The 288,358-nt window shown below is 37.5% G+C and overlaps 11 protein-coding genes across 12 annotated transcripts in view; 5 read left to right on the forward strand and 6 right to left on the reverse strand.

Annotated features, from left to right (window-relative positions):
• Positions 1-5,646: 5,646 nt before the first annotated feature.
• Positions 5,647-35,207, reverse strand: LOC140243575 (integrin alpha-5-like). Its single transcript, XM_072323242.1, has 27 exons — positions 34,951-35,207; positions 32,786-32,964; positions 31,007-31,083; positions 29,658-29,793; positions 25,988-26,077; positions 25,325-25,416; positions 24,657-24,763; positions 24,012-24,117; positions 22,442-22,544; positions 21,570-21,670; positions 20,563-20,653; positions 20,127-20,172; positions 19,413-19,520; positions 18,413-18,468; positions 17,344-17,495; positions 16,530-16,667; positions 15,982-16,049; positions 14,889-15,036; positions 14,051-14,143; positions 12,879-12,958; positions 12,193-12,282; positions 11,405-11,510; positions 9,837-10,013; positions 9,093-9,422; positions 7,730-7,834; positions 7,154-7,321; positions 5,647-5,997 (listed from the first exon to the last, which is right to left on the reverse strand). Exons 1-27 carry the CDS (start codon positions 35,115-35,117, stop codon positions 5,884-5,886), a joined length of 3,228 nt encoding a protein of 1,075 aa, XP_072179343.1. The 5' UTR covers positions 35,118-35,207; the 3' UTR covers positions 5,647-5,883.
• Positions 35,208-50,227: 15,020 nt separating this feature from the next.
• LOC140243841 (cation channel sperm-associated auxiliary subunit TMEM249-like) lies at positions 50,228-68,824 on the reverse strand. 2 transcript variants are annotated; one of them, XM_072323509.1, is made up of 8 exons: positions 68,566-68,824; positions 67,366-67,469; positions 66,653-66,836; positions 66,019-66,104; positions 64,898-64,976; positions 64,117-64,281; positions 51,533-51,607; positions 50,228-50,289 (listed from the first exon to the last, which is right to left on the reverse strand). In XM_072323509.1, exons 1-6 carry the CDS (start codon positions 68,690-68,692, stop codon positions 64,217-64,219), a joined length of 645 nt encoding a protein of 214 aa, XP_072179610.1. In that variant the 5' UTR covers positions 68,693-68,824; the 3' UTR covers positions 50,228-50,289; positions 51,533-51,607; positions 64,117-64,216. The 2 variants fall into 2 exon arrangements, with proteins under 2 accessions (XP_072179610.1, XP_072179612.1); XM_072323511.1 differs by lacking the exons at positions 50,228-50,289; positions 51,533-51,607 and adding an exon at positions 61,806-61,847.
• A 709-nt stretch (positions 68,825-69,533) lies between these two features.
• On the reverse strand, positions 69,534-81,334 carry LOC140243576 (uncharacterized). The gene is made up of 9 exons (XM_072323243.1): positions 81,010-81,334; positions 79,533-79,747; positions 78,421-78,701; positions 77,373-77,604; positions 76,731-76,852; positions 76,055-76,276; positions 75,457-75,681; positions 73,978-74,207; positions 69,534-73,479 (listed from the first exon to the last, which is right to left on the reverse strand). Exons 1-9 carry the CDS (start codon positions 81,332-81,334, stop codon positions 73,202-73,204), a joined length of 2,130 nt encoding a protein of 709 aa, XP_072179344.1. The 3' UTR covers positions 69,534-73,201.
• Positions 81,335-87,246: 5,912 nt separating this feature from the next.
• On the forward strand, positions 87,247-91,923 carry LOC140243790 (large ribosomal subunit protein bL17m-like). Its single transcript, XM_072323459.1, has 3 exons — positions 87,247-87,438; positions 89,135-89,203; positions 91,021-91,923. Exons 1-3 carry the CDS (start codon positions 87,277-87,279, stop codon positions 91,459-91,461), a joined length of 672 nt encoding a protein of 223 aa, XP_072179560.1. The 5' UTR covers positions 87,247-87,276; the 3' UTR covers positions 91,462-91,923.
• Positions 91,924-95,492: 3,569 nt separating this feature from the next.
• Positions 95,493-97,376, reverse strand: LOC140243577 (uncharacterized). Its single transcript, XM_072323244.1, has 2 exons — positions 97,322-97,376; positions 95,493-96,472 (listed from the first exon to the last, which is right to left on the reverse strand). The coding sequence occupies exons 1-2, from the start codon at positions 97,374-97,376 to the stop codon at positions 95,493-95,495; spliced, it is 1,035 nt and encodes a 344-aa protein (XP_072179345.1).
• An 8,028-nt stretch (positions 97,377-105,404) lies between these two features.
• LOC140243578 (ribosome biogenesis protein WDR12-like) lies at positions 105,405-124,664 on the forward strand. The gene is made up of 12 exons (XM_072323245.1): positions 105,405-105,472; positions 109,135-109,223; positions 109,822-110,035; positions 115,791-115,906; positions 116,802-116,956; positions 118,416-118,461; positions 118,972-119,060; positions 120,326-120,466; positions 122,231-122,336; positions 122,956-123,088; positions 123,886-123,958; positions 124,340-124,664. The coding sequence occupies exons 1-12, from the start codon at positions 105,405-105,407 to the stop codon at positions 124,451-124,453; spliced, it is 1,344 nt and encodes a 447-aa protein (XP_072179346.1). The 3' UTR covers positions 124,454-124,664.
• Positions 124,665-128,044: 3,380 nt separating this feature from the next.
• Positions 128,045-136,946, reverse strand: LOC140243662 (tRNA N(3)-cytidine methyltransferase METTL6-like). The gene is given in 8 exon segments (XM_072323327.1): positions 128,045-128,940; positions 129,385-129,490; positions 129,492-129,530; positions 131,100-131,270; positions 133,626-133,769; positions 134,601-135,061; positions 135,824-135,871; positions 136,817-136,946. Coding segments are annotated over 6 exon segments (897 nt in total). The 5' UTR covers positions 134,889-135,061; positions 135,824-135,871; positions 136,817-136,946; the 3' UTR covers positions 128,045-128,791.
• Positions 136,947-144,044: 7,098 nt separating this feature from the next.
• On the forward strand, positions 144,045-190,595 carry LOC140243579 (MAM and LDL-receptor class A domain-containing protein 2-like). Its single transcript, XM_072323246.1, has 38 exons — positions 144,045-144,096; positions 145,686-145,724; positions 146,285-146,425; positions 147,400-147,635; positions 148,763-148,883; positions 149,731-149,838; positions 150,197-150,232; positions 151,511-151,627; positions 152,065-152,100; positions 153,333-153,473; positions 154,007-154,242; positions 155,557-155,689; positions 156,901-156,930; positions 157,766-157,882; positions 160,187-160,222; positions 161,545-161,685; positions 162,223-162,458; positions 163,536-163,665; positions 164,985-165,020; positions 165,807-165,923; positions 166,359-166,394; positions 167,800-167,949; positions 169,942-170,174; positions 170,515-170,635; positions 173,318-173,335; positions 174,505-174,621; positions 176,910-176,927; positions 177,341-177,457; positions 179,723-179,740; positions 181,879-182,205; positions 184,748-184,858; positions 185,341-185,358; positions 186,502-186,612; positions 187,076-187,102; positions 187,389-187,505; positions 188,085-188,255; positions 189,165-189,205; positions 189,537-190,595. The coding sequence occupies exons 1-38, from the start codon at positions 144,045-144,047 to the stop codon at positions 189,717-189,719; spliced, it is 4,173 nt and encodes a 1,390-aa protein (XP_072179347.1). The 3' UTR covers positions 189,720-190,595.
• Positions 190,596-201,209: 10,614 nt separating this feature from the next.
• Positions 201,210-288,358, forward strand: part of LOC140243580 (MAM and LDL-receptor class A domain-containing protein 1-like) — a 95,541-nt gene continuing 8,392 nt past the window's right edge. The window contains exons 1-34 of the mRNA XM_072323247.1: positions 201,210-201,261; positions 202,853-202,891; positions 203,440-203,580; positions 204,593-204,828; positions 205,957-206,077; positions 207,597-207,704; positions 208,086-208,121; positions 209,392-209,508; positions 209,940-209,975; positions 211,309-211,449; positions 211,990-212,225; positions 213,179-213,308; positions 214,589-214,618; positions 215,447-215,563; positions 216,000-216,035; positions 217,377-217,517; positions 218,051-218,286; positions 219,417-219,546; positions 220,871-220,906; positions 221,691-221,807; positions 222,243-222,278; positions 223,612-223,761; positions 225,975-226,207; positions 226,843-226,963; positions 228,410-228,427; positions 233,342-233,458; positions 238,077-238,094; positions 278,540-278,689; positions 281,773-282,005; positions 282,724-282,844; positions 284,651-284,686; positions 285,024-285,140; positions 285,471-285,488; positions 287,315-287,641. Coding sequence (XP_072179348.1) covers positions 201,210-201,261; positions 202,853-202,891; positions 203,440-203,580; positions 204,593-204,828; positions 205,957-206,077; positions 207,597-207,704; positions 208,086-208,121; positions 209,392-209,508; positions 209,940-209,975; positions 211,309-211,449; positions 211,990-212,225; positions 213,179-213,308; positions 214,589-214,618; positions 215,447-215,563; positions 216,000-216,035; positions 217,377-217,517; positions 218,051-218,286; positions 219,417-219,546; positions 220,871-220,906; positions 221,691-221,807; positions 222,243-222,278; positions 223,612-223,761; positions 225,975-226,207; positions 226,843-226,963; positions 228,410-228,427; positions 233,342-233,458; positions 238,077-238,094; positions 278,540-278,689; positions 281,773-282,005; positions 282,724-282,844; positions 284,651-284,686; positions 285,024-285,140; positions 285,471-285,488; positions 287,315-287,641 — 3,931 coding nt within the window. The remainder of the gene's footprint in view (positions 201,262-202,852; positions 202,892-203,439; positions 203,581-204,592; positions 204,829-205,956; positions 206,078-207,596; positions 207,705-208,085; positions 208,122-209,391; positions 209,509-209,939; positions 209,976-211,308; positions 211,450-211,989; positions 212,226-213,178; positions 213,309-214,588; positions 214,619-215,446; positions 215,564-215,999; positions 216,036-217,376; positions 217,518-218,050; positions 218,287-219,416; positions 219,547-220,870; positions 220,907-221,690; positions 221,808-222,242; positions 222,279-223,611; positions 223,762-225,974; positions 226,208-226,842; positions 226,964-228,409; positions 228,428-233,341; positions 233,459-238,076; positions 238,095-278,539; positions 278,690-281,772; positions 282,006-282,723; positions 282,845-284,650; positions 284,687-285,023; positions 285,141-285,470; positions 285,489-287,314; positions 287,642-288,358) is intronic.
• On the forward strand, positions 239,158-246,437 carry LOC140243963 (uncharacterized). The gene is made up of 8 exons (XM_072323627.1): positions 239,158-239,170; positions 239,896-240,222; positions 243,006-243,236; positions 243,641-243,667; positions 243,969-244,085; positions 244,705-244,875; positions 245,584-245,624; positions 246,204-246,437. Exons 1-8 carry the CDS (start codon positions 239,158-239,160, stop codon positions 246,390-246,392), a joined length of 1,116 nt encoding a protein of 371 aa, XP_072179728.1. The 3' UTR covers positions 246,393-246,437.
• LOC140243964 (uncharacterized) lies at positions 268,776-276,950 on the reverse strand. Its single transcript, XM_072323628.1, is given in 4 exon segments — positions 268,776-269,060; positions 269,062-271,514; positions 273,204-273,329; positions 276,938-276,950. Coding segments are annotated over 4 exon segments (2,877 nt in total).

Here is a 288,358-nt window from a genome sequence, read left to right on the forward strand (position 1 = left end):
GGATGTCCATCTCCTGTTAATGCTACGGTGACATACATTGCATGATGCCCCAAATTCAATGCCTGTGCTTCTTTAATACTTTTAGATCTGTTTTAGTTATACGAAGCTTCACCTTATGTTGACCCAAAGTTATGTTTCAAGTTCAAGTTCTTGACTTGTGCAAGCTTGCATTAGGAAAGGTTGACTGCGGTTAAGAGAATCATCAATTCACCTCTATTTCACCTATTAAATCACTGTTCATAAACGTAGAAAGTAATCAGTCGCAGTGAGTGAATGGTTTTGGTATTACTGTAGGTTTCAGTGCAGACGTTGTACGACATTCATCAGGAAGGAAAACTGGAATGTGCTTTGAAGTTATGATAGATATGTGCAATATACTGTGTCTATGTGTCAGCTCCAAGCTTTGCATACAATGCTACTGTTGCCATTCGTGAGGTCCATTCAGTAGTACCAAGTTGTACTCTTGTGTTGGGTTTATGTTTTTGTTTTTGTTTTGTTTTTTTGGAAAGGAGTTATCCAATATTTGCATGTTTGTTGCAATGTGGCACGGCTGGCGCCATGTCTTTAAAAGTGTGTGGGGGAGGGGTGTTTTTTTTTTTTGTTTTTCTGATGCCACTTTCGGGTCTCATCAGCTAGCAAGCAAAAAAAAAAAAAAAGCTTTCAGCGCAACCTTCTGATGTCATTTCAAGGTTTTTTCAGCTGATAAAAAACAACAAAAACCCAAACAAACAAACAAACAAACAAACAAACAAACAAACAAACAAACAACAAACAAACAAACAAAAAACTACCTTACAGTTTTCAATCAAATTCCAGTAGACATCGACTAACAAGCAGAACAAACAAGCTTAACCACAGTTTTTTTTTTTCTCCTTCTGGTGCCACTTCCGGGATAAAAAACAAAGGAAAAAAATGTGATGGGGGGGGGGGGGAGGGGGAACCCAAGTGGTTAGACCCTATGTAGTCCTATGTATTATGCAAAAAAAGTGGGGGGGGGGGGGGGAGGGAGGGAGAGCCCAAGCCCCCGGCCCCAGGTTGTGCTGGCCCTGTGTTGTAGGGTATGCAGATATCATGAAAATTTGTAATCTATCAGGCCATATCACTGCAGTGTTATTACGTTGCACACTGATTGTATGTTAATGTCTGTCATAAAATGGCATTAATGATTTGCGGACAGGCGACTGACTTTAAATGCAAACATTCGGTCGTCATGCATGCAAGCTTGTATGTCCACATAGAGCAAGAACATACAACTGTAACTTTTGTGTATTTTCTTGGAGCTATTTTACAACTGTAACTTTTGTGTATTTTCTTGGAGCTATTTTTTGTCATTTATTTGCTTCTCATTTGGTGTCATTCGTTGTGAAAGAAAACTTTGGAACAGCTTTATGGCGATGAGTAGGATGTATTCCAATGAAGAAATACACTATTATTCAGTCAACACTTATGCATTCATTTAAAACTCTACATTGTCTGTCAGTAGTCCCATAAATTCTGTAATGTCTCATTTTAGTAATTGTACCTTTTACTTTACCAATCATTAAATGGTTATGATGAAATTTATTAAATACATTTTTTTATTAGTCAACATAGTTGGAAAAGGAAAACGGCTGAAGAACTACATGGTATCACTTCCCTTAAATTTGTTCATCTATGAACTGAAGAAGCTGTCATATTTGAATGATATACTGATCAGAAATGATTTAGACATTTATTCTGTATTCAAGTAAAGTGAAGTCGAGTCTTTTTTAATCTTTTTCTAATGACCAAACTTTCAACAGATAAATGGGAAAAAGTAGTGGTTGACAATCAGTAGTCAAGTCAGTAATATGTGTATCGTAGATACCATAGTTTCTTAGCTTAAAAGCCTTCTCATTGGCACATATGCTGCAAGCCCTTTATTGCACTTGAATACTCGTGTGATTAATGCTGCAGCATATGTCTTTAGCCTGTTAGATATATATATTTTGAACCTTGTAGATATCTTTCAAGTATTTGATACATATTGTATGTGTGGAAATGTATAAAATACTTTTTTATAAGTGAAAATTATATCTTTTTTATACAACTCAGCATATTTATACGGTGATGGTGTTACGGTGCTTGTGTAGACGGTGATATACTGGTATGCAAGGAAAGCCCATGATAACGAAGTTGTTGCGACAGCAGCTATTACCTTCTTATGATGGATATTTTGTACATAAATGAGGGAGAATTTATTTCATGTTATATAACGCCAGAAGAGATCCTTGTCATTTGATTGGTTGCTTGACATTGATTATTCGGCCCATTTCACTATGACATCATCATCTGTGCAATTGTGGTTCCATTTACCGTGCAATTTTGGATCCATACGATTTGCTCCGTTGCACGCTCGCTGAGAACCAGGCACACTGCGCGTGTTAAACGCGCTTGCGTTTGCAGTGTGTGTATGCGACAGCGTGCTAGCGTAAAGCGCTCAGTGAGCACTCTCGCAATCTCAGATTCTCTCTTGTTTCTAAATTAATAAAACATTAAATGACAAGGATCTATTTTAGGCTATATATAAAACACATAATAAATGTTTTTCATTCGTGCAATGGACAGAATATTTCACCTCATGAAATATTCTGTCCATTGCACTCATAAACATTCATTATTTGTATACTATGTGCATGGAAATGTTAGTGTTTGTCCTGTCACTTACAAGTGTGTTCAAAGAAAAGTGTGCCATGTTCAGTCTTTCCAATGTTGGCTTCCCACTATCCATCTCGCTGGTACAGCATTATAATGTGTAAAATAAATAATGAAATTCAAGAAGAGTACTCATACTCAGAGTGTACAGAGAAAATCAGGTCTTCTGGTTTGTTGTTTTCAGATGTTGTGTCATATTGTGTCCTGTGTTGTGTCCCAGCCGGGCAGTAGTGCCCTTACTTGGCATGGCAGTTATATCCTCATAATATGCCAAGCCACTCCAAGCCTTATTGCCAAGTATTTTGGAGCTGTATAAAGTTAGTTATACCCTGCATGCAAAAGAACCCTGTTGAATTCTCTGGTAAAAAGCAAAACCCTGTTGAAGTAGTTAAACACGCAAAACCTGCCAGATATACACACACTGTACAGTACTCGGTGATGAACCCCACAGGTCATGTTCACTAAGTCAACTTTTTGCTGCCCCCGCAGACTAGAAAATTGCCAAAGATTTAATACTGATGACAATAATGATGATAATGAATATAATCATTACAACGACAAGAACAATGATAAATGATGATTGTGATGATAATAATAGTAGTAGTACTTCTACTGATAATGACAATGAATAATGTTAATGATAATAGTAACAAAATGATAATGATAATACAACAATAATAATAATAATAATAATAATAATATTATTATTTTTAGTATTATTATTTTTATTATTATCATTATTATTATTATCATTATTATTATTATTATTATCATTATTATTATTATTATCATTATTATTATTATTATTATTATTATTATTATTATTATTATTATTATCATTATTATCATCATCATCATCATCATCATTCCTATTGCTTTACTAATTTTGCAAAATGTAGTTAGAAAGCAAATTACATGGACATGAACTTGACAACTGCATGTCCTGTATTTCTTGCTGGGTATTTTTATGCCTCATCGGGGACAAGGAAATTACAATAAGATGACACACATTCAAAATTGGTTACTTTTAGCCGAACCAAAGTTACAGGTACATGTAGTATAATGTTTGCTGTTGGCTGTATAACATACACATGTATGCACATGGGCACGCACACACACAAATCACACAGTCATACACTCATAACATACTTTTTTTTGCATTGTATGTTCACACTCACATGAATACATGCAGAGGTGAAAGCCCATAATTAGGTGGATTTTTGTTACTTCCATCACAAATTTCTGTAATGAGTACGCCTACAACAAAGTTGTTTCTGACGGAAAAGGTAGTCCCATTATCGCGAGGAGACGCGGACAAGCAGGAAAAAAAAATCATGAAAAGGTGTTCACAAAATCAACGTTAGCTTTAATGACACACACACTACGCAACGTATATTCTTAACTTTCAAAATGTTAATTCATACAAACTATAATTGTTTATAGGAGTCTACATGTATATATTTCAAGGCGTTAGCAAGAATGTGAAAACGGATTGACTGTCTGCAGAGGTGCTCTACGTACAGGGCCTACGCGTGTCTCTTATTAGCATTACATACCATTTTGTCTAGATCAAATTATGATTAGCAGAAAAGTGGAAGACCCCATAGGCCAATAATGTACTGAAAGCATTTTCATATCTCATATTTAGAGACCGTGCATACACATCAAATTGCCTAACTTTAAATTCACATGGTTGCGCAAGAGAAACTTTGGTAGTTGTTTTCTCTTGTGCACCAGCAAAAATTGTCTCTACGCGTAGGCACCTGTTTCATGCCATAGGAGGGATAGCGATTTTTGTCTCAAGCAATGGTTGTTTGTGCTTAACGATCAGGTAAAGGAAGTAGCCACTGTACACAGACGCTCCATGCATGACTTCCAAATGCTTACGAATTCGGTCGCTTCTCGGGCATTCAGTGAAACATACCGTACATGCACATGACTTCCATTTAAATGGTCATTGATTGCGAGGACGTTCATTAAACTTGATTATTACCCAACGATAGACATTTCAACAATCCCTGCAAAACGAATTATTTCGAATTTAATTCAACCCATCGCGCCAAATAGCACCGCATTGGACTTATTTTTTCTTTCAATATTGTTGGTTAATTACGATAATTATGGTGGCTTCATTAAATATATATATAGACGGACTGCAAAGCTTCTACCAAAGTCATTTCAGGTAACACCAGCAATTGATTGCTTATCTTTTATTTCCACACCAGATGATATTCACCACTCAACAAGCGTCCTTCGACACTGACCCTTGACATCATGTATAGGCCTATGTACATGCCAATAATTGTTAATTCATTTCTACTCGAGTCGTATACCCACTACTTCACGTTAGGCCAAGGAGGTACTAAGCCAGCATTGGTTAGGCCAACATGACTACTGAATATTCCTTATGCTGAAGTTAAAGCTGGAAATAACAGTTTTTGTTTTTGTTTTGCAAAAGTACAGAGCCTTCTCTTTGACCTTCAAACTTTCACCTTTCACAACTATCATATTCATGCTTTTAAGTGCCAATATTTTTCCACCCCACCCGCAAGCTTATCACTACTGAACATTCCTAGCTGAGGTAATGGCTGCAATTGATAATATTTTTTGTTAAAGTTCACTTACCTGTGATCTTTGACCTTTGACCTTTCGTTTTTCGTATAAATTATTTTCATTTTTCACCTTTCTTACATGATCATATAACCAGGTTAGCGACAGGAGGAAAACGTAAATCTGACCTCCATCTCAGCCACAATTCAGTGTTCTTTGACCTTTGATAATATCTTTGACCTTTGATAATATCTTTGACCTTTGATGATATCTTATCAGCGCATCTTCACCTCAGCTAGCGAAAGTGGGCCATAGGTAGGCCTACATGTATCTAGAAAATTAATTGAGCGTTTTTACTTTTTTGTATTTTGTAATTTATCATTTTTTTTTTCGGGGGGGGGGGGGGGGAGGGGGATTGCTTTTTAGCCGCAGTTACCAGCTGCGGGACAAACGAACTCACTGACGGACAATCCGGAGACATAATGCCTTTGACATATCCTTCGGGACAGAGGCATTAAAAGAAGAAGAAAATAAGAAAATGTAACAAAACAAAGAACATGGCGACTACCAGAGGCTGTCTTTCTGTCTTCTTCAGCAAAAAGTACTGACTACGCCTGATCTGTCTCCTAGGTTTCCCGCGGGAGTGCTTCCCGCGGAGCATCAGTCGTCGAAGATAACGCTTCGCTGGCGTATGCTCATTCGGTCAGGTTTATTGCGTCGCAGTTTAGCTGGCTTCTCCTCTATGCCAATTTGCTGTCGCTTGAAGAATCCAACCTAAATCACAAAATAATGATAATAATAATAGTAATAATAATAATAATAGTAATAATAATAATAATAATAACGACAATAATAATAACAATAATGACAATAATAATAATAGTAGTAATAATGATAATGATATAAATATTGATAGTAATAATAATAATAATAATCATCATCCTCATCATCATAATGATACTGACAACAAATTACAACAAATGATAATAGTAATAAGTAAAAAGATATCACAAAAATGATTCTTCATTTGAAGAACTTAGGTACATTCAAGCACACAGAACGACACTCTCAAAACAGAGAGAAGAGATCTACGCGACAAAAATATGATGAAAGAAATAATTTCAGTGATATACGACCGCAGATATTAAGAAGCCATGTGAGAGAAAAGAAAACAAAGGAATGGGAAAACGATAGAGCAGCATTGTAGCAATAACGTCCAGTTATATGGAAGTAATGGTTTATGTGTTTGTCATGTTAAAGGGATCGTATAGTTTTGGTTGAGACCTAACCTCGGGTTTCTAACATTTTGTAGAGATTACGAGAAATCTCTCATAAAATATGAAAGAGCATGTAATTCCAAAAGGAATTCAACGTTTATTTGATGAAAATTGGTTTTGAAATGGCTGAGACATCCAAAACAGAGCAATTCCAATAAAATGTGGGACCCACCTTTTACTACGATCGCTTTGTTTTACTTTGTTTTTGGATGTCTCAGCCATTCCAAAACCGATTTTCATCAAATAAACTTTGAATTCCTCTTAGAAAGGTACGCTCTGTACTATTTTACAAACAGTTTCTTGGTATGTCGCAAAAAGTTAAATGCCCAATTCTCACCTCTACCAATACTGTACCATCCCTTTAACGTTTGATTGCATGAATCATTCCCAATAGTATCCAAAGAATAGAGAGAAAGGAATCACAGTCATTTTTCAAAGGAAGACAACAACAAACTCCCGAGTCACCAAAAGGAGTGAAGGAAGGGTTCTTAAAGGATTTCCCTCAAAGGCTATGAGTAAAACTAGTGGAAGAGATCATGCAGCAGCAGTAGTAGCAGCTTGAGAAATTACCCTGAACGAAGTACTTTCATTTTCTGGTTTTAAATGTATAGGTGCATGAACTCTATATTACTGATGGGAGAAGCGACACTTGCCTTGTATAGAATCAAGTTGGTCACAATCAGCACCGCTACTCCAGCGAGGCAAGCTCCGACCACGGCCCAGATGCCCGCCCGCCCCAGCTCGACGCCAATTTCAGCTGTGTTGTCATCGTCATTTCCCGTGGTCACCACCATCCAGCGGGGTGCGATCCGAGTAGTAACCTGAGGAAATTTATTTGATTCAATTTAAGAGTAATTTTGATGTTGATATATTCATTCATTCATTCATGCACGCATTCATTCATTCATTCATTCATTCGTTCATTCATCCATCCATTCATTCATTCAATCATTATTCATTCATTCATTTATCCCATTCATTCATTCATTCATTCATTCATTCATTCATTCATTCATTCATTCATGCATGCATTCATTCATTCATTTCTTTGTTCATTCATTCATTCATCATTCATTAATTCATCCCATTCATTCATTCATTCATTCATTCATTCATTCATTCATTCATTTATCATTCATTCATTCATATCAGTTATCCATTCATTTATCATTCATTCATTAATTCATTCATTCATTTATCTATTTGTGTAAATTTCAAATTAAACTCACTTTTGCTGTCGCGGTGATGTTTTCTTGGAGATGTACTCTATAGGCACTTCCCACGACGTTGAGAGTGGCGTCCGAAGAGAGAACCAGAGCCCTCGAACTGGCCGTCTGCAAAGATTTCAGACATGACGTAACCGTCTGTAAAATGCATGATGTTAAAGGAAGCCAAAACCCAAAGAGCAAACCAAATGTGGATTGAGTGAAAGCTGTAACATATAAAGAAAATTCAACATGTTTTCACTTTTCTAGCGTAATGAAATAGCACTTTACTAACCGCTTTCAGAAAGCAGGGGGAATTATTACTACCCTTAACATATGTCAGTATCAAGTTAATGGAACATGTAATTTCCATGATTTTTTTTTCTTTTGTGGAATTCTCTTTATATTTTCTTTATATTATTGTCCACACATGACGTCATGAAGTCTAGTAGTCTCCTGATCCAGTGGTTCTTACACCAAAACTTTAAAAATTCATAACTTTTGCATCGACTGACCAATTTTCATCAAACTTACACTGATGTTTTCTACTTATGTTGCTGCTTTCACTCGATCCACATTGCTTTTGGGGTTTTGGTTTCTGGTTTCCTTTAAGTAGGTGGTTATGATCATTGCAAGGGGCGTCGTTTGATACATTCTGCAAAAATTAATTTTTACGTCTGTCCATTAAAGTGGCATGCAAAGTATCCGACTGGTAATACCACAGCCAGCCGGTGATTATCAAACTTCACTGTTTGCCCTCTTGTTGTTGTTGTTGTCTCTGATCTAACCATGGATTAGTTTGTGGGGGTCTTACAAGAACATTGATACATACATGTACTTGATGCTGAAAAAGAAATGTGATGAGCCACCCAAGTTTCCCCATGAATGAAACACTGGACAAAATTCATGAGTGATAGTGTTTTTGGTTTTTGGATGGAAGCATGATGAAAATGTGTTATCTTTAGCTGCTACTGAGGTAATGAATATACATTTTTCCTGATGTGATTTTCACAAGAGTGACGTACAAAATATAATGCAAAAATGCAATAATTGCGGTTATTACCTTTATCTATCACTCTTTCACAAGAGTTACTGATTTCGTTTATGTGGTGCAATCATGATCTAGGTATTTTGCTCACACTTGAGGTATAACTACATGCCTATGCTTATATAGGTATCAATTTTGGCAGGGCTTGCCGAGAGGCAATGGTAGTTCAACTGTACTGGCAAGGTCACGCACGAAATTAGATTTGACATTATTATAATTTAAATTGTTATTATTTGGAAAAACACGTATTAAGTACAGTCAGGATAACGAAAAGTGCAATTTTACTGAAATTTTTGAGACTCGGCACTGTGTTTCCTAAAAACATCTTTTCACTCTTACGGTGCGCAGAACGTCGACCAGCAGTTTTGACGTCACAATGATAGACGCTGTATCACTCTCCGATGTCTTTCTCGTGCCCAACAACGGGATCGTGCATACGACCGAGTAGCAGTCCGCCTCCGCCCCGAGGCAGTCCACGACTTCAAAGTCTTCCAGTCCAAACGTTTCCAAGTCATTAGCCGTGACGTTTGCCGCAGAGTCCTGGCTGCGTCGTCGTCGTCGTCGAGCTGGTGGACGGTCGATTCTGTAGTAGAGGGTGGTGCCTGACTGTCCCGTCGTGGTTGACACTGCAGCCGACATCGTGGCCGTTATCACTGCTGAGGTTGCGTCCTGATTAAAAAAAGGAATATCACGCTTGCATTATTTTGTTTTTGTTATAAAACCAAACAATGTTCCATACTCTTCTGTGATGTGCGTGTAAAACTATCGGAAGAGAGTTTTGGAAGATTTCAATTACTGTCATAATGAAATAGAGAAAGAAAAACGTTTAGTATGAAAATCAGGTGGAACAAAAAAGAGAAAGAGAAAGAGAAGTACAGAATGAGTAAGAGATTGAGAGAAAGATGGAGAGCAGGAAAGAGGAGAGGGAGGAGGAAGGGGTGGAGGATAATCTTTATGGATGAATTGGTTAACGGTTAAGTATAAATTCTGGCAATGATGGTAACGAAATTAATGGAAGGAAATGGAAGCTACATGCAGCATTATCATTTTCACTGATATTACACATACAAATTTATAACTTACCGTAGTCCATGTCGAATCTGTCTTTGTGGGCTCGATAAAAGTAATGTTGCACGGCTCCCCTCCTTCGACTTCTGCACTTTCGAGCACCATCAGCTGACTTTTAGGGTGAAAGGTCGAGTGTGGCACGCGTATCGTCACTTCCGTTTCCCCGAGCTTACTGGGCCCTTCATTCAAAATCTGATTGATGATAAAACATAACGATGGCACAAATATATTGTACATAGCTTTCATGATATATAAAACAACAGATCAAAGAGAAACAAAACAAAGTTGTTGGGGAGTTTTTTTTTTCGTTTATTTATTTATTTATTTATTTATTTGTTTATTTATCTATTCTTTCATTCATTCATTTCTTTATTTATTTATTAATCATTTTTCTCTTTTTTTTTTTTTTTTGGTGGGATTGGGTGGTATTTCCTTCCCGGAAGGCAAATTGTCAGTCACATTGTAATTTGGGTAGCCGCATCGAAATATGTAATCTGTTGAGGCATAGCAATAAGCCAGTTCGGGGTTCCACTTTGAGCATGAGCAGAAAAAGGTCATCAGTACCGGCAGAGCATGTTGGTTTTTTATTCACTGAGATAAGCATCTGTGATGTAATGATTATTCAAGTGATCATTATGAGTGGTGCTTGCCAGCACATCCACCTGACAGCAAAAACGGAATTTGACAATATCAATAGAAAAAGATTGTTAATACATTCAATGAGAAATAATGAAATGGATGCTTTCAAAAGTGCTAATTGATGGATCATTCTGGTCACTTGGTCTACGCAAGTTCATTCTTTGTTTGAGCATGACTGATGAATTCCATAAATTGTTACGTCGGGTAAGCTGAAATACCTTCTCTCGCTTGAAAACTCGTGGAGTGCCTAATCAACTGAGAAAGAAGAAAGGTCATTTGTACCGATGTGTCCATGAGCTAACCCCGAACTGGCTTATTAAGAGCATATCATTGTACAATGCATTATGACAAGTATGCCCCTTTTGACCCGAGAGCGTATAGTGTATTCTTGACGATACTTCATGATTTGGTTCATAACGGTGACAGGCCTTCTGACATAGCAGATCTAAACATGAAGAGTCTACTTTTGGTGAGTAATGCCAAAGTGGTATCAGTCATGATATCTGTTACTCCATAAACTCCTTAAGGATTCCACTGCAGAAATTATCATCTTTTCATTATCAGACTGGCCATGTCAATTTCACGGCTTATGTCATATTATTCAGAAAGATATAGGCGACACAGATTATATTCTATACATTTATTAAAAAATGCAAAAGACATTTTACAAATGTTTACGTATTATGAGCCAAAAACAGGAACTCGAATCTTCTAAAGTACGTTGCCGGATTCTGCATCAGTTACAGCTCTATAGCGATTGAAGCTATAACTTAAACCGAAACAAACAGTTACATATGAAAATGGAAGGGCTCATACAAAGGGATTTTTTTTTTTTTTAAGATTCTGCCATGAAGTGCTAATAATGAATAGTAAAGTGATAATGAAACATTGCATCATTAAGCTGCGCAAATATGATACCTGTGATCTACACGGGTTTAACCCACCTCATACCGATGGGTGATGAGAGGGATGTCGCCCTCTTTCGACGGTGCAGTACGATTGCTGCCTGGTGGCACTTCTTCATAGAAGACAAACTCAGTCTGTGATACTCTGTATCACGTGAAGACAGTGTGAGATAAGTGTAAAAATAAAGCTCTTGGAATCTATCACGCAAAGCTTTCAACCATTCCAAAAAATATAGAGAAAATAGGAAGTAATTTTCTGTACAGCCTTTTTAAAAGTGGGATTTTATTAAGTTTAGTGTTTAACGGCTTCACAGTATGTAACAGAAGATGAGCTATTCCGTATGAATTAAACCGGTACTACATTCAAATTCAAATTCAAATTTAAATTTAAATACACACTTAATTTTCACTTTTTCAACAGAATGGGATGTACAAAGAAATAAGAATACATCGTAATGTCTATTTTACTGAAATGATAGCTTAATGAACATACTTTTTTTTTCCCCTCATACTAATAGACATGAAAGGACAAGGTCCGTACTGTGGGTGTTAGGACAACGGCGAGAACATGCTTGCCGAACGTCGGGATTGGGTAGGCCCTTTTCAGGGCCAAACACATAACCCTGGACAGAATAGTGGTGCACCGTTAAGCCTTCTACCACCCAACGTTCTACCGCCACGGAAGCCTTCAAAGATTTTGTCCATACCGTGGTCAAGGTTTCCCTTGAATGCGTCAAAAGTTTTTCTTGAGTGTATCAATTACATTTTGCTCTTAGGCATTTAATTGAAAATTGAAACTGACACTACATACATGCAACAACACTCACCCCTGTAAAACAATATTCGACCGTGTTGACACCTCGACCTCAACGGTAGCAATGTTATCGGCCAGGGTGTCGGGCAAATCCCTGTGCGCGCTACCAAAAGAGAGTAAAGCAACGTTATCTGTGATCATCACGTTATACCAGCAAATTTGTGACATCTTATCGAATAGCGGTACAAAACTATATTATATGACTGGGTGAATGTTTTGCTGAAGCGTATTCTGTTACAAACGCCATAAATTTTATTGTAATTTGAAATAAAATCGAACTCCTTTGTCCTAGTGTTTTTTTCTGCGACATTTTGCAGATACTCACATTAGCTGGAAATCAGACAGAACATAAACAGTCTGTCTTATTATCATAGAATTAATTTGTGTTCTGTCCCATGAAATCATACGCGAAATCAATAGAATTATTTTTCTTCATGTTTTCTACAAACGTATATATTCACTGTTTACTTAACTGCAGCGCGTTCAAAGTATGAAAACAGCAATATTCCAAATCGGGACAAATTTACGGGAACCACTCATCTCTATAGGGAATAGAGATCAGTGACGGGAACAGAGTCACTTGTGCTGAAGTTGAAAACCATGAAATTGGCCTCCACATCAGTAAGTGTGCACGGTATCAGCTGAATGAAAATTCAACACTTTATGATTCCAAGAAAACAGAGACAGTTAACAACAAACCTGGAAACGTCCATCTGAAAGGAGATATTGCTTCGATCGCCACTGACAGAATCAGTGGCAAATTGTAGCTCCAGCACGATCTACACTTGAAAGAAACACAGAAAAATAAATGATAATTAGGATAAAAAAAGGGGGTGAAAGTAAAGGAATATATTATGCTTACGAGGTCATTTAGCAGGAAGATTCAAGGGTATTGTGTGACCTAAAACAAAACAAACAAACAAACAAATAAATCGGAAAACGTCGTAATGATGACACCAATCGTCACATCCTCGCGAGCTTCGTATTTCAAAAAAAAAAAAAAGAAATTGGTGAATATAGATAATGCAATGAATGAACAAAATCAAACAATATGTCACTGACATCATTGATAGTTAATAAGTTATATCAATGATTACAACATATACAATGAAGCATTTGCAACCGCCACGATAGATCGATCAGCTTGTCGTGAGTGGCTGATACACAAACGTACAAAGTCTCTGAACTCGACTGAAATTCAACATACCTGTAAAGCATACTCGGTGAATTTAATGCAAGTAAGTGTCTTCAGACTCATATTGTATTACGAATGGTAAACATTTCGAACATCATAGCATTTGACATGATATTCTCAATTTTTAAAACGTATGATTGACGCTAATTCTTCCACAAAGTTTTGACTTATCGTTTGCAGAAACTACTGCTTGTTATTTCGTTGCTCAAATTTACCCATATAAGATGAATCTCATCATGAATTATATCTGTGCCAAAATACTGTTTTCACTGTCTTTCAATTTTCCTGTTTGAGTCAAAACATTTGAGTCATGTAGGCTATATTCGAGAAATGAGCAGCGATCAGGGGTTAATCCACGTGGAAGTATCTGAAGCTCTACCTTTTCGATGGTGTAGTGTGCAGATCATCCATGTGTTCTCTTGTATACATTTGTAAAGCATCGGCAATGATCGGTGGTATCGCGTGCTTCCAGATAATTAATGACGATTTCAAATACAATTCATATACCATCACTGTTCATCCAATGACACACATGCCACTCGAAAATTAAACGCGATATCTTATTCATATCAGGATTTAGTGGAAATGACGCAGTTTCCACATCTCCTTGCCTCCTTTTGCATATTCCTTGATACCAGCCGTCAAGATCGCAGGAAAATGAAGGTTATGTACTCACCGTTTCACCTGCTTTCATGGGATTCCCCAGTAGACAGGAGAATTCTCCAGACTTTGAAGCATGGTCCTTGGTACACGTCACGCGCTCTTCATTCTGTGGCTCAAGAGAGTTTGAAACTTTACAAGGACATTTTAATAAGGCGCTCAGTAAAAGATGCTAATTTATCAAACTAATAAGGAGTTAGAATAAGAAAGTATAAGAGAGAAAGAGAGGCATACAGTTATAGAAAGTGAAAAGGGGACTGGAAAGGGGAGACAGCGAGATAGAGGGCAGTTATCTAAACCGTAAAAGAAAAAGACAGAACGTTCGATATTACTCAGTTTTGCTTTCTCCTAAGCCACTCTGTCTATACAGACTACAGTTGAGTACAACCGTGCGGATTTTGCGATTTTGAATTGGCAAAAAAGCAGAGCTATTATTCAAGGACAAGCAGATAGATATGCAATTGTGTAATCATGTTCACGATGTATGTATTTTGCGTATTAATTTTGCTTGTGAATTTGAGTGTGTAAGCTAAAATATGTCAAAACCATTGTCTCTGCGACTGAGGTCTTCCAATTGAATGTAAGCCTACTCCTTTTTCACGAAAAGAAGGAAAGCGCAAGTCGCAAACATGTCTTCATCTACTACAGATCCTGTGAAGCAAACTATCGGCCACCAGGGCCCCATTTCATAAAAGATGTTAGCTTGCTGGAATGACAACTTCCCATAGCAACAGCCAATCAGGAAGCTGGATTCTTGCCGTTACCATGACAGCTGCCATTCCAGCAAGAGTTGCTATCATAGCTACCTTTTTTTTTTTTTTTTTTTTTTAATGAAATAAGGCCCAGATCCTCACCTCTGTACGCTGTACAGCCCGTGTGAAGAAGAAGTCACGTGGTTCGGTAAAGTTCAGCACCGATTCGTACGCATCCTCCCCTTTGTTTGAAATGATCGTTCTGATGAACACAGCGCCCTCTGCGCCAACGATCAGCGGCGCCTGAGAACTGCTGGGACAGTGACCAATTATAATCTCATAGACAAGTCAACTTTATTGCACACAGCCATAATCGATATCACAGCGGGAGTATTATAGACGAAATTCAAACACACTAATACACAACTAAACAAAGGAGTGAATCTGGACTACCACAAGGGGAGTTCTGAATTGGATCTTATTTCTGTGCTATCAAAAGTGGCAGGTTCATGATAAAGATCAACCTATGTTAGCACAATATAAAAGTGTGAGTAAATGCAGTTATATTCTTATTACTATTATCATTGGGTAACAGTAGAAGATCTAACTATCTAATTATACAATAGTTATCATGTTATCCTCACAATTGATATAACTGCAGTTCAACTTTATTATAATCATTTACCATCACTTTCACCAAATTCTATTTCGAATTCCCATCGTTGTTCTCAATAATAGTTTCTTGTCTGGGTGTGTCTCTTCTTGTCTGTAGCCCTTTGGTAGTGTTGGTTTTAGTATTGGTGGTGGAAAAGGGTGGGGTGGGGAATGTATATATGGGTTGTGGCTTTCCTTTCTTCAAACATTTCCCCACAGAGATCGCACCTTCCCCTCTGCCCCCCACTCCTCACTTTCAAGCATTGGCGACACATGCACTGTTGCACTGAAACATGCGTGCACATACAGTGACATAATATCGTCAGCTCGACAATGTATGTTGACAAGGCTACTTGTTTCATATCCAACGTAGATGATCATGCACATTACGTTAAACCCACACGCACCACGTGTAAATTTATATCTTAAAAGTAAACACTGCAAGATAATTGTTATAAGGCAAGGATGGTAGAAACAATCAAAGTGGATAAACCCTGGCTTGTAATATGTTCAGTATAAAACCGGACATATAGACATCGTTCATGTGCAGTAAAAGTCTTGAATAATAGATTATTGCTAGGTTTGAGATAAAGTCACTTACACAGGGATAGCAGAAATAGATAGATCTGGCACGCACACTGTCCCGTTGCAATCTCGAAGAATAGGGACCTGTCCAGGCGCAATTGTGAAACAAACACAACAGAAAAACGTCTTATATTCCCTCATAACTATACATGGCAGACAGTCTTGTGGGTCAGTAGTCAGCAGTGGCAATTCGATTGGAATCAATCTATCACGACAATGCCATGTCATAGTACCCCTAAATGTTCAGTCATCACACTTCATTTTGTTGACCAAGGATACGCGAGTTCTAGCTAGGCGTAGATGTAAAAATTGTGCAAAAATCATATACCATTAGACATACAGTACACATGCTGTACCCATCGCGTGGTCATGTAGGAACCTATATATTCATTGAGATCAGCAGTGATGGTGATAATACAGATTGTACTCAAAACAGAATGCTCAATAATTTATTCAAAATGTAAATCTATATCCAATATATTCATTTTTAAGAAGAAATTGGCGTTTCCACGATTCCCCGATGCGCCATATCAAATTCAATCCCTCATTGATCGTTTCTCTTACCGATAGTTTTCGATAGTATCGTGTGCTTGCGTTCAGAATCGGGGGCAGAACGCCGCCGTCATCAGCGTTGCTTGGGTCGCCTGCTATATCGTAGTCGAATTTTATCTTGACTGGTTGCAGCTTTTGACGTATGGAGTTCTGAAAATAAGTATGACACGTACACGTATGTACAGTATAAAAAACACAACATCTTTTTTTTTTTAATCCTTCTTAGGTATACAGCATGAAAACAGTCAGTCGACCGTGACAGACATTACAATCTACTAGTAAATATAAACGTTGTTTTTTTTTTTTTTGTGGTTATGATACAATGCATGGAGTTCAATCAGTTCTTTATTATCAAATTGAAAATCATGCTATATACTCAGAGATTGTAGAAATTATTGAAAGTCTAAAAGAACGGGAAGGCACGTTATGCTATATTAGTCGACAAAGAAGCATTATTCAAACAAAGAATATAAATTATCCATCTTTAAATCACAATCGAATGGCGGGCCTGCTAAATCATTGATCGTTCGCAATGGCACAAATATTGTCTGACGAAAAGCTATGGCAGTCTGCTAGCAAATACTATGTTTTGCCACCGTGTTCTAGTCTCCTACTGTATTTATTGCAAATAACAAACAACCAAACAAAAGGAAATGCCGAGGTGACACTGAAACAGCAGTAGAACAAAGAACTTTTGTGTGCGTGTTCATTCATCATTCCGCGAGTGACATTTTCATATCAAATTTTTATCACCGTATTTAAAACCAAGACGCTTTCCAAGGCCTACCCCCAAAACACTGCCGATGTATTAGCGATTCATACTTACCAGCACGTAGGCCGTGTAGGACATACACGAGCCTACATCTCTCTCCAGCGTCACTGTTTTTCGAAGGATGGCCGAATCTTCCCCGTCCAAGATGAGGAAGACGGCCCTTGGATGGTGTCTGCGAAAATCGCAGGTGAGTGTGCAGGAAAAATCTGGGAAAGTATATGAAAAGTTCGTGAATTTTTCGGATTACACCGTATCACATCCGACAGAAAATTCTCTACATTTAATCGTTTGTGTCTGCGTGGGAGTGTGTGTATAATGATATGCGTGTATGTTCTTTTTCTGTGTATGTATGTGTGTATTCGTTTACTCTGGTCTGTCAGCCCGACTGAGTTCAAGAAGATGTATTCACGGTCACTTATTCACTCTTCAAACGACGTTCCCAATACTTGTATTAGGGAGCTGGAAATCCTACGCTCTAGGCAGCAGATTTTTTCTTTAAAAAATCAAAGCAAAAAAAAAAAAGTGATCCAGTTATTTCATTTTTCATTAACATTTAAGGCATGCAAAATGACACTGGAATAGGGATGAAGGTTAGAGAGCCCATATCACGCTATATCACGAAATGTTGTTGTGATAATAAGGATACCAATTATGACATAACGAAATCAGTGTTTCTCTCCGATCTTGTGCATTCTAGAAAAGGAAAACTGATATACAGCAAAACAAAACAAAATAAAAACTATATGTATTTGCTGTATTTGACATACAGCAAAAAACAACAACAAACAAACAAACAAACAAAACTACATGTATTTGCTGTTCACGGATTAACTACAATAAATTCATGATTGTTTATTGTTCCCCAGATTGTGGATAAAAACTATAAAACCCAAACGAACGAATGCAAATAAAAAACAACAAACAAACAAGCAAACAAACTCCACCGCATATAGATGAAAAATGAAATAAGAAAAAATATATCCGGTCGCTTATGTTTGATATAGTCATGTCAACATGCGTATCAATGCATATCAATGAATGACAATGATTATACGATCTGGAACTATGCGGTTCTTTGAGAAAATTCAATCCAATCATACCGTGAAGAGTTTGTCCGCTTTACCTAATATTTCTGGAACTGCGGGTCCAGTGTAATGCAGACACAAGTTGATATTGAAACTGTGCAGTATTTGAATAAGCAGGAACAAGGCAGAACAAAGAAATACATTGTCATAATCCATATCGTTGACGACAATAAACACGTGATAGCAAGCGCTATATGCATGTGAACTGAATTAATTTGAAATGAGTGCACAAAAAGTCATCACAGCCATGAGTCATAGGGCCTACAGCTCACGAGCTCGACACTATAGGCAAATAAGGCCCATGGATCCAACAGTAGGCAAATAAGGCCCATGGGTCCGACGGTAGGCAAAAAAGGCCCATGAGTCCGACAAAAAAGGCCCATGAGTCTGACACTATATCCTAAAGCAAACACGGTCCATGAGTGCCACCACTGGGCTTTACGTGTTGTATACGTTTGCGTAACCGTACGCAGTATGTGGGACTATTTTCATGGCATGTTTTGATTTATATTGATTTTCATGTTCGTTGTGCTCATCATTAATATCAACCCGATAACATCGAACCCAAGAATTTGTCTCTTGTTCTTTGTTCGTCCCTAACTTTATACAGAACTCTCAAATGTCAAAACTAAAATAAATATCAATTTTGGATACAGACGCAAACACATCACAGACTTGGGGGAAATGCACAAACATAAATCATTGTAAACGTATAACTTGATACACAAACATTAAAATTATGGTCATATTTAATAACATGCGATTGATACAGAGCTATAGAAGAGTATGTCACATATAAGTCAAACTGTAATTGAGTCAGGCATTCGACGTCTAGAGGTAACATCCGATATGACAGACAAAGAAATACTGATGACGTTTACAAAGTATAATACAATTGATACATTGTTTAAAAAAAGGTCAAAGTGATGTAATACACGTGAGGTAGAAGTACACGTATTGATATCAATGCTCTATAAATTTACATTAAAAAGTAGATAACCTTCGAGAAAGAAAAACAGAGTTACTTTTTTTTTATACCTTGAAACGGCGGAACCGTCGTTGAGGACAAGGTCACGATTCTCCAGGTCAATGCCCGCTGATCCGTTCAAGGACATACGGACACCAAAATTCACCACGGGACGTGACCTACATAAAAATAATCATTGTCATGCAAATTGTTATGATTAACAGCGTCGGATCTTCAACAATTGTTCAAAGGCAAATACCATCTTACAGTGGAAATACAGTCCTTGTTAAAGTTGTATCCCTATCCCTAATATGATGAAATTAGCAAATAATGACAGTTGCGATATAGTTTAGGGGAAAATATACAAAAAGGCCTTACTGGTAAAAGTTTCGGATGTTAGCGAACGAGAAAATTGTGCTATTCCATTCAATTTGACTGTGACTAGTATTACTACTCTGGGGCAAATGTGACATTCTAGAATTTTATAACTTTCTCTTCGACACATAAGCGAGAAGAAAAATCGTATTAGAGTTATTCTACAGGTCAAATCGTTCTATTTTTCACATTGATGAGAACCCTGTAAATAGATAGGGTTTTAGAGGATAATTGCTGAGTCAATAATTTTTACGTACGCTCACCACTGATCATTTTTTTTTGTCTGATATCATTTCTGAATTATCTTTAATTACATAATAAAAAAACAACTCTGATTTTATTAATCGTGAGTAAACATGGCAAACGAAAAGAGGAGGACGGAGATTGAGTTTTTTCATCAATTTCTTTACCTCAAAACAACAGCAGCATCGGACTGGTATGAGCCGATGACAAGATCTGACGAGAAAAGCAAGAACGGTTAGTGCTGACAGTTTCTGTTTTCAGGTTTTGGCAAGTTGTCCACAATGGAAATTTTATAAGCTTTTATACAATGTATGCCATATACACATTGATGAAACATACATCAGTAATTGGTTCATTTAACTGTGTTAGAGTATCCCCTTGCAAAGCCAACGTTGTCACGGAGAACAATTGCACTTTATTTCAAGACCTATACATGTATAATTATATTTCAAGTAGATTTAAAGAAATTACCTTTTTTTTCAGCAGTCACTTCTACTCACACAACACTTCACTCGTTCACGTAATTCAAGAATAGTAACTATACTGTAACATAAAAATTATATCAAATGTATTGCTTAGGAATTTCTTGAAGTGGATACCTACCGGGATAAGAATTGTTATCAATGTCCATTCCGCTGGCAAGTGCGAACCCGAATGACGTCAGATCCACACCGAATTGCGACGGACTAATATGCTGATATAAATGTACAGTTAACATTAATAATATGATAGATTGAAAATTTCATACTGCAATCTGGGCGACAAAGTCGACCGAATTTATGCGTGAAGGTATAATTTGGCATTAAAAGAAACATTATACATCTACCCATAATAGTATATCATATCTGAAAAGCTTTACATCCTAAATTATTGATTCTCCTGAGACAAGAAAAAAAAAAGCGGGTCCACAGATTTCAAGCTTTAAGTTTGTTTACTTAATTTAAGGAAATTTACATACCAATTAGGTAGGAACGAAATATGCAGTTTAAAATTGTGAAAACTTCTTACACTATTGCTCACAATCATAAAAGTTGCAGTATTGGTTCCTATACCTTTCTGTCATACAAAATGTGACAAAGTTTATATTTCATGGCTGCAATGGTTAACATTTATCAATGTGAGTGCCCCTTTTTTAAAGTTTTTTTTTTCTTTATTAACATCTTCTGTAAGTCTTAGCTTCTGAGAGATTCTTCACTTAGGTTTTTAATTTCCACACCAGGCGAGTAAAACGTCTTAGAAAAGCATGGCTCTTTCATCTGCCAAGATATTGAATGAATATTTTTGTCATACTGCAGTGCTGTTGTTATTTACACATGTCACACATGGTATTACATAACTGTGATTTCCCTGCGATATCTTTTCTCCTCTCGTTCTATCACTCCTTCATTCATCTATTCCCTTCCTGTCTTCTACTCTTCTCCTCGTGTGTATCTCTTGACCCTCCCATGTTTTCCACTGTTTAGCATAACGTGGCTTTCCTTATATATTCGTTAAAAGTAATCCGTTTTTAAAGACTTTGTTGAGTACAGTGTATAGATGCTGAGAAGGTACTACGCCGTGTCTACAGGTAGCGGATATAATGGCGCAAGCATGGGGCGTGCGTGGTTTACCTGTGTAGCAGTAGGTGACAGCCCCCTCTCTCCCAATCCCAGATGTATGCTAACCCGTCCTTCCTTTCCATCACCGAAGTATGGAGAAGATACAGCAACGTCTATTTTGACAATGATAAGTGATGATACATGGACCTATACTGGCTCGCACATAATTTATTTAGATTTATAATACTTACGACCTAATATCACATAATATTCATGGATACATGTATTATATAATTACCTGATAACAAAAGATGGTATAAGTAATATATCATAATGAATTAATCCAAACTTTATGTGTGTATTGCTGTATCAATAAAAAGACATATAAAACGGTAATTGTAATATTTGCCTTGACCTACAAACAATATGAATTTATGAAACTCAAAAATTCTTCTGATCTGGATGTAGATTACCGGCCAACTGACTCCTTTTATCTTTTAAAGTATATAAAGTGGTCTCATTATTAGTCTTCCAAGATAAACATCGATGGCTTTTTTGTTTTACGCACGTAATTCAATTCACTTATTCTCATTGAATGCATTTTGATGCTTGGAATCTAGTTTGAATGGAACAGATGTTGCTAAATTAGACTAGCCTGTGACAAGTTACCGTCTGACAATCTTATGTGCTATAAATATATGCATAGGACTTCAATACATCTTTAATCAGGTCTATTGTTATATTGGCGCGGTACAGTGCACTCCCGTTATACAAAATTTTAAAACGAAGTCGACGCGACCGTAATATCGAAATTTCGTTACAAACGACCAGTAAAGTATAGAAAAATATATAGATGATTTAAGTTTGGGACCCGAATCTTTACCTCGATAAAACGAGAATACAGTTATAACGGGAGTGCACTGTATAATATCATCAACACTAGCCTTGGTTTCCGTCTTGATTGATATCCCCAATGGCGGCAAGGGCAAACCCGAAACGACCACCAGGATACTGTCCCGTTATCGTCTGCCCTACCGGAAAGTTACCCTGCAAAGACGAAAAATAGACCAAGTGGAATACAAGCACTTCTTGAACTCCAGAATGCTTGTCACACACTTGCTTGACATAATCATCTTATACGGGGAAATGGAAGCCACGTTCCTAGCTACAACTAACACATGTAATCAAAATGCTTACAAACAGAATTGCATCTGTTTAAATTAGTTATTCTTTGGTAGGGTTGTTTGTGTTGAAACTGATCGAAAAAGATGGCCTTAAAGGGAAGATAAACCCCAAGAGCAATGTGGATTGAGTGAAAGCAGCAACATTAGTAGAACACATCAGTGAAAGTTTGAAGAAAATCGGACAATCGATGCAAAAGTTATGAATTTTTAAAGTTTTGGTGTTGGAACCGCTGGATGAGGAGACTACTAGAGGTTATGACGTATGAGTGGACAACAATACCAAGAAAATATAAAGAAAATTCTACAAAAATCCATTTTTCATGAAAATTACAAATTCCATCAACTTGATATTGACATATGTTAAGGGTAGCAATTATTCCCCCTGCTTTCTGAAAGAGGTTGGTCCATTGCTCTTTCATGATTCTAGAAAAGTGAATTTTTGTTGAATTTCCTTTATATTTTCTTTGTATTGTTGTCCACTCATACGTCATATCCTCTAGTAGTCTCCTCATCCAGCGGTTCCAACACCAAAACTTTAAAAATTCATAACTTTTGCATCGATTGTCCGATTTTCCTCAAACTTTCACTGATGTGTTCTACTAATGTTGCTGCTTTCACTCAATCCACATTGCTCTTGGGGTTTATCTTTCCTTTAATCGAGGACGTATTCTAACACCGATTATTTAGCATCTTGAGTCTATAACCATACGATAAAAAACATCATCCCACCCGAGTAGACCTATGTATGACCATTATTGGTCATTATTTTGTAAACAAATAACATGCGGAATATCATGTTCGAGGATGAATGCACCCGGTCGGATTGGAACGCAAGACATACGGTTCACAAATTCAGAGTTTTACCCATTGTTATGCCATTAGTGCTCTCATACTATAATGATTTAAATCTCAATAATGATAACGTAACTCCCATTAAAGGGATGGTATAGTTTTGGTCGAGATGGGGCTTCAGGTTTACAACTTTTTTGTGAGATGATTAGAAGCCGTTTATGAAATGTGAAAGCTAGAGCATACAATTCTAAAAGCAGTTCAAAGTTTACTGCTGGAAAAAATTGGTTCTTCAATGGCTGAAATATCCGACGACAAAGAAATCGTAATAAAGGACCGTGGGTTAGGACAACTCTGTTTTACGCTGTTTTTGGATATCTCAGCCATTTTAAAACCAATTTTTATCAGATAAACTTTGGATTCTTCTTGGAATTGTCTGCTCTTTAATATTAAATTAGTGGTTTCTAATCATCTCGCAAAAAAGTAAAATTTGGATTCCACATCTCAATCAAAACTATACCATCCCTTTAAGCGCACTCACGATTCCATCACTGTAGTGAACGTAGATTCTCCCGACTTCCCAGCCATCTCTAATGGGAGTTTCGAAAGCTGAGTGCATAGGTGCCCCAATAATGACGTCATCAATCCTACGCCGATGAAGAAACACATTTTGGGAAGGACATAACATTTGCATGAGTGATTATGTTTATGTTTTGTGACTTCTTTTTTTTTATTATATATTTCATGCTGATATGTTCATGTACTCTTTGTTTGGATATCTAGTTAATAATGAGCAAAGGCACGGGAAAGAGTGCTATTGTTTGTTATTATTCATGTCGTCTTTATGGACTAATTTTATATAGCATTATATCTTTCACCCATGAATCAAACTTGTTAGCCGATTAGTTTACGTGTGACCAAAAACATTATTTATGTCGAAAACAACGTCACCGTGACGTCGTATCCATCGTACAGTGCACTATATAATCATATGACGTCATATTCAAGGTATAGTCATCCATAGCATGTGTTAAGTACTATCGGTATCGGCTATGATATATATGTGTATATATACGTTGTACATATTTGTGTATTTATATGTGTGTGCTATATCATAACATCATATACCAGTTTATCTTATGTATTAGTGTGTCATTTGGTGTATGGTATAAGTTACAATAGTCACCCGTCATTGTTTAAATCAGCACTGAGGAGAGAATGGCCGAACCCAGCGCCGTGTTGGTAGCCATACAGGATCAAATACCTCTGCAGGTCCCTGTCGTAAAATTCAACCTGTCGAAACAAGCACGCAAGCAAGAAAAAGATGGATTCGGAGGCAGATAAAAGGATGACTCTCATTAGCGATGCAAAACTCAATTACATTAATTATCACAACACCGAACATAAAAATACCATTACTTCCACACACATTTTTAATGTTTGTCATGCAAATATAATATACTATGTAGATATAAATATATATATATATATATATTATATATCTATATCTATATATATATATATATATATATATATATATATATATATATATATACAAGTATATATATTACATATATATGATTCATATTTGTATGTATGTATTTAAGTGTATATATTTACATATTCAGAAGTATTATATTAACATTTAACAGTTACATGCACGTCTATTGTAAAAGCACGAAGTCAGTTACGTAGAGCGATATGAACATTATCTATGTGGGTTATTTTTCTTCTTTTTTGTTTATGCTATTAAATTGAATATGAATATAATTATACTTGAAATACATGCTACGGAGAAAGAGATTTGGTTGAAACTTAAGTTTTGATAGCGAAATGAAAATGGCATCTCTTTACCCTTCCGTTGAGGTCTGGTTGACCTCGTGGAATTCCGGCCATGATTTCGGGCTCCCCATCTCCAAAAAAGTCGCCAAAACTGACGGAATATCCTTCAAAATGTATAGACAGAAAAAACAACGGAATAGAAGACAGACTGTTACAATTGTCATGACCTTATGTTTTGTCACAACCTAGAATGATCTTTAGCACATTTTAAATTCTGTGTGGTCCTGAAAAGGACCTGCTCATTGCACGTGGTGTATACCGTGAAACTGACCACAGCTGAAATATTATCGCTTGTCGAAGCAATCCTGTATCATACAAGCCCTGGTGATTTTCATTTACAGTGTTCACCCACCCACGTGTTTCAAGAAAAAAAAAAATCACGATTCATGTTTAGTTTGATGCAATTATTACGATACAACAATTTTCATGATACCATTAAGCACTACCAATTTTGATAACTCTTATGCTTTTTTTTTAATCCATCATACATACGTTATTATTTTTTTTTAGAAATACCTTTTACATAGTAAACTTACTCAGGACTATGTAGTGTATTAAGCCTGCAATATCAGAACTGAGTATCATTGACAGAACATAACATTACTTGTAGAATTGACAAGTGATGAATACCACCTCCACTACGCTACCTCAATCGGGTTCCCATGCCATGCTTACCCCGGTACTCGTCGTCGTAGTTCTGCGAGTTGACAAACCCAGTATTGACAACATTGCCAAAGTCGTGGTGGTTTCCGCGGTATACCGTTCCTGCGAGGAATGAGAACATTTTTTTTTTAAATTTATTAATAAAGGTAAGCTGAAACACCAGGGACCGCACATCATTTTCAAATGTGCTTCGACGGGGAAAGGGCGTGAGGGGGAGTCAGTCAAGTTTGACTGAAACCTGGGTTTTTGTGGGTTTGTAACGGCTTTTTAAAGATTTACATACTTGTTTTAATGGGACTTCATCCACTTCAGTCTGTGGGCCTGCTTCTCTAGGCCTATATTATTTTGCTGACTTTGAAAACCCAGTAAAGAGTGTGGAGATAGTTACCATGGAGTGGAAATTAAGGCTGGCCCGGCTAAGATATATTATTAGAGAATTCTCGTAACAAATTGTATACAGCTTTATCACTGGTCTCTATGTGTATTCAAAGCACACACACACACACGCACACACACACACACACACACACACACACACACACGCACACACACACACACACACACACACACGCACACACACACACACACACACACACACACACACACAGCCGAAGAATCATGACTGGAATCGACCGTTACTAATGAACGTAATAATATACTTTTCGATGCACATGTTGGCTGACGAGTGTGCTATTCGTGGCTTTCGAATGTACATGGGTTGGCAGCGAAAGAAGAACAATTCTTCCCGGGTCTTTAACCCAAAAGGGCCCGAATTCACGAAGATGGTACAAATGAAACCATGGTTTAAACCATGGACAAAAACCATGGAGCGCCAAGTGTCGCACGGAATATTTCGTTACGAAAATGGTCATTTCGTCGACAAAATGACCGTTTCGTTAACAAAATTATCATTTCGTGGACGAAATGTTCATTTAGTTACAAAATGTTGTCATTTCGTTACAAAATAATCATTTCATCGACGAAATGACTGATTTCGTAACGAAATATTCCACGCGGCACTTGGCGCTCCATGGTTTTTGTCCATGGTTTAAACCATGGTTTCATTTGTACCACCTTCGTGAATTCGGGCCTTGCACGAACATCCCACAGTGTTTTTCCACACTGTCCAAAGTCCCTGGCACAAAAAGGGTTAAAACAGGGAGTACAGCTGCACTCTGTCTTGCATCGCAATACGTATGATCCGAAATTTACATGGATAAAATTACATCAGTAATTTTGTGCTTCAATTACATGTCATAAAAATGTACCGTCTGGTAGACAGTAATGTCCCTGGAATTTGCAGACTTAATAGTATTTTACTGGAAATGACTGATGTCTGCAGTGCAGCGTACGTCTATGATAGCCTGCGTCAATAGCTTGTAGGCCTATAGTAGGTGAAGAAATTATTAGTACGAGTGCCTTCGTGTCTCTGGGTCTATCGGGGAGGGGGGGGGGGGGAGGGAGACGTTTTTGAACTGCGCATGTACCAGTCTTTGTGAGGAAAAAAAAAAGAGTAGCAAATTTTTTCTCATCTGACTGACAAATCTTAAGTAACTTTCAGAGACATTAACGGGATAATCACCTTGTCCATAGTTTCTGTTCGCTCCTGCAATAATCCATTCCGTCTTCATTGTATAATTATGCCAGAGAATAAGAAGAGAAAATGGCCAGGGGTAAAAAAGAAATATAATGGCAGAATAAATGGTAAATCTTCTTTTTCGAACATCCCAATCTCCTTGATAAGTACAATGTCCTTCTATTGTAGTACATTGATGGGGTTTAATCCTCCCCGACTCTCTGCCGCCCATTCAGTCATCTATTTCAACGTAGAACATATTCGAGGAAGCACAAATTGTGTGTTACCGTGGCTACAGTCATTCTTCAGAACATATTGCTTAGACTGTTAGATACAGGCTCTACTTTCAGTTGTGAGTACACCTCTGCAATCTTACAATATCATCTACACTCTCATTTTTCCAACATTATATAATACATCGATAATACAACTTTGTAAACAAGTTTTACAAGCTTTCTGAAAAAAAAATATATATATATCTAATGTACAGTACAATAAAACACGTTTGCATATAATTATTCTACAGTTTATTTTCAACATCATGAAATTAGATTGATTTAATTTAACATTATCTGTTTTCGAATTCCATAAAAAAAAAGAGAAACAGCTCAAATTATTTCAAAATAGGGAACTGGACAAAACAACAGGACATGCATTATTTACAAAATTAATAACGATATCATAATGACATCACCTTTCGGATGAAGGTTAGATTTTTCCTTCCCAGTTGTCTATTACCATCTAAATCTCTTCTAACTGTATTTCCACGTTTATATTACTATATCTCTTTCTGATTTGAATTGAAGAATATGACACCATTGTAATTTATTGTCGTCATTGGTGGGAAATGATGAAGTATTTGTAGCTCACTGTCTTACTATACATCATCTGATTAAGGTCATAACTATACATTCTATTTTTACTCTGATTACTTTTATCGGCAATTTCAAGGAGGCAGAAAGAAAGAGAGAACATTAATACTAGGAGATTGTTAGATGTATACATGCGTGCACACACACACACACACACACACACACGCATATATGTAATATATATAAATATATATAAATATATATATATATATATATATATATATATATATAATATATATATATATATGTGTGTGTGTGTGTGTGTGTGTCTTCATATAATGTATACATAATAATATACATTAAAACATATTCACACATACACGAAATTATTAAAGAAAAAATGAAAGGAGGCTGAAACGCAATAAACATGATAAAACTTACCTCCGTCTGAGCAGCACTAAATCCAAATTCACACACTTACGAGTCGTGATGCGTACATGCATGTTATGTAGAACAGAATAAAGGGAAACAACAGTGATTTTTCTTTTAGCATCATTTGACATTTGAAAAGAAAAAATAAAACAACAACAACAAAACAGCATATTGCAATTTCGTATGAAATTCTTTCATAATGCCCCCCATAGGATATAATATTTCACATCGATGAGTATAAGTAGTTAAAGCTTTAAAAAAAAAAAGCTTTATAAAGCCAAATAGGCAAATGTTACACACAGATATCGTATTTATAACAGTTCACGTATACTCAATGGTGTATTGAATGTAAAACCTGATTTTTATTTTCCTGCAATGCAGCACAATTACAACAATGATGCACTCCCATGGTGTCTTTGACAGTGTGTATAATAAACAGACGGATTAACAGCGAGACTTAACTCTGATTCTACATTTTTAGTAACCCCTGATAAACAAATTATGTCAATAACGTATTCACTTTTCCAAGCACGAAATCCTCGTAACCATGTTAAATCTATATCAAACTCTGAATCTAGGCGTAAATCATCCGCCCCTGAGATGACCAATATACCTATTTATTGGTATAGGTGGGATTTTTATGATCTATATTTAGCACAGTCTTCAGACATTCTCTCTGTGATGGGCGACATGGAAATTCACATGAACAAAAAGTTGTGACTGTTCGTCGTCAAACAAACCAACAAAAAAGTAGTTACTCTTTGGCTTCGAGATTCTAACAAACAAAAACAAAAACAAACAAACAAACAAACAAACAAACAAAAACAAAATAGTGTTGCTTATCGGCATTGAATCCACTCACCCCGCGAAACGCAGGCAGTAAACCAGTGCACGACGCTAAAATTTTGGCGCGCAAAGACACAGCCGCCCTCCACATATCGATAGGTAGTGGGCTCGCCGAACTCGTCTTGAAATTGTGTGGATAGAGGGTGACAAACCTGCACACACACACACAAAAAGTCACATAGTGCAAATGATTTGAAGTTATAGCATGTATAGTATAAATGAAGAGTTTCTTCATTGTCTATGTCTATACTCTAAACTCTTTCATCAAGAGCTCAGAAGTCAAAACACAACCGCTCCGACTGTATAACAAAACTGAATGACTGAAAAAAGGGGGAAAAAACAACAGATCAGCAAATTGTCTATTAGTAATAAAAAAAGATTTGCAATCGACTACTCGTCTTTTGCGGTGCTTGTTGCACGTTGAAATAATTGTTTCATTGCTCAATTAACCGTTTCAGTTGAATATATGTATATCATGTCATATATAACAGAACTCGACTCCATTTTTTTTTTTTTTTTTTTTTTTTTTGGTGTTCGGGCCACTAAAATCTTTAAATTTGAAATTGTGGGGCCCCCTCCCCCCTTCAAAAAAAAAAGAAAAAAAAGAAGGAAATGTGGTGGACGTAAAAACAATTTATTTTGAATCTTAGCTGCCCGGTCTGATCACCAAAAGATGGCCCTTTTGAAAATTTGGTGGGCCGACCAATATTCTTATAGTGGCCCCGGGCCACCGGGCAACCGCTGATGCCCAGTCCTGTAGATAATAATAATTCTGAAGTTCTGCAGCTGTTATTAAAGTTTGGGCTTCCGGAGAAAAATGTCTAGCGAAAAAAAAAAAAAAGATCTGATTTATAGGGGAAAACTGATTCCTGGCTTAATTGCTAACATGCTCGAAATCAATGCCGCCTCAAGATCAACAGGGTAGTAAGTCGCTGGGACAGGGAAGTGACATTTTACTTTGGCTTTTGTTACAGGGATGGTATAGTTCTGGTTCAGATGGGGGATTCAGGTTTTAACATTTTGGGAGATAATCGGAAACCACTTATATAAATCATCAAAGAGCATACAACTCTAAGAGAAATTCAAAGTTTATTTGATAACACTTAGTTCTGAAAAGGCTGAGATATATATATATATATAAAAGTGGTCCTACTAAAAGGTGGGACCCACCTTTTCTTAGGACCACTTTGCTTTAATACTTTGTATAATCATTCTCAGCGATTTCAAAACCGATTTTCATCAAACTTTGAAGTACTCGTAGAATCGTATGATCTTGAATGTTCCGTATAAGTGGTTTCTAATCATCTCACAAATAGTTACAACCTGAATCCCCATGTCACGTTTGCTCGTAGTTCTGTAACTTACGATCACCGTGCCATCCGGTCCCGAGCTGTCGACTGTAGCACCGAACATCCCTTCTGACTTGTTCTTCAGTTCTTCTCCTGAATTGGGTGATATCATTAACATACAAGACAACAGATAATCCGTTATAAGGGATATTTATGGTTGAGGATCAAAAGGCACGTGACATGAGCTGGTCTCGAGTAAAGTTAGCAGTCGCCATCAGTGTATCATATTTCCTTCTCTTTATATCATGCGATATTCTTGTGTGTGTGTGTGTGTGTGTGTGTGTGCGCGCGCGTGCGTTCGTAAATTATTTGTAAATGCTTATGTTCGATGTGAAGTTCGAAGACATGTTAAAGGAACAAAAGTATGTGTGCGCGTGCGTGTGTGTGTGTGTGTGTGTGTGTGTGCGTGTGTGTGTGTGCGGAGGGGGAGTGCAGTCCCAAGGCCTCCCCCTCCAAGGCGTTGAAACGATAAAGCTTTTAACCAAAATCCAACAGCAACAACAAACAAGCAAACAAACAAACAAACAAACGAAAATACTCGAAGTATTAACACCTATAATATCGATCTCCAAAATACGGAGAGGGGGAATACTCAGCGAATCTAATTGAAAATATACTTGTTCCTTTTATAGTGATAAAGGAATTTATGCGCACAAATACACACACACGAACACATGATTGTGCGTGTGTGTTTGTGCGCGTAAATTATATTAATTATATCAAAATACATCACATTATACCAATGTTTGAGGTATCCTAATGAAACTTGGCATAAATATTTATCAGCAGAGGAAGGACAAGGACAAGGTCAAATTCTTAAATTTTACCATTTCCCACATATCTATGCAATGTCTGCAGGTATTCTCTAGGGAAACTATTGGACCATGGGGTCAAAGATCAAAGGTCCAAGGTCCAAGGTCAAATACAAATGCTAAGATTACATTTTCTCTTCATATCTCGGGAATCTCTCAAGTATCTTCTTGAAATTTAATACATAATATGCATAGATATTGTATTATACTGCTTGTCAGTAATTCTCGTGGGAATTTTGAGGTCATGAGGTCAAAGGTCAAGGATCAAATCCTAGGTTAAATTGCTAAAATTCTACTATTGACTGCTGAAATTACACTCTGTCTATTCCTTGAAGATTACACAATGCTCAAACTGAATCAAGGTAGGTATTATTAATACAACATTCACTGCTGCACAATAATTCTGTAGTGAAAGATTTTGGCCATGGGGTGAAAGTTCAAGTTAGTGTTTAAATGTAATTTGTTTTTCCCCGTATTTTGAAAATAGTTCAAAGTATTGCCATGAAAATAGATGTGCGAGATAGTGAATCCTTATTGTGAGCAATGGAGATAAAGAGCAAGTGTCAATGATCACGTGAAAATGCTCAAATTCTCAAATACTCTCTTTAACAATTTAGCCACCCATCCAAATGAAATCAATTTTCTCATGCTGTGATGTACTACATGTACTGGACATATCGATGACCTGAACCGTGAATCGGTTTCTTTGCATCACACCTTTGCAAGTGTATTCAATATGTCTTCGTGTGGTATACGGCTCGTACTATGAGAATAATTCCCAGTGGACTTTCCAAAAATGCAGTGTTTGCAGTCCATTAAGGTCTATATGGAGTGAAATGAGGCCAAGGGGACAATCTTGAAATCGTAATACATTTGCACCGCCTGCCATACACGATTTTATTTTGTGGTAGTGATGTTGCCATATTATGATATTATGCTGACAAACAACACAAATTGGGAGTCACGCCAAAGAGCCAGTTTACCTGAACTATCAAAAATTACTTGAGAGCACTGAAGTGACGGGGTAGACTTGTTTGCTCCCTGCGGTGTCGTTGGCGGGCGAAATGAGGACGTACTTGGGTCGAGAGAACATCGATACAGGGCGCCACCCTCATGCACTCCTAGTTCGTCCGTCTGAGCTCGTGGGGCCCCGACTAACAGCCTAGGGGATACCAATTAAAGTGGATGGTGGTCATTACCGAAAATAATAGAATAATGGACTTATCATTGAATTGTGACTGGAATGTAACGAACGAAAGTAGGGCTAGAATAAATAGAATAATACATGTAGATCTAAATCATGAATACTACTAGTATAATAGTACAGAGGCTCATAATAATGTGGGGGGGGGGGGTCGATTGTTCACAGGGGTTCACTTGACCAAAACAAAATAACAGCAAAAACAAAAAGGTGAAAACTTTTTTAAGATTTCAAAAAGAAAACGAAAGAATCCCCATCCCCCTAAAAGTAACCGTCATGTAGGTTGAACCCTCCCCCCCCCCCATACATTTTGAGAATCTGAGTGGATGTGAATGGCTGAGCGAGATATTTTGAAAACCGGTATGACTCAAACTCGACCACAGCAGATCTGTAAGTGAAGAAATCAAGCAACAAGTCCAGAATTTATGTTTTTTCTTCTCTTTGCTAATTAGGCCTACATTTTACTTTATCCAATCTTTACACGTGGCATTATCGAGATAACTGCATTCCCTTCTCCCTTTCTTTCGCTGTCGTTTGACTGTCGCTTATTTTGTAATCGCCGGTGAGCAGTGTCCTCTTTCATAGACTTAGTATACAGAGTGAAGACGCACATACACTTGGATCAAGAGGTGACAATTCTAAAATATGACATAGTCGACTGGGCGCCAGAGGTTGAACCATTTGTTACCGTAAGCCCAGTATTTTTTAGTGCATGGTTTGAAGCCGATCTTGAAAATTACAACTCATGCATCTTTAAGGCTTTTGAAATATCTAAAACGGCCTCTAAAAACTGAAATTCCTTATTCATATTGGCCTATATTTTTCTTATAATGGAAATTGAAAACAATAGTGTTTTGACTCTATTTCTTGTGTGCTGAATTCAAATGTGGATAATGTAGCTCTTTGATCCTATTAGCTTTAATTAAGATTTTTGATGGTCAGCAGACCAACTGGCCACAAAAATGGAAGCCAAAATAGCTCCAATATCTTAAAATCCTTGTGTATGTCTTGATAGGCGTATATGGGGAAAAGTGAAACAAAATGATGGTTCCTATAGGCCTATTAAACCCTTTTCGAGAACACAAAATTCGAATCTGGAAGATCCAACTCTTGTATCCTTGAAGGTTTTGAGGTACAAAATCATGTATTCGAAAACGCAGCTCAAATCTGAAATTCCTTTGTAGATCTATATTTCCTTATAAATAGAAAATAATGATATTAAGATTTAAAAATCAAGGGGCGGTTCCCCAAAAGACATGAGATGGGGAGGGGTAAGGTGTACCCCCCCCCCCCCCCCCCCGTCTCAAAATCTCAAGAAAGGAAGAGTAGCATCATCCGGATTCGGATTCAGCACCCTCAAAATACGGTGAAACCAACAGAAAACATTGGGCGGACGATAAAACACGATCAGGCCAAGAATCTGACTCTATAAGTATATACCTAGGCTAAAACAACGATCTCGCCTTTGAATTTTCCGTGAATGTTATGTTCCTCACTTTCTAAAAGAAATTAAAACTTTACAGAATATTCCACAAAAAAAAAGTGTGCACCAGATCGTCGAATTCAATTATGAAAATGCAAAAACTTCCTCGTCCGGGAGGGGGTATCAGCTTCACCACTCCTCCCCCCCCCCCACGCCTCCACACACCCCCCCCCCCCCCCCATATGTCATAGATGACTGTGCGCTATTAGTATGCATATGCATGTGAAATTCTTATATCACTTTTAAATAATAATTTCCTAACAGTTCATCCAGTCCTTGTGTACGCTTTTGCGGTGAACATTTCATGCCCAAAGATATACGGCTATACGCAAAGTACCTTCTCTGGAGCAATATGAATGAGAATGAATGCTATGATTGAAATCAATCAAATGAAATATGCGCCAATTGTTAGTTCAATCTTATTCAGACTTTCATTGATCAGCAATCACTTTGGCTATACTCACATGTGTTCGTTACCCTCACGGTGGAAGTCCACAGCATAGCCGAAGTAGCTCCCGGAGGGGCCCCGATAAATCAGTGGCGATGAAGTATCGACATTAAAGGCCGTAATTGGAGTGGTCGCAGTTATCACCAGCAGCAGCGCTGGGAAGGTGGGCGTTTGAACACCCATCGCCGAAAAATCCAAGGTCGAAGGAATAAGTTATGTTTATGTGCAACTCCAAGTTCTTATCCACTTTGATATTTCCTCATAATATGGTTCCAACAAACGGAGCCTCTCAATAGGCAAACGACTTAACTGGATCTATATACTTAATAGTTATAAACAGAGTCTTATAAGTATCGCTTGGGTATATTTCTACTCAGAATATCAGAAGATGAAATTCACGTCTACATAGTATTATCTCAAATATCTGCATAGCACGCTCGAAGATAATTATGTAGATAATCTTGCTGGTCTGCTTTGCCCAAAGTAAGCCTGCTGATTTTCTTTATATCGTGGCCACTGAAGGAGTGCGCAAAAAATCCCTTGTTGGGCGATGGCAAGCACTGCCTATATAGATAAAAGTAGTGATAATAAAAACAAATATGAGCCTAATCACCGTTCACGATCAGGTATAAAGACAGAATGCTGCGACTAATTCTTAACGAAAGCCAGTATTAACAAGTAAAGATCGAAGAATGGTCAACAGAAACGTAAACTCTGTACGTAAGTTAAAAACTGTGTGTCCGTTTGCGTGCGCGTAGGCGATTGTAATACCCGTGTGCCAAAGAATAACGAAGAAAAAACATCTAAACAAAATCAGAGAAATTGGAGGGTGTGTCAAAAAAAAAAAATCTGAATACATGACCACTACAAATAATGCTGTATACCATGCAACCTTATACATTTCAGTTTATGCGGGATAGTCTTCCACGCCATAACAGGCCAGTGAGCTGCCTATGGCTTCGCATTAGTCTTTGATAGGCCTATAAATGCATCAATCATTAAAATTTTATTTCATCGTTGCTCTTTTGTCCATACTTGGGACCACGACTGACGAACAGCATCTAATCAGTGGTTCAGGTCTGCAAGAAATGCATCTTTGAAACCAGTTACAGCAATATAAACAAAACGACGGTTACAGTTCGTTATTCCGAAGGTTCGTTATTCCGAAGATTCGTTGTTCCGAAGGTTTGTTAATTCGAAAATGTGATAAGGTTTGTTATTCCGACGGTTCATGAATCCGAAAATGAAATAAGGTTCGTTATTCCGAAGGTTCGTTAATCCGAAAATGAACTTGAACAAAGCTCGTTATTCCGAAGGTTCATTACGGACCCTATTCCATTATCGGATCAACGAACCCTAGGAATAACGAACCCTATTTCATTTTCGGATCATCGAACCTTCGGAATATCGAACCCTGTATCATTCTCGGATAAACGAGCTTTCGGAATTTCGAACCCTATAAGTATTTCATTTTCGGATTAACGAACCTTCGGAATAACGCCACAAAATAATGTTCGGATTAACGAACCCTTTTTCATTTTCGGATTAACGAACCTCTAGGTATAGCGAATTTGTGTGTTTTGGATTAACGAACCTTCGGAATAACGACCCTTAGGAATAACAAACCTTCGGAATAACGAACAGCACCCTAAAAGGACAACCGATACCTGAACTTATCATTTTTCAATCTTACAAGAGAAAATCTCATATTTCAGCCATATGAATATAAAACTTGCCTTACGACCACCCAAAATGAAATAGAACAAATTTTTACCATGATATATCTCGGTATGGAAACATGCTTTGACTTGTATTAGCTAAAGATAACAATTTTTTCAGAATTTCATATATAACATACTGCATTAAAAAATTGTGAGGGTATCAGATCATCAACTCGCTCATTTGGATATTCACAAGGACTGGTCATGAAATATCCGAAAAAAAAAATGAAAATGTCATTTCTGCCTCATTTCTGATCCGATTTTGTTTTCTCATATAGATTCGTTCTGTAGGGAATATTATTCTCTTTCTTTTGAAGTTTTACAACATTTTTGGGGGGATTTTCTCTTTAAAGGCGTAACCATAAACTTTGCGTGACAAGGGGCCGAGCGTACATGGATGTATCGTCTCACGGAATCTCCTCGTATTTCGATAACATCCGGAGGAAGCTGTGAAAAGATATTTCCTTGAGGGATCATAATTTCGGCGTGGCATGCATAAGACCTACGTGTATTAGAGTTAAACATTTCCTCTGAACATAGTAAGTAGGGCAATTGGGGCATATCTATTTAGAATGTGTTTTTTTTTTCCGGGTTAGTTGTGGTTTTCATATCTTAGTTTTCTGTTGTAATTCCGCTTTTTATGTATACTAAAAGCATTATATCATATGTTATGATGTACTGTATTACGTGTGTGTGTGTGTGGGGGGGGGGGGGGCACCGTATAAGCACTGCTTTTCAGCATTCCTCCCCATTTCCAGTATTTCTTTTGATTATGTATTGTGATATAATCTATGTATTCAGTATCTGTAAAGTAATGTATTTATATGTTTCTGTTGGAAATGAAAAAAAAAATGAATTAATGAAAAAAAAAGGTGAATGACTCAAACACAGGAAAAACTCTGTTAAAAATCACCCATGCAGGGTGCCCTGTAAGGGTCTGACATAACCCCTTCTCGCGTCGCCATCATCAGTACGCCCGGCTAAATTTATGGCTGACGCTTGGAAGGCGTGGGTGAGAACATCGGACATGACTGGAACTAAGAGAACGTCTCCATTCAGAAAGACAGAAGATTTCATCCACTTTTCTCTTGACCCACTACACCTGACGTACTACACCGAAGATATTGGGGCCCCTATCATAGCCACCGCTTCTCCTGGCGTTCCCACCATCAACTTTGATTGTTTTTGTTTTGTACATGTCTACTTTGTATATAATCACATATCTTTGTGTGTCTTTTTATTGTATACTCCTGAAATGATGGTGAATAAAACTGAACTGAACTGAAGATAATTCCTGTGAAGAATTGTAATGATCAACATCTACAGCTGCATGCGAAATGGATTCGGAATCCATTTCGCATACAGCTGTAGATGACTAACTCTTCGTAAATGTTGGTACAAAGGGTATGACCTTTCACCCCACTAGTTGAGAAAAGAACAACCAATAAACCCGGAAACAAAACAAAACAAAACAAAACAAACAGCCCTCGAAACTACCTCGAACGAAAAATGAAACGCCGCTCTTATGTTTAAGTGGCTATAATAAGCATAGTAAATTCGAACAGACAAGTAGAAGCTTTTCCCAAACTAGACATTGCATAAGAAAGTCCGCATGCAATAACGTACAACTGTATGTCTGTGACGTATCTGTGACGTCACACATGTAACATCTTTGTGATCAGGATTTTAAAGGATTGAATGATATTTGACTAAAGGACGCAGGGAGGTGGCAATGGCAGTTGTCCTCGACAAAAAAAAAAAAAAATACATAAATAGATACATAGAAAAATAAAAATAAATAGGTAAATAAATAAATGAATATATGAATAAATAAATATTGAATAAGAAAAATAGGCTTAAATGAGTAAACAAATAAATAAATATATGAAAAGAAAAAAAAAAAATCAACCCCCATACCTTACGCTCGGATATGACATTTTTAAACACATTTTTTTTGCAGTATATACAGTGGATTAAAATTGTCAAAATTCAAGAATTGTGTTTGTTATTTCAAACTTAGAAGATATCCAGATATCACTCTACTTTTCACTCAAAATTGTAAAAATAATCCACCCACAGTTGACCGTTGAATTTGAAATATAATAAAAAAACAACAATGTAGAAGTTCCCTCGTGCGGGAGGGGGATCATTACACTCGTATCATATAATTGTATTATTTGATCAGTAAATTAGAACATGATGCAATTTTTTTTCTTTATAAAAATAGTAATAATAATAATGATACTACCACTCATAATAACAATAACAATCATCATCACCATCATCATCATTATCATCCTAGTTACGGGCCTGCAGCTGGATGGTCGTTGGGATCGATGTGACGAAAGGATGCATATCAAAAGTGAAGACTTAAAAACTTCATTTAGTGTATTCATGATTGTTATGTATCTGGGAGTTCAACACAACGACCACTGTCAATTATCATAAGCATAACCATGATAACTACACGTACAGCATAGCAACACTTGAGACCGCAACCTAGTATCAGTTGTCTTGCTGCCCGGCATGACCCGATTCTCTCATCTACTCTGTAGTGTATACTTATTGCACTGTACCATAAGCCATAGCAGAACGTTACTGCTGATCTGTACTGATAACAGAAAGTTGATCTAGTTTTTAAAACACGCACCTCATCTCTGTACGTAGAAAAAATCAACCCCCTTAGCAGGAAATACACCGTAGTATGTACAATGTACACTCTTAGAAAAAAAGGTTCTTTTGAGCACCATTAAATGGTTCTCAGCACTGTCACAATAGCGACACCCTTTTAGGTGCTCATGAGAACCTTTTCTAAATGGTGCTTGTCGGCACCTTTTGCAAAAGGTGCCCATTAGAACCTTTTTCCCGATGAAATGGTGCTCGTGAGTACCATTTAAAAGGTGCCCATGGGCACCTTTTTGACTAAAGATGGGCACCTTTTTGACTCTTTTCAAAAGGTGCTCATGGGTACCATTTCATTGGAAAAGGTTCTAATGGGCACCAATGTTAAAAGGTGCTGACAGGCACCATTTAAAAAAGGTTCTCACAGGCTCCAAAAAAGGTGTCGCTATTGTGACAGTGCTGAGAACCATTTAATGGTGCTCAAAAGAACCTTTTTTTTTTCTTAGAATTTAGTATGTGAATTGATGTCTGTGTATTTTTGGTGTGTTTCACATGCAGTGCTGGTAAGGTGCTTCACTGGCACCATTCTTAAAGGTACATTGCCTATCTGCATTGAAAATGTGCATCACAAACTCATTTGAAATTAAATGAATTCATCTGAATTTCATCTCATCAGTCAAACATACGTTCAAAACATGTATATTAGCAATACATCAGCATATCATACATTATCATTGACACTAGAAAAAAAAAAGAGCAAGGATAACAAACCAATGCACATACACTTTCACAAGCATGTATACATGTACATGACATTCACCAATATTTTTTCATGAAACATTACTCAATAACTGAAAACCATAGAAATTTGCTCTTTCACAAATTCGCAGAAATGTATTTATTCACCTTCACTTTTACAATCTAAAGTTGAGGTTTGTATTTGTCATGTCATAATCTGTCAAATATTCTTAACAAAATATTTTCATTTGTTCACTAATTTTTTCCCACAATATTTGTAATTTGTGTACCGAGCAGTTCTTGAAACACCATCACACATCTCTGTACAGATGATATGAAATAGCAAGAGGTGCATCAGGCTTTTGAAATACATAACAAAATTTCTAATTCTCTGTGAAATAATTCCTGCATGGATGAGATACAGTAATTGTGTAAGTCTTAAGATAGGCAGAAGTCAAGTACATTACCTGCTTAAGTAGTATGAAGAACTTTTTCCACATATTTGCTAGTTTGTTCGGTGTTGTTTTTTTTTTTTTTTTTCTTTTAACGCATATTTGTCCTAAAAGCAACTACAAAGGGCAGGAAAACAATTTCATTAAACAGGACCTTTGGTATTGTCACAGAAAACATACATTATATTGCTGGTATGATACGTGGGATAGGATAAGCTTTACACTTCTTCGCTTCACTTCACTTCACATTCATAACGTCGAGTACTTGAATTGACTTTTCTTTGTTTGTATACGAGTGACCTTTTTTGTTGTTGTTGTTCTGCAATTTGAAAGCACCATAGACACATCTATACAACTGCAAATACAAGAAGAGTATCAATTCAGGTTAATCATGACTTCTGACAATTTACAGCATGTCCTACGAAAACACACACAAAAAAAAAAGAAAAGAAAAGAAAAGAACACATTGTTTTATAATGAGAAGGATAATCAGAATCCAAAGGGGAAAAGAGCTAGGATACCACACCCACACAGTTTCACAAGCATGAATGAACAAAATTCCTCAACCATGATCTAAAATATATAACATTGGGAATCGATACAAATTTGAAGAGTTTGATAGCAAAAACCAATAAGTCCATTTTTGAAGATTTTGAAGTACGGTCTCTGTCATAAAGTACAAAATAATACCTTTTAGATTATATATTGGTTACTACATATAAAGGTACATTTTTGAAGTTATGGTCAAAAGAAGCAAAAATTTTCTTATTGTTCTCTTTATATTTCTTGACCTTTAATCGCAAATATCTCCATGTGGCAAATATGGACTTATCGGTTTTTGCGAATAAACTCTTCATTTACACTTTTTTTTAAAAGCAGAGTAACAAATTCATAAGAGTAAACTATATACAATGCAGGCCTAAAGCTGAGGTTTGAATTTGCTGCCCTATAACCTGCCTATGACAATAACATGTTGTTAGCATTTGTCATTTTGTTCACCAAATTTGCCAACAGTCTTTTAAACACCACCACCACGTACATGTACATTTTGTATTTCTGCAAAAGCAATATAAACTGGTGACAAGAGGTGCATCAGTGCTTTGAAATAAATTACATAATCTTCAATTCTCTACACAATATGTAATTCCTGCGTGGGTATAAATGCAATAAGTTTTATCAGTCTAGGTGCAAACTTTAAAAGTGTGCAGAAATCGACCACACAATGACTGGAGAAGTAAAGAGCATTTTCCGTTTGTGCTTTTAAAGTTTAGAACTATGAATGACTCCACTTCTCAGATTGGCATCTGGTCTGATCTCATTACGTCTACCCCCCCCCCCCCCCCCAATACAGTTGATTCAAAGCTGTTAAATGCAAATTATTATCACTGGTACATTGTAAGTTGCAAATACTGTATTGGGATCATAACAAAACATACGTGACCCTCCATCACACAAACCAACAAAAAGTCGCCTGACATGAATATTTAGTTGACGGCAGATTGAGATTCTGAAAGAGCAGCTATAAAATACACTACAAGTCAATGCAAACGGACTTACCTACCCTATCTACATAATTATTTCTCAAAGGTTTTCTCTGGCAGCATCAGTGTTTTTTCTTTGACTCGGCTCATTCTTGGCTAGCGTAGGTTTCTGGTCAATGCTGTCAACGGGCTATCGGGCTAAAATTGTCATTCTGATCGATGTATTCTTTTGGTCACCCAGCTCATTCTTTACTAGCCCATCGGTTCTGTTTGATGCTGTCAACGGGTTATCACAGGCTGTCATTCTGATCGATGTATCGTCTTAGCCACACAGCTCATTCTTGACCAGCTCAGGGTTCTGGCTGATGCTGCAAATGGGCTATCCCGGGCTCTTATTCTGATCGATGAATTCTTGTGGCCGCCCACCTCATTCTTGGCTGGTGTTAAGCCTACGGTTCTGGCCGATGTTGTCAACGGTCTGTCACGGGCTGTCTCTCTGATCAATGTAGAGTCTACTTTTTTCCCTAACCGCACCAGCGACCCGAACACGTACGTACTGCTTCATCGTCCCGGCCAGAGTTACTTGTTCCCTGGTTTCTGTGCATGTTGCTGTGTCCACTTCCCTGATATATGAATTGAAAGATACAATTACAATAGACCTACACCGCGTTAATAAAACAATGTCATTGCTATAAATAATTCGATAAACAGTACACGGCATTACATGACGTGACTCGTCACTTAGAACAAGCCTGAAAACATACTAAAGAGATTTTGACCTAACAGTTAGGCCTACTGGGCTGTAGACAGACCTCTATTGGCTCTAACGTTAACACTGACAGTTATAACATAGGGAGCCTATAAGTTATAGAACAAATTTCCTTATTGCATGTAGACGGTATAGACCTTACCCCGGGGCGCTCCTTGTACACAGTTATCATTGCGTTCGGCGTTTGGGCTATGTTTCGGAGTCAGTAGACTCTATTTTTAATAGGCATATAAATGTCTAAACGTTACATGCATACCTAGCTAAGTAACTTAGCCCTGCCCAGTCGCTGTAAAAACGTGACAGCCATGGCAATGCTCCGGCCCCGCACGGCGTCTGTTCGGGCTAGCCCATGAGCCATTGCTACCGGTATGCCAAATTTCTAATTTGGAGAAGTGTCAGGCCTAACATGTTATTGTTAGATCTGGATCTACTGTACCTGGTAAACATTACACAAGATAGCAGCTTCGATCAAATTAGATCTAACATGATCTAGCTAACCGTTAAGGTTAATCACTGACTGAAAACGAAAACTGAGTGATGAATCTAACACGTAACATTCTAACTTGATTTTGTATCAACGAATGTCATCTAAAAATGAGAAAAAACCACATTAAAACTAAAAATCTTACCTCTTCTCCTAAAATTGTGATGACTGCCATGGCGAAAATGGAATTGACAGTGACACGTTTCCAGTCCACTTTGTCAAAATTAATGTCTAACGTTTACCGGGTGCCGCTCGTTATGGGTGTGATGTGTTTTATGTGTAAGTGTCTACACTATTAGTAGCCGTCTGCTGCTGCATGCATGGGTATTGCATTGGCACTCTGCCGCTGTGCGGTGGTAGGTTTGTATAGGCGCAGGCAGGCACCTAGCACAGGGCTACATATAGCCGCGGCGCGTGCCGCCGCGGTTACATAGTTCTACAGTGCAGTACTAGGATGTGTACGTTTACGCGTACGCATATCTGATCGAGCGCTAAAATTGGATGGTGGCAGCTGTCAGTTGGCACGCAGCCAAGAGAAGTCATTAGTCTACGATAAAAACAATATGTACTTTTTATTATCACAGCAGTAGAAACACATACAATATTTTTGTACCAATACCACAGTTTTGGTGATTCGTATCTGGCATTCGAATATACAGCAAGGGGAGAAATGAAAGTGGACCTAAAGATATTGTTTGACCTGCAGGAGTACCACAAATAACACTCGGGGACTGGATCGCATACTAGCAAATGGTGACGAACGGAACCATTTCGATTGGGAACCATTTATAGGTGCTCATCGGAACCATTTTGCGAGAACCATCTGATGAGAACCATTTTGGAGCCGACGAGAACCATTTGAGAACCTTTTTTTCTTAGAGTGTAGTATACATCTGGGTAGTATGTATATGCCAAATACATGAAACAATGATATCACACTGAAACCCAAGCTTGTACAGCACACCTTCTACTGGTTTTGGTTCAGCTCTTGCTTAAACTTAATCATTATTGATGATACTGTATATCCTGTTTGTTTCAATCAAACAGAAAGTGATGCTGTCACAAACGCGTTTCACAAAGACTGCTCCCCGGGTGCCTCAACTTACTGTATGTTCTTCATAAACGCGATACACTACCACTAAAACTCTGCACCCTGTAATACAGGCAACTCCCGTTCTAACAAATCATTGGGACCGGCAGTTTCCTTTCGTTTTATTGAAATTTGTTACAGCCAAACAGTAATGTGATGTAAAGATGTAAAGATGATTATACAGATTATAATTTTGGGACATGAATTTTTATTTCGTTCTAATGAAACTGTAGTTGTAATAAAATTGTCGTTGTAATGGCAGGGCTCGACACTAACAATGGCCCGGTGGCCCGGGGCCACCAAAAATGAAAGTTGGGCCACCAAATTTCAAAAAAAAAGGGCAAATTTGGTGGCCCGCCTTGGGCCATCAAAATTTTTTGAAAAGTATGTCAATAAATTTGCAACTTTTTGCGCCGGAAATTAGCAGTTAAATATCTTTAACCCTAAAAAGACTGGGGGGGGGGGGGGGCCTTTTAGGCCCCCCCCCCTCGACATTTCGCGCGATTACTCTGCAACACGCAATGCTCTCGCCGCGATGCTCTATTACTTTTTTCTTTCGAGTTTCCCGCACATTTTGAAACCAAATTTGTGACGCCCGGGGGTACGGTTCTGAAGTTACATAACTTTTTGTATATGCACGCGAGGCCGAAAATGGCTCAAAAATGTGATTTTGTGTACAAAGTCAATGCAAATTGAGTTTTTTTCACTTGGTTCATATTAATATGCTTATTTTTACTCTCAATGGTTAAAATTAATTTGTTTTAGGAGTATTATGCTTCAAAAAGTGTCTGCCACAAATTTTGTTAAAAAAAAACAACAAAATCTAAAGGTCGAAAAAACAAAGAAATACATAAGAAATTCATAAAACAATAAAATGAATAAGAAATTAATTTTGATACCGAATTTTTTTCAAGTACATTTGCTAAGAATGCCACAAAGAATAATTAGACCAAAAATGAGCACTTTTGGAGCTTTATTTACTGATTTAGATCAAAGAGTCTGATTTCTCGCATAAATTAGAATAATTAATCAAAATAAAATAAAATAAGACTATTTTGTAAAATTCAAATATACGATCCTGTAGATTACATCGCACACTACCATTGTGCAAATTTCTGCGGCGATCCACGGCCGAGATCTTAAGGGGGGCCCTTTAGCCCCCCCCCCCCCCCCCCCAGTCTTTCGAGCTACCAAAATAGCCCAGTCTTTTTAGGGTTAAGGGATGGATGGAAAGGACTGAATGGGTGCCTGAGAGTGAGTGTTGCGAGTTTGTTGAGGTTTATTTATGAGAAGATATGCCCAACTTCCAATTCTTTCTATGATAAAACTTAAATATTTGACTCATTAAAAAAAAGGACTTTTAATGTGTTTTATTGTTTTTTTCAGGCCACCAAATTTTTCTCTTGGGCCACCAAAAATTTGAAAGTGACGATTTTGGTGGCCCCCATCGGGCCACCAAACAAAAAAGTTAGTGTGGAGCCCTGGTAATGGTGTTTGTTGAAATGAGAGTGCATTGTACTCACATAAAGCATTCTGATCCTGTTTCTTTCATCTACCACGCACACACTCACTCTCACACACACACACACACATATGCACACACACCGACACTTCAATGCATGCAAACAGGCAGACTTACACACTTTCTTACACACACGACTGACAACTTCACACTCAAAACACAAGTGTTTATATTCTAACGAGTACAATGTACATGCATGTGAAAAGCTTAGTTTAATTATCAATGATATGACAACATTGACCAGTTAAACAAATGATATACAGCATATACATGCACAATTAATAAGCACTTGCACAGCCAACAAGTACATAGTGTTTAGACTGGTGTTCAGTGAGACTTCACAAATTAATAAGTTACCTACCAAGCAATTTGTCATGTTCTTTGAATATATACACACCGTTTACAGTACATTTAACCCAATGGGGATGAATTACAAGTACATTGTCATAGCACGCATTTCCCCGAGACACCTGCCTGAGTATACTCAAGACTAGTCTTCAATGGGTTAATAACCCTCAGTCTTCAGTTTATCTTGTAATAGTTCTATTCATCTTCTTTTTGCTTTGTTTAATTTTTTTTTTTTTTTTTTTTTAACTCGGCATAAATTGTACTTGACTGATGGTTGAAGTTTTACTAAAAAGTGGGAAATGTCAGCTAAGGGCAAATGATTGAAAAATCGGTTACAGTTCGTTATTCCGAAGGTTCTTTAGTCCGAAGGTTTGTTATTTCGAAGGTTCATAAATCCGAAAATGAAATAAGGTTCGTGATTCCGAAGGTTTGTTAATCCGAAAATGAAACAAAGCTTGTTATTCCGAAGGTTCGTTACGGACCCTATACCCTATTCCATTATCGGATCAACGAACCCTCGGAATAATGAACCCTATTTCATTTTTGGATTAACGAACCTTCGGAATAACAAATCCTGTATCATTTTCGGATAAACGAGCTTTCGGAATTTCGAACCCTATTTTATTCTCGGATTAACGAACTTCAGAATAATGCCACAAATGTTCGGATTAATGAACCCTTTTTCATTTTCGGATGAACGAACCTCTAGGTATAGCCAATTTGTGTGTTTCGGATTAACGAACCTTCGGAATAATGACCCTTCGGAATAACGAACCTTTGGAATAACAAACAGCACCCGAAAAATTGAGTGCATGATGAAGAAGAGTGGACATCTCTTCTGTCCTTGCCTGATGACATCTACAGTACATCTTAACAGGATGTACAGTGGACTCCCGTTATAACGAAGTCCTCGGGACCGGCAGTTTTCTTTCGTTATAACGAAATTTCGTTATAACCGAATGAATAAACAATAAAAATACATAGAGTTGATAATGTTGCGGCCCTAAATTTTATTTCGTTGTAACCGGAATTTCGTTATAACCGTGTTCGTTATAACGGGAGTGCACTGTATTTAAATGCTTTCAGTCATGTAAAAATGAGACTATCCATTGAGATCATGGATAATCACCTTAATACTTGCAGCACAGAAAAACGGCGATCATCCAAAAACACAGAGACGTGCGGTCCGTTGTTGGCAATCCGCATCATCCCATTCACTGTAAACTTCCTGCACCAACTATCATGGGCGGCAGGAACACATTCCATAGGATACAGAGAGGGGCTGCAGATGATGCACTGCGATGGAATCAAAGTCGGTTGCCATGGTGAAGTTCATGGCAGTTGTCGACATCCGATATGGTAACTTGCTCATCTTTTTAAAGATGACCAAGATGATGCAAAAAGCAAAGGACAAAAACATACACTAAAAAATCATGCTCACAGCTTGTTAAACTGTCCATTCCAACAGGGGCCATCTGAAATACCTAGCACTTTCTGGACACATGAATCATTCTTAGTGGTGGACGTCAAAGGTGCTAGGTCAATCCCAATTCTCTGTATTCGCTAGATTCTGTGGCAGCATCTCAGTTGTCGTCGGGTCCACCAAGCCTGTAGTACTGTGGGAATTCATGGGTGACCTTCAGGACATCATCGTAGAGACCCATGTCTGGAAAGAGGAACATTAAACAAAATTGAACGTAATTCATCAATACACAACACCTTTGACACGCAGATTAGAGATAACTGTACTCATGGAAAGAACCATCATGTTCTCCAATGTGAATTGAAATTTTCAAATGCATTGAGAGCAGGGTGACACAGTTAATAAGATCTGATCAACATTAAACAAGTATCAAGAACTAATAAGCTGAAAGTAAAGTCACTTGTCAAGTTGATATTTGTTCAGTTTGCATCTCAAGAAAATGGCACTTTTCAAATGTTATGCTCCTTGCTTAAGATTCAGGAGTACATTTTGTTTAATGCCTCAAATGCCACTCAGTCCTCATCATATTTTCCCATTAGAAATACCTAATATATTCATGACTTTGCTCATGATGAAATAAGAATATACTTTTCTTCAACATTCGGCCGTCTGACTTGAGCCTCAAACTATGAATGATTATACTGTACACTTGATCTTCTCCTGCAACACATACAAATGTACACCATAGTCTGTCATGGATAAACTTATTGGACGCTCATTGTACAGGTCAATACACAATTGAAAAGGTTATACCAGATAAATTACTGTATACGCCGAATATTTCGCGAGGTTCTTATATTCGCGAATTTCGCGAGTCAGGTGCTATTCGCGAAATTAAAGACACGCAAAACATTGACTCTGATCCCGATGTGAATGTGACGTACGCGTGTACACTTCTCCGTTCAGTACAGGACTCCATGATCGCAAATTTAAGCACTCGCGAAATCATCCAGAATTCCCGATTCGCGAAAATTTAGACTCGCGAAATATATGGCGTATACAGTACATGTACTTGTTTAACCTTGAAAAAGAGAATGCTCGTCCTTCTAACATTTTACCTGATGAAATGCCCCTCTCCAAATTTTACTGGGTAGCCTGCTGCTGCACTTAAACAAGTGTGTTTGTGTGTGCTTGTGTATGTTTGTTTGTTTTTTTGTTTTTATATCATCCTAGGGCTATCCCACTCTGCAATCTATTCTACTCATTTTGCTCTTCCGCTTTAAAACATATGTTTTATATTGTATTGCATTGATGTGTTTTATTTGAAAAACAAGGAAAAATAGAAATTACGCGGTGCGTAATATATGTCCCCGCCGGAAGTAGCATTTTGTAGCCAATGTACAATACAGGTCAAAAATCAAGGTCAAAGGTCAAAGAAGGCAAAGGTCAAAATTCTGTGTAAAAGTTTTGAAGCCCTCACCTAGTGCCATCACATAAAGCAAACGGAATCGAAATCGGGTTAGAAATGGCGAAGGAGTAGCATTTTGTAGCAAAATGTACAATATAGGTCAAAAATCAAGGTCAAAGGTCAAAGAAGGCAAAGGTCAAAATTCTGTGTAGAAGTTTTGAAGCCCTCACCTAGTGCCATCACATAAAGCAAACAGAATCGAAATCGGGTTAGAAATGGCGAAGGAGTAGCATTTTGTAGCAAAATGTACAATATAGGTCAAAAATCAAGGTCAAAGGTCAAAGAAGGCAAAGGTCAAAATTCTGTGTAGAAGTTTTGAAGCCCTCACCTAGTGCCATCACATAAAGCAAACAGAATCGAAATCGGGTTAGAAATGGCGAAGGAGTAGCATTTTGTAGCAAAATGTACAATATAGGTCAAAAATCACTTGAGGTCAAAGGTCAAAGAAGCCAAAGGTCAAAATTCTGTGTAGAAGTTTTGAAGCCCTCACCTAGTGCCATCACATAAAGCAAACGGAATCGAAATCGGGTTAGAAATGGCGAAGGAGTAGCATTTTGTAGCAAAATGTACAATATAGGTCAAAAATCAAGGTCAAAGGTCAAAGAAGTCAAAGGTCAAAATTCTGTGTAGAAGTTTTGAAGCCCTCACCTAGTGCCATCACATAAAGCAAACGGAATCGAAATCGGGTTAGAAATGGCGAAGGAGTAGCATTTTGTAGCAAAATGTACAATATAGGTCAAAGGTCAAGGTCAAAGGTCACAACTGAAATTCTGTGTAGAAGTTTCAAAGCTCCCATGTAGTGCTATCATATAAAGCAAACAGAATCAAAATTGGCTCATAAATGACAGAGAAGTAGCAAATTTAACATTTTGATCACACACGGACGCACACACGGACGGACGCACGGACGGACGGACGCACAGACACACACACGTATGGAGCCCGTTTCATAGTCCCCTGCTCGAACTCGTTCGGCGGGGACAAAAAATTGTGATATCGGATATCACAAATTTGATTTGAATTGAATTTTGATATGAAGTCTACAATAGTGAAATCATCCTTCTGTGATTAGAGGAAAATATTTCAAGGAATCTCAGTGTGAAAATGGGTTGAACAGTCTGAAAAACTTACCAAAGTCCTTATCCCCATGGCTGATGAGGTTGAGACCTGTGATTTGTCTGGGGTTGGCTCCAACTTGACCTATGACCTCCACTAGGCCTTCTATCGGTCGGTCCAACTGTAAATAAAAACATAAACATTTGTACACGAACTCTGCTTTAAAGCATTTTTGACGGGGTACAATAAGAAACAAATAATACCATTTAGTAATTATGTAAGAGTACATAAAGGTCCATATTCCTGAAGTTTCATCTCAACAACAACAACAACAAAAAGAATGATTTCTGAAAAGAACGATTTCTGAATTTATGAAGTGCTGGCTAGACTTTGTATCAAAAGTAATTTCACAGACAGTCAAACTTGATGCAACACATTCCATATTTGAAGCAGATATTTAGTCAAGATCATGAAACTTCATTAGAAAGAGAGAGGACCAATTTTTGCTCCTTTATTTGCCATCTTCATAAAAATTCATGAGATCTTCAAGAAGCCACAAACTGAGAATTACAGCTTTTCACTAACATGATACAATTGTGTACCACTTATCAAAATTTTGTGATACACTGTACATGTATTTCAACCACAGAGAATGTAATCAAAGGCATTGGATTCAAGAGCTGACCCGGTGGTAAAAACTGCTTGTGACCTACAATGTAGATGTGTTAAAATGAATTGCACATAAAAGTTTGCATTTAGTCTCAGAAGGCCTTTGATCATTTATTCTCTGTCTTTTTATATATATACATATATAATTATATACAGCTGTATGTTATATATTTATATATCTTTTTTTCCACGATGGAATTTGATTTACAAAACCAATATGTAGCTACAGTCTAGGCTGGGCAATGAAAATTGCTTCACAAATGACATATGAAGAACAGGGAAAACCCCTTTGTGAACCAAAAGAGTAACAAAAACCCTCTAAACAGCTACAAATGTATGCCAACCCTACAAAATATGATACACGACACGGTAAACCAGATTTTCTGTCTACTCTGCTGTATCTTGTTCTGAATCACTTTTAACATTATGCCTAAATTCATTTGATCTTTTATAAGGACATCATTGTCAGGCAACCCTCAATTACAAATACAAGAAAACGGAACACACTTAGGAATTTGATCTCAAGTTTAGTGCTAGTGTTAAGGTTGGTGCTATCTCAAATGCTGACCTAGTACCAGCAGTAATGCCAGCCCTAGCCCATGCACAGAACTACTGTAGAAATCACCCACTTACCTACATGTATGAGCCTATTCTTTCTTCAAGGAGAGGTAAATAAAAGAAAATATAATGACAACAACAACAACAAACAAACAAACAAACAAACAAATGAAATGAGTGATATGATCATTTCTTACCGGCGATTGAAGGTGAACCTGTGCGTCGATTCCGTCACTCAAGGTCAATGTCAAGCTAGAACCACTAGGGTCCACCTGATGGAAAGTGTACAATATTCGGAACATTAATCACACAGTACATTTTAATGCAATCACAATCACATACTGGGTTATCATAAGCAGAATACTGTTAACAAGTGCACCAAATCTTAGGTGAACCTGATCCAAGCTAGAACCATTTGGGTCCACTTGATGGAAAGTGTAGAATATTTGGAACAGTAATAAAATGATATATTTGTATGCAATCACAGTCACATTATATACCAGGTAGTCACAAATAGAATGTTGTAAACAAGTGCACCAAATCTTAAGTTAACCTGATCCAATTCTTTTACAGCAGTTGCCATGAATTCTACATGTTGCGTTGTTGTTGTTTTTTTATTCATCTTTTTGTTGTTGTTGTTGTTGTTGTTGATCCAACACCAAATGTTGACTAGGGCACATGGATCCCCTTTGAATTGACTCAGAGCTTCTAGTCCACAACGTCAGAGCTCATTTTCTCCAAAGGAGCATTCATAATCATCATGTTGATTGTTCCAAGTTCTATCGTGGTGGGTTAAAAACATCAGATCTTGATGAACTTGCCGACATATAATTTTAGAGCTGATATATTCCTCTTTCAGAAATTGACCTTAACTACAAGGTGTACAGTGTATAATTGTTCTCAGGTCTTGCAAGGCAGGGTTATGATGTCAATATCATTCATGAAGCAAAGACTATTGAGGGAGCCACAGGTACTGTATAAGCTGTTATTTTCGCAAGGGTTTAATTTTTGCAAATTTTGCGAATCAAAGTTGGATCGCGAATACATGTATAACACCACGCAAACATGTTGCCAAGCGCTAGGGTTATAGTGCATTTACATTAGTGTGGGTGTCAATTTGTGAAAACAGCATCTCCTGCAATTCCATGGCTTCCTCATTTGCGAAAATATCTGTACACGAAAATAACAGCTTATAGTTATACAGTAAATGAAATCAGCTGTACAACCTACACTACATTATCATGCACATTAATATTGTTGTTACTTTGCTATTTTGTGCATTGTTGAAAGATTTGTAATAAATTAGATTCAAACAATGGGTGTTTTGGAATAGGTACAATGTAAGCCATGGGTTACAGGGATATGCAGTCACGACGGGAGTGCTTACTCAACATAAATATTATATACCCTGACAATTCATTGTAAATGCTGGCTTTATTATTTCAGCAAAATGTGCACTTTACACGCCAGGCATCTACAATGCAACATTACTTGTGTATTATACTACTACCACTATTAACGTTAGATATCTCCAAAGTACTAGACGGTCTACTACTATGGTATGGGCCAAATACTAAAGCAAGCTGACCATAAACCATATGACCATCCAATTCCAAGATATGGCCGCCGGCTCCATATACAGTTGAACCTCTCTTATCCGGCCTCCCTTTATCCGGATCTCTCTATTATATGGACGCAATCTCGCCGTGATTTTTTTTTTTTTTTTATAATTACGGGAGGAAAGGGGGATTCCCAACTCCTTGAGAACTCCTACACAAACACACATGAATTACATATTACTTCCAACATTAACATACACCTCTATTTGGGGTCTGTTACTGAGTGTAACAATGAAAAGGTTGCAGTATACACATTACTACATGTGGTACTACAATGGGCTACATCAGTAGGACCTACATGTGTATGTATATGTACATGTATAAAGCATTGAGTCTCCCGTATCCGGCCAAATCCCTTATCCGGGTGAGCCCCGGTCCCGACTTGTCTGGATACGAGAGGTTCAACTGTAGATAAAACTTGTGCTTTTGCTATTTGGCAGTTTTGCATACGGTTGAATTTTGGCACAGGAGGCTCAACCTTAGTGCAGGTTTATTTTTTCTCATACAACTCCACAAGGAGTAATATTACCGAGGTCAAAGGAATATAGAACTGGACAGCTATTAGCCCGACCAGACGCTGTGCGCTAGCGCTAGCACAGCGTCTGACAGTGTGTGACACACATATCTACGAAACCCCATACACATATCTACTAAACCCCTCGAACATGGCCACACAACAACAAAACTGTTGGAAATTTCTACATTCTTATCACAAATTTTACGAATCACTCACGTGAATTGAGATGCTTGGACTATGAGCATGGTATTTCAGTCCATAGTGAGCCCTCATGCAATATACACTGAGCAAAAAGTCCAATCTTAACCCGGAATGCTGTGATCGTCGCTGGGCCATTCAAAATAAACCTTTCCCAGCTTTGAACGATGCAAATTGCGCTGCTAGAGTTTGTACGCCCGCAAAGTCGACAGCGCCCTCTTTGCCCAGTGCTGCGCCATCATTTCGAATCATTTCTGCGATTTCTACGATTTATGCGGCGTACAGGATTAAAAAAAGTGCAATTTTTGGTAAGTTGTAAAATGAGTATATAAATATCAATTGCTGAACACGGTAGCTAAATAGATAAAGTTTTCACCTTATGTAGTCTTAGTAACAAATATGGTGCAGTAAATTCAAAATCGAGTCGGCGCCCCGAAATACTGAGATTACGTAGTGTCCACACCGTACAGCCCTGTCGCGACTTACACTTGTGTACAGCGACAGGGCTGTGTATAGTTAGACAGCTATTAGAGAAAGATCTATTGTTGTACATTCTACTCATAAACATATTAAGTAGTCTTTGATTTGAATGATTTTCTAGTAATTTAAATTACAAATGTTCTGTAACATGTTACTGTTAGAAAACTTATTGCTATTGGTAAAGTCTACCTAACATGAATTAAATGTAGATCCGTCTACGGGAAATAACACAGTCAACATGAAGACACTAAATTATGATTTGTGTCACGTCACCACAGTGGCGTATCTAGGGAAAACGGCGCCCGGGGCAAGCACGAAAATTGCGCCCCTAATTTCTGAAAAAGTGTTCAACTCCAACCCCATCCCGGTAGGGACTTTAAACAAAGTCCACATGATGCTTTTTCAAGCACTTAAAAGGGATCTTTTGAGGGTGATTTAAATGTAATGAATTTTGATAAGATTTTGGCGAGCGAGCCGAAAATTTTTGTATTTCAGCTTACAAAACATGGAATTCTTGTCATTTTTTTTGCTTACCAAATCTTACAATTCTAATCAAGATATAGTGACAGCCTTATAGATATTGATTTATACCAAAAAACTGAGGACTTTAAAAAATACTCTAAATTGGTGCGCGCGAGTGAGCTGAAATTTGTAAATGTCCTCGTCATCATCATTTATTGTTCTTATCTTTTTTTATATAAATTTTGGCGAGCGAGCGCAGCGAGCGAGCCGAAAATTTTTGTATTTCAGCTTACAAAACATGGAATCTTGTCATTTTTTTGCTCATTAAATCTCACAATTATAGTGACAACCTTATAGATAACGATTTATACCAACAAACTGAGCGAGTGAGCCAAAATTTGTATATTTCTGCGTCATCATTACGTTTTTTTTCTTATCTTTTTTGATTTTTTTTTGCGCCCCCCTCCCCCGTATGTTCGAAACCGTTGGCGTCCTCTTTTGATCCAATCGGCGATCGCTTCACGACGAATGAAATTGCAGTCGCTGCTCCGTGTAACATTTTTCCTGCTAAATATAAAATGACAGAGTGAACACAATAGACATTATCATTTTGTCCGCGTCATCGTCACGTTTTGTTCTTATCTTCTCTTTTTTTATACAAATTTGGGCGAGCGAGCGCAGGGAGCGAGCCGAAAATTTTTGTATTTCAGCTTACAAATCATGAAACTCTTGTCATTTCTTGCTTATTAAATCTTACAATTCTAATCAAGATATAGTGACGGCCTTACAGATAACGATTTATACCAACAAACTGAGGACTTGAAAAAATACTCTAAATTAGTACAAGCGAGTGAGCCGAAATTTGTATATTTCCGCGTCATCATTACGTTTTGTTCTTATCTTGTTTGATTTGTTGTTGTTGTTTTGCGCCCCCCCCCCATGTTCGAAACCGTTGACGCCCTCTTTTGATCCAATTGGCGATCGCTTCAGAACGAATGAAATTGCAGCCGCTGCTCTGTGAAACATTTTGCCTGCTAAATATAAAATGACATGTGTGAACACAATAGACACTGTCATTTTGTCATCATCACGTTTTGTTCTTACCTTCTTTTTTATATAAAATTTTTGTATTTTAGCTCACAGAACATGGAATTTTTGTGTGAACACAATAAACGTTGTCATTTTGTCCGCGTCATGTTTTGTTTTTATCTTGTTTGATTTGGTTTTCTGCCCCTCCCCCCCACCATTCTCCCTCCCACTTCCGTGCAAGTTTTTTTCTTCTTCTTCTTCTTCTTTTTCTTTTTCTTCTTCTTTTCTTTTTTTCTTCTTCTTCTTCGTTTTTTTTTTCTTTTTTTTCTTCTTCTTCATTTTTTTTCCCGTTTTTTTGCGCCCCCAAGGAGTGGCGCCCGGGGCACGTGCCCCCCTTGCCCCCCCTAGATACACCACTGCGTCACCATTCACTTGCCCCTGTAAGTTTACGTCTTCACATCGGGCCAAATTCATGAAGGTGGTACAAATGAAACCATGGTTTAAACCATGGACAAAAACCATGGAGCGCCAAGTGTCGCATAGAATATTTCTTCATGAAATCAGTCATTTCGTCGATGAAATTATTATCTTGTAACGAAATGACATTTTGTAACTAGAGTAAAAGCCCCAATTTTCGGACACTTAAGCTTTTTGCAATATTTATTCAACTCAAATAATACTCCACAAAATTATATCTATAATAATGTATGTTAAATATATCAACCTAATTTTTCCCAATATTGATTTTGTTAAACAGATCATAAAATTTCACAAAATCCCCAAATATTATGACCTTGTCAATTCCCAAAAATTCGGACAGCGTCTCCCAAATTCGGACACGCGTGCAATGTCAATACGGATAGGCCGCTTAAAAATCCACACGCGCCATACCTTGTTGGCGCAAGGTTGCATCGGGGATGTTGCGGTGCCCGTTCGTGTCCGAATTTTGGGGACTCTGCACTTGCATTCAGCCCCTGTACATTTACTCACTGCATCGGCATGTACAGAGATTTTGTTTTTCTTTTGTGTTTTTGAGGATACCATCACACTCTGAGCTTGCGATAAACGAAAAATCTTGCAACAGAACGGCGTAATTTTTCAATTTTTAGCGCTTTTTTGGCAACCCCGATTCTTTACATGGGACCTAATTCATGTGCGCTTTAGAAAAGTTGCGGCGATTCCGCATTTTTGACAGCAAAATTTGGGATTTTAGATGGATTTTTGGAGGTGACTCAGGCACTTTCCTGTGGTGAACGAGTGTGCTAGTATGTGAAACGATGTGATATGCTTGTGTTGTGACAGTCCACTTTGCTGCCTTGTGATAAGTGGTACATCTAAGTGTCCAGATATTGGAGGCCGGCTGAAAATTGGGGTTCTTACTCTAAATGAACATTTCATCCACGAAATGATAATTTCGTTAACAAAACGGTCATTTCGTCATAGAAATGACCAATTTTGTAATGAAATATTCTGTGCGACACTTGGCGCTCCATGGTTTTTGTCCATGGTTTAGGGAGTTCTAACGTTAAACCATATGGTTTCATTTCGTCGCCGGTCACACAAACCGACGAATCACTCGATTTTGGGTCAAATTTTTGATTTTGAGATTTTCAATCATTTCGATAGTAGACATTCCATAGGCCTACTACATATTCTGAAATTCTCAGTGTGTAATTCGGTGTAATTTTTACGTAGTTATCACTTTTGTAGAAGTATGTAATTCCATTAATTGTGAAAATTATTTGTTTTCCCCATAGACGCGTGTGTTAAACAATCAGGCGATTCGACGGTTTGGTGACCGCGCGTACTAGTACGCGCGGTCACCGAACCGACGAATCAGTGCGCATTGACTTGCGTGTAGTTTATGAGATTCAACAGTTCATTGACCGCGCGCACAGTGCCCGTACTATGTAATACATGCGTTGACAATAACAACGCTCAATGTACATGTACATATGGACACACATGGAAAATTACAACGTTCTTTGCAGACCGAAAATACATCATGCAGCTCTTTGACGATTTCCCGCTTATTTGTTAACAATACAATTCGATAAAAACTTCACAAGTTAGAGCAAGAATTGAAGTCTGATGTACTACAAAAATAATTGGAAATTATAGACATGAAAGTGTAGCAACCATAAGTCAAAAATGGGTTAAAAACACGATTTTCTCGAATTGTCATTCTTACGCAAACCTGAGGGATTCGTTGGTTCGTGTGACCGGCGACGATTTGTACAACCTTCGTGAATTCGGGCCATTGTACGTGCTCAAAAGGTGCAAACAGGCGATGGTATGAAGGTGGGAAAAATCACCAGCAATACAAGATGAAATGAACGTCAATGTCAAGTCAACATTGGTCAATGGAGCTGGAGTGTGAACACAGTGTCAGTGAAAAACGAGCCGAGCTCGAGTGGTGACAGAATTAAAAAAAACACGCTACGAAGTAACTTAGTTTGACACTCTACTGAAATACAGTTCTGTATAAAGTGCCATTTCTGTTTCTGGGTTTCTGTAACACTGCTGGCACAGGGTATCTAGACTTGTAAAATTTAACTTACATTTTGTCTTTCACTGTAGCCTTTATAGTCTATAGATAGTCATCATAGACCCATACCATATCCTTGACAAAGAGGCACGCATGAGGCAAGAGCCACGATCACGAGCCTCTACACTACAGTCATTCTACCGGTCCCATACGTAAACATTTGCGTTACCTTATGCAACGTCTACGATAAACAAACGACACCCACCAACGTCCACGGTTAAACATTGAAATATCTTTCAGTGGTTATCTGTACTTACGTTCTTCAGAACACCAAGAAGACAGACTATGCTTCCTTGATATTTCGGTAGCATGGAACCATTTACACGTGGCTTTGGCTGATCGAGAAAATCCATTTTTTGTGAAGTATGGAAGATTTAATTCACAGGCAAACCACACACATCACATACAGTGCGAATTACGCGCGCAAACGACCGGCCGCGAATATTTTTTCCGTACATGGAAACGCTACAGGACATGAATTATTCATAAGTTGAGCTGAAAGAATGAAATGCGCATGCGCACGGACTTGCGACAATGAACGCCACATGCACATGATGCTGCAGCGAGCTAGCTAGCTACTACTACATGTGTATGAGTGTGTGTGTGTGTGTGTGTGTTGCGCACAATGGTTGCGCATGTATACGTTCGTGCGTAAACATGTCACTGCACTCACGAGGTACTTGTGCGTACGATCGACCATGATCTGCTGCAGCTGCAGAGGAAACTGCACTGTCGCTTGCGCTTGCGATCCAACACATACGTGTCACTTTAATTGCACACACGTAGCACTCTGTACATTGGATACAATCACGCTCACATATAACTTCTAATTGACTAATATTGGTTTGAAAACGTAGAACTAGACTCTACTGAAGTTCGATCTACTATTATTAGTTTACATATGGATTGGTCATGATCTTATCGTTGCACATGAATTTCGAAAGTGCACTCGCGATGCTCGAGTCACTAGCAGGGCATCACTGAGAAGTCGATTGTGAATGCACATTCGCTTCATAGGCAAGTACGAAGTAGGCCTACTGTTCTGTGGTAGCGGTTTATTTATCGACAAAAAAGGCGTGCGAAAGATTTCGGAAGAACTCTTATTTGGCCATTTATGCATGTACGAATAGTGGTAATGTGGCATCAATTCCAAGCCTATGGCTGTAGTTTAGGTTGTAGCTTGTAAAGCTGTTCATTTCACGCGAGCTGCGTACAGTGTATGTACCTGCTTCCAACAATCGACTGCACTTTCTTCGAACCCTGCATGCTCGCTCATGCTCGCCACGCCGCCGGTTGACCGAAAGATCGGTCTGTATCTGTCCGTCGGGGAATGTTCCGCGGAGACTACGTCTGGCTTCACGGATCCCCTCCGTATACAGACCGAAGTCAATGATGCCAGCTCCTGTGTGGCAGTAGCGCACAGATCGAACGTTACGATTAACCAAATTTCAGGCAGCTATTTTACATTCAAACAAGTTTGACATGACATGACACATTATGCAGCAATATTTGGGGTTAATTTCTCACATTGTGCAATCGAAATACTCACAGTTACTCGGTTATAACGCAGAAATTTTATCGATATCGCAGCATCGCCGTTCGCAAGCAGTAAGTCGCCATTTTTAATCTGTAAGCCATTGAAAGCCAATCACATGCGAGGTACGTGTTTTAGTAAAACAAACACGTAGAAGCTACCTCGCATGTGATTGGCTAAGAGATTCATAGTGTGTGTTTCTGCAGTTTGAACGTGACGACGCGACAGGGTGTGTTTTACGTTGAAAATTCTACTAGAATATTGGATTATTCATTAATCTGGTGAGTGTAGTCTATTCTTGAATAGTTGATTTAACTATTCAAGCTTAAATTTGCCGACCTAGGGCCGTGAATTAGACGCAATCGAGAAGGGTGAGGTACCTCACCCAATTTTCCATAGAGACAGTGGTTAAGAACATCCACACAGCAATGGGTACTACAACCTTCCGTCTGTCTACGGAGGACAGCGTTAATGGCAAAATATAAAAGAGTCCTCCGGACAGACGGATCTTTCTGTCTACGCCGCCGGCTGCCCTGACTATCACGATGCTGTCTGCTCCCCGCATATTTACCAGCGGGGTTACGTAGGGCGCTCATAAGATTTTCGTTTCTTCTTTTTTATTGTTTTCATAGCAAATGACACTTAATCCCACGCGTACATTTCGTTCTTTACGCAAACAGTCATGATACGCAGGGTGCCGATGTCAAGGTACCCTGCCGATAGGTGGTACCCTTACCATACTCAGTACACTGTATGTATGTACAGTATGCGAGTCCGTTCATTCGTGTACAAATTGGCCGAGCTGTGAAGTCCACGCGCTTGCGCACTTCAAAATTTCAGCTCAACTTATGAATAATTCATGTCCTGTAGCGTTTCCATGTACGGAAAAAATATTCGCCGACCGGCCGCCGCCGGCGGGGGGCGCAGGGTCCACTTCCGCTAGGCTTCTCTCAAGGCAAGTTTATTAAAAGCTCTGTCACATCGCTGAGAACTCGACACGTGTATGTTGCATGAAGACAGAGAGTCTTGTGCATGGAAATGTGCAATTGTACAATAATTTGGTTGTGGTACTCCGTATTTGCACTGCTAGGGAGACACAAAAATTGAAATTCATTTCATTAGGCCTACCCTAAACTAATATAGGCAAATTAAACAGTCTAGCAGCAAGGAGAAAATCACAAAGAAAGATGTCAAAAGGAGGCGACCACCCTAAAGTAGCATAGGACCTATAGGCCTATGGGCATTTATAACTTTTATACATTATTTTCACCAGTCGATATAAAATGGGAAATATGTTGAAGTTGCAGCCAATTCTTCGTTGAGCAGTACTGACGTCTTATAATTGGCAGTTTCAAGTCACGATTGAATTCGATGTTCGTCGAATCGAATCATTTAAAACATGAGTGAGCGATGGTCGAAACCCTGAGCGTACAGCATGCATGGAGGAGTATAACTATACACAGCCCCTTAACAGCGTCTGGTCGGGCTAGGAGGAGTATAAACAGTGGTCTTCCTATGATCCCACCATCATTGCCGCCACCTCAGTAACTTTAAACTGAACTATAATAATAATAGAAAAAAAAAAGAAATCAAGAGTAGGGCATGCTGTTAGTATCTATTCTTGATTTCTTGTTTTATCACACCATTTTCTTTATCATCTTTGGGATCTTTTCATGTAGTGATTTTTTATGCATCTGATATAAAAGGAATTCAGAGCGCATAATATAATATTGTTGATTTTCCATGGAGTTTCAACACTATCGGCGTATCGGCGTTTCAATTTATTTATATATTTATTTATGTATTTATTTATTAATTAATTAATTTATTTATTTATTTACTTATTCATTTATGTATTTATTTATTTATTTATTTATCTATCTATTTATTTATTCATTTATTTATTTATCTATCTATCTATCTATCTATCTATCTATCTATCTATTTTTAGGCCAATGTGAGTGGACTCGCGTGACAAAGCGTAAATCACGTCGATGAGGCAGTCCGAGACTGAGAGTGGGCAGAACGACCAAAGATAAACAGCGCCCCCTTGCGATTACCCTATCTGTAATACTGTAATAGTACTAACGTCTTGTCTTCCACAAAATTCACCGTAACTTTCTACCTGTTTGAAGACAGACCTGGGGCAAAATGATAATAATTGATGAGTAAAGTTGTACCGTGAAGCAACATTAATGAACTTGGTTTTGTTTTTATGTACTGGATACGTCATATCCTCTTCTATGCCCTGTCAGCACCATAATGTTGCCCATAAACTGACTACACCAAAGCAGAGAAAACTACAAGACAGTATAACAATACAGCATAAGGATTTGCTTTAAAAAAAAAAAAAAAAAAAAAAAAAAAAAAAAAAAAAAAATCTCTTTGGTACCTATGCAATGTCGAGGAAGATTGTCAAGGTTTGATTTTACTTTCAATTTCTTCTTGTTCGAATTCCTAGTGTGAATGTTGAGTGTTTTTAATTTCATGTTGTTGTTGTGTTGTTGTTGTTTTTTTCTAATTTATTTCATGAGGTTTTGGTAAGGCATTTTCATGGACCTTGCAGTGTAGTTTTTAAACGGCCAATGATGAGTTCACCCAAGTATCGTGTGGATTGAGTGAATGTAGCAATACTTAACGGACACATCAAGGAAGTTAAAGGAACTTTATTGGACAATCAGTGTAAAATTTATGAATTCTTAAATATTTGGTGCAGCCATCACTGGATGAGAAAACTACAAAATGTTTGTGACATCACGACGGGACAACGATATAAACTGAAATATTGTATCCTTACAGAGAATTCCACAAAATTTCATTTCTTTTTGTAAATGAAAATACACGCACTGTCGAGTAGTTACTAATAGAATGTTAATTGTTCCCTTCTGCTTTCTCAAAGATGAAAGTCGAGAGAAAATTGAATTCTGTGATTATTATTTTTTATATCGTTCGAGTGTCCTGCAATGATGTCACAAACGGTCTTCCCATTCAGCGATGGCGGCACTGAAACTCAAAAGATTTATAGGATTGCTCGACATCCCTCAGACTTTCCGTGATGCGTTCTATACTATTGTTGCATTCACTCATAACAAAGACATTATGCAATGTAATTATTATTTTGTAGTGATCTTGTCTTTTGACATTTTCACAAAGTGCGCTTATATTATCTTCCGTCGCCTGTCATAATTCATTCATGCACATCAAATTCTTCATTATATAGAATTGTATCATTCCCTCTTTTTTTTTCTTGTCTCTGTGCAATAATAGACAATCAGTATCACATCTGTTTACCTGGTTATAATGAGGACAAAATATCTCTGATTTATCTCCTTTATGTATTTATTCGTTACTTTTGAAAGCGTCTTGTAGGCGAAAATTGCTAAACAATTTCAGGAAACGCTTTGCCATGGAGTGGTATTATCTCTTCAAGGATATCTTGATATAAAGTGATAGCATGGATCATTCCATGACTCTTATCGTATATACTATAGTGGCTTTAGAGTTCAGTGAAAGTAGTTCTCATGATTTACGTGACCTAATTACTAACTATAATGCTCAACTCTACTCTTCCATAAAGTTCGATAAATCTGGGATACATAATAGCGGTATACCACAGCATGTTACCGTTGATCGCATCAACACAGATGCGGTTCGAACGTGAATACATAGTAGTTTATGGATAGAGCACTTTTAATACCACAAGTTCAGGGGGGTGTTTCATCAACGTTTGTCGGCGCTGACAACTTGAATCACTTTAGTAACAGTCAGTGACCAGAGCATCTCAGCCAATCAAAACCAAGGATTTTACTTGAATTGGTCAGCGCCGACAGTTGTCGGCGCTGACAAGCGTTGATGAAACACCCCCAGGAAATGCATTTCCATGGCGTGGTATATCTTGATAATACCGACAGCATGGATCATGGAATCATAAGAAAACAAAAATCGACAATTACTATTCGTTGCATCAAACTGAGCAACCACCACAATCTCAAACTGTGCCTTATAGATGTCATCATTATTTCCTTCTAAAAAATTGTCTCCCTTTCCAGTGTTTCCCTTGTCATCTTAAATAGTACAGTTTCTGAGCTACATTTTAACAATCAGAAAATTATCACGGCGTGCTGGTAACAAAAAAAGGCATCCATACAGAGCCGGGGAGCCGGAGTCTGCGCATCTCCAACCTGCTGATGAGTGCGTCGTGTTGTTGTTTCCAGCATGTATTATACGACAATCGAGAGAAAGAGAACGATAAAGATAGAGCGAGAATAGAACTGGGAACACAAATAGGACTGGGGAGGGGAGTGTGGGAGGGAATAGAGAGAGAGAGAGACCGGGGGGGGGGGGGGGGGCAGGCATGCAGGGAGACATACGGAGAGACAGTGTATGCTTCTTACTGATGATTCAAACTGCTCAAGGAACTTCAAAGCGGCCCCCCAAAAAAGAAGTGTTGTTACATTAGATTCGTTTACGGAAAAACAAAATGAGAAGACATTTTCAGAGTTCCTCTTCGATGGAGCTGCTTCGCGACGAAGCAAACGGCGAACGATGGCGGATGACATCTGAAAATTGTTGTTCAGGAAAAGAAAGCTATCGACAGACAAGTATCAAAAGCAGAGTTAAGCAGAGTATTTGGATTTCGGTTCGTGATTTCGAAAACCTATAAGTTTCGTTATTTCAAGAGTCATAATCCGAAAACGAAATAAAGTTCGTAACTCCAAAGTTTTGTTTTGTTTTGTTTTTGTTTTTGTTTTTTTATACGCACTTTTATTTCTTCTATTTTCGGATTAACGAATCGTCTAAGGAATCTTTTTGTAGATAATTTTTGGATTAACGAACCTTTGGACTAAAAACGAACATCACAATTGGATTTCTACCTCACCATCAAATGCGGCTAGGCAGTGTTTGTTTGCAAAATAACTCGAGTGCCGCCTGTTTGCATGGCGAGGATCAAATTGAAAGAAAGGATGCTAAAATGTTGCTAATGAAATATTCTAATTCATTATCTTGACTTCAAGATTCTATGGCGATTGTCAACTCTTTGAACAAATACCAATCGTCTACACGACAACCGGGTGTTTCATGAATTCTGGGAGCCGTACGTACTAGTATACTATATCAAACTACATCTCCAACCCAACTCGTAAAGTTCCCTTTCGTTCTGAAGAGAAAGGATACGACGCGTTGATTTGTCTGTCCAGTCAAAGTAGTTGATGCCCAATCTGCTTGCCAAGCGGCGCCCCAACTTTTCAAGTTTCTTTAAGAAAACAGAAATACAAAATAATGGATAACATCGCTTCCTTTTCGCTTTGTATACGTCATAAACGCAATCATGTGTTAACTTCTTTTTCGGACTGTCATCTTTGCAACCTATTTGCTCATTTATTACCAGTGGCCTTCTGCATCCAAAGCCCACCAATATACATTCTAATATAATTCAGCCAGACCACCGTTATTCCTCTGTCGTGAATGATTCAAAATCAACAGAACGTTCCATCCCGTTATCAGATTATTGTAACTGTAAGCTTAGTGTGTTTGAATGTACCTATTATACGAAGAAAATGAATGTATTCATTCGTAACGATTTTCTTCAATGCAGAAAATTCAATTTCATGTGAAACAAATTATATTAACTCTAAGTAAAATATGTGAAAAAAAGCAATGTAAAGGCCTTTGTTAAAAATGTCATTGTTCGTCTAATCCATCGAGAGTGGGTTGTCAAGAACGATGCTATCTTTGTGTGTGTTTTTTCCCCTCTCTCTCTTTCTCTCATCCAGGGATTTTTTTTTTTTTTTCCACAGGGTGAGCATTTGTATCGGATACTATAATAGTTTATTTCGGATTTTTTTGTTTCGAAATAGGGAATATACTTTTTTTTTGTTTTTGTTTTTGTTTTTTGGAATGACATTCTAAATCCACGCAAAACATGCGTGTGTTTGGTGCATGCGCAGCAGCCATGTGTTTCGATTCACGGCGTAACAACACATCCACGTTATTTTTTTCTTCTAATCATTGCAACATCCTTTTGTATAATGACTGTCCTGCTTTGAGTACTGCATTTCCTGTTATGATTTTGATTTCTTTATTTCTGACCAGAACGTGTATAGGCCAATAATCAGTAAACATGACATATCATGATTATGCTCTTATCCAAGTTCATGGTTTTTACTGAACTGAACTGCAGAGTGAGGTATATCATGGACCTACGTTGTAGGTCCATGGGTATATTAAAGCCGGAGCACAAGAAAAAATGTGAAACATGGATTGCTCGATGTAATTATCAGGAAGTATTATCTTACCTCTTTTCGAACAGTCGATGAAGTCAAATCTTGTGGGGCGAGGTTGTAGCCATTCAAAACTATCTTGAAGAAAATCTCTCCAGAACCTAAACATCGTGGGTTGATAGAAGAAGCAACAGAGATATTAACTGAGCCGCAAACATGTCATTTATAATGATATAGTCTTTGATATAGCCTTGAATATAACGAACTGTAACGATACCAACTGTAGGCCTAAGACCTACTAACCCTGAGAAGTTACAACAATCAAAGTCGCCTTGTCGTTGCATCCACTCGTGCTCGCTGAACTTCCCCACACACCGCCGGCTGAACGTTTTCAAAAGTGGGGGGGGGGGGGGGAGGCACTTCCAGGTTTCATGAGCTAAGAAGCGAAAAAAAAAAAGTCTTCAGTGCAAAGCAAAAGCCTTTTACCGCACTCACACTTTAAGGTTTCCATCTATTTGTTTCCAGTGCCACTTACGCACTTCCGGGGTAAAAAAAGTGGGGGCCCAAAGTAGTGACATCTTATGTATTCCTTTGTATAGTGCAAAAAAAGTGTGTGTGTGTGTGTTGGGGGGGCAAGTCCCCCCCCCCCCCCCCCCGTTCCGCCGGCCATGTCATAATAGTGATTAGGTTATAAATCTATAACACATACCGCTGTTCTGACCAATGAGCCTGATGTAGATATTGTGCAGGAGACCACGGTAGGTCAGATCGCCTTTCTTCACGATGTAGTACTCTCCTCGGGGAAGGTCGATGATGATCTTGATCATGTCCTTGTGGACGTAGATGCGATGGAGACTGATGACGAAGAAGAGCACGGCGAACGAAATGAATTGCTGGTTGAAGCATAGGAAAATAAAACCAGGAAAGTGATTGACATGTGATAATCAAATCAATTCATATCAAATCAAATCAAATCAAACCACACAAAAAAGAAATATTAAAGTTTCAGCTATATTGTTTGATAAAATGAAAGAAAGCAATTAGAATGGAACCTTATTATTCCACATATATTTTCATTCAGAAGTCCCCCCCCCCACAAAAAACAACAACAACCAAACATAAGGAATCTAAAGTGTTGCTTAGATAGATATCCTCTGAATTTCCCTCTCTATACCAGCTCAGGGACATTTATAAACACAGTTTGAACAACGTTAGGATTTTATCATTGTTCTTTTTTTTTTTTTTTGTTCCAATACACGGCCCTCAAAGCACACAGACTGTCGAAGGGTAGTCAAACCACGTAGAGTGGTTACACCCTATATATTCCTATGTATTGTGAAAAAGGGGGGGGGGGACGAGCCCCCCTTCCGTTTGTTCTTTTCTTTATCTTTTTGTTTGTATTCCAGAAAGATTGCTACTTACCGACGGATCCCAGAACAGGTACCAGAGCGTCACTCCGATGATCTCGACGATGATTCCAAAGAGGAAAATCCAAAACCACTGGGATCGGAATTCATACATGAACCCTACGTCACAAATTGGAAAAAAAAAATAACGTATACGTCATCAACGTTGGTAAAGTTATGCTATCAACCACCTGAGGCTATGATTAAAGTAGATACACTTTAAAGTATTATGGGTCTACATGTATATGTATTAATGCCCTATCAAAAACAAAAACAAAATGATTATCGGGACATAGATTATCGGGAAATAGATGATGACTGGCGGGGGAGGGAACATACCGAATGTTCCACCCGAAGGGCTTGAGCCAACCGAAATAACATTTCAAACCCTGTAGGTAGAACGTTTGGTACATGTTTCCGACAACAAAAGTCATCATCTGTTATATTATAATTATGGGTTAGTCAAATACGTCAAATACGTCAAATACGTCAACGTCAACCACCAGCACAACGGACTCGATCGCTCGCTCGCGCAGAGCCAAATCAAAGAGGTTCTATACTATGAGCCAAATCACAGTAACTGTACAGGCCTTCTGTCTTGTTATAAAAAAAAAATGAAAAAAAAAATGTTTTCCCATGGGAGAACATTAAAAGAATGTTCGCCCATGGGCGAACATAACGAATGTACCTCCATCACGTGACTGTGTTTAGCAAATCACTAACCGGTATTTGACTAACCCATTTAATATACTATAATGTATAAATATAATTATTTATAAAGAAAATAGAACAGCGACAGGCTCTACACACGCATACACATTGTACAAGACGATTAAAAAGCATTCATACAAACACACATGTACACATAATAATGAACGATTGTTATGTAAGTAGGCCCTATGCATAACATAACAACAAATTTCTGTAGGCACTACATGACTGTGACATACATTGTACATGGACAAGTATTCAATTCGATTCAGTTCAAAGTAACGTGTTTTTCCTTTGCCACAGTGATGGTATCGTACCAGGCCTATTATAATGCACCTTGAGCAAAAACTGACCCGCATGATTCGGGGCTGAGGGGTCTTGATAGCGTCAGTGATTGTCTATAAAAAGGTCATGTTTTGTTCTTCATCAACCTCGCCTAAAGCTAAAAAGATATTTCTCATGATCATGTATCTTACCGTGCTCTAACGTTAGGATTTCTACTTACGATTTGGCGCAGTCTCTGTAAACGGGTGGATGTGATTCTCCGCTAGTTTTTCCCGGAACACGTCTTCGGGTCTTGACCAGATAGACATGTCCCAGGTCCCGAAAATTCCCACGACCGTCTTCTTCATTTTACTTGAGATAACCGTAACGTTTTTAGAGTTTTAGAAAGTCGTATGCAACCCTTATTCTTGACAACACTTTTGATCCTACACAGAACAACCAAAGAGATTCAACAGACACTCCTAAGATATTTTTGTTTGTTGTGCATGTGCTCTATTGTGTACGCGCATCGTCAGGACTGTGCGTATTCTTAAGAAATAATGCGCAGGCGCGATCATCATCAATCATTTTCATTATTACGTCATACACTGTTGTCTTTCTCTCCTAATAACAGCAACAACAAAGTAATACAATAAACAAAATAATATCAATCTTTGCAATAATAAATTAGCACCACCAAGCGCAAAGCACACATGGAAATCAGGTTCTTTTGTAGATTGTGAAGAAAATGACGAAGAAACGCATGAAAAAAAAAAATGTATGAAGGAGCGTCAAATCAGTCGTTCGACAGGGGCCTCCAAGCGATAATGTATAATAATCATTTGGAGTATGAGCATAACCTTCTGCCTCTTTCGTGTTATATATGTCAAAAAATCGTATATCTCATTTGATTCCTCCGTGGTTGTTGCTTTTCCCTTGGAATATCTACAAACCCTAGTTTGTGCCAATGATACGCACATTTTACACACACACACACACACACACACACAAACACACAACCAAACACACACAAACACACGCACACGTGCACACACACATACACACACCACGTACCAAAGGCGGAACACATTTACAATAATGAAATATCTCAGAGATAAACAGTGGATATTTCAATCAATGTCAATGGTAAAAAAGGAAAAAACAAACAAACAAACCACATAACAGCTCTGAGAATGACAATCATGTATATTTCTTTTTAACACAATGACGATACTGCCTTTTATTTATCAATCCATGACTTGTCAGGTATATAATGGTAAAGCAACAGCCTATTAAACATGGCAATGTGTCTGTGCTGAACATGGTTTCGTTTTGCAAGAGTTGGAAACAACGAGACTTCTATTGCGCCATGCACACAACATTGTTTATGTATAGTACCTTTTTTTTCTATATCCAGGAGAGAGTGACGTTTAATTGTACTAGTATTCTATAAAAAGAGCAAACGTGTTCTAGATGTGACAAATTCTTTTTCCATTTTCACAAATTTCAAGAAGAGATGTTGCAGAAAAGTATTGAACCATAAAAATATATATGTATATATATTTTTTTTTTTTCAGAATCAAATCGCTTACTAGTATTAATCGCAGGCACGATTGAGTTTGAAATAAATAATTTACTCTATTACAAAAACATGGAAATTCTTCGTATTGTGATTTAAAGATGCCACAGCAGACAATTCAACGTTTTACACATCAAAAGTGCAATATGTAATCAAGATTGACATAATCTGATAAAAATCATAATTATGCCCATGGAGGGAAATAATCTTGTATAAACGTGATGTTGCTTTGGCTATAAATACATCATACAGTATAACAAATAAATAAAAGGGGTCCACACGCTTCTCGAGAGATTAACCAGTCCGGGACAACAAAGCAAATTATAGTCCACCAATACCGAATGAATTAGTAATACAAAAGAGAAGTCGTATAATATATAGTTATCATACATCACCCCAGCGTCATTTTTGTATTGCTTTAAATTGACACTGTTGAGCCAGATAATCCATTCAGGGTTTAACAATTTTAAAACATGTAGAATTTCTAACGCTTTGTAACCACTGATTTTTGTGCATCACTATAAAACAGAACGATCGGACACAACTTCAGTAAAGACTCACTAGAGCTAGAAATACTCATAGGACAGACACGGGAACATTTTTCGATTGGAACAATATGGCCCTGATTCGCAAAGAGCGAATGCACCTTGCAAAAAAAAAAGAAAAAAAAAAAAGAAACCACACAACAAACAAACAAATATTAATAATCAACAACAACAAAGAAAAGCCAAAGAAAAAAATATCGAAAAAAAAAACCTCTCCCAAAACAAAATCAAGACAGAATGTGTTTAACATAACAGTTAGGGCTTGTCGTCTGAACGTAGATAAAACAGATAAAACAAACCGTGTTAATTACCTTCAGAAAAACAAATACCGACGCTATGGATATCACATTTAGAGTTGTTGCTCATTTTGACAATGGTCTCTATAAAGAGCATCGAGGCAATACCCTCGACAGTGATAATGATTAATATGTATAGGAGTATTGATGTCGGATGCACAAAACATCCCATTCACACGCGCCAAGGTGTACGTGTCAATCAAAACGTATCATTCACCGAACGAATAACAGGAAGACAAGGAGGGTAATCAAGCCAAAGGACATAACGGAAAATAAACAGCGATCCACTCCTTCAAAGGGAAATTCCTGTGCAGTTGAATGTTAGTTTGAAAAGGAGTATTTTCTCCTTCTATTTTTTTTTTGGCACAACAATAAAAATTCCACCAAAAATCGGACGAAAAATAAGGAAGTTATGAAATTGTGCAGTTTCGCTATTGTTTCCGAAACAGTTCTTAAACACTCAATGTGAATTTGCAAATAGTGAAGTGATGATGTCATTCCCTCACAACTTGTCAAATAGTTTGAACATAAAATTTTGAACTTTCAAGTTTTTCATTTCAACACAAATATCCCCAGACTTGAAACGTATATCTGATCATTATTCAATCAAGAATAATATCATGGTTTACACTTTAATAACAGAAAATTGAATGTTTGTCACTTTTTTGTTGTTGTACACGATCAGTCGAAAATTGTAAGGTGACATGGGTGATGACATCATCAGCTCGCTTATTTACCTATTTATACCAACTGTACCAGCACTGTTCCGTAGAAATTAGAGAAACTTCACAATTTCACAACTTCCCTAATTTTCATCAAATTTTGATCAATAGTGTTCACTCTTGCATTTGCAAGATTTTACTCACTCTTATCAGACAAACTTATACTGTGTAACTGACCTGGAATTTATAGTGGTAAGATCTGCCAGTCATCTTCAATGTTGAATTAGTAACACGAGATTTCCCAAACATTGTATATAGGAACAGGGCAGACGCTTGCATGAATAGTAACGGGAAATATATCGAACTCGACTGCAAACACCACGTTTGACACCACGTTGACAATAATAATTCATTTGCAACTATAAATCAAAGGAATGCAGCAAGTTACCGAAATGATTTTGTTTTCTTTTGGCATAAATAGGTACAAAAGATTTATTGCGTGGAAAAAACAAACATATTTTACGTAGAATGATTTCCTTCATAAATAATATTAGTACTTTCATATTTCTCTATGTACATGAGACCAATCTAGATCACCCGTCTATGTTTAGAGACATGGATACTCTGAGTGAGCAGATTCTGTAAGCTGCATTCGGTGGAAATGTCCACTACGACTCTTTTTTTCTTGTTTTTTTTTTTAATTCAAGGGAGATGTTTTTTTAACTGTGGTCAATATCAATGCGGTTATCCGCTTTTCATCTTTGTACATGCATGATGCATTTATTTATTTTTTGTTGTTATTACCGTGCGATATAGTGCTGGAATGATTATTCACACTGATTGACAATTGACTGAACTTTACAAACCAATGTGTCAGCTATAGTACACACAATCGTCAAGATGTATGGCTTCTTCCGAAAGGGGTTCATGTGGAAGGGTTGAAATTATATCATCTGTGACACGGAGACCAATGCCGAGAATTCGTGAATTTGAACCCTTCTTTTCCCGATTATGTCGTGTGTTTCATCACAGCGCTCCCTTTAACTTCATTTGAAATTTGTCCTAGGACATGTAAGATGGGACTGGTATCCGCATAGCTATGTGTTATGTTGGCGCAAAATTTCCTACGAAAACAGTAAGTTCTACCAGAGTAACATTATTATTATTATTTTGTGTTTGTTGAGTGGGTCATAAAAAGATTCAGCCATGTCATGCAAGATTATGTATGTATGTGCGTTGGTCGATCCGTGCTTGTTTGAGTGTGTTACGATATATATTGAATATGTTGTGTAATAATACACACCTCAAGGTGTCAATAGGAATCGGTATCACATTATACGAACTATAAATGTTTGCTGAAGAAGGAGTCGAGTTTAAATAGGCTGATTCTTGCAATGTCTTCTGAAGATAAATCTGAAGGATTTTCCGTTTTTCTTTCGTCATTCATATATATTTACAAAGTCGTAACGACATTGCATGTCTTTTACAGAAGAGCATACAAGCTGTAAGGTATAACGTGAAATAGTCACTTTTTAGCAACGTTTAGAGTGGGTATTTACAGCAGCATTAAGTATACTCTTTTAGACTCCTTAGAGCGCTCGGCAAGGTACAAGACAACAACTTGAGTGGACGAAATGAAGTTCGTTGTTAACCTTCCTTTTCAAGGGTCATAGAGACAGACCAATTTACATCCCTGTGATATATCTTGAACATGTTTCGGAGACTCTTGGGTATAGGCCATGATCGGAGTCGCACAGTTTGTCATTCCAACACTATAGCACACTTTCCATCTATATTATTGGCCCGAACTAACGTTGCTATGGTTACTACTTCTACTGCCACTTCTTTGGCTAGCATTGCTACTGGCGCCAATTCCTGGGTTGGCATTTGGGTGCCTTCGCTGATTTGGTGACCGATCGGGGAACTGGACCTCCTCATCTGCCTCAACATCCTCTTCGTCATCCTCCTCTTCGTCGTCGTCATCCTCGTCCTCCTCGTCTTCAAACTCCTCCGCGTCGTTGTTGGCCTGTTCTTGCTCAAGTGCAGCTTGTCGACGGAGAAACTCGTTTATTTCTGCCGAAGAAAAATGATTATAAGTATAAATATACGCCTGCTGTTAAATACATTGTAGGCGAGGTCTGCAATGCTTCCTTGAATGATGTCCCGATCACAATACAAAGAAAAAAGTACAGCAGGGGAACGAATCACGGATTCTGATTATTCGTCAACCTTCTGTCATAACCGTTGTTAATGTATCTGGATAATCTTGCTGCATTCCCTGTCTTGCGAACTATATATAATATATCAGTCGTGGTTCTTGCCACCCAGGGATAGTCTCTCAATCGTTCAGTTTGCCGGTAATATCCCGACCCACCTATCCCCTTTCTCTTTCCAATATTTGCTCATTTTGATTTGTGTCATAACAAAACAACCTTGTAAAATATTTCATTGCATTAATCATCAATATAGCGTGTGTTTAAAGCATGAGCACCTACAGAGATGAAGTATAGGGCAATTCCATAACTTCTGTATCATCATCATCATCATCATCATCATCATCACCATGGTTACCTGCTTCATCAGCAGCCTCCTCTGCAGCTGGATCATTGGACAGCAGACGAGCATGATTGCTCTCCTCCATGGCAATAGCTGCCTGCTCGAGCGAGGCCTGAGTCGGGACGAAGGCCGGCGGAGGCAGATCTCTATCCCTTGGCCAGGTGAACTCCCGGACGTTGGGCAGGTTCGCCACGACGCCGATAGATAGGGCGCTGCGGTACACATTCATGTCGCAAGCATCGTACCTGGATCAAGCAAGCGGCAAGAAGGAATAACCTTACGCTGTAGTAATGCTTGTTGATTTGATAAGGACACCGTTTGATATGTCGGTGGCTCACTTCAAGAAATTTTCGAACTTAGGTGATTGAGCTGTGCTATGATGTGCAAGTAGCGCCTTGAGTATCTTTTTTTAGGTAGAAATGAGCGCTTTAAAGAATCTCCCTATATATATATAAGTAGATGAGGAAACACTCAATCATACACACAAGTCACTAGCCACTGTCAGAATATCAATGAACATACCCGTGCCAGTAAACCGTTCACGAAAATTGTTTCTTCCAACCCTCTTTGTGAGAAATATTGCACACGTCACTTTGAACATCAGGGTCCCATTTCATAAAAAGTTGATATGATAGCAACTCTTGCTGGAATGGCAATTGTCATGCTAACGATAAAAATCCAGCTTCCCGATTGGCTGTTGCTGCGGGAAGTTGCCATTCCAGCAAGAGTTGCCATCCTAACATCTTTTATGAAACGAGGCAGTTTTATCGCTATTGTTGTTTCAGTTTTAAACTAAATTAGATATCCTGTAGGAAACGTTCATCAAGCATTTATGGTATGACAGCGTAGGAAATGATGCATTCATACAACATTGGATGACGATCAATTCATCATTCTTACTAAAAAGAAGAAGAAGACAAAGAACCTCCAAAGGTGATAAAGAACTCAAGCTAATCAACAACCCCTGTTCAAGATCAGAGCGCAAGGAAAGGTGTAATAGATATTTCATAACAAGAATACGCTTCAAAACATTCGGCAAACCTATTTGTCAAACACTGCCCATATTATAGCATCGATTCCAAGGGTAGATAGTGTTCAAATATCGATAACCTAAGGCTACATGCCAAATCGACATTTATCAATCGACGCATATCATAATCCCAATGTTCTTTGTATCTCTATTCATTCATTCATTCATTCATTCATTCATTCATTCATTCATTCATTTATTCTTTCATCCACTCGTTCGCTTGTTCCTTCGTTCACTCATTCATTCTTTTATTCATTCAAACAGTCAAATGTACTTATTTATTTATCTATTTAAAATATGTATTGATTTTCTACACGCATACCAGTCCGTCTGTCTGCTTTTCTGTTCACCTATACACAAGTATCGATCAATCATTATTAAAAAAAAAAAAAAAAAAAAAAATCGGAAAAATCAGTCCAAACACAATTTCCCCAAAGTGCATGACCTCTACGTGTCTGACTCACCATTCGTCGTTGTCCGGATCGTAGCACTCGACATTGTATATGGTGGTGATGCCGTTGAACCCGCCGATGACGAAGATCATATCGTCCAGGACGGCGACGCCGAAGTTGCTGCGGTGGATGTACATACTTGGAGCAACGGTCCATTGGACACTCCCTGGAGCCCAGCGCTCCATTGTGTTCAGGCGCGTCAGCCCGTTGAAGCCGCCGACGGCGTAAACGCTGCTTCTGTTTTTGGTTGCATGCGAACCAAAATGAGAGCAAGCATTCGTTAAATTGTGACTCTTTAGGGCTCTGTTGAGGTGCAGACTAATAGGTTGGTGTCAAACGAGAAAAAAAAAAATCACAGAACGTATTCCAAAATACATGCTGAATTGTAATTGGGTTTGTTCTTTATTGGGGTGACACTGGTAAAGTTACAGGAGCTTCAAGAAAGCGCTGATGATTAGACAGGGCTCGGTACTTCAGTGTCGATGCGATTTTTGTGAAACTCTTCCAAATACGCATTTATGTTTGTGGATGACCTCATAAAAATTCACCAAATGACCACTATCGGTAGTTGTATTTTGAATGCGTATAGCTTCCGCAGTCATCGTCTTACCTGAAGGCCACTGCCCCAACTCCGCTCCGTCTGCTGTTCATGCGAGGCAAGTCCCGCCACTCGTCCATTTCGATGTCGTAGAGCTCCGCCGAGTTCAGGCACTCGTTGCCGTTGAACCCGCCTACGATGACGATCTTGCCGTCCAGATGGCACGCCGACGCATCGCTGCGATGGTGGTTCATCGATCGGATCAATGTCCACTGATTGTTGACCGGGTCGTATCTTATAAAGGTAAATTGAGTGTCATTCCAGTGTCCTGATAATTCATATTCAGACATAATATTTTCACACGCTTGTCTTTATAGGGATAATAATATCGGTTAAATGTATTGGTATAGATCTATTTAAAGAATGATAATCATAATATGATGTAACAATTTGGGGAAATCTTTTTCTATAGACCGTACATTATTTCTTATCAAGCAACAATTGTCAATATACAGCACGTGACACTTTGTATAGCAGTGTGTTATTTTACTTTGGTCATATGGCATCGAATGTTTTTTTTTTTTCTTTCGAAGTATAGGAAACATTGAATATGATAAATTCTGACCAACGGACATTGGTATATGGCATGTTCAACCGGGTTCTGCAAACAGACAGTTAGCAATGACCAGCTTGGAATGAGCTGTGGGAGAGAAGCGAGTATTCAAAGAAAGGATGGTAGACGAAATACTTTTCGACGGTCTTGAGTCTGGTGTGTCCGTCGAAACCACCCAAGGCGTAGATGCGATCCCCTACCACGGCAACACTGACGTAGCATCTCCGGGAATTCATGGGTGCCACCTCTGTCCACACCTTCGTAACAAAAACAGCGAAAAAGAAAAATCAGATAGAAAGACCAAAGAAAGAAAGGGAGGAAGGAAGGAAGGAACCAGCGAAAAACGGAAAATCACCATGATCCCATTTATTATGGTGGCGTCTACACTTCCATCGGAGTATCGAAGTCGATTAATCGCGTTCACAATGAATACATAATGAAACAAATGATGTCTCTTGCAACGTGAAATTTTAATGAGTTTAATGTCTTCTGAAATGCATACTTATCACGTCCCAAATTTTGATAGTGTGCATTTGAAACTTTGATTACGTCAATCATGCTAAACATTACGTCACCACTGCGTCATGTCAAACATCACGTCAGCACGTCGTTGAGATACTGCCACTTCATTCGAGCAAAGTTGTTTCTGGGTGTGTCGTGATAGAGACATAGGGCCTACAACATTTACATAACGGCACGCGTGCAAACAAAATAATGGAACAAACATTAAATTTTGATCTGTGTAATCTCAATACTGTGATAGAAATCGTCCGTTACCTTGGAAACAGGGTCGAAGCACCTTACGCTGTTGAAATACTGGTTGCTGTCGAAACCGCCGACTGCGTAGAGTTTCATGTTGAGGACGGCGATGCCCATGTACGCGCGCGGCCGATTGTTCTGTGTGTCGAGCAGCACCCATCGGTCGGCCCTGGTGTCATAACACTCGATGGCACTCGTTGGACTGCCGCCACTCCATCCGCCTACCGCGAACAAGAGCTTGAAAGGCAAGCTAATATCAAGAGAGGTCATAAAGTTGTGACAAAATGTCTTCCGTGTGTCCCGTGCTGTCTAGAAATGCAGGGCCCAATTTCATTTTAACAAAAAGTTGATATAGATAGCAGCTCTTGCTGGAATGACGAGGAATGTCATCGTTACGACAACAATTTTCCTGATTGGCTGTCGGCTATGGAAAGTTGCCATTCCACCTAGAGTTGGTATCATATCAATTTTTATTAAAAAAAGGGGCCCTGATTTCATTTTGTTTTTCGGCCAAACATGACGTTATTGGTAGTCTTATATCTTCCTAGGTTTGATATTGTTGCACTTTTACATGATATTCGTATCCGTGAGTTCATGAAAAAAACAAACCTACTCTGATCTGTTAAGCAATCTATAGTTCAACTTAAATTGATTGAAATGCTTCAATCAATAAATAATGTTAGAAATGACAATATGTGATCAACAAAAGAAAAATAAATATGCAGTCCTTGTCAAAGCCTTCACTCGGTGAGCCTCCTCTCAGGACTTCACCCTATAATGGTAAAGGAATACCCAACAGTACTTATTAAGACCATCCACACGGCAACTCCCTCCCCCTTCTTATGACACTCATTCAGAACATAAGACGACATAAGAATACTAAATAAATGATTAAATATATGAATAGATAAATGAATGAATGAATGATACAGATAGATAGATAGATGTATAAATAAATAAATAAATGAAAAAATGAATGAATATATAAATACATAAATGAATAAATAAACAAATGAATAAATAAATAAATAAAGTTGGCATCGCCAAATAGTGGAGTTGCACATACCGCGGTCTCGAGATGACGGCACTTGGTCCCTTGAGAGTCTCGTTGGGGTCGAAGTTGTAGGTGTAGTGGATAGTCTGCAGTATGGCTGGTCGGCAGTCCTCCACGTCGCGCACGAGGGGATGGGCCTTGATGCTGTTCATGAAGTAATCCGTATTGATCATGCCGAGGCGGATGTTGAGCAGGAGTCGCGCGACGAGGTGCCGCCGCTGCGCCTCGCGGTGACGAACCCATCGGAGCACGGCCTCGAAGACATATTCTTCCATCTTCACGTTCAGTTCGTCCTACGAATTTTCATGAGTCGTACATTAACTCTGCTGCTAATGTATCACTCTCGCACCCTATAGTTGTGGGATGCTTTACTGCTGAACCGATTATGCACACTCGTTATTATAACTGCCATCTCATAATGACAGGTGGTAGAATCAGTCGGCGATTTGGCAGAGACCACTTTTCAGGGAGGATACATTTCTCATGCATAAAGGCAATTGAAATTTGTTTTACATAAGGTTAACTACACGTCTAATCTTTATGTTTTCGGCGTGGTTACCGTAATTAGCCAACCTTATTTGGATCTCCTTGGACGTGTTGGAAAAACTATGAAATCAATAAAATTATTAACTATGTAGGAAACGTAAAACGAACTGATAACGGGAAGACCTTGCAATATTGGATATGACAATCATAACTCGAATTAACAAAATGACGTAGCCACCTGGGTCCTGTTGCATAAAACTTTTTTAGCAACCTTAAAAAATTCAGGTTGGGATTTGCCCAACCTGAATTTTTCAAGGTTGCTAATCTCTGAATGTAAAATCCGTTGCATAAAAACTCTGGTTGGGAGCTTCCAACCGGAATTTTGTGATTTCAACCGGAAAAAAGTCCGGTTGGAGTTTTATGCAACGGGCCCCTGGGCTTCATTTCATAAACAGTTGATACGATAACAACTTTTGCTAGAATGGCAATTGTCACGGTAACGACAAGAATACAGATTCCTGATTGGCTGTTGCTATTGGAAGATGCCATTCCAGCAAGAGTTGCTATCCTCATATCTTTTATGAAATGGGACCCAGAATTAGAAAAAAAGGGGAAATGACAACAATAACGTCTTTCACCTGTTTGATGATGGTCTCAAGATCTTCGATGGGTATTTCAAGAAATTCGTCCGCTTTGCTTCCCAGCGCCACCTCCTCGAAGTGGACGAGGATGTAGCGGAAGGCTGATTGCTGCAGGGGAAAGCAGAAGTAGGACTGGGCAAAGCGCCACATCCCGACGCAGTTCGCCGGGCAGAAATGCTCCTCGAGGTACGAACAGCATTCCTTCACAAGACCTATATTGGAGAAGAAACCAGGGAAAGGTGTATCATATTCAAGGAGAAAAAAAGCTGCATGTTAAAATCAATTTTCTGTAGGGCAAAAGGTCAGGGACTTCTACAACTGTATTAGCACGGCTTTTTGCGTCTATGACAGTGAGTGATATTGCGCTATCTCTATCATGGTTTGCAATGAATTTTGGTTGACTAAAATAAAGATCTCTGATCGATTTTAATACTATTAAAACCAGTGAACACACCACTGGTTGACGGGTTCGTTCATGTTTAAATCGGCTGATTCATAAAAAGTTGGGTATATAAACGACGATTACTGTCAATGTGACAGCAAATATTAGACTTAGCTAGGGTAATTTGTGCATTAGGGCAACACTTCATGGATCATGAATATCATAATAGCTGAAGTCACTCTTTTGAGAGCGATTAAAATCTTACGCTATTCATGAATGGCTGCTATAATTCACCCACTTTATCTAACCTTAGAAGAAAACGGGCATACAAAAAAAAAATGTATACTATAGATAGGACCTAATCAAGTATACTTAGTACATTAATATGAATTTGAGTATTATTTTCTTGTCTTCATTGTTAGTAATAGACCGGCATAGGTGCCTAGTATATCTGTTTCACCTGTTTCACCTGTTCACCTGTTTCTCCACTGCTAATGTAGCTTTATAATTGCGGATTGCAACGGCTACAATTCTGTAATTTCACTCATTGTCATCTTGCGTCAGCGAAGTTCTAAAAATCAGTTTTTCTCAGCCGGTTGTCCACGGTACGGCCCATGTGCCGGTGAGTCGCAAGGCTCTCTCAGGTGGGCCACGATGCCGTTTAAAAGTGAAAAAAAAAATACTCATATTCGATCTGATTGGTCATCGGGTTAAAAGTTGAGAAGCGTGACTCTAAACAATAAGGGGCCCAACCCATAATGATAGTCTAAATACATTAAATAGCCTCGGTTACCTCGTCTTCCTGCTTCCATCTACATAGACACCCGTCTAGACAAAGGCCAGTTGCAAACCGTTAGGTCGGAATTGCTTGAGGGGCATAATAGCAGACGTAGTATCGAACGCAATGAGACACTTATTTCTAGTTACCAGCATCTCATATCAAAGTCAGATGTCAGCGAGCGTTTAGGTTCATCTGATTTGAAGTGGGTAATCAACAAATCTTTGAGCCATGAATTTGATTGATGACATCATCCCCAATGGATGCATTGGATACTTTAGGAATCCCTTTGCTTTAGGATTAGGAATAGTTACCTTGCACGTTGAACTGATCCGCCACAGGCAGGAGGTCTACGACATTATCGGCGTTGATGGGGGTCGTTCTCGTATAGATGTAATCGAGAATTTGCGCCATCAGGGGCGGATCAACGCCCGGTATCTTCACGACGTTCTTTTCCGACTCGTGCATTCCATTTGTGAAAAGGGCGCGAAAGTATCTGCTGCACGCCGCAAGAACATTCCGATGAGCTGGGAATTTCTGGTCACCCACATCAAGAGTAACATCGCAAAGTTGTCCGTTCTTGCGCAGCTCGTCAAAAATGATAAAAGCAGGAGCCTCCAGCTCCGTCTCGGCTTCCATGAATTCTTTTCTTTCCCGATTCCCCTTCCTCAAAATAAATACCTAATCCCAGGGAAAACACAATTCATTCTAGTTACACTTCAAGAACGAGATGACACCTCAATAGATATATCAATGGGTTTATCTTTGCGCGCGTTGCTAAACACATGTAATATCCACAGGATGATTGAAGCCCGCGCGTTCCCATAGCAGCAAAGGATGCTGACGTAATGGGCGCGTCTCTAGACATGCGTCCATGGAGATGCGCGTACAAAGTTTGGTTGCGTGCACGAAAGGGCACTTCGCTGTTTCCTTTTTCATGGGAGTAAAACAAGAGCTATTTGATACAGATTTGTCAATCTGTAAAAGAGTCCGATTTCTTCATTTTTTTTTTTTTGAGATCCTCGACGAGGGAGCGAAGCGACCGAGCTTGGGAGGGGAATACCCCTTCCCACGGTAGGGACTTTTTAAAAAAACAGAGTATAAAACAGGGACGGATCAAGGAATTCTGTAAAGGGGGGGGGGGGGGCGCAACTAACATTTCTGGTACCACTTCCGGGTTTCATTTCTTTTTTTCTTTTTCTTTTCTTTTTTTTTAACGAAAAACAAAGGGGGGGGGGAGCGTGCGCCTGTTGCCCCCCCCCCCCTGGATCCGCCACTGTTAAAGTTCTTCGGAATGCTTCAGAACCTTGTAGAATATGTGAAGGGTTTGTTCGCAAAAACCGATAAGTCCTATTTGCCAAATGGAGATATTGGCGATTAAAGGTAAAAAAAAAAAGATAAAGAGAATAATAAGAAAATTTTTGCTTCTTTTGACCATAACTTCAAAAATGTGCCTTTAAATGTAGTGACCAATACATCATGTATATAAAAGGTATTATTTTGTACTCTATAATGACAGCAACGGCGTAAATCCGTACTGAGGAGTGGGGGGGATGGTCACCATCACCACGATTACAAGCCCATAACCGGACGGGGGGGGGGGGGGGTGGGGGAAGAAGCTTGGTGCGCCCCCCCCCCCCCCCCACACACACACACACTTTACAGGGACCGGATGTCCCACTCTTTTGCATGAAATATAAAGTGGGAGGAAAGTGGCAGCAAAAATATGAAGATTTTTTGTTCTTGTTGCTTTTTTTTTTTTGCTTGTCAAATGACTTTCGGCGGAAAATCAGACCTTAAAAGTATGAAGACATTTTTTTTTTTTGAATATCTGTGAGAGGGAGCGGAGCGACCGAACGGGGGGGGGGGGGGGGGGAGGGTGTGTAGGGGGGGGGGGTATCCCTGGCACACGAGGAAGATTTTGCGTTTTCAGACCTGAAATTCAGCGATCTGGTGCACACTTTTGGTGAAAATTTTATTTTATTTTCTTAAAAGAAAAATAAGAAAATGAAATATTCACAATATATTATTGAAAGAATAAATCGTGATATTTCAGTTCTTGCTCCGCCTGTGCGACATCACTGTGAAGGCCTACTAAATAATGGGGCCTATCACCGGCGTAGACAGGATTTGACCTATAGGAGGAGCGGTTATGTGAGGGAGCGAAGCAAACGGGGGGGGGGGGGGGTATAAATCTTTTCGCATTGAAAATATTTTGACATTTTACAGTCCAAAAACTGCCGTTTGTAGCTATATTTTCGCTTTGGAAATTAAGGGGGGGGGGGCACACCGGGTGCAACTGCTGTCAATCACTGGCAGCAACATCAGGAGAATGGCCGCTATTTGATAGCGATTAAATGCGAGCGAGCTTGAAAATTTTGACATTTTACAGTCCAAAAACTACCGTTCGTAGTTATATTTTTTACTTTGGAAATTAAGGGGGACCGCACCGGGCGCAACTGCTGTCAATCACTGGCAGCAACATCAGGAGAATGGCATAACGATTAAATGCGAGCGAGCGGAGCGAGCGAGCTTGAAAGTTTTGACATTTTACAGTCCAAAGACTGCCGTTTGTGGCTGTATTTTTTCGCTTTGGAAATTAAGGGGGACACACCGGGCAAAACTGCCGGCAATTACTGGCAGCAACATCAGGAGAATAGCATAACGAATAAATGCGAGCGAGCGAAGCGAGTGAGCTTGAAAATTTTGATATTTTACAGTCCCCCAAACTGTCCTTTGTGGCTGTATTTTTTCGCTTGGGAAATAAAGGGGGCGCACCGGGCGAAAACTGCTGGCAATTACTGGCAGCAACATCAGGAGAATGGCATAATGATTAAATGCGAGCGAGCGAAGCGAGCGAGCTTCAAAATTTTCACATTTTACAGTCCAAAAACTACCGTTCGTAGTTATATCTTTTTCGCTTTGGAAATTAAGGGGGACCGCACCTGGCGCAACTGCTGTCAGTCACTGGCAGCAACATCAGGAGAATGGCATAGCGATTAAATGCGAGCGAGCGGAGCGAGCGAGCTTGAAAATTCTGACATTTTAGAGTCTAAAAACTGCCGTTTGTAGCTATACTTTTTCGCTTTGAAAATTAAGGGGAGCCGCACCGGGCGCAACTGCTGGCAATCACTGGCAGCAACATCAGGAGAATGGCATAGCGGTTAAATGCGAGCGAGCGGAGCGAGCGAGCTTGAAAATTTTGACATTTTACAGTCCAAAGACTGCCGTTTGTGGCTGTATTAATTCACTTTGGAAATAAAGGGGAGCGCACCGGGCGAAAACTGCTGGCAATTACTGGCAGCAACATCAGGAGAATGGCATAATGATTAAATGCGAGCGAGCGAAGCGAGCGAGCTTCAACATTTTCACATTTTACATTCCCAAAACTACCGTTCGTAGCTATATTTTTCGCTTTGGAAATTAAGGGGGCGCACCGGGCGCAACTGCTGTCAATCACTGGCAGCAACATCAGGAGAATGGCATAATGATTGAATGCGAGCGAGCTTCAAAATTTTCACATTTTACAGTCCCAAAAACTGCCGTTCGTAGCTATATTTTTCGCTTTGGAAATTGAGGGGGGCGCACCGGACGAAAACTGCTGTCAGTCACTGGCAGCAACATCAGGAGAATGGCGTTATGGTTGAATGCGAGCGAACGGAGCGAGCGAGCTTTAAAATTTGGATATTTTACACTCCAAAAACTGCCGTTCGTAGCTATATTTTTCGCTCTTGTTTGTCCCACTTTTATGGGAGAACCATCCCCACCCCTCCCCCCCCCCTCGATCGACGCCTCTGCATGAGGGTGCTTTTGTTAAGTGAAAGATCTGCTGCACGCTCTTTGATGAATTAGGGATATATACGTCAATGTCAAAAGTGTACAAAGTTTATCGAAAGGGATCCTGTATAGCGGAGCTTTTGCATGCTTATGATTGCAATACAACGATCTGGTGCATAGTTCTGGGGATATTTGGACAATTTTCCATTAAGAAAGTTCGAGATTTGTCCTCATCTCGGGAATTGCTTGGGGGATAAATGATTTGTCTGCCTAAACACTTCCAAAGGGGCGGGGCAAATGCCCCTTTGCCCCCCCCCCCCCCCCAGATAGATTTGACACCCCTGATCTTCCCTGGGAATGCCCACTGAGATGTATCCTGACTGAGTAATCAGTCACTGTCGTTTCTCATGAATGATTCAGGAAATGGAGGGGGTTAAATTATGACGATATAGTTTTTGTTATTGTTTGTTTGCTTGTTTGTTTTAGTACATATTTTGCAGATGGTCCCCAGTTACTCGCGTCATAGCATGTTTACATGTAGGCCTATACTATTTGACGTTGTCAACGTCTGAGCCATACCTAACAGTGACTGTATGTCGATGTTATACTTTCCTCGCGAGCGAGCGAGCGCTTGAGAAAATTATGTATACATTTTCCTACAAGATAGAATACTGTTCAGCTAAATACCTGTCTGAAGGCCGGCGTACAAACGTCATGCAATAATTATGTCAAAATATTGTTACAATCACATTTCTGGGTCCTCCATTTTTTTCCCTCAAAATTCAGGGGGGGGGGGATGATTGTACATGCCATCCCCCCTCCTCCATTTCGGGGGGGGGGGGGGGATATATCCCCCCCATCCCCCCCGGGATTTACGCCCATGTATGACAGAGACCGTATTTCAAAATCTACAAAAATGGACTTATCGGTTTTTTTGCGAACAAACTCTTCAGAATAGGTGGATGCCGTAGCTCTCCTTCCTCTTTGCACATTATGGTATAATTCTAGAGAATTAAACATAGTAAAAAAAAAAACACTGTGAAGGACTATGATCATAACTTATGCAAACTATTCATTTTACTATAAGTACGGACAGAGCGAGCGAGCCACTGTCACTTTGCCATTCGTCTGAGCATTGTTCAAGCATTAAAAATTCTTATATTATTAGAAAGCATAATAATAGAAGAAAAGGAAAAAAAATGTAAGGTTTACCAAAGTTTTGTTCCACGGGACACACTCGAGGACGCGAGGCTACCATCTTGATATACACTAAATTTACTCATAAGTAAATGTTAGTGTATAGATATATTAATGTATAGTGCCTATTGTTAGTGTATTATAATTTTCGCCCCGCTAGGGACGAAAATTTTGCATTTTCAGTTAAGAAATTAACACTTTTAGACAAGAAAAGTGCCTTTATGTTCATTTTGGTCTTAAAATAATTGATTAATTATTTGTTGTTTGTTTCTGTGTGTTCTTTTTTTTTTTTTTTTTTTTTTTTTTTTTAACTTGGCAATGTATTCCACGTGCGTTCATTTTCTCAAATCTCTCTGTATGAGTTATTGTCCATGTAACTTATTGACTCGGCCAGGGCCTATTAAAGGGGCATTCCGGATGATTTTCATAATTTCACATCATGTAGTACCTAAATCAACAGGTCCATGTACAGATTCGTGGAATTTATTGTGGTCCTTGAGAAGAGAAACCAATAAATTGAAAATCTTGAACAAATTACACTGAACAGTGCTGATGACATCAGAGCCTCATATATTTCAGAAATGTAACAGTGTAATATTATTGCGTGGAATACCGCTTGCTCGACAAGTTCACCTGTGAAAAATCTATGCACGCCTTCTTCTTTTGTTCTGCTTCCTTGAGCCCCAACTCATGCATTCTTATGGTGAGGCTGTCATGTCATCATCCTTGTTCGTTGCAATTTGTTATAAATTTTGAAAACATTCTCGTTCCTTATCCCAATCACTATAAATTCTGCAACTCTGTACTCAGTTTGATTTATATATAGTTGTTCAAATGTAAAAGTCTGAAAATCATCCGGAGGTCCCCTTTAATTGCTGTAATTCGTAATAAGCTAAATTAAATCATAGGTTTTAAAGGGATGATACAGTATTGGTGGAGATGAGAATTGGGCTTTTAACTTTTTGTGAGATACCAAGAAAACACTTATGATATAGTACAGAGCATATCATTTTAAGAGAAATTCAAAGTTTATTTGATGAAAATCGGGTTTGGAATGACTGAAACATCAAAAACAAAGTAAAACAAAGCGATCGTAACAAAGTGTGGGTCCCACACTTTATTAGAATCGCTCTTTTTGGATATCTCAGCCATTCCCAAACCAATTTTCATCAAATAAACGTTTAATTCCTCATAGAATTACATGCTCTTTCATATTTCATTAGTAGTTTCTCATTATCTCACCAAAAAATGTTAGAAATTTGAAATTAGGTCTCAACCAAAACTATACGATCCCTTTAATTCATAATGTAACAAGTGAAAGTTTATATAACAATCATTTATGAAATCCCTGATATATGTGTGTTTTATTTTTCAGTAAATTGAATTAAAATTGGATTGAAATTGATTGGGTTTTGGTTGATTAGTGGGATGGTCCCCACAACTCTGATTCAGCGTCTGGAAGTTAGAATAGCTTTTCACGTGGTCGGTCAGGTTTATCGTTTCATATCGATATCATCAAGATCACACAACCAAGTGAGTGGTGGTACGTCCAGTACGTGGATATGGGTTTATATGCAGATGCATCGTGATCTCGTAAAACGTTCAAGATGAGAAGGATAAAATTTAAGATAAAGCCCTACTTGCGCTTCGGTGGTAGCCCGGAAAACCGTGTGAATTTACTTCAAGCATATATTACTGCACTTGTGAAGTATGAACGTATCGAGCTGGGTTACATGAAAGCGTACGAGACACAGAAATATGCTGAAAGGGTAGGTATATACCGGTACTCTGTACTCTTCATAATAGGCCTATACTTAATCCACAGACGTCGACTGTCGCATGGGCCCACGTACTCTAAATCGTGTTAGTCTAGTTATCCTATAAACTACAATCTGCCATGTAGATAGACCTAGTCACCTACTGTGACCTAGATCTAGGTAACTAACTAGACCCTCGAGTGGAACATGAACAATCATAGCACGTTTCTGACAAGGATAAAACGCTCTAGATGCCAGTTCATTTCCTGAATAAGATGACCAAGATAAATCGTGTTAAGTAAATCGTTTTACCCGATGCGATGTCACAGCCGCTCATAATGTCTGACAAACCTATCTTCGTTGGCATTGCCCATATTGCCATTGCATTGCCATTGCATTGCCATTCCTGCATTAACTGTAGTGTAGGCCCTAGTAACTTTAACATGAACCCGGTGATGAGATCTAGACTAGAACGTAGCTAACTGTATCTAAACTCTATGGACCATAGTCATGATAGTAAACATGGTTCTGGAATTTATCTGATAGTAAGTTTACTCGTATTAGTGATACAGTGGACTCCAGTTGGCTGGCGTTTATAGCCAAATCCTCAGGACCGGCAGTTTTCTTTCATTTTATCGAAATTTTATATTTTTTTTTATTTTGTTTTAGTTAAAATAATAATAGTTAAAATAAAATCGAAGTGAGCCATTGTGAGTTGTATTATAACTGAAAAAATAAACAAAAAACATAGAGCGAAAAACGTTCTGGCCAGAATTTTTACTTCGTTGTGTTAGTAACTGGAATTTTTTTATAACCAGGGAATAATTTTCCTGGTATCGCATCGCAATTTGCTATGCATTTTTACACAACTGCTACACAAACTAACTTTTGTGTAGCAGTTTTATCGCATAGAAGTGTACAGGATACCATTCGAAATATTGTTCATCAGCTGAAATTTGCTAATCAAATATGAGTTGGAAAATTATTCCCTGATAAACATGTTAGTTCATGATGGGAGTGCACTATTGTCTATAGATGTGTAGCTATACTTATCATTGTCTCATGCCATGCAATTGGGGGGGTAGAATCGTTCTATGCATGTGCAAGATGATATCAAGATTATGAAATAGTATTGCATCGCACAGCCCATCCCAGTTTAGCTTCGACGAGCTGCTACAGGGATTAGCATTTCAAGGTTCAAGGTTCAAGTATCCAGGGTGTACTAAACTGCTTTAGCACAGCACAGAGTCGTTCATTCAAGTCACCACATTGTCGCATAGTGTGAGATGGCTACTGCAACAGGTAGCCTACATTACAGCTGCAATCCACAGAGAATACTCCTGTGAAGCATGTCACCTGTGTCATTAAACAAAACTTGCCCAACTCGGCGACCTCTGTTGAGTTACGACTAAACTAGATTAAGTTATACATGTAGGCATTTTTTCCCTGATTGATGCGCTTAGAAACATCAGTATTAAGCGCTATATAAATATTATTCATTATCATTATCATTATCTGACCACGAGTCAAATGATTTCAGGAGTTCTATTTTGTCAAGATGAAATAATTATTGTACCCCCAAACTACTAGTACATGTACATCATTGTAAAGACAAAGACAATTATTTGGATAGCACTTCCCTCCCACATAACATGTTACCAGCTACTCAACAAGTAATGAGTGCATCATTCCTTTCTCTCTTCAACAGCTTATCACTGTAGCAAAAAGGGGAGACCGGGATCCTGAAGCCATGAAAATAGCCGACTTTTGGCTCAAGGTAAAGACAGAACACTTGTGATACCATTGCTATTTACATCTTTGACAAAAGTAACATTGTATTGCAATGTAGTATACAAGATAATGTATTCTTCACCAGATTACCTACACTCTGACCACTTAGCTTTAGTGTGCATCACATGTATTTTACCTCCCATATTAAAGCGGAAATCCAGTCCAAATATAAGTTAGTCTGAAAAGAAAGAGTAAAATATTACAAGTTCGACTGCATAGTTTTGATAGAAATTGGATGAAAAATAAGGAAGTTATGACATTTTGAAGTTTTGCTATTTTGGGGGGAAACAGTTCTTGAACAGTCAATTAAATGCAAATGGCAAAGTGAGCATATGATTCCCTCACAACTTACCATATATACACTGTAGTTTGTACATAACATTTTGAAATTTTCATTTTCTTCATGCAAATGCAATTATGCCTGAGGCTCAAATCCTTGTTTATCTAACTGATCACTATTCTGAAGTTATTGAACCAGGAATAACATCATGTATCAGACTTAAATGACAGAAACATTGAATATTCATCATTTTTTTTTTTTTTTTTTTGGTGGGTACATGATCAATGGAAAGTTGTGAGAGTATGACATGGTTAGCTCACTCATTTCAGGGAGGTGGAGGAGAGAGTTCCACCTCCCTGCTCATTTGTACAGTATATTCATATCTACTGTACAAGAACTGTTTTGCAGTTCACTAGCAAAACTTTAAAATGCCATAACTTCCCTATTTTTCATCCGATTTCTGTCAAATTTTTACCGTTGAACTCTTAAGATTTTACTCTTTTTTATCAGATAAACTTATATTTGGACTGGATTTCCTCTTAAACTAAAATCCTGCATTTTACTTACAAGAAATTACTTGGATTTTGAATTTACTTGGATGTAGAGATGTGAAAGCAGTGCTTTTTGCCCCTCAAAGTATTGCTATACCATTGATTATACGTGTACTCTAGGATTAGAGGAGTGTTATAAAAGTAGACATATTGTGTAACAGATTGTGCATATAGAATGGAAAAAAGTTGCCAATGCTGAATTATGGGCAATTGTTGCGTGTATTTGGAGTTGCAAGGCATGTGATATTGAAATGAAGAAAGAAAAATTGATAGGAAAGAGAAGTAGGTCATGAATTGTTCTGTTTACCTTGCAATAGCACTCTGTTTAGGGGCTTGGTTCTGCAGACTGCTCTCATCTGTATCACTGAAATTTCACTAAAATCTTGTATGAAATATCACTGAAAAAAAGGGAAAAGGCTGTGAAACAAGTACTTGTAAATGCATTACTTTCTTTGTGCATTTCTTCAAAGGACTTTTTTTGCATGTTCTGACTTCACAAATTACAAAACAATGTGTTGACTGTGTATGATAACATCTCGATATATTCATACTTATTGAAAAAGTAACATTATCAACCTGTCGAAGAGTAGTCACAAGAATGCACAAACAGTATTGAGGAATATGTACTATACTAAACCAGCTTGTCCTTGATGGGTTAAAAGCCCTTGCTCATGATTGAATGAAGGCAAAACATCACTTAATGATGGTTATTTCTTCAAACCTTGGAGACTGCATTCAGATTATGAAAATGATTGCACAAATAAAACAAAGTTTGCTGTCATGTTATAATATTTTTAAAATGACGAACAGGTGGAGTAAATTGCAATGCATTGAAATCGTGATGTTCAAAGGCTGTCTATTGATAGTCATAAAACACCTTCAACCAAAACTTCAAATTGTCAAAGAGTTTCTCTTTCATGTGTCATCTGCAAACTAAGTAGTCAGTGTTGTCTCTTTTTGGTCTTGTCACAGGATAAGAGGCAAGTTCACAAGCTCTTTAAGGTGCTGGGTCCCCGCTTTGAAGGAACAGCACAGAACTTCACCAGGCTGTTGCGAGTCCCGGGTTTCCGAGGAGAACAGAATCAGAAGACGGCCTTCCTGGAGTACATCGGGAACCCCTACCCACCCCTCACAACGGAGCGGAAGCGTAACCCTGCATGGCTTCTCAATGTCCTGGTGCAGGGGGCCGTAGAGGACCTCAAGTCCTCCCGGGCTCTGGAGGAGGTGGAAGCATCTCATGCTTACAGCAGCCCTCTGCCAAGCCAGCTGGGGATGTCGAGCAAGCAGTATCACGACAACCTGGACGGTCTCCTTCATGCCGTGGACAAGATTTCTCTCGAAGACGCAACAAATGCGGATCAGACCAAAGCAAGAACTGAAACCCCATCAAGAGGAGAGGGGACCCCAGTCTGATAATGATTTGGAATGATTTCTCTCCTCTGTTTTGAGAGAGAGAAAGAGAACTTTTGTCTATGGAAGCAATTATTTTGTTGTCGCAAAAGTAGAGAAACGCTGTGTGGAAATTATTTTTTTGAACGCCTGAACTGAATATGATGTCCTGCTCATGTTTTTGTGCAAAGGCACTGCCCATTCAACTTGTAAATGGAACACTTACTAGTGCATTGCATGTGGTACAGGACCCTGTTAAACCAGCTTGATGCCATTTATCATCAAGGATAAGAATGGTGGAATCCGTTCTACATTTATGGCAGAAGGCCAATGTATTATTTATACACTTCTTTTGTTCTTGATGTTTCATTTCCCTGTGCACTAGAGTTTAAATGCTGCCTCTCCGACTCAGAAGGGAGATGCAGTACAAAAGATACCAGGTAGACTGAGCAGTGATGGAGTTTTTGCCTTGTTGTGCAAGGTTTTTTTTTTGGGGGGGGGGAGGGGAGATGATGGGAGTCTAAAATGTTTAGCAACATTTTAAAGAACACCACTTTTATTACTGGTTTTTTTTTTTTTTTTTTTTTTTTTTTTTTTACTCCAGCATCAATTGCTACAGTTGACACTATTATGCCATGGAAAATGCATTGGTCCCCTCCCATCTGAGTACCAAAACATCACATTCCCCCTGGGAAATCTACATGTATGATGCATTTTTCCATCTTTTTACTCTAATGTAATTTCTTTTTTTTTTTCTTTTAGGGATTGGGTAAAGTAGAATCATTCAGATAAAAACATAATGCCAGAGAATCGCAAAGGCTGTTGTGATATCATCTTGCAAATCATAGCATCTATCTGTGAAGTGTGTAACACAAAAGAAAATGTAAAAAGAATAAATAAATGAATAAATTATATGGAGATGAGTGGTCCTACACATAAAATTGTAACTTTGCTGTATGGAAAAGATCTTGACATTTTGCATGAATTTACACTTATATGCAATGTGGATAGGCCCTTGTGGTTAAGCTCATAGTGGAGTAGTAAAAATGGGAGGTACATGTACACCATGTACAGTGTGTATATAATGCAATCGTGTTTCATCATCTGCCTGCCCGTCAATGGATGGTGTGACTCATGATTTTCTGCTGGCTGGGCCCTGCTGCATAAAAACAGTGCACTCATATACAGGTCAGAAAATCAAATAGAAGTCATGTATCGGCCAATCAGAATTGAGTATTCAGAGACTTGACCTGACCTATTATGTGTGATCACAACTTTTTACGCAAAAGGGCCCTGGTGTGCTTCTACTGGCCAGCAGATGATTAGAATAGCGCCATCTACTGACAGGCAGCCAGAGAATGAAATATCACATCCTGTACTGAAGGGTCAAGATGCTCTCAGGATCTATCACACCCATAATTTTGAACAATAGTGATTGACTATAGTGAATGGTGTGCAATCAAAAGGCATGATCAGTAACCAGATGTTTAGTACATTTGTGGACACATTTGCCTACACACTGTACTTGCAATTTCCGTACTGTATTTTAACAAGTCACAAAATTTTAGCATGGTGCGCAGAATGTTGCATATCTTCAGGATGTCTTGCAGTAATTTTTGTGTGCTAAAAACCCCTTGAGACCACCATGATTATGTTAATCTTTGGGATGTAGATGCCTTGATGATAACCGTTTATGAGCTTAATATCCTTTGCGAAATTGATAGGGATATTCTGAAGCCTTCATGAAAAATCCTCGAGTAACATGGAGCTATCCCGACTCCATCATAAGAACAATGTACACAATATCAAGTGCTGTGCCTACAACTGTAGAAATAAGCAATAAACTGTATACTGCAGTGTACAGTATTGCTCCAGTTCAATTAGTCCGTGTTGAAGCTCACACTGGTGCCAGTAATAGTTATTTGAAGGAAATTCCACCCACAAAGTAGCCAAAAATGGAATATGTGTACCCAGTTGGCAGTCGTGACACAATGTCTACAAAATTGTGAGATTTGTCATGGATGTTTGAAGGGAGTTATCCAAAAATGTGTGTGTAAATAGGAATCATGAAGGAAGTGGGAAATGTTTAAAGGGTTGGTTTTCACACAGATTTATTGTCCTAAGTTTGATTTGAGTGTAAAGATAGTGTTCCAGAAGATGAAGTACATTTCGGCTTAAGTAGTTATGCAGAAGGATGCATCAATTTTTAATATTTCTTTTTTCTTGATGAGATGATTTTCATCATGCGTATGCACAGAAGGTTCATTTTATGCCTGAAGATGGCATTGAGAGAATGTATGTGTATTTTTATACACTGTGAATGGGATGCTCAAACACTGTGAATGGGATGCTCAAACACAGGAGTGTCATCCACACTGTCCACCATGCTTTTACACACTTGGGACATATTGGAGGTGCAAATTTAAACCGTGGTTTAACTTCTTCGGCATAAATACAATTGACAGTTGCGTACGCCAACAGACGTCCTGTATAACAAACGTTCATCGATACGCCCATGTCAAAGGTACGCCTATTTCAAGCTTATTTTAGACAATGGTCTAAATTTGTATCATGGTCTAGGTTTACACCAGGTTGAACTACCTTCGTGAATTTGGGCCAAAGTCTCTCAAAACATATTTGTATATGTATTACATTGTGTGGTATGAATGCATCACAAGATGTCAATGAATGAAGAATTGGAAAGGAAAAAAATAATCAGCTTGAAATGAAATATATGTTTCAATGCTTACTGTACACGGTTGTGCTTGTATGTGACCATGATATGCCAGTAAGATATAAACACAGATGTATGTCGGTATAAAGGTGTAGCACACATAATACAGAACACATCAAATGCATCATATTTGGCTTACACTTCAACAGAACTGAGTATTTCGGTGGTAACAGCATTGCAGCTGCATGTACATGTACAATGTGTATTACGTAATTTGCGACACACATTGCATACCGAGTACAAATTGTACTCGAGAAAAATAGCAGGGAACATTATTAATGGATATTAGGTTTGCGGTTCACCATGTGGTAGTCCTGAAAAGAACTTTTGGAAGAGGAGATACAATGTAGTAGCTTCTCCCTCATCGATTATCTCCTATCTCCTCTTCCAACAGTCCTTTTCAGGACTACCACATGGTGAACCGCAAACCCAATGTATCCGTTATGGACACCATTTATGCAAACCTCCACTTTCAGGGAACATTATTATTGATAAACAAAGGGTTAGGAAGGAGATGTGTTGCATCAGACGTTCACTGTTGGCCCAACGTCGTAAAATGTGAAATATCCCCCAGTATACTCTGTGTGTGTGTGTGTCTGTGTGTGTGTGTGTGTGTGTGTGTGTGTGTGCGTGTGTGTATGCGTGTGTATTTCAAACTATTTTGTGTTTTCTTTTCTTACTCTAAACATGTACACATGTTTCAACCACTTCGCAATTCCTCACTACGAACATAATACACATGTACACACAGACACACATAACACTTGTCAACAAAATGTAAAATTTTCTTTTTGTCTCCTCCTCTATCAAGGGCACATAAAAACAAACAAACAACGCGGCATTACGGTTGAAAGTATGGCAATATATAATGCATTATAGATTATGCATTTTATTATTATTATTTTTTTTTACATGCATATTCTTTCCTTACTTGTCAAAAGTGGCAGTTATTCAGAGAAAGCATGATCATTCGAAATTGTACAAGTGTATTTTCAAAATAATGTGGCGACTTATCATATGAACAAAATTATATCAAATAGGTTTTATCATTTTCTAGAAATTGGGTAATAACGCTCAACGGGAGATTATTTAAAGTCCTGAGTGCAATCTAAAGATATGAAAACTTGACTGCAGAAGTCTGTAGCAGTTTGGGGATAAATTTTGAAAGGGATTGCAGCTCCAGATCTATGACACACAACTTGGAGCGATCGAGTCAATGTCATTCCACAAGGTGTTCCATGTAGAACGAGCACAGCAGGGTCGATAACAAAATTCTTATGTTCACCAAGTCCTAGGGCATGAAAACACGAAGGAAGTCTGCTCATGCCAAGAAGCCGTCATTCATTTCGGGGAAGTCGGTAACAACTGCTTCTATCTCAACTTCTTCAGTCCTTGTTGGGATAGTGGTCGACATGTCCTCGTCATCGCTGTCGGGTTTTCTGTCACCTCGACGGCCAAATGGACGACCACCGCGGTTGCCGTGACGACCACCCCTGCCCGGACCTTGGAAGGGATGACCATTTCCATCTTCGCCGCGTCGCCCGCCATCCCGTCCAGATTGATCACGACGATCCCCTCGACCTGAGAACGCGTTTTCCTCCTCGGTGCGATTACGTTTGCAGGGATGGTGACGACGACGAGATGGTCTACCAAATGGTGCGTTCTCGAAGACGGAGATGCGAGTGCCATTGTTGTCTTCTTCGCCATCATACTCCTCACTCTCATTGCACTTTACATGGTGATGTCGGCGGTTTCCATGGCGACCGAACCTGAAAGGGAAGATACTGGTACCGTTGTTATCTCCTTCTTCAGATTCCTCACTCTCATTACGCCTTCCATGGTGATGTTGATGATGGTGATGGTGGCGTGAGTGATGCCTTCCGTGATGACGACCAGGGAAGCTTTCGTCACCATCGGTTTCATTTGCTCTATCAGATCTCCTACCACCACCAAAAGGCATTGGTGACATATCCCCATCCGGTCCTCCTTGTTGACCTCCCTCTCGTCTTCCTTCCTGTCCAAAGTACGGTTTACCGCCTTTCCGTCTGAAGCCCCCTGGTCCTCCGAAGTCAGCTCCTTCACCTCCCTCTACGCCTTGTCTTTCTTGGCCGTCTGAAAATTGTTCCCCTGGTCGAGAACGTCCCTCATTCCTACGACCACCATCTCGTCGTCCGCCTCCGCGTTGCTCTAGATTCGCCTCAGTCTGGCGGCCACCTGGTCCTCCCCAACTACCAGGACGATCAGAGGGTCGACCCCGCCCTCGTCTATCGTCTGGACCCCGACGACCGTTCTGTGCGCATACTGTAAAAGAAGCACCACAGACAGACGTATAAAGTCCCGTGTTTCCAATCTTCGTGGTATCATTGTAAATGTACGTGTACATGTATTATGAAGGGTATTAGGTCAGATATTGAAACAAAAAAGTGGACAAAATGTTACAATATTAAACGAATAGAAACAATTAGACCTACTGATGTTTGCAAATCAAGACACACTTTAGGGGTTTGGCCTCATGTCAGCCCTTTGTGTGCCTTGAGTGCGAATTGGAGCCCAAAACCCCATAGCATTTAAACACTATCCAAAGTGCCTTGTACCGAAAGGGTTAATCAAACTAGAAGTTGAGATAATAATGTAACCTTAAAGCAACAAATGATGTAAGACTGAAAACCAACTGCAGCCGTTTTTTCAGTGATTATACGGTGTACTTAGTATCGTTTTCGTTCAGAAAGTAATAATAATAACTTCAATAACCAGCCTGAGAAAGAATAATAATCGTAAACTCAGTTGTTGTACGAACTTATACTTAACACAGAAATAATTAAGTATATATCCATATATAATGTGTATTGTAATATATATATATATATATATTACTAGACATATTACTAGACATATATATATATATATATATATATATATATATATATATATATATATTACTAGACAGCGCTGATGTGGTTTATCGAGCAGAAAATCAAACATACACCATCTCTGATTATGAATTTCAGTGTCGCGTAATCTTATTCTTCTGTCATTCTCTTTGCATCATGAAATATTTATCTAACCTCTTGATTATAATCTTAAAATAGGTAAAAGAGTACACATATGAAAAAATAGGATTCGATGTGACAGAAAGATAATCATTCTTACCTGCGACAGTAAGTGCAGCGAGAAAAAGGATGAGCAAAGTTGATTTCCAGGCCATGGTGATGAAATCCGTCTCTTGACAAGTTTTCTGGTCGTTACTTTGGAGTTCTTCTCTCGTGGAACACCCGAGAAATCTGAGGAGTACAGACAATGTGGTCGACTTTTATACATTTTGAGCTGAAAAGCGTCCCAATCGGTGCCTGACAGTGCCAAATCACCCGGTGTTACACCTGATGAGTTGTCTTTCCGGTTTTATTCCATAGCCTTTCCGGCCGTGTGAGGCAGCGACTGACACATTGTTCAGGGAATCGGGGTGAAGAACAGGACGTAACGAAAGTGAAGCAACACAAAAAGCGGAAACGAGCATCCATAGGTGAATGTCCAACGGATTGAAAGGGGGCAATTAAAGCCTAAAGTATGGAATGTATTCAACTTCATGACTTTATCAAAATAAGTTAGGTCGAGCACACAAAGGGAGAACGTTAGAATTATTGAAATCAAGAAGAAAAAAGAAAAAGAAAGTTGCCAAATTTCAATTTTACACTTGTTATATAATGAACTAATGAGAATGACGAAATGCTCTCTTATTGTTACAACTTGTTTACGAATGTTTCATTTCGATTTCTCAGATCTTTGTTGTGTCTGCTCTTTTTTTTTCTTTTTTAGTACCAGTCATGTTTTGAATTTGTTTTGGATGTTTGTTTTTGCCACTTCCTTTGCTTTCAACCGTGTCATTATTTTTTTTTTAATATATATATATATCACACGTGAAGAAGGATCGAATATACAATTTTACCTTCATCTTTGAGTGTAGTTGTGTGTGTGTGTGTGTGTGTGTGTGTGTGTGTGTGTTGGGGGGGGGGGTACCTGTGGAAGAAGATCATATCAATAAACGATTGATGGATCTCTATATTTTGTTTGTTTGTTAGATTGTTTTAAGAGAGGGCTGACTGATTTTTGATAGGTATTCACTTCATCTGCAATGAATTTGAACAGGGAATAAAAGGACTACAATAGGGAAAGCAAAAGCTCCGATTCATTTCATTTCATTTTATTTCATTTCCGACAAAAGTATACAATACAATATGACATTTGACATAATAATACAAACAAAAAATGAGTACAATGTGACTTTTGCATGTTGCAGCGAAATTGATGCAGACCATTTTCTTTTACAATAAAACAAAACATACGTGTAGTTTAAGGAAATGCATGGGCAAACTGTAATCAAGGAAAACATGTCGGAAATGGAGGGAACTGCTAAAAAGCATAGCTTGTAGAATGCACTCCCCTCATGAGTAGTAAGTAGTAGTTATAGTCAAACAAAACGATAAGTTATATTGTATATGGTCAAAACGGTCTATGTTAATAGACTAAACACGCCAAACCATAGTAACTAGCGAAAGTTTCAGAGTGCTATACAATGATATTATTATGTTAATATGTTATATTACCTGTTTTATTTTCCTGTCTGTCTGATTGCCTATATCATATGCCTCTCTCTCTCTCTCTTCTCTCTGATAATATATATATATATATATATATATATATATATATATATATATATATATATATATCTTTCTCTCTTCCTTTCCTTTGTAGGATCCAACTCTTCAACTCTATTAATCACCGTGTATCGCTAAATAAAGCAAAAACAATATCTGGTACCTGGTACCAGTTAGTAGATGGTCTACCCGAGTGTTGACTGATCGTAAAACAAACACTTTGGACCGTTAATTGTATTTCCTTGCTACCGGTGACATCACATCCGCAAGAGGCAGGAGGTGCAAGGTGTAAAAAAACCACGAAAGTCAATGACTTCATTCCAATAATTCTCGTGTATTCGTACGGAATACATCCACACAGATTTGATAATCATTCGAATCACCTTTTTGACCTTTGCATTGTTGCTTTTTTTTTTGTTTGCTGTTGTTGTCGTTGTGTTTAAGCTGTGAAATGGACGTGCCACTTCAAAATTGAAAGATTGCCCAGCTACGAGTGTTTTTTTGAAATTTTTCCCCGCTTGCAAAATGGAGTCTGTGAAAAGATGACGGTGCGCGCGATACTTGCACTAATATTGCTACTACTACTACTACTACTACTACTACTACTACTACTACTACTACTACTACTACTACTACTACTATACTACTACTAGTACTGCTATACTACTACTACTACTACTACTACTACTACTATTACTACTACTACTACTACTACTACTACTACTACTACTACTACTACTACTACTACTACTATAACTACTACTACTACTACTACCACTATTACTACTACTACTAGTAGCAGGGCTGCCAACATTTGAAACTAGTTGAGAGTGAGACTCCCATAGGCCAATGCTATGATTTAGGAGGCAAAATGAGTGAGATCAATAGAAGTGCATGCAAATGAAATAAAGTTTTAGAGTGAGAAAGGACCAAAATGCGTGAGTCTCACTCTCAATGAGTGAGAGTTGGCAGCCCTGCTAGTAGTAGTAGTAGTAGTAGTAGTAGTAGTAGTAGTAGTAGTAGTAGTAGTAGTAGCAATAGTATGAGTAGTCATGACAACAGTAATGGTAATGGTAATAATACCAACTAGTGATGATAAAATATCAATATCAATAATTAATAATGATAACAAAATAATAATTGGTTTGTCTTCAAGAAAATTACGTAAACTAAGTTCTAAGCTTATTTCTAATTATGTTCGATAAAAAGCCTGTTGCAATATCCTTCGTTTTCAGTTCTAAGTGTTTTCTTCAACGGTTTCTATTTTACTGTCACTGTTTTCAATTCCTATAAACGAGTGAACCGAGTTTGTTTTTTGTACTGATATTTTAAGATTATTTCACTTGCATGCTTACTCCTTGAAAAAAAAAACAGTTCATAATGTATTTTCACTAAATAGCATGATGTCATATTATACCAACAGAAAGTTATGGGGAAAATATGGGAATGTTATTAAAACAAGCATTTCTATACTATTGTGTTTTTTTTAATTATCCTATTGCTTCCTAGCAGTGAGGAAAGACCATTAGATATAGAATTGATCGAGGTGTGCACACCACAAGCTCATGACAGAAATGTTGGTATTGTTGCTATTAAACCAAAATGCTACAGTGTGTAGTTCTCTTTTTTTTCTCTCTAAAATAACTCAAATATACTGCCCTGAAAGGTGTTTTCAACTTCTTGATATAACGCACTCTTTGAACTGTGAGCCAAAGCTCAGTCACGTCAGTGGCCATGCAGTGCAAGGTAGGCTACCGGTCGCAAATGTATACAGCAACGCCAAAATCTGTCACCAGACTCTAATTTACATGGTCTCATTCAATAATTAAAGATTTTGCCATTATTAAATGTGTGTGTGTGTGTGTGTGTGTGTGTGTGTGTGTGTGTGTGTGTGTAAGTGTTTGTTTGTGATGTATGGTGCTTGCACTGATGATAATGGACGTTGAGTGATTGCCTTGGTGACAACAGTTGTGTCTCTTGTTGTTTGCAAACGTGCGTGATCTTTTATTCTAGAGGCAGACATAGATAATGCATTTTTAGCCCCAGGTTAAGGGTGGGATTTCACGGAGCACGCGAACGATTTGCGAAGGACGCGAATGACAAAATCCAACATTCGGAAAAGTTTTTCTCCGAATGTGTTCCGACAATGAAGCCGAAAACTATTCTTGCGCAATTTGTGCGAAGTTTCCACGATGTGCGAATGTCGTGTGTATCATTGCTAAAGTACAGCATGTTACGTACACGAAGAACACGCGACGGAAATGCGAACAACGAAACTTTGGCAATAATCATGGGAGAAAATGTACCCAAGGAGAGGTGGAAGCTGTCTTGAGTTGATTTTTTTTTTATTTCCTCTATTTCTCCTTTCTTTTTCTCTCATTTCTCTATCGTGTGCTTGCCTATACATTTTTTTTCCCTAGAACCTATCTCCACTAGTAAAGCATTTGATTTTTTTTTGCAGTTCCTCCAACACATAATCTCTACAGTTCAAATGAAATTTTACACACTTTAGATTAATTTTAAGTGTATTCTGCGATTTTTTTTTGTATATCAAACATTTCTTTCTCTTTGCTAATCTTTAATTTCTTTTGTTACTATAGTTGTTGATAATTGTTTGATGTTTAGATGCATGCTACGATTTTCATTTGTAGAAAACGTATAGGTTATACATCCCCCAAACGTGCGCTAAACGTTCGCGAGAATGTCTCGAAAGGTACGCGAACAGTTTGCGATTACGTCGTAAAATGATCGGAAAAACTTCGCAGATTTCGAGTAACATTTCGGAGTCTGTTTGGGGTTTCACGAACATTTTGCGAACATCGCGCGTGTCTTGCGAAGGTCTTGCGCATATCACGAGGCTTTTAAGACACTTTCGAGAACAATTCACGAGCAAATTACGACCAAGTGTGCGGAAAAGGTTCGCTGAAAATTTCAAACTTTTTTGAAATTCTAGCCGAAGTAAAAACGACATTCGCGAACAATTGACGACGCTTCCGAACCCTCACATTCGTTTGGCGATATTTTGCAAACTAAAAATACGAATGCTGGATTTTGCCATTCGGAGGATCGCGTCCTTCGAAATCGTTCGCGTGCTCCGTGAAATCCCACCCTAACAGGAGAAGTTATCCATTTACGCAGGAGTTAATGTAGGTCTACAACCCTAAAATGTGCATAATCGCAGACATACACAAATGTTGTAAACAACACATTATTTGAGCAACTTTTTACACAAACATACAAAAATCACAATGAGTGAAGTTGGATAAATATAACTTTAACCAAGATGCATCGTACGTACGTGATTCCTTTATGCTTGCTTTATTATCTATTTGTTTATTCTTTTATTTATTATTTATCTATTCATTTATTTACTTGTATCAAATAAATATCATGATGCTATTGGATGTCACTATAATTTCATCTACAATAATACATTCCCAGTAAATAGATAACGTTTTCAGAACGTTTCCTCAACTTTTTTTTTTTTTTTTTTTTTTTTTTAGGTTCCATCCGTCGTTGTTTAAAATGGACATAATATAACGTCAAAGTTTGGACTTAGCATTTAAGGCAAAGCACAGATTTTTTGAGAACGTTTTAAAAACGTCGATGGACGTATTTACAAAACGCCTGTCTGCCATGTCTTCGTCATTTATAAACGTCCACCAGTGGCGTATCTAGGGGGGGGGGGGCAAGGGGGGCACGTGCCCCGGGCGCCACTCCTTGGGGGCGCAAAAAAAAAAAAAAAAGAAGAAGGAAAGAAAAGAAAAAAAAAACGAAGAAGAAGAAAAAAAAAAGGAAAGAAGAAGAAGACTGAAAAGAAGAAGAAGAAGAAGAAGAAGAAAAAAAAACCTCGCCCGGAAGGGGGAGGGAGAATGGTTGGGGGGGGGGGGCAGAAAACCAAATCAAACAAGATAAAAACAAAATATGATGGTGACGCGGACAAAATGACAATGTTTATTGTGTTCACACAAAAATTCCATGTTCTGTGCGCTTAAATACAAAAATTTTCGACTCGCTCGCTGCGCTCGCTCGCCAAAATTTGTATAAAAAAGAAGGTAAGAACAAAACGTGATGATGACAGAATGACAGTGTCTATTGAGTTCACACAATCATGTCATTTTATAGCAGGCAAAATGTTTCACGGAGCAGCGGCTGCAATTTCTTTTGTTCTGAAGCGATCGCCAATTGGATCAAAAGAAGGCGCCAACGGTTTCGAACATAGGGGGGGGGGGGGGCGCAAAAAACCCCCGAATCAAACAATTGAAGATAATAACAAGACGTAATGATGACGCGGAAATATACAAATTTTGGCTCACTCGCTCGTACTAATTTAAGAGTATTTTTTCAAGTCCTCAGTTTGTTGGTATAAATCGTTATCTATAAGGCCGTCACTATATCTTGATTAGAATTGTAAGATTTAATAAGCAAAAAATGACAAGAGTTTCATGATTTGTAAGCTGAAATACAAAAATTTTCGGCTCGCTCGCTGCGCTCGCTCGCCAAAATTTGTATAAAAAAAAGAGAAGAAGATAAGAGCAAAACGTGACGATGACGCGGACAAAATGATAATGTCTATTGTGTTCACTCATGTCATTTTATATTTAGCAGGCAAAATGTAACACGGAGCAGCGACTGCAGTTTCATTCGTTCTGAAGCGATCGCCGATTGGATCAAAAGAGGACGCCAACGGTGTCGAACATATGGGGGAGGGAGGCGCAAAAAAAAAATCAAAAAAGATAAGAAAAAAAAAACGTAGTGATGACGCAGAAATATACAAATTTCGGCTCATTCGCTCGTACTAATTAAAAAATGACAAGAATTCCATGTTTTGTAAGCTGAAATACAAAAATTTTCGGCTCGCTCGCTGCGCTCGCTCGCCAAAATTTATATAAAAAAGATAAGAATAATACGTGATGATGACGATGACATATACAAATTTCAGCTCACTCGCGCGCACTAATTTAGAGTATTTTTTTAAGTCCTCAGTTTTTTGGTATAAATCGTTATCTATAAGGCCGTCACTATATCTTGATTAGAATTGTAAGATTTGGTAAGCAAAAAATGACAAGAATTCCATGTTTTGTAAGCTGAAATACAAAAATTTTCAGCTCGCTCGCTGCGCTCACTCGCCAAAATCTATCAAAATTCATTACATTAAATGTAAATCACCCTCAAAAGATCCCTTTTAAGTGCTTGAAAAAACATCATGTGGACTTTGTTTAAAGTCCCTACCGGGATGGGGTTGGGGTTGAACACTTTTTCAGAAATTAGGGGCGCAATTTTCGTGCTTGCCCCGGGCGCCGTTTTCCCTAGATACGCCACTGACGTCCACAAACGTTTTATTAGGTCTGCTACGTCTTCGTCATTAATTTATTTATCATGAATATTCATGCAAGTGTATGAATACTCAACTAAGAAAATCTAAAATTTGAAAACTAGTGGAAATGAATAAAAGACATTGAAATCTAAAGTATTTATGCTGCATGTGTTCAAACTTTGTGTGTTAATTGTAACCACGTTATTGATTGTTCAGTTAATCAAAATTTCTAATTGTGTTATGAAGAGGTATTTTCATATTTCAATCTATTGGCCTAATTATAAGGTATGTGTGATTTAATTTTAGTTGAAGTAACCATGTCTTCATGTGCATTACAACATTTTTGCCGGTATATAAAAGAATGTGATGCAGATATAACAACTGGGAATAGGATGTAATAGGTATAGGTGCGGTAGGACATTAGGAACAGATTAGAATATAGGAGTAGTATTAGGGTAAATTAATCCCAGATTGTGCCTGTATAATCACATAACGTTTACTTTTTTTTTTAATGCCCAATAAAGAAAATACACATTAGACGTTCTTAAAAGGCTTTCTGGACAATCTAGACGGATATAAAAGGTTCTCTAAACGAGTCTGGAAAGGGTCATAAAACTTTTTTGAGACGTCCTTAAAACGTTGTGAACGTTCGGGAGACGGTTTTCAAAGGCTTTCTCGACGTCCGCAGAACGTCCACAGAACGTTTTGAATATTTTTAAAAAGGTTTTCTGACGTCTATATCTCGTCCAAAAGGTTTTCTGCAGATTCTTAAAAATTTTGAAATATAATTTTTCCATTAGTTTTTTTTTTAACAGTTTAAAAAAAGTTTTTATTACGTCCATTTTAAACGTTTTGAATACGTCAAAAGTGACCTTCCACAAAAAGACGTTCTGAAAACGTTTATTTATATGACAAAACGTCCAAATAACGAACTTGGAACGTTTCAAGAACGATCAGAAAACGTCCAAATGTTAGCTGGGTTAATGAGAAAAAAAATAGGCAATAGAAATCTAGATGGACTGAAAGATCAACACTAAAATGAACTTCTAACCTTGTGACGTGAGAATTCTTAGTTATTGTATTTGTAAAGCGAATACAGCACTGCTTTCAAATAATAAACTTACTTTTGAAGAAAACACAATCGTGCCGCGGAACGACGGATGCAGTAAATATTCTCACTCGGGGAATGAATAGAAAACGCCACTGGAACTCCGCTAAACTGAACAACAAAACAACAACAACAAAAACACGACAGGGGAACAAAATGGCGTCGCACAGTGAAGACAACGTGGGAGCGTATCAACAAACTCGATTCTTCACGAAACAGGAACAGTAAGTTATGGTGCATTACACTATCTAGTTAAGATCGTAGATCTTAGGAATTTTATTAGAAAAATTATCATCTCATCATTAATTCTTTCAAGATATGCTTTGATAATGTCTGTCAAAAAGAATGTGCTCCTCAGACTTCAGCGTGGTCCCACGCGGAGCAACATGTGTTGTTTTCACGGCACTGCTAATCGTCTCACGTGCACGACGTAACTACACGCAGCACGTCTACTCCTTCGCAGACGTTGTCATTTTTCAGTGGTGGTTGTGCGACTCCTTCATGAATATCTTTATTAATCGTGGAAAACTAAAATATAAGGAATCCCCGTAATCTATGATAATCATCCAATAATCGGTATGCGTATATTTTTTTTTTTAATTACGTCAAAAACCTACCGAAATCCGTCCTTAAAATCAGGTCTGTGACTAGCCTGACCAGACACTGTGAACAGGGTCTGACATGTGTTAGTGTTTCAACGTTGTAACCGACCGTCACTATTGACGGCAAAATCACATAAAATACCTTTTATTTTGTATGATTTTAAGAGTAATATAATTGCAACACTTACCTACAGCATATTTTCCTGATTGTTGAGTTGAATTCGGCGTTTTGTTGGTATCCAGACCTTATAACTGTTTATTGTTGAATTTTTCGGAGTATAGATCGTGCGGTGGCATCTTTTCCTTCGAGAGCTTCAAAAAATCAACAAACTACCACGCATGCGCATTCAGAAGTGGTTGCTTTTTACCTACGCCCGTGCGCCCGTGCGTTTCATGTGTTACGTAAAACTTGTAGTAGATCCGCGCGTGCTGCACCGGCAATGATTTGACCTTTTTGAGTCGGGGTCATCCGACTATCTCCGACTACCTACGTTGTAGTATACGAGAGTGAATGCTATTCATATAACACGCAGATGAGGAGTGAAGCAGTAAGGACGTTTACAGACCTGATTTCAGCCATAGATTTCGGTAAGTCTTAGACGTAATTAAGCAAAAAATCGCATACCGGTTATTGAATGATGATCATAGATTACGATAGTTCCTTATATTTTAGTTTTCCACGATTAATAAAGATATTCATGAAGGAAACAGTGAACGATATAAGCGCGATAACAACGTCCGCGAAGGAAAAGGGGTGCAGCGCTGTCGCGATTCGCGACAGCGCTGCGTGTAGTTAGTCTGTGACTAGAACTAGTGCAGTGTGAGCGTCCGTATTGCTTCACTCCTCATCTTCTGCGTGTTATTGAATGGCAATCACTCTCCTATGTAACTACACGCAGCCGCTGTCGCAAAGCGACAGCGGCTGCACCTCTATTCCTTCGCAGACGTTGTCATTTTTCAGTGTGGTTGTGCGACTCCTTCATGAATATCTTTATTAATCGTGGAAAACTAAAATACAAGGAATTATCGTAATCTATGATAATCATTCAATAATCGGTATGCGATTTTTTGTTTAATTACGTCAAAAACTCACCGAAATCTGTGGCTGAAATCAGGTCTGTTTAACGTCCTTATTGCTTCACTCCTCATTTGCGTGTTATTTGAATGGCATTCACTCTCGTATAGGAGCCTACTACAACGTACAACGTAGGTAGTTGGAGAGCTAGAGGGCGCCTCTCCGACTACCTACGTTGTACGTTGTAGTATAGTATATAGTATAGTAGCCCGACCAGACGCTGTACAGCGACTGGGCTGTGTATAAATAAAGGGATCGTATAGTTTGGTTGAGACCTAATTTCAGGTTTCTAACATTTTTTCGTGAGATAATGAGAAACCTCTTCTGAAATATGAAAGAGCATGTGATATAATTCTATGAGGAATTCAATGTTTACATGTAGATCCAATTATTATTTCATGAAAATTGGTTTTGAAATGCCATGGCTGAGATATCCAAAAAAGAGCGATTCTAATATAGAGTGGGACCCACACAGTTTGTTACGATCGCTTTGTTGTACTTTGTTTTTGGATGTTTCAGTTATTCCAAACCCGATTTTCATCAAATAAACTTTGAATTCCTTGTGTGCTCTGTACTACATTGTATATCATGGTGTTTTCTTAATCTTGGTATCTTGCAAAAAGTTAAAAGCCAAATTCTCATCTCCACCAATACTGTACCATCCCTTGCCACTAAACTGCGATCAGCAGCCCCAAATGCGTAGCGTAATGGGGCTGCGGGCTGTAGCATTCAGGATCATGACGGGTAGTATAGCGGATAAATATCAACTTAAAATTGAAAAATTTCTTCAATTTGAAGACTTACAGGTGAAGTTGAAGTATTGACAACAGGTAGCGTGCAACGTTTGGTTCTGCCAATAGTCCCTTTCTGTTCGAATTGATGACTTAATGTGACTCTGTTGTGAGGAACCTGGGAGAGCTACACTGAATTGATGGCCAGCGCATGCGCACACAGACATCTTATCCGGTCAATGGATTTGAAATTTGTGCGCATGTGATGTGTGCGCATGCGCTGGCCGTCAATTCAGTGTAGCTCTCCAAGGTTCGTCTCGACCGAGTCACATTACCGGTAAGTCATCAATTCGAACAGAAAGGGACTATTGGCAGAACCAAATGTTGCACGTTACCTGTTGTCAACACTTCAGCTTCACCTGTAAGTCTTCAAATTGAAGAAATTTTTCTATTTTAAGTTGATATTTATCAGCGATACTACCCGTCATGATCCTGAATGCTACAGTCCACAGCCCCACTACGCTACGCGTTTGGGACTGCTGGTTGCAGTTAACCTTGCCACATGCTCACTGTCCTAATGTGAGACAGAAAAATCTGTTTGTCCGAAGGTTTTTTTTTCTTTTACGGCTCTCCTCTGTAGACTAAAGTGACACTTGGAGTTGGAATAAGAAAATGATGACATTTTCACAACTATCGTTCGTTAGATTTCCAGCATTTTTTGTGTTCCAGCTAGACTGTGGTCTGCAAATGTATTGTAATTCATAGCAGACTTCCTCACACTTTGCGCCATGATCATGACAATTTTCTGTGATGCAACATCGTAAATGTAACTGATAATCCTGCAGTGGAGAGCAAAGGTACGCGATATTGCACAGTGTACAATGTGTCAAAATTGCAGTGTGATGTCACTTCTAATACACTGTATTTCTATTATTCTACATACTTCTGTGGTGCTTCTCATCAAAGCCTGTTCAGCAACTGCTGTTCAGCAACTATTTTGAACACAGCGTCAAAACAGAAAGAGAAGCTTGCCTGCCGCTCAGTGCGTGGTGGTTCATGGGATATCACCTTCTATTTAGTTTACACCAATTTTCCTGCTCTAGGATGTGTACGTATAACCTACACGTACCTCCAAGGAAATAACCAAAGAAAGACTGAAAAGAAACATGCCACATCCTTACAAAACATAAACAACAATTCTAAATTTAATTTTTTATAATTGCAATTCAGTTTCAATGGAAGTCTGACATTTTCAAGTCCTCACAGGTCATAACAAATATGCATTTCAGTATAAGTGCAAATCAGTCGATAAGAGCACGCAAAGAGCACGTCTTTGAGTCCCTTAACCTGTGTGCCATAATTATTCATGCATATCATCTCGTATAGAGCAGTCCTTCATTGTTTAAACACGGTCATTATTGCAGGGTCTGATATTCCTGTAATCTTATCTTTGCCTAACATTCTTGATCCTATTGCAGATACCGTGTTTCTGATACCCCATTTTCTGTGCCGGCGCATGTGGGTGTCCCAGAACTCAGCTCACTCATCAACAAGCTCCTAAATGAAGGTAAAATTCATTTTCCTAAAAATGTTGAATTTTATTTGGGGTATTTACCTTTTTTCTTTCTTTCTTTTTCCTTCTTTTTTTTTCTTCATAGATTTATGCAATTTAAATGATACTTTCGTTCCACTGTCTAATCCTAGTACTAACAGATAAATATCCCCACAATATGTTTTCATCTGTGAGTGTGTATTAATTACAAATACATGTGAATTTGGGCATAAGGTGACATCCAGTGAATGGACGCAGGTACCCATGGACCAATATCGCATTTTCTATTGAAGATGTCGGTGTTTAAAATCAGATATTCTCATGCTCGAATCATTTGCTCTCTCTCGCACTTACTTGTGTCATACACATTGTACCATTGTGTCATATGGATCTCTATGTTGTTTTGTGATCTACTGTGCTCTGAAATGTGACAGATGTAAACTACCTCAATTCGGCCTTGTTAGGCTGCCATGGTAGTTGTTTTTTCAAACCATGAATAAATAAATAAATAAATAAATAAATAAATAAATAAATAAATAAATAAATAAATAAATAGATACATGCTACAAACTTTAGGTCATTGCATTGTCCTTTTTGTGTCACTGGTGGACAGATAAAGCGGAGGCGGACATTCAGAATGTGGATTTTGACTTCCTCATCGATGGAGAGTTCCTTCGACTGCCCCTGGCCAGTCACCTCGAGGCTAGCGGCATCTCTACCGAAACAGTAGTTGAGGTGGAGTATGTTGTGAAGCAGGCTGCCCCTCAACCAGTGGGGAGCATTCTGCATGATGATTGGGTCAGTGCTATTCATGGATGGAACGACAGGTTAGTATACAAATGACACACAGGTCTGAGTGCATCAGTCGGAATTGTGTGCATAAGGTAACTATGGAATGCTTAACCCATGAGGCGAAGCCGAGTGGGTTTAGGCTAAATTCCATAGTTACCGCATGCACACTATATTCTGACTGACGCACGAAAAGACGTGTGCGTCATCTGATTTATAGAATGGGTAACTTTCTTGCCAAAAAAACCTATTTTTCTATCGTGTTACCCGATGACAAATTTACTGGATGCATTTCCTTTTGGCTTGCCAGAGACGAGAGCCCGAAAACCATGCATCAGTTTTTACTGGACGCATGGTTAACCGTGCATCAGTATACAAATAATGACTGCTATGACAGGCACGGTGGAGCACCCCAATTATCTCGCAGAAATCCATCAGCAGCCGAGCCTCATTTGCATAAAGTAAACAACATGTACTCGCGTAGTTGAGAAAAAGTAAACAACTTCTCAAGCTAATAACAATTTAAGGAAACCTATTTTCGGATTAAAATTGAGTTAGTTTGAATTTGAAAACATGTCCGAATATGCACATATAACATATTAAAGGATTTGACAATGATAAAATGTGAAATTTTAGCGAAAACCTGGCGAGCAAAATTACCAAAAATATGCTTTGAAAATCATCCTAAAATTCACGAAGTGTGATTGCGGAACCAAAGTGCCATTCAAACAAAGTACACCGAAATTTATTTATCTGCTTGCATTTTAAATGTCATACCGTAATATTCCCGGCCATGGTTGTGTCGGAAAAAAACAGAAGGTGATGTCAAAAATGACACGAATGCAAAGCGTACAGGTTGGTCCCATGTATATATAATCGCGTGACTGTAGCGTTGCATGTCACAGCACACACAACCCTTTGCTGCATGCAGCGTGCGCGGCAGCAGCTCAGCAGTCACCGCCGTGCGACACTCAGCAAAATTGACTGCGTCACATGCAAACCAACAATGAGCACGAAATCCTGAATCTCACGTACCACGCATGCCCAATATTACGGGAAAAGAAATGACGTCATTTTCAATTGTTCCGCTGACTACAATTTTCTATTCCAAACCCTGTAGAAACAAGTTGATTTCTCAAAAAGTACAAGTGGAACCAAGCGAAAACTTTCACCATATATGGATTGAGGCCTGATAAACTTATGTTGCCAATTTCGGACACATTAGAGCCCGGCCATAGTCCAGTCGGAAAAAAACAGAGAGCATGTTTTGCGAGAGGTGATTTTCAAAACGCTTTAATATCTCAAGTTCTAGTGCAGCAAATTTCATAATTTTTTCATCAAAAGGAAGGTTTTTAAAAACTTAGATAGTGTGGTAAGTTTGAGTTTACTAGCGGCACGCATAGCGGAACAAGGAGAAGGTAAAGATTTGACTTTTTCATGCACACAGTTTCGGGCAGCCGTGGATGCCCGTTGGAAATTCAAATAGAACGGGGCGATAATGAGATGCAAATTGGGGTGCTCCATCGCGCCTGATGAGGGGCACATTTAAAATTATGGGCCCAAGGTGATGTGAAAACCGTAACTATGCCCAAAGCGAAGCTGAGGTCATGGTTATGGTTTTCACATCACCGAGGGCCTACATAATTTTAACTGTGCCCCGAATATCAAGCAGTCATTATTTGTTTTATATACTGAAAATATAGATTCCAAAATATAGATACCGAAAATATAGATTCTAGTGTCTTTTACAGCATTCGTAATCAATGCTGATCGACAGCGTGGCGGTCGTATCATTGGTACGTTGAGTGATCTATGTGTACGGGGTTGCGACTGTCTCCAAACCTATTTACGGGGCACGGTTACCGCTAGTCTCTTTTACAGCATGCTGATCGAATGCGCGGTGGTCGTATCATTGGTGCGTACATATGAGCGATCTGTGTGTACGGGGTCGCGACTGTCTCCAAACCTGTTTACAGGGCACAGTTGATTTACTGTGCCCCAGTGCCGGGCACAGTAAATCAAAAATGGGGCACAGCTATTTTCATGACTCCGCTTTTAACCAATTAGATGAGAGGATTCTATATATGAGGTATATAATAAAAACTGATGCATGGTTGTTTTAGCCAATAGGCGTCGCGTATTGAGTGTGCTAACGCTTGCTTAATGGGCGAACCTATGTTACAAGTGCGCGTACTCTAGCTACAAGTGCGTGATAACTTGTTTACCACTGTGACTCAGCATGCGGCCAGTATAAATCAACACATAGCTCTCGACCAATGAGATCGCAAGATTCTCGCTACCCATTCTATAATATAAATTGCGCAGTGTACATTCTCCCATCAGTCACAATGCCCATGTCTTGAACCTTGAACCTTGAAGTATTAATCCCTGTCAGCAGCTCCATGGAACTATCCCGTGATGGTAGAAGTGTCGTGCATCAGTGAGAGGTGACATGATGAGCAGGATGGTTTTAAATGTCACTAATGTACAATACAAGTGACGGTGCATAGTGCTAGTAAAAAAACATGCCTCTTTGCTTTAGAGCATGTGTGACCCGACAGGAGGCTGCATCACTCGGATGACTGGAAGAGCAGCCTCTCTGAATGTTAATGGGTTGGTAATCTCGACCACAGGTCCTGGCAGATGGGATGGTTCCAGGTTTTAACAGCTCGGTGGAAAAAAGGAAAATTTGTACATGTACATGTAGATGGTCGCGGTTTGGATTACATACTTGAGCTTATGGTCATGCTACCGTATGTAGGTAGCTGGGAAAATTACATAGGTTGTAAAGTGTCCTGATTTGTGTATTCAAAATTCCGGGGAGGGGGGGGGGGGAATCTGCATGTTGGCATGTCACTGCTTATTAGCATTGTAGAACATGCAATGAATTCACTGGAGTTTCTGGCATACATGTGAATCATACTCTGTCCAGATGTATAGACCTATTATCGGGTTTGTGGAGCTAGTTTATTTTCTACAGGCATCATTGGATACGGTTGTACAAGACTGTATGTTGTTGGTCTGTATGTCATGCACTCCACTGCAAATTGTCAATAGCAATGTTTACCGTAAAGCATTCAATGAAACTGACAGTGACAGATTTTTATGGCACAATTCTTAATTGAATACAATAGAGGGTCAGAGGTCAATTTCACCAGTTGTGGGTTTTCAAATTGTTTATACAATAACAACACCTCAGAAGGTTAAACAATGTAACAGAGAGACCGTTCAGCCAGCTTGATGATTTAATTGCACCATACCAAAGTGTTAAAGATAGTGTGAAATGAGGAATGTTCATGTGCATTTTAATTTTGCAATTTTTGTGAGAGCGGAGTTTTGCGAAATTTAAATGCACGCTGAAGATCTTGTCTACGCTGTATGCATTGAATGTTGCAAAACCTGCAAACTCACAAAAATTTCATGCTGTGAATAAGGCCATCGGCTCCCATTCGCGAAAATTTCACAGAAGCTATCATGAAAATAAAAGCGCGCAAATATTTTTGCTTGCCATATGTTCTAGTAGTTGATGTCTTGATTCCGCGGAATCAAAAACACACGAACCTTTTCGTACGTGGTCAAGCGTGAAGAATTAGTCGCACGAAAATATCCACTTTAAAGTAGTCCTGAGTTACATTGTACACGTATATAACTTATATAATAATAATAATAATTGCATTTATATGGCGCTTCATACTGACGTTTCTAAGCGCACTTTGCTACTCATACAAATAGATTAGAAAACACAATAACATTAACAAAATCAGCGTTAACAGTAACAAAAGAAGAAGAAAGAAAAGACAAATACATGTGATACAATGGTACAATAATTGATAACTGTGTGCGCCTCCAGGAGAAAAAAAAAAATTACAACTGATTAAACAGGTGAGTTTTAAGAAGAATTTTAAATGATTCGACAGATGAGGCATTCTGAATATACAGAGGGAGTTTATTCCAAAGAGTGGGAGCAATGGAAGAGAAGGCTCGGTCACCATAACGGGTTTTTGTACGTGGGCCATGAAGTAATTGGAGAGAGGAAGATGAACGGAGGGGTCTGGCAGAAGAGGAGGAGCGGAGAGAGACTAGGTTTTGAAGATATATGGGTGCAAGATTACGTGTGATTTTGTACGTCAGAAGTAGGATCTTGAAAGTAATACGGGAATGGACTGGAAGCCAGTGTAGTGAGCGGAGAACAGGAGATATATGGTCATGTCTCCTACTAAGGGAGACTAATCTAGCGGCTGAATTTTGGATACGTTGGAGAGGGGATATGTGAGAAAGAGGGAGGCCGGCAAGGAGGGAGTTGCAGTAGTCCAGATAGGAGGAGACGAAGGCATGGACGAGCCGCTCAGCTGATGATTGATCAAGCAGACGCCTGATCTTCCCTATTTTGAAAATACCCCATGATGCAGACTTACAAATGTTTGTGATATGGTGTTTAAGAGTTAAGTGTTTGTCCAAAGTAAAGCCAAGGTCTCTAACACAGTCAGAGACCTTAATAATCCCATCCCGAGTAGTTAGATCTGATAGAGGAACTGTGCTCCTAAACTGTGATGAGAAATGGATGAGTTCAGACTTGTCTTCGTTCAGACGGAGTCTGTTGGCAGTGGACCAGGCTTTGATGTCGTTGAGACATTCTCTCAGTGAATTAACAGCAGCAATCCTATCGCCAGGTGACATAGTTATGTAAATTTGAGTGTCGTCAGCATACATAGCGTAGTTGACTCCATGATGACAATTGATGATTCTGGTGAGTGGACCCGTATAGAGGAGAAAAAGAAGGGGGCCGGCAACGGATCCTTGCGGAACTCCGCAGCTGATAGGACTAGGACGTGAACAGGTCCCATTGATTATCACCCTCTGTGTGCGATCTTGAAGATATGACTTGATCCAGTGGATGGCAGTGCCTGTGATGGAGTAGTCATCACTAAGTCGTTGTAGTAGCAACGTGTGGTCGAGCGTGTCAAACGCAGCCGAATAGTCAAGAAGAAGAAGAGCAGCCTCATTGCCCTTGTCGACAGCAAGAAGGAGATCGTTGAGCACTTTCAACAAGGCAGTTTCTGTTGAGTGGAGGTTGCGGTATGCTGACTGGTTTGTAGGAAGCAGATGATTACTGTCAACATAAGACATTAACTGTGTAGACACAATCCTTTCAAGAAGCTTACTCACAAATGGCAGATTGGCAATTGGTCGGTAATTGCTCAGGACATCGGGATCTAGGTTCGGTTTCTTCAACAGAGGGGAAACAAGAGATGTCTTGAAAGGTATTGGAACTATACCCGATGACAATGATGTGTTAATGATGTTTTTAAGAACCGGAAGCAGCTCATGAAGGCACTCTTTGAGCAGCCAAGTTGGAAGAGGGTCCAGAGTGCAAGATTTTGGTGGAGATAGCATGATGAGACGTCGAAGCTGTTCATCAGTGACCGGATTAAACTCGCTCATATAACTTATATGCCAATACATTTTGGTATGCACATCTGTGATGGACATTTGATAACTTTATGCATCACCATCAAAGTTGTTTCTGAGCATTGTACATATATACAGGTATGTAAATACCAAAATAATAAACCAGCATTAGGTAATAATAGTGATGATGATAATGATAATGATATTATAAAAATCTATACAGCACTTGTGACCAAATTTTTGTAGAATGAATTGACTTACAATGTAAGTGCAAATAATCCATTTCGTATGAATTTTACCTAGAACTCCAAAAAGAAAGAGGATGAAGATGATAAAAACTTTAGTGTTTGCATTATGGTGAGTTTTCTCTGTTTATCTCCCTAGAATTCTTACAGGTTGCTATGACAACGGTGTTCGGCTGTGGGGAAAGGACGGAGAGAATGTCGCGACGCTACAGTATCATACCGATCCTGTGAAATGCGTCAAATGGATCACAACAGGTGAATCGCAGTTACAAAGTTGATCTGCAGCGTCATTTATAAGCATGTTTGCAATCATTGAGTGGATGCATGAATAATTACAATGCTTGCCATCACTGATTAATTACAGTTTCCCAGCTGCTGCTGTAGTAACTGCTCTCATGTCGGCGTACAGTTTATGCAAGCTAGCAGTCCTCATTTTTGAAGGGTCTGCATCAGTCTTCCTTGTTTCACTTGTTCATTCCCCGTCAGTGTACCAATGATGTTCAGATATTTCAAGCCTCTCTGTGGTGCCAGATGAAGATGGGCCTTCCTCTTGAAGTTTTATGAATACCTTGTCTTTACACATTTTCAATTAAATGATATGGATGTTGTGAATCAAAGAATTTTAAAGTTTACAAGGAATTGTAGCCGTAGCTACATGTAGTAATCTACTGGCAAGGAATGAAGTGGATCAGAGGAGTGTAAGCTTTCAGATAAACAGCAAATTTTGAACAGTATCATTAAAGGTATTTATTGAATTGCAGTTGAAACAAAAATGCAGCTTTAGTGCTTCAAAATAGTTTTAAAATGTGAGTTAGGGATAGAAACGACCAATGTAAAAATGTTTATCAGTGTAATCAATGTTAAGTATTGTTAAATGTACAAAATGTGAACAATAGTTATTAATAAAATTGTTTCTGGAAAAAACTGGGTGCAGCTATGGTCTTTAAGAAAAACAGTGATATCTCCTTATATTTTAGGCTTTATTCCCAAATTTCATGGTAGGATTTTAGTGATACAACTGACCTACACATATGCATCAAATGTGATAACTTGTAACATTTTTAAATCTCTGCTCCCAATGGTAGACAGTGCCTTTAATGATATGGAGTACATATAATCACATCCTGTTTATGCTGTCTGCTCATTGTAGGTGGCTCAGAGAGTTTGCTTGTAAGTGGATCACATGACCAGACTCTCATCATTTGGGAGTGGAAGGAGGATGAGAAGCAAGCCAGGCCATTGCATACGTGTAGAGGACATGCAAAGAGTGTTGATTCGGTGGCGGTGGACCAGTCAGGAACCAGGGTGAGTTTTAACCCATTAGTAACTGAACCGCCCCAAACCGCCCCAAACCACCCCAAGCCACCCCAAACCACCCCAAACCACCCCAAACTACCCTAAACTACCCCAAACCGCCTGTCTTTTTACTCCCAGAAATGTCAGAAACTACCCGTCCGCATTTTTATAGTTTTATGCTTTACCATTGTTATTGTTTTCATATGAGTATATAAGTAATTGGAAAGAGGTCAAAGGTCAACAAAAGTAGGTCAGACTTCTGTGACACACAACTGTCTTAGTATTAGTAAAGTCTTAATAGGCTTTCAAATTAACATAACGTATACACTGTAATAAAAAAAGATAAACATGTTGTGAGCTATTTTGCACTATTTAGAAAGTTGTCAAAATGGGAGTAATATTGCTCTACCTTCTAGGGAACAATAGGCCATTAGGTATAGAATCTTCAGTTTCTAAAGGGTTGAGGAGTAACATACATTTGTAGGTACACAAACGTAGCTGTCATTCGGTAACAGATGTGGACTGGCCTAAACATGTCAGTCATAAATATCAGCAAGATTCAGCCATGTCATTCAGAAACTGTTACTGTATAAGCTGTTATTTTCGCGAGGGTTTAATTTTCGTGAATTTCGCAAATCACAGTTGAATTGCGAATTAAACAACACATGAAAATGTCTCCATGCGCCCTGTTAATAGTGCATTAACGTAAGCGTCGGCGTCAATTCACGAAAACAACATCTCGCGAAAATGTCTATATGGCCTCGTCATTCGCGAAAATATCTGTACGCGAAAATAACAGCGTATACAGTAGTTATAATGAGCCTCTCATGTACACCATCCTTCTGTCAAACTTTTTGAGTGTTATGAGGGGGAATTGGTACAAGTGTATTGTGAATTCATTTCCATGTTTCCACACAGTTCATGACTCAGAGAAGCAGAATCACAGTCAGCATGTTTTGAGAGAGGGAGATTATTTCCTCCATTAAATACTAAAATGTGACTTCATCTGCGATGTAAACAATTGCATATTTTCAAATGATGGCATTGGCTGATCCTGAGTGACAAGATACTGTTTGTTGGGGCTCATCATGATGGATTACAGTTTGATAGAAATATTTAGTTATCGTTCAATTCTGATCATGTTCATGCTAATAGTGATATGGTATATGTTATGACGACTCTGTACTTTGAGTAATTTTGTGAAACTTGCTATTTGTCCAGGAAAGGATATTGACTCTGGTTTGATGTAAAGATGCTCTTTTATCATGCCGATGAAGGCATGGTAGCAACCTGTATTTAAGTGTTTATACAAAGACATTTTTCAGCTTATTGTTTGCTGATGATTAAACACACTTGTGAGTATTATCTGTAATTCCCAGCACAATTTCACTTCTGAAAAAAAAAAAAAAAAACAGGGAGAAAGCAACCGTTACAGCAATCTTGTGTTTGTCCTTGACTCATATTACAGATATGCAGTGGTTCTTTCGACAAGATGTTAAAGCTGTGGTCAGCTGGTGAGTTTGTGGCTGAGTGATTATCTATCAAACTTTGATTTCATTTCTCAATAAAGAAATTCAGGCAGTGTAATGATTTAGAATTATCTCAAAAGAGATAGTTACGTTGAGATGAATGTTGTGTTTCATATCAAAAGAGAAATCAAAACATGGACATCTTTACACTAGATTTTTTTTTTTTTTTTTTTGACAGTACAATTGTGGATTCACTTCTTGGTAATGGCTTTGCAATCATTACTAATTTCTTATAAATTGTTGATGCGTCAAAGCATTTAGTTAATTCTAGAATGAATCAATATATCCTTTTGAAAGCTGTTCTTGTTATATCACCATAAAATCTTTTGTATGTGAATATGGCACCCCCTGACTTTTAGCATGGAGAAGAAGGGGGGGGGGGGGGAGGGATCAAAATCCACAAAATTCTTGTATTCATTGTATTGTTCAAGACAAGGAAATCATATCATGCTGCAAATCTTGTCATTTTATTTTTCAAACATTGAAAATACTCAGTACCAAGTTCAGGTGAAGAGGAACCTCCAGAAATCCAGGAGCAACAGAAGAAGAGGGCAAGGAGAGATGGCTCAGCACCAATCATCAGGGTCAGTTTACCATCTTAAAGGCATAATATAGCATTTGCAGAAGAAACAAAAACCCAGCATTGGTGCTTTAAAATAGTTCTAAAATGTAAGTCAGGGATAGAAACAACCACTGCAAAAATTTGAATCCGTATAATCAATGTTAAGTATTGTTAAATACACAAAATGTGAACGATAGTTATGATAAAAATGTTTCCAGACTAAACCGTCTATAGTTAGGGTTTAATGAGAAAAATGCTGATATCTCCTTATCGTTTAGGCTTTATTGCAAAAATTTTATATGGTAGGATGTTTTGTGATATAACAGACCTACACATATGCACCAAATGTGATATCTTGAACATTTTTTTAATTCACTGCTCCCAAAAGTAAACTGGACCTTTAACCCGTTGAGGACGGACTGATTTTACTATAACACGCATTTCCCATAGACACCTGCTAGAGTGTTCCTCAGGACTCGTCTTCAATGGGTTATTTTTTTTTTTCTGTTTTCTTGACAAAAAAATTGGTTTTTAAATGCGTAATGCAAGCTGTCAAACTTTTTATGTGCGTGATAGCATGATTTGCTCTGCCTAATTGCAAGCTGCTACCTCTAGAGTAAATAACGACATATTTTACTGTAACTTTTGACACACTTTTCTTTTTGTTTCTAAATGTTGATCATCCTTCCTAGTTTGATTTAGCTGATATTGTTTGCATTAATTTTTGTTTGTTTGTTTCTTCAATAACATCACAAATGGCACCAAACAAAGGAAGGAATTCTGTCGTGTAAATGTTTGATCGTGGCAATGATATATGTAGTATATTGTTTGCTCATTGATTTTATTTTCTCCATTGATTAATGATTGATTAGGTACAGGTGTTACAGTTCCAGCATAAATCTGTTTTCATTTCCAAAAGAAAGAAAGAAAATAAAAAAAGATGTAGACATGCCTAAGAAGGAGTTCTAGTATGTTTGAAGTTGCTATGTCTGTAAAATGGGGAATTTAATAGCTTATTAAAGCAGAGTGGAATTGTAAAATGAGTGAAATTTATTGATCGAGTGAACAACTTCTTTTTTAACCCACAAACCCCTCATCATCAGAGTTAATGTTCCCCTAAATTAGTATCTTAAAAATAATGTGATACTTATATGATTTAGTGGTCGTGTCATTATCAGATAAATGCTGTAAAAGTTTTCTAACTATTGACCACTGCTGTACATGCATACATGCATGTGTGTATGAATTTATTAATATGTATACATTACTATATGTGCTCTATTTTAGACACCAATAGCTACATTGGATGGGCACAAGGAGGCCGTATCTTCAGTTGTGTGGACCGGCAGCCATGAGGTGTGCAGTGCTTCATGGGATCACACGATACAGCTGTGGGACGTGCAGCAGGGCACCAACGCAGCAACCCTGGTGGGTGTGATCATGTGAATGGGAATTGATAGAGGGAGGATAGAACTGCTCATAGTGGTTAGAAGTAAGCTGTGCCAGCCCTTTGGCCCAAATTCATGAAGGTGGTACAATCTTTGTCCATGGTTTAAACCATGGACAAAGACCATAGTTTTGTATGGGGCACCAAGTGTCGCATGGCCTTCTTCGTTATGAAATCAGTCATTTCAATGAAATGTTCATTTCTTCGACGAAATGATCATTTCGACAACGAAATGACTGATTTCGTTTTGAAATAGGCCATGCAACACTTAGCGCCCCATACAAAACTATGGTCTTTGTCCATGGTTTAAACCATGGACAAAGATTGTACCACCTTCGTGAATTCAGGCCTATGTGTCCAGACATTTTCCCTTCATTCTTATTGGCTTTCGGTAGCATCTCCTCTCAACTTGACCTTGCAATCTGGCGTAACCATGCCTCAGTTCAACAAGGAGTCTGTGGTGAAACACTGAGGATTATGGGGATTTTGATGATGTGTTGGTATTATATTAAAGGCCTGTTCACACAGCTACCATTATTGGCTCCTGCTGTAAGAGCTGTCATTTTCGGCAGGATTTAATTTTTCATGAATTTTGTGAATGACGGTTGGGCCGTGAATTTACCAGCATGCAAAAATATCACAAGTGGACAGGAATCAGTATGAGTTATAACCAGCAAGTAAGGCACAGTAAAGGTTAATTGTTGCATGGCTTATGTGGTCTTTAATAACAATATGTCAAAGTCTCTTAATCAGTAATCCATATTCTACACAATATAACATCTGGAATGTCATACTGAAACTGTATATTGGTGTGTGTGCAGTGAAAATAAAACATACACCAAGTTTATGGCATATGTTGATTCATGAGAGTAATTGTTTCACGAGACTGGGTCTTGGACTGTCCAGCTGTCATTATTGATTTAGTTATTTAACACTTTATACTGCAGAGCTTACTGTTCTAGTTTGTGAACAGCATCACAGATAACTATGTAAGACCTTGCATCTCAGAGCCATCAATATTCACCTGATGAGATGATATAGTATAAGGAGTCAGATTGTCAAAGAAGAAATCCTCAGCTGAGATTTACACCCTCCTCTTAAAAACTGTACATACAAATATTATGTTCTTATCTATTTAACTGATAATACATGATCAAAATTCCAGTGCCAAGGAAAGTTACCACTCAGAAATAGAGCTTTAGCGAAGATTAAAAGGTTCATTGGAACATACCGACTCACTCTTCAACATGTGCAAAAAAAAAAAAAAAAAAAAGAAGGAAAAAAAAGGCAATATGAAAGGGTTGTTATCACAATACTGTGCACTTTCGAGCCATGGTTATCTTCAAGTGTAAATGATTATGTTAAAGTGAAAATGCTATACCTGATAAAGATTTATATTTTTAAAAGGTTTTCATTCACACTTTAAAATCATGTGTCTCTTTGGAGAAAATAAAGTGTGAACCACGTATGAAAGACCATTGAAAGATATGTTTACAAAACTGTTCCAAAAAGGGATTAATCCTTTAGAAAATGCCAAAAATGTGAAATTAACATTTACTCTCCCTAAAACAAGTCTTTCCAGGTTTACTTGGAAATTGACCCATGCAACTTCTTTTGACTGACGTATTGTGATGTGTGATCACATAAAAGATAGAACTGTGCATAATATTTTTCCAATTTGAGAAGTCATGAAGAAGGTCAGTGAGTGAAATGCAATGTTTGATTCCCGATTGTTCTCTCTCCAGACTGGCACAAAAGCTTTCTTGAGCATCTCATACTCTGCCCTGTGTGGTCTCCTGGCCAGCGGCAGTGTGGACAGACACATCAGGCTTTGGGACACGAGGTCAAAAGGTGCGCCATTCTATCACCCTTTTTCTCACTCACGATAGAGGCACCACTTTCCCATTGGGAACACACATTTAGAATGAGAGCATTTTGCGGGTCAGTCACGAAAATGCTCTCTCAAGACTGTGCTAGTGTGAAAGGCTAGTTGTGCAGGCAATGTAAATCCAGATTCAAGAATTAAAAAAAAAAAATAAAAAAAATAGAGTATACGTATGGCACAGATAGAGATTGTACAGAAACACTGTCTCATCAAGTTCTGATGAATTAACAATTTGGCACTGACTGCTCTGCAACCAATGTGTACATACATTGTACTGTAAAACCAGAAATTCTCATGTGCATGAAATTTTTGTGAATTTTGCGAAAAACCAAGATTTGTGAAAGTGGAATGCATGTGAAAGGTTTTTGTCTGCAGAATTCACTGAACACCAGTTGCAATTTGTGAAAGTTTCATGCAACAGAAAAAGGAGTCAGCTCCAATTTGTGAAAATTTCATGTCACTATGAAAAATGTCTCTGGTTTACAGCATATGACTGAATGAATGAGTGAATGAATGACTGAAAGAACAAATGATCAAACAAACAAAATGAAAATACATATGTATGTCCTTACCGTTTGTCCACAGAGGGCTCTGTTGTGAAATCATCTCTCTCTCACCACCACGGCTGGGTGTCGTCAGTTCAGTGGTCTCCTAGCAACAGTAATCAACTCTTATCAGGGTCATATGACAAGGCTCTCAAGCTTTGGGACATCCGAAGGTACGTGTACATTGATTGTGATTGATTGCACTGTGTATTTTCATTTTGAACATTTTTATTGAACATACTTTTTATATAGTTGTAACTGACACACACTATAATTTGAAAGAATTTTTTTTTTTTTGTTCAGTTAAACATGAATTTATTTAAGCATTATTTTCACCCCAAAAAAGTAAGACACTACAGATATCACTACAGATATTTTGTATGTGTCCATGTCTTTCCAAAAGACATGCACATGTAACATTTTTATGCCTCCGACATGAAGTGTCGCCGGAGGCATTACGTTTTCGTTTTTTTTTTTTTTTTATTTCCTGTGCTAATTTTTCATAAGGACGTATTTGTACTGTAGCTCATGTTGTACATACACAAGACCTGCCAGAGATGAGATGAAAATTTGTGGAGATCCCATCTTTTTACGGGTTGGAAATGACATGCTCATTGTTTGCAATATTAACTTCTAGTGTAATGTCCCTCGTTAGCATGTCTGCAAAGCTACTTGGGTGACTTTCAACATTGTGAGCAAAGTTGTTTTGGGTAGGCGTGATTTGAGTGCCCTTTCTAGACGATCATTTTATAACAGGTTTATGTTGGATGGTGTGATATTTAAAGTAAAAAATATTAATAATTGCTGAGTGCATTTACACTATATGTATACTCCTACAAATCATGAGAACCCTTTAATTTGTTGTTGTTGTTGTTGTTGTTGTTGTTGTAGTTGTTTTTGTGGAAGGGCACATTTAGCATTCAAGTGTCCAGTCTGCTATGTTTTATGCATTGTTTTAATTCCATTACAGCCCAAAGGCACCACTCTTCAATATGACTGGCTTAGACGAGAAGATTCTTGCAGTTGATTGGTCAATACCGGAGGTAAGTCGCCCATTGTATTCCTTTACTGAAAACTACAGCATTAAATACTCGATGATCCCTTCAGAATGTTTAAATTCCAACACAAGACTGGTGAAATATACATTTTATGTACATTGTACACATGTCTACAAGTTCCAGTGTTTTTTTTCCCCTCTTGCTTGTTCTGCTCTTCTGTGTATGCCTGTTGTTTACCAGTAGGGTTTCTTGAGTTTATCTACAAAAGAGAGAAATTTGAAATACCATGCTTTACTGGATTAGAGTGACAATAGTGCACATTAATGCTACCAACAGGCTATGAATGCATTTATGTAATAAGCACACCTTAATCATCTTCTGAAAAGTAACTTCTTTTATCACCTCCTCTCAAATTAATTTATACAGCTGCTGCTCTGCGGAGGAGCCGATAACTGTCTGCACATGTTCAGCACGGTGGAGGCTCTGTCGGCTGCCAAGTCGGCGGGGTCGAGTTCAGAAGAGGAGGCCTCGGGGTCGTGAGCTCTGTGTTCAGTGTTTATACAATACGGACAACTGATGGACAATCCCCAGACGGGGTGTGCATTACGCTTTGCTCAATCCCAAATGGAGGATACATGGTGTATTTTGATTTGATTAGAAAGCTCCATCTACTGGTTGGAATAAATGACTTCACTAGGTGATGTTTCCTGGAAGCAAAGCTGTGAGCACTACCAGTTGTATTTGTTTTTGATAATGGGGGGGGGGGGGGGGGGCAAGGAGGGGATGGGACAAGGGGTTATTTCACGAAAGAATGTTTTTGAGGCTGCAGTTAAGTGTCAATTGTGGTTTTTGTTCCAGACTTTAACCATTATTTTTTTCCACTGACCAGCAAATATCGTGTACTTTCTGTGTCAACCATCACGAAACTACTTGTATTGTCGTCATGTGGGAAATTACGTTGTCATGCAACTAGTAATCCGTACTGCATCACAGTGATCTTTTATGTGGGACAACTGCTGTTGGCACTCTTGATTGGGTTACTCTGACTTACAAAACATGCACATCATAGTAAGATTTTATGGTTGACGAACTGAAGTGGCAATAAAAAAAAAAAAAAAAAATGCTGAGTCTCGCAAGTTCAGGCAATGTGGGCACTTACACGTTACACCAAACTGAGGAGTTGGATTTATATTACCTTTGACCCACAAAGAGGGGGCAGTGCTATTGACACCTTACCTACACATTATGACTATTAAACCCAATTTACTGTACCAATGCATTCCACATTCATGCATAATTTCTAAAACTAAAGTTGTTCCTGTAAAAGCAGAAGTATTGTCCAAGGCCTGCCTGCTAGAGCAGCAACTTACACATGCATATGGATTCCAAACATTTAAATGTGTATGTGGCAAGAACAGGTTTTTGACCCATTGAAAACGAGTCCCGAGAATACTCGGGCAGGTGTCTAGTGGAAATGCATGTTACAGCAAAATCAGCCCGTCCTGAACAGGTTAATAATTGAATGCCTTTTCATTGTGCCCTTAACGGGGAGAAAGAAAAACAAAACAAAACAAACACAACCGTATTTACTGTAATAAGGCTACTGGATTACATAGCAAGTGCAAGTTTATTCAAGAGGAATTTATGCCTCTTGTAGCAACAGCAGTCCACCAAGCTACACATGTGACCAACATGTTGCCTGTACCAGCTAGTTTGCAGTTCAACTTTCTGCAGGAGCAGAAAAAAAGGTCATTCGTACCAGCAGGCACATTGGTTTTTTAAATTTAATGGGATGAGCATCTGTGATGTAATGATTATTCCTGTAATCCTTATAAATGCTTGCCAGCACAGCCACCCAACAACTAATGCGGTATTTGGCAATATCAATAGAAAGAGATTGTTAATACAGTGTACTACATTTAGTGCAAAATAATGAAATGGATGCTTTCCCAAGTGTTATAATTGATGGCTCATTCTGGTCATCTGCTCTACACAAATTCATTCTTTCTTTGAACGGGATTGATAAATCTCATAAGTGCCCCTAACTGACTGAAAAAAAAAAAGAAAGTCATTTGTACCAATGTGCCCTTGAGCTAACTCTGAAGTGGCTTCTTCATCATGATCATTCATGACAGGCACACAATCCCTTGGATTAATGTTTGATCTTATTTTTCTTTAAATTATTGTCATTGTGTTCTGAAGAATTTCAGTGGTTGATGACTGGTATAGGGCATTGTTGCACTTGGTCATTGGTATGCACACCGCTTACCAACATATCTGGCTGAAAACCAAAGTACATCGTACCATTATACATGTAGCTGCAGACCTCATCATCAGCAATGCATTGCTGGGTACATTGTATTGCCCACAATATCAATACATTATCATTGAAAGATTGGGCAAATTGAACTTTAGCTATGTCTGTTATACGAAGTACGTGTAGTCATGAATTTCTCCTTTACGTTTGAGCCAATGTAGCCAAGCAGCTTTAGTTTAACCCATCAAAATGCATTGAAGAATATTGCTTGTAACATTGCCGACACTGAATTATATGGGCGAGGCATTCATTAGCAATTTACTGGATCACAGATCTCTCGCTATCAAAATGAATCATTCACGAACATTTGCTCCAGAGTCTTTTATGATATGAACAGCTCCTTAAAGGTCAGTCGTAATGGTAAGGTATATACTGTGTACAGTGTATACAATGTACACAAGTTGAATAAATGTGGAAACTTGTACATAAAATTTCACCTTGTGTTTTGATGTGCTTCTTTTTCTTCATTTGTCTCCAGATTAATTTTGTCTCAAACTTGGGCCTTGTTTCATAATGCTGTTCGTAAAGTTACGCATGCCTTTACGTATGATTAAGATTTGACACTTCATATTCCAGTTATTCGTAAAGTGAGTGCACTGTATATTCAGTACATGTACATGTATTTAGCTCTTCAGAGTATGGCTATGGTAGCTCGGAGGTCTTCATTGAGATTGACATTTACCCTATCTCTGGTTGAATGGTTGTACTGTAGTGATCATCTTCTCTGGCAAGCATTTAGCACACTCTGTTTCCATGAACTATCTAATCAATTACAACAGGGAAGGTCACATTCTCTGGAACAGTCAGTCCGCAGCACGTATGCTAATGAGCCGATCCAGCAAGATTTATTCAGCACTCTCGTTGACGATCTTTGCGTTCGAAAGGTGTCTCGTCGAGCGAGATTTTGCGAGACTTTGATAGGGCTTTGGTTTTCACAGTGTAGCGACTTGTACATACATTTGTCATGGCTACAAGTCACGGTAAATTGTTCTCCAGTCTTAGATCTTTATTTTGATACTAAATTTGGGTATAACATCGGATCTTATCATGACTAAATAATCAGTTGAATTTGCGTAAATTTTACCTGCTTTTCACGGAAGATTTTGTCGTCTAAAGTTCTTTTTTGGTTCCTGACCGGATTAAGAAACTGTTGTTTCTGATTTTGGCTTTTTCGTAGAGAGGAAACTTAGATGCTCATCATATATTGGAGTCAAGGAGACGCAAGCATGATTTATACTAGTTTTTCCGTTTTGAAATGTCTGTAAAATTCACTCCTAAGCCGGAAGTACGCTCCACACAAAGTCAACAGTGGCGCGATAAGAGCTCTCTGATTGGACAGTGCTTGCATTCAGCGCTTGAACTACACGCGTGCCAAGAAACCGCAAGTGGCATGAAACCGTTATGTAGCAGCGTAATGACGTAATGCAAGCGCTGAATGCAAGCGCTGTCCAATGAGAGAGCTTACTCTTGAGATTACACGGTTTCAAGCTGATCAGCACTGACATCGATGTATATTTTACTGGTTCCTGACTGGATTAAGCAACAAATTGTCAAGATATTTACATGGATACAAAGATTAGGAGATGAACTACCAAATAAAGCATTTTCATTGAGACGCAAGGTGAATTTGATATTTTTTTGACGTCTTGAACGTGTACTGCACGAATTACTTTTTTCATCATTTTTCAAGCTCAAATTACGCTATGATATTTTTCATTTACAATAATTTGAGTAACATGTGACGATAAATTACATATTTTCCTTGAATTTGATACCAAATTTGTGAACATAATGTATTTTTGTTGCCGAAAGCCCAAGGACAAAATCCCCTTACGCAGCTTATTACGTATGCAAGCCTAGAGCGGACTTGCATACGAGTTGAATAAATACGAGCGAATTATCGGGTGCTGCGGACTGACTGGAAACGTGTATGATATCAACATCACCAGGAGTGTTCACTTGTTCACAGATAAATATAAAAAGTTTATATGAAGAGGTACAGTGGAAACTCGATATACTAAAAGAGATACGATATAACAAAATGCCTGATATAACAAACTAATTTATCTGGTCCCAATGAAATTATTTTCTTTGTTTTGTATCATTTATTGACTAAAGATATAACGAAATATCTGATATAAAAACATATTGTCTTGGTCCCAAGGACCTCGCTATGCCGAGTTTTCACTGTAGTTGCAAAATGAGTTCATATAACACAGGCATGTACATACACTGTAGATATTTATGTTTATTAGAAGCAGATCCAGGAATTCCATAAAAGGGGGCGCCTTTACAAAATTAAAGGGGGCACACGTGCCCCCCATTTTTTTCTTTTTACTTCTTTTGTTTTAACAGAACTAAAGAGAAGGTACTTTGAAATTATCAAAACCTCAGAACATATGAACCAATTCCTTGAACTTTCACAGACTGTTTCACTATTAAATCTTTCTGCATTCTCGGGATCCACATGCATGTTTGGGATACTTCTCCTTCAAACAAAGCACAGAAAGGTGAACTTCAATGTTCCACTCCACATTCTACAGTCTAGATTGTCTGATTTGTCACGACTTTTCTGTCCGCTTTCGAAATTTGCTCTGGACGAACACCCTCGGGACCGAAAGACCTTCCTTCTTATTCACCGTCTCCCTGTAGACGTACTCATTGACCACCTCATCAAAACCAGCCTGGTGAAAGATGTCCCTGAGATATTCTGTGTGAAGATATTATAGGAACAGAAGATCATTGACCTTTCAAAACTACACATTCTCTTGTCAGTCAATTAAAAAACAACACACAAATTACCAAGGTACAGCTGTGCTCAAATTAGACTTTCTTAACATGAGATATAGCATTCTTTGCAGAAGTTCTTACATTCAAAGTTTGTCAGGGCATACAAAAAAAAGTTAATTCAACGACTGATGAAGAGGTACAAAAAAATCTACGACATTCACAGAAACTGCTTCCTTGTGCTACAAAAGCTACCCAATGAATGGGAGGAGTAACCGATTTGACTGGTAGACATCTTATACCCCTTCATGTGGATATTGCTGTGTCACTTAAGCACACGTTACTGTTATACGCACATATTGCTGCTATGGGGGGGGGGGGGGGGGATGGAGAAAGGTACTTTGAATAGCAAATGACATGCCCACACCTGTAGTGAAGTAGTATGCTCGCGTGCCGTCTTGCCTCACATAGAAATGGTCACTGATCTTGTGTCCTTTGCTGAAGCGAAGCATGGCATGGTCGTACAGTCCGTAATTAATCTCTGAACAGCACCAGGCCATCAGGACGGAGGACCTTTGTTGCAATAATGCATGTATTATCATATAAACAAATAATGCATGGTCCAGCCTGTGTTAGTTCGTGACACGACTTTTGCTCTTGCGATAATTGCTCTGGTCTCACATTCTCCACGGACATATCGCGCTAGGGTTAGGGTCGTATTGGGTTTTATGTGCAGTTTGATGTGAGGATTAGGACTATGTTTGTGGGTAGAATTTATGTTTGGCCTAGCGTGCAGATGTTTCATGGGAGCAATTGTTGCAGGAGCAAATATCATATCATAGAACTGTGTGAGTGTAAATGCAGACAGAGCACACATACAAGGTACTGTATCTTGAGATTAGTGCTGCCTCTTTGCACTAGCAAGCTTGCTGTGATGGCACAGTGCACACCATGTAAAAAATTACTGAGGGTTTACTGCATTTACATTCCGCACAACAGCGTCAAGTGCCTTATTTGTTTTATGAAATGACTACATGAAAATCAACAAAAATGAAAGTGAGTTAGATGTAACATTTGAGTTAATACAGGTTCGATTAGTTTTAGTGTGTTTGTGTGTGTATGTGTGTGTGTGTGTGTGTGTGCGTAGTATGTGATATCATCACATGTATTATGCTGTACCATTTTCACATCAGCTCATCTGAAATTCCATTAGCTGAAAATTCTTTCACCATATCATTATCCAAGAAGCAGTCTTTGCATTATGGCAGAACATGAACAAGTAAAAAACAACCAACCAACCAACCAACCCTGCACCCCCCCCCCCAAAAAAAAAAGAAAGAAAAAAGACAAACAAGACGAAATTGGTGCACAAGTTACTGGTATGGGATAATTTATCAAATTAACTTGAAACTTTTTGCTTGCTTGTTTTGAAACTCAACCTAGCAATAGTGAAGTGCATTGTCTTTATTTTCGTGCCGGAATTTTTGTCATTTCAAGTTGACCTCTGTGAAAGATGGACCACATTTAATGGACCTTTTAAATTCACACTCCCCCAAAGCAGCTCCATCTCCCACTTTATGGGGACGTGGCCATGTGCACTTGTCCACTCCGGCCATCAGCCAGCATTGGTCAGTGGTCACTACTTAGTACTGTAAAAGTGGTTTCTTTCGCGGTGGTTATATTTTCGCGCTTTTCGTGCTTTGTGGTTGAACCGCGAAATTAACATCACGCGAAAATGTTTTGAACTCGCCGCTTGTTACAATACTATTGCGCACATGCACACACAAGAATCCGCGCATTAAGTGTATTGATGGTCAACACACACACAGCGATACCGTGCAATGTAGGTCAAGCATGTTATTAAGTACTCAAGAGACGGGATTTCAGGTAAGCCTGCATTTCATTTTAATTTCTATTTAATAAATAAAAGAATAATTGGATTATAGTTTGGGTTTTGATGTGCAAAATTAAACAGTTTTTGCGGACTGTGAATTCACAGATTTTGCTGACTGCGAATTTAAACACACGCGAAAAAGTCAGCACCGATGGAAACTGCGAAAGTATCTGTAGGCGAAAGAAACCACTTTTACAGTATCATCAATTCTGCATAAAATGTAGCTTGCAGAAGCTGTGACAACATACCTCGAAGATGTTTTTTAATGACTGCACCATCTTGTCTGGATGGATAGCAGACAGCACAAAGAACATGGTTACTAGGTCGACTACCTCTGACTTCACATGATTGGTCAGTTCTTCACTGGTGATGTCACACTGGAATGCATTCACGCGCGTGGCATCATAATCTGGATGTTCCTGTAAATATGATAGCAAAAACAAAACAGAGAGCTGTTTTTCTCCCTAATATAGTGTCTTTCCACAACATTGACAATTGTGGTTCTTAAGTCTTTATGCGCCACGTTCGCATGTCTGACTCCGGCAACGGCATGCCAAGTTTGTATATTCTATAATACATGCATATAAAATAAATATTCTGCTCAAACACACAAACCCACCCTATACGATGGATAAATCGCCAAAAGCCACAGTACAATGACAGCTGACAGCCTTTCTCATGATTCCATTCCTATCACATAAAGTTCGCATTTTATGTGGTAATCAAATATCAAGAAGTGCATCCTACTGGATTTGTGAGTACATTATAAAAGTTTCTGTCACTGTTTTGTGTGCAAAAGTCATGCCTCAATAGTAGAGTATTAGAGACTGCATCATGCAAGTTACATCAAAGCAAAGCTTGGCATTTTTTCTTTTCTATGTTATGATTACATGTCCAGGGTAACAGAAATATATAAAAGTTACATTGACTAGAAAAACAAAATATTTTCCCAAAGCATGACTTCTTTGCTGTCTACGAATAATGTGACACACAGGGGGTTTACACCACAACAAAAAAGAGCTAACATAACCAGCATAACCCCTACTACTGCAGTTAACTCCTAACCTACATTACACCCAATCAATTTAACTTCACACTGGAACTGACAATCAACAACAGTCATCATCTACACGTACGTGTACATACGTATATCACATTATTTCGTATGGTTGAGTTATCAGTCGCGATATGTTGACCTTTCAACAAAATACAGTGGAACCTCTCTATAACGAGGTGGGATATAGCGATAAACACAATACGTTTGGGTAATTTTGTACACTGTAGGTTCCGAGGCTCCATTATCTCTCATATTCTTTTGTTCTTATTGGTGATATACTGTATATGAGATACCCAATATAACGACGAAAGTTCAGTGATACCATGCAGTCCATTATAATACAATAGTGCCCCTGCATGTTACAAACTAAGGCTGCAGACAGAGATTCAGGCTCCCACTGAAACATGTATCGTCTCTTATGTTATTAGCGTTCAAGCTGCTGTGGAAGCATATCCACTTGTAAGGACTTTTAAGCTAAGTCAGTTTCGATCCCCACTGCTTTCAATAGAACACTTAAACCAGTGCTTCTCAACCAGTGGGCCACAAAGTTCTCGCAGGAGGGCTGCAATGTCTTCCCAAACTAATATAAAAACGATTTGTATTCACTCAACACGTCCTGTAGCTGGCATTCAAAAGACTTTGTAGGGGCCAAAGTGGGCCTCGAGTCGAAAAAGGTTGAGAAGCACAGACTTAAACCATAATAAATTGGTATTCTGTCAAAGGATCTACAGTATTTCTGTTAACCATAACTAGGCCGGGGGGGGGGGGGGCCTCTGAGGCCCCCCTTCTACGTTTCGCACTATGTATCGCTATCGCGAAAAGCTATCGCCGTAACGTTTCATGACTTTTTTCTTTCGAGTCTCCTGCATCTTTTAACACCAAATTTGTGATGCCCGGGCGCACGGTTCCGAAGTTGCGCATAGATATGCATGTGCATGTCAGACCCAAAATTGCTAAAAAAAGTGAATTCGTGTACAATTTCAATGCAAACAGTGTTTACAGGCAAATTTCATAAAAGCATGATTATTTTGGGGTTTTATTGAGTAAAATCAATAAATAACATATTTTCTTGTTCGGAACAATGTCACGGACAAATTTCATCGAAAAAACAATGAAAAACATAAAGTAAAAACAAAACAGAGAAATACATAAGAAATTAAAAAAACCAATAAAATACTTATGAAATTTTTTCTGATTACACAATTTTTTCTCTTACATTTGCTAAGGACACTAAAAAGAATATTTACACAAAAAATGTGCCTGTTTTGAGCTTTATTTAGTGATTTATACCAAATTGTCTGATTTCTTGCATCATTACGCATAAATTAGCATAATTTAGCATAAATGATAACTTTAACAAAAATTAACTTCACGGTACTTTAGATTACATCATAGGCAATGTGTGTGCCAATTTTCGTCGCGATCGCGCGGTCCACGGCCGAGATCTGGAGGGGGGGGGGGCCTGGGAGGCCCCCCTCCAGCCGTATCATTACCTAAATAGCCCGGCCTAGTTAGGGTTAACTCTCGAAAAGATGCTAGGCATGGCAGGAGTTAAACAGTGATTTTTAAAATAATTATTTTTTAAATTTGAAAACAAATGCAGCACAAAACCCTCTATGATTCTGAAGGTCCTTCAGTTGGCTTTGCAATATTTCTGCCTGTCACACCTGTGGATTCCCTTCAAAAAGCAACTGTGGTACCCCAACAGTAGAATCACCTTTACAAATTGAACGGCTCTTGGTGAGAAGTCGCAGCAGTGGATGAAGAGGCCTGGGTTGGCACTCTTCAGTGGGTATACAGTGTTGCCGACACCACATCCAACCTCTAGGAGAGAAGTCAGTTTCGGGTTTCCCTGCTCCGTCTACCATGGCAACATAAAGTAAAACAAGCAACAAAACAAATAAAAAACAAATATTTTATGAGATAACATCATTACTTTTCATATCCGTATGGCTACTAATTGTATGAACAGGCTAGTTAACACTACGACAATATGTTTGGTAAAATATATTTTTGAGAAAAATGTTGAAAAGTAGCCATGGCAGACTTGGGATGACTTTGGAGCGAGACCTTTTTTCCTTCACAAGCAACTATCTCGGTGAAAAAGAGGTCAGGCATTGAGTCATGTTTTCTACTCCAAGCAAACTATACAAACCTCGTATGGGCCCATATGCATGACACTTTTAACTTTCACATATTTGGATATTTTTCCAAATGAAAGTGTGGGCACTTATCATGGCCAATTTCAGCTTTGGAGTGAAAGTCATCATGTGCTGAGCTGCAGTATGCTTATCCTGCTAGTGGACAACATGATGCTTTGTCCAGCAATAAAACCTATGGAGTATACACGTATAAGTATACATTTAAATATATTCCTTAATATGCAGTTATAGTTTCCAGGGCTGGAAATTGAAGGTTTCATGCCTAATGGTACATTATATCCTTCTAATAAAAGAGAGAGAGAGAAAAAAATCATCCATTGAGAAGAATTGTGTACAACGTTTCTATTACACGCGAATATCTGATGACATATGTTTCCTAAGAAACCAAAGTCAAAAAGTATGAGTGTATATATTCACAAATTTTACAGTCACAACATTACTGCTATTTCCCAGAGACAAAACCTCATGGTTTCAGCTTATTTGAAATCCTGGTTGGTGGCATTCTACAAGAAAACTCTACCTACGCTTACTGATGAATTTGCAGCTGCAATTAGTTCCTCAAACTCCCTGGTGGTCCAATGCCGGTCTTTGAAGAAGTTTGTCGAATTCCTCTTGTAAAATAAGTCCCAGTTTTTTCGCGCCTCAACCTCTAGTTTGTTCCGTTTGAACTCTGGGATACACTGAGTGTCCGCTGCCAACCTACGCTCTTCTTCGCTGGACAGCTTTCTGGGCACTGCAGAAAAGGTCCACTGACCCTCCCTGGTCTCGGACTGTGATGGTTCAACCCTTTCAGCGGTAGTGTCTGAATTCCCTTCCATGTCGAGTTAGAATTGTGTTTCCTTACTGATGATCTAGGTACAACACGTGACAGGCTTCGGATCACAGTTTTCGAAGTTGATGAAATATGAATAAAGATCCATAATCAATTCCTTCTTTTTTTTCCCCCCAAGGATGATGAGTGTAGCTGGTGATGCAGCGTGGTTCACCTGCTCTGCATAGGAAAGAAAGTGGTACACCATATTTCATCATTAGTAGCAACTTCAGCATCTCAAATGCCTGAAACATTGATTTCAAACAAACCTAAGCAATTTCTTGGCTCATGGTTTTATTGAGCACTGCTACCACACAAACCAGTCATGTACATGAAGATGATGAAAATAGCTTGTGTGATGAGAGCTGGTCTTACACTGCAAATATCAAATTTTCATCCATGTAAATATTGACTATTCTGAAAATAATTTACTGCACCTAAAGCAAAATTAGGTCTAAATGAAAAAAAAAGAGGAAAAATTATAAATGTACAGAGAGAACGCTATTTAATACATGTACTTTGTAAATGCCTGTATTGACTATAATTGGAAGTGGGACAATAACCATTCCCAAGTCACACAACAAAAGAAGAACAAAAAGGAGAAAAGAAGAGGAAAAAGTACTTAAAAAAGAGATAAAAAATAACAGAAGACAACAAACAAAATCTTCGAGATGACACATTATCACAATAATAGGCAGTGTCAATGATTGTGGAGCATGCATTCTGGTACATTTGTATAATAAAATATAGACAACACATACACCTATAGATGATACAAAAATAGTTAGCGTGCATCCCTCTCACATCACTACTGCATAGTTTCCATGCATGCTTGTCTTCCTAGAATTGCATACTACTCTAGTATAATAGCCCTACTACACAATTTTGCGTATAATAGCATAGCTACCAACAAACCATCGTCCATCTAGGAGTATGACCTACCTTCTTTCAACCTTGTTCATGCAGTCATGAGCTTACAGTTCCACAGTTCTGGATTAAATGACGAGGGTAATAATTGTGATATTCAAAGACATAATTAAAGAAAAACAGTAATCGGAATATCCTTCTCCTCAATAGTAGGCCTATGTAGAATCTATGTACAGAAGCGAAGGTTCTATTTACAACTTTTCCAACTAGATTTCTAACACTGTTAGAGCTGCGCTTTTCAACCCCCTGCATCATAGTGCATGCCCACTTTGTTTTGGCTCCTAATTTACATTTTGTTTTTCTTTTGAGGCCCTGGGGCCTGGGCTCTGTTTTATGAGGAGTTAAAATTGATGATACATATAGATGATTTCAACTGTAACCAACGTCTATGGCAGCCTGTGTGGTTAGGAAATTCAAAATCGATTTTATCTTTTGATAAAACGGGGCCCAGCAACAGTCATTAATTTAATAAATTTAATGTTGTTTAATGTTATGGAGTACAATCTAGACTTGTTGTGTCTACCCTAGTTTTTTATAGGATCTATGTCTAGGCCTATGATGATAAATTTACACCGGTTTTTTTTTTAATCATGCTAATCTAGGATCGAATGGATATTTGGTTTTATTTTCATTTTGGGAAGACATCGCGGCCCACCTACACATGTACCAGTGTACGAGAGCTCCACTGATTGAGTATGAGAAGCACTGTCTTGGTGGTCCTAAATTAACGTTAACTGTTAGAGGTCTTTCCTGACATATGTACACATCGTATACACACGATGTACACATCATTCGTATTCGTACGAATCGTAGCCGAAGGCCTAGACTACTGTACTAGAGTAGAGTCTACACATTATACGTTCAGAAGATGAGAACAAACACAGATAGGTATAGGCGGGACTTATCAATGAGCATAACGTGGCGAACAACATTTATCCCTATGACTCGTTCCGCTTCAATAAACACTTCTGAGCATACACAAGGCAAAAAACATTATCAAAACCTTACCTACGTGGCCACCTACGTCAGGTCCACTTCTGCAACAGTAGTTTAGTTTATGTTTATGTTCATACGTTGTAAAATAAAAAAGAGAACAGTTACGGTGTCCCAGTCTGTCAGGTACAGTACACTTGTAGTTAGTTTTGCTTCCAGACCATCACTGTATTTTTATCTGCCTATTAAAAGCGACGAGAGAATTCGAAGCTATGCCCCAGTCACTTGGTATAAACACGGATGCTCTTACTACACGGTGATCCGGGGAGATCCGGGATAGTTCCGACTTCGACGGAGTGTCGACGAGCGCAGCGTTGGTATGACTATGTAGGACCGACACACGGTATTGTCAACAGGGCAGCTGCGCGGACAAGGCGGGATCCCACAGAGCGCGGCGTCTACAAGGATCAACACGGCAGCTACACGGCAGCCACACGGACCACCCCGGATTTCTCTGCCAACACGGCAGTCCCCGACGCCGGATGTTTTTAACCTCTAAAAGTTGCCGTGTTGGCCTCCCGGATGTCCCCGGATCTACGCGGACATAGGCGGATGTCCAAGGATGTCCAAGGCGTTAACACGGATCTCTCCCCGGATCACCCGAATCAGATCCGGGGTGGTCCGGGATGGTCCGGGGTGGTCCGGGGTGATCCGGGATGTTTATGTGACTGGGGCATGGTAAATAGGTCTACGAAGTTAGCCTACGGTTCTCCAATACTACACACCAGTAGGCCTATTGTTATGTAATAGGCAATAGGCAATATGCCCTATGTAGCTCGTAACACTGTAGATAATGGACAGACCTCTTATGTAATCGACTATGATACTCATAATGTATTATGTTACATTACTAGTAGGATCTACAGGTGTATTACAAAGTGCATAATTCCATATACACACAAAAAATTACCCGAGTCAGTTGACTCATTTTAGGTCAAATCTTCTGAGTCATTGCTGTTGTGACACATCTTTTAAGTTCTTCTGAGTAAAAAGACTCGTTTTATCGAATCTAAGGAGTAAAATGACTCACACGGAATTACAATAATGAGTCACGAAATCGATGACTCATATTGCATCATCTCTATTTGACTCAGTAACTGTTATAAATGAGTAAACCGACTCATTTTATGTGACGTGCGAGTCCAATGAGTCGATTATAATCGATCATGTAATAACTTCAAGCAAAAGAATTAACTATTTTTTTTTCAGAAAATATTTTCTGAAATGTATTTCTGATTTTGTCGCGGATGGTAAATTGTATTTAATTGTATTTGATTTTTAGATATTTATAATTTCATACAATTTATGAAATATTCAGCTCTGTTATCAGAAGTCTTGAATAAATGAATAGATAATCTATTTCAAAACAGTAACCACATACATAAATACAATTTTACGACATGGGTATACATTAGAAGCATTGTCTTGTGATATGTAGTTAGGTATTAGGAATAAGTTAGGAATAGGTTAGGAATAGGTTAGGAATAGGATTATAGGCTACCGCAAGATATAGGATCTGATTCCCTACTCCATCTACCGTCGTGCTGCATGCGTAGGTCAGTGACTGGAATCAGCATGCTGAACAAGAGACCTTTCAATCATATGATCATTTTGCGTTTCGATTCTCACACAGTGAGTCACTTGACTCATTTAATGACTTTAGTGAGTAAAAAGACTCAATATTCGACAAAAGTGTGTCACCACACGGACAAACTGAAGACTCACGCAAATGAGTCATTTGACTCAGCTGTGTGACTCGGCTGTTTCTCTACTGAGTCAAGTGACTCAGTAAGCGTGAGTAAAAAGACTCAATATTCGGCAAAAGTGTGTCACCACACGGACAAACTGAAAACTCACGCAAATGAGTCATTTGACTCAGATTTTTTTTTTTTTTTTGTGTGTGTGTGTGTGTAGGCCTGCATATTCCATGATGTGTCAACAACGTTTTCTTAGCCTACGAGGCTTGCCTTAGTCTTTCGGCAGATAGGGCCTATTAGAACTACATCACTTTCACTCGTCTTTAGGATAAGTTGTTCTAAGTCATATAATTCCGGCCTTGCGTCACTCTGTATAATCAAGAGCAAATAAGAGGCCCTTCGTCCAAGAGTATATAGGATTAATAATACGTAATCCTTTATTAAAGATGTTGAAAGGTTAATGATTTAACGTTTACGAACTTCAGGGAAACGTGACCCTCTTTCTCTTTCCCCTCCCCTTACCTTCTTTCTCTCTCTCTCTGAGAGCTGTACAGTTACACCTGTTACTCCAAAGTATTAATAAACTATGAGTTATGGAGCTTTAAGTAAACTTGGAATGATATGCTTGACATCATATATAAATGCCCATACAATTTTCTTGCTCCCCCTTCTGTCTTACATGCTTATTCTGCTTGCCTCGCAGGCCATCATGATAACGATATGAGATTACAATTTAACTATAACAAAAAAAAAAAAAAACAAAGAATGCAATCCTTTGGGCGGGAACGACAGAGAGGTGAAAAATACACATGCACATTTCCACATGACTAACACGAACATACACACACACGCATACACACACACACGCACACACACACACACACACACGCTATTCATGCACACAACATTCAACAAAATGGTTCCAAACTAACGTTGATACGATGAAGGCCTAGGCTCTTTTCCAGATTATTATGAGAACAAAAATATTGCACAGCAGCAATTCGTAATCCTTATTTGGATAACATGATTCATGCAGAAAAATAATAGATGCTAATTTGGAAAATTGTTAGACTTAAATAGCTTTCTGAGTATTGAAAATTGGAGCGAATAGTCAATTGAAAGGTTATGTTGTTTTTATGAATACCGGTATACTCATATCTTCAGAAGATTCATTGTCATACAGCATGCGGTAAACCCATTGCTTCCAACAATGGGGTGAAATACCATATATCAGAAATAAGGGTGACGCACACTGCAATTATTTTTCGATTGCGAGAGATAAAGACCAGAGTTTCACGAAAATTTAGGATTGAGGCGCTTTGAGTTACCGCATCAATATTGTTCCGTCAATCAGTTTAAGTCACAAGCTAATTATTGCAATAATGTGATAATTTAATAATAATAATGTGATTTCATTTATTTCATTTTACTCGTATTTTCCTCATACAAATCAACTAAAATGTTTCAAGAAGAATGATAATTTCTACCAGAGCTAGAGATAGCGATAAGATAACGGAAAGTATATCCGTATAATTATGGTGGACAAACTTTCGAGGTCATTTTGCATTCAGGTAATTTTAAGCTCCTTCAGCATGTAGAATGTATCATGAGCATCGGAAGGTTTTGATATGATTGAACATAATCATAGACAGATGGTGCGAGGTTTCTCTCCACTTTAGTTGAGATCATTATCTGTTAAGTTGAAGTGTGTGTTTGCTATGAAACACATGAAAAAAAAAGGAAAACTAGAGCCGTGTCATTCTGTTGTTATAAAAAAAAATAAAGACTCTGAAAATGAGTTCAATTGTGCTTTGTTCACCGATTATCACTGATTATGGCACGAACGGTGGAGTGATTCCTTTACTGATTATGGCATAGAAATTATCTGGAAACTCATTGTCAATGGATAGAGATTACATAATCTCCCTAATCCCTATTGTGCCACCATGGGCTTCTTGTTGCACGGATGTATACAACACTTCGCACTATCTTTATCACCGGTCAAGTTTGATTGGGTGAGTGAATGCTGATGGAAAAAATCTGGCAAGTAAGACTGAGTTCCTGGGCACATAAAGAATGTAACAAGAAGCTTTCATGGCCACTGGGGGAGCATGGCGTCAATTTTTACATAAATTCTTTACATTTGTGATAATACCTGCCAAGCTTGATGTAATAATTGTTTGCCCACTTTTTCAAATAGAAGATCAACTTGGAAAACAAACAAGGGGCCGCCCATCGATCTGCCATAAACAAAATCGAAAGTATACACTCTAGTTGCATTTCTGGTTGTGTAGAAGATTTTTTTTTTCATTTTTTCTTATAAAGATGATACATGTATAATTTAGAACATCTTTCTGGAGTGGGAGTGCGTGGGCATGGTACCCATTTTTTTTGTAGAAAATGTATATTATATTATCATTATTAGTGATGACATCAGGTTCGGTGCCAAAATCTAACATACATAATTTTCTAGGAGAAGAGGAAAACGGACCACTGGACCTCAACGCGGGGGTAGGCCTACCCCATGGATCTGACAGGAACAAGCTTCAAACTGCGATCACAAATATTCTTAATTACAACATTTTAGCTCTATCATTTAGAGTCTTATAGAAGAAGATTTCTTTTGGAAGGTTCCCTAATTTTAGGGATCTGCCCACTGGGTACCCCAGGTGGGGCAGGGTGGCCATTAGTTTGTACGACTTTCATCACCCCAGTCGTAATACCTGCCAACACTCTAAAAAATCTCGGGTCAGAACTGACCCGGAACTGGGTCCATTGGGGTCACACACCGTTCCGGGTCAGAAATGACAAGGAATGGGGTCAGATATGACCCCATCCAGAGTCATGTATCGGGTCAGGGTGACCCCATTCCGGGTCTTCATGACCAAATTCCAAGTCATTTTTTACCCGGAACGGTGACCCCTACGGACCCAGTTCCGGGTCAGTTCTGACCCGGGATTTTTTGGAGTGAAGTTTGGTGAAAATTTGACCTACAGCTCCCAAGTTTTCAAGTAAGAGATGAAGATGTAAAAATTGACCTTAAACTTGCTCCCCTCTCCCCCTCCCCCTGGGGGGGGGGGGGGTCCGCCATGAGCAAACTTGATACTGATAGTCACCAATGTAGGTCTACTTTGATACTTCAAGCACTATTGACTTGGAAAGCTCTATCACTTCTGGTTCTACATAGAGAAGAAAACTGTTGAAGATTACTTAATTTCGAGACTTTGGAGCCCCCCCCCCCCCCCAACGGGCCAGGGGCATTGTGCTTTTTTTTGAACAATTTTAGATCCTATACTACCCTACGGATTCTACCTGCGAAGTTTGGTGAAATTCCATGATCTGGGTTCCGAGACGAAGATGAAGTGCAAATTTGGCGGAAAACGGATGACGGACGGACGGACGGACGGACGGACGGACGGAAGATGAATAATCGCATTTGCTCACTTGAGCCTTTGACTCAGTCATTGTGTCAGGTGAATTAATAATGTGACTTGCTGACAGTTGCTGAGTAACAAACTGTCACATTTAAAGAACAAGTTAACCTTCATAAACATGAGGATTGAGAAAATGCAGCAATATCAGTAGAACAGATCAGTGAAAGTTTGAGGAAAATTGGACAATCGATGCAAAAGTTATGAATTTTTAAATTTTTTTTTTGTGTTGGAACCGCTGGCTGAGGAGACTACTAAGGCTAGTGATGTCACATGAGTACAACAGTATAAAGAAAATGTAAAGAAAATTCAACATATTTTCACTTTTTTTCGCATAATAAAAGAGCACTTGACTTGCCTCTTTCTAAAGGCACGGGGAATAATATTACCCATAACATAATGTCAGTAACGAGTCAAGGGAATGTGTACTTTTTTTCAAAAGATGAAATTTTGTAAAATTCTCTTTATATTTCCTGATTTCACAAAAACTTCAAAAATTCATAACTTTTGAACGGATTGTCCGATTTTCCTCAAACTTTCAATGATGTGTTCTACTAATATTGCTACATTCTCTCAATCCTTATGTTAATGAAGGTGAAGTTGTCCTTTAAAGGAAACCAAAACCCAAATATAAAATTTTGAATGTGGATTGAGTGAAAGCAGCAATATTAGTTGATCTCATCAGTGAAAGTTTGAAGAAAATTGAACATTCCGATCAAAAGTTAGAATTTTTAAAGTTTCGCAGTCATCGCTGGACAGGGATACTACTACGGTTTTTGACATCATTATCACAAAAAAATACATAGAAAAACATAAAGAAAATTCGACATTTTTTTTTTTTACTTTTTAGCATTGTGAAACAGCACTTGGCTTACCTCTTTCAGCAACCAGAGGGAATAACATTACCCTTCGCATAATTATGTTAGCTTGTCGATGGAATGCAACTTTCCGTGAAATATTAATTCTTGTGGAATTTTCCTGATATTTTTCTTTATATCGCTGTCAAAAATGACGTCATGAAATGTAGAAGTCTGATCCTTCTGTAGCAATCTGTAGCAATTCTGTAGCAATTTATATTGAAAAGAATCATAAGTTTTGAATCGACTGTCCGATATTCTTCATTTTTTGTGGAATTTTCGTGATATTTTTCTTTACATCGCTGTCAAAAATGACGTCATGAAATGTAGAAGTCTGATCCTTCTGTAGCAATCTGTAGCAATTCTGTAGCAATTTATATTGAAAAGAATCATAACTTTTGAATCGACTGTCCGATATTCTTCAAACTTCAGCTGATAATGATCTACTGATATTGCTACTTTTACTCTATCTAAATTCATATTTTTGGGGGTTTTGGTTTCCTTTAAAGGCAAACTTTGTGTATTACTTTTTTGACGTTCACAGCTGTGTTTACAATCAGAGCCGCATGATTACAAAGCATGCAGATTATTAAGTGTAAATCATGCAAAAGTATTGATTCCAGAAGACTCGGTTTCCGCTTGTATTAATTGATTCGTATCGATATTCGGCGTCATATATTAGTGGACTGATCAATATATCTTAGGAAATGATTAAAAACGTTTTACTATAACAAGAAACGTTGGCTTGCAGAATAAACAAAGACGGCGGGACTCATAAGAAATTGTACCAGTTTGTTGATTGTTGTTTAAACGTGCGGTGAAATAAAACACTGACTTGTCGGAGAACAACTGGATCGAGTTTTCACCGATCGAAATCTTATAATGCTGTTCCTATAACGAAATGTTAGTTCAACGAGACAAAGTTAATCTTGTTGTAAAAGATAAACTACGCAGCACCTGCTCGACATTCATGTTTGTCTTTCGAAGTTCTAGGCCTCCTACATAATTTCAGAAAAAACAGTTTTCACCACATTGATTTATTTTGTAGGCACTTCTAAAAGTCAATTTTGGTCAATCAATTGCTTTGACTGGGAGAAGTAGTCTCGTGCCCTAAAAGAGCTGACGAAAAGAATATTGATTATGACGATCCGACTGTCTATAAATGTCGACGGTTTTGCCCTGCCATTCCAACTGAGTTTCCTACCGTGGAGACTTCGTCAACTGGATTTGTCAAGTACGAATAGGCAGAATCGGCGCCATGGCTTCGACCTTGCCTGCACTAGTGCTCCTCATGACAGTCGCCCAGTGCTGTAAGTGCATCTCATTCGATTAACTTTACAAGTTCTTCATACACTCTAAGAAGAAAAAAAGGTTCAACTTTGTATACTTTTACGTGTGACACATTTTATTGTAGCAGCAATACGGACATGAAAAGTGCAACGTTGCACCTTTCTGCATGGCTGGAAAGGTGCAAAATTGCACCCTTGAAGGTTTCCCATTGTGTCCCACATAAAGGTTCAAAGTTGAACATATTTTTCTCAAGAGTGCAGATCAAATAGTTTATACGGTTGAATTTCTTTTTTGTAAGAGAAAAGGAAATTTCGGATCCGTCTTTTGATAAATTTGGGAAAGTGCCTCATGTCGCAACGTGTTTGTCCGTCACTTCGAATTCTTATGAAATTTTCTTTCTATGCGTTAAACCTGTAGCAGTTTGAAATTTCTTTTCATTGTTCCTCGTAAAACATTAAGCAACGAAAAAAAAAGAGGAAAAATCTGCAAATTGTATGGGGCAACTAGATTTTGCAGCACTCTCTAATTTTGCAAATAAAACTGCGATTTTAAGATCATCTTCCAGATATCATTATGCTTTCTGTATACAACTTCAGTCTTCTTAACTGTTACTAAAAAGCAGACATGATAAACAATTCCGAGGAAAATCCCTCAATGTACGATTTTGTCAAAACTTGCGTCAGAAAATAAACTCTGTAACTGAGCTTTTAATTGGACTGCCATGCGATGAGATTACTTTTTATTCAGAGAGAGCTTTTCCCAGTCATCCACTTGTTTTTCTGTCAGTATTACACCGAAGTCTTCATTAGCTATCAACAAGCGTTACAACTTAGCTGCTTTTTTTTTTAATAATTTTGATAATGTATATCTTATAAGTATAGTTACATTGTTTACTCGCAGTCTTTTCAGGGCGGAAGTTGTGACATATTTGACCAGACGAATTGTGGACGTGCAGTTAAACATTTGCTCTCTATATCCACGTAGACGAAATACATAGATATACGCAACGAATATAAACGAACTCATAAAATGATAAATTTACTAACGAATGATACAAAATATTTTTCGAAACCCAAGTTAGGTATGAGGCTGTCTGTGACTTTGTTTGATAAATTGGTCACGTTTTGCGTTTGTATGTGTGTGTGTGTGTGTGATATCGCGTCTGCACATTCGGAATATTATACAAACTTTGGTCAGAAGATTTTCTAATCATGATTGTTGTTCGAATATCGGGCTGCGTTTTCTTCAATAATAATTATAGTTTGTCCTTTTCATTAGTGAAATTTTGTGTGCGCACCATTATTGAAGACTTGCTTGGGACGTCACCTCTTCATCTAATTTAAATTCCGATTGGGACTGATATCATTGTATCGTGAAAAAATCCCCAACAACATGCCACGTTTTATGACTTCACCTGATTTGAGCCAAACTCAAAATGCTTAAAGACGACTCTAATTAGGCCAAAAAGGTGTTCTGTACATGTGCTAGACAGCCGACACGAGAGTTGCGTCGTTTTAACGTACGCGTCATACATCTAAAGCTATTTCCTGTAGTTCCTCATGCTTTAGTGATCTTCCTCATCATATCTTTTGTTTCATTTTCTTTGCAGGGGGTTATACAGCATATTATCCTGCATATACAACACAAGGTACGCAATAAATAATGGGCTTTTTTGCCCCAACCAGCAATGTTCCTATCTTGTACATTCTATCCTGTCTCACGGATCATTATAGCATTATTACTTCCCAATATTGCTGAGTAGAAATCAGAGTGTATTATACACAGTACTCTATATTGCCCCTATAAAAAGATTCGTTTTTGTTTTGTTTTGTTTTGTTTTGGGTTTTCTTGAGAGAGAGTAGTCCACTCTTGGTAAATTTGTTGGGATGGACATGTTTATAACTTCTTCACGTAAATTACCTTCATGATGCAGATTTTTACAAAACGTTCAGAGAATACTACAAATATATTTCCAACAGAATTTTGGCAGTTGAAACTTTTATTTAAACAAAGTCGCGTGATCTCCTATAAATACACTGCATGACATGTTTTAAAAATAGTTTTATGAAAGGAGGAATGAGGAGATCATTCTATATACGGATTGCCCAAGGGAACAAAATGGAGATACATTAAACCTTGAATGAAATATAAAAAAAAAAAGATAAACAAAATGTCTAACCATTATCGCACCACGCTGTTATCTCTCAGGACCAAACAACTTTGACTGCGACTTTGAAAACGGCATTTGTGGTTGGCAGCAATCATATTATGATGACTTTGACTGGACCCGTCATAGTGGTAGTACTTCATCGTCAAGCACCGGGCCAAGCGGGGACCATACAACCGGCTGTAAGCACTCACAGTATCTATTGCCTTTAGGGGTGGTATAGTTTTGGTTGTGGTCCTGATAAAAGGTGGGACCCCTCGTTTATTAGGACCACTTTGTTTTTAGATATCTCGGCCAATCCAAGAGATATATTCATCATATAAACTTCGAATTCCTCTTAGAACTATACATGATCTTTCATATCTTACACTATGTATAAATGATTTGATGAAAATTTGTTGTGAAATGGTATATTCCAAAAAGAAGTGATCGTAATAAAAGGTGGGTCCCAACAAAAAACTATACCATCCCTTTAAGCCTCATTTGCATTGCACAGCACCATACCGTAAGTAATGGTGTTTTTTCCTCTCTCTCTCTCTCTCTCCTTCTGAAGAACGCTCGGATGTTGTCTCCTTTCCTTTGTGTTATGTTGTCTGTACCTTTCACTGGTAGAAGGACAGAGTTTCAACGAAGTGGAAAAAAGCTGCTATTGAAAGTCTTGGAAACGAGATTTCTTCTGTCTTCGTCAATTGCACGTACAAGTTATGTTTTTATCGATAATATCGCCTTCACTGTGTACATGTATCTCATGAGATTTGTGTATAATTATCTGGATGATATTCTTTATTCGAATAGTTCTTTAATTTGAAAACGAAATTAGGTTCGTTATTCAGAAGATTCGATCAACCGAAAATTAGTTAATTATATAAGGTTCATTATTCCGAAGGTTCGTTCTTCTGAAAATGGAAATAAGATTTTTTAATCAAAACAAAGGGCGGTACTGACGAAACTTTGGAACTTTACCAACCTCATTTCTTTTTGTCAGATTAATGAAACTTCGGAATAAAGAACCCTCGAAATAAAGAACCTTATATGTATTATCGGATCAACGAACCTTCCGAATGACGAACTTCGGGACTGCAACCGAATATCCTGTTCTTACCTTGCTTGTTTGTGCATTTACTTTTTTTTTTGTTACATGTACTTTTCCTTTTAGACGGATATTACATGTACATCGAGACATCTTCTCCACGTTATTCCGGACAAGTAGCACGCTTAACGAGCCCCGCCCAGTTTCGCTATGGGCCCCAGTGCCTGACATTTTGGTACCATATGTACGGTAGCACAATCAATTCACTGAAGGTCTACAAGTCAGCATCAAGTACAGCGAGTGGAGGCGATTTGCTGTTTTTACTTACTGGACAAGTCGGCAACATGTGGAATGAAGCACAGGTAAGTTATGATAATTATATACGTGTATGTTTCTCAAGACTAATGTTAATGAATGAATGTATGGAAGAAGATGTAGTATCAAGTTTTGGTCAACACTATTGAAACCCTCAGATAATTGTATCTGAGAGAGCGTGAGAGAGAGGGAGAGAGAGAGAGAGAGAGAGGAGAGCAATTATTAGATACGATATGTAAGTATTTCACAAAAAAAAAAAAGAAAACAGTTGTCATTATTTGCTTGAAACCGCTGTTAACATGGTTAACATAATGCACATCTCTTGTTTGGTTATCCGCGTGTTACAAGGATACAATGTGACACAAGGAACCCTACTGAACATGTTCAAAATATAGAAATTCGCCTTCCACTGGCATGACAACAAAGAAGGAAAAAAAAACCCAACAAATAGCATGTATTACACATGTATAATGATAGTAACAAACAGGCAAACAAAAGCATTGCACGGACGATGTCTTGAATGCTATAAATAAGAAAATATGTAATTTACATAAATATACATACACAAACACCCCCACGAACATACACATGCACACGCACACACACGCATGAGCAGCGGCATACACTCGCTCACACACACACACACACACCGACACACACGTAAGCTGTTTTAAAACCCGTTATTACACATTTCCTCAATTCCAGAATATCATCTATTTAACCTCTCGTTCACCCATCTCCCCCCATCTCCCCTGTAAGTTATGAGAAATAGATGAAAAGGAAAATTGAAGTCATGTGATAACAAGGATTCAGGAAAAGAAAGGTAGAAGGTATTGACTGGTGGAGATGAAGATCCTAGGGTTAATAAAAAGCAAAAAAAAAAAACACACAAAAAAAACAAAAAACAAGCTGTCTTGTCATGTTTCGTCCTCTCTGACCCATTAACAACAGGATTTCTATTAGGTCCTGTGTTAAGTCTGAGGGGACATTGGAAACTCGCGGCAAACGGCCTTATTCACATTTTCCATATCATAGAGAATTAGAAGTGGTTCCTTATGAGATGGAATGGATTTACAATTATGCATGTATCACACCCTGTTATGACTGCAATACACTATCATGAGATAGAACATGTAGCATCACGTCTTATTTTTATTATTTATCATCAATGCAGGTCAACATCGACAATTACACCCAGCCATTCTACATAACCATGGAAGGTGTAAGTGGGAGTAGCTACACAGGTGATATCGCCATAGATGACATCGTGCTTTCCCAGGGCTCCTGCCAACAAGGTATATGACAATATAACCCTATCATGTACTCGTGACAAGCAAAACAAAGAGAATACGTGCATGAGAAAAACCTCATTTTAGTCATCGAGGTTGAAATGACTGCTATAAGGATGTATGAGCTATGCAGAAAATAACATATACCTGTTGTCCCTATTCAGAAATAATTGGTAGATAAAGAACAGGGAGAACAGCCGTGCCAGATGTCATGAGAATTAAACAAAATGTAAATTGTTGAGTAATTTGTTTTTGATTCACACCCAGACTTTGTTATTTTTTTAAAAATTGAATACAATTTTGTTATTTCACGGTAAACATTTATTTGCGTAATTTGTTATACATCGCTCTATTCAGCCTGTCCTAAGTCAATTCGATATCCTCCGCAAACAGTCAATTTCTTTTATTCAGATTCAATTTCAATGACATATTTCATTGTTTGTTTAATCAGAACATAACGTTACAAGATGTTTCATTTTATTTGCAATTCAGTGCGCGATTCAAATTAACAGCGCATAACAAAACCTCAGTTATATCATACGAGAGAGAAAAATAATTTCAGAGTGAAATGAAATGTTATCCATTGCTAGATTTTCAAATTCTGGGGTGTTACAAAATAAAACACAAAAAGGGAGGGATTCATTGAGAACCCTTGATTGTTGATTGTGAAATCCGAAAAAGAAAACCGAATGAAAAAAAAATGGTTAAAAGAGTCATACAGAAAAAAAAAAAACTGCAGTCAGCAACTATTGTGTTCACAAGAAATAGATGTATGTGATTTTTTCTTCACTAAACTTGGGAATGCACATGAAAATAAGCACCGCTTGTATTTGAAATATTTCGTTACATTTAGGATGTGCTTCAAATGAATTTCAATGTAACAACGGTACCTGCATCCCGGGCAGCTGGGAGTGTGATGGAATCGTCGACTGTGCCGATAACAGTGATGAAAACCACTGTGGTAAGTTCACCCCTCGTAAACTACAACTTTTTTTTTTTTTTTTTTTTTTGTCATCGGTGTTTTCGTTTTGAGAACATCAAAGGGCTACCAAGTTTGTACGGTCCTAAAACCAGTACTCTGTGCTTGCATTTTGTCTGTGCTCATCATAGAAATTATCATTTTGATTTATTTTGTTAATTGGCAACCGACATTAAGCAATCTTCTATAAGCCTGGTATGATGATTTTGAATTTGCCCAAATGACGTTTAGGCCAATTAGTAAAGGTATAGTCAACTGGGGGATTTATTAATATATGAGAATTCCATTTTGTTTTAAGTTAACATCTTGCTTTACTTCTTCTTTTTTTTTCACCAACTAGATTTCTCAACCAATTCGTGGTATCAGTCTACACCTGGTAAGATTATCATTTTTAATGTTAAGAAGTACCTCGTTGAAAATTCTGTCCATGCCAGCTGTCTTCTTATCACAGAGAAGATAACACTTGGAGCACTGACCCTCTGGTATTTTGTTTTAACACGTTTTATAAACTGTAAATTAAATTGATTCAGTGAATGCGATGAAAAACCCATAACACACTATTTTTGTAGTTCAAAAAAAAAAGAAAGAAAAATGTTACGAATATATATTACATTGATGGAAAAATGAACAAAGAAAATGGGTTTACATTGGGATTTGAACCCGAGATATCCGGATTGCTAGATCGGTGCTCTACCGACTGAGCTATAGAAAGCCCTAGTTCAGTGTTTGTCCCAGAAACCCTTAATTCTCAACACACAAACACATTGCTATAGATTCTGACCATTCGAGCATTTAGAATTAAGGGTTTCTGGGACGAACACTGAACTGGAGCTTTCTATCCCTCTATAACTCAGTCGGTAGAGCACCGGGCTAGCAATCCGGAGGTCTCGGGTTCGAATCCCGATGGAATCCCAGTTTCTTTGCTCATTTTTCCATCAATAAATTATATTCATTTCTGGTCAGTTTTCTTCTGTTTGCGTTTGTTCATATATTATATAGGCCTATTACGTTAAATCGTTAAATACAACTATATTGGTAGATCACATCTCTGAACTTTGAGGGAACTGTCCGTTCCGAAGTGTTGAATCCTTAAAGTGTTGGTACCATGCAGCATAGGTGGATAAAATAGATATCAAAATAAAATTCATTATGATAAGATAAAAGGCATTCTAAAGACTGCCAGAGTTCCTATAGTAGGAATTCGGCACGAATAACATTCAGAGGGAAATCTACTCCACCTGTCATTGGTATATGCTCGTCAGGAAAATCGAATTGACCACTTCTGTAGATGAAATAACTTGAATCGTGATGTTTTACATATTTTTATCTCTTTACGTATACACTGTCAAGTTGATGTTTCCTGAAAGAACATACTCATTATCTTTGACTGCTGACAGAATTACATCCGTTTCCGGTGCGGTGCTAATGCTGTATATTCAACCGCATTCATAAGCAAATTCAAGTCTTTTTGGATAAATAACGTGAGGCAAAAAACGCGTTCTTTCCTTTTTCCTTTTTTTTTTGTGTGTGGCTATCAGATGTGGCATTTCGACTGATGTATGCTACAATAACATAAGAAACAGTTCTCCTTTCCTTTTCATACGAATGATAAGCGATTGAATTTTGAAACTTTTTATGATGATTCTTTTCGTAGGATATCAGTCCTGTTATAGTTGGCAGTTCCAATGTTACGATGGGTCATGTATATCAGACTATTATCGATGCAATGGATACCCCAACTGCGGGGATGGCAGCGATGAATACAACTGCGGTAGGTGTTAATTTCCTATATTATACTGTTAAATATTAAGTCAGTAAACTGTGTTCTTTTCCGTCCCATTCTGATTTATTTGAACTTTTGAAAATTGATATTCATAAACATACTTATAAACACGCATATATAGTTTATATTTCATATAACATTGACCTACTATTAAAATACATTTTATAATATTTTTTTTCATATGTTGCTTTCTTCTTCTTTTTTTCTAGCTGTCGCTTAATATTGAGGTTTTTGCAGCTATAAGTCTTATTCGTAATTGGCTAAAAAATTGACTTGGGCGTCCCCTTATTAATGTTTCAGAGAGAGTACCCAAGGAAGACGTACATCGGGTGCTTAATTGCTAATAAATTCATTGCCCTATTATGAACTGTGTGATGGAGAGGATCTCAGGATTCAATTTGTCTGGTTTCTTATTCTTTTCGTAGATTATTCAACGAACAGCTGGTATCAGACAACACAGGGTAAGATGATTCAAAACCGTCAGCTTATAATAGCAACATTCGACAACGTACTGTAACATCAAATTTGCCTACAATTTCCTAAGCATTGATTTTAATCCTGCAATATAAAATGAAAACAAATTCTTGAAAGTGATTGACAAACACCATACGGAGTCTTTTGGTATGCTTATAGTCAATATTAACTCGGTTTAATCCGGGTTGAATGCGTTTTCAAAGTTGATGAACATAATGGTTAAGATGTAGCAAGAGTATATGATTTATAACCTTTAGAGTTTCAAGAGCAATGCTCATGCAATATCTTTCAGGCAGCATCCTTATGTTCAATGATTTCCTCCGTCAAGATCACATGTACCTCTTACCACCTGGAAGTATCACACACTGAAATAAAAAACGGTTTTGCCTCTAAATTGGCATGAAAGATTTGACCATTATAAGGCCTGTCTGTCATCTCCTAGTAGCAAACTTGCACAATTATCTTGTCCTTGAATATTAAAGTTTTCATGAATAACTTTAGTGTAGCTGTGATTAATGCCACAGAGAATGCAAGAAACGGACCTAATAGAAAGTAACTTACCGATTAAGCTAGCCTCATAAGGGTAAAGATCGCTTCACCTCCACCCCAAAAGGTTAAATTTATTCACCTTCTTTAGAAAGGTAATTCAAATTTGAAACCGATTGAGGTCGCATTTTTAAAGCACTTTGAACACGAATGAATTTTTCGTCATTTTCCTGTGAGCTTCACAGACGGAAGAGGAGATGAAATCTGTACTTGCATAAACGCGAAGGGTGCAGGTCACGAGACAGACACTCACGCATCATACAACCCACTAGTCATACAGTCCATGAGTTCGACACTAAAGCAAACAAGGCCCACGAGACAGACAAGATAAGCAACGTGTTGTAATGTCGAATTCCGTAGTGCCGAACTCATGGGCCTTATTTGTCCAGTGTTGAACTCATGGGTGTTGTTTGTCCAGTGTTGAACTCATGGGCCCTATTTGTTAAGTGTCGAACTCATTTGCTGAATGACTCGTGGGCTGTATGACTCATTGACGTTATTGACGTTAGTGTTTGGTAGTCTTGCCAACACTCGACGTGACACTGCAACATGATACTCATTTACGACACAAATTTTAGGAAGCAAACTCTGAGCATATGTTGATATAGATGCAAATAGTATCTTCAGTACAAGTTTCTGTTTTGTTTTTCTAATCAATATTATCCTGGACCAGTTTCCGATGACTTCAACTGTGACTTTGAATCCGGTCTCTGTGGATGGCAGCAGGCATACGGCGATGACTTTGACTGGAGCCGTCACAGCGGAAGTACTGGGTCGTCTGGCACCGGACCATCTGGTGACCATACCACCGGCTGTAAGCACTTACCTTATTCCTTCATACTTGTTTTTCTGTTCTGTGAAGGAGATTTGCAGCTGTCGCTGCTGAGCTCCTCTATGATAGTTTTTGTTGCCTGTATGTTTCAAACAGTTTATTTTGATTGTTATCATTATTAATGTTTGTGCTTATTCTTAGGTTGAGGATTTACACCTTACTCCTTGATGATATTTCTTCCTCGGAAACGTTTTGTATTTGTCCCGAGTTCTTTTCTATTATGTATTATCTTAACATCCAAAACGATTACAAATTCCTTTAGACTGCGAAATTGCCAGCAACTCAATCAACATCAAGAAGATGCCGAACAAAATGCTGTCAAATAGTTTGAAATAGCTATGTACTAGCAAAGGTGAATACAATACAAATACAATACAAAAATCTTTATTTTATTTGAGGAAGAGATATTTACTATAGGAAAGTATCCCTCCGATATGATTGTGCGTTTAATTCTTGACCTCGCATTAATAAAGGGTTGTAATAGGTTGGACAACTTTTTGTTCTTCTCAACGCAGACGGATATTACATGTACATAGAGACATCCTCTCCGCGTGTCTATGGGGATTTCGCACGCCTATGGAGCCCCGCCTACTATGGTTACGGGTCTTTTTGCCTGACATTTTGGTATCATATGTACGGCTACGCTATCAACTCACTGAATGTCTACAAGTCAGAAACAACATTCCCAAATTCTACAGATAGTATATTCTCTCTCAGTGGGCAAAGGGGAAGCTACTGGGGTCAAGCACAGGTAATTCAATCCAGTTTTGAAACAATACAGAATAGTTCAGTGTATTCTTACGTATTTTATTCTAGATCTGCCTTAGTTGAAAAGTTGTAAAGAAAGAAGAATGTTGTAAGAAATAATGAGTTTACAAATAACTAAGACAGTAAAAGATATTTGATGTGGCCGTCACCCATTACCTCAGCGCATAGATAGATATCCTACACATAGGATAGCCTAGTATTGGTAGAGGTGAGGATTCAACTTTAACTTTATGCGAGATACTTGGCACTTTGCATAAAAAACAATTTCAGAAAAATACAAAACATTCAATTCGAAGAGGTTTTCAAAGTTCATGCGATGAAAATCGGTTTTAAAATGACAGAGATATTCAAAACCAAAACAAAGTAAAACAGAGTGATCTTGATTTAAGGTGGGTCTCACAATGAGATTGCTTCGTTTTGGGTATTTCAGGCTTTAAAAAACATTTTTCACTTAAAACTACATTGAATTCCTCTCAGAGGCATATGTTAATCACCCCCCCCCCCCCGGGCAATCAACCCCAGGCTAAATTCCCATCTCAACTGAAACCTTACTATCCCGTTAAAATTGCGTTGATGTGTTTTTATTTGTCTATTAAGAATATTGTTCTTATTATAATATTCTAGACCTACACACAATACACTGCTGATTTAGAGAAACCAGCGACAAAGTGTCTAATGTTGAAAAACTGCAGACGTTAAATAAAATAATGACTTGTTTTGACCGAACGAAATATCATGCCGTAGTTTTCAGTAAGTCTTCTCAATCTGATGAACTTTTATTTTATTTTTTTTTTCAAATTAGGGGGTATTCTTCTTTTAGTAACCATCTTTTTCCTAAATCAGTAGTGAATGATATGCGGTGCCATTCAGCAGCAAATGTCTCCTGTGCATTAAAACAGCATTCACCCAAATTTTGCACAAACAAGAATATAAAATGTAGGATAAAAGTGATTTGTAATCAATTACTATGACTGTGAACAGGGTTGTCCTGCTGTTATGGACAGTCACTTCTCATATAGCATTTGAAAATATAATACAGCGGTTTCTTCATGTGAATCCACAAGAGAGACGAAAACCGAACACAAGTGGGAAGGACAGATTTTAGCAGCTTTCATGATAAACAGTAGTTGTTGCACATGGTATTTGAAGCTTGGAAAAACATCGAAGTTCGTTGTGATCAACTGTGAGTTGCAAACAACTTGCATCTCCTTATTCCTAGATCTTGAAATTCTGACTAACTAAAACTGTGTCGAGTAGCTTCAAACACGTCATCATTATACATGCAATTATTCTACAGGTCAGTATCTACAACAGTGGTTACTACTACGACTGGCCATTTTACATCACCATGGAAGGTATACGTGGGAATGACTTCACTGGCGATATCGCCATAGATGACATTTCGATGTCACTGGGATACTGCCAACAAGGTAAATGCACAAATCTTAAATTTTCAGTGACCGAGGTTGGAAAAACTCCACAAATAATCTAAGCTCACAATTATTGACTTGACAGATGTTACAATATTTTTTTAACTTCATTCTTAAAGGACAATTGAAATCACACTCGTGAAAACTAAGAACGAAGATAAACGAGACTGAGATAAAAGACATGTTCTGGAAAAGAGTGGGGCGCTGTGGTATAGTGAATAAGACTCCTGACTCCCAATCGGAGAACCTGAGATCGATTCCTACCCAATGGTTACGTACTCTGACAAGATGTTTTTACCCACCATGTCCCTCTTGACCCAGGTGTATTAAATTGGTACCTGTGATGGGTAATGATAATAGGAGGGCCCTCTGGTAGAGCAGTGGCAACACTGAAGAGGCTATTCCCTGGTGTTGGTCTTCTTCTTCTTCTTCTTCTTCTTCTTCTTCGTCGTCGTCTTCTTCTTATTGTTGTTGTGATTATTATCATTATCATTATTATCATCATCATTACTATTGTTTTTATTTTTGTCATCATTATAATAATTATTGCTATTATTATTATCATCGTTATTATTGGTGTGTCAATCGGAAAGGAAAGGAAAGTTTTCACGTTACAGCGCATGAAGGTAAAGTCAAAGAATGTTTGATTGCACCTCCTTGAAATTCGAACGTCTTCAAATGAGTTTTGATTTCATACACGATGCAAAGTTCCAGTGGCACAGACCCCACGTACCCCCCCCCCCCCCCCCGTGATTTTAAGTGACATTTGTATCTGCGAAAATTTATACGAAGGAACGGGACCAAGATTAAAGGAACTTATTACGTCATCCACACTTTTTAATGTATTCAGCTTAGTCGATGTGCATTTTGAATCGAGCAAAACACAGTGTCAGATATTGCCTGTACAGTTTATGAAATCTTATCTGACACCATATTGTATTTGGATTTGACGCACACACACACACACACACACACACAAAACCAACAAATCTTACTGCCTCTAGCAGAAGATAAAATAGCCCTTGTATTCACGATATCCATCCGTCAAATATCAGGTGCCTGAATGTTTGTAGACAGTCTGATGTTAATGAATAATCATCACACACTTGTTGATTCATTTGTATAGATGGACTGACCTTTGTTCCTTTCCATTGTCGCCCGAAACAATACTTACCGTGCATTTGGGATGTTTTCACTCTTCCCTTTCACAGCTAACGCATCTGATTACTACACCACACAAGGTATGAATGATTAATTGGCTTTCTTGATATGCATGCATGGTGATTGGAGATTGATTAGAGTCTTTCTCTTTTTGTGTCTGTTTTTATTTTTATTTTGAAACTTAACAATGAAATATTGCATCACATTGTGTTAAGTTACATACTGTTGTGATACTTTTCAATTAACATTCTGTAGAGTCGAACAAATTTTTGATATTTTTTACATCTTAAATAAATTGCATTGATACCACAGCGAGAGGAAAAATAAATGCTAAACTATAAAGGTAATTTTTGACCTGCAGTCAAAACCACAAATAGTACTCGAGGATTGGGTCAAATACTAGCAAATGGTGAAGAACAGAACCATTTCGACTGGGAACCAATTTGCGTGAACCATCTGATGAGAACTATTTCAGATTTTTTTTTCTTAGATGGTATATTCAACCTCATTTAGAAGCAAAATCAACTTGAGACGTGTTTCTTCACATGCTTTTTTATCCCTCAACACACAATGTCAAGTTGATGTTTCTTGAAATAACATGTTGATTATCTTCGACTGCCGGCAGAATTATATATCCGTTTGCGATGCGGCACTAATGTTGTATATTCAATCACATAAGTAGTATATAAGCGAATTCAAGTCTTTTTGGATAAATAACGCGAAGCAGGAAACGCGTTCATTGCTCTCTTTTTTTGTCTGTGTATCAAATGTTGCATTTCGACTGATGTATGTTACAATGACATAAGAAACAGTTCTCCTTTGATTTTTATACTAGAGATTATTCGATTTGATTATTGATTATTTATATATAAGGAGATTCAGTTTTGAAAGTTTTAATGGTGTTTCTTTTCGTAGGATATCAGTCCTGTTATAGTTGGCAGTTCCAATGTTACGATGGGTCATGTATATCAGACTATTATCGATGCGATGGATACTCCAACTGCGGGGATGGCAGCGATGAATACAACTGCGGTATGTATCAATTTCCTTATACTGTTAAATATAAACTCAATTAACTGTGTTCTTTTCCGTCCTATTCTGGTTTATTTAAACTTTTAAAAACATTTGATATCTATATACATACTTACATAAACGCATATAAAGTTTACATTGCAGTATATAACATTATTGGCCTACTAAATACATTTAATATTTTTTGTCTGCTGCTTTCTTGTTTTTTTCCTTGCTGTCGTTTAATTCTGAAGTTTGTGCGTCTATCCTTGAAATCCTTGAAATCCTTGAAAAGATTGCACATGAACGTTTGTATAAGTTTCTGGTTGATAACCACATTTTAAATCCTAACCAATTTGGCTTTCGCAAAGGTTTTTCTACAGATTTTGCAATCATTCAAACTTGTGACAAAATTATCGATTCTATTGCGAACAAACAGCACGTGATAGGAGTTTTTATGGACCTGAGCAAGGCCTTTGATACAATAGACCATGGAATTTTATTAAAAAAGCTACATAATTATGGCATAAGAGGAATAGTTCTTTCCTGGTTCCGAGATTATTTATCCCAACGTCAGCAATACGTAGCATTTCATTCAAGTACCTCGCTTAAGTCATATATTACTTGCGGTGTACCACAGGGATCCATTTTAGGACCTCTACTTTTTCTTATATATATCAACGATATCATAAATTCCTCAACCCTTCTCACCTATGTATTATTCGCGGACGATACCAGTGTCTTCTACTCTCACAACTGTTTAAACACACTAGTTGATATACTTAATTCTGAGCTTGCAAAAATTTCTACATGGTTTAAATGCAATAAATTATCACTAAATATAGATAAAACGTGTTTTATAAACTTCAATACTTCACATTTGCAACCGATAATGCCTAATAACATTATTATTGATGGTATGCCCATTATTGGAAAAAAATCAACCAAGTTCTTAGGGGTATCCCTTGACTCCAACTTAAATTGGAATAACCACATTGACAATATAACCACATTAATATCCAAAGCCATTGGAATACTTCGGAGATTAAAATATTTTGTAACGGAAAAAGTACTCATTATGTTATACAATGCATTAATCTTACCGTACATTAATTATTGTAATGTTGTCTGGGGAAACTGTAATAAAACCAAAGTAAATGTTATTTTTCTTTTACAGAAAAAGGCAATAAGAATATGTACCAACTCACATTATCTAGAACATACTGATCCATTATTCCTTAGACTAAAAGTTCTTAAAGTTGACGATATACACAAATTTCAAACAGCAATATTTATGTTCAAATACACGCAAAATCTACTCCCACTCTTCCACAACGCATTTTCCCTTAACAGGGATGTCCATGCTTACCCCACGCGCCATCGTAATGATTTCCATTTGAATAACCCTAAACTCCTATTAGCTCAAAAATCAATTCGGCATAACGGGCCTGATATTTGGAATTCACTCCCTCTCCACATAAAACAGTGCACTTCTCTCTATTCCTTTAAGGCAAATACAAAGAAATATTTCTTGGCACAATATCATACGGTACAGTAATCATTAAACATGTACCTCTTATACTCAACAACAAGGCAATATTTGGTCCACCCCCTTTTCCTTTTCTTTTACTTTGCTGCTTGACCCTTCGCCCATATTATAACATATCCAATCATTTTCTTAGAAGTGCTGACCATCAACACTTTCGCGCTTCATCACCTGCACACGCACTCACAGGCACCACTCCTGTTTAGCAAGTAATTGTATAAAACTGGATTTACGCGCACTTTAACATGGCCCATCTGTATTAGTGTTCAAGTACTACAATAAAAAATGGTAATTTAACTCCGGCTGTCCGTCTGTTCAAGCACGGCTTATAACGGCGGCCCTCTGCATCATATGTATATATTATATATTGTACTGTGAATTAAGTCATTATTGGCCATATAAACATTTTGAATGTTATTTAACGTTTCATTTGTCTTTACATACAAAATATGACTTACTATGTAATATGTCAATAATTTTCAGAATTGTATTTGTGTAATTGAACCTGCCTTTGTTATTTTTGTTATTCTGAAAGAAAATATGAAATGCAGAAAATATAATCTTTTCAAACTTTCAAACTTTCAAACTATAAATCACGTCGTATTCGTAATTGGCTAGAAAATTGACTTGGGCGTCCGATTATTAGTGTTTCAGAGACAGTACCTAAGGAAGAAGTACATCGGGTGCTTAATTGCTACTAAATTCATTGCCCTATAATGAACTGTGTGATGGAGAGGGTCTCATTATTCAATTTGTCTGGTTTCTTATTCTTTTCGTAGATTATTCAACGAGCAGCTGGTATCAGACAACACAGGGTAAGATGATTCAAAACCGTCAGCGTATAATAGCAACATGCGACAACGTACTGTAATGTGCCTACGATTTCCTAAGCATTGATTTGAATTCTACAATGTGAAATGAAAACTAATTCTTGACAATTATTGATACTTAACACCATGCAGATTATTTTCATTTGGTTTATAATCAATACTAAGTCGTTTCAATCCGGGTCGAATACGTTTTCAGAGTTGATGACCATATAAGAGTTACGGTGTAGCAAGAGTATATAATTCATAACCTTTTGAATTTCAAGAGCGATTATTCGATCATGCAATATTGGTATCTTTCAGGCAACATCAGTATGTTGAATGATTTTCTCCGTCAAGATCACATGTACCTCTTACCACCTGGAAGTATCACACACTGAAGTTAGAAACGTTTTTGCCTCCAAATCGGCGTGAAAGATTTGACCATTGCAAGGCCTGTCTGTCATCTCCTGGTAGCAAACTTGCACAATTATCTTGTCCTTGGATTAAAGTTTTCATGAATAGCTTTAGTGCAGCTGCGATTAATGTCGCAGAGAATGCAAAAAACGGACCTAATACAATGCAACTTACAAGCTAGCCTCATAAGGGTAAAGATCGCTTCACCTCCACCCCAAAAGGTTAAATTTATTCACCTTCTTTAGAAATGTAATTCAAATTTGAAATCGATTGAGGTCACATCTTGAAAGCACTTTGAACACGAATGAAATTTTCGTCATTTTCCTGTGAGCTTCACTGACGGAAGAGGAGATTGAATCTGTAATTGAATAAACACGAAGGGTGCACGTCACGAGGCAGACACCCACGCATCATTCAACCCACTAGTCATACAGCCCATGACTTCGACACTAAAGCAAACAAGGCCCACGAGACCGACAAGATAAGCAACGTGTTGTAATGTCGAATTACGTAGTGCCGAACTCATGGGCCTAAATTTGTCCAGTGTTGAACTCATGGGTGTTATTTGTCCAGTGTTGAACTCATGGGCTTATTTGTTAAGTGTCGAACTCATTTGCTGAATGACTCGTGGGCTGTATGACTCATTGACGTTCTTCTTTTTTTTTCAATGTTGAACTCGTGGGCTGTGTGATTCTTCGGTGTCGGACTCGTAGGATGACTCCCAAAGCAATTGCTAGAGCAAAGAGTTAGTGTTTGGTAGTCTTGCCAACACTCGACGTGACATGCAACTTGATGCTCGTTTACGACACAAATTTGAGGAAGCAAACTCTGAGCATATGTTGATATAGATGCAAATAGTACATTTAATAAAAGTTTTTTTGTTTTGTTTTCTAATCATTATTATCCTGGACCAGTTTCCGACGACTTCAACTGTGATTTTGAATCCGGTCTCTGTGGATGGCAGCAGGCATACGGCGATGACTTTGATTGGAGCCGTCACAGCGGAAGTACTGGGTCGCAAAGCACGGGACCATATGGTGACCATACCACCGGCTGTAAGCACTTGCATAATTCCTTTATACTTGTTTTTCTGTTCTGTGAAGGAGATTTGCAGCTGTCGCTGTTGAGCTCCCCTATGACAGTTTTTGTTGCCTGAATGTTTAAACAGTTTATTATGGTTGTTAGGAATGTTTGTGCCTTTTCATTGGTTGAGGATTTACACCTTAATACTCCTTGATGATTTTTCTTCCTCGGAAACGTTTTGTATTTGTTCCGAGATATTTTCTGTCTTATGATAGTATCTTAACATAAAAAAATAAGACAAATTCCTTTAGACTAAGAAATTGAGAGCAGATCAATCAACATCAAGAAGATGCCGAACAAAATGCAGTCAAATAATTTGAAATAGCTATGTACTAGCAAAGGCGAGTGCTATATAGATTGACAATAAAAAAAAAGATCGTTATTTTTTTCGAGGAAGAGATATTTACAACAGGAAAGTATCCCTCCGATATGATTGTGCATTTAATTTTTGATCTCGCTTTGATAAAGGTCTGTAATGGTTGGATAACTTTTTGTTTTTCTCCACGCAGACGGATATTACATGTACATAGAGACATCCTCTCCACGTGTCTATGGGGATTTCGCACGCCTATGGAGCCCCGCCTATTATGGTTCCGGGTCTTTTTGCCTGACATTTTGGTATCATATGTACGGCAGCGCTATCAACTCACTGAATGTCTACAAGTCAGAAACAACATTCCCGAATTCTACAGACAGTATATTCTCTCTCAGTGGGCAAAAGGGAAACTATTGGAATCAAGCACAGGTAATTCATTTCAGTTTTGAAACAATACGGAGGAAGTCGGTGTTTTGCGTATTTTATTGTCGATCTCCTTTATTTGTAAAGAAAGTGGAATGTTATGAGAGTTAATGAGTTTTCGAATAACTTCAAAAAGATCTTCGATGTGGCCGTCACCCATTATTTCAGGGCAAAGATAAATATCGTATTAAAATGGCTTTGATGTGTTTAATTTGTACTTTAAAGAATATCTTTCTCATTGTAATCTTGGCCTACAGACATACAGTAGTAACTACAATACACTGTTGATTAAGCAAAACCAGGGACAATCTGTTTCATGAAAAGAGGAAATGTGCAGTAGTTTTCCGTAAATCTTTTGAATCCGCATCTGCCCTGCCTGCCTGATTTCTTTTTATTTTGTTTTGTTTAAACATGTTAAATGAGGGGATGTTGGGGACGTTTGGTTTTACAAAGTTATTATTTTTTCCCAAACAAATGCCTACACTGCGTCAAACTAACTTTAACGCAAATGTTGTTAAAAAAACCCACCCCCTCAAAAAACAAACAAACAAACAAAACAAAACAAAAAACAAACCCAAGGTATATACGTAGGATAAATGCGATCTGTAATCTACTATTATTGTGAACAGGGGTTGTCCTGCTGTTATGGGCAGTCACTCCTCATATAGCGTTTGAAAATGTAATACAGCCGTTTCTTCACGTAATCCTACAAGAGAGATGAAAACCGAACGCAAGTAGGAATGACAGATCTTTGCAGTTTTCATGAGAAACAGTAGCTGTTGCACATAATATTTGAAGCTTTGAAAAACATCGAAGTTTGTTGTGATCAACTGTGAGTTGCAAACAACTTAATCTCTTTGTTCGTAGACGTTGAAATTATTAGAATTTAGTGAACTTTCGAAGGCAGAGTAACGACACAAAATTTGAAAAAAAAGTGGAAAGGGTCGAAAGTTTACATGACAATAAAGTAGTAAGTGAATACTAAGAATGCGGTGGAGTACATCAACAATCATCTACTATGTTTGACTAACTACTGTGGCGAGTAGCTTCAAACACATCATTATACATGCAATTGTTCTACAGATCAATATCTACAACAGTTACTACTACTACTGGCCATTTTACATCACCATGGAAGGTATACGTGGGAATGACTTCACTGGCGATATCGCCATAGATGACATCTCGATGTCATATGGATACTGCCAACAAGGTAAATGCACAAATCTTAAATTTTCATTTACTGTTGTCGAGGTTGGAAAAACTCCACGAAAGATCTAACGTTACAATTATTGACTTGACAGATGTTACAATATTTTTTAACGTCAGTCTTAAAGGACAATTGAAATCACACTCATGAAAACTAAGAACGAAGATAAACAAGACTGAGATAAAAGACAATGGCAATGGTATAGTGAATAAGACTTCCGACTCCCCATCGGAGGACCTGAGATCGATTCCTACGTCCCTCTTGACCAAGGGGAGGGGGGGGGGGGAGATGTTTCATAGAGCTGTTCTTAAAGTTACGAACTACTTACGAGCGACTGATGATTAGTTCTTGTGCTGAAATTATTGAACTTCTGATAAGTATAGCACATCACAACTGATCACCAGTCGCTCGTAAGTTGTTCGTAACTTTACGAACAACTTTATGAAACACCCCCATGTGTATCAATGGGTACCTGACAACGCTAGGGTAGATAATGGTAGGGCCCTCTGGTAGAGCAGTGACTACACTAAAGAGGCTATTCCCTGGCGAAAGAAGGCATTGCTCTTATCACTATTATTGTTATTATTATTATTATTATTATTATTATTATCATTATTATTATTATCATTTTTATTCTTATTATCATTATAATAACTATTGCTATTATCATTGTAATCATCATTGTTAATGGTGTGTCAATCAGAAAGGAAAGTAAAGTTTTGACATTACAGTGCATAAAGGTAAAGTAAAAGAATGTTTGTTTGATTGCATCTCCTTGAAATTCGAACGTCTTCAAATGAGTTTTTATTTCTTACACGATGCAAAGTTCCAGCGGCATAGATCCCCCCCCCCCCTTGTGATTTCAAGTGACATTTGTTTATGCGAAAGTTTATAGGAAGGAACTTGAACAAGGGGAACAAGATTTAAGTAACTTAGTACCTCATCCACACTTCTTAATGTATTGTAATAGTCAATGTGTATTTTAAATCGAGCAAGAAACAGTGTCAGATATTGCCTGTACAGTTTATGAAATCTGACACCAAATTGTATTTGGATTTGACGCACACACACACACCCACACACACACACACAACCAACAAATCTTATTGCCTCTGGAGAAGATAAAATAGCCCTTGGATTCACGATATCAATCCGTCAAATATCAGGTGCCTGAATGTTTGTAGACAGTCTGATGTTAATGAATAATCATCATACACTTGTTGTTTCATTTGTATAGATGGACTGACCTTTGCTCCTTTCCATCTTCGCCCGAAACAATACTTACCGTGCATTTGGAATGTTTTCATTCATCTCTTTCACAGCTTACACAACTGATTATCCCGACTACACCACACAAGGTATGAATAACTAATTGGCTTTCGCGATTATGCATGCATGCATGGTGATTGGAGACCTCACCTACAATTAGAGTCTTTCTTTTTTGTTTCTGTTTTTATTTTTATTCTGAAACTTAACAATGCCATATTGCATCACATTGTGCTAAGTTACATACTGTTGTGATACTTTTCAGTTAACATTCTGTAGAACAAATTTTTGATAATTTTAACATCTGGCATTAATACCACAGCAGGAGGAAAAATGGACGTGGAACCAAGATAATTTTTGACCTGCACTCAAAATCACAAATAACACTCGGGGACTGGGTCGAATACAAGCGAATGGTGAAGAACAAAACCATTTCGATTTGATACCATTTACTGGTTCTCAGCGGAACCAATATGCGGGAACATTATGATGAGAACCATTTTGGATACAACGAGAATCATTTCAGAACTTTCTTTAAATGGTATATTCAACACACACTGTCAAGTTGATGTTTTCTGAAAGAACACGCTGATTATCTTTGACTGCTGGCAAAATTATATCCGTTTGCGGTGCGGCGTTAATGCTGTATACTCAACCACATTAAAAAGCGAATTCAAGTCTTTTTTTTTGGGATAAATAATGTAAAGAAGGAAACGCGTTCATTCCTTTTTTTGTTTTTTTGTTCTGTGTATTAGAATTGGATGTTGCATTTCGACTGATGTATGCTACAATAACATGAGATATAGTTCTCCTTTGATTTTTATATCAATGATAAGGAGATTCAGTTTTGAAAGTTTTAATGGTGTTTCTTTTCGTAGGATATCAGTCCTGTTATAGTTGGCAGTTCCAATGTTACGATGGGTCATGTATATCAGACTATTATCGATGCAATGGATACTCCAACTGCGGGGATGGCAGCGATGAATACAACTGCGGTATGTATCAATTTCCTTATACTGTTAAATATAAACTCAATTAACTGTGTTCTTTTCCGTCCTATTCTGGTTTATTTAAACTTTTAAAAACATTTGATATCTATATACATACTTACATAAACGCATATAAAGTTTACATTGCAGTATATAACATTATTGGCCTACTAAATACATTTAATATTTTTTGTCTGCTGCTTTCTTGTTTTTTTCCTTGCTGTCGTTTAATTCTGAAGTTTGTGCGTCTATAAATCACGTCGTATTCGTAATTGGCTAGAAAATTGATTTGGGCGTCCGATTATTAGTGTTTCAGAGACAGTACCTAAGGAAGAAGTACATCGGGTGCTTAATTGCTACTAAATTCATTGCCCTATAATGAACTGTGTGATGGAGAGGGTCTCATTATTCAATTTGTCTGGTTTCTTATTCTTTTCGTAGATTATTCAACGAGCAGCTGGTATCAGACAACACAGGGTAAGATGATTCAAAACCGTCAGCGTATAATAGCAACATGCGACAGTGTACTGTAATGTGCCTACGATTCCTAAGCTTTGATTTGAATTCTACAGTGTGAAATGAAAACTAATTCTAGACAATTATTGATACTTAACACCATGCATGATGGTTTGCTTTATAATCAATACTAAACCGTTTCAATCCGGGTCGAATACGTTATCAGAGTTGATGACCATATAAGAGTTACGGTGTAGCAAGATTATGATTCTTAACCTTTTGCATTTCAAGAGCGATTATTCATGCAATACTAGTATCTTTCAGGCAACATCAGCATGTTCAATTCAAATTCAAATTCAAACTTTATTTTCACTTTTTTTTTCCCCAACAGAATGTACAAGAAACAATTATTATAAATTCGACATGCGAGTAATAAAATATACATAACCAGACAGGATTAAGAACATGTTCATGTCTACATGATCAATGATTTTCTCCGTAAAGATCGCATGTACCTCTTACAACTTGGAAGTATAACACACTGAAATCGAAAACGTTTTTGCCTCGAAATTGGCGTGAAAGTCTTGACCATTATAAGGCCTGTCTGTCATTTCCCAGTAGCAAAATTACACACTTATCTTGTCCTTGAATTAAAGTTTTTATGGATAACTTTAGTGTAGCTGCGATTAATGCCACAGACTGACAGAGAATGCAAAAAGTACTAATACTAATAGAATGTAACTTACCGATTAAGCTAGCTAGCCTTATAAGAGTAAAGATCGCCTCACCTCCATCCCACAAATTTTGCCTAATTTAGAATGGTAATTCAAATTTGGAATCGATTGAGGTCGCATTCTTAAAGCACTTTGAACACGAATGAATTTTTCGTTATTTTCCTGTGAGCTTCACTGACGGAAGAAGAGATCGAATCCGTAATTGCATAAATGCGAAGGGTACACGTCACGAGACAGATACCCACGACTCATACAACCCACTAGTCATACAGCCTATGAGTTCGACACTAAAATAAAGAAAGCCACGAGTTCAGCAACACGTTTTGCAAATGTTGTAATGTCGAATTACCTCGTGTTGAACTCATGGGCCTTAATTGTCTAGTGTCGAACTCATTTTCCGAATGACTCGTGGACTGTATGACTCATGGACGCTTTTTTTTCTCAATGTTGAACTCATGGGCTCTGTGACTCCTTAGTCATGTTAGTGTAGGTCTCGTAGGATGACCCCAAAGCAATTGCTACAGCACTCGTGTGTTGCTAATACGCGACGTGACATGCAACACGATGACACAAAGTTCAGCAAGCAAACTCTGAACATATTATGCTGATATAGATGTAAATAGTATCTCCAATACAAGTTTTTATTCTATTTTTATTTTTTCATTTTTTTAATCATAATTATCCTGAACCAGATCCCGGAGAATTTGACTGTGACTTTGAATCCGGTCTCTGTGGATGGCAGCAGGCATATTACGGTGACAATTTTGACTGGACCCGGAGAAGCGGAAGTACCCCGTCTTCAAATACTGGACCGTCAGTGGACCATACATACGGAACCTATTGTAAGCAGTTTGGTCTTGCCTTTATGTAGGTTTGATTGTCCTGATTACTTTTGGGACCAGTGATTTTAAAAATGTTCAAGGTATCACATCTGATGCATATTTCTACGTCAATTGTGCCAAAAAACACCCTACCATATATATATATATATATATATATATATATATATATACATATCTTTTTTTTTTTGCAATAAAACCTAAAACATGAGGAGATATCACTATTTTTCTTATTAAACCATAACTGCAAAAGGTTTAGTATGGATTTTTTTTTATTTTAACTTTTGTTCACATTTTGTATATTCATGCTGGTTCAAATTTTTACATTGGTTGTTTTTATCCCTAACTCACATTTAAGAACTATTTTGAAGCACTAACGCTGGGCTTTTGTTTCATCTGCAAATGGTAAATTATGCCTTTAACATTTTCATCGTAATTCGATGATGCTTCTTTTCCTTTAAATGAGATTTGTCATTGCCGTAGATGAACTTCTCTATGCCCATTCATATGTGTTATTATCATTTTTGTTATTATCATCTTACGAACAGTAAAATTTGAAGAGCTTGATCGCGAAACTAGTAAAGCTTCATTTTCAATTTATTTTTGTTTATACTCGAGTACATACTCAAGACCCCCAAAACAACAACAATAACAACAACAACAAACTTTCCAATAATACCCCACTGTTACTTATCATTTCAGTTATTTTTGCGAATGTTACAAATACAATGACAAGGATGGAAATGCAATGCAATTGATAAAATAAAATGGAATGAATGAAAAAAGAATGGAACCTGTTTTGCGATCACATTCTACCTTGAAATTATGGAAAACACCTTTATGATAAATCACTCCTTACTGACCATGGCACAAAAACGTTGATTTTTTTTTTGTTGCAAATTGGGATAACTTTTTGTATATTACACAACATCAATAAATATTTACAACATTTTGATCCCAACATTCATGATCTCGTCAGGAATTCTATTCATTGTGTTAACCCTAAAAGGGCCGGGGGGGGGGGGGGCAGAATCCGCCCCCCCCCCCCATCGACGTTTCGCTCTATAATTCTGTAACGCGAGAAGGCCTCGTCGCGACGCTTCTTGACTTTGTTTGTTCAAGTCTAGCGCAACGTTTGAGACAAATTTGCAACGTCCGCGCATACTTTTGCGAAGCCACACCCATTTTTGTAACGGAATGTCGCCCCAAAACGGGCACAATTTTGTGATTGTGCGTACATTTCCTAAGGAAAACAGTGCTCTGTCATGAAAGTCGTAAAAACCTGATTATTTTTACAATTAATCACTTTCATTGATTAATTTTGTGCTAATTATGGTAGAAAACAAGAAATTCTGAAAACAATAAAATACTACAGAATTGAAATGAGTTTTGGAAGTTTTTGTGATGTAAAATTGTTGAATATGCTAAAACAGATTTACAGGTCAAAAATTAGACTCTAAATGCTTTTAATTAGGCTAGAATATGATCTTGAGCTTAATTTGCATAACTAATTAATTAAAATTAGAAATTGATTGTTTCAAAAAATCTTATGACTTAATCTCGTAGATTATGACGTGGGTCTCACGCATACAAAATTTCATCGCGGTCGCTCCACCGATGGCCGATATCTCGGGGGGGGGGGGGGAAATCCATCCCCCCCACCCCCGGTCTGAGCATAGCCAAAAAAGCCCGGCCCTTTTAGGGTTAATTGAACCATGAATGAATTTGACAAAAGAAAGATAATGACATATTTCTCTAAAGGAGCAGAATTTCAACCTCAAACTATGCTTGCTACAAAAGTTCTCTTCAAAATGTTGAGAAAATGTGTAGCAAGTAGCGTTTGATGCACAACAAGGAAACAAAATTTATCATGTACAAGAAAATGCTGATTAGAATAGGGGGCATCGCTGTAAATTTACTGTGTCTTTAATTCTTAACCTTTAGAACATTAACATGTATTTACAGCTTGTGACCTGCTTACCCTTTTACTTGCAGCTGGATATTATATGTATATAGAGACCTCTTCAGGTTATAACGGATATGCTGCACGCCTATGGAGCCCCGCCTACAATGGAAACGGCTACTCGTGCCTGACATTTTGGTCTCATATGTACGGTAGCACAATCAACACACTAAATGTCTACAAGTCTGAGTCAAGGTCACCAAATGCGACGGACATTTTATACTCAGTCAGTGGAGAAAGGGGAAACTATTGGAGCCAAACGCAGGTGATTCAGTGAGACCTATTTCCATACATATTTCATTTTTGATCTACTATATGTTTGAAAAGAAAATGAGAAGTAGAAGAAAGAATAATTCAAAAGGTGCTAAATAAAGCAGAATCCAATGAAAAACCTTTGATCGGAGACACGTTAAAAAAACATTCCAGGCTAATGGATTTGGAAAGTAGAGAAACTGGACCAGTGAAAAGGGCTTAAAGTCAACAAGCTCACAGTGCATGTTAAAAATGCGGTGCAGTACATCAAGAAACAATTTGTTATCATTATTAGATTACCTACTGTGTCGAAAAGCTTCAAACACCTCGTCATATATTATCTATCAATCCAGATCAGTATTTACAACTACTACTGGTCATTCTACATTACCATGGAAGGTGTACGTGGGAGTAGCTACACTGGTGATATCGCCATAGATGACATTTCAATTTCCCCGGGATACTGCCAACAAGGTAAATGTACCAACTTTCAGTGCTTACTAAGGTAGAATTATAGAATTCATTTTATATTGTACCTATACTTCTAAAAACTATTAATCAAATTCTAATACGATGCACATTCTGCTCGAGTCGTAATGACATTCATTTTCAAATTTCAAAGAATTAAGGGTTTCTCCCCAATTTAGCCCTTAGAGGAAAGGAGTCCCAGCGCTACATTTCCACGTTACATTAAGTGACGTTAGTAGCTGCGAACAGTTAGGACAGTCATGGCGGTGAGTTGGCTCAGTCGGTAGCGCCTTCGACCCAAGCGACCTGGGTTTGATAACCAAGTCTCACTGAGCAATGTTGTGTGTTGTCATCTGTCCCTCGGATAGGACGTAAAATGGAGGTCCCGTGTGTGAGAGAGTCGCAACATGCATGTAAAAGATCCGGCTTCATTCATTCATCGCAAAGAGCAGGGTGTTTAACCCGGTGAAATGTTCTCGCCTCATATCCAGCTGGACCCCATGGAAGACCAGCTTATTGCTGAATATGGGCTATTCAGCCATCTTCTCCGACGGAAAATGAACAAACAAACAAACAAACAAGCAAACAAACAAATAAACAACATACAAAATCAATAAAGGAATAAAAGCTAAGAACAAAGAACGTTAGTCATCCACATTTACTCGGGACATTAGCCTTTTTTCTTATCTGTGCAGTCTATTGTCAAGGTTTATCTTAAAGTTTCAGAATGTGATTGTGCGTTTGATATCTTACATCGAATTTTGTTTGGATTCAATAAATAATGTTATTTCTCCACGCAGAAGATATGATAATATCCGTATAGTAACATGCCTCTTAATAATGGTCTTCAAATATTTATCATTCTTCCCGTTTAGTTTTCTTAATGAACATGAAATGAAATTTCCGTTGCATCCGCACAGTCGGGTCATTGCATATACTAGAAAACTGTTCGGTTCTAAATACCACGGACATTTCAAGTTACTATCTGAAATAGTTTATGTAAATTGCTTTCAACAGATTTGAATTATTCTACAATTCACTGTGACTCTAACTGCAAAGTTCCGCACTTTCCTATTTATGTATACTCTAATAAGTGACGTACAGTTGCCCTCAAAATTAATCATACCCTTGTTGATTTTTGTTATTTCATATTTTTGTAATGAAATAAATGCATTTTGTCAAGTTTGATAATGAGTTATATGTGACCAACAAGTGACAGAATAACAACAATACACAGTTCCAGAAATTCTTCACTTCAGGGATCTTCTATTCATGGATTTTTAAGAAATGCCATGTTCAAAATTATTCATACTCTAGGCTTACTGGGTCCAATGTCTTTCTTTAGTAGTCAAAATTTTAGTCCTTGTTCTTTATGGCTACTTTTAGATGATTCTTTTACAAGCCCTCAAGCTTCCTGCATGTCTTTTGTGGGGTGTTGGTTTACTCTGTTGTGGCAAAAGCCTCAAAGTGAGTCAGGTTTGTCGGGTTCCTAGCCATCACTCTGATCTTTGAGTTTTGCCACAAGTTCTTGATCGGATTCCATCAGGACTCTTCAAGTTTCGCCACAAGTTCTTGATCAGATTCCATCAGGACTTTGCATTGATCACTTCAGGACATTGACACCATTGTCCATGAACCATTTCTTCACTGCCTGAGCGGTATGTTTCGGTCATTGTCTAGTGCTAGCACGTCCAGGTGTGCCCAAAATGGAATTTCTTGGCGGACCCTTCACATTTTCGTAATCCTCCTTTCTCATGATTCCTTACACCTTAAAGAGATTCCCTGTGCCACTGGAAGAGAGGCATCCTTAAAGCAGCATGCTTCCACCACCATGCTTGATGGTGGGCACAGAATCCTTTGGGAGGTACCCTGTACCACTGGAAGAGAAGCAGCCTCAAGGCATGTGTTCCCCCACCGTGTTTGATGGTGGGCACAGTATTCTTTGGCTCGCATGTTCTTGATTTTTCCTCCAGACGTGTGCAGCATCCCTATGGCCACATAACTCCATCTTCATCTCATCTGACCACAGGATATTTATTCCATTGAAACATCTTGAAAAATCTTCTGGACAAAGATTAGCACATTCACAGGAATGCACAACAATGGGCACAGTAGAAAAAGGCCATTTATGATAAGACATCAACAGGGGTATGAATAATTTTTAACATGACCTAAAAATAACTTTTGGCCATATCTATTATTACGCGAATGAGGTTCAGCCAACTCACACCTGGAATTGTGCATACCATTAAGTAGACAAAAGATACGCAGGGTATACAAACATAGTACATTTTCCAGATCAAGAATAAAAAAAGGTTATTTTCCATGGGGTATGAATAATTTTGAGGACAACTGTAAATGTTAGGTCGTTTGCGACTGTGTACCTTTCCGTGTATCAGTGTGTCATTTTGAACGGGTTATTTGAATTGTAATCATGGAGGTTTTTTGAATTGTAATTTGTGATTATTAAGCTGTAAGTTGTAGTAACCATTGACGGTCTCTATTTTCTTAGTTTGGTTACGTGTTTCAGCGCAGGCTTAGGACAACACGTGCTTCTCGTTTGTAAACAATGTAATTTGTCTATCATGTATAATAATAACCAAGACTTTAATTAGGCAATGTTTTCTAAGTTTAACAAAATATGCACTATTTCTGTATTCCTTAAATTTTTCTTCATTACCTTTGCAGGGGGATACACAACACAAGGTATGAAGATTCACCGAATTTCGTAAAATGTATGGAATTGATGGTTCCCCCCCCCCCCATTCAGAATTACATGGTTTTCTTTTTTCTGGTGGGGGAGGGGGGCGGTAAGTCACATCAAATATCCCATCACACTGTGCTGAATGATATGTTTCATGTCAAAAATTATTACATCATAATGAATTACATATATGTGTTTACAAATATATATATTATATCCATACAAAGATGTTATGCAGCTTCAAGTTCATGATAATATTACAAAGCTGCATAGTACCTGTAATGTTATACTATTTCATATTTTAAGATGTACAATAAGATAAGATGATAACAGAAATGAAGATTAGAGGAAAAAAAGACATCTCTCTATAATTAAACCCCTATAAGATTGCCACCATCTTGTTCATTATAAAAACTGAGGGACTATTGATTGATTTTCCTCTTTCATTTACTCCTCCCCACCGTCCCCATCAAAAAGAGGCTAGTAATGCTCGTAAGGATTTTAAAGATTCTGAGGGTCCCATATCCTACAAGCTTAGCTTCTTAGTGGGACCCTCCATTTCCATCCCCATCCTTAGTTAACTTGTATTATACGCTTTATGAATATATTAACAAAGATGTAATTGCGTTTTTATTTCATCTGCTACTCATTTTCATATGTACTTTGTTAAATCACACTCTGCAATTATTACAAATATCCTGTACAAATGCAATGTATACATATTTTTTCTTTCTTGTTATTTGATAGAAGTGAAAATAAATTTGAATCTTGAATCTTGAAAGATTCTCTTCGTGACCCCTGTAGACGATATATATGGCCTAACAATAATCTTGCGTTCTGTAATCTGTTTCTGTAAGAAAGAAATAAAATTTGTATTAAATACAGTCATGTTAATAGACATTATGTTCCTCAGCTGCAAGCCCATTTTCACGTTTATGTGCATTATCTCATGCCACATAATTTTGACATTAAATAGGCCTATAGCTCTTGACCGTATTGGTGTAAAGCTCATTACTGCATAATCATGTAGAGTCATAATGAAATCAAGTAGGAAACGATTCCCCTTTTTCTAATCTGTCCGGCAAAACTCTCTCCTGATATAGGGGACAAAAATATTTTTAGAAAATTTATAAAAAACAACTTCAAAAGAATGTGGTACTTTTGTTTGTAGGTTATCAATACTGTGGAAGCTGGGAGTTCCAATGTTACAATGGAAATTGCATACCAGATTATTGGCAATGTAATGGATACAACGACTGTTCCGATGGCAGCGATGAATACAATTGCGGTAGGTGTGCATTTCATATGTCACTGCCTATCAACGGCGTAAATCCGTACTGAGGAGTGGGGGGGGGGGTTACTTGTATGCATAGGGGCGGGGGAGAGGGAGGGGGAGGGGACGGGCGAGCAGAAGGAGGCGTGGGCGAGTGCTAACACCACCCTTCCAGTTTTCTATCAAAAAACGTAAGAAAATTTTCCTCATCTCGGGAATCATTGGGGATCATAATGATATGTTTGCCCCTCCCCTCAACTCCCCCGTCCGCGCTCCCCGTCCCCCAGGATCTACGCCCCTGCATACGAGGGTGCTTTTGCATTTTTAGAATTCTGATGAAAGTATCTCGTAAATACATTTATGATATAATCTGGGATTTTTTTTTAGGGGGGGGGGGGCCCTCCGTTAATTGAAAGTATCTAGATATCTCCTCCCTCCCACGGAACATTTGCACTTTTTAAAACTGAAGTAACAGACCTGGTGCACACTTTAGATGAAACATTTTAAAATCTGTCAATCTAAAGTGTATTAAGTAGAAAGGATTCGAACGGGGAGGGTACGGAAGGGGTTAGGCCTATCCCCCTCTTATGCGAGGGAGATTTTGTATTTTCAGGGTTGAAATTCAGCCATCTTTGGGTGAAATATTTAGACAGTTTTCTATCAAAAAAGTAAAAACACTTTCACATCTCGGGAGTTACGGAGGAGGAGCATTGTTGTCCCCAATACTTTTATGGGGGAACCATCCCCCTCCCCTCCATCGACGCCTCTGCATATGAGGGAGCTTTTGTAAGTGAAAGATCTGCTGCACACTCTTTAAGGAAATACGTCAATCTCAAAAGTGTACAAAGTCTATCGAAAGGGACCCAGTAGCGGAGGTTTTGCATATTTATGATTGCAAGTCAAAGATCCGGTGCATAGATCTGGCGGTAGTTGGACAATTTTCCATAAAGAAAGTTCGAGATTTGTCCTCATCTCGGGAATTGCTTGGGGGACAAATAATTTGTCTGCCCCCAACATATCCGTAGGGGCGGGGCAAATGATTCTTTGCCCCCCCCCCCCCGAGATAGATTCGACGCCCCTGATCATCCCTGGGTATGCCCATACATGTATCAGAGTCATCATCGTTTCAGGAATGATTCAGGAAATGGAGGGGGGGGGGGGGTTCAATTATGGCGGTATAGTTTTTGTTATTGTTTGTTTGTTTGTTTTCGTACATAATTTGCAGATGGTCCAGAGTTGCTCGTGTCATAGCATGTTTACATAAAAAGTCTATGCTATTTGACGTTGTCAACATCTGGACCATTCCTTATGTCGATATCACTTTCTTCGCGAGCGAGCGAAGCGAGCGAGCGCTTGAGAAAATTATGTATACATTATAAAGATAGAATACTGTTCAGCTCTGTTATTTGTCTGAAGGCGGGCGTACGAACGTCATGCAATATGTCAAAATTGATACAATCACATTTCTGCTTCCTCCATTTTTTCTCAAATTTCAGGAGGGGGGGGGAATAATTGTACAGGCCATCCCCCCTCCTCCATTTCGGGGGGGGGGGGGGGGGATCCCCCCCATCCCCCCGGGATTTACGCCCATGGCATGCTGCCTATCCACTGCATGAGTTCTATACTTCTAAAACTCCACTGAACTTTAAAATCTTCAACATCAAAACAACATCTGTAAAAAAAAAAGGATTTATGTACTCTTTTGACTATAAATACTAATTTGAATTCTTTCTTCTAATTAGAATAAATAGAGCCTTAAAATAGTTCATTATTTTTCTTGCGTTTTTAATGAACGTATGCAAGATGTTCTCGATGAAAATGAATTGTGATTGCAGTTGAATCCGCATTGTCGAACCATTGCCTACGGAAGCCCGCTAAGTAATATATTTTCTACAAATGTTTCAAATTATTTTCCGAAGTAGTTCAATTAAACTGACTTCAAACGATTTCACTTATTCATAATTCATTCCGACCTTTTATTCACTATTCCACACTATGTTATGAAATGTTATAAGTGAGGCAGATTGCTTGGTTGTTTTCTGAAAGTAAAACTGCCACGAGAATGGTGTGTCGCTTTGCAAGGTTTATCTATAAAATTATGCTATGTTTTTTTTTTTTGTGTAAATGATTCCGATTATTAAATTGTAAGTGATAGTGAACATTGGCCACCATTACTTTGTGCACATGTGCGCATGTCTTTTTTATCAACCATGACCATTGTCAGCAAAATGTTTTGTTAGTTCCAAAACCATGTACCAACTATATAATCTATTTTCCGTAATCTTTCTTCATCATCATTATAGGGGGATACACAACACAAGGTATGGCGATTTCCGTAGCAACTATAAAATTTACAATTCAACCTCATCTGAGATTTAGAGGCTTGTCTTCTGCAATTTTGGTTGACAGGGGCCGTGTAACATAATGTTGAGATCTAATCACATTGAGCTTTTCAATTTGCCTCCCTCTAAAACGCCCTTCTCGTGCTTTCATCCAATCACATTGTTTCAAATAACGTATTCATTTTACAAAATGTTATATTATGATACCTTGGCTTAATGATGGGTGATATCATACTATTTCATATTCCTCGGATACCTAATGATAAGAAGAAAAATATCTTTTTAGAGATAAACAATTGTTGATACCTGGCCACTTTTTCTTTTAAAGAATAATAATAAGTGACTTTTGGTAGCCGTGAAAGTAATGGTTCATGTCACATTCTTGTTTGTAGGCTATCACTACTGTGGAAGCTGGCAGTTTCAGTGTAACAATGGATACTGCATACCAGATTATTGGCAATGTAATGGATACAGCGACTGTTCCGATGGCAGCGATGAATACAATTGCGGTAGGTGTGCATTTCATATGTCACCAGCCTATCCGCTGCATGAGTTCTATACTTCTACGACCCCATTAAACTTTAAAGTCTTCAACATCCTACAGATTTGTCTTTATCTCATCTATGTTAAGATGATTTTGTTTGCCTTTGACTATCATTGAATTCTTTGTGTTTAATGCAGTCGTATTGTTCACGTTTTGCTGTTCATTATTAGCAGAAAAGGATAAGGGTTTATGATTTCAAAACACCCGGCGCACCCATCTATCTTGAAAAAAGTATCTATGTACTCCTTTGACTATAAATACTAATTTGTACTAGTATTCTTTCTTGTAGTTAGAATAAATAGAGGCTTAAAATAGCACATTATTTTTCGTGCGGTTTTATTGCAAGTATGCAAGATGTTCTTGATGAACATAAAATGTTATTGCATTTGAATCCGCATTGTCGATCCATGGCCAACGCAAACCCGTTAGGTAGTATAGTTTCTACAGGAATTTCAAGTTATTCTCTAAAATAGTTCAAATAAATAAACTTCAAACGATTTCAGTAATTCGTAATTCACTTTGACCTTTGATTCACTATTCCACACTTTGTTATGAATATATGTCGTAAGTGGCGCAGATTGCTTGGTTCGTTTCTGAAAGTAAAACTGCCACAAGAATTTTGTGTCGTTTTGCAAGGTTTATCTAGAGATGCTTTGTTGCTTTTTGTAAATGCATTCTGATTGTTAAATTGCAAGTAATAGTAATCATTTGCCGTCATTACTTGTCTAAGTGTTGTGCACGTAGTGGTTTTTTTTCAACGATGATCATTATCAGCAAAATGTTTTATAAGTTCCAAAACCATGTACCAACTATTTTGTTTTCCGTGATCATTCTTCATCATCTTTACAGGGGGATACACAACACAAGGTATGACGATTTCCGTAGCAACTATAGAATTTACAATTCAACCTCATCTAAGGTTTACAAGCTTGTCTGCTGTAATTTTGCTTGAAAGGGGCCGTGTAACATAATGTTGAGATCTAATCACATTGAGCTTTTCAATTTGTCTCCCTCTAAAACGCCATTCTCGTGCTTTCATCCAATCATATTGTTTCAAACGTATTCATGTTACAAATTTTTACATTATGATACCTTGGCTTGATGATGGGTCTCGAACATCTAATCATAAGAAGAAATCCATTATTATAGATAAACAATCGTTGACACCGGGCTACTTTTTTTTTATATTTTTTTTTAGAATGATAATAAGCAACTTTGGGTAGCCGTAAAAACAAAGAGTTGTGTAATATTCTTGTTTGTAGGCTATAAATACTGTGGAAGCTGGCAGTTTCAATGTTACAATGGAAACTGCATACCAGATTATTGGCAATGTAATGGATACAACGACTGTTCTGATGGCAGCGATGAATACTATTGCGGTAGGTGTCGCATTTCACTCATGAAACTTTAAAGTCTTGAAAATCCTACTGATGTTACTGTAAGTCCTCTGTTTTTTATTTTTTTTTTAGGTATGCCTTTGTTTATTGTTCAATTCTTTGTGTTTGATGCATGTCGTTATGTTCATGATTAGCAGATGTCAATTGGGTTTATGATATTATATGACACGGAGGACGAAGATTATTGAACGAAGTCGTTTGATACTCCATCCTGCGTTTTTACCTACTCCCGTTTCTTCCTGTACCTGCAAAAAAAAAGGTACTTGGTTTACTGCAAAGACTTTGAGGTGTCTTTTAGCATTTGCTTTTCTCATTTTCGAAAAATAGAAAAACGTTGTTACTATCAACCTCTCTTGAGGATTTCAAGGGTTTTCTTCACGGCTCAATGGACAATATATAATGCCCTAATGGTAACATTGAGAGACACTGAATATGATTTGGACACTGTATGCATTTGAATTTAATTCAAACTTACTTGATTATTATCAACTTAAATCACGTTGTTAAACATTTGGTTCCTCCCTAGCAAGCCAAATTTTATAAAAATCGAACAACATTAAGTAGTCGTGAAACGAAGAACTTAAATTATTCAAGTTGAATTATTTTTATTTTTAGGGTATGGTTGAGTTGTAAGCTATAGTAACCTTTGACCGGCATTACTTGTCTTAGTGTGGTTTCATGTTTCAACGGAAGCTTATGACAACACCTGTTTTTCCTACTTGTTTGTATTCAGATGTCCATTATGAATATCACGATGACATTATCAGCCAGTGGTTGTCCAACTTTAAAAGCCATGTACTAACTTTGCACTCCGTTGTTTATCACCTTCACAGGGGGATACACAACACCAGGTATGACGACTTTGTACCTAATTATATGGAATCCCTTATTGCAGAGCTCTTTGAGAATAAGAGGGTTGCCTTCTATTACACACACACACACACACACACACACTCACTTATATCTATATATATATATATATATATTCCTTGGGGGAATGAAATTATAAAAGTGTCCACCACACTTTGTTAAGAAATCTGTTTCTTTGCTGGTTAAAAGTTGTCACATTATAAAGCTTTACATTACAATGGATACTGAATAGGTCTCACGCAGTGTTATAGCATATTCCATAGCTTTTTATATTATGTGAAAAGAGTAAAGAAGGTCATTAGAAAATCAGTCGGTGACTCCAGGGTACCTTTTCACTCACAAATGCTATCTGTCCATGCTTGTTGAATTATTGACCCATATATTTAGTCTCCATTAGGATCATCATAAAGATTTGAAATAACTTTTGTAGCATATGTGTATATATATATATATATATATATATATATATATATATATATGAAGACCTGATTATAAGAATGACCCAGGTCCAATTTTTGGCCAAATGAAACTATGAAGCGCCAGGTGTTGCATGGAATATTTTGTCACGAAATCAGTCATTTCGTCGGCGAAATAACAAATTTTGTATCGAAATATTCCATGCGACACTTGGCGCTCCATGGTTTTTGTCCATGGTTTAAACCATCGTTTCAATTGCACCGTCTTCGTGAATTCGGTCCAGAATGAACATGACATTTCCACACATTTAATACATACACATATGCAGATTGTAGCTCTTTGTATACACACAGACGTGCACAGAGACAGATACACACACATGATGGATTAGCATAGTGATGAGGGACATTATGCTATAGTAGACAACTACATTTGTCTAGACCATACGGACTAAAAGCTGAAAAAAAGTAACAAAACTCTCTTATCTATTGCTTTTACCATACCATTAATATAGCAGCCTATCCTGTATATAATTCAAAGAACGACCCAAGTCCATATGATTCAAAAATCGACCCAAGTCCATCACACAAAATGACCGCACCACAATTAATGTAAATGTTAATTGTGATATTATTATGTACTAATATCTATTTACAATGGTGCCTTCCCATCACAGTTAGATAGAATATTATTTGACCAATAAAAAAAAAATAAAATATTGCGTTTTTTTTTTTTTTTAAATAAAGTTTACTCGAAATGACCTCACATGGACTTGGGTAGTTCTTATATTCAGATATATATATATATATATATATATATATATATATATATATGGAAACGATGATTGTAGCTGTCATGTCAAAAACTATCCTTTAAGTTCCGTCCACTTTTTGTCAAGGATGTATCATGGTGCATGGATGATTATAGAATTACAGTGTACATAAGGGCGATGATTTAGAGCACGCACTTTAGTGTGCGCATGCAAACTTCAAAATTGCGCAGCTTGAACTCCCAAGTTCATTGACCCTACGTTATGAAATATCGAAAATCCTTCCTAAAACCCATAAAAATTTCTAGATCACTACCAAAATTTAATCATCTGTTTCTTGTGTCATTCTCAATCTTTGCTGTAAGTTTCATCCAAATCCGTGCACAATTTTTTGAGTTATTTTGCACACGGACAAACAAACAAGCTAACTAACAAACTAACAAACAAGCCAACGGTAACGAAAACATAACCTCATCCCTTGGCGGAGGTAATTATAGTGTACATAAGGGCGGTAATTTGGGTCTGCCTCCTGATCCAAAGGACCCCGTATCGACTCCCTCACTGAGTAACGTTGTGCGTAAGCATCCGTCTCCTCTAGCAAGAGGCAAAACACTCTGTTCGTCAGACAGAACATCAAATGGAGGTCCCGTGTATGAGTTTTGAATAGCCACGACTCATGCACATGAAAGGTCCTACTTCATTCATTCATAGCAAAGAGCAGGGTGCTAACCCGGCGAAGTGGTCCCCCTGCCTACTCAGACAAGAAAACAGGAGAAAGATGCCGACTCCATGTAGTTCGCCCCAGCCGACTAGCAATAGCCAGCGAACGGCATCAACCAGGACCACACGCTTGAATGAATGAATCATAAACATAAGGAAGTAACGGAAAGACAGTTTCTTAAACTTGAGAATGCCCCAATTGTACTCTCACAGGATCATCTCTAAGTGTGGATGCAGTTCGTTTGATCGGTGGAAGTAGCTACAACGAAGGTCGAGTGGAAGTTTTGGTCGATTATCAGTGGGGAACAGTATGCGATGATTCCTGGGACATAAATGACGCCAATGTCATCTGCAGGATGCTCGGGTTTAGCGGCGCCACCTCGGCACTTCAATCGGCATATTTCGGCCAGGGGAGCGGGCCGATCTGGATGGACAATGTCCATTGCTCTGGCAGCGAGAGTGACATCAATCAGTGTCCGCACAATGGATTTGGCTCGCACAATTGCGGTCATAGCGAGGACGCTGGCGTCATTTGTTATGGTAAGGAACTCCACAATCAGGATAAATCATACCTAGGGATATACATTACGAAAAAATAGCAAAATAAAAGCATAAATAATATGTGTTAAATCTACATCTCACTATGATATTCCCTATCATGCCTCTGATTTTCCCAAGAGCCTCTGATTGGAGTTATCTCCTATAATTTATGCATTCATGATGTTATCTTGATAACATATTTCGTTATTGGAGGGAAAACAATGAAAAATTGATTGGGGACGTGTGAGGCACTATCATCGCAACATTTTTCCCCTATAGAAATAGAACTATACTTCAAACTGAGACTTTGTCAGATATCACTAATATCAATATGCCATTCACTCAAATGAGAGTGACGCGTAGTGGCACACTCCCTTTGCTGTTTCATTGCAACCATACCAAAGATATTTTTCCTGCTCTGATACTGCTTCATAAATTTTCCTCTCAAATTGATTTTTTTTAAACCAATAGAAGTTCAAATGAGAGATAGACTCTTGACATAACATGATTCAATTGGCAAGCAAATTGTTCGTAACATGGACATACTATATACAGAATTATGTACATGAGCTGGTCTTTAGAAAACAACTGCACGGAGTCTTTCATCTTTTGGATCAATGATAAAAAAGACTAATGTTCAGTTAACACTCAAATTATGATTGTACCTCCGAGTTTATACAACATGGATAGATAATGTATATTTCACATCGTGTGAAATCTTGTACCATCGCATTCGTGACTATTCACTATACCTTTGTATGTAATGAAAACAGTGCAGGGCAGTGAATTCTCACTCTTTCGATGAAATACAATGTAGTACTCCCATACAATACGCCGATCCTTCAATGAATAAGAATCCGTTTTATCCGTGTTATGACGAGAAGTTTCATGGTATTCATATTTGTGTCAGCATCTAAAAAAAAAAAATGCAGTTTCTCTAACACACAAATGTAATGTAGTGTGCATTACCTAGTCTTGTCCTCATCTGATTTAACAAAAACAAAAGTGGCTGACAGATATGCGTGGGTCTTAAATTGTTTTACTGACACAAAACCACAAAACTACATCCTCACGAAACATTAATACGTATTGTTACAGTTTCTCTGTATTCTGTGGGGGATTTTCGTAGAATTGCAGTCACTGGTATACAGCTGGCACTAAAAAAAAGTGATAATTTGATACAGGTGGAATCTTGATTGGGAACATTGTGAAATTTTTGGAGTCAAGATGTTGCTTTGCAGGATTGATACTTTTTTTTTCCCATGTTTTTGATTATTTTTAATAGTTCCTTTCTAGATTTAAAGTTAAATACTGGAAAAGAAGTTTATAAAAAAAAGTAACTCCTTCTTATCTCCTATTTGTGTACACATGTCTGTTATAATGTAATGACAAAAAACAAATCCGGCAATGGCTTCGTGTGTTTTAACTTTATTTGCTAATTATTTTGTATTTCGTTATTCCTTTTTCATCCTCTGCACAGGGATTTACACAACACCAGGTATGTAAATACACTTAGAGTTTACATCATGTTGTGTTGTATCGTGCTATTTCACATTTATGTTCTTAAGATTGGATCATAATGAATGAGACACAAGAGAATAATTCACCAATCATTACGATGTATTTTAGTGCACTCAGTGCCGAATATACGGCACTGAGTGCAGTCTTGATTGATCGTATTGGTCGCAGATTCCCGGCTACTTTTCTATTCACCGATGTTTTCTTTTAATACCTCTTTAGAGCCCCATCACTTACACACCAGCTGGTTTATGTCAAAGGTTTAAGAGATCTTGTAGGATCTTCCTCTTTCATATACAAAAGCAAGAATGTTACGTAGATTCTCTTCGTGAGACTTATAGTCTTTATTGAAAGTTGATCTTGCTTTACATTTAACTATTAAAGCAATTAAATGGCGGTGATGATTTCTGAAGTTGAATTAAAGACGAACTTGAATCAACGACAATCACGTTGATAAGCATTTGGTTCCTTCCTGCAAGCCAAATGATATGTTCATGTGCATTATATGCATATGCAGAGCATATGCAGAGCATATGCAGAGCTGTTAGCTGTTTTGGTGCTCACCTCACTACAGCATAATTATGCAAAGTCACAATTATTTCAAGCAGGAAACAATTTCTGTTTGATTTCTAATATGTCTGTCAGAAATCTCTCTACCTGTGACGTAAGCATCATAAAAAGTAACATAAATTTAATGTAAAAACGGATGAGAAAAACGGAAAACAGAGGGAACAAGTTGGCCTTCAAAACTCAAGTCTGTTTTCGGAATATCCAGCATTTATTCCTTTTTTAAAATTCAAAATGTAAAAGGACAGAAAAGCTACGAAAATGACTGATATAAAACATCAAATAATAAAACAATTTCTTCTGGCTAGTTAGTGCATAATATATTATGCAGTATGTATTTCATTTGCGTTTCGCGTAATGAGGCGAGTATGTTAAAATTACATTAACCAAGACTTTCCCTGGATCTCTGCACACCTGAATTGTTAAATTTGAATTTCTGATTTAACGTTATGTCCAGGATATTGTAATTCAGGACAATTTCAGTGCAACAACGGTCAGTGCATACCAGGATACTGGGAATGTGATGGAATCGTTGACTGTTCCGACAACAGCGACGAAGACCACTGTGGTAAGTTAGCCACCATGACCATCACCATTACTTCTTTTAATTGTTGTATTTTTCTGTTTGATTGAGAAAAAATATTTTTTCCTTCACGTTATGAGATTTGTTATATGTGTTTACCATTTTATAGGTAACAATGGGTAGACATTTTATATTCAGTCTTCGATGCATCTCTATGAATGATACTTATTCATTTCATGACCATTTCATACAAATGATTTATCACATTCATTGTTTTAATAATTGGATTGTGAGTACTGACATGTAGCCGATGGTATCCATTGGCCGCTATAACATTTTTAAGTGTACTCAATACGTGTGTGAATGCAAGTTTAAAAAGGAACATCGGTTTGGCAATTCCAGTTTGCATACATGTATATACACACGTCTATTAACGAGATGATGACATTTATCAGCTAATGGCTGTCTGTGCTCAAATACCAAATACTTATTACTTTGTATTTTGCAATTGTTCATCATCTGTACAGGGTCATACACAACACCAGGTATGAATTCAGAAGCTTTTATGGAATTTAGGCCTACTATATAACTATTTATTCGTGATGAGTTGGTTACTTTCTATTCCTCCCTTTTTAAGAGGGGGGTGTGGTGGGAGTAACATTAATGCAAAAATTCGCACCACATTGCATTTAATGATACATTTCTCTGTTATAGTAATGGTTACTTTTCAATACTTTGACGATACGCACAATGCTGTGTTCATTCTACTCGCTACCTTAGCTTTGATTGCAATGAATGGGATACCAGGGATTGCACGATCAAAGTTAAGTGCAATATTTTCTGGTTTTTAATGACATAAAGCAATGCAATGTACTCGTTATCCAGAAAAGAACATACTGTAAAAAGTAGTAAGTACTTTTACCAGCCCGTGACCACCCGACTTTGGATACACCGAGTAAGAAAATTATTCATTGAAAAAAACAACAACAAAGATCTCTTTAAACATCCACTTTTTTTTTTGGCAAAACCATTTCAATACTCAGTTTCATTAAACGATTACGAAACTGCAATGGGAGGTTTTCGTGTATGATGTGGTCCAACAGATTACGATGAATGGAGTTATTGTTCTTGAAAACTGAGTAATTGAGAAAGTTATAGTTCCCCGTATGTTCAGATTGCAAGGCATTACGTCACTTCAAGATCTGTTGAAATATGTTGTTACTTTTGAACCATCGAATACAGGACTTGAGCTTCAAATAAAAATTTATTCAAGACTTCAAGTATTGTAATAACATGGAATAATAGGTTTACGTGAACTATGCTTCTAAAAGAGTGTAGTAACTTTAAAGTAACTTTATTTCATCGTGCGTTGTTATTGCCGAAGTTGTGTGTGTGTGTGTGTGTGTGTGTGTGTGTGTGTGTATTTTTTTTTTCTTGTGCCCATCCGGTAGGTTGGTGATGTGGTAAAATTGATTCCATTTTTTTTTTCGTCATGGGATTGTGGGATGCTGCACTCAATAAGCTTCTTCTTTTCATGTTAAATCTCCTCATAACATATCTTTGATAGGCATAATACGACTCGTGGTGCTTTTGATAGCAAACTTTGAATTGAAGCGGAAATGTTGGTTGATGTTTTGCCAGTTTATTGTCGTTTCTAAGCATGCTCTCGCTGTCAATCCTCGACACAGTCTACTGCGACGGCAATTCATTCCAGTGCTCCGATGGGCAGTGTATACCATATTCATGGAGATGCGACGGATGGAATGATTGCTCCGATTACAGTGACGAATATGGATGCGGTAATTCAATTTTATTATATTGAAGCATTGTGTTCAATATATCCAATAATTATATCCATGCTCTACACATGTATAATATATTTGAATGTTGTAAACAATATTATGTGTTGGAAACGAAATAAACGAAACGAAACGAAGAGAATATACGCATACAATACAATACATAGTGTTCAAAGAGATTTTCTGGACATCAATTTTTGAATATTTAATGGAATATTGCAAGATTATTGTAATCATGTATAGTTCAAACTTAATATAAGATTATTATATTTGGTAAGAAATATCTGTTAAAAGTACTCGATTTGAACTTGACAGAAAAACAATACATATACATGTAGTTCTATCGAATTATCGTATTGGTGGGTTCTATAGACTACAACACTTTAATTAGAAGAGAAGGTTCATTCCGTAGAACGTGCAAGCCTTTTTAAGATGCCTGCTTTTTACTCTTTTCTATCTCCAGGAGGAGGTTATTACGCATCTACCCCAGGTAAAATTATATCATTAATGTAACATTGGCAGCCACTCGATTCCTTGCAATTTTTGTCCGAGTGCTTTTTACATTGTAAAATAATGAGAAAGATTAATAGCAAACATACATGCCACATATCTAATACGTTTTGCCTGAGATCTTATAATCTTATAGGTAATTTGGTAATGTCTTCTTGTATATTTATTACAGTCGGATCTCCTTCTAAGGAAACATTAGTTAACAAGACGCATGGGTATTAGTGCACATCCATATGTTTCTTTTCTCTTGTTCCCCTTTTTTCTAGCCTCTTCCTGTAATTACGGAGACTTCCAATGTAACAACGGAGAATGTATACCAGGCAACTGGGAATGTGATGGGATCAATGACTGTTCCGATAACAGCGATGAACATTACTACTGCTGTAAGTTTCCTGTCTTTTGGGGACTAGACAATTGTGAGGACGTTAACCATTACAGTTATTACACGTTAAACTACTCGTAAAAGCAAGAGAATATTAATCAAATGGGTGAAGGTTGAAGTGTTAATTTTCTTTAATTTGTCTCCCTCTACAAAATGAAATTTGTAAGATCGCAACTGCTGATCTGTAATAAAACAAGTTTGATAAATTACAGAGTTCCGTGGTTCATTTTCTCGACATGTTTGTTAAATTACAGATCAGCAGTTTCGATCTTACAAATTTCATTTGTAGAGGGAGACAAATTGGAGAAAATGAACACCTTAAACTAATTGTAATTGTAAAACCTTTCTTCTTACTAATAAAAGGTTGGATAGTTGTAATGAAAATGCGTTCGCAGCGTATTGTCTAGATTATCAATACTTTGTAACAAAAATAGGACCTACACGTTTCCCAAATTCCTCAGTAACAGAAATATGTATAATATCAACGGAACATTTTCGATGTGGCTCTTGGTAAACGTAAGCATTGGCCTCTGTCATTACTAAGCATCGATATTTCTACTCCCTCTGATTATTCATCTAGCACCAACATACGTCACAGATCCAATGCCCTACTACGGAAGCTGCTACGGCTTTGGATGTAATTGTGTCGGAAGTGATTGCCGTTCATCAGACTGTTACTGCGATGCAGCGTGTGAGCGGTTCAACGACTGCTGCTACGATTATAGCTACTATTGCGCAAACACTGGACTAGGTAAGAAATTATTTGAATAACGCTCTCTGGCACTTTTTCTCTGTTGAACAGTGAACATGTGTACTGAGATTGACGAACTGGGAAACGTAAATATACAAACATTGTCCTCTGCATTGCCCAGCTTGATATCAAACCGTTTTAAGGATGAACGAGAATAAAGATATACGAGGAATGGCAAATTAAATCTTTACAAAGTCACCAAGTCCACGAGAGTAAAGACATACGAGACATGTCAAATTAGATCTTTACAAAGTCACCAAGACCACGATAGTAAAGACATACGAGATGTGGCAAACTGAATCTTTACAAAGTTACCAAGTTCACGAAAGTAAAGATATATACGAGATATGGCAAAATAAATCTTTACAAAGTCACCAAATCCACGCTACACGCTGTTGGCTTTCGACACTACACCAGCATTGACAAGCGCAAGAAAAAAAATGTTAATAAAAATTTGATGCTATAATCCAATCTTAATCATGTTTTTGTTTTCACAACAACGAACTCTATTTCGTATATATAACACCATAATCATCTAATACAATATGTGTAGAAAATTTTCAAAGGATAGTGAGCACTGTCGCCACTTTAACCAAGACAGATTCTGTGACAGTAAAAAGATGGTATCCATGAAAAAAAAAAAAAGCTCAATTCAATGTGATCCAAGATAGGAACTCAAATTATTATCCGTCTTTTTTTTTTCTTTTTTTCTTGATTCCGAGTCCGGAATGGGTAGAAGATAACGTTGCGATATCTCTCTTATCCAAAATAAATGGAAGTAAAATGAAATATATACGCTGTCAGATGTCACTGTGCCTAGCTGTAAAATCAGACCAAAAAATCAAACAAAAAAATGACAAATTCTCATGTTGTCATGACAGTTTTTGTCTTTATGTTTATGCTTTGCAGGAGATGGACTCTACTACATACAAGCTTTCGACGCCTTACCAGTAAGTCTGATAAAGATTATTCTCGAAAAAAATAACACTTGGTAATCCAAAAGCCATCATCTCTTTACTTTTCGTAAAATTCTTTGTCGATATGGTTATTTGAAAGTTGTCATCAGTCCTTGTCATGGAATTTTTGTATTTTCCCTAAACTCTTGAACAACGATTTTATTGCAGTTATGAGACCATGCTTGCATCTTCTCCATTGTTCACAATAGCTTCTAAGTATATTGCGCTACAGGTCCTGTAGGTCGTATCGAACTCTTCAGTAAGCAACTCGGTGATATGACGACTGTGACACTCAAATCTTAACACGAATATTTTTATGAAAAAGGTCGAAGTGCGTCGTCGGCGTGAAGTCAATGGCAAACGACGCCGCAGACGCAGGGATGTTGGGGAAGAGGAAGGCGAGGACACGAACAAAACCCGTCGTCGCAGACGCAGGGATGACGTAGAAGAGGAGGAGGCCGAAGCCGAAGTCGAGGTCGAGGTGGAACCCGAACAATCGGAAGAATGAATGAATTCGACAAGTTAGACGGAATGGAAAAAATGTTGAAAACCAGAATGACTACTAACGGAAATATAATACACTTAAAGGTATTCTAAGGAGTGATTTTACCTGATTGCTTGTCACTGCCAAGCTTACATGATTAATTTTTTCTGCCGATTATGATATGTCGATATTGATTTTCAACCTCTATGATCGCAAAGTTGAAACTTATATCAGAAAGTCAATTCAATAGGCAAAACTAGTGTTCTTTTGACATACGAGGTGTCACTACTCGCCAATTGCTTTCTTCACCGTTTATGTCGGTCTCTCAATCTGTTATTTTAGCTAACATGTAATTTCTGTATGGTCTCACACTGTAATAAAGACGACACAGTTATGTCATCGTGAACATAGATGATATTCCCCCAAAATGTATTGACTTGATGACGACCATTTTCTATTTTCCAAAACAGTTATAATCTTAAATTTCAGTTCGATTAATGAACAATTGGCAATGAAAACTGAAATATCATGGCAAGTTGATATTCGGTACAAACTCGAAAGAGGGGATAATGTCATGGTCCTCTCCAAGTAGCTTCAATGTAGCATTCCGCTCTGAATATTTTCGAGAGAGTTACACCGACTCCTACACAACCTCGAGACTGTTTATAGAAATATCTCGTATTTTGAAGTGTAGTCAGCGAAAAACAATTGGATCTGCTCTCATCTTGTATCATGCTATACGCCGAACTTTTCTAGCCATTGTAATTACAGACACTGCTATGACGTGGAATTGGGGAACGAAGAGGGATGCACCCATCACACTTTATTCTTGCTTACGCTATATAGCATGTATAGACGGCTATTTCGTGATACGGCAAGTGACCGTATACGAATATTCCTCATCTACACGTCTATGTTTCCCTTGAATGTTTTGTGCGTTGAGAAATCATCAAAATTGATGATGAATGTTATACAGGTTGTAGTTAAGAGTATGAAAGTTCTAATGGGATTGTTAATGATGAAAATAAATCCACCAATTATCAACATAATTTTATTGCCTTCTTCGAATCATCATTACTTTGTGACGTAGGCAATTTTGTGATACATCCATGGACGATTTTTGTATAATAATAGAATATATGAATTTTGAAATTTCACTTTTGAGGATTGAAAGTTTACTGATTTTCTTTATTATATAATATATATATATATATATATATATATATATTTGTCATACCTAGGTATATCTTTCTAACCTCAATAAAGAGAGATGTACCATGGGCACGGACAGCAGCTTACCACCCACACTATGTCTGATGTTATTAGCTGGTGGCATGACTTTTGTTTCAAAATTGTGTACACTCAGGACAAAAGAAGGTATACTTTCAAGAACAAAACTCAACAGACCATAAACATCATTCGCTTTTTGAACGATTCCTTGCTATCATTAAAGTCATGTCCACAACACGTGTCCGAGAAGTACCGCACATTAATTAGAAAACGAAGATTGCGTACTCCATTGATAAGTATTAAAATGATTGGGCACAACTGCATGAAGGTGCTTTGCGTGTGCGTATGCTGTCTTGTCAGAGTATACCAAGTAAATATATATATATATATATATATATATATATATATATATATATGTATATATATATATGTATAATAACATAGTGCGAGAGATCGTTTCCGTCCCAATCGTACGCGGTGCCTCATTGCTTATATTCATTATATATATATATATATATATATATATATATATATATATATATAATAGTGAATATACGCATTACATATACATATATATATATATATATATACATATATATACATACATACATATTACCCTGCATCACAAAACCAGCAAAAAGTTGCCAGACATTGAATTTTAGTTAGAAGCATATTCTGAAAGAGCCCACTTTTAGCTTCAAAACGATGTGTAACTTAATTCAAATATACTCTCCTAACCTATCTAAATATTGGAAAGAAAGCACACAATGAAAATGTGTAAACTGAGAAAAGAGGCTCTGAAGTACAGGGTCAGCCAAGCACTTAATCTTTACCAAGCTGTGCGATGAACTGGGAAAAAACGTGATGTTAACCACCAGCAACAACAATGAAGGGATTATCAGATTAAACTAAAATTGAATATACTTTATCAACACATTCTGTTCATGATTAATGTCAACTTTCGAAGTGGAAGCATTATCTTTTCTTAAGTTATTAGAGTTGAAAGTGAATAGTGTGTACAGAGTTTTCAAGAAATGAAAAAGGGGACTGTAAGACACACCTAATCACACTACTGAAAAATATAGTGTTCGAGAAAAAAAAAAACTGCTAAAAACACATTTTCTTCCTCGTTTTATGATCCACAATTTCAGCATTATGTAGAAAAAGACTTGCACTTTCAGAAAATAATTAGTCAAGATTGAGTAGGTTTTCCCATTTCACCTATTTTCAGTCCTTACACAAAATCAGTGTGTGCGACTTTTTGTTAGTTTTGTGATGCACGGTCATACGCACACACACACATTATATATATATATATATATATATATATTATATATATATATACAGCAAAAAAAAAAGAAGAAAGTAAACACTCTTTCGAGTACGTACTTTTTTTATAGAAGATTTTGATGAAAACCAATGTATCATGTACCATATCAAAGTTAATTTAATTGGCTATCAAGCTAGCAGGTTTATACAAAGGGAAACATTAGGCATGAGTGAACACATTCATTTTTGCCCACAAAAGTGAAAATGGCAAAATTTGACATGTCTTTCATTTGGCAATGCCTTCAAGATAACAATGACAACAAAAAGCTAGTTTAACACAACGAGAGACATGAATGAAATATCAAAAACAAGTTGTTTTTTTTTTCTCTTTATCTCTGCATAACCTCAAAACAGTTGGAAACTAAGGGGGAAAATAAGACATTTCTGTCACCTTAGATTACAAACGACATAGGGAGTAATGGCATAGAGATGATTAAATAAAATATTTTCATTTCACTCTTTTTAGTTAGTAATTTAAGGATTCATGAAATGAATTTTAGAACCAAATATTCACAACTTTCCTAATTAGAAAACATTGAAATTTCTACCATTTTTCTGAATATTGCTTCTCTTATTTCATTTGAATTTGGGTTTGACCCAAGATTCTTCTTTTTTTTTTCTCCCTTATTTTGACCTTTATTGATATTTTGGGCTTCAAAGATATAGAGATCATAGGTTTATTTTTGCAACTGAATTCATGTATCAATTGTGTTAAATTGGTGTTTTGTTCTTATTGTTATATGGAAGAGCAGTTACCCATGAATGACAACTTGTTCTTTTTTGCTATTTCTCATTTTGTGCCTTGGAAGAGGTAAACAAAGGTGTTCACTGATGCGTAAAGTCTCCTTTGTTTTTATTGACCTACCAGGCTGATAGCCAATTAAATTGCTTTGTATATGTGACCCTGCATCACAAAGCCAACAAAAAAAAAAAGTCGTCTGACATGGATTATGAAAGAGCAGACTCTAAGCTTTAAAATGATGTATAACTCAATTCAAATGGACTCTCCTAACCTATCCTAATATTGGAAAGAAATCACACACTGTGGAAAGTGTGAACTGAGAAAACAGGCTCCGAAGTGCAGGGTATATTCAAACGCTTAATCTTTATCAAGCCGTGCTAGCAGTGCAATGAATGGAACAAAAAGCAGAATGTCAACCACCAGAGCAACAAAAATGAAGGGATTATCAGATTAAGCTGAAATTAAACATGGTTATTAACACATTCTCTAAATGGTTGATGCCAACATTCAATGCAGTAGCACTATTCTTTCCAAAGTTATTGGAATTGAAATTGAAGAGAATGGATAGGGTTTTTAAGATATGAAAAGAGGACTCCATGAAAAGTACGTAATCACACTATTCCACCAAAAGCATGCTGGAGAAAACTGCTGAAAATACAAGTACCTGCTCGTTTGATGATCCCAAACATTGGTATAATGTAGAAAAAGACTTGCTGTTTCAGAAAATATGAAAAACTCCAGATTTGGTTACGAAATGATATGAATTCGCCTGATTCTAAGCTGTAAGTTTGCTGTTAAATTTGTAAGTGGGCTGCTTTATTGCATGGACTAAAGTCATACTAATTGATACCGAATGATTCATGAAAAAATACGCTTTCAAAACATTTACCCATGATACATTTTTTTAAGGGCCTGTATTTAGAACAAAAAGCAACTTTCGAAATTTTTAACTGTTGTGTTGACTGACACTGCATATATATATATATATATATATAGGTTTTCCCGGCCAATTTCGCACTTTTTTTCAGTCCAATTCCTAATTGCTGCATTCAATTCAGCACAATTCAGCCTAGATGGCATGTTCGGTATTTCAATTTTATAATATTTTTATTCAAATTAATTTTAGAGCATTCAAATTACCTTTAACATAATTCGAATCAACATTTTTTCACTTCAAATTCGTAAGACAAGCACCTTTTCGCAAATCGTTCATTCAATTTAGCATGATATAGTCACGTGATCACGTATACGCTGCGCTCGTTCATTCGAATTCATGCTTGGGCATCCAATTTCGCATTTACTGCAGTCAATTTAGCAGACACGTTTATGCTCTTATTCTTTTTTTTTTTCATTTTCATTCATCATAGGTATTGTTTGCAAGAATCATAACATTTCATATTTTCGTATTCATTCTTTATTCTGATATCATCTTTGCAACTGTATTTTCAAAATATAGGTTTTCCCGGCCAATTTCGCACTTTTGTCAGTCCATTTGATAAAAGGTTCATTCAATTTAGCGAAAATCCTCGTCACTGCACATTCTGTCATTCAAAATTGCAACTTGTTCGTTCACTTTAGCATTTCGATCAATGATATTCGCACATGTGCCTTTCGAATTCGTAAAACGGGCATTCAAATTGGCACGTGCTCTTCAGTCATTCAAATTCGCCTGCACTCGCGGAAAATGGTAATTCAGTCATTCAATTTCGCGTATGGGCAGTCAAATTCCAAACATGTTCATTCAAATTGGCGTAATGTTATTTGAAAAGGTGAGAATCGTGATTTATTCGTATTTAATCGTGAATTTTTATTTCATCCGCACACTGTTAAGTATAGTAAAGGTGTCTTTGACCCTAAAACTCAATTTTGTTGTTCTGTAACGCCCCTCTTCTTTCATATATGTTATCAGAACTCTGCATGTACCAGTATCCGCATACATTCACTTCACTTTCTTATGTCCAGTTATGGCAGCACAAGTTAGATACAGGCGTATCTCTAAAGAAGACAGGGAAAGAATCATAGAAGGATTGGAGGGTAATAACCTTGACAAAGTGATGGCTAGAGATGATCCAAGAATCTTATTCCTAGTGATGATTAACGCAATATAGCACCCACCAAAGGAAAATAATGAAACATGCAGATGAAAGAAATAATCACGATGTAAATTGAAACCTCCTTCTCCCAATTAATGTCAAAACAAATTTAAAATCAATGTATCTGTGAATGAAATAATGCTATCGAACATTATAAACACATACACATATTTTAAGAGTACTGTTGCAAAGATGATATCAGAATAAAGAATGAATACGAAAATATGAAATGTTATGATTCTTGCAAACAATACCTATGATGAATGAAAATGAAAAAAAAAAAGGAATAAGAGCATAAACGTGTCTGCTAAATTGACTGCAGTAAATGCGAAATTGGATGCCCAAGAATGAATTCGAATGAACGAGCGCAGCGTATACGTGATCACGTGACTATACCATGCTAAATTGAATGAACGATTTGCGAAATGGTGCTTGTCCTACGAATTTGAACCGAAAAAGTGCTGATTCGAATGATGTTAAAGGTAATTTGAATGCTCCAAAATGAATTTGAATGAAAAGATTTCAAAATTGAAATACCGAACATGCCATTTAGGTTAAATTGTGCTAAATTGAATGCAACAATTAGGAATTGGACTGAAAAAAGTGCGATATTGGCCGGGAAAACCTATAATATGTGAATGTGTTTTTAATGTTCGATAGCATTATTTCATTCACAGATACATTAATTTAAGTTTGTTTTGACATTAACTGGGAGAAGGAGATTTAAATTTATGTCGTGATTATTTCTTTCATCTGCATGTTTCATTATTTTCATTTGGTGGGTGCTATATTGCGTTAGTCATCGTTAAAAATAAAGTTCTTGGATCAGCTCAACATCAATTTGTCAAGGTTATTACCCTCAAATACTTCTATGATTCTTTCCCTGTCTTCTTGAGAGATACGCCTGTATCTAACTTGCTGCCATGACTGGACATACTTCACTTCACTTTCTTATGTCATTACATAAGAAAGTGAAGTGAATCTATGTTACTGGTGCATGTATAGTTCTGATAACATGTATGAAAGAATAGGGGCATTACTGAACAACAAACTTGAGTATTTAGGGTCAAAGATACCTTTACTATATACTTAATAGTGTATGGATGAAACAAAAATTCACATTTAGATACCTATAAATCACGGTTCTCACCTTTTCAAAATAGAAATAAAATTACGCCAATTTGAATGAACATGTTTGGAATTTGATTGCCCATACGCGAAATTGAATGACTGAAATACCATTTTCCGCCAGTGCTGGCGAATTTGAATGACTGAAGAGCACGTGCCAATTTGAATGCCCGTTTTACGAATTCGAAAGGCACATGTGCGAATTTCATTGATCGAAATGATAAATTGAACGAACAAGTTGCAATTTTGAATGACAGAATGTGCAGTGACGAGGATTTTCGCTAAATTGAATGAACCTTTTATCAAATGGACTGACAAAAGTGCGAAATTGGTCGGGAAAACCTGTATTATATACATACATATATGAGCACAATGAAAAAGAGAGTGAGATAACAGAGAAGAATAAGAAGAAGAAGAGAGAGAGAACTAAAAAGATAAGTCAAGTGAAATTTGCTCAGCTTTATACGCCTGTTGAATCTGAAATAGAAGAAAAATTGGCTGTGTATAAAATGCAAGTGGTCAGTCATAACTATTCTAATGATCACCAATAGTGTGATCTGCTCGTCTACCATAAAATGTTTTCCTTTCCTTCTGTGTCCATGCATAGGGTACTACGTCACTGTATATTTTCTTCGGAGGACAAACACACACACACACACACACACACACACACACACACACTATACATGTACACAACATTCACCAAATGCTTCCAAGCTAACGTTGATAAGATGTACCTCTTTTCCAAACTATTGTGAAAACGAAAATATTGCTCAGCAGTTATTGATAATCCCTGTTTGATTCATGTAGAAAATAGATGCAAATTTGGGAAATTGTTAGACTTAAATAGCTTTCTGAGTATTGAAAATTGGAGCCAATAGTCAAATTAAAAGGTTATGTTGTTTTGTATGAATACCGGTATACTCACACCTTCAGAAGATTCATATACAGCAAGCAGTAAGCCAATTCCTTCCGGCATTGGGGTGAATTATATCAGAAACAAAGGTGACACACACGAGATATAAAGACCAGAGTTTCACGAAAATTAAGGATTAAGGCGCTTTGAGTTACCACGTGAAATATTGTTTCGTCAGTTTAAGTCAGAACCTAATTATTGTTATTATGTGATAATGTATTTCATTCATTTTATTTTACTCGTGTTTTCCTCAAACATGTCAACTAAAATATTTCAAGAAGAATGATAATTTCTACCAGAGCTAGAGATAGCAATAAAATGACGGAAAGTATATTCGGAATGATAGACAGACTTTCGCGGTCATTTGCATTTTAGGTAATTTTGTTAATCTTCTTCACCATGCAGAATGTATGATATCATGAGCATCGGAAGGCGTTGAAATGATTGAACATAATTATAGACAGATTGTGAGAGATTTCCCTCCACATTCTTTTTGATCATTATCTGTTAAGTCGGAGTGGGTGTTCGCTATGAAACACATTATTATGAAAAAAAGAAAGAAAAATAGAGCCAATTCAATTCAATCTAATGTTTTATTTCATTTTTCGACAAGAGCATAATAGACATCATATATAACCACGTCATTCTGTTGTTATCAAAAAGTTAAGACCTTGAAAAAATGAGTGCTTAACTGTGCTTTGATCATCGATTATGATACGCACGGTGAAGTAATTTCTTTACTGATTATGGCATAAAATTTATCTGGAAACTCATTGTCAGTGGATAGAGATTACATAATCTCCCTAATTCCTATTGTGCCACCATGGGCTTCCTGTTGCACGGATGTATACAACACTTCGCACTATCTTTATCACCGGTCAAGTTTGATTGGATGACTGAATGCTGACCGGAAAAAACTTAGCAAGCAAAGGCGGTGTGGCTGGCACACAAAGAATGTTATAAAGATCTATCAGGCAACTGGGGAAGGGGGTCCATTTGATTATTCTTTACGTTTGCGATAATACCTGCCAAGCTTGTAATAAATATTTGACTTTTTTTTCAACGAGGAATCAACTTGAAAAACAAAACCAAAAGCAATAATGACTTCCAATTTCGTGGCGGCCCCAAAGCCCCCCCCCCCCCTGAATCTTCCATAAACAAAATCGAAAGTACGTATACACTTTGGTTAAATTTCTGATTTATAGAAGAAGCTTTTTTTTTTCATCTTTTAGTTAAAAGATGGTCTAATTTGGAACACCTTCGTGGGGTGGGAGTGCGTGGGCATGGTGCCCATTATTTTATACAAAATGTTTATCATATCATTATCAGTGATGACATGTGCCAGGTTTGGTGCCAAAATCTAACATGCATTTTCTATAGGAAAAGAGGGAAACGGACCACTGTACCTCAACGGGGGTAGGATTACCCCTGGATCTGACAGGAACAAGCTTCAGACTGCGGTCACAAACATTCTTGATTACAACATTAGCTTTATCATTTATTGTCTTATAGAAGAAGACTTCTTTTTGAAGATTCCCTAAATTTAGGGGTTTGCCCCCCTGGCTGCCCCAGGTGGGGCAGGATGGCCAGTAGTTTGTACCACTTTCATCACCCCAGCCGTATACCTGAAAATTTGACCTATGGCTCCCAAGTTTTCAAGTAAGAGATGAAGATGTAAAAATTGATCTTAAACTTGCTCCCCTCCCCTCTCCCCCTCCTCCCAACCTCCTCCCCCCCCCCCCGGGGGGGGGGGGGGGGGGGTCCGCCAAGAGCAAACCTGAAACTATGATAGTCACCAATGTAGGCCTACTTTGATACTTCAAGCACTATTGGCTTGGAAGGCTCTATCAACTTTGGTTCTATACAGAAGAAAACTGTTGAAGATTACTTCATTTCGAGAATTTGGAACCCCCCTCAGGTCAGGGGCATTGTGCTTTTTTGGTTGGAACAATAGATCCTGCTACCCTGCGGATTCTACCTGCGAAGTTTGGTGAAATTCCATCATCTGGGTTCCAAGGAGAAGTCTGACGAAGATGAAGTGCAAATTTGACGGAAAACGGATGACGCACGGACGGACGGACTGACGAACGGACATGAATAATTGCATCGGCTCACTAAGCCTTGAGCCTTTGGCTCAGTCACTGTATCAGGTGAACTAATAAGGCAACTTGCTGATTAACAAACTGTCATATTTAAAGGAAACCAAAACCCAAATATAAATGTGGATTGAGTAAAAGCAGCAATGTTAGTTGATCTCATCAGTAAAAGTTTGAGGAAAATTGGACTCTCCAATCAAAAATCATGAATTTTTGAAGTTTCGGTGCAGTCATCGCTGGACAGGGGTACTACTTCGGTTCATGACATCAGTATGGACAAAAACATGTAGAAAACATAAAGAAATTAAAAATATTTTATTTTTCACTTTTTAAGAGCACTTGGCTTCCCTCTATCAGCGAGCAGAGGGAATAATATTACCTTTAACATAATTTACGTCAGTCATAGCTTGTCGCTGGACTGTGTACTTTCCGGGGAATACTAAATTTTGTGGAATTCTCGATATATTTTCTTAATATCGCTGTCAAAATGACGTCATGAACCTAGAAGTCTGATCTTTCTGTAGCAATTATTGCACTGAAAAAAAAAATCATAACTTTGAATCGACTTTCCGATATTCTTCAAACTTCAACTGATAATGATATACTAATATTGCTACGTTTACTCTTTCTAAATTCATATTTTGGGGGTTTTGGTTTCCTTTAAGGGCAAATTATAGGGCTTTTTACACTTGTAAATTTTTGCTTAGCCCCGGACTATCGGTGGGGCTAAGGGGGGGCCTTAGCCCCACCGATAGTACGGGACTATCCTTAGCCCACTTTCTGTTTACACTCGTTTTTGCCAAAGTGGGCTAGCCCCACCGATAGTACGGTACTATCTGGCCCTGCAAAATAGCAGGGGTTAGCACCGCAATTGCGGTGCTAGCACCGCAATTGCGGTGCCAAGCAAGTGAGTGTAAACAAAACGAAAAAATAATCCTGGGCTAGGCGACGGAGACGAAGTGCGACCCTCACTGACCAATCAGAAACGAGGTAATCAAGTGCTGCCGGTGCGTGCGTGTACGTGTACAGTACACAGCGTAATTATGAATATTCATGTGGTTTGGAAAGTCCGGGGCTAAGAAAGACGAGTGTAAAAAGGTCAGTTTTCTCCTTAGCCCCGGACAAGAGATAGTACGGGACTAATTGGCGAGTGTAAAAAGCTGAAAAAATTGGTACGGGACTAACGATAGTCCTGGGTCAGAGAAAGTCCGGGGTTAAGAAACACAAGTGTAAAAAGCCCTTATGTGTGTTACTTTTTGGACGTTCACAGCTGTGTTTACAATCAGAGCCGCATGGTTACAAAGCATGCGAATTATTAAGTGTAAATCATGCAAAAGTATCGATTCCAGAAGACTCGGTTTCAGCTTGTATTAATTGATTCGTATCGCCATTCGGCCTGATATCAGTGGACTGATCGATATATTTTAGGAAATGATTAAAAACGTTTTACTATAACAAGAAACGTTGGCTTGTAGAATAAACAAAGATGACGGGACTCATAAGAAATTGTACCAGTTTGTTGATTGTTGTTTAAACGTGCCGTAAAATAGAACACTGACTTGTCGGAGAACAACTGGATCGAGTTTTCACCGATCGAAATCTTATAATGCTGTTCCTATAACGACATGTTAGTTCAACGAGACAAAGTTAATCTTGTTGTAAAAGATAAACTACGCAGCACATGTTCGACATTCATGTTTGTCTTTCGAAGTTCTAGGCCTCCTACATAATTTCAGAAAAACAGTTTTTACCACATTGATTTATTTTGTAGGCACTTCTAGAAGTCAATTTGGTCAATCAATTGCTTTGACTGGGAGAAGTTGTCTTGTGCTCTAAAAGAGCTGACGACAAGCGTATTGATTATGACGATCCGAAGGTCTATAAATGTCGACGGCTTTGCCCTGCCATTCCAACTGAGTTTCCTACCGTGGAGACTTCGTCAACTGGATTTGTCAAGTACGACTAGGCAGAATCGGCGCCATGGCTTCGACCTTGCCTGCACTAGTGCTCCTCATGACAGTCGCCCAGTGCTGTAAGTGCATCTCATTCGATTAACTTCACAAGTTCTTCATACACTCTAAGAAAAAAAAAAAGGTTCAACTTTGTATACTTTTACGTGTGACACATTTTATTGTAGCAGCAAAACGGACATGAAAAGTGCAACGTTGCACCTTTCTGCATGGCTGGAAAGGTGCAAAATTGCACCCTTGAAGATTTCCCATTGTGTCCCACATAAAGGTTCAAAGTTGAACATATTTTTATCAAGAGTGCAGATCAAATAGTTTAAACGGTTGATTTTTTTTTTTGTGTAAGAGAAAAGGAAATTTCGGATCCGTCTTCTGATAAATTTGGGAAAGTGCCTCATGTCGCAACGTGTTTGTCCGTCACTTTGAATTCTTATGAAATTTTCTTTCTATGCGTTGAACCTGTAGCAGTTTGACATTTCTTTTCATTGTTCCTTGTAAAACATTAAGCAACGAAAAAAAAAAGAGGAAAAATATGCACATTGTATGGGGCAACTAAATTTTGCAGCACTCTCTAATTTTGCAAATAAAACTGCGATTTTAAGATCATCTTCAAGATATCATTATGCTTTCTGTATACAACTTCAGTCTTCTTAACTGTTACTAAAAAGCAGACATGATAAACAATTCCGAGGAAAATCCCTCAATGTGCGATTTTTGTCAAAACTTGCGTCAGAAAATAAACTCTGTAACTGAGCTTTTAATTGGACTGCCACGCGATGAGATTACTTTTTATTCAGAGAGAGCTTTTCCCAGTCATCCACTTGTTTTTCTGTCAGTATTACACCGAAGTCTTCATTAGCCATCAACAAGCGTTACAACTTAGCTGCTTTTTTATAATTTTGATAATGTGTATCTTATAAGTGTAGTTTTGTTGTTTACTCGCAGTCTTTTCAGGGCGGAAGTTGTGACATATTTGACCATAAGAATTGTGGACGTGCAGTTCAACCTTTGCTCTCTATATCCACGTAGACTAAATACATAGATATACGCAACGAATATAAAAGAAATATTTAAAATGATAAATTGACTAACGAATGATACAAAATATTTTTCGAAACCCAAGTTAGGTATGAGGCTGTCTGTGACTTTGTTTGATAAATTGGTCACGTTTTGCGTTTGTATGTGTGTGTGTGTGTGTGTGATATCGCGTTTGCACATTCGGAATATTATACAAACTTTGCTCAAAACATTTTCTAATCATAATTGTTGTTCGAATATCGGGCTGCGTTTTCGTCAATAATAATTATAGTTAGTCCTTTTCATTAGTGAAATTTTGTGTGCGCACCATTATTGAAGACTTGCTTGGGACGTCACCTCTTCATCTAATTTAAATTCCGATTGGGACTGATATCATTGTATCGTAAAAAAAATCCCCAACAACATGCCATGTTTTATGACTTCACCTGATTTGAGCCAAATTCAAAATGCTAAGACGACTCTAATTAGGCCAAAAAGGTGTTCTGTACATGTGCTAGACAGCCGACACGAGAGTTGCGTCGTTTTAACGTACGCGTCACACATCTAAAGCTATTTCCTGTAGTTCCTCATGCTTTAGTGATCTTCCTCATCATATTTTTTATTTCATTTTCTTTGCAGGGGGTTATACAGCATATTATCCTGCATATACAACACAAGGTAGGCAATAAATTTTGCCCCAACCAGCAATGTTCCTATCTTGTACATTCTATCCTGTCTCACGGATCATTATAGCATTATTACTTCCCAATATTGCTGAGTAGATATCAGAGTGTATTATACACAGTACTCTATATTGCCCCTATAAAATGATTCGCTTTTTTGTTTTGTTTTGTTTTGTTTTGGTTTTTTTTTGAGAGAGAGAGTAGTCCACTCTTGGTAAATTTGTTGGGATGGACATGTTTATAACGTCTTCATGTAAATTACCTTCATGATGCAGAATTTTACAAAACGTTCAGAGAATACTACAAATATATTTCCAACAGAATTTTGGCAGTTGAACCTAAACAAAGTCGTGTGATCTCCTATAAATACACTGCATGGCATGTTTTAAAAATGGTTTTATTAAAGAAGGAATGAGGAGATCATTCTATATACGGATTGCCCAAGGGAACAAAATGGAGATACATTAAACCTTGAATGAAATATAAAAAAAAAAAGATAAATAAAATGTTTAACCATCATCGCACCACGCTGTTATCTCTCAGGACCAAACAACTTTGACTGCGACTTTGAAAACGGCATTTGTGGTTGGCAGCAATCATATTATGATGACTTTGACTGGACCCGTCATAGTGGTAGTACTTCATCGTCAAGCACCGGGCCAAGCGGGGACCATACAACCGGCTGTAAGCACTCACAGTATCTATTGCCTTTAGGGGTGGTATAGTTTTGGTTGTGGTCCTGATAAAAGGCGGAACCCTCGTTTATTAGGACCACTTTGTTTTTAGATATCTCGGCCATTTCAAGAGATATATTCATCATATAAACTTCGAATTCCTCTTAGAACTATACATGATCTTTCATATCTTGCACTATATGTATAAATGATTTGATGAATATTTGTTGTGAAATGGCATATTCTAAAAAGAAGTGATCCTAATAAAAGGTGGGTCCCAACAAAAAACTATACCATCCCTTCAAGCCTCATTTGCATTGCACAACACCATACCGTAAGTAACGGTGTTTTTTTTCCTCTCTCTCTTTCTCTCTCTCTCTCTGAAGAACTCTCGGATGCTGTCTCCTTTCCTTTGTGTTATGTTGTCTGTACCTTTCACTGGTAGAAGGACAGAGTTTCAACGAAGTGGAAAAAAGCTGCTATTGAAAGTCTTGGAAACGATATTTCTTCTGTCTTCGTCACTTGCACGTACAAGTTATGTTTTTATCGATAATACATGTGGGTATGTTTGTCTGTATTCACCTTCACTGTGTACTTGTATCTCATGTGTATATCTGGATGATATTCTTTATTCGAATAGTTCATTCGAATAGTTCATTCGAATAGTTAATTTGAAAACGAAATTAGGTTCGTTATTCAGAAGATTCGATCAACCGAAAATTAGTTGATTATATAAGGTTCATTATTCCGAAGGTTCGTTCTTCTGAAAATGGAAATAAGATTTTTTTAAATCAAAACAAAGGCGGTACTGACGAAACTTTGGAATTTTACGAACCTCATTTCTTTTTGTCAGATTAATAAAACTTCGGAATAAAGAACCCTCGAAATAAAGAACCTTATATGTATTATCGGATCAACGAACCTTCCGAATGACGAACTTCCGGACTGCAACCGAATATCCTGTTCTTACCTTGCTTGTTTGTGCATTTACTTTTTTTTGTTACATTTACTTTTCCTTTTAGACGGATATTACATGTACATCGAGACATCTTCTCCACGTTATTCCGGACAAGTAGCACGCTTAACGAGCCCCGCCCAGTTTCGCTATGGGCCCCAGTGCCTGACATTTTGGTACCATATGTACGGTAGTACAATCAATTCACTGAAGGTCTACAAGTCAGCATCAAGTACAGCGAGTGGAGGCGATTTGCTGTTTTTACTTACTGGACAAGTCGGCAACATGTGGAATGAAGCACAGGTAAGTTATGATAATTATATACGTGTATGTTTCTCAAGACTAATGTTAATGAATGAACGTATGGAAGAAGATGTAGTATCAAGTTTTGGTCAACACTATTGAAACCCTCAGATAATTGTATCTGAGAGAGCGTGAGAGAGGGAGAGAGAGAGAGAGAGAGAAGAGAGCAATTATTAGATACGATATGTAAGTATTTTACAAAAAAGAAAACAGTTGTCATTAGTTGCTTGAAACCGCTGTTAACATGGTTAACATATACTATGTACATCTCTTGTTTGCTTATCCGTGTGTTACAAGGATACAATATGATACAAGGAACCCTACTGAACATGTTAAAAATATAGAAATTCGCCTTCCACTGGCATGACAACAAAGAAGGTAAAAAACCCGACAAATAGCATGTATTACACATGTATAATGATAGTAACAAACAGGCAAACAAAAGCATTGCACGGACGATGTCTTGAATGCTATAAATAAGAAAATATGTAATTTACATAAACATACATGTACATACACAAACACCCGCACGAACATACACATGCACACGCAAACACGCATGAACAGCGTCATACACTCGCTCTCTCTCACACACACACACACCCACACACACGTAAGCTGTTTTTAAACCCGTTATTACACATTTCCTCAATTCCAGAATATCATCTATTTAACCTCTCGTTCCCCCATCTCCCTCAATCTCCCCTGTAAGTTATGAGAAATAGATGAAAAGGAAAATTTAAGTCATGTGATAACGAGGATTCAGGAAAAGAAAGGTAGAAGGTATTGACTGGTGGAGATGAGGATCCTAGGGTCAATAAAAAGCAAAAAAAAAAACACCAAAAAAAAAAACAAACAAACCCTGTCTTGTCATGTTTCGTCCTCTCTGACCCATTAACAACAGTATTTCTATTAGGTCCTGTGTTAAGTCTGCGGGGACATTGGAAACTCGCGGCAAACGGCCTTATTCACATTTTCCATATCATAGAGAATTTAGAAGTAGTTCCTTATGAGATGGAGTGGATTTACAATTATGCATGCGTCACACCCTGTCATGACTGCAATACACTATCATGAGATAGAGCATGCAGCATCACGTCTTGTTTTTATTCTTTATCATCTCTGCAGGTCAACATCGACAATTACACCCAGCCATTCTACATAACCATGGAAGGTGTAAGTGGGAGTAGCTACACAGGTGATATAGCCATAGATGACATCGGGCTTTCCCAGGGCTCCTGCCAACAAGGTACAACATGTATATGACAATATAACCCTATCATGTACTCGTGACAACCAAAACAAAGAGAATATACCTGCATAAGAAAAACCTCATTTTAGTCATCGAGGTTGAAATGACTGCTGTAAGGATGAATGAGAAGCAGAAAATAACATATACCTGCAGTCCCTATTCAGAAATAATTGGGAGATAAAGAACAGGGAGAACAACCGTGTCAGATGTCATGAGAATTAAACAAAATGTAAATTGATGAGTAATGTGTTTTTGATTCGCATCAAGACTTTGTTTCCCTCGCTGTTTGTTTGCTCCCCCTATAGATGGAAATTATCATATTTTAGTCAGAACATAATAATGAATAAGATTTTTGTTGATAGCTGAAAAGTCGTCCTAAAATCATTTTAAAGTACTCTGAAGTCGTCATATCAAATGTTGCCGTATTAATTTCAGTTGCATTTGCATCATCACCCATGTGTGAGTGCGTGTGTGTGTTTGTTTTAGATGGTACCATGAACAACATATTTAAAGGGACTGTACAGTATTTGTTGAGGTGGCGATTCATGTTTTGAACATTCCTAAGTGAGATAATGAAAAGCCTCTTATGAAATATGAAAGAGCATGTAATTTTAAGAAGGATTCAACGTTTATTTGATGAAAATTGGTTTTCAAATGGCTGAGATATCCCAAAAAGTGCTAATAATAAAAGGCGACATGCCACCACTTTATTAGGATCTCTTTGTTTCACCTTGTTTTTGGATATCTCAGCCATTTCAGAACCGATTTTCATCGAATAAACTTTTGATACCCCTTAGAACGGCATGCTCATTGACATCTCATAGAGGGGTTTCTGAATATCTCGCAAAACGTTTAAAGCTAAATCCTCACCTCGACCAGGACTGTACACACCCTTTAACGGTGGCGTATGTATACAAACTGTTGAAAATTTCATATTCTTAAAAAATTGAATACAATTTGGTTATTTCACGGTAACATTTATTTGTGTAATTTGTTATACATCGCTCTATTCAGCCTGTCCTAAGTCAATTCGCTATCCTCCGCAAACAGTCAATTTCTTTTATTCAGATTCAATTTCAAGGACATATATTTCATTGTTTATTCAATCAGAACATAACGTTATATACAAGATATTTCATTTTATTTGCAATTCAGTGCGCGATTCAAATTAACAGCGCATAACAAAACCTCACTTATATCATACGAGAGAGAAAAATAATTTCAAAGTGAAATGAAATGTTATCCATTGCTAGATTTTCTAATTCTGGGGTGTTACAAAATAAAACACAAAAAGGGAGGGATTCATTGAAAACCCTTGATTGTTGATTGTGAAATCCGAAAAAGAAAACCGAATGAAAAAAAAAAATGGCTAAAAGCATCATACAGAAAAAAAAAACTGCAGTCAGCAACTATTGTGTTCATAAGAAATAGATGTATGTGATTTTTTCTTCACTAAACTTGGGAATGCACATGAAAATATGCACCGCTTGTATTTGAAATATTTCGTTACGTTTAGGATGTGCTTCAAATGAATTTCAATGTAACAACGGTACCTGCATCCCGGGCAGCTGGGAGTGTGATGGAATCGTCGACTGTGCCGATAACAGTGATGAAAACCACTGTGGTAAGTTCACCCCTCATAAACTACAACTTTATTGTTTTGTCATCGGTGTTTTCGTTTTGAGAACATCAAAGGGCTACCAAGTTTGTACGGTCCTATACTCAAAAAGGTTTTTGAAAGCCGACGTGCTTGCATTTTGTCTGTGCTCATCATAGAAATCATCATTTTTATTTATTTTGTTAATTGGCAACCGACATTAAGCAATCTTTTATAAGCCTGGTATAATGATTTTGAATTTGCCCAAATGACTTTAGGCCAATTAGTAAAGGTATAGTCAACTGGAGGATTTATTAATATATGAGAATTCCATTTTGTTTTAAATCAATATCTTATTTAGACAAAAAAATACAAATTGCTTTACTTCCTTTTTTTTTCACCTACTAGATTTCTCAACCAATTCGTGGTATCAGTCTACACCTGGTAAGATGATCAGTTTTAATGTTAAGAAGTACCTCATTGAAAATTCTGTCCATGCCAGCTGTGTTCTTATCACAGAGAAGATAACACTTGGAGCACTGACATTCTGGTATTTTGTTTTAACACGTTTTATAAACTGTAAATTAAAATTGATTCAGTGAATGCGATGAAAAACCCATGACACACTATTTTTGTAGTTAAAAAAAAAGAAATATGTTACGAATACATATTACATTGATGGAAAATTGAGCAAAGAAAATGGGTTTTCATTCGGATTTGAACCCGAGATATCCGGATTGCTAGATCGGTGCTCTACCGACTGAGCTATAGAAAGCCCTAGAGTGTTCGTCCCAGAAACCCTTCATTCTCAACACACAAACACATTGCTATAGCTTCTGACCATTCGAGCATTTAGAATTAAGGGTTTCTGGGACGAACACTGAACTGGGGCTTTCTATCCCTCTATAACTCAGTCGGTAGAGCACCGGGCTAGCAATCCGGAAGTCTCGCGTTCGAATCCCGATGGAATCCCATTTTCTTTGCTCATTTTTCCATCAATAAATTATATTCATTTCTGGTCAGTTTTCTTCTGTTTGCGTTTGTTCATATATCATATAGGCCTATTACGTTAAATCGTTAGATACAACTATATTGGTAGATCACATCTCTGAACTTTGAGGGAAATTTTCCTGTCCGTTCCAAAGTGTTGAATCCTTAAAGTTTTGGTACCATGCAGCATAGGTGGATAAAATAGATAATCAAAATAAAATTGATTATGATAAGATAAAATGTATTCTAAAGACTGCCAGAGTTCCTATAGTAGGAATTCGGCACGAATAACATTCAGAGGGAAATCAAACTACTCCACCTGTCATTGGTATATGCTCGTCAGGAAAATCGTATTGACCACTTCTGTAGATGAAATAACTTGAATCGTGATGTTTTACATGTTTTTATCTCTTTACGTACACTGTCAAGTTGATGTTTCTTGAAAGAACATACTCATTATTTTTGACTGCTGGCAGAATTATATCCGTTTCCGGTGCGGTGCTAATGCTGTATATTCAACCACATCCATAAGCAAATTCAAGTCTTTTTGGATGAATAACGTGAGGCGGGAAACGCGTTCTTTCCTTTTTTTTTTGTCTGGCTATCAGATGTGGCATTTCGACTGATGTATGCAACAATAACATAAGAAACAGTTCTCCTTTCCTTTTCATACGAATGATAAGCGATTGAATTTTGAAACTTTTTATAATGATTCTTTTCGTAGGATATCAGTCCTGTTATAGTTGGCAGTTCCAATGTTACGATGGGTCCTGTATATCAGACTATTATCGATGCAATGGATACCCCAACTGCTACGATGGCAGCGATGAATACAACTGCGGTAGGTGTTAATTTCCTATATACTGTTAAATATTAATTTAGTAAACTGTGTTCTTTTCCGTCCCATTCTGATTTATTTAAACGTTTGAAAATTGATATTTATATACATACTTATAAACACGCATATATAGTTTATATTTTATATAACATTGGCCTACTGAATACATTTTATAATATTTTTTTTTTCTCTGTTGCTTTCTTCTTTTTTTTTTCTTGCTGTCGCTTAATTTTGAGGTTTTTGCAGCTATAAGTCTTATTCGTAATTGGCTAGAAAATTTACTTGGGCGTCCCCATATTAATGTTTCAGAGAGAGTACCCAAGGAAGACGTACATCGGGTGCTTAATTGCTAATAAATTCATTGTCCTATTATGAACTGTGTGACGGAGAGGGTCTCAGGATTCAATTTGTCTGGTTTCTTATTCTTTTCGTAGATTATTCAACGAGCAGCTGGTATCAGACAACACAGGGTAAGATGATTCAAAACAATCAGCGTATGATAGCAACATTCGACAACGTACTATAATGTGCCTACGATTTCCTAAGCATTGATTTGAATTCTACAATGTGAAATGAAAACTGATTCTTGACAATTATTAATACTTAACACCATGCAGATTATTTTGGTTTGGTTTATAATCAATACTAAATCGTTTCAATCCGGGTCGAATACGTTTTCAGAGTTGATGACCATATAAGAGTTACGGTGTAGCAAGATTATGATTCATATATACCTTTTGAATTTCAAGAGCGATTATTCATGCAATACTAGTATCTGTCAGGGAACATAAGTATGTTCAGTGCAAATTCAAATTCAAATTCAAACTTTATTTTCACTTTTTTCCAACAGAATGTACAAGAAACAATTATTATAAATTCGACGTGAAAGACTTGACCATTATAAGGCCTGTCTGTCATCTCCTGGTAGCAAACTTGCACAATTATCTTGTTCTTGGATTAAAGTTTTCATGAATAACTTTAGTGCAGCTGCGATTAATGTCACAGAGAATGCAAACCCCCCCCCCCCCCAAAAAAAAAAAAAAAAAAAAAAACACAACAGACCTAATACAAAGTGACTTACCGATTAATCTAGCCTCATAAGGGTAAAGATCGCTTCACCTCCACCCCAAAAGATTAAATTTATTCACCTACTTTAGAAATGTAATTCAAATTTGAAATCGATTGAGGTCACATCTTTAAAGCACTTTGAATACGAATGAATTTTTCGTCATTTTCCTGTGAGCTTCACTGACGGAAGAGGAGATGGAATCTGTTATTGAATAAACGCGAAGGGTGCACGTCACGAGGGCGACACCCATGCATCATACAACCCACTAGTCATACAGCCCACGACTTCGACACTAAAGCAAACAAGGCCCAAGAGACCAACAAGATAAGCAACGTGTTGTAACGTCGAATTACGTAATGTCGAACTTATGGGCCTTATTTGTTAAGTGTCGAACTCATTTGCTGAATGACTCGTGGACTGTATGACTCATTGACGTTCTTCTTTTTTTTTCAATGTTGAACTCGTGGGCTGTGTGATTCTTCGGTGTCGGACTCGTAGGATGACCCCCAAAGCAATTGCTAGAGCAAAGAGTTAGTGTTTGGTAGTCTTGCCAACACTCGACGTGACATGCAACATGATGCTCACTTACGACACAAATTTGAGGAAGCAAACTCTGAGCATATGGTATTATGTTGATATACAATTGTAGATGCAAATAGTATATTCAATACAAGTTTTTGTTTTGTTTTGTTTTGTTTTGTTTTTGTTTTCTAATCATTATTATCCTGGACCAGTTTCCGACGACTTCAACTGTGACTTTGAATCTGGTCTCTGTGGATGGCAGCAGGCATACGGCGATGACTTTGATTGGAGCCGTCACAGCGGAAGTACTGGGTCGCAAAGCACGGGACCATATGGTGACCATACCACCGGCTGTAAGCACTTGCATAATTCCTTCATACTTGTTTTTCTGTTCTGTGAAGGAGATTTGCAGGTGTCGCTGTTGAGCTCCCCTATGACAGTTTTTGTTGCCTGAATGTTTAAAACAGTTTATTATGGTTGTTAGGAATGTTTGTGCCTTTTCGTTGGTTGAGAATTTACACCTTAATACTCCTTGATGATTTTTCTTCCTCAGAAACGCTTTGTTTTTGTCCCGAGATATTTTCTGTCTTAACATGATATTATCTTAACATAAAAAAAAGACAAATTCATTTAGACTAAGAAATTGAGAGCAGATCAATCAACATCAAGAATATGCCGAACAAAATGCAGTCAAATAATTTGAAATAGCTATGTACTAGCAAAGTCGAGTGCAATACAGATTAACAATAAAAAAAAATAATCTTTATTTTATTCGAGGAAGAGATATTTACTATAGGAAAGTATCCCTCCGATATGATTGTGCATTTAATTTTCAACCTCGCTTTGATAAAGGGCTGTAATAGTTGGACAACTTATTGTTCTTCTCCACGCAGACGGATATTACATGTACATAGAGACATCCTCTCCACGTGTCTATGGGGATTTCGCACGCCTATGGAGCCCCGCCTATTATGGTTCCGGGTCCCTTTGCCTAACATTTTGGTATCATATGTACGGCAGCGCTATCAACTCACTGAATGTCTACAAGTCAGAAACAAAATACCCGAATTCTACAGACAGTATATTCTCTCTCAGTGGACAAAAGGGAAACTATTGGATTCAAGCACAGGTAATTCATTTCAGTTTTGAAACAATACGGAGGAAGTCGGTGTTTTGCGTATTTTATTGTCGATCTCCTTTATTTGTCAAGAAAGTGGAATGTTATGAGAGTTAATGAGTTTTCGAATAACTTCAAAAAGATCTTCGATGTGGCCGTCACCCATTATCTCAGGGCAAAGATAAATATTGTATTAAAATGGCTTTGATGTGTTTAATTTGTACTTTAAAGAATATCTTTCTTATTGTAATCTAGGCCTACAGACACATCAACTATACACTGCTGATTAAGCAAAATCAGGGACAATCTGTTTTATGTCCAAATACTGCAGACGTTCAAGAAAGCTTTAGTTCATGAGTTGTTTTGAAATTGAAAAGAGGAAATGTGCAGTAGTTTTCCGTAAATCTTTTGAATCCGCATCTGCCATGTCTGCCTGATTTCTTTTTATTTTGTTTTGTTTAAACATGTTAAATGGGGGGATGTTGGGGACGTTTGGTTTTACAAAGTCATTATTTTTTCCCAAACAAATGCCTCCACTGCGTCAAAGTAACTTTAACGCAAATGTTGTTAAAAACAAAAACAAACAAGGTATATACGTAGGATAAATGCGATCTATAATCGACTATAATTGTGAACAGGGGTTGTCCTGCTTTTATGGGCAGTCACTCCTATAGCGTTTGAAAATGTAATACAGCGGTTTCTTCACGTAATCCTACAAGAGAGATGGAAACCGAACGCAAGTAGGAATGACAGATCTTTGCAGCTTTCATGAGAAACAGTAGCTGTTGCACATAATATTTGAAGCTTGGAAAAACATCGAAGTTTGTTGGGATCAACTGTGACAATAAAGTAGTAAGTGAATACTAAGAATGCGGTGGAGTACATCAACAAACATATACTATGTTTGACTAACTACTGTGTCGAGTAGCTTCAAACAAATAATTATACATGCAATTATTCTGCAGGTCAATATCTACAACAGTTACTACTACTACTGGCCATTTTACATCACCATGGAAGGTATACGTGGGAATGACTTCACTGGCGATATCGCCATAGATGACCTCTCGATGTCATATGGATACTGCCAACAAGGTAAATGCACAAATCTTAAATTTTCATTGACTGTTGTCGAGGTTGGAAAAACTCCACGAATGATCTAACGTCACAATTATTGACTTGACAGATGTTACAATATTTTTTAATTTCAGTCTCAAAGGACAATTGAAATCACACTCATGAAAACTAAGAACGAAGATAAACAAGACTGAGATAAAAGACAATGGCAATGGTATAGTGAATAAGACTTCCGACTCCCCATCGGAGGACCTGAGATCGATTCCTACGTCCCTCTTGACCAAGGGGGGGGGGGAGGTGTTTCATAGAGCTGTTCTTAAAGTTACTTACGAGCGACTGATGATCAGTTCTTGTGCTGAAATTATTGAACTTCTGATAAGTATAGCACATCACAACTGATCACCAGTCGCTCGTAAGTTGTTCGTAACTTTACGAACAGCTTTATGAAACACTCCCAGGTGTATCAATGGGTACCTGACAACGCTAGGGTAGATAATGGCAGGGCCCTCTGGTAGAGCAGTGGCAACACTAAAGAGGCTATTCCCTGGCGAAAGAAGGCATTGCTCTTATCACTATTATTATTATCATTATTATTATTACTATCATTTTTATTCTTATTATCATTATAATAACTATTGCTATTATCATTGTAATCATCATTGTTAATGGTGTGTCAATCAGAAAGGAAAGTAAAGTTTTTACATTACAGTGCATAAAGGTAAAGTCAAAGAATGTTTGATTGCACCTTCTTGAAATTCGAACGTCTTCAAATGAGTTTTGATTTCTTACACGATGTAAAGTTCCAGCGGCATAGACCCCCCCCCCCCCGTGATTTCAAGTGACATTTGTATATGCGAAAGTTTATAGGAAGGAACTTGAACAAGGGGAACAAGATTTAAGGAACTTAGTACGTCATCCACACTTCTTAATGTATTCAGCTCAGTCGATGTATATTTTGAATCGAGCAAAACACAGTGTCAGATATTGCCTGTACAGTTTATAAAACCTGACACCAAATTGTATTTGGATTTGACGCACATACAGACACACACACACACACAAAAAAACCCAACAAATCTTGCTGCCTCTGGCAGAACATGAAATAGCCCTTGTATTCACGATATCCATCCGTCAAATATCAGGTGCTTGCATGTTTGTAGACAGTCTGATGTTAATGAATAATCATCATACACTTGGTGATTCATTTGTATAGATGGACTGACCTTTGTTCCTTTCCATCTTCGCCCGAAACAATACTTACCGTGCATTTGGAATGTTTTCATTCATCCCTTTCACAGCTAACGCAACTAATTACTACACCACACAAGGTATAAATGATTAATTGGCTTTCTGGACATGCATGCATGGTGATTGGAGATTGATCAGAGTCTTTCTCTTTTTGAGTCTGTTTTTATTTTTATTTTGAAACTTAACAATGAAGTATTGCATCACATTGTGTTATGTTACATACTGTTTTGATACATTTCAATTAACATTCTGTAGAGTCGAACAAATTTTTGATATTTTTTACATCTTGCATTGATACCACAGCGAGAGGAAAAATAAATGCTAAACTAAGGTAATTTTTGACCTGCAGTCAAAACCACAAATAATACTCGAGGATTGGGTCAAATACTAGCAAATGGTGAAGAACAGAACCATTTCGACTGGGAACCAATTTGCGAGAACCATCTGATGAGAACTATTTCAGGTTTTTTTTTTCTTAGATGGTATATTCACCCTCATTTAGAAGCAAAATCAACTTGAGACGTGTTTCTTCACATGCTTTTTTTATCCCTCAACACAATGTCAAGTTGATGTTTCTTGAAATAACATGCTGATTATCTTCGACTGCCGGCAGAATTATATATCCGTTTGCGATGCGGCGCTAATGTTGTATATTCAATCACATAAGTAGTATATAAGCGAATTCAAGTCTTTTTTGGATAAATAACGTGAAGCAGGAAACGCGTTCATTGCTCTTTTTTTGTGTGTGTCTGTGTATCAAATGTTGCATTTCGACTGATGTATGTTACAATAACATAAGATACAGTTCTCCTTTGATTTTTATATTATAGATTGTTTGATTTGATTATTGATTATTTATATATAAGGAGATTCAGTTTTGAAAGGTGTTATGATGTTTGTTTTCGAAGGATATCAGTCCTGTTATAGTTGGCAGTTCCAATGTTACGATGGGTCATGTATATCAGACTATTATCGATGCAATGGATACTCCAACTGCGGGGATGGCAGCGATGAATACAACTGCGGTATGTATCAATTTCCTTATACTGTTAAATATAAACTCAATTATCTGTGTTCTTTTCCGTCCTATTCTGGTTTATTTAAACTTTTAAAAACATTTGATATCTATATACATACTTACATAAACGCATATAAACTTTACATTACAGTATATAACATTATTGGCCTACTAAATACATTTAATATTTTTTTGTCTGCTGCTTTCTTGTTTTTTTCCTTGCTGTCGTTTAATTCTGAAGTTTGTGCGTCTATAAATCATGTCGTATTCGTAATTGGCTAGAAAATTGACTTGGGCGTCCGATTATTAGTGTTTCAGAGACAGTACCTAAGGAAGAAGTACATCGGGTGCTTAATTGCTACTAAATTCATTGCCCTATTATGAACTGTGTGATGGAGAGGGTCTCAGGATTCAATTTGTCTGGTTTCTTATTCTTTTCGTAGATTATTCAACGAGCAGTTGGTATCAGACAACACAGGGTAAGATGATTCAAAACCGTCAGCGTATAATAGCAACATGCGACAACGTACTGTAATGTGCCTACGATTTCCTAAGCATTGATTTGAATTCTACAATGTGAAATGAAAACTAATTCTTGACAATTATTGATACTTAACACCAAGCAGATTATTTTGGTTTGGTTTATAATCAATACTAAATCGTTCCAATCCGGGTCGAATACCTTTTCAGAGTTGATGACCATATAAGACTTACGGTGTAGCAAGAGTATATAATTCATAACCTTTTGAATTTCAAGAGCGATTATTCATGCAATATTGGTATCTTTCAGGCAACATCAGTATGTTGAATGACAGGCAACATCAGTGTGTTGAATGATTTTCTCCGTCAAGATCAAATGTACCTCTTACCACCTGGAAGTATCACACACTGAAATCAGAAACGTTTTTGCCTCCAAATCGGCGTGAAAGATTTGACCATTGTAAGACCTGTCTGTCATCTCCTGGTAGCAAACTTGCACAATTATCTTGTCCTTGGATTAAAGGTTTCATGAATAGCTTTAGTGCAGCTGCGATTAATGTCGCAGAGAATGCAAAAAACGGACCTAATACAATGCAACTTACAAGCTAGCCTCATAAGGGTAAAGATCGCTTCACCTCCACCCCAAAAGGTTAAATTTATTCACCTTCTTTAGAAATGTAATTCAAATTTGAAATCGATTGAGGTCACATCTTTCAAGCACATTGAACACGAATGAATTTTTCGTCATTTTCCTGTGAGCTTCACTGACGGAAGAGGAGATTGAATCTGTAATTGAATAAACACGAAAGGTGCACGTCACGAGGCAGACACCCACGCATCATTCAACCCACTAGTCATACAGCCCATGACTTCGACACTAAAGCAAACAAGGCCCACGAGACCGACAAGATAAGCAACGTGTTGTAATGTCGAATTACGTAGTGCCGAACTCATGGGCCTAAATTTGTCCAGTGTTGAACTCATGGGTATTATTTCTCCAGTGTTGAACTCATGGGCTTATTTGTTAAGTGTCGAACTCATTTGCTGAATGACTCGTGGGCTGTATGACTCATTGACGTTCTTCTTTTTTTTTTTCAATGTTGAACTCGTGGGCTGTGTGATTCTTCGGTGTCGGACTCGTAGGATGACCCCGAAAGCAATTGCTAGAGCAAAGAGTTAGTGTTTGGTAGTCTTGCCAACACTCGACGTGACATGCAACTTGATGCTCGTTTACGACACAAATTTGAGGAAGCAAACTCTGAGCATATATAGATGCAAATAGTATATTTAATACATTTTTTTTTTTGTTTTGTTTTCTAATCATTATTATCCTGGACCAGTTTCCGACGACTTCAACTGTGATTTTGAATCCGGTCTCTGTGGATGGCAGCAGGCATACGGCGATGACTTTGACTGGAGCCGTCACAGCGGAAGTACTGGGTCGCAAAGTACGGGACCATATGGTGACCATACCACCGGCTGTAAGCAAAATCCTTTATACTTGTTTTTCTGTTCTGTGAAGGAGATTTGCAGGTGTCGCTGTTGAGCTCCCCTATGACAGTTATTGTTGCCTGAATGTTTAAAACAGTTTATTATGGTTGTTAGGAATGTTTGTGCCTTTTCGTTGGTTGAGGATTTACACCTTAATACTCCTTGATGATTTTTCTTCCTCGGAAACGTTTTGTTTTTGTCCCGAGATATTTTCTGTCTTAACATGATATTATCTTAACATAAAAAAAAGACAAATTCATTTAGACTAAGAAATTGAGAGCAGATCAATCAACATCAAGAATATGCCGAACAAAATGCAGTCAAATAATTTGAAATAGCTATGTACTAGCAAAGGCGAGTGCAATATAGATTGACAATAAAAAAAAAAAATCGTTATTTTTTTCGAGGAAGAGATATTCACTACAGGAAAGTATCCCTCCGATACGATTGTGCATTTAATTTTTGATCTCGCTTTGATAAAGGTCTGTAATAGGTGGATAACTTTTTGTTTTTCTCCACGCAGACGGATATTACATGTACATAGAGACATCCTCTCCACGTGTCTATGGGGATTTCGCACGCCTATGGAGCCCCGCCTATTATGGTTCCGGGTCTTTTTGCCTAACATTTTGGTATCATATGTACGGCAGCGCTATCAACTCACTGAATGTCTACAAGTCAGAAACAACATTCCCGAATTCTACAGACAGTATATTCTCTCTCAGTGGGCAAAAGGGAAACTATTGGAATCAAGCACAGGTAATTCATTTCAGTTTTGAAACAATACGGAGCAAGTCGGTGTTTTGTGTATTTTATTGTCGATCTCCTTTATTTGTAAAGAAAGTGGAATGTTATGAGAGTTAATGAGTTTTCGAATAACTTCAAAAAGATCTTCGATGTGGCCGTCAGCCATTATCTCAGGACAAAGATAAATATTGTATTAAAATGGCTTTGATGTGTTTAATTTGTACTTTAAAGAATATCTTTCTCATTGTAATCTAGGCCTACAGACATACAGCAGTAACTACAATACACTGTTGATTAAGCAAAACCAGGGACAATCTGTTTCATGTCCAAATACTGCAGACGTTCAAGAAAGCTTTAGTTCATGAGTTGGTTTGAAATTGAAAAGAGGAAATGTGCAGTAGTCTTCCGTAAATCTTTTGAATCCGCATCTGCCCTGCCTGCCTGATTTCTTTTTATTTTGTTTTGTTTAAACATGTTAAATGAGGGAATGTTGGGGACGTTTGGTTTTAAAAAGTTATTATTTTTTCCCAAACAAATGCCTACACTGCGTCAAAGTAACTTTAACGCAAATGTTGTAAAAAAAAAAAAAAAACAACCCCCCAAAAACAAACAAAACAAAACAAAAAACAAACCCAAGGTATATACGTAGGATAAATGCGATCTGTAATCTACTATTATTGTGAACAGGGGTTGTCCTGCTGTTATGGGCAGTCACTCCTCATATAGCGTTTGAAAATGTAATACAGCCGTTTCTTCACGTAATCCTACAAGAGAGATGAAAACCGAACGCAAGTAGGAATGACAGATCTTTGCAGCTTTCATGAGAAACAGTAGCTGTTGCACATATTATTTGAAGCTTTGAAAAACATCGAAGTTTGTTGTGATCAACTGTGAGTTGCAAACAACTTAATCTCTTTGTTCGTAGACGTTGAAATTATTAGAATTTAGTGAACTTTCGAAGGCAGAGTAACGACACAAAATTTGAAAAAAAAAGTGGAAAGGGTCGAAAGTTTACATGACAATAAAGTAGTAAGTGAATACTAAGAATGCGGTGGAGTACATCAACAATCATCTACTATGTTTGACTAACTACTGTGTCGAGTAGCTTCAAACACATCATTATACATGCAATTGTTCTACAGATCAATATCTACAACAGTTACTACTACTACTGGCCATTTTACATCACCATGGAAGGTATACGTGGGAATGACTTCACTGGCGATATCGCCATAGATGACATCTCGATGTCATATGGATACTGCCAACAAGGTAAATGCACAAATCTTACATTTTCATTGACTGTTGTCGAGGTTGGAAAAACTCCACGAAAGATCTAACGTTACAATTATTGACTTGACAGATGTTACAATATTTTTTAACTTCAGTCTTAAAGGACAATTGAAATCACACTCATGAAAACTAAGAACGAAGATAAACAAGACTGAGATAAAAGACAATGACAATGGTATAGTGAATAAGACTTCCGACTCCCCATCGGAGGACCTGAGATCGATTCCTACGTCCCTCTTGACCAAGGGGAGGGGGGGGGGTGGAGGTGTTTCATAGAGCTGTTCTTAAAGTTACGAACTACTTACGAGCGACTGATGATCAGTTCTTGTGCTGAAATTATTGAACTTCTGATAAGTATAGCACATCACAACTGATCACCAGTCGCTCGTAAGTTGTTCGTAACTTTACGAACAAGTTCATGAAACACCCCCAGGTGTATCAATGGGTACCTGACAACGCTAGGGTAGATAATGGTAGGGCCCTCTGGTAGAGCAGTGACTACACTAAAGAGGCTATTCCCTGGCGAAAGAAGGCATTGCTCTTATCACTATTATTGTTATTATTATTATTATTATTATTATTATTATTATTATTATTATTATCATTTTTATTCTTATTATCATTATAATTACTATTGCTATTATCATTGTAATCATCATTGTTAATAGTGTGTCAATCAGAAAGGAAAGTAAAGTTTTGACATTACAGTGCATAAAGGTAAAGTAAAAGAATGTTTGTTTGATTGCATCTTCTTGAAATTTGAACGTCTTCAAATAAGTTTTTATTTCTTACACGATGCAAAGTCCCAGCGGCAAAGGCCCCCCCCCCCGCTTGTGATTTCAAGTGACATTTGTATATGCGAAAGTTTATAGGAAGGAACTTGAACAAGGGGAACAAGATTTAAGGAACTTAGTACGTCATCCACACTTCTTAATATATTCAGCTTAGTCAATGTGTATTTTAAATCGAGCAAGAAACAGTGTCAGATATTGCCTGTACAGTTTATGAAACCTGACACCAAATTGTATTTGGATTTGACGCACACACACATACCCACACACACACACACACAACCAACAAATCTTATTGCGTCTGGCAGAAGATAAAATAGCCCTTGGATTCACGATATCCATCCGTCAAATATCAGGTGCCTGAACGTTTGTAGACAGTCTGATGTTAATGAATAATCATCATGCACTTGTTGTTTCATTTGTATAGATGGACTGACCTTTGTTCCTTTCCATCTTCGCCCGAAACAATACTTACCGTGCATTTGGAATGTTTTCATTCATCTCTTTCACAGCTTACACAACTGATTATCCCGACTACACCACACAAGGTATGAATAAAAAATTGGCTTTCGCGACATGCATGCATGTATGGTGATTGGAGACCTCACCTACAATTAGAGTCTTTCTTTTTTTTGTTTCTGTTTTTATTTTTATTCTGAAACTTAACAATGACATATTGCATCACATTGTGTTAAGTTACATACTGTTGTGATACTTTTCAGTTAACATTCTGCAGAACAAATTTTTGATAATTTTTACATCTGGCATTAATACCACAACAGGAGGAAAAATGAACGTGGAACCAAGATAATTTTTGACTGCACTCAAAATCACAAATAACACTCGGGGACTGGGTCGAATACAAGCGAATGGTGAAGAACAAAACCATTTCGATTTGATACCATTTACTGGTTCTCAGCGGAACCAATATGCGGGAACATTATGATGAGAACCATTTTGGAGACAACGAGAATCGTTTCAGAACTTTCTTTAAATGGTATATTCAACACACACTGTCAAGTTGATGTTTTCTGAAAGAACATGCTGATTATCTTTGACTGCTGGCGAAATTATATCCGTTTGCGGTGCGGCGTTAATGCTTTATACTCAACCACATTTAAAAGCGAATTCAAGTCTTTTTTGGATAAATAATGTAAAGAAGGAAACGCGTTCATTCCTTTTTTTTTGTTTTTTTGTTCTGTGTATTAGAATTGGATGTTGCATTTCGACTGATGTATGCTACAATAACATGAGATATAGTTCTCCTTTGATTTTTATATCAATGATAAGGAGATTCAGTTTTGAAAGTTTTAATGGTGTTTCTTTTCATAGGATATCAGTCCTGTTATAGTTGGCAGTTCCAATGTTACGATGGGTCATGTATATCAGACTATTATCGATGCAATGGATACTCCAACTGCGGGGATGGCAGCGATGAATACAACTGCGGTATGTATCAATTTCCTTATACTGTTAAATATAAACTCAATTAACTGTGTTCTTTTCCGTCCTATTCTGGTTTATTTAAACTTTTAAAAACATTTGATATCTATATACATACTTACATAAACGAATATAAAGTTTACATTTCAGTATATAACATTATTGGCCTACTAAATACATTTAATATTTTTTGTCTGCTGCTTTCTTGTTTTTTTCCTTGCTGTCGTTTAATTCTGAAGTTTGTGTGTCTATAAATCTTGTCTTATTCGTAATTGTTTAGAAAATTGACTTGGGCGTCCCATTATTAGTGTTTCAGAGACAGTACCTAAGGAAGAAGTACATCGGGTGCTTAATTGCTACTAAATTCATTGCCCTATTATGAACTGTGTCATGGAGAGGGTCTCGGGATTCAATTTGTCTCGTTTCTTATTCTTTTCGTAGATTATTCAACGAGCAGTTGGTATCAGACCACACAAGGTAAGATGATTCAAAATCGTCAGCGTATAATAGCAACATGCGACAATGTACTGTAATGTGCCTACGATTTCCTAAGCTTTGATTTGAATACTACAGTGTGAAATGAAAACTAATTCTTGACAATTATTGATACTTAACACCATGCAGATTATTTTGGTTTGGTTTATAATCAATACTAAATCGTTTCATTCCGGGTCGAATACGTTAGCAGAGTTGATGACCATAATTATATGAGTTACGGTGTAGCAAGATTATGATTCTTAACCTTTTGAATTTCAAGAGCGATTATTCATGCAATACTACATGTAGTATCTTTCAGGCAACATCAGTATGTTCAATTCAAATTCAAATTCAAACTTTATTTTCACTTTTTTTTTCCAACAGAATGTACAAGAAACCATTATTATAAATATGACATGATAAAATAAAATATACATAACCAGACAGGATTAACAACATGTTCATGTCTACATGATTAATGATTTTCTCCGTAAAGATCGCATGTACCTCTTACAACTTGGAAGTATTACACACTGAAATCAAAAACGTTTTTGCCTCGAAATTGGCGTGAAAGTCTTGACAATTATAAGGCCTGTCTGTCATTTCCCAGTAGCAAACTTGCACACTTATCTTGTCCTTGAATTAAAGTTTTTATGGATAACTTTAGCTGCGATTAATGCCACAGACTGACAGAGAATGCAAAAAGTACTAATACTAATAGAATGTAACTTACCGATTAAGCTAGCGCAGCTAGCCTTATAAGAGTAAAGATCGCCTCACCTCCACCCCACAAATTTTACCTAATTTAGAATGGTAATTCAAATTTGAAACCGACTGAAGTCTTAATTTTAAAAGCACTTTGAACACGAATGAATTTTTCGTCATTTTCCTGTGAGCTTCACTGACGGAAGAAGAGATCGAATCCGTAATTGCATAAATGCGAAGGTTACACGTCACGAGACAGATACCCACGACTCATACAACACACTAGTCATACAGCCTATGAGTTATGGGCCTTAATTGCCTAGTGTCGAAGTCATTTTCCGAATGACTCGTGGGCTGTATGACTCATGGACGCTTTTTTTTTTTCAATGTTGAACTCATGGGCTGTGTGACTCCTTAGTCATGTTAGTGTAGGTCTCGTAGGATGACCCCAAAGCAATTGCTACAGCACTCGTGTGTTGCTAATACGCAACGTGACATGCAACACGATGACACAAAGTTCAGCAAGCAAACTCTGAACATATTATGCTGATATAGATGTAAATAGTATCTCCAATACAAGTTTTTATTTTATTTTTTTCATTTTTTAATCATAATTATCCTGAACCAGATCCCGGAGAATTTGACTGTGACTTTGAATCCGGTCTCTGTGGATGGCAGCAGGCATATTACGGTGACAATTTTGACTGGACCCGGAGAAGCGGAAGTACCCCGTCTTCAAATACTGGACCGTCAGTGGACCATACATACGGAACCTATTGTAAGCAGTTCGGTCTTGCCTTTATGTAGGTTTGATTGTCCTGATTACTTTTGGGACCAGTGATTTTAAAAATGTTCAAGGTATCACATCTGATGCATATTTCTACGTCAATTGTATCAAAAAACACCGTACCATATATATATATATATATATATATATATATATATATACATATCTTCTTTTTTTTTTTTCAATAAAGCCTAAAACATGAGGAGATATCGCTATTTTTCTTATTAAACCGTAACTGCAAAAGGTTTAGTACGGATTTTTTTTTTTTTTTATTATAACTATTGTTCACATTTCGTATATTTATGCTGGTTCAAATTGTTACTCTCTAAAAAAAATCGAGTGAAAATTTCACTCTTAAAGGAGTGAATACAAAAAAAAAGTGAATTTAGAGTGAAATTGAAGTGAATTTTGAGTGAAAATGTTCATTTTCACTCGTTTTGGAATGACCTCAGGGATCACTCCTAAATCTTCGAGTGATCCCTGAGGTCACTCCAAAATGAGTGAAAATGAGCATTTTCACTCAAAATTCACTCCAATTTCACTCTAAATTCACTCTTTTTTTTAGAGAGTACATTGGTTGTTTTTATCCCTAACTCACATTTAAGAACTATTTTGAAGCACTAACGCTGGGCTTTTGTTTCATCTGCAAATGGTAAATTATGCCTTTAACATTTTCATCGTAATTTGATGATGCTTCTTTTTCTTTGAATGAGATTTGTCATTGCCGTAGATGAACTTCTCTATGCCCATTCATATGTGTTATTATCATTTTTGTTATTATCATCTTACGAACAGTAAAATTTGAAGAGCTTGATCGCGAAACTAGTAAAGCTTCATTTTCAATTTATTTTTGTTTATTCTCGAGTACATACTCAAGACCCCCAAAACAACAACAATAACAACAACAACAACAACAACAAACTTTCCAATAATACCCCACTGTTACTTATCATTTTCGTCATTTTTGCGAAGGTTACAAATACACTGACAAGGATTGAAATGCAATGCAATTGATAAAATAAATGAAATGAATGAAAAAAGAATGGAACCTGTTTTGCGATCACATTCTACCTTGAAATTATGGAAAACACCTTTATGATAAATCACTCCTTACTGACCATGGCACAAAAACGTTGATTTTTTTTGATTTTTTTTTTTGTGGCAAATTGTGATAACCTTTCGTATATTACACAACATCAATAAATATTTACGACATTTCGATCCCAACATTCATGATCTCGTCAGGAATTGTATTCATTGTGTTCGCCCCCCCCCCCCCCCATCGATGTTTCGCGCTATAATTCTGTAACGCGAGAAGGCCTCGTCGCGAGGCTTCTTGACTTTGTTTGTTCAAGTCTAGCGCAACGTTTGAGACAAATTTGCAACGTCCGCGCATTGCGAAGCCACACCCATTTTTGTCATGGAATGTCGCCCCCAAACGGGCACAATTTTGTTATTGTGTGTACATTTCCTATGGAAAACAGTGCTCTGTCATGAAAGTCGTAAAAACCTGACTATTTTTACAATTAATCACTTTCATTGATTAATTTTGTGCTAATTATGGTAGAAAATAAGAAATCTTGGAAGTTTTTGTGATGTAGAATTGTTGAATATGCTAAAACAGATTTACAGGTCAAAATTTAGACTCTCAATGCTTTTGATTAGGCTAGAATATGATCTTGAGCTTAATTTGCATAACTAATTAACTAAAATTAGAAATTGACTGTTTCAAAAAATCTTATGACTTAATCTCGTAGATTATGACGTGGGTCTCACGCATGCAAAATTTCATCGCGGTCGCTCCACCGATGGCCGAGATCTCGTGGGGGGGGGGGGAGGGGGGGGGGGGCGGAATCCATCCCCCCCCCCCCCGGTCTGAGCATAGCCAAAAAGCCCGGCCCTTTTAGGGTTAAAGTATTGAACCATAAATGAATTTGACAAAAGAGAGATAGTGACATATTTCTCTAAAGGAGCAGAATTTCAACCTCAAACTATGCTTGCTACAAAAGTTCTCTCTGAAATGGTGAGAAAATGTGTAGCAAGTAGCGTTTGATGCACAACAAGGAAAAAAAAATTATCATGTACAAGAAAATGCTGATTAGAATAGGGGGCATCGCTGTAAATTTACTGTGCCTTTAATTCTTAACCTTTATAACATCAACATGTATTTACAGCTTGTGACCTGCTCACCCTTTTACTTGCAGCTGGATATTATATGTATATAGAGACCTCTTCAGGTTATGACGGATATGTTGCACGCCTATGGAGCCCCGCCTACAATGGAAACGGCTACTCGTGCCTGACATTTTGGTCTCATATGTACGGTAGCACAATCAACACACTAAATGTCTACAAGTCTGAGTCAAGGTCACCAAATGCGACGGACATTTTATACTCAGTCAGTGGAGAAAGGGGAAACTATTGGAGCCAAACGCAGGTGATTCAGTGAGACCTATTTCCATACATATTTCATTCATATTTCTACTATATGTTTGAAAAGAAAATGAGCCGTAGAAGAAAACATAACCTGAAAGAAACCATCTATGTGGCACTCGCAAGACACTGAGGATCAAAAAATGGAATTACACATTTTAGTTTTTGAACGCAAATGTACACATCCAGACACACACACGTTCACGCACGCACACACACACACATACATGTATATATATATATATATATATATATAGGGCCTACATGTATTATTTATATACATAGACTTCTTTTTTTTTTCTTTTACAGAAATGTATTCATTTTTAGGAGCCAATTACTGTAAAATCTCCAAAGTATTTAGATTCCTGTGTGCAAAACCAGGCAATTCATAATAGGTTTTGATTCAAAAGGTGCTAAATAAAGCAGAATCCAATGAGAAACCTTTGATTGGAGACACATTAAAAAACCATTCCATGCTAATGGATTTGGAAAGTAGAGAAACTGGACCAGTGAAAAGGGCTGAAAGTCAACAAGCTCACAGTGCATGTTAAAAATGCGGTGCATGTTAAAAATGCAGGACATCAACCTACTGTGTCGAAAAGCTTCAAACACGTCGTCATATATTATATATTAATCCAGATCAGTATTTACAACTACTACCGGTCATTCTACATTACCATGGAAGGTGTACGTGGGAGTAGCTTCACAGGTGATATCGCCATAGACGACATTTCAATTTCCCCGGGATACTGCCAACAAGGTAAAATGTACCAATTTTTCAGTGCTTACTGTCAAGGTTGGAACGACTAGTCGAAGGTAGAATCATAGAATGCATTTTAGATTGTACCTATACTTGAAATTCGAACTTCTAAAAACTAAATCAAATTCTAATGCGATGCACATTCTGCTCGAGTCGTAATGACATTCATTTTCAAATTGCAAAGAATTAAGAGTTTCTCCCCCATTTCGCCCTAAGAAAGAGGAAAGAAGTCCCAGCGCTACGTTTTCACGTTACTTTAAGTGACGTTCGTAGCTGCGAACAGTTAGGGCTGTCATAGCGGTGGGTGAGTTGGCTCAGTCGGTACCCCGTCTACCTCGACCCAAGCGACCCGGGTTTGATACCCGAGTCTAACAGAGGAATGTTGTGTGTTATCATCTGTCCTTCGGATAGGACATAAAATGGAGGTCCCGTGTGCGAGAGAGTCGCAACATGCACGTGAAAGATCCCGCTTCATTCATTCATCGCAAAGAGCAGGGTGTTTAACCCGGTGAAGTTGTCCCGCCTCACATCCAACTGGACCCCATGGAAGACCAGCTTATAGCTGGATATGGGCTATCCAGCCATCTTCTCAGATGGAAAAATGAACAAACAAACAAACAAACAAACAAAGGGATAAAAGTTGAGAACAAAAGACGTTAGTCACTCAAATTAACTCGGGACATTAGCCTTTTTAATCTATGCAGTCTATAGGCAAGATTTATTTTAAAGTGTCAAAATGTGATTGTGCGCATGAAATCTTAAACCGAATTTTGTTTGGATTCGATAAAGAATGATATTTCTGCACGCAGAAGATATGATAGTCTTTGTATGATAACATACCTAAGAATAATAGTCTTCAAAATTATCGTTCTTCCTGTTTAGTATTCTTAATGAACATGAAATGTAATTTCTCTTCCATCCACACAGTCGGGTCATGGCATATGGAAAACAGTTCGGTTCTAAACACTACGAACATTTCAAGTTATTATCAGAAATTGTTTAAATGAATTGCTCTTAACAGATTTTAATTCTACAATTCACTTTGATTTTAAGTGCAAAGTTCCGCACTTTCCTATTAAATGTAGCACGTGCCACTAATGTTAGGTTGTTCAATTGCGACTGTGTACCCTTCCGTGTACGAGTGTGGCATTTTGAATGGGTTATCTGAATTCTAATCATGGAGTTTTGTATTGCTTTTGTAATTTGGGATTATTATTGAGCTGTAAGCTGAATGTAGTAACCATTGACCGTCTCTATTTTTCTTAGTTTGGTTAAGTGTTTCAACGCAGGCTTAAGACAACACGTGCTTCTCGTTTGTAAACAATGTAGAGATTTGTCTACGGTGAATATCTATAACCAAGACTTGAATTAGGCAATGTTAACAAAGTAAAAAAGAAGTATGCACTATTTCTGTATTGCTGAACTTCTTCTTCATTATCTCTGCAGGGGGATACACAACACAAGGTATGATGATACACTGAATTTCGTAAAATGTATGGAATTGATGATTTCACCCCCATTCAGAATTTCATGGATTGCTTATTTGTGTGTGTGTGTGGGGGGGGGGGCGGTAAGTCACATCAAATATTCCACCACACTGTGCTGAATGATTAATGTCAGAAATTATTACATCATAATGAATTATGTGTATAATTATATATATATACATATATATATATATATATATATATATATATATATATATATATACATGTACGTATCATGCAGCTTCATACTATTACGAAGCTGCATAGTACCTGTCATATTATACTATTTTATGATGTACAATGTATGATAGGATAACAAGAGAATATTAGGGAAAAAAACACATGCCTCTGAAATTAAAGCCCTATAAGTTTGTGACCATCTGGTTCATTATAAAGACTTAGGGAATGTTGATTGATTTTCCTCTTTCATTTACCCCTCCCCACCGCCCCCCTCCCCCCCAAAAAAAAGGTTAGTAATGCCCGTAAGGATTTCAAGGATTCTCTTCGTGACCCCTGTAGACAACAGATATGGAATAACAGTAACCTTGCATTCTGTAATCTGTTTCTGGAATTGAACTGAAGTAAAACTTGTATTAAATACACTCATGTTAATAAACATTGTGTTCCTCAGCTGCAAGTCCATTTTCACGTTTATGTGCATTATCTTATGCCACATTTTGGTATTAATAGGCCTATACCTCTTGACCATCTTGGTGTCAGCTCACTACTGCATAATCATGTAAAGTCATAATTAAATCAAGTAGGAAACGATTCCCATTTTTTCTCATCTGTCCGGCAAAACTCTCTCCTTCTGATGTAAGGAAGAAAAACTAGTTTTAGAACATTTATAAAAACAACTTCAAAAGAATGTGATGTTTTTGTTTGTAGGTTATCAATACTGTGGAAGCTGGCAGTTCCAGTGTTACAATGGAAACTGCATACCAGATTATTGGCAATGTGATGGAGATAGCGACTGTTCCGATGGCAGCGATGAATACTATTGCGGTAGGTGTCGCATTTCATACGTGACACCAGCCTATCCGCTCCATGAGTTCTATACTTCTACAACCCCGTTAAACTTTAAAATCTTGAACATCCCTCAGATGTGTCTTTAATTAACATGTTTTCAGATGATTTTGCATGCATTTGACTATTATTAAATTCTTTGCGTTAAACGCAGTCGTTATGTTCACGTTTTGCTGTTCATCATTAGCAGAAAAAGATAAGGGTTTATGATTTCAAAACTCCCAGTGCACCAATCTGCCTTATAAAAATATCTATGTACTCTTTTGACTATAGATACTGACTTTTATTCTTTCTTGTAATTTGAATAAATAGAGACTTAAAAAGTACATTATTTTTCGTGCAGTTTTATGCAAGATGTATGTAAGATGTTCTTAATGAACATGAAATGTGATTGTAGTTAAATCCGCATTGTCGAGCCATTGCCAACGGAACCCCATTAGGTACTATACTTTCTACAGAAAAATCAAGTTATCTTCCGAAATAGTTCAAATAAATTGACTTCAAACGATTTCAGTAATTCATAATTCACTTTGACCTTCAATTCGCTATTCCACACTTTGTTGTGAAATGTCATAAGTGGCGCAGATTGCTTGGCTGTTTTCTGAAAGTAGAACTGCCACGAGAATATTGTGTCGTTCTGCATGGTTTTTCTGGAGATGCTTTGTTGTTGTCGTTGTTTTTTTTTTTTGGCGATTATTAAATTGTATAAACGTTGGTCGTCATTACTTGTCTAAGTGTTGTGCACATGTCTTTTTTTCAACGATAACCATTATCAGCGAAATGTCTTATAAGTTCCAAAACCATGTACCAACTATTCTGTTTTCTGTAATCCTTCTTCATCATCTCTACAGGGGGATACACAACACAAGGTATGAGGATTTCCGTAGCAACTATAGAATTTACAATTCAACCTCATATGAGGATTAGAGGCTTGTCGTCTGTATTTTTGTTGAAAGGGGTTTTGTCACATTATGTTACGATCCAATCACATTAAGACGTGATTTTTTTTTTTTCAATTTGCCTCCCTCTAAAACTTCATTCTCGTTTTTGCTTTCATGCAATCACATTGTTTCAAATAGTGACCTAACGTATTCATGCTATGATACCTCGGCTTGATGTTGGTTGATAAGATTATCATGCTATTTAATATTCCTCGGATATGTAATGGCAAGAAGGAATAGATTGTTAGAAAATCATTTGTTGACCCCGGGCTACTTTTTGGAACAATAATAAGCAACTAAGGGCAGCCGTGAAAACAAAGAGTCGTGTAATATTCTTGTTTGTAGGCTACCAATACTGTGGAAGCTGGCAGTTCCAATGTTACAATGGAAACTGCATACCATCATACTGGCAATGTAATGGATACAACGACTGTTCCGATGGCAGCGATGAATACTATTGCGGTAGGTGTACATTTCATATATGTCACCAGCCTATCCGCTGCATGAGTTCTATACTTCTACGACCCCATTAAACTTTAAAATCTTCAACATCCTACAGATGTGTCTTTAAGTCCCATCTGTTTAACGATGATTTGCATACCTTTGACTATCACTGAATTTGTTTGCGTTAAAGGCAGCCGTTATGTTCACGTGACACCAGCCTATCCGCTCCATGAGTTCTATACTTCTACAACCCCGTTAAACTTTAAAATCTTGAACATCCCTCAGATGTGTCTTTAATTAACATGTTTTCAGATGATTTTGCATGCATTTGACTGTTATTAAATTCTTTGCGTTAAACGCAGTCGTTATGTTCACGTTTTACTGTTCATCATTTACAGAAAAAGATAAGGGTTTATGATTTCAAAACACCCAGTGCACCAATCTGCCTTTAAAAAAGTATCTATGTACTCTTATGACTATAAATGCTAATTTGTGTTCTTTCTTGTAATAACAATAAATAGAGACTTAAAATGGTACATTATTTTTCTTGCGGTTTTATTGAAAGTATGAAAGATGTTCTTGACGAACATGAAATGTGATTGCAGTTGAATCCGCATTGTCGAACCATTGCCAACGGAAACACGATAGGTACTATGCTTTCTACAAAAATGTCAAGTTTTCTCCCGAAATAGTTGATATAAATTGACTTCAAACGATTTCAGTAATTCATAATCCACTTTGACCTTAACCCTATAAAGCCCAAGGGGGGGGGGCACATTGTGCCCCCCTACCATATTTTCGTTTGCCACTCCTATACACTTTACTCGATTTCAACCAAATTTGGTGACCTTTCCTAAAATCTTATTGTGAACATTTTGATATATAATTTAGCTATGTCCGATATTGCTGGTTGCCATGGCAACCGTAAACTGACAACCATGTCAGTCAGATTTTGAATGATTTTCTGTTCCAATTTCACTTAACAATATAATAATGGGTGAAATGGGGTTTTCTTGGCTGTAATTTGCTGAAGGACTAAAATATGAAGTAATTATGGTTGTGAATTACCCTGAAATGGTCTTCTTATTATTTCCTCTATTTTTTATATGACATAGGCGTCAAACAATAGATATAATAGAAATAATTGAAAATACAGCATTTTCCAAAGACTACACTTTTATTTTGTGTTATCTTGACACAAACTTTGCCTGTAATATCATTTTTTATCATAATATCAATCTGCAAACTCAAAATTTCAATATTTTGGAAATATGAAATGTGATACCAATATATGTACCCATTTTAAGCAATACATCATAGGTTTCATATATTTCTTTATATTGTAACGAGTAGCGCCCCCACGTGTTGACCTTGAGAAATTTCAACCATAACAAATAGTGAAGGTTGACTTGCTTTTCCTCTTTGGTAAATATGAAAATGATTGATATGAAATAGAAACATATATACTGAGGATAAAGAAATAAAAAGAAAAAACATGATTTTAGCGTATTTCCTATGTATTTCTGTATATTTTGGTAAATAGCGCCGTCAGTGGATGACCTTGAGAAATTTCCAATGTTGGGTCATGTAGAGTATGAGTTGCTCTACCCATGTACAAAATATGACGGTCATACATCATATAATAAAGAAGTTATATAGGGGGGGGGGGCACAATGTGCCCCCCCCCCCTTGGGCCTGGAAGGGGTCAAAATAGCTTGGGCTTTATAGGGTTAAATTCACTATTCCACACTTTGTTATGAAATGTCATAAGTTGCGCAGATTGCTTGGTTCTTTTCTGAAAGTAAAACTGCCACGAGAATTTCGTGTTGCATGGTTTATCTGGAGACGATTTGTTATTTTTTGTAAATGCTTTCTGATTAATAAATTGTAAGTAATAGTAATCATTTACCGTCATTACTTGTCTAAGTGTTGTTTGCACATAGTTTTTTTTTTTCAACGATGACCATTATCAGCAAATGTTTTGTAAGTTCCAAAACCATGTACCAACTACTTTGCTTCCGTGATCCGTCTTCATCATCTTTACAGGGGGATACACAACACAAGGTATGACGATTTCCGTAGCAACTATTATATAGAATTTACAATTCAACCTCATTTGAGGATTAGAGGTTTATCTTCTGTAATTTTGCTTGAAAGGGGCTATGTCACATTATGCTGAGATCCAATCACATTGAGATGTAATTTGTTTTTTCAATTTGTCTCCCTCTAAAACTTCTTTCTCTTTCTTTCATCCAATCAAATTGTTTCAAATAGTGACATAACGTATTCATACTATGACACCTCGCCTTGATGTTGGTTGACAAGATTATCATACTATTTAATATTCCTCGGATATGTAATGATAAGAAGAAATAGATTATTAGAAAATCAATTGTTGACCCCGGCTACTTTTTAGAATAATAATAAGCAACTTAGGGCATCCGTGAAAACAAAGAGTCGTGTAATATTTTTGTTTGTAGGTTATCAATACTGTGGAAGCTGGCAGTTCCAGTGTTACAATGGAAACTGCATACCAGATTATTGGCAATGTAATGGATACAACGACTGTTCCGATGGCAGCGATGAATACTATTGCGGTAGGTGTCGCATTTCACTCCTCCTGAAGCTTTAAGGTCTTGAAAAGCCTGCTGATGTTATTGTAAATCATGTGTTTTCAATTTGTTAGGCATGCCTTTGTTTATTGTTGAATTCTTTGTGTTTGATGTTGTCGTTATATTCAAGTTGGATTCATAATTAGCAGACATCAAATAGGGTTTATGATACGACAGCATCTATTTCTCCTATCTTATTTGTATACTTATGTCTATTATAAATATCACGATGACATTTATAAGCCAATGTGTGTCTAACTTTAAAACAAATACGTCCTAATTGCATATTCCCTTGTTTGTCACCTTCACAGGGGGATACACAACACCAGGTATGAAGATAGACTGGATTTTGTGGCATTTATATTATGGAATCGATGATTGTAGTAGCCCTCTTCAGAGTAAGAGGGTTGCCTTGTATTAACATACATATACTTGGGGAGGATGGGGGTAGTGGGTAATCACATATAAAAGATCCAACCACACTGTGCGAGATAATGGGTTTCTATTTCTGTCAAAAGTCGTCACATTATAAACTTTACATTATATTTGATACGTCTTATGCAGTGTTACAGCATGATATTCCATATATTGTATACTAGTAATAAGAGAAAAGAAGGTTAGTAGTAGAATTAGTCGGTGACTCCGGGGTACCTTTCCACACACAGATGCTATCTGTCCATGCTTCTTGAATTAGTGATCCACAAATTACAACATACATGTATATTATATGTATATATAGAAACAATGACTGCAACTCTCAAGTCAAAAACTATCCTTTAAATTCCGTCCTCTTTTTGTCATAGATGTATCATTGTGCGTTAATTATTATATAGTATAAATAGCCACGACTCACGCACATAAAAAATCCTACTCCATTCATTCACTGCAAAGAGCAAGGTGCCCTGTGAAGTGGTCCCCCTGCCTACTCAGACAAGAAAACAGGAGAAAGATGCCGACTCCATGTAGTTCGCCCCAGCCGACTAGCAATAGCGAGCAAACGGCATCACTCAGGACCATACGCTTTAATGAATAAATCGTAAACATAAGGAAGTAACGGAAAGGCAGTTTCTTAAACTTGAGAATGCCCCAATTGTACTCTCACAGGATCATCTCTAAGTGTGGATGCAGTTCGTTTGATCGGTGGAAGTAGCAACAACGAAGGTCGTGTGGAAGTTTTTGTCGATTATCAGTGGGGAACAGTATGCGATGATTCCTGGGACATAAATGACGCCAGTGTCATCTGCAGGATGCTCGGGTTTAGCGGCGCCACCTCGGCACTTCAATCGGCATATTTCGGCCAGGGGAGCGGGCCGATCTGGATGGACAATGTCTATTGCTCTGGCAGCGAGAGTGACATCAACCAGTGTCCGCACAATGGATTTGGCTCGCACAATTGCGGTCATAGCGAGGATGCAGGCGTCATTTGTTATGGTGAGCAAGGAATTCCACAATTCAGGATGAATCATACCTAGGGATATACATTACGAAAGATAAAATAAAAGCATATACTATGTAATATGTGTTACATCTACTCTCATTAAAAAAAAAGAAAAATAAAAAAAAGGAAAAAAAAATAAAAAAAACTTTCCTGACTCTGATAATTGTAAGAGCCTGGAAAATAATGGCAATCGCTGTTTGCATCTTATTGTTAGTTTGGAGTGTTCTAAATGTTTATCTCTGATTTGAATTATCTCCTATGTTTATGTAGTCACGTTGTTATCTTTATGATATGTTTCGTTATTGGAGGGAAAACAATGAAAAATGGATTGAGGACGGCACAGTTTAATGTGTGTGAGGCACTTTTTATAGCGCATTTTTTTTTTTGCCCCCATAGAAATATGTTCATTTCAAGACGCAATTTTGTAAAGTAATGCTATATACCAAAAACTAAAATGAGAGTGACGTGTAATGTCACCATTCCCCAGCATTTCCTGGTGAGATAATTAGAAAATTCTAATAAAATGTGAAAGAGCATGTAATTACATGAGGAATTCAACATTTTAGATGAAAATTGGTTTTTGACATGGCTGAGAAATCCCAAACAGAGCAATCCTAATAAGAAGATGGGACCCGAGTTTTATTACAATCGCTTTGCTTTACTTTGTTTGTTGCTGCATTTGCTGTTGTATGTGATTTTCATCAAATAAACTCATTGAATTTCTCTTTTAAAGGTATATGCTCTGTACTATTTTATAAGTGGTTTCTTGGTATCTTGCAAAAAGTTAAAAGCACAAACCTCACCTCAACCAATACTTTACACATTCCTTTAAGATATTGCTTTGAAACGAAGAGCTTTTCAAGATTGATACTTCTTTTCCATGTGTTTTTTAAGTTATCATTACAGAGATGCCAAGTTCAAAAAACTTGTATGAGTGAGATTTTACATGACTCGGCGTTTTGGCGCTCGCGCGCATGCGCGCGCGAACGAGGAGGGTGTTACCCCTCCCATGGTAGGGAGCTTTTTTGAATTTTTAGCTCTTAATGATGCGATCTGGTGCATACTTAAGTGACTATTTTTTACTAATTTTGAAAGACAAAAGGGAAATATACCTTCAATTGCAACTATCACTTGAATCCTTTGAGCTATACTCCTTATTTTTGGCACAAATTGCAGACTTCACCCGATGCGTGAGAAAAATGGGTGCCCTGCGTGAGATCGTGAGACAGGCCCTAAATTCTTGAGTCTCACGCAGAATGCGTGAGACTTGGTAGCTCTGTCATTATCATTATTACTTTGTAAATTTTAAGTGAGAACTGGAACAGAAGCTTAGGAAAATAACTGCTTCTCGTTCCCTGTTTGTATACACATGTCCGTTGTAATGTAATCACAAATGACGATCAGCCAATGAATATCTGTGTTTTAAAACCATGTACTAATTACTGTGCATTTCGTAATTCATTTTTTTTCTCTCTCTCTCTCTTTACAGGGGGATACACAACACCAGGTATGTAGATACACGTAATATCGTGTTATATCACGCTATATCACATTTACATGTACGTTCTTTAGATTGGATTTTAATGAATGAGATAAGAGATATTGATTTATCAGTGAAAGTATTGGTGCTATTGTTTGGCATAGAAACCAATGTAATATAAAACGAAAACCAACCGCATGAAAAGGTACGAATAATATTATACGAAGACAGAATGGAAAACATGAAAAATGGAAGGAACAAATTGGCCTTCAAAACTCTTTTCTGAATATAAAGAATTTATTTATTTTTTTCGTCACAGCGTAAAATTGTAGAAAAGCTATAAAAATGACTTATGGAAAATAGCAAAAAATCAAACAGTCTGTTTTGTCTAGTTAGTACATAATATGATATTCATTCGGTTGCGGCTCTCGTAAGAAGGGAGTTTCTTAAAACTTACATTACAATACCGTTAATTTCCCACGGAAAATACCACGGAAAATGTTATGATACATGGCCTTGATTGTGGTTGATAAGATTATCATACTATTTGATATTCCTCAGATATGTAATGATAAGAAGAAATAGATTACGAGACAATGAATTGTTGACTCCCGGCTACTCATTAGAATAATAATAAGCAACTTGGGTAGCCGTGAAAACAAAGAGTTGTGTAATATTCTTGTTTGTAGGCTACCAATACTGTGGAAGCTGGCAGTTCCAATGTTACAATGGAAACTGCATACCATCATACTGGCAATGTAATGGATACAACGACTGTTCCGATGGCAGCGATGAATACTATTGCGGTAGGTGTACATTTCATATATGTCACTGCCTATCCGCTGCATGAGTTCTATACTTCTACAACCCCATTAAACTTTAAAATCTTCAACATCCTACGGATGTGTCTTTATCTCATCTGTGTTAAGATAGTTGTGTATGCCTTTGACTATCATTGAATTCTTTGTGTTAAATGCAGTCGTATTGTTCACGTTTTGCTGTTCATCATTAGCAGAAAAGGATAAGGGTTTATGATTTCAAAACACCCGGTGCACCCATCTACCTTTAAAAAGTATATATGAACTCTTTTAACTATAATACTAATCATTTTGTATTCTTTCTTATAATTAGAATGAATAGAGACTTGAAAATAGTACATTATTTTTCGTGCGATTTTATTGCAAGTATGCAAGATATTCTTGATGAACATGAAATGTTATTTTAGTTGAATCCGCATTGTCGAACCATTGTCAACGGAAACCCGTTAGGTACTATGCTTTCTACAAAAATTTCAAGTTTTCTTCCGAAATAGTTCATATAAATTGACTTCAAACGATTTCAGTAATTCATAATCGACTTTGACCTTAAATTCGCTATTCCACACTTTGTTATGAAATGTCATTAGTGGCGCAGAATGCTTGGTTCTTTTCTGAAAGTAAAACTGTCACGAGAATTTTGTGTCGTTTTGCATGATTTATCTGGAGACGATTTTTTTATATTTTGTAAATGCTTTCTGATTATTAAATTGTAAGTAATAGTAATCATTTACCGTCATTACCTGTCTAAGTGTTGTGCACATAGTCTTTTTTTTCTAACGATGACCATTATCAGCAAATGTTTTGTAAATTCCAAAACCATGTACCAACTATTTTGTTTTCCGTGATCCTTCTTCATCATCTTTACAGGGGGATACACAACACAAGGTATGAGGATTTCCGCAGCAACTATTAATTAGAATTTGCAATTCAACCTCATTTGAGGATTAGAGGCTTGTCTTCTGTAATTTTGCTTGAAAGGGGCTATGTCATATTATGCTAAGATCCTATCACATTGAGACGTGATTTGTTTGTTTTTTTTTTAATTTCTCTCCCTCTAAAACTTCATTCTCTTTCTTTCATCCAATCATATTGTTTCAAATAGTGACCTAACGTATTTATGCTATGATACCTCGGCTTGATGTTGGTTAATAAGATTATCATACTATTTAATATTCCTCGTATATGTTATGATAAGAAGAAATATATCATTAAAATCAATTGTTGACCCCAGGATACTTTTTAGAATAATAATAAGCAACTTAGGGCAGCCGTGAAAACAAAGAGTCGTGTGATATTTTTGTTTGTAGGTTATCAATACTGTGGAAGCTGGCAGTTTCAATGTTACAATGGAAACTGCATACCATCATACTGGCAATGTAATGGATACAACGACTGTTCCGATGGCAGCGATGAATACTATTGCGGTAGGTGTCGCATTTCACTCCTCCTGAAACTTTAAGGTCTTGAAAAGCCTGCCGAAGTTATTGTCAATCATTGTAAATCATGTGTTTTCAATTTGTTAGGCATGCCTTTGTTTATTGTTGAATTCTTTGTGTTTGATGTTGTCGTTATATTCAAGTTTGATTCATAATTAGCAGACATCAAATAGGGTTTATGATACGACAGCATCTTTTTCTCCTATCTTATTTGTATACATACGTCTATTATAAATATCACGATGACATTTATAAGCCAATGTGTGTCTAACTTTAAAAAAATATGTACTAATTGCGTATTCCGTTGTTTGTCACTTTCACAGGGGGATACACAACACCAGGTATGAAGATAGACTGCATTTTGTAGCATTTATATTATGGAATCGATGATTGTAGTAGCCCTCTTCAGAGTAAGAGGGTTGCCTTCTTTTATATATATGTATATATATATATATATATATATATATATACATATATATATATATATACATACATATATATACTTGGGGAGGATGGGGGTACTGGGTAATCACATATAAAAGATCCAACCACATTGTGCGAGATAGTGCGTTTCTATTTCTGTCAAAAGTCTATTTCTGTTAATACGTCTTATGCGGTGTTACAGCATGATATTCCATATATTGTATACTAGTAATAAGAGAAAAGAAGGTTGGTAGTAAAATCAGTCGTGACTCCGGGGTACCGTTCCACCCACAGATGCTATCTGTCCATGCTTCTTGAACTAGTGATCCACAAATTTAGTCTCCAAGTGGAACATCACAAAGATTTGAAATAACGTTTGTAGCACAATAATAATAATGATAATAGTGATAATGTATTGTAGAGAATCAACATATATTATATGTATATATAGAAACAATGATTGCAGCTCTCAAGTCAAAAACTATCCTTTAAATCCGTCCTCTTTTTGTCATAGATGTGTCATTGTGCGTTAATAATTATAGGCCCTATAGTATAAATAGCCACGACTCACGCACATAAAAAAATCCTACTTCATTCATTCATAGCAAAGAGCAGGGTGCTAACCCTGTGAAGTGGTCTCCCTGTCTACTCAGACAAGGAAACAGAAGAAAGATGCCGATTCCATGTAGTTCGCCCCAGCCGACTAGCAATAGCCAGCGAACGGCATCAACCAGGACCACACGCTTGAATGAATGAATCATAAACATAAGGAAGTAACGGAAAGACAGTTTCTTAAACTTGAGAATGCCCCAATTGTACTCTCACAGGATCATCTCTAAGTGTGGATGCAGTTCGTTTGATGGATGGAAGTAGCTACAACGAAGGTCGAGTGGAAGTTTTGGTCGATTATCAGTGGGGAACAGTATGCGATGATCTTTGGGATTTGAATGACGCCAGTGTCATCTGCAGGATGCTCGGGTTTAGCGGCGCCTCCTCGGCACTGCAATCGGCATATTTCGGCCAGGGGAGCGGGCCGATCTGGATGGACAATGTCCAGTGCTCTGGCAGCGAGAGTGACATCAACCAGTGTCCACACAATGGATTTAACTGGAACGATTGCTCTCATAGCGAGGACGCTGGCGTCATTTGTTATGGTAAACAAGGAACTCCACAATTCAGGATAAATCATACCTATCATAGGGATATATATTACGAAAGATGAAATAAAAGCATGTATGTAATATGTGTTAAAACTAATCTCACTAGAAGAATTTATTTCCTGACTCTGATTATTATAAGAGCCTGGGAAAGAATGGCAATCGCTGTTTGCATCTTATCGTTATTTTGGAGTGTTCTAAATGTTTATCTTTGATTTGATTTATCTCCTATGTTTATGTAGTCACGATGTTATCTTTGTAATATGTTTTGTTATTGGAGGGAAAACAATGAAAAATGTATTGAGGACGGCACAGTTTAATGTGTGTAAGGCACTTTTAGCGCATTTTCCCCCCTATAAAAATATGTTTATTTCAAGAAGCGATTTTGTCAAATAATGCTATATGCCAATAACTAAAATGAGAGTGACGCGTAATGTCACCACTCCCCAGCATTTCCCGGTGAGATAATGAGAAAACTCTATGAAATGTGAAAGAGCATGTAATTCCAAGAGGAATTCAACATTTATTTGATGAAAATTGGTTTTTGAAATGGCTGAGAAATCCAAGATAGAGCAATCCTAATAAAAAGGTGGGACCCGAGTTTTATTACGATCGCTTTGCTTTACTTTGATTGTTTTTTGTTGTTGTTGATATATCAGCCATACACTACTTGTGCGATTTTCATCAAATAAGCTCATTGGATTCCTCTTTTAAAGGCATATGCTCTGTATTATTTCATAAGTGGTTTCTTGGTATCTTGCAAAAAGTTAAAGGCACAATCCTCACCTCAACCAATACTTTACCCATCCATTTAAGATACTGCTTTGAAACGAAGAGCTTTTCAAGATTGATACTTCTTTTCCATGTGTTTTTTAAATCATCATCATCATTATTACTTGGTAGATTTTAAGTGAGAACTGGAATAGAAGCTTAGGAAAATAACTGCTTCTCATTCTCATCTTTCCATTTCAAACTTCAATGGTAACTGAACAGTTTTGAATGAAGTGACACCCATGATGTCATTTTCCAGTTTCTAACAAAGGGTTTCTTTCATTCTTTCTTTTTCTTCCCCGGAAGCTTGCCAAGACCAAAATTGTGTTGTCGCCCTTTCATCCGTTAGGACCAACAGACACTTGAAAATGAAAATCAACGTTGCTATACTGTTTTCAATGTAAATACGAATGACATTCATGCAGGTCCTTATTTAGATAAACTATGGGTCTAATATTTTTTTTCTAATCGTTTTATTGCAAGTATGAGGTGTTCTTGAACATAAAATGCGATTGCATTGGATCCGCATTGTCTATTCATTGCCTACGGAAACATGTCAGACACTGAACAGCTTCTACGATCCCTTCCAATCTCCAGAAAAAGGTTAAAATAATTATTTTAAAAGAGTTTAATTATTTCATAATCGATTTTGAAATTAAGGGAACAATTCGGCAATGTCGTTATAGTAGCGACAAAGGTAGGTTGTTGGCTGCCTGTTGTGTCGTTTTTGTTTTTGGTACCCTGATTTCAATCATTCAGGTTTTTAATTGTTTTAATAATTGTATAATGTGATGACTGAGGTGTTTAAAGTGGAATTAATATGTGTTTGAACGCAAGTTAAAGACAACATCGGTTTGACTTTTCCTGTTTGTATGTACACACGTCTATTAACGAAGCGATGACATAACAATCAACTGATGACTATCTGTGTTCAAACACCAAATATTCATTACTTTTTATTTTGTAATTGTTCATCATCTGTACAGGGGGATACTCAACACCAGGTATGAATTTAGAAGCTTTCATGGAATTTACTATAATTATAAGCATTTGTTCATGATAAGAAGGTTGCTTTCTATTCTTTTTCTTTTTCTTTTTTAATAAGGGGGCACATTAACAACATTCTACTGCGTGTATGTTACATTTGTCTGTTATTAACGGTTACATCTTTAAACTACTTTTTACGATACGTATAATGCTGTTTATAATCATGCTAACATGCCCGACCTGGATTGCAATGAATTGGATACCAGGGAATATTGCACAGTCAAGGTTGAGTGCAATATTTTCCAGTTTCCAATGAAATAAAGCAGTGCAATGTAATTGTTATACAGAAAAGAACACACTATAAAAAGTACTAAGTACTTTTACCAGCCCATGACACCTGACTTTAAATACACCGAATAAGACAATTATTAATTGAAACAAAATCTCTTTAAACATCCACGTTTTTTAAAAGCACCTCAATACTCAGTTTCATTAAACGGGATTACTAAACTGCGATGGGAGTTTTCATGTTAAAAAGATTACGATGAATGCAGTTATTGCTTTTGAAAACTGAGTGGCTGAGAAAGTCATGGTTCTCCGTTTGTTCAAATTGCAAGGCATTAATTACGTCACTTCAAGATCTGTTAGTATAATGTTGTTACTTTTAAACCATCGAATGAGGATTTTAGCTGCAAAGCGAAATTTATTGAGGACTTCAAGTATTGTAATGACATGGAATAATAGGTCTATGTGAACTATGCTTCAAAAAGAGTGTAGTGACTTAAAAGAAAGTTTATTTCATTGTGCGTTGTTATTGCCGGAGTTGTGTGTGTGTGTGTGTGTGTGTGTGTGTGTGTGTATGTGTGGGGTTTTTTTCTTGTGCCCGTCCGGCAAGTTAGCGATTTGGTAAAGTTGATTCCAAATTTTCTTTCGTCATGGGCACTGATGGGATTGTGGGATGCTGCACTCAATAAGCTTCTTCTTTTCATGTTAATTCTCTTCATAACATCTCTTTGATATAGACATAATACGACTCGTGGTGTTCTTAATAGCAAACTTTAAATTGATGAGGAAATGTTGGTTGATGCATGTCAGTTCATTGTCGTTTCTAAGTATGCTCTCGCTGTCAATCCTCGACACAGACTACTGCGGCGGCAATTCATTCCAGTGCTCCAATGGGCAGTGTATACCATATTCGTGGAGATGCGACGGGTGGAATGATTGCTCCGATTACAGTGACGAATATGGATGCGGTAATTCATATTTGTTACACTGAAGTATTGTGTTATTCAAATGTTGTAAACAGTATCATTTGTTGGAGACGAAATAAATGAAATGATACACATACAATACAATACATAGTGGTCAAAGAGAGTTTCTGGACATGATTTTTTTTTAATATTTTGAATATTGCAAGAATATTGTAATCATTCACGCTTCAAACTAAAATTAAAACTATTATTCATTGGTAATAAATAACTGTTATAGTATCTCGATTTGAACTTGAAAGACAACAATACATATACATGTAGTTATATCGAATTATCGTATAGGTATGTTATATAAACTACAACGCTTTAATAAGAAGAGAAACTTTATTCTGAAGAACGTGCAAGCCTTTTTAAGATGCCTACTTTTTACTCTTTTCTTTCTTCAGGTGGCGGTTATTACGCATCTACCCCAGGTAAAATTATTTCATTAATGTAACATTGGCCTCCAGTCAAGTCCTTGCAATTTTTGTCGAGCGCTTTTTACATTCTACAATAATGAGAAAGATTATTGGCAAACATACATGCCACATATCTAATACGTTTTGCCTGAGATCTTATAATTTTTTAGGTAATTCTTCGATGCACGTCATATTGTATTTTTTTTTTTTTTTTTTTTTACAATCGGACCCTCTTCTAAGGAAACATTAGTTAAGAAGACGTATGGGTGTTAGTACACATCAAAATATTTCTTTTCTCTTGTTCCCTTTTTTCTAGCCTCTTCCTGTAATTACGGAGACTTCCAATGTAACAACGGACAATGTATACCGGGCAACTGGGAATGTGATGGGATCAATGACTGTTCCGATAACAGTGATGAACATTACTATTGCTGTAAGTTTCCCTGTCTCTCGTGGACCAAACAATCGTGAGAACTTTAACCATTACAGTCATTACAAGTTTAACTACTCGTAAAAGAAAGAGAATGATATTGTTAATCATTGAGGTGAAGGTTGAGGTAAATTTTCTTCAGTTCGTCTCCCTCTACAAAAGGAAATAAAGATGCAAGATTGCAAGTGCTGATCTGTAATTTAACAAGTTTAATAAATATTACAGAGTCCAGTTCTTCATTTACCCGACATGTTTGTAAAAATACAGGTCAGCAGTATCGATCTTTAATACAAATTTCATTGTAGAGGGAGACAGATTGAAGAAAATTGAAACCTTAAACTTCTCGTATTTGTAAAATCTTTTTTCTCCCTCATAAAAGTTTGGGTAGTTGTAATGAAAATACGTACGTGGTGTAATGTCCAAATTATCAGTACTTTGTATCAAAATTAGGACCTACACGTAGTGCCCACGTTCCTCAGTTACAGAAATATAATATATTTCTGTAATAATATATATTATATATTATCAGCATTTTCTACGTGGCTCTTGGTGTACGTAAGCATTGTCCTCTGTCATTACTTAATAATACCGATATTTCTGCTCCGTCCGATTATTCATCTAGCACCAATATACGTCACAGAACCAATGCCCTACTACGGAAGCTGTTATGGCTTTGGATGTAACTGTGTCGGAAGTGACTGCCGTTCATCAGACTGTTACTGCGATGCGGCGTGTGAGCGGTTCAACGACTGCTGCTACGATTATAGCTACTATTGCTCCAACACTGGACTAGGTAAGAAATCATTTGAATAGCGTTCTCTTGCACCTTCGCACCTTTTCTTTGTTAAATAGGGAACATGTGTACTAATTAACGAACTGGGAAGCGTTAATAGACAACCATTACCCTCTGCAGTACCCTGCTAGATATCAAATCGTTTCAAGGATGAACGAGAATAAAGATACTAATATACGAGGTATGGCAAATTAAATCTTTCTTTGGCTTTCTTCGACACAACACAAACGAAAGAAAAATGTTATCAAAAATCTGATGCTATTTCTTTAATAATCATGTTTTGTTTTTTACTCCTCAGGAACTATATTAATTTGACATAATCATTATATCAACATAATCTTAAAAAAAATGAGTAGAGATTTAACATATAATATGAAGCCCCAAAACATTTTTCGTTTCCGTCGTGCCGTAATCTATAATTAGTTTCTAATGTTCAATTAATAACTACGAAATAGTAAAACGATAGTAAACATTGTGGTCACGATTGCTAAGACAGATTCCTTGACAATAAAAGAGTAGTAACCATGAAAAACAGGTCCAGTTCTATGTAATTCAATGAGTACTCAATTTATTAGTCGTTTTTTTCTTATTACGAGTCAGTAGTAGTATAGATAACGTTGCGAAATCTCTCTTTTCCAAAATAAATGTAACCCGGACAACTTGTCAATTTATCATGACACTTCTTATCTTGATATTTTTACCTTGCAGCAAATGGACTTTACTACATACAAGCTTTGGACGCCTTACCGGTATGTCTGATGAATATTAGTCTTGAAAGAAACAATGCATGTAATAAAAAAGCCATCATCCCTTTGCTTTATTCATGGAAGAGATGACTCATGTCATACCAAAAGCCATCATCCCTTTGCATTTAGTGAAAGTTTCCTGTCGTTATTGTGATTTGAAAGTTGTTGGTTGTTACCACGGAATAGTTGTTTTTATACATGAACTCTATCGAGCAACGATTTTATTGCACTAATAAAACGATGCTTTAAACCGATGCTTGATTATAATCTCGACGGTGGCATGGAGCAATCATTTATTCTGCTTTAGGCAAAAAAAAAAAAAAAAGAAACAAATGCGATTGAGTTTTGTCGACAATAGGACCTATATTTCTTCAAAAAACACCTAGTAAAGGGGATCAAATACAATAGCAATACTTGTGTCTTCTTTATTGTTGTCAATAGTTTCTAAGTTTGATTATATTGCCACAAAATGGCGTCGAGTGATGTAGTGAAAAGTGCATCGAACTCTTTAGTAAGTAACTCGGTGATATAAGGACTGTGACACTCAAATCTTAAGTACGATATATCTTTTTTATGAATAAGGTCGAAGTGCGTCGTCGACGTGAAGTGAATGGTAAACGACGCCGCAGACGCAGGGATGTTGGAGAAGAGGAAAGCGAGGACGCGAACAAAACCCGTCGTCGCAGACGCAGGAATGACGCAGAAGAGGAGGAGGCCGAGGCAGAAGCCGAAGTCGAGGTCGAGGTCGAACCCGAACAATCGGAAGAATGAATTCAACCAGTCTGAATGAAGAAATGTTGAAACCCAAATTGACTAGTGACGGAAAGATATACACTTAAAGGTATATAATGAGTGATTTTACCTGATTGCTTTTTACTGTCAAGCTTACATATTTTTTTTTGCCGATTATAATATGTCGACATTGATTTTCAACCTCTATGATCGCAAAGTTGAAACTTATAGCAGAAAGTGAATTTGATAGGCAAAACTAGTGTACTTTTGATATACGAGGTGTCACTACTCGTCAATTGCTTTCTACACCGTTCATGTCGGGCTTTCAAGCTGTTATTTTAGCTAACATGTAATTTCTGTAAGGTATCACACTGTAATAAAGACGAAACAGGCAGAGAAAGCAGTTATGTCATCGTGAACATAGATGATATTCTCCCAAAATGTCTTGATGACAACCATAATCTACGTTCTAAAACAGTTATAATCTAAACTTTCAGTTCGAGTAGTGAACAATTGGCAGTGAAAATTGAAATGTCATGGCAAGTTGATATTCGGTACCAGCCTGAAGTAGGTGATATGCATTATCTCCCCAAATAGATTTATGTAGCATTTCGCTCTAAATGTTTTCTAGAGAGTTACAACATAACCTCGTAAATAGAAATCTTTCATATTTTCAAGTATAACCAACAAATGCAAATGGATGTGCTCCCATATTGTGTCATGCCACGCCGAACTTTCCGAGTCATTCTAGTAACCGACACAGCTATGACGTGGAATCCTGAAATGAAGAGGGATGCACTCATCACAATCTATTCCTGCTTGTGCTGTAGCATATAAATGGCATAGCACAGCTCTTTCGTTATACAGACAAAGATCACTACACGAATATTCCGTATCTACATGTATATGTGTCTTCGATGTAGTGTGCTTTGAGAAATCATTAAAAATTGATGATGAATGTTATACAGGTAAAAGTTAATAGTATGAGATTATTCTAATGGGATTGTTGATGATGAAAATAAATCCACCAATAATCAGCATAATTTCCATGCTTCTTCGAATCATCATTCGTTTGTGGCGTAGGCAATTTTGTGATACATCTTATTGACAGTATCATTGTATCATAGAGTGTATGAATTTGGAAATTTCACTTTAGAGGAATAGATATCTTATTGTTTTTCTTTATTCTATTAATTTTCCAAACCTAGGTATATCTTTCCAACCTCAGTAAAAATAGATGTACCATAGGCACAGACAGCAGCTTACCACCCACACTATGTAGGATGTTGAGCTGTTGGCATGATTTTTGTTAAAAAATTGCATACACTCAGGACAAAAGAAGGTACACTTTTCAAGAACGAAACTCAACAGACCATAAACATCACTCGCTTTCTGAACGATTCCTTGTTGTCATTAAAGTCATGTCCACAACACGTCCACGAAAAGTACCGCACGATTAGAAAACGAAGATTGCGTACTCCATTGAAAAATATTAAAATATTTGGGCACAACTGCATGAAGGTGCTTTGCGTGTGCGTATGCTGTCTTGTCCGTACATAATTATATATAATTATATAATAACATTATGGTGCGAGAGATTGGTTCTGTTCCAAACGTACGCGGTGCCTTATTGCGTATATTCATTATATATGTATATATATATATATATATATATATATATATATATATATATATTATATGTATAATAGGTTTTACAAAAAAAAATATTTCCAACTTTTGATCCCTAATAGTTCAAAAAAATTATAAATCAGTCTACACTGACATCGATATGAGCAATAGTTGAATAGTGATAATTTCGTTAGAGGTAATTAAATAATGATAGCACTAATTAGTTTCATCAAATTCAATATTAATTTTAAAGTTTACGGTTTCAGATTTTGCTCTGTTTTCAACCCTATGTACAAAATTTTGATTTTGCACAGCGGTCAATTGGTGTGTATGGGAGTGTGTGTGATAAACACCCTGACAATGGTCCTGAACAATGACAAGGATTGCAATGCTCTATTACATACTAATATTCATGAGAAATTCCACTATCACGGCTAGACTTTATTCATCCTTAAATGCAGTGTATGCAAGCACATGAAAACATGAGCTTATTATTTTTTTTTTTCATGAACATGCATTACCCTTTACCCATGAATCCAGACTAGCAGTGCCCAGGGCAATCCATCATGAATTATTAGTAAAGCATTTATGTGCCTTGGAGCAAGAATCCAGAAGCCTAGTCAGCAGAGCTCAGAAAAGGCGGTATTCGTGGTATTCATGTCTATTGTTCAGGGTCATAGCCTAAGCACACATTTACATATACATCACTGGTTCCTTTTACAGAAGGTACAAATTTGACCAAAATCTTGAATTTTACTTTAAAATTACTCATGGATTTAACAAAACTAATTCATGTTCTCATATTCAAGTCACCTCCAACTAAATTGTACACTATTCAGCTATCATTTATATCCATGACAGTGTTATCTGATGCATAGTTTTCGAATGATCAAGGATCAAAAATGGGAAATGTTTTTTGTAACTCCTAGTATATATATGACACTGCATCACTAAACCAGCAAAAAGTTGCAAGATATTGAATTTTAGTTAGAAGCATATTCTGAAAGAGACGACCTTTAGCTTTAAAACGATGTGTAACTTAATTAAAATCTAAATATTGGAAAGAAAGCACACACTGGAAATGTGTGAACTGAGAAAAAAAGGCTCTGAAGTACAGGGTCTATCAAGCACTTAATCTTTACCGAGCTGTGCGATGAACTGCGGAAAAAAAAGGTGATGTAAACCACTAGCAACAACAATGAAGGGATTATCAGATTAAAATGAAATTAAATATACTTTATTAACACATTCTGTTCATGATTAATGCCAACCTTCTAAGCGGCAGCATTATCTTTTCTAAAGTTATTAGAGATAAAATAAATAGTGTGTACAGAGTTTTAAAGAAATACAAAGAGGACTTTAAGACACACCTAATCACACTATTGTAAACATAGAGTGTTTGACAAATTGCTAAAAACACATTTTCTTGTTCGTTTTGTGATCCACAATTTCAGCATTATGTAGAAAAAGACTTGCTCTTTCAGAAAATAATCAGTCAAGATTCCATAGGTCGACCCATTTCACCTATTTTCAGTCTTTACACAAAATCAGTGTGTGCAACTTAAAACCACAACTTAAAAAATGTACCTTTATATGTAGTGACCAAAATATCATTTAAAAGGTATTATTTTGTATTTTATGACAGAGACCTTACTTTAAAATCTTCAGAAATGGACTTATAAGTTTTTGCGAACAAACTCTTCAATTGCAAAATTTGACATGTTGTCTTTCATTTAGCAAAGCCCTTCAAGATAACAATAACAACAAAAAGCTAGTGTAACACGAGAGACATAAATGAAATATCTAAAACAAGTTTTTGCTCTCTTTTATCTCTTTATAACCTCAAACAAGAATAAGGTTGAAAACTAAAGGGGAAAATAAGACATAGCATAAACTACAAACGACATAGGGAGTAATGGCATAGACATTATTAAATAAACATACATTTTCACTCTTTTTATCAGGTAATTTAAGGATTCATGAGATATATTTAAGAACCAAATATTATTTACAACTTTCCTGATTTGAAAACAAATTGAAATTTCTGCCATTTTTCTTAAAATGGCTTCTTCTCTTATTTCATTTGACTTTGGATTTGAGCCAAGTTCTTCACTTTTTCCCCTATTTTTGTCCTTTATTGATATTATGGGCTTCAAAGATATTATAGAGATCAAAGGTTTATTTTTACAACTGAATTCATGTATCAAATGTGACCGCGCACCTCAAAACGAACATAAAGTCGCACACACTGATTTTGTGTGAGGACTGAAAATAAGTGAAATGGGTCAACCTAGCCGAATTTCACTTTTTCATATTTTCTGAAAGAACGGGTCTTCTTTTACATCATGCTAAAATTTGGTATCATAAAATGGGCAGGAAAATGTGTTTTTTTAGCAGTTTATCTCGAACATTTTGGTAGAATAGTGTGATTAGGTGTGTCTTTAGAATCCCTTTTTCATTTCTGAAAAACCTTGTCCACACTCTTCACTTTCAACTCTAATTACTTTTGAAAGGATAATGCTACTGCTTTGAAAGTTCGCATTGATTATGGACAGAATGTGTTAATGAGACATGCTTAATTTCAGTTTAATCTGATAATCCCTTCATTGTTGTTACTCTGGTGGTTTACTTCCTGTTTTTTGTCCCATTCATCGCACAGCCAGCACGGTTTGGTAAAGATTAAGCGCTTGAGTAGACACTGTACTTCAGAGCCTCTTTTCTCAGTTCACACTTTTCCTGAGTTTGTGCTTTCTTTCCTATATTTAGATAGGTTAAGAGAGTCCATTTGATTTGAGTTATACATCATTTTAAAGCTTAAAGTCTGCTCTTTCAGAGTATGGACTTAACTAAAAATTCATGTCTGGCGACTTTTTGTTTGTTTTGAGGTGCAGGGTCACAAATTGTGTTAAATTGGTCTTTTGTTCTTATTGTTATGTGATATGGAAGAGCAGTTGCGCATGAATGACAACTTGCTCATTTTTACAATTTTTACTTTTGTGCCTTAGAATAGGAAAACAAAGGTGTTCACTCATGCGTAAGGTCTCCTTTGTTTTTATTGACCTACCAGGCTGATAGCCAATTAAATTACCTTGTAGAAAACAGCCGAATATTCTATTAGACATAAAAACTTGAAAAAGTGTGATTTTCTTTTTCTTTTGCTGAGCGTATACAGCACCATTCACATAACCACAGAGTTTCGAGGGAGAGAGGTTTAGAGAAATTTGATTCTGAAAATTAGGTTTACATTTACAAAATTATCATTTTCCACTGACCAAAATACATTTCCAATTCCCTTTTGCTTTATAAAAAAAATGGCATGAAAAGCATTACCGTACTTAGGGGCAAGTCAATTTTTGTACTCTCTTAGACCATGTAGGTCCATGCTTCGACATTGTCTCCTGCTTATCCACGCGTGAACACAGGTGATGCGTCATCACCAACACCATATAATGTCGGATTTTTTTTTCCAAGATATGAATTCGCCGGATTCTAAGCCAAAAGTTGGCTGTAAGTGGGCTGCTTTTTTGCAAGTAGTTAAGCCATACTAATTGATACGGAAATATTCGGGAAAAACACGCTTTCAAAACATTTACTCATGATAATTTTGTTTAACGCCCTGTATTTAGAATAAAGACAACCTTCGAAGTTTTTAACTTATACAAAAACACAATGAAACAGAAAGTGAGATAACAATAGAGAAGAAGAGAGAGAGAACTACAAAGATAAGTCAAGTGAAATTTACCGAGCGTTAAACGTCATATAGTCCTGTTGAATCTAAAATGGAAGAAAAATTGGCTGTATATAAATGCAACTGGTCAGTCATAATTATTCAAATGATTATCAATAGTGTGATCTGCTCGTCTACCATAAAATGTTTTCCTTTCCTTCTGTGTCCATGCATAGGGAACTACATCACTATATGTTTTCTTCGGAGGACAAAAACACGCACGCACACACACACACACACACACACTCTACATGCACACAACATTCACCAAATGGTTCTAAGCTAAAGTTGATAAGATGTACCTCTTTTTCCAAAATATTGTGAAAACGAAAATAATGCACAGCAGTTATTGATAATCCTTGTTTGGATCACACGATTAATGCAGAAAATAGATGCAAATCTAGGAAATTGTGAGACTTAAACAGCTTTCTGAGTATCGAAAATGGAAGCGAATAGTCAAACAATAATGTTATGCTGTTTTGTATGAATACTGGTATACTCACATCTTCAGAAGATTATGCAGCACGCAGTAAGCCCATTGCTTCCGACAATGGAGTGAAATACCATATATCAGAATCAAGGGCGACACACACTGCAAGTATTTTTTTAGATTGCGAGAGGTAAAGACCATAGTTTCATGAAAATTTAGGATTGAGGCGCTTTGAGTTACCACATCAACATTGTTCCATCAATATTTCGCAACGTTTATGATGTCAGTTTAAGTCACAACCTAATTATTGTATAATGTATTTCATTCATTTTATTTTACTCGTGTTTTCTTTAAACATGTCAACTAAAATGTTTCAAGAAGAATGACAATATCTACCAGAGCTAGAGATAGCAATATGATAACGGAAAGTATATCCCTAATGGTGGACAGACTTAATTCGAGGTCATCTTGCATTTAGGTAATTAATCAAGCTCCTTCAGCATGCAGGATGTATCATGAGCATCGCAAGGGTTTGATATGATTGAACATAATAGAAATATGGTGTGAGATTTCCCTCCATACTCTCCTCGAGATTATATCGGTTGAGTTCGAATAGGTGTTTGCTATGAAACACCTCCCCACTCAAAAAAGAAGAAGATTGAGCCAGGTCATTCTTGTTGTCATACAAAATAAAGGCTCTAAAAATGAATTTAACTGCGTTTTCTTAAACCGATCGGAATGCTAAATGCTGATGGAAAAACTTGGCAAGCAAGGCTGAGTCCCTGGACACACAAAGAATGTTACAACGATCTTCCGGAGCCACTGGGGGAGCACGGTGTCAATTGGTATTATGAATTCTTTACATTTGCCATAATACCTGCCAAGCTTTTAATGGAAAATATTTGACCACTAGTCTTCCTCAAAACGAAAAGCAACCTGAAAAATAAAAACAAAAAGCAATAATGGCTTTCAATTTGTTCCTGGTTCCAAGGAAGCCGCCCATTGATCTGCCATAAACTAAAATCGAGAGTATACAGTACATTCTGATTACTTTCTGGTTTTATAGAAGAAGACTTTTTTTTTTTAAGATGATCTAATTTCCAATACCTTATTGGGGTCGGAGTGCTTGGGCATGGTACCAATTATTTTGTACATAATGTATATATCATATCCTTATCAGTGATGGCATCTACCACAGGTAAGGTGTCAAAATCTAATATGCCTCTTCTATTGGAAAAGAGGAAAACGGAGCACTGTACCTCAACGGGGGTAGGCCCACCCCATGGATATGCCATAAACAAGCTTAGAACAAGTAGCGGCCAAAAACATTGTTAATTAAAACATTTTAGCTTTATCAAATATATATATATATTTATTCATTCATATATTCATTATATATATATTTATTCATTTATGTATGTATATATTTGATAAATGTGTGATTATGAAGTGAAATGAGGAATTATGGATTATGCAATGAATATATGTGTTGTAACCTAGACACTTACAGTCTGTATATTTCTTTTCAATCATTCTCACTTATATTCCAACATATCACTTCACAGTGAATTGCAATGTTAAAGATGAAGTTACTTATGCATTTTTCTACCTCCGCAATACTCAACTATCTGGCCATGTTGTAAGTGTATCGTAATTGTATATTATGTCATTTTTTTGATGTGTCTCCAAAGTATGTATTTTGCGATGTATGGTATTATATGTGTAGGGCCTCTGAGAATAACAGTGTTTAGATACTGACAGAGCTACCCTACTTAGAAACAAAACAAACAAATAAATAAATAAATAAATAAAATAAATCATTTATTGTCTAATCGAAGAAGATTCCTTTTTTGAAGATTCCCTAATTTGAGGGGTTTGCCCCCTTGGCTGCCCAAGGTGGGGCAGGGTGACCATAAGTTTGTACAAAACGTGTACAACTGTCATCACCCCAGCCTTAATACCTGCCAAGTTTGGTGAAAATTTGACCTGTAGCTCCAAAGTTTTCAAGTAAGAGATGAAGATGTAACAATTGATCTTAAACTTGCTCATCATCATCTCTGTTCCAAAGAGAAGTTTGACTAAGATGAAGTGCAAATTTGACGGACAGCGGATGACGCACGGAATGACGGAAGGACGGACGGCGAACGGACAATGAATAGTCGCATCGGCTCACTTGAGTCATTGGCTCAGTCACTGTGTCAGGTGAACTAATAATGCGACTTTCTGAGCAACAAACTGCCACGGAGTAAACGAAACCAAGATCCAAATATGAATGTGGATTGAGTGAAAGAAACAATAAAAGTTGATCTCATCAGTGACAGTTTGAGGAAAATTGGACGTCAGAAACTGTAGAAGTCTCATCCTTTTATAGCAGTAATTGCACTGAAAAAATCTGAACTTTTGAATCGACTGTCAGATTTTCATCAAACTTCAGCTGATAATGATCTTCTAATATTGCTACTTTCGATCAATCCAAATTCATATTTTAGGGGTGTTTTTTTTTTGTTCCCGTGAAAGGCAAAATATGTGTATTACTCACAGCTTTGTTTACAATCAGAGCTGTATGATTACGAAGCATGCAGATTATTAAGTGTAAATCATGCAACAGTATTGATTCCAGAAGACTCGTAGTTTTCGCTTGTATAAATTGATTCGTATTGACATTGTTGATATTCAGCCTGATATTAGTGGACTGATCAATATAGTTTAGGTAATGATTAAAAACGATTTACTTCATATAGCAAGTAGAGTTGGCTTGCAGAATAAACAAAGATGACGTGACTAAAAAGAAATTCTACCAGTTGGTTGATTGTTGTTTGAACATTCCGTGAAAAAGAACACTGATTTGTCGGAAAACAACTAGGTCGAGTTCTTACCGATCGAAATCTTATATCATTGTTCCTATATCGAAATGTTAGTTCAACGAGACAAAGTTAATCTTGTTGTAAAAAATATACTGCGCAGCACCTGCTCGACATTACATGTTTGTCTTTCGAAGTTCTAGGCCTACAGGCCTCCTACATAATTAAAAAAAAACATTTTTCACCAGATTGATTTTTTTTAGACACTTTTAAAAGTCAATTTTGGTCAATCAATTACTTTGACTTGGAGAAGTAGTCTCGTGCCCTAAAAGAGCTGACGACAAGAATATTGATTATGACGATCCGAAGGTCTATAAAGGCCAAAGGTTTTGCCCTGCCATTCCAACTGAGTATCCTACAGTGGAGACTTCGTCAACTGGATTTGTCAAGTACGACTAGGCAGAATCGGCGCCATGGCTTCGACCTTGCCTGCACTACTGCTCCTTATGACAGTCGCCCAGTGCTGTAAGTGCATCTCATTCGATTGATCTTCAGACGAGTTCTTCATACACTATAAGAAAAAAAAAATAGGTTCAACTTTGTATACTTTTGCGTGTGACACATTATTGTAGCAGCAATACGGACATGAAAGGTGCAACGTTGCACCTTTCTGCATGGTCGGAAAGGTGTAAAATTGCACCCGTAGAAGTGCTCCCATTGTGTCCCAAATAAAGGTTCAAAGTTGAACATATATTTCTCAAGAGTGCAGGTCAAATAGTTTAAACGGTTTATTCTTTTTTTTTTTGGTAAGAGAAAACAGAAATTTCGGATCCGTGTTTTCATAAATTTGGGAAAGTGCTTCATGTCGCAAAGTGTTTGTTCGTCTCTTCGAATTCTTATGAAATTTTCTTTATATACGAAGTCAGGTGTAAGTTAAACCTGTCGCAGTTTAAAAGTTCTTTTCATTGTTCCTCGTGAAAAATTAAGCAACAAAAAAAAAAAAAAAAAGAGGAAAAACCTGAAAATTTCTTGGGGCGACTAGACTTTTACAGCACTCTCCAATTTTGCAAATAAAGCAGCGACTTAAAGATTATGTTCAAGATATAATTTTATACTCTCTGTATACAACTTTAGTCTTCTTGACTGTTATTATTAAAAGCAGACATGCTAAACAATTCCGAGGAAAACCCCACAATGTGCGATTTTGTCAAAACTTGCGTCAGCAAATAAACGCTGTAACTGAACTTTTAATGGACTGCCCTGAGATGAGATTACTTTTTATACAAAGACAGCTTTTCCCAGTCATCCACTTGTTTTTCTGTCAATGTTTCACTGAAGCCTTGATTAATCATCAACAAGCGTTACAATTTATCTGCTATTTTATTTGACGAGTGGTAAATACGTCATTTCTATAATTATGATACAATGTGTATCGTATATACTTGTTTGCTCGCAATCTTTTCAGGGCAGAAGTTGTAACATATTTGACCAAAAGAATTGTGGATGTGCAGTTCAATGCTCTCTATGTCCACGTAGACTAAATACATGATATAGTCAACAAATATAAAAGAAATACTTAAAATGATAAATAATTCATTTACTTTAACGAATAATAAGAAATATTTTTCGAAACCCAAGTTAGACATCAGGCTGTCTTTAACTTTGTTTGATAAATTGGTCACTTTTTGCATTTGTAATTGTGTGTGTGGGTGTGTGATATCGCGTCTGCATATTCGGAATATTATACGAACTTTGCTCAAAAGATTTTCTAATCATAATTGTTGTTTGAAATATCGGGTTGCCTTTTCTTCAATATTATAGTTTGTCCTTATCATAAGTGAAATGTTGTGTTCGCACCATTATTGAAGACTTGTTTGGGATTTTACCTCTTCATCTAATTTGAATTCCGATGGAGACTTGTATGGTAAGAAAAAGAAAAATGTGAAATGTTAACATGTTTTATGACTTTATCTGATTTGAGCCAAAATTTAAAATGCTAAGACGACGCTAAAAATACTGGGCCAAAAATGGTGTTCTGCACATGCGCTATGTAATGTAGACAGCTGTTGTACAGACATTGTCGGACGCGAAAGTCTGCGTCGTCTTAGCGTTGGCGCCGCAGATCTTACGCTCGCTACTATTATTCCTCATGCAACTTTGATCTTCCTGATCATAATTTGTGTTTCATTTTCTTTACAGGGGGTTACAATACAACACAAGGTACGCAATAAAATCAATTTGCCCCATCCAGCAATGTTACTATCTTGCAGATTCTTTCCTGTCTCAAGGATTATCATAGCATATTTACCTCCCAATATTATTTTGTAATAAGAGTGTATCATGCACCCTATAAAAAGAATTTTCTTTGAGTTAGAGAGTAGTCCACTCCTGGCAAATTTGTTGGGATGGACATGTTTACAACTTCTTCAGGTAAATTACCTTCCTGGTGCAGATTTTCACAAAACGTTTAGAGAATACTACAGATTCATTTCCAACAGAATGTTGGCAGTTGAAATTGTTATAAAAAAAGGTCGTGTGATCTCCTAGAAATACATTGTTTGGTATGTCATAAATGGTTTTATGAAATGAAGAATGAGGAGATCATTCTATTTACAGATTGCCAACGGGAACAAAATGTGCGATGCATTAAACCTTGAATGAAATATTTAAAAACTGATAAATGAAATGTTTAACCATAATCGCACTACGCTGTTATCTCTCAGGACCAAACAACTTCGACTGTGACTTTGAATACGGCACCTGTGGATGGCAGGAATCGTATTATGATGACTTTGACTGGTCCCTGAATAGTGGTGGTACTCCGTCATCAAGCACTGGACCAAGCGGGGACCATACAACCGGCAGTAAGCACTCACAGTATATATAGCCTTTTCGTAGGTTAAAGGGATGATATAGTTTTGGTTGTGGTCCTAATAAAAGACGGGTCCCCTCCCTGTTTTTGGATATCTCGGCCATTTCAAGAGATATATTCATCAGATAAACTTTGAATTCCTCTTAGAACTATATATGATTTTTCATATCATATAAGTAATTTGATGAATATCAATTTGTTGTGAAATGATTGGCATATTCCAAAAAATCCAAACAAAAGCTATACTATACCTTTAAGCATTTCAATTTCGCAGCACCGTACCGAAGTACATAAAAGGTGCCCCCCCCCCTCCCTGTAGAACGCTAGGATGCTGTCTCCTTATACTTTGTGTTATGTTGTCTGTTCATTTCACTGGTAGAAGGACAGAGTTTCAACGAAGTAGAATTAATGGAAAGCTGCTACTGAAAGTCTTGGATACAAGATTTCTTCTGGCTTTCTCACTTCAACGTAAAAGTTTGGCTTTATATCGGTAATACATGTGAGTATGTGTGCCTCTGTTTGCCTTCACTGTGTACTTGTATCCCATGTGTGTATCTGGGACATATTCTTTATTCCAATGGTTCTTTAATTTGAAAACGAAATGAGGTTCATTATATTCAGAAGACTCGATCAACCAAAAATTAAATATCAAGGTTCTTTATTCCAAAGGTTCGTTAGTCTGAAAGTGGAAATAAGATTCGTTAATCAAAACAAAGTGCGGTTCTGACGAAACTTCAGAATTTTACGAACCTCATTTTTTCTTTTGTTTTAAGATTAATGAACCTTCAAAATAAAAAAAAAACCTTATCAACTTATGTATTATCGGATCAACGAACCTTCCGAATGTTTGTTGCATTTACCTTTCCTTTCAGACGGATATTACATGTACATCGAGACATCTTCTCCACGTTATTCCGGCCAAGTAGCACGCTTAACGAGCCCCGCCCAATACCGTTACGGGCCCCAGTGTCTGACATTTTGGTACCATATGTACGGTAGCACAATTAATTCACTGAATGTCTACAAGTCAGCATCAAGTACAGCTAGTGGAGGCGACGTGTTATTCTCACATATGGGCCAAATCGGCAACGTGTGGAATGAAACACAGGTAAGTAATGACATATATGTTTCTCAAGACTATAATCATAATGGTATTGAATGAATGTATGAAAGAAGATGTTGTATCGAGTATACTATTGCAATGCTTAGATAATTGGAGCTGACAGAGCGAGAGAGAGAGAGAGAGAGAGAAAGAAAGAGAATATAAGACAGCAATTAGACATCAAAGTATTTCACAAATAATAGTTGTCATAATTTAGACTAAAATAATTAAATGTCCCTGGTGAAATAAATGCACATCACTTGATTGGTAATCTGTGTGATTCAAGGATACAAGGACACAATGATACAAGGAACCATATCGTCTGTTAAAAATACAGAAATTCGCCTTCCACTGGCATGACAACAAAGAAGGGAAAAAACAAACAAACAAACAAACAGCATGGATTACACATGTATAATTATAGTAACAGGCAAACAAGAATTACACGGACACAACTTATTCTCAACCGACGATATATATATATATATATAAAATGTATATATATATATAACACTTGCACGAGCGTACACATGCATACGCACGCACTCACACACACACGCATACACACGCATGAACAGCGGCATACACTTGCTCACTCACACACACACGCACACACACAGAGACACACACACGTAAGCTGTTTAAAACTCGTTATTACACATTTCCTTAATTCCAGAATATCATCTGTTTAACCTCTCGTTCCACCCATCTTCCACATCTCCCCTGTTAGTTACGATGAGAAGAGTTTGATGAAAGGGAAAATGTCATGACAAGAGAGGAATCAGGAAAAGAAATGTAGAATGTATTGACTGGTGGAGAACTAGACCAGATACTGGCCGTTTTTTATCGTATTATATCCCTCCGATCGTGCGCCAGCGTAAATCACATGTCTACCACACTGATAGCGTGATCCCCACCGATCGCGTATCCTCTCTGATCTGTCCGCCCGAATAAGACAGGTTGTGTGTCCGTGCGTGCGTGTCCGTACGGTTAGTGCTTTATAGTATTGTGTCAATGATGTAACTGATATCTGTGTGTGAGCCGAGAAGCGCGCACGGGTAGCTCGTGCGTAGAGAACAGTCCAGGCAGTGGACTAGTGGAGAACAGGAGGGGCAATAAAAAGCACATGACCAGTGAAAAAAAGGCCTGTCTGGTCATTTTTCGTCCTATCTGACCCATTAACAACATACATGATCCCTGTTAGGTCCTGCATTAAGTCCCTAACTCGTTGCAAACGGCCTTCACATTTCCTATATCACATAGAAATAAAGGTAGTTCCTAATGAGGTGGAACGGATTTACAATAATGCATGCGTCACACCCTTTTATGAATACATTACATTATAATGAATTAGAAGATAATTCTTATATCATCACGTCTTATTATTTTTATTCTTTATCATCTATGCAGGTCACCATCGACAATTACACCCAGCCATTCTACATTACCTTTGAGGGTGTATGTGGGAGTAGCTACACAGGTGATATCGCCATAGATGACATTGTGCTTTCCCAGGGCTCCTGCCAACAAGGTGTGTACTGTATATGACGATATCATAGCCCTATCATGTACTTATGACAAGCAAAAGAAAGAGAACATAATATACGTTAAAAAAAGCATTTGACTGCTATAAGGATGTATGAGATGTAGAAAATAATAAACACCTGAAATCCCTATTCAGAAATAATAGTGGGAGATTAAAAAAAACAACAACAAACAGGGAGAACAACCCGTGTATCGTGTGCATGTATAAACCATGCCTGATGTCATGAGAATAAAACAAAATGTAAATTGATGATTAATTTGTTTTTGATTCTCACCAAGGCTTTGTTTTTCCTCGCTGGTTGTTTGCTACCCCAGTAGAAGGAAATCATCATACTTTTAAGTCAGATCGTAATAATGAATGACACTTTTTATTGATAAATGAAAAGTCATCCATAAAGGGGATGGCTAGTAACTGACAAGTGGGTATCAGTGGGAATGCTGGGGGATGATTGTTCCAATTCTTGTGGGATTCATTTAAGAGTGCATTGATATCTATTGTTGTGTGAAAATTATTTGCTTTAGAACGGTCTCATAATTAAGTGATGTGCAGTTTAATGCCCCGTCACTGTACAGGCATGCTAACCTGGAAACATTAAGATAGATATATAATGTACTCTATTGATGAATCCCACAAGGATTGGAACAATCATCCCCCAGCATTCCCACTGATTCCCACTGGTCAGTTACTATCCATCCCCTTTAAATCATTTTAGATTACTCTGAAGTCGTCATATCACATGTTGCCGTAATAATTTCTGTTGCATTTGCATTATTATCCATGTGTGAATGTGTGTGTGTGCGTAAGTGTGTTTGTTTGTGTATTTTAGGTGGTAGCATGAACAGCATATTTAATCGTAGCATGATATGTATAATTGTGCTGATTATACAACCTGTAGACTGTTTATTTTTATATATGAATGCAATTGTGTTATTTCACGGTAACAATATTTATTTGTGTATATTGTTATTCATCGCTCAATCATTGCTATCATCCACAAACAGTCAATTTTTTATGCAGATTAAATTCAAGGTCATATATTTAATTATATATAGGTTTTCCCGGCCAATTTCGCACTTTTGTCAGTCCATTTGATAAAAGGTTCATTCAATTTTAATAGCGAAAATCCTCGTCACTGCACATTCTGTCATTCAAAATTGCAACTTGTTCGTTCAATTTAGCATTTCGGTCAATGAAATTCGCACATGTGCCTTTCGAATTCGTAAAACGGGCATTCAAATTGGCACGTGCTCTTCAGTCATTCAAATTCGCCAGCACTGGCGGAAAATGGTATTTCAGTCATTCAATTTCGCGTATGGGCAGTCAAATTCCAAATATGTTCATTCTAATTGGCGTAATGTTATTTCTATTTTGAAAAGGTGAGAACCGTGATTTATGCGTATTTAAATGTGAATTTTTGTTTCATCCAGACACTGTTAAGTATATAGTAAAGGTATCTTTGACCCTAAATAACTCAAATTTGTTGTTCTGTAACGCCCCTCTTCTTCCATACATGTTATCAGAACTATACATGCCATGCTTGCACCAGTACCATAGATTCATTTCACTTTCTTATGTCCAGTCATGGCAGCACGAGTTAGATACAGGCGTATCTCTCAAGAAAACAGGGAAAGAATCATAGAAGCATTTGAGGGTAATAACCTTGACAAATTGATGGCTAGAGCTGATCCATGAACTTTTATTTATTCCTGATGATAATTAACGCAATCTAGCACCCACCAAATGAAAATAATGAAACATGCAGATGAAAGAAATAATCATGTAAATTGAAACCTCCTTCTCCAAATTATTGACAAAACAAACTTAAGATCAATGTATCTGTGAATGAAATAATGCTATCGAACATTATAAACACATACACTTATTTTGAAAGTACTGTTGCAAAGGTGATATCAGAATAAAAGCATAAACGTGTCTGCTAAATTGACTGCAGTAAATGCGAAATTGGATGCCCAAGAATGAATTCGAATGAACGAGCGCAGCGTTTACATGATCACGTGACTATATCGTGCTAAATTGAATGAACGATTTGCGAAATGGTGCTTGTCTTACGAATTTGAACCGAAAAAGTGCTGATTCGAATGATGTAATAGGTAATTTGAATGCTCCAAAATGAATTTGAATGAAAAGATATCACTATATCGTGATATATTTATCTCTATAAAACTGAAATACCGAACATGCCGTCTAGGCTAAATTGTGCTAAATTGAATGCAGCAATTAGGAATTGGACTGAAAAAAGTGCGAAATTGGCCGGGAAAACCTATATTTATTCAACCAGAACATAACGTTAGGAGATATTTCATTTTTTATTTACAATTCGATGCGCGATTCGAATTTACAGGACATAACAAAGCCTCACTGATATCAACTGAAATTTAATGTTATCCATTGCTATATATTCAATTTCTGGGATGTTACAAAATAAAACTCAAAAAGGGAGGGATTCATTTAAAAGTCTTGATTGTTGATTGTAAAATCTAAGAAAGAAAATCGAACAAAAACAACAACACAAAATTGGCTAAAAGAATATACAGAAAAAAAAAAACCGCAGTCAGCAACTACATGTTCATAAGAAATAGATCTATGTGATCTTTTTTCTTTACTAAACTTGGAATGCATATGAAAATAAGTATATGTATTTGAAATATTTCGTTACGTTTAGGATGTGCTTCAGATCAATTTCAATGTAACGACGGTTCCTGCATCCCAGGCAGCTGGGAGTGTGATGATATCGTCGACTGTGCCGATAACAGTGATGAAGACCATTGTGGTGAGTTAACTTCTTTGTCATCGGTGTTTTCGTTTTGAAAACATCAAAGAGTTATCAAGTTTGTACGTTGCTATACTCAAATAAGGTTTGTGAAAGGTAATGTGCTATAGGCCTAAATCATGTTTTATTTGACTTGGCCGTCCCATTATCAGTGTTTCAGAGACAGTACCTAAGGCAAACGTACATCGGGTGATGAATTGCTAATAAATTCATTGCCCTGTTATGAACTGTGTGATGGAGAGGGTCTCAGAATGCAGTTTGTCTGGTTTCTTATTCTTTTCGTAGATTATTCAACGAGCAGTTGGTATCAGACCACACAAGGTAAGATGATTCAAAACCGTCAGCGTATAGCAACACTTGACAACGTACTGTAACATCAATTAAATTAAATTAAATATTCCTTAGCATTTATTCTACTCTTAAAATAAAATATGAAGCGGATTTTTAAAACTGATTGATACTTAAAGGGATTGTACAGTTTTGGTTGAGAACTAATTTCAGGTTTTTAACATTTCTTGGTGAAATAATTAGAAACCTCTTATGAAATATGAAAGAGCATGTAATTCCATGATAATCAACATTTATTTGACGAAAATTGGGTTTGAAATGGCTGAGATATCCAAAAAAGAGCGATTCTAATAAAGTGTGGGACCCACACTTTATTACGATCGCTTTGTTTTACTTTGTTTTTGGATGTTTCAGTCATTCCAAAAAATTATAACACGAAGCGAGGTAAACACAATGTATGCATTTGTGTTTACCTCGCTTCGTGTGACAAACGATCAGCTTTATTCATTCAATATTGAAATAGTTTTGAATAACTTACTCATTATCTGCAGATAAATTTTTCTTGAGGGCTAGGCTCACGAGTAATTTTCCCCGCGACAAAATTTGGTTTAATTGTTTTAATGTGCACTCGGTTAGTCTTAATCACACACAGTGTTTTATATTAGGATCACGATCTCATCAAAATATTTACTAATCATTATTGTTTTGGTTAGATATTTTGAACATTATGTCTTATTATTGAGCAAATATATCTAAAGAAAGTAATTTACGTTCAAATTACAGAACAACCGGCAAAGCATTCACTTATATAGCTAACAGTGTCTGGTAATTAAGACTAGCTTTGTAGATACTGCGTTTTTCCTTGGGGAAATATTCATCATGTAGATACTGCGTTTTTCCTGGGGAAAGTGCAAGTTAAGTGTAGATACTGCGTTTGGCAGTTACGGAAAAGTAGCTTTCCAAACATTTTTTTTTTTCAAAAATCTGAATATGTCATATGAACAAGGATTGCCCACTGACTATAGTGAAAATCGACAAAAATGTTAGATACTGCGTTTTTCCTTGGGGGCAGCATTACTGTACAGTCCCTTTAAGCTAGCCTAAGGATCGCCTCACCTCCACCCCACAAATTTCATCTAATTTAGAAAGGTAATTCAAAATTGAAACCGATTGTAGTCGCATTTTTAAAAGCATTTTGAACACGAATGAATGTTTCATCATTTTCCAGTGAGCTATACTGACGGGAGAGGAGATTGAATTCGTAATTGCATAAATGCGAAGGGTGCACATCACGAGACAAACAACCACGAATCATACAACCAACGAGTCATACAGCCCATGAGTTCCACAGTAAAATATTAAAACAAAACCACGAATTTAGCAACGCGTAGTAGGCCCAATACCACTATTTCGGCGCAATTGGTCAAAAATCGTGTCGCTTATGTTCCTACTCACCTAGGAGAGATAAAAAGCTCTTTCAAAATGCTCCTGTGATTTTATGTGATGCCAAGGGACATATAAACGAAAACTAAAATCATTTCGAAGGCGAGATTATACTACTAAGCCATTGATGGAGGGTTAAGTTCGGCCAAAAGGCTTAAAAGTGCATGTCGCCAACGATGATTTTTTATGTTTCCTCAACTTTGTGGGAAAAATTGAGCATAAAGAAGAAGCCCACTCACAGTTTCAGAAAAGTAGCTTAACGTTCTGTGAAAACCTAACACAACTTTTTAAGCTTACCATTCTTTAACAACAAAATACCTGATGGAAATGTGTCGCCAGATCTGCTAAAACATACGTTACCATCTTTGTATAGCAAACTTGGGTATGCTATTACAGTGAGTACTACACAATTGTATTGTTTTTCTGACCAAAAGGGGTCTAGGTTTATGTTAAAAAATATGTTATCACTCAGCTTCAAGAGACATGCGACTGCTAATCTCGCAAATATAGATTTTCAAAAGGTAGATTTAAGAGAAGTAACATACGTTACCATCTTTGTAAAAAGTATGAAGGTGCATGGCTCTGAATGATTGTTCTAGAGTTGAGACTAATGGAGTAGATTGTCCTCATACCCATGGGTGGCAAAAGATTCATTATTATGTTGCTGACTTATACGATTTAATCCACAAGTATAACATCCGTGATGTAACTTACACTCACTGCACCTCCGACATAAATACAAACCGAGAATGGCGTATGCATGTTCGTGGATTTATTGGAGAGTACAAGTTTACCAAAACAAAAAGTGCTTACCACATTACATAACATAGTTACTCATGATGACATGATAGGGTTGTACACTTTATAGACGAGAAAGTAAAAACATGATCATACCAATGCTTGTTATACATAATTATACTTTCCGGTTTCAGGATTCGATAATTTTACATCGACAAACAGAAATATTATCCAAGTAGTAAATGCTTTCAAACACGCCACTGCTATGTCTAACTCTGGAAGGACCCGGGTTTTCTCTCCACAAATTTGTATTCATCTCATGACGAGCATCTGCACCGTGGAATACAACAACATAATATATGGCAGTGCTCTCTGCATACGGGCCACCTACAGACAAGCACCCCGGATCCCGCCTTGCCTCTTAGGCCCTTGTCGGAGGACTCCCTGCATGGTAATCCGAGAAGTATCCCCATCGAGTATAACTACAATTGACTTCTCTGATTGACAGGCGAGCCCACTCAACTCGGAACCCACAAGCGCGTACAGACCCATATACAAAAGCCCCCTGCATCAGAAAAGTGCTCGGCACTAGTCACAGGCGGGCGCGTCCGTGACCCGCCGGCTTTCCTCACGGTGCCTCTTGATGCATAAATGGCCACAATAACAATTGTTAATAAAACAAACATTCCGAAATACACCCTTCCCTACGAGTTTGACATAACAAGTGGAAAACATTTCATGTGCTGTATAAACTACATCTGCGCAGAGGCCCAGAAATGAACAATTTCCGCCTCTACCAATCCCCACCTGAACACGAAGCGACGCCACCCAGATTTGTGTCACCCCATGGCCCATACACCGTTCCGTGAGGAACACAGCGCCAGCGCCGCCGCGCGTCCACAAGCGCGAAGCCGCCCGCGTCCCCGGAGGGAAGGAGACCCCAGGATTGGGTGAAAAACTGCCATAAAAAAAATTAAAAAAAAAAAAAAAAACTTTGAGGAAAAAATGGCAGAAAAGCCCCAACCTGCCAAGCTAGACTTCGACAACAAGATAGTCTAGTCTGGGATCCCTTAGACGATCACACATTGCGATTCCCTCATCACTCGGACCTATAATCCGCCTTAAGCCCTATATCCGTCCACACTTATTTAATGACAACGATCTCAAACTATAAGATACAAAAAAATTAAATTCCTGTTAATTCAATAATTAGTTTTGGCTGTACAGCACAACTTTCCTCAATGTCTATTACCTGCCACATCAATAGGTCAATAGGCATTTAATCATACTACGAGTAATTCCAAATTTACTTGTGTATCGACGACTTTCACAAATTATGCATTTTTAATAGGAAAAAGTGTAGGGGGTGGGTATGGTGTAATGTAACGGGTGGTGTTACATTTGGAATGTTATTATGAAGTAGAAATGAAGGAGCTCAGGTACAGTTTTGGTACATTTCATCGATGCAAAGTGTTTATTCACAATCGTTCAGAAATATCATGATGAAGTTCAATGACAAGTTAAATGACGAGTATGTACATCAGAGTAAAATATAGAAGTATCAAGATGCAGGAGAGAGAGAGAGCAATATCAAGTAGAGGTTTACTCTCTGATTTCGAAATCATGATCTCTCTTGGGGGCTTGGAAAGAACACCAAACTTGGAAAATGTTCAATGGGTGATGGGTGAGAATTTTGGTAAGACAACCAATCAAAAAGGGATAACTAAAAAGAGTGACCAAAGGGGTTGTCCTAAGGGGTGATGTTTGACCAATTAAAGGAGGGGGATTCTTTTGTGGAGGAGGAAGTATTATAAGATAAGGGGCAGACAAAGAGTCTGGTAGTTCACAAGGTGTGTGTATATAATCTTTGGGTATTTAAACCAGGGACAAAGAAGGGTTGTTACGAGGGTGATTAATGACTCCTTGATGTAAACATCAAACAAGGGTACTTAACGACAGGAAATTAATAGTAAATAATCTTGGTGTTATATTCTGAGGTGAGTATACAAAAGCAAGGGAATTAAGTTGAGTTGTTAATGAACAGGAAGTTATCCCCAAAATATCCTAAATATACATTACATCCCCTTTTGTTAGGAAACAAGGCTCGGGGGGGGGGGGGGGTTAAAATATTACAAACAAATCAGAACAAAGAGAGGCTTCTGGAATTTCCAGAATCTGAACGTTGGAAAACAAAATGATAGATATTATAAATAAAAACAAAATTAATGAATGGTAGGTAGTGGAACTCAAATCATTACTGTCCCACTATCACTTTCACACATTCACTGTCACACATTTAAATGACATAATGATGATCTATTTACAATGAGATACAGTGAATAAGGTAACCAAAACTAATGCAATATTCTTCAACATAATTATCCTAAAATGGTCAATTTCTTCAACCATAACAATAACAACTGAGCAATGATTATAATTTATAACTTCAATATGCTCAATTATCAAACCAGGAAAATTAAACCAGCACAAAATATGCATGAATAGGAATTCATGATTAAAAGAGCAAATCAGGAAATATCAGCGAAAATTAATATATCAAATCATAATCAAGAATTTGAGTCATTCTCGCAGACGCTAATTTCCAAGCATCTAATTGAGTATCAGCGGAGAGGTAGCGAGTGCGCTCGAGGTATGAAAGCTATCTGTGCGGCCTATTAGGAATTATCACTTCAGTGAAGGATGTACACAGAAGAATATGACTCTCAAACCTCACTCGATAAGAAAGTAAATATCTCCAAATTGATAACAATAGAAGTAAGCGAAAGAACAGACACTTTCAAGTCTGTTTATTAAAAATGAGTTTAAACTCAAATTTCTCCAATCAGTGTCAAAACAATTAATTTGATACGATAATATAACATGCAATTACACAGCCTTGAAAAAGGATTCCAAAGCTTATATTCTCATTATTTTGGCAATGAGATTAATAATGTGAAAGTTACGTATATTACTGCAGCAACAAATACAACGAATCATAAAATGACAAAGAAATATATCATATACAGCTTTAGACTTATAAAGCTTATCAAGAAAATTATGTGTATAATCGTTTCATATATTTCTTTGGTGTTCCTGTGACAGGAATGATGCTATCAATCAGAATTTGTCTTATCAAGTTACTTGTGTCTGTATACAGTCCTATGTTCCACCAAAATCTAACCTCTTTGGGGTTATTACCGTCAGTCGGAGTCCTAATGAATGAAGTCAGTACTTGTAATTGCCCGTTCTTAAACCGTCCTCGGTGTAGGGTCATGTCATTGTCAGAAGGCGCAGTTGTTAGAAGGTCAAATTGTCGTTCAAGGTCAGCTTGTCGTAGGGGGGGTTGGGGCGGCTATTCCGTTGTTAGGGGTGATGGATGTCACATAGTCAGATGTTTGGATTGGGTCTGTCGTCTGAAAGCACATGATGTGATCAGCAGTGCATTCAGGAGGGGTGTGGTCATGCTCATCAATAAAATTTACTGATGGTTTGTCAGAGGTTTCACCGTCTCCAGGGGTCACTGTCTTTCCAAGTGCCTCTTTCAGTCGCTGGAGGTGGGTGATGGGTTTCCTCTCATCCGATGCTTTCATGAAACAGGGTTTCAACCTGTTGTAGTTAAAGATATCTCGCAGAATTTCACCTTTGAGAGTGGAGAGAATGAAGTGGGTTCTATCGAGCACTTCATGCACAACTAAAGGTCCGACCCAAGCAGCTGCAATCTTTCTCGAGTTTGCAGTGAGGGAGGAAGAAGTTGGCTTGTACAAATAGACTAGCTGTCCTACTGAATAGATAGGAGTTTGCCATAGTTTATTTGTAATGGCGACATTCTGCTTGTCTTGAGTTCTCCTTTGAAACGTAAGCATCGTGTGAGAGATCTGGTCAAATTTCCGTTTGAGATGGGAAACATATTCGTCATAAGTCTGGGTCAGACCAGACATTGGGTTGAAGGTCAAGTTAGTCATGGTTGGGGGGTCTCGTCCAAATACAAGTTGGTAAGGGCAGTGGTCACCTAGATGAGGGGAAGAGAATGAGTTGTAGGCATAGCAAGTAGTGGGAATAAACCGAACCCAATCTGTTCCAAATTGGTTTAAGTTCACCTTGAGGAAGTCAGAGAGTGTTCGAATGTGGCGTTCAACTTGTAAGCTGCCGTGGTTTGCAACACTAATCACTTTCCTATCAATGTTCAGGGCGGTACACAGTGTAGTCAGTAGTTTGCCTGTGAGAGCGGCTGCTGCGTCAGTCACAAGGCAGGAAGGGGGTCCGAAAATGCAGATAACCTTTTGTATCAATGCCTCACAAATTGTTTCGGCATCGAGAGTGCGAAGTGGGGCACAAATAACAAAGCGGGTTATCTCGTCACAAATGACCATCAAATGTCTAAAACCAGTTGCCGAGGTAGGCATGGTCTTAAAGTCAAGGCTTATTCTGTAAAAGGGTCGATAGGAGTCAGGTACACGTGTGTGAAATGGGCGTAACTTGTCTGGTTTGCCACGGAACTGTTGGCATCTCAGGCAAGCTTTGACATAGTTTTGTACCCTGTCAAACATCTGTGGCATATAGTAATTACGTCGTATTGTCAAGTAAGTGCGCATTGTTCCTTGGTGGTTGCTAAGTAGGTTGTCATGGTATTGTGAAATGATAACATCAGTCAGTGATTCTGGTACAGCAAGTTGTAGTTTAAAGTCGTCAGTCTTGTCAAAGAAAAGGCGGAATAATACACCATCACATAGGATGTATTGCTCAGCTTTCAGCTGAATTGTTTTCGCTGCCTTTTTGTCACTAGGTAATATGTCATGGGCTAGAAAGTCATAGATCGGTTTGAAAAATGGAGATGTCTCTTGTTCTGTCTTAAGTCTTCGTATGTCAATGGGCAGGTTGTAGTCACGGATGATTTTTCTCTTTATCAAGTCTAGTACTTTGTCTATGTCATGTTGTTTGGGTATATGTGGAGCAACAATCTGCTCAACATTTGAGATCAGTGGCTTAGGGGCTGTAAACAAGTCTGGGGGCACATCCCTGTATGTTTGTGTACACGGTGACTCATTTTGTTTGTCCACCAGTCTAGGTTCTGTTTCCTTCGGAGCTTTAGGTGTTGGTTTCTGTGTGTTGGGTCTGTTATGGTCATGTGGGGCAAAGTGTGTCGTAGTTGGGGGCAGGTCAGGGGGTGTGTCTAATGCTGATCTCTGATTGGCCGGTTCATGCGAATGTGGGGTATTCTTATTGGGTGCAGGTGTGATGATTGGTTCAGGGGGTGGGGCAGTGTCAGTATCAATATTGTTGTGGTTGTTAGTTTTGGGTCTGTCAGGATAAAGATTGGGAACAGAAATACCCATCTTTTTAGCAGAGGCGCGTGTCACTGGACGCTCGGCAGGTTGTGTAGGATTAAGATGATCTAGGTCATGATTATCAACTAAACTAAATGAAATGGGCACTACATGATCTATTTCGGCATGTTTGTCGCTTGGTATGCGAGACAGAAAATCTGCTAGGACAAGTTCGGTACCCTTCTTGTATGCAATCTTAAAGGAGTACTCTGATAATTTCAAGATTAGTTTCTGAAGGCGGGTGGTGGATGGTTCATCTTTGGACTTTAATATCTGAACAATTGAGCTGTGATCAACAAATGCATTGAATTCACAACCACGCAACAAGTGTTTGAAAGCAGTTATGTTTATCAAAAGGCCAAACAATTCTAGTTCTGTTACACTATACCTCTGGCAAGCGTCAGGGAGAACTTTAGAGTAATAGCCTATAACTCTTTCATGTCCGTTGATGATTTGAGTCAAGTATATTACTAGAAACAATCAAATTGAGTCAAATGTCATCCATCCATGCACGCTGAACTATACTTGATCAAATCTTTCACGAAAAGAGTATGCTGAAATAACTTCAAATTTCATCAAACATGTAGGCTACTGAGTGTCTCATCAATATGGTGGAAGGTCAACAGGTATACTCAAGGTATTGATAGCGTCTATGTTAAAAGGGGCCCGTATACTTCATTTTGAAGTATCAACATAGAATAAATTCACTATCAATCCTATCCTGTTAAGCAAGGGTTTCCTTCCATATTCTTCCATACTAATGCCGAATTGACGAACGATTGAACAAGTACTTTCAAACTTGTTAGTATCATAAACGAGTCATTCAAGCTCGTTCCACATCAAATTGATGCCACATAATGATTAATATCGTTCAAAACTGAGCATACTGTCTTGCAAAAGATACAGTCGTAGTCAACATTTAATGAGTATGATGCTATCCAACCATGGCCGATGTTTCACACTAAAAGGAAGTTACACAAGAACATAACATAACATAACATAACATAACATATCATAACAATATGATTTTTTTTTTCTAGTTCGCCTGGAACTCTATGCTACTTGAAGATAAAAGAGATACATGAGACTATCTACAAGTTATACAATCATCACAAGAATTGGTCTGTCTTCTATTGTTTTCTCTTATTAGGTCTGTGTATACCATTGTACTATCCTATGTCCAACCTCTAAACAGGTTTGAGTCATGTTAATATCGCCAGAGGAGGCTGTCGAGAACTGGCCAACTTGTCTTTGCCGTGAAACATGATAAAAATAATGGCTGGGCTGCATGGGGTGCAGCTTTCCATTTGTATTCTTTTTTTGTTTTTTTTTTGTTTGTTTTTGTTTTTGTTTTTGTTTTTTTTTTTGCTAGTGGTAGATCTGTCCATCGACTTCATTTTGTGTGAGCTGTCCAGCTACAATATCATGTTATTTATAGTCAAGGTTGTTAGGGGTGAACAGTTCAAGTAGTTCTTCGCTGGGCAGTGGTCATTGGGGGCACATTGCATTTCATTCTGTCTGTCGTCAAGTCTGGGTTCAGTGGAACCGTAATTGGGTCTGTTAGTGTTATGGTAGGACACATTTTACGTCATTGTTACATAGTGAAAATGAAAGGATATTAGTTGTGCATGTTGTTGAACCATGCTGGTAGTGATTTTTTTTTTTTTTATAATAACAGAATGAAAAACTCTTGATTGTTGAAAAAAAGAGTAAAAAAGGTTATTATACCATTGAGTTTATCTCTAGTGATTGCAGCATGCAATGGCATTGAAGTTAGTGCAGAGTGTCAATAATCTAGTCAAATTCTAAATAGGCAGTGTATACTCCATATTCCTCTCTCATGCTCGCTCTCATTCAAATTGGAACAATGAAAGTGTGTTTCACTTACCAGTCAAAATGAAGGATGCCAAGGATGTGTCGAAAAAAGGTAAAATTTAAGCAAAAAAGGATAAAAAAAGGCAATAAATGTGTTCGAATCAAAGTGTCACTGTTCAGAAAAATAAATTCCAGGGATTAATTATTAATTCCAAGTGTCTATGTCCTCTACAAATTTTCTGTGGGTAGCGGTAGTCGTCGTCCGTTGTTGGGGTTGAGTTGAGTTTGTCGCATGTCACATATCTAGGCAATGCTGGTTATGGCCGGCGGTGTCCATGTCGTACATTTGTCATTGTGGGCTACATCGTGGGGCGTCATCTGGCAGGTCTGGCTGTCGTCAGCGGTGCCGGTGGGGTGATCAGTCGATCCCGTTATGGTAGTTCGTCGTCGGGGTCGTCGGTATAAGTCATCTTGGATTCGGTCATGTCAGAGGAGAACACATCAGTCAAAACACGTTATCATCCAATGTCCCATAAAGACAATGATGGCAGACGGTGTTGTATGGCATAGTTTATCAGTCAGATGTAACAAACTCTCAGTTCTGCTGCACAGACTTTCACAGCAAGGAGACAAGTTCTGGTCTCAGGAAGCTGAAACTTTCGTTGGCCACAGCAACAGATGTCAGTCTTTTTTTTTTCTTATTCTCGGAGCATCGGGTTCTCAGGCGGTAGTGTCGCAAGTCATGAACAATAAATTGTTAACAGTTGATGTTCTGTCACAACTGATGTGTTGAATAAGTATTGTTCAAATCAAGCCGGGTTCTCAGGTGGTAGTATCACAAGTCATGAACTGTCAAGTCTGTTCTGTCACAACTGCTGTGTCGAATTGTTCGAATCAAGCCGGGTTCTCAGGTGGTAGTATCACAAGTCATGAACTGTCAAGTCTGTTCTGTCACAACTGCTGTGTCGAATTGTTCGAATCAAGCCCGGGTTCTCCACCATGTAATGTAACGGGTGGTGTTACATTTGGAATGTTATTATGAAGTAGAAATGAAGGAGCTCAGGTACAGTTTTGGTACATTTCATCGATGCAAAGTGTTTATTCACAATCGTTCAGAAATATCATGATGAAGTTCAATGACAAGTTAAATGACGAGTATGTACATCAGAGTAAAATATAGAAGTATCAAGATGCAGGAGAGAGAGAGAGCAATATCAAGTAGAGGTTTACTCTCTGATTTCGAAATCATGATCTCTCTTGGGGGCTTGGAAAGAACACCAAACTTGGAAAATGTTCAATGGGTGATGGGTGAGAATTTTGGTAAGACAACCAATCAAAAAGGGATAACTAAAAAGAGTGACCAAAGGGGTTGTCCTAAGGGGTGATGTTTGACCAATTAAAGGAGGGGGATTCTTTTGTGGAGGAGGAAGTATTATAAGATAAGGGGCAGACAAAGAGTCTGGTAGTTCACAAGGTGTGTGTATATAATCTTTGGGTATTTAAACCAGGGACAAAGAAGGGTTGTTACGAGGGTGATTAATGACTCCTTGATGTAAACATCAAACAAGGGTACTTAACGACAGGAAATTAATAGTAAATAATCTTGGTGTTATATTCTGAGGTGAGTATACAAAAGCAAGGGAATTAAGTTGAGTTGTTAATGAACAGGAAGTTATCCCCAAAATATCCTAAATATACATTACAATGGGGTGGGTAATTTAAGCGAGGGCCCGAAATTGATGCTCTCTCCGTGAAATCCACGTACAGAATGATCCCTTCTCACATTAACTGCTAAACTTTCCCACGCTAAATGTTCAGCTTTCCAACGCGCACTGCTAAGCGTACTAATGCGGCTGCGCCATCAGGAACCATCAAAGGAGATCACTCGTTCATATTTTCGGCGGCGCTCTTTGCGTATTCAGGCTCCGACTAGCGCCGAACGCCCTCAAAGGCAGAAAACAAGTCAGTGAGCGAGTGTAAACCCCTTTTGACGACTAGCGCCGTTAAAGGAATTACGTTACCACCAAATGACAGAAAGCTTAATTACACCATTAATTACCATCTAAATGTACATTTCTCGAATCTGTGTCATCGATTTGAAGTCATGGGATAGCTCAGCAACCTCTTTCACTGGCATCTTGAGCATTGGCAGCGCGAAAAATACCTTTACATGATGTGTTGAAAAACTGAGTAAGTATTTGATTGTTGGAAATGTGTTGTTGTTTTTCATAGAATCATGCTTTACTTCTGTTTATTGTGTGTTTATTGAGTCAGTAGTTTCCACCGTAAAAATCCAGTTATTACTTTGCTGTACAGGTTTATTCTTTTGAAATAAATCACTCAATTTATTAAGTAACGTATGTTTCAAATTTTGACAAGATTTTGACAAAATTTTGACAAGATGTTGTCATGTCAATAACAGACAATCCATGGAAAAGCACATTTAATTTGAGACAATTTAATTGTTGCAGTTATGATGATGATGAGTTTCTCCGTCAAAACATATCAAATTCATTCACAGCTGTATGCTCTTGTTTGTTTGGAGGATGCAGTAAAAGGGGACATAATCATAGTATCTTTAAAAAAATCGTTTGGTGGGCGTTGATGTTGAACTTGGCTTTAATGATGTCATATCTCAAGTATAAGCAACGAATTTAACATTGTTTTTAGAAAATTCAATGAATAGCTAATAAAATTATAGATTACGCAGATTTCTACTTCAAAACTAGTGGATCAGGACCCTGCATTAATGTAGTAACGTAAGTTTCTAGTTTTGGTAACGTAAGTTTCATCAATTCATGTCATTGAAAAAGGATATTTTAGAGAATGTGTGTGGATAAAAATAATATTTAATTGTTCTAGAACTATTGTTGAAGGAATTCTGTAGGGAAATACGTCTTTTCAATTATATTTATCTTCGGTAATCATAAGCCAATATGGTGACTTACTACCTGACTATTTTTAACGGAGAAAATTAACTCAAATTTGTGTCGTGATATCGTTGATGATCTCACAGTGAAGATAAACACATTTTGAATGAGGAAAAGGCAACAAAAACACAGTGCATAAAAGAAATGTAATTTCAACTATTACTGTGTATAACAACATAGATCAGGCCTACATAATTATAATAATAATAAAATGATTATAGTAATGTATGTTTCAGTAAGTTATATGTTTAAGACATTAACATGTTTTCCTTCCTTCCCGTTGAGGTTAATACAGTTGCAATGGGGAAGAGCAGTGCTGAAATTCAAACCGCATTTATAGGGAACGTATAAGCTGCAATCAGATTGGGGGAAAAAGCATATCTCTAGGCAAAGATTCAAGAAAAAAAACATGTACCCGTCGCATAGTTGACAAAGAAAAGAAAAAAAAAAAGTCACACTTCTTCTTTTTTTTTTACCCTACCACATCAGGGTAACTATAGGGGAGGGGGTTCGGGGTCCCCCGCCCCTTTGCCAGCAGTCAAAATATAAACAAAAAGAAATAAAAAGAAAAAAAAATGAATCGCGGAATCCCCCTCCCCCACCATGTCCCCCGTTTGAAATAAAAAACAAAAACAAACATGAAATTGGGTTTGTACTGGCAGTATAGAATTGAGCTGAAGCCTTTTTTTATATTTCTTCAATTTTCTTTTCTTTCTTTTTTTTTTCTTGCTTGTCAGTCGATGAAACCCGGCAAAAGAAATGAAAAAAATGATGGCACGGGAGCTTTTATTTTTCTGCCTGTCAGGTGATTAAACCTGGAAGTGGTCGACTTTTTCTAAAAACATTTTTTTTTTCTAACAAGCATTTTTCCAGGAGACAATTTCAAGAAACGGCAAGAATTATTAATGCAAGACTTGTTATTCTTGTTATCCTTGTGGATTATGATGTTTATGCATACATAACAAGGAAAATCGAGTACGTTATTTTACTAATGACAATTTCATTCATCCTACCCAGTATTGTGCTAATGCAATTGTGTAGACGTTATTTCATGGACCTCATTTGCCATAGCCAACTTAGTAAAGTGGTCATCTATTTGATTGACAAAGAACATTTCTTGGTTCCTTCTTTCCCTATCTCTTGTTTACCGAGTTCAGACATTTTAAATACAAGCAATACGGCGTTATCGTTCATTATGAAGCACTTTAACAGAGTAATCATCTCGTTTCTGCCGTTTCTTGTTTCATACAGGTGTTGTGAATACTATTTTACTGCAACTGCTATTTTCAAACTGTTCCTGCACAGAGTAACTGTTGAGACAGCTGATGAGTCTACAAAGTTATGGATTCGAAACATATCTTTCAACAGCATGAAGATAACAAGTTACCAAGACATCAATATGAAGATAACAAGTTACAAGACGTCAAGCATACGAAAACTTTCATTATGATAAAATTAAAGTGAAACCTACGTTACCCACCATTCGTTTTATATTACACGTACATCATGACAATATTTTTGTTCGTGTAGGCACGAAACAGCATGTTCCCAACTCTTATCATTTCAATGCCATAAAATCATTAGTATGAAGCCAATTGTCTTCAAAATATCAACAGTTACGGATTACTGTTCTACTGCAGAGTTTATACGCGGACATGTCATAAGGTCTTGCAGTTTTACAACTATTTTAATTGTAATTTTTGAGAATTGTATCGCCATAATATTGCGACATCGTGTTATAATATACGTTCACCTAGAGTTGACGAAAAATTAATGTAAGAATATAATATACCAAAACCAAAAAAGAAAATGTACCAAAAGGAGTTGCACATGTAGTAGTAGTATTATCTTCGTAACTTACGTTACATTAACGTGAAAACATACGTGTAATCTAACGACCATATTTTTACGCACAAAGTTTCACATGTTTCATTGATGATACTCAAGAATTGGCTGGCTATTTGGGACTGATAAATGTTGAAATTATTTTCTGAAGAAAGTCTGACGTCAAATTATCGAGAAAACAAATAAACATTACATGAAATAAGGTTTAACATAATATGACATGCTGTGTTCTGTATAGCATTCAGGTCATTGGCCATCCTTCCCATCTGCAGGCAGCATTTACAAATGAACATGGCAGCCGATGGTATACTTCACATCTGACGCATAATTATCTCAATCATAGACTGTAGTCACCAATTTTAAAGCATTTGAAATAGAATGACATTGGTAACGTATGTTACATGATTAAATTTACGCCCCATGAAAGAAATTATCACACCACAACAATAAAACAAAATTATGTGTTCATATTTTTCAACTACAAACTTAAATATTTGTCTCGTGGATTGGTACAAAAATGAAACCTGTTCTAACAACTTTAATTTTCCCGTTTTGTGATTGTCCAATAGTGCCGAAATAGTGGTTTGGGGCCAGAATGTCGAATTTCGTAGTGTCGAACTCATTTGCTGAATGACTCGTGGCTTGTATGACTCATAGACGCTTTTTTTTTAATGAACTCGTGGGCTGTGTGATTCCTTATGGTTGTGTCGGTCTCGTAGGATGACCCCATGCAAAGCAATTATTGCTACAGCACGTGTGTGTTGCTAATACTACGCAACGTGACATGCAACACGATGACACAAAGTTCAGCAAGCAAACTCTGAGCATCGATTATGCTCATAAAGATGTAAATAGTATATTCAATACAAGTTTTTTTTTCCCTTATCATAATTATCCTGAACCAGATCCCGGAGACTTCAACTGTGACTTTGAATTCGGTCTCTGTGGATGGCAGCAGGCATTTTACGGCGATGATTTTGACTGGACCCGTTACAGCGGAAGTACTTCATCTTACAATACTGGACCGTCAGTGGACCATACATTCGGAACCTCTTGTAAGCAGTTTGATCTTGCCTTTATGTAGGTTTAAAGGTCCTGTTGACCTTTACGAGCAGTGATCAAAAAAATATACAAGATATTACATCTGATGCATATATCAAAATATATATATATCTTATTCTTTTTTTTTTGTAATAGAGACTAGGATACAACATAAGGAGATATCACTATTTTCTTATCAAACTTAAACGGTAGACGGTTTAGCATAGAATTTGTTTAATGTTACCGTTGTTCACATTTTGTATATTTAACAATACTTAACCTCGATTATAATGGTTCAAATGTTTACCTTGGTTGTTTCCGTCCCTAACTCACATTTAAGAATTATTTTGAAGCACTAATGCTGAGTTATTGTTCCATCTGCAAATGGTAAATTATACCTTTAACATTTCCATGGTAATTCGACAATGCTTCTTTTTCTTTAAAAGTTAATGAGATTTGTAATTGCCGTAGATGAACTTCTCTATGCCCATTTATATGTGTTATTATCATTTTTGTTATTATTATCTTACGAATAGTAAAATATATAATGGGATAACCTTTTGTATATTACAAAACATCAATAAATATTTACAACATTTCGATCCCAGCATTCATGATCTCGCCAGTAATTCTATTCATTGTGTTAAAGTATTGAACCCTGAATGAATTTGATAAAAGAAAGGTAGCAGGGGTGTATCCAGGATTGTTTTCTGGGGGTCGTAATCACAAATGTTGGACCTTTACCTTTGTGAGGGAGCGGAGCGACCGAGCGGGGGGAGGGTGTGGGAGGGGGGTTTCCCCCCTCCGACGGTGGGGAGTTTTTGAATTTTATATCTTAAAATGGGGCCATTTGGTACATACAAAAGTGACTTTTTCGGCATACTTTAAACTAGATATGTCGCTATGGCGACTGATGCCTCCGCCATAATGCATGATTCTCCCAATAGGCGTATAGTACAATGTCTTCACAATGTGTGATCCATGACATTTTCACATAACTGGCAAAATATTGAAATGACAGGTTTGTCAGAAATGTCTTGAACTGGGTTTGCCATAATTTTCTAAAAGTGCAGGTATACATATTTGGGGAATTTTGGGGAAGTTTATGCATTGAGTAATTTCAGAGGTATGAAGAAAGAGTGTGATAACCGTACAAAATGTTTTTTTTTTCTTTTTTTTTTGGGGGGGGGGGGCATTGAAACCTGGCCTTTGACCCTTAACCTTTGACCTTTGACCTTCAGGCTGGAAATTTCCTGGAGAATCTCCATTAGGTAATGCATGTACTAAGTTTTGAAACTAATAATGCAAGCATTGCATATACTAGTATACAATGTGTATGAGGGAAATAGTAAAATTTTGAGGAGTTGACCTTGACCTTTGACCCCTGACTATTGACCCATGACCCCTAAATTCCCTAGAGAATCCCGGCCAGACAGTACATGCGTATGTACCAAGTTCCCCTTTTGACCTTTGACCTTATGACATGAAACTCTCTCTGGAGAATCTTTATGCAGTAGTACATGTCCACACCAAGTTTCAAGAAAATACCTTCGGGCATTGCATAGATATGGGGGAAATTGCAACATTTGTAGACTTTGACCTTGACCTTTTGACCTTTGACCTCTTGCCAATGTCACTAAAATCTACTCAACTAATTGTCCCATCATACATCATCCTTGGACCAAGTTTGGTGAAAGCTGTTTCATCCAGTTTTCGGTTATCACGTAAACAGATAAATTTTAGGATTTGACCTTGATCTTTGACCTTTGACCTCTGTCCGATTTCGCTGAAAAACTAAGCAAGTAATTGTCCCATCATACATCATCCTCCAACAAAGTTTGGTGAAATTTGCTCCATCCAGTCCTGAGTTATCACGTAAACAGATACAATTTCATGATTTGACCTTGACCTTTGACCTTTGACCTTTAGCCGATTTCACCCAAAATCTAATCAACTAATTGCCCCATCATACTTCATACTTGGAACAAGTTTGGTAAAATTCCAGTTAATGTTACTCAAGTTATCGCGTAAACGAAAGCGGACGGACGTACGGACGGACGGACAACCCGAAAACATAATGCCTCCGGCACCACTTCGTGGCGGAGGCATAAAAAATCATTTATGTTAAAACTGGTGATGAAACCTGAGTTGGTCACCTACAAGTCCGTAAATCGGTAAGTTGAAGACTGCATTTAAAAAAAGTTGCTGACTAGCTACACCAGTCCTTCCTATAAAATCCTAGAGTACACAGTAAAAAGTTTTGCGGACCATTAAATACAAGTATTCCAGAGTTGGCCATACTTCCAGAGCTAGTCAATCCTGCCTAACTTTGCCTCCGAATGTACTAAGAAAGTAGAATATGCACTTCAATCTCAATCCAAAAGGACAGGAGTTGAAAACATGAGTATGAATTATAGCATTCCTTTTTACAGGACAATATAGGTTAGGCCATAATTCAAACGGCCGCGCCGGTTGTCATAGGGTAAGGCGCGAGTATGTAGAGTTATAGGCCAGCTGTAAGTGTGTATATAGTCAACCATTTCGATAAGTTGCTGATGGGAGACAGGAAAATCAATAAACATGGCAGTGCGGCTTAAGCCTAAAAAAAAAATTAAAGTATGGCAGATTAAAACTAAGTTACGAAATTTACGAGGTTTTTGACAATTTGCTGGAACACCACCTGGTCACTTTTTCCCCTGTTGTATATAGGGTAAAAGCCCTCGAAAAACAAAAATGTCTGTTCAAAAAGTGGACCTTTTGATTTTTATTATTTTTTTTTTTTTTGGGGGGGGGGGGTCGTACGACCCTCTCGACCCCCCCCCCCCCTTGCATACACCCATGGGTAGTGACATAATTCTCTAAAGGATAAGAATTTTAACCTCAAACCATGCTTGCTACAAAAGTTCTCTCCAAAGTGATGAGAAGATGCGTAGCAAGTAGCGTTTAGTGCACAACAGGGAAACAACATTTATCATGTGAAAGGAAATGCTGATTAGAATAGGGGGTATCGCTGTAATTTTACTGTGCCTTTAATTCTTAATCTCTTAACATTAACTTGTATTTACAGCATGTGACCTGTTTACACATTTACTTGCAGATGGACATTATATGTATATAGAGACCTCTTCAGGTTATGACGGATATGTTGCACGCCTATGGAGCCCCGCCTACAATGGAAACGGCTACTCGTGCCTGACATTTTGGTCTCATATGTACGGTAGCACAATCAACACACTGAATGTCTACAAGTCTGAGTCAAGGTCACCAAATGCGACGGACATCTTATACTATTACACTGGGGAAAGAGGAAACTATTGGAGTCAAACACAGGTGATTCAGTGGGAACTAATTCCATACAATCCATTTATTCTCGATCTACTATATGCTTGAAAGGAAATGAGAGGTAGAAGTACGTGAGAAAAAAAAAATAACCTGAAAGAAACCATCTATGTGACACTCGCAAATAATCGCAGGACACACGCAGGATCAAAAAATGGAATTACACATTTTAGTTTTTGTACTCATCCAGAAACACACATGTTCACGCACGCACACACACACACACACACACGTGTATATATATATATTATATAGGCCTATACATGTAATGTACGTACAGTGGCTTACATGTATTATTTATATACATATATATACATATATATATATATATATATATATATACTTCTTTTTTTTGTTTTGTTTTACAAAAATTTATTCATTTTTACGAGCCAAATACTGTAAAATCTTCAAAGTATTTAGATTCCTGTGTGCAAAACCAGGCAATGATGGGTTTTGATTCAAAAGGTGCTAAATAGAGCAGAATCAAATGAGAAACCTTGGATCGGAGAGACATCAGAAAACTTCCATGCTAATAAATTTGGAAAGTAGAGAAACTTGACCAGTGAAAAGGGCTGAAAGTCATCAAGCTCACAGTGCATGTTAAAAATGCGGTGCAGTTATATGGCAAGAAACGGTTTTTGATTATATTAGATTTCCTGCTGTGTCGAAAAGCTTCAAACACGTCGTCATGCATTATCTATTAATCCAGATCGGTATTTACAACTACTACCGATCATTCTACATTACCATGGAAGGTGTACATGGAAGTAGCTTCACAGGTGATATCGCCATAGACGACATTTCCATTTCCCCGGGATACTGCCAGCAAGGTAAATGTACCAACTTTCAGTGCTTGCTGTGAAGGCTGGAACGACTAGTCGAAGGTAGAATCATAGAATGCATTTTAGATTGTACCCTTAACTTGAAATTCGAACTTCTAAAAACTATTAATCAAATCCTAATACGATGCACATTCTGCTCAAGCCGTAATGACATTTATTTTCAAATTTCAAAGAATTCAGAGTCTCTACCCCGTTTAGCCCTGAGAAAGTGGAAAACAGTCCCAGCTCTACATTTCCACGTTACTCTAAAGTGACGTTAGTAGATGTCAGCGAACAGTTAAGGGCAGTCATGGGGGTTAGTTAGCTCTGTAGTCGGTAGCGCGTCTACCTCGACCCAAGCGACCGGGGTTCGATACCCGAGTCTCACTGGGCAATGTTGTGTGTTGTCATCTGTCCCTCGGATCCCGCTTCATTCATTCATCGCAAAGAGCAGGGTGTTAACCCGGTGAAGTGGTCCCGCCTCACATCCAACTGGACCCCATGGACGACCAGCTTATTGCTGAATATGGTCTATCCAGCCATTTTCTCAGATGGAAAATTAATAAACAAATAAACAAACAAAAGATAAATAAATAAGGAATAAAAGCTAAGAATGACAAAGAACTTTATTCATTCACATTAACCCGGAACATTAACCTTTCTTCTTATCTGTGCAGTCTATTTTCAAGGTTTATCTTAAAGTTTCAGAATGTGATTGTGCGTTTGAAATCTTACGTCGAATTTTGTTTGGATTCGGTAAAGAATGTTATTTGTCCACGCAGAAGATATGATAATCTCTGTTTGGTAACATGCCGTGTAATAATGGTCTTCAAATATTTATCATTCTTCCTGTTTAATATTCTTGATGAACATGAAATGAAATTTAAGTTGCATTAGCACAGTCAGGTCATTGCATATGGAAAACTGTTCGTTTCTAAACACTACGAACATTTCAAGTTATTATCAGAAATAGTTTAAGTGAATTGCTTTTAACAGATTTGAATTATTCTACAATTCGCTTTGACTTTAAGTGCAAAGTTCCGCACTTTCCTGTTAAATGTAGGAAGTGTCATTAATGTTAGGTTGTGTGCCACTGTGTACCTATCCGTGTACGAGTGTGGCATTTGGAATGGGTTATCTGAACTCTGATCATGGATTTTTTTTTATCGCTTTTGTAATTTGTGATTGTTGAGCTGTAAGCTGAATGTAGTAACCATTGACCGTCTCTATTTTTCTTAGTTTGGGTTAGTGTTGGATCCGCATTGTTTATTCATTGCCAACGGAAACATGTCAGGCACTGAACAGCTTCTACGATCCCTTCCAATTATCCCCAGAAAAAGGTTAAAAATATTTAAAAAGAGTTTAATTATTTCATCATCTACTTTGGAATTAAGGGAACAATTCGGGAATGTTGTTATAGTAGCGATAAAGGTAGGTTGTTGGTTTCATGTTGTGTCGTTTTTGTTTTTGGTACCCTGATTGCAATCGTGGAGGTGTTTCATTGTTTTGATAATTGTATAATGCGATGATTGAGGCGAATGTCGCCAATTTTTATGACTCTAGTGTTTACAGATACCCATCCATGTTGATAAACAAAACTGGAAAAACAAGATTTGAACTCTGGAATTTTATTGTCAAGTGTCTTATTCACACTGGCACAGTGTTTCACTATGGAGGGCAATGACATCTTTCCATATTAAACTCCAGTGGTAACTGAACAGTTTCTTTGTCTATAGATAAACACATTTTTGCCTCTCTCCACCTGCGCCAACATTTACCGTGCATTCGGAATGTTTTCATTTCTCTCTTTCACAGCTTACACAACTGATTATCCTGAGTACACCACACAAGGTATGACTGAAAAATAGGCTTTCGGGACATCATGCGATTGGTGTTTGGAGACCTCACCCCAATGAGAGGCTTTCTCTTTGGTGTCTGTTTTTATTGTTGAAATTAGTAATGAAAAATCGCATCACATTATGTTAAGTTACATAATGTTGCAATATATTGCAAGAGTTTTATCTATTATGCTGTAGTATATCGTGGTTTGTTTTTTGTTCATATCATACAATTTCACATATCATGATATACAATGTACGTGTATTTCATGACACTTTCTTTTTAGAATATTATCATGCAACTTGGGCAGCCGTGAAAACAAAGAGTTGTGTAATATTCTTGTTTGTAGGCTACCAATACTGTGGAAGCTGGGAGTTTCTGTGTAACGATGGAAACTGCATACCAGATTATTGTCACTGCGATGGATACCTCGACTGTTCCGATGGCAGCGATGAAAACGATTGCAGTAGGTGTCGCATTTCACTCCTCCCTGAAACTTTAAAGTCTCGAAAATCCTACTGATGTTATTGTAAATCCTGTGTTTTCAATTTGTTAGGCATGCCTTTGTTTATTGTTGAATTCTTTGTGTTTGATGTAGGTGTTATATTCGAGTTTGGTTCATAATTAGCAGACATCAAATAGGGTCTATGATAAGACACCAAATGTTTCTCTTATCTTATTTGTATACATATGTCTATTATGAATATCACGATGACATAATTTATCAGCCAATGGTTGCCTAAAACTGTTAAATCCATGTACTAATTGTGTATCACGTTCTTTATCACCTTCACAGGGGGATACGGAACACCAGGTATGAAGATAGACTGAATTTTGTAGCAATACATGGAATCGATTATTGCAGCAGCCCTCTTTCATAGTAAAAGGGTTACCTTCCATTATATGTATTTGAAGAGTTTGTTTGCAAAAACCGATAAGTCCATATTTGTCAAATGGAGATATTTGCGATTAAAGGTCAAGAAAAATAAAGAGAATAATAAGACAATTTCTGCTTCTTTTGACCATAACTTCAAAATGTACCTTCATATGTAGTGACCAATATATCATTTAAAAGGTATTATTTTGTACTTAATGACAGAGACCGTACTTCAAAATCTTCAAAAATGGACTTATCGGTTTTTGCAAACAAACTCTTCATTTATATATATTTATATATACACATATATATATATAATTTATATACATATATGTATATATATATATATATATATATATATATATACATTTATGTATATATATATATAATGTACATATATGTATATTTATATGTATATACTGGGGATTTGGCAAGTGTTTGTGGAGGGGTAATCACAAAATATAAAAGATCTCACCACACTGTTCCAGATAGTGGCACATTATAAACCTTTGCGTTATATTTGATTCGTCTTATGCAGTGTTACATCATAATGTTTCATACTACTAGTAATAATATTACTAGTTACAGTACTAGTAATAAGAGAAAAGAAGTTTATTAATTAGTATTATAACCAACCGTGACTCCGGGTTACTTTTGCACTCACAGATTTTATCTATCCATGCTTTTTGAATGAGTGACCCATAAATTTAGTCTCCAGATGAATCGTCATGAAGATTTGAAATAACTTTTGTAGCATATATATATATATATATATACAGTTCGACCTTGATAATCCAGCCTCCTTTTATCCGGAAATCTGTATTATCCGGACGCGGTCACGCAGTGAAGGACCTTTTTTTTTTTCATCCAAAAAATTCAGAAAAACAAGGACTTTAACATCTTTTCATGGATCTATTTCAATATTTCATAAGATGTGTGTGATAGGTTTCTCAATATCTAATTGTATGATTTTCACATAAAGATATACTTTATTTTTGTGAAGAAGGGACTACAATTTTGCTCAGGCTAGCATAGATTACACCACCGTTGCGGGGTTCGCTACCATCTTAGCTGCCAGTGCACCAGGGCGGCAGCTTAGATGGCAGTTATATACGTATACATTAACATTGTGTCTCCCATATCCGGCCAATTCGTTTATCCGGATGAGCGCCGGTCCGGACATGGCCGGATAATCGAGGTCGAACTGTGATTATATATTTGGAAACGATGATTGCAGTTCTCAAGTCAAAAAAAAAACTATTCTTTAAGATCCGTCCTCTTTTTGTCATAGGACCTAAATTTACTAGTGTGCGTTGATAATCATATGTTATACATAAGGACGGTGATTTGGGTCTCCCTCCTGATCCAAAGGACCCCGGATCAATTCTTTTACTGAGTAATGTTGTGTGTAAGCATCCGTCTCCTCTTGTAAGAAGCAAAACACTCTGTCCCTCGGGCAGAACATCAAATGGAGGTCCCGTGTATGAGTTTTAAATAGCCACGACTCATGCACATAAAAGATCCTACTTCATTCATTCATAGCAAAGAGCAGGGTGCTAACCCGGTGAAGTGGTCCCCTGCCCGCTCAGACAAGAAAACAGGAAAAAGATGCCGACTCCATGTAGTTCACCCTAGCCGACTAGCAATAGCCAACAAACGGCATCAACCAGGACCATACGCTTGAATGAATGAATCGTCAACATTAGGAAGTAACGGAAAGGCAGTTTCTTAAACTTGAGAGTGCCCTAATTGAATTCTCACAGGATCATCTCTAAGTGTGGATGGACTTCGTTTGAGTAATGGAAGTAGCTACTACGAAGGTCGAGTGGAAGTTTCCGTCGGTTACCAGTGGGGAACAGTATGCGATGATAGCTGGGATTTGAATGACGCCAATGTCATCTGCAAGATGCTCGGGTATAGCGGCGCCTCCTCGGCACTGCAATCGGCATATTTCGGCGAGGGGAGCGGGCCGATCTGGATGGACGATGTCCACTGCTCTGGCATCGAGATGGACATCAACCAGTGTCCGCACAATGGATTTGGCTCGCACAATTGTGTTCATGGGGAGGACGCTGGTGTAATTTGTTATGGTGAGTAAAGCGGGGTTCCCACTATCGCACGCCACGATTGGTCATTCGTAACTGATCGTGGAAGTTTCGTTGAACTCGTATAACGTTTGGATAATAGGTTATGTCGTATAACGTTTGGATAATAGGTTATGCGAGTCAACATGTTGCTTCGCTTGGATGCGATATGGTCACGATTGGTCTATTTCAAGCAATATGATCTGTCACGATCTGGTCTCCAGTTCAAATACGATCAGATAGGATTGTCCCAATTGAGTCCATGATTTGTTCCGATCTATCACTATCATTACGATCGGGATCCCCTATTTGGTGCGTGCAGCTACGTTCTGATACGTTCCAATACGAATACCGCAAAGCAATGCGGGCTCTTGAGATAAGATACGATATCTTTCCCGATCGGGATCAAAAGCGACCCCATTTAAGGTGCGATTGGACCCGAATGGGATAGTCCGGCTGACGATGGCTTTCATTGTTTCCTCAACTTCTGCAGAGTGATTAGGTCTACTATCCACAACCACAATGATGACAAGGATTGACAGGTTGAGGATGATGAGAACGTGACCTTTGCAGTATTACGAATGACAATTACGTTATCATCAGATAGAAAGCATCACCTAGGCCAGCAACGACCTCAGACAGTCCTTCATCTAATTTAACCTAAAGAAATAAATAGATTATTGAATCGACTCCCCCAAACAACAAACAAATAACAAGATCAGA

Source organism: Diadema setosum, chromosome 20 (assembly GCF_964275005.1).
Source record: "Diadema setosum chromosome 20, eeDiaSeto1, whole genome shotgun sequence".
In the NCBI taxonomy this organism is placed as follows: domain Eukaryota; kingdom Metazoa; phylum Echinodermata; class Echinoidea; order Diadematoida; family Diadematidae; genus Diadema; species Diadema setosum.

What these genes read in the sequence shown, in the direction of transcription:
- LOC140243790 (XM_072323459.1), top strand. Translation starts at nt 87,277, where the DNA reads ATGAGAAGGATAAAATTTAAGATAAAGCCCTACTTGCGCTTCGGTGGT. An exon ending in CACAGAAATATGCTGAAAGG is followed by an intron (nt 87,439 to 89,134) that starts GTAGGTATATAC and finishes TCTCTTCAACAG; the next exon opens with CTTATCACTGTAGCAAAAAG. An exon ending in TAGCCGACTTTTGGCTCAAG is followed by an intron (nt 89,204 to 91,020) that starts GTAAAGACAGAA and finishes GTCTTGTCACAG; the next exon opens with GATAAGAGGCAAGTTCACAA.
- LOC140243577 (XM_072323244.1), bottom strand. Translation starts at nt 97,376, where the DNA reads ATGGCCTGGAAATCAACTTTGCTCATCCTTTTTCTCGCTGCACTTACT. An exon ending in CGCTGCACTTACTGTCGCAG is followed by an intron (nt 96,473 to 97,321) that starts GTAAGAATGATT and finishes CTTCTTTTACAG; the next exon opens with TATGCGCACAGAACGGTCGT.
- LOC140243963 (XM_072323627.1), top strand. An exon ending in CGCTGGCGTCATTTGTTATG is followed by an intron (nt 240,223 to 243,005) that starts GTAAACAAGGAA and finishes TCTTTGATATAG; the next exon opens with ACATAATACGACTCGTGGTG. An exon ending in TGATGAACATTACTATTGCT is followed by an intron (nt 244,086 to 244,704) that starts GTAAGTTTCCCT and finishes TTATTCATCTAG; the next exon opens with CACCAATATACGTCACAGAA.
- LOC140243578 (XM_072323245.1), top strand. Translation starts at nt 105,405, where the DNA reads ATGGCGTCGCACAGTGAAGACAACGTGGGAGCGTATCAACAAACTCGA. An exon ending in TTCTTCACGAAACAGGAACA is followed by an intron (nt 105,473 to 109,134) that starts GTAAGTTATGGT and finishes ATCCTATTGCAG; the next exon opens with ATACCGTGTTTCTGATACCC. An exon ending in TGGACCAGTCAGGAACCAGG is followed by an intron (nt 116,957 to 118,415) that starts GTGAGTTTTAAC and finishes CTCATATTACAG; the next exon opens with ATATGCAGTGGTTCTTTCGA.
- LOC140243575 (XM_072323242.1), bottom strand. Translation starts at nt 35,117, where the DNA reads ATGGGTGTTCAAACGCCCACCTTCCCAGCGCTGCTGCTGGTGATAACT. An exon ending in AGTAATTTTTGATAGTTCAG is followed by an intron (nt 31,084 to 32,785) that starts GTAAACTGGCTC and finishes CACCCAATTCAG; the next exon opens with GAGAAGAACTGAAGAACAAG. An exon ending in TACTGCCTGCGTTTCGCGGG is followed by an intron (nt 26,078 to 29,657) that starts GTGAGTGGATTC and finishes CATTCCTCGCAG; the next exon opens with GAACGGTATACCGCGGAAAC.
- LOC140243579 (XM_072323246.1), top strand. Translation starts at nt 144,045, where the DNA reads ATGGCTTCGACCTTGCCTGCACTAGTGCTCCTCATGACAGTCGCCCAG. An exon ending in TGGTGACCATACCACCGGCT is followed by an intron (nt 153,474 to 154,006) that starts GTAAGCACTTAC and finishes TTCTCAACGCAG; the next exon opens with ACGGATATTACATGTACATA. An exon ending in CTGGTATCAGACAACACAGG is followed by an intron (nt 166,395 to 167,799) that starts GTAAGATGATTC and finishes ATCCTGAACCAG; the next exon opens with ATCCCGGAGAATTTGACTGT.
- LOC140243841 (XM_072323509.1), bottom strand. Translation starts at nt 68,692, where the DNA reads ATGAAGAAGACGGTCGTGGGAATTTTCGGGACCTGGGACATGTCTATC. An exon ending in TACAGAGACTGCGCCAAATC is followed by an intron (nt 67,470 to 68,565) that starts GTAAGTAGAAAT and finishes TTTGTGACGTAG; the next exon opens with GGTTCATGTATGAATTCCGA. An exon ending in GACAGACAAATCAACGCGTC is followed by an intron (nt 64,282 to 64,897) that starts GTATCCTTTCTC and finishes AACAATTTTCAG; the next exon opens with ATGTCATCCGCCATCGTTCG.
- LOC140243576 (XM_072323243.1), bottom strand. Translation starts at nt 81,334, where the DNA reads ATGGAAGCCGAGACGGAGCTGGAGGCTCCTGCTTTTATCATTTTTGAC. An exon ending in TTGAGACCATCATCAAACAG is followed by an intron (nt 78,702 to 79,532) that starts GTGAAAGACGTT and finishes GAAAATTCGTAG; the next exon opens with GACGAACTGAACGTGAAGAT. An exon ending in GTTGGGGCAGTGGCCTTCAG is followed by an intron (nt 75,682 to 76,054) that starts GTAAGACGATGA and finishes AACCAAAAACAG; the next exon opens with AAGCAGCGTTTACGCCGTCG.